This window comes from Ursus americanus, chromosome 20 (genome assembly GCF_024610735.1).
Source record: "Ursus americanus isolate L20-20 chromosome 20, mUrsAme1.1.p, whole genome shotgun sequence".
Taxonomy (NCBI): Eukaryota; Metazoa; Chordata; class Mammalia; order Carnivora; family Ursidae; genus Ursus; species Ursus americanus.
This window is the reverse complement of record NC_142146.1, coordinates 34,586,478-34,836,681: the sequence shown is the minus strand read 5'-3', so window position 1 is coordinate 34,836,681 and position 250,204 is coordinate 34,586,478. Positions and strand designations below refer to the sequence as shown.

Genomic DNA, 250,204 nt, shown 5'->3' with positions numbered 1-250,204 from the left:
ATCGAGGGAACTCATCCCCTTGTCATTCTGAGAGCTAACCGTCTACCCCAAGCCCAGGGGGAGCTTACTACCGAGTCCTTCCTCCATGCCGGGGCTTCCAATCCAATGCACGTTTTGATTGGCCTCCCAGGTACCCATGCAGCCGTTTGGTGAGAGCTGTTGTGTCCCCCCACTTCCACTTGCTGCTCTGAAGTTCCTGTGGACCCCAAGAATCCCCATGGCAGGGGGAGTGCTTTAGGCGCTACCAAGTATCTCACGTTGGTGGGGAATAATAGAACTGGCTGAGGAAGGGGCTCGAGGGAGAGATCTCATTGTGACCGGCTGGGTCTTGCCCTGAACCTGCTTCTTCCTCTTCCTTCCATTTAGCACAGGCCCTGGGGAAGATTGGCAGAGGTCTGTGTGTCCTGGTTGTCTGTCAGCCCCTCCCGGGTTCCCTCTGTCAAAAAACATCCTCTGCCGGGCCCTGGTGGGCACAGGGCCCTGGCAGTGTTGCCCTCAGCTAGAGCTGAGACAGTGCCTACACAAGGTCAAAGGTTTGTCTTTATGCCACTTTCATACACAAATCTTTAAAATTCCGTCTCCTCAGAAAAGGAACTGAGACAACTAGTAATTACACACAGGTACCCGGGATTCTCTAATGCAGGCTGTGGCTGAGGGCTTACAACAGGGCACCTGTCCCATCCGGGCTGCCTCCTCTGCTCTTTGAACCCTGAAATAACGTATGGCTCAGTTGCTGGCAGACAGGGGCACTGAGCAAGAAAATGAGGCCTGAGTTTGACCATTCATTCATTCCGTAAACGCTGCCAGAGCACCTACCTGTGCCAGGTGCTGTGGCAGAGGCCTACCTCCGAGCAAACTCCAAGTGCCAGCTGAGGGTAAGTGGTGTGGACGAAGGGCACCCAACCCAGGGTGGGGAGGGTGTGGGTGCCCAGTGCAGGCAGGCCTTCTGTGAGAGGTGATGGTTGAGCCTGGGCGTGTGAGACAAATACCTAGCTCAGCTGGACTGAGAAGGGAGTCTTTGCCAAAACTCCCGCAGATCTGTGTGGCTGACCAGGTGTGTTTGCAGCACGGTAGAAGGCCAGACTCCTGGCCCAAACGACTCCTGGCCAAAAACCCAGACCGGGCTCAGGCCCAAGTTTCAGGGCCTGAGGACCAAGGCCAGCCACAGGGCCAGGAGCCAGCTCTTGCAATAGGGCAAAGACGAGAGTTGCTGCGCTGACCCGGGGTAGAGCTTTCCTGCTCAGAGACACAAGCAAATGTACCACGTCTGCTGCAGTGGCCTGGGCTGGCCTCTCTGCCCCCAGGCTTGCTGAGCGCCATGCCTCAGAGCAGACCCGAACTGAGTGCCTGGGGTTCAGCACGCAAGCCGAGGGGGTCTGGGGACTTCAAGAGTCGGAGCCAGCCTGGTCCTTGCGGTGCGATGTTCCTCCAGAACTCCCTGCCCCCCTGTGGCCCCTGGGGGCAAAAGCAGCTCTGAGCTCCTGTGCCGGACATGGCCATCGTGATGAGTCTGCACATCTCCCAACCACCCGCGCAGGTCTTACCTGCCCTGTTTTTGACATAAAGACACAAGCCCAATCCCATCCAGCCAGTAGACTCAGAGTCAGGGTCTTCTGACCCCACAGCCCGTACTCTTTCCCCTATGTCTGGTGGCCTCGACAGGCAGGTCAATCGTGTTTGTGTTTGTGTTTGTGTTGGGAAAGCAGGGAGAAGGTGAGGAGGATACTAGTCTCCTCGGGCCTGTGGCTAGACTTAGATCTTTTGCCGACCCTGAAGCATCAACCATGGGTTAGCAGCTGAGCCTCACCCCACCACCATGCCTGTTCATCCCCTCAGCTGACCTTTTCTTCTGGGCCAGGTACAGGCTTTTGTTTGCTAGGCTGCCCATGATATGGCACCAAGAATGACACGGTCTTCTCTCGGGGTTCTCATGGCTCGTACCAATCCAAATTCAGTCATCTCTCATCTTCTGCTCTCCCTCTACCCGCTCCGTGCAACCCCAGCTGCCCCAGCCCCATGAGGAGATAGGCCTCACGGGATTTTCTTCTCTGATGTTTATGGTTCCTGCTGCCTGTGGTTTATCTCTCACATGGACTCCCTCTTGCTCCCTGGGGCCAGAAGAGCAGCTTTCAATCAATCCATTTCCCAGTCGTGGCCAAACTTCTCCAAAAAGGTGTCCCTACTCAATTAATACGTTTGTTTCTGATCATTTGTTTTTCTCCCCCTTAGGTCTTCCTCTATTTAAAGTCCAGTGGCTTTTAAACATTTTTGGGTGCAACCCATAGAAACGAATAGGTTTTACATTGAAAACCAAACACACACACAACTGAAACCAAAATTTAACGAAACAATACTTATCTTTATGTGATACACTCTGATCTATTCTATTCTGTCTCATTTAAAAATGCTATCAAGACCTATTAAACTGATTTCATGCCCCATTAATGGGTTGTGACTTACACAGTTTGAAGAACATTGAACCCAGATATTTTGACATTCAGAGCCTCAAGGCAGGGACATTACAGCAGAAATTTGTCAAGAAAGAATAGTCACCTCTAAGATTTTGAAATACATGCTACAGACCGAAGTTTGAAAAGAAAAGAGTTTTGAGTCTCAAAAGCCTAGATTTCTGGGGCACCTGAGTGACTCAGTCAGTTGAGCATCTGCCTTCGGCTCAGGTTGTGATCGAGCCCTGCATCTGGCTCCCTGCTCGGCGGGAAGCCTGCTTCTCCCGCTTGTGTTCTCTCTCACTACCTCTCTCTCTCTCAAATAAATAAATAAATAAATAAAAACATTAAAAAAAAAAAGCCTAGATTTCCTCTTCTAGGCAGGATGTAATAGGCTGTGGCACAATGGTCCTACCGTAACAAGATGAGATGAGTCTCTCCAGCTGTCCCCTCAACATCTCCCTGGACATTTGCCAATTTGGGGCACTGGCTAACAACCAAGCTTTGCCCAAAAGAAAGCTCTCTAATGGAGGAAAGAGAAACCAGTAAAGCTATTTGTGGCTACATGATACTAGAATGAACAATGGGAACATGGAGGCTTTAAAAACACAATCCATTTTCTCCACAGGATGTTTGCTGAGTTCCAGGTCTAAGGGCTTCTGAAAAGCAGAGCTAAATCTTCCACAGTCTTAACAGCACTTAGAAAACAAAGTCTCTCCAAGAAGAAAGGGCCTGCCTCAAACACAAGGCCAGCTCCTATCTCATAACGTTTGCCAGATTTTGAATCTGCAAGGGGGCAGAATCTAGACAGTTGGATTAGGAACCCCTGAAGGGCACAACTGAATCTCTACAGTCCTTCATGGCGGAGGGTACAGATACTTGCAAGGCTCTCAACCAAAACCCACGTGTGAGGAGTAAGGGTAAACAGAGATAAATTGTTTTGCAAAAACTGAAATCCAGCCTCGATTCAGCTTAATCCTTCACCAGACTGAGACAATCATCCTTCATGGCCATCTGCTTAACAGAGGAAAGAAGGAACATTCTGTGTGGCAAATTATATCATCTGGATTCTCTATGCCTCTTACATACAATGTCTGCATATAGTAAAAAATAATCAGGTGAAGGGGCAGGAAATGATAACTGATAAGCAAGAGAAAAAATAGACAATAGAAGCAGACACGCAGATCATTCAGATGTTAGAGTTAGTAGATAGGACTCTAAAATAATTGATTCTAGAAGCACCAGAACTCTCATACATTGGTGGTGGAGATGTAAAATGGTATATCCATGTATCAGCCAGAGTTCACTCAGGATACAGAAACCACACAGTAATTTGGACAAGGAAATTTTAATGTAAGGAATTACTAAATATAAAAGGGGACTATGTACTAAGAGGAAAAGAGAATTCTAAGGAATAGAGTTATAGCAGATATAGGGAATAGCCTCTAGAGCTGAAGCAGAACACCCAAGGAAGGAAAAAACCTGTATGGGGTCCCTCATCACCCTCTACCCCCAGGCTGAGGTCCATACCTTGTTGGAGACAGTGTAGCCATGACTCAGTGGATGATGAAGAAGTCTGCTGAAGTTCCATGCAGAGGAATGCACTGGAAAGCATTCCTCTTGGGTACTGAGGGAAGCCATCCAGGGAAAGGTCCCACACTGTGGAATTTGCTGGAAAACTTCCCACAGGAATGATGCATTCAAAAGCTGACGTCCATGGTGTTGAAGGAAGCTGTCAGTGGAGACGTGCTGTGTGTTTCTTCTGGCTGCCACCTGTGCAGGAACCTTGTGCTGCAGGAACCTTCCAAGTGAGCACATCAGAACCAGGAAGAGAAGCCACTTTCTCCTGAAGTGGCTGCCAGTACTCTCTCCTGACAAAGCTTAATAATGTGCCAGACGACAGAAGAGAAATGGGTCCAGCTTCATTATCACAGAGCAGGTAATAAGGATGGATTTGGCACTGAATGGCAATACATTGATAACTGGCACAATCAGCCTAGAAAGTAGGACCTACTAAAACTAACCATACATCTACCTGCTGATTCAGCATTTCTACTACTAGGCACAGACTTAAGAGAAACGAGCAACTGTGTTCACCAGAAAACATATATAAGAATATATGGAGACAACCCAAATATTTATTAACTGGGAGATGAATACATAAATTGTGGTCTATTCATACAACAGAACACTATACTGCAATAAATCAGAATGGTGTCCTAATACATAAGCAACATGAACGAATCTCATAGACATTATATTAAGTGAAAGGAGCCAGATGGAAAAAACAACATGCGTGAAGTCCAGTGAATAGTAAAACCAATTGATGGTGACAGAAGTCAGATTAGTGGTTATCTCTTGGGGGAGGGGAGTGATGCCTGAGAGGGAAAGAAGTTACAGAAATATGATGTATCTTGATGTGGATGATGATTACATGGGTATATACAAATGTGAAAATTCATCAGACTATGCATTCATGATTAGCACACCTTATGCAATGTTGCATGTGTGTTATACTTCAGAAATTCAAAATATCCTCGCTTAGATTAATATGTTGAATAAAATAGAAGAGGTAGATAAAATAGATAATGTCACCGGATAAGTAGAATCTACAAATAATAAAAATAGAAATAAAATGCACACTCTAGAACTTATAAAGTCTACTAATAGAAGTCAAGAACTCATTGGCCGAGTTTAATAGCAGATTGAACATAGCTGGGCACAGGATTACTGAACTTGAAGACAAATTAAAAAATACACTGAAACGAAAGCACAGGAAAAAAGACTGAGAGATAAGCAGGCCATATACAATGTTGTCTAACATTCATATCACTGGAATCCCAGAAGGAGAGGAGAGAGAGAATGGGACAGAAGCAATCGTCAGGTAACAGCAAAACATTTTCCAGCTGGTGAAAAACATCAAGTTCATAGATTCAAGGAGTTTGGTGAGTCCCAAAGAGGGTAAGCACAGAGAAAACTGAATGTGGGCACATCACAGTTAACTGCTGAAAACCAGGTAAAACATCATTTTTCCAAAGACTTATTCATTTTAGAGAGAGACAGACAGAAACAGAGAGCACACACACGGGAGTGGCGGGGAGGGGCCGAGGGAGGGGGACAGAGAGAAGCTAAAGGAGACTCCTCACTGAGCGGGAAGCCTGGTGTGGGGCTCACTCTCACGACCCTGAGATCATGACCTGGGTTGAAACCAAGAGTAGGACGCTCAGCCAACTGAGCCACCCAGGAGCCCCTCAAACATAGATTTTTAAAGCATCAGCTATCTTCCCTCATTGAGAAAATCCTCTGATGAACATTTCCTGGAGCTGAGAAGAAGCAGAACTAGGGCGAGAGCCATTATTCCCTGCCACACGAACAACGTGGCGTGGCCTGGCCTCTCAACAGGAGACAATATTCCGCAACTAGGAGCCTGAGCCCAGCATCCTGAGCATGTCTTCTCACTAATCACCCAACCCCAGCTGGCCAAACAATGGAGAAATGGCCATCCTTTGTAGCCACATGTGTTAGTGAGTCTTAGTATTTGAAATCTTGTAATACCAAGTTAGAAAATAAAAATTGCCTGGATTTTGAACCTGAAAAGCAGGATTTACTCATTTCCATTTAGCCCCATTCTCCGAAATCCAATTAAATTACCCCTGCTTAAAAATAAAACAGAAAAACTTTAAATCTTTGATGGTTAGAATTTGAAAACATTATTTTTAGACTAAATGCATACATCTTAGCAAAGTTTAGAGAACCCAGAAGGCCATTGAGCATTAAGCCCTCTGATGCCTGGGGCAGTCTTTCAGGAAGCTTCAGGGGACACCTGGAGGAGCAGAGTCTTAGTAATGAGATCTGTGTGGCCAACTGAGATCCAGATCTGCCTCAAAAGCTTCTTTTGTCTGCCCAAAAAAAGATGGGCAAGGAGTTCTGTTCTAATGAGAAGTTAGATGGTAAAGAAGTCCTACTCTCTAATCTCCCAGGAGAGCCTAAACGTTTAATCAAGGGGAAAAGCTCATTACCTCTTGGTAGGTATCAGGAATTATGAGGGTCTGAGATTTTATCCTACTTGCAAGCTAACAAGTGATCTTCCTATAGTTTTATGGACACTGGCAGAAAACATGAAACTCCTAGGTCAGAGGTGAAGATTTGTTATTACACATAGCAAGAGTAGTCATCAGGGTATTTGCATTTTTGCACCAGATTTTCAACCTCGATTCCAAGAGGACAATGCAAAGAAGGCCAGGTACACCTGCATATGCAGTGGGTTGTGTTACAAAGAACTCTGAGCTTCAGGAAACCCAGCTTTCACAGTGGAGAGTGAGTGTGCTTGCTGTAGAGGGAGACTGTAAGGCTGTAAGCAAACCTGCCCTTTGTTTTAGAAGGAGATGCTATCTCTATCTTTCAAGCCTGTCCACTGTGTAAACATTCCTGAAAAGAAAGTTGAGAATAAACGTAGTCAGTGCCTTTGCTTGCAAAACATGCGGAAACGTGAGGCAGCCTTGGAGGAATGCTGCTGACAGGAACCTGGGTTCGGACTCCTGTGTGTGGTGCAGACGTCTCCTTGCTATCTTCTTTAACCTCGGGATAAGCCTGAGTGGTGGGCGGCGCAGGGCTCATTAGTCCTGATCATGAGCGTACCTGAGGCTCTGTGGTAGGAGTCACTAGGAAGTAGCCGAAGTCCCCTGCCCTACAGAGACTCAGAATGCAGATCAGCACTTTGACGGGACCCCCAGTGACTGCTACAATGTGAAAAAAAATGCTAGCCTCTGACATGGGTTGGTAGACTCAGAGACAGGCTGCTTCCATGTGTGGCTTACTAGCTTGTTTTCAAAGTCAGTCTCATGATCAACAAAAAACTACTAGAACTAATAGGTAAAGTTAGCAAGAATACAAAGTCAATATACAAAACCCAGTGTCTGTCTTTCTTTCTTTCTTTCTAGATCTTATTTTTAAGTAATCTCTACATCCAGCATGAGGCTGGAACTACACCCCCGAGATCAAGAGTCACATGCTCTGCCAACTGAGCCAGGCAGGCGCCCCACAAAATCCAGTGTATTTCTATGAACTGGCAGCACATAATTGGAAATGAAGTAAAAACATAAAAGCAATTTCATTAATAATAGCATTAACAAACATGAAATACAAATGACTTCCAACAATTATAAACATTGCTGAAATGAAAGAGTAAATAAATGGAGGGGTGCCTGGGTGGCTTGGTTGGTTGAGTGTCTGACCCTTGATTTCAGCTCAGGTCATGATCTCAGGGTCCTGGGATGGAGCCCTGCAAGGGGCTCCACAAAGTGCAGAGTCTTCTTGGGATTCTTCCCATCTTCCTCTCCCTCCTCCAATACCCCTCCCCCACTGAGCTCGCACACATGCATGCGCTCTCGCTAATAAATAAACAAACAAACAAATAAAATCTTCTAAAAAAAGAAGAGTAAATAAGTGGAAAGATACCATATTCATAACTGGAAGGCTCAATATTATTAAGATGTCTATTCTCCTCAAGTTAATCTTTAGATTAATGCAATCCTAATCAAATTTCCAGCAGCTTTGTTTAAAAGATACTAACGGACATTCTAAGATTTGTAGGAAAATAGCCAAAGCAATTTTCAAAGAGAAAAACAAAGTTAGAGGAGGACTCAGATGACCTGACTTTAAGACTTACTATAACAAAACACTATAAACTGGGTGGCTTATCAACAACAGAAATTTATTTCTCGCAGTCCTGGAGGTTGGAAGTCAGAGATCATGATGCCAGCACAGGCAGGTGAAGGCGAAGGTTCTCCCTCTGGTTGCAGACTGCTGATTTTTCCTTATGTCCTCGCAGGGCAGAAAGAGAGCTAGCTATCTCTCTGGCCTCTTTCTCTTCGTTTTCTTTTTACATTTGATGCTCTTCACCTCTTTCTCCAATCCTGCATTCCTGGTCTCTGGACCACCAATCTGTTCTTTGTATCTACAAGCTTTTTTTGTTTGGTTGATTGTTTTGTTTTGTTTTCAATTCCACAAATAAGAGGGATCATACAGTATTTGTCTTTGACTTATTTCATTTAGCATAATGTCCTTGAGGTCATCAGTGTTGTCACAAATGGCAAGATTTCATTCTTCTTAATGGTCGAATAATATCCCATTGTATTTATACACCACAGTCTTTACCCATTCATCCATCAGTGCACGTATAAGTTGGTTTCCATAATCTTGGCTATTGTAAATAATGCTACAATGAACATGGGAGTGCAGATGTTTTTTCAAGTTTGTGTTTTTGTTTTCTTTAGATAAATACCCAGAAGCAGAACTGCTGGTTCATATGTTAGCTTTATTTTTAATTTTGGGGGGAACCTCCATACTGTTTTCCACGGCGGCTCAAACAATTTCATTGCCACCAACAGTGCACCAGGGCCCCCTTTTCTCCACATCCTCACCAACACTTGTTATTTCTTGTCTTTTTGGTAATAGCCATTTCTAACAGGTGTGAGGTGATATCTCATTGTGGTTTTGATTTGCATTCCCCTGATGATTAATGATGTTGAGCATCTTTTCATGTACCTGTTAGCCATCTGTGTGTCTTCTTTGGAAAATAGCTATTTAGATCCCCTGTCCCTTTTTAAGTCAGATTGCTTTTTGCTATTGAGTTGTATGAGTTCTTTATATATTTTGGATATTAGCCTCTTAGCAGATACATGATTTGCAAATATTTTCTCCCATTCAGTAGGTTGCTTTTTCATCTCTCCCATTTGGATGGTTTCCTTGCTATGCAGAAGCTTTTTATCATGATGTCATCCCACTTATTTATTTTTGCTTTTGTTGCTTTTTTTTTTTTTTTTGCTTTTGTTGTCAAATTAAAAAAATAATTGCCAAGACCTATGTCAAGTTGCTTCCCGCCTATGTTTTTTTCTAGGGGGTTTATGACTTCAGTCTTACGTTCTTTAATCCCTTTTGAGTTAATTTTTGTGTATGGTGTAAGAGAGCGGTCCGGTTTCATTCTTTTGCACGTGGCTGTCCAGTTTCCCCAACACCATTTGTTGAAGAGACTATTCTTTTTCCCACTCTATATTCTTGGCTCTTTTGTCATAAATTAATTGACCATATATGCATGAGTTTATTTCTGAGCTCTCTATTTTGTTCTGTTGATCTGTATGTCTGTGTTTATGTCAATACCACAGTTTTAATTTCTATAGCTTTGTAATATAATGTGAAATCATGAAGCGTGATGCCTGCAGCTTTGTTCTTTTTCAAGATTGCTTTGGCTATTCTGAATTTTTTGTGGTTCCATAGAAATTTTAGGATGGCACATGGCAGAAAGAGAGGTAGCTAGCTCTCTGGCTTATTCTTATAAGGGCACTAATTCCATTCACAAGGGCTTTGCCCTCATGACCTAATTACCTCCCAAAGGCCTCACCTCCAAATACCATCTCATTAGGATTAGGGTTACAACATATGAATTTTGAGGGGACACAGACATCCAGTCCATAACACTATACAACAGTAGTCAAGACAGTGAAGTACCAGCATAAGGACAGATAAATAAATCAGTGGGATAGACTAGGGAATCCAGAAAGAAACGCATGCTTATAACCAATTGATGTTTGACAAACATGCCAAAACAACACAATAGAGTGAAGCAAAGTCTTTTCAACAAATGCTACTTGCACAACCAGAAATCCATATGGGGAAAAAAAAAAGAAAGAAATTTGACCCCTACCTCATATCTCATACAAAAGGTAATTAGAAGCAAACTGTGGTATACCCATTCATGAAACACGCAGTAATAACCAGCAACAAAACATGCAACAACTTAGATCATTCTCCAGGGAATTATGCTGAGTGAAGAAAAGCCAATCCCAAAAGGTTACATGCTATATGATATGATCTATATGTCATTTTTAAAGTGACAACATTTTAGAAATGGAGGACAGAAGAGAGGTTGTCAGAAGTCAGGGGGAAAGATACAGGACAGAGGTATGTGTGGCTACTGGGCAACACAAAGGATCCCTGTGTTCGGGATCCTAGCTATGATGGTGGATATATGAACCTACACAGGTGATAAAATTATATAGACACACACACACACACACACACACACACACACACACACGAGTACAACTAAAACTCAGGAAATCTAAGACAGGTGGATGTATCAACGTCAATATTCTAGTTGTGATATTAGACTATAGTTTTGCAAAATATTATCATTGGGGAAACTGGGCAAAACGTACAAAGGATTCCATGTTATTCTTACAACTGCATGAACCTACAATTATCTCAATAAAAATTTCAATTAAAAATGAATTGGAGATGAATCATAGGCCTAAATGTAAATTTTTAATAAGTCCTTTCACTATAGCTTTTTTATAGTTCTTAGCAGAAAATAAAGGGAATATCTTCATGACCTGGGGGTAGGAAATCCTTAGGAAAAGATTTCTTAAACAGGGCAAAGAACCCCCAATAAACAAAGAATAAAAACTGACAAATTAAATTTCATCAAATTAAAAACGTCTCTGCTCATTAAGGCCATCCTGGTCACATCAAGCTGGCAGATGGGGGCAGAGTGAGGGGGGTTGAGAGTTAGCACTCATCACGGTCACCCTGATGGAGGAAAACTAATCGAATGGCTCCATCTGGCTGCCAGGGCTGGGGGTAGCCACTGTGAACCTTGCCGGGGAAGCTGCCTCCCAGCGACGGACGGTCCTCCGCTGTGAAGAGAGGATGACACCTTAAGCAATAATGGCTTGACTATCAAGAACGTTTGGAAGATGTTATTTCTCTCCACAACATTCCCAAAACGTAGGTATTATACTCCTCATTTTAAAGACTAGAGAATGAGTCTGAGGAAGTTGAAGTAAGGACCCAAGCTCACACAGCTGGGAGGTGGTGGGTCCAAGGCCCCAACCCACGTCTGTGAGACTCTAATGCCCCCGGTTTGGTACTTCTAGCTGCCTTCCTCAGAGCCAGTCATAGTAGGGACACACTGGTATTTGTGGAAAAAAGAAACCGTAATATCTGGAAGCAGAGAGGTGTCGATATGTATACACTCTTATCAGCTAACACGAGAAACTGGAAACTATTTGGTTTTGTGATTTGCCCTTAAAGTGAGTAAGTTCATTCTTGTTTCACAGAGTCACGACACAATTCTAAGTGTTTAAATAAAGAAAATGCTCTTGGCATCCAATTTGGGTCACAGAAGGGTTTCCCTTGAGTAAACAATCCTCTTGTGGCAATAAACATAACTTGCAGGAGAAAGAACAATTTTTGTTTGTTTTTTCAGTCTTTCAGACACCAAAACACAGCAGTAACCCCTAAAGTTAGAAGTTTTTGCATACAACAAAAGCAAAACAAACAAACAAAGCACCTTCCTTAGGGCAGGACTTTAGGGCAACGCAATCCAATCACTGACAGATACCATAAAATATGTAAAAGATGGAACTTTCATTATATCAAGATGTAAAAAGCTGGGGTGATCTATTTGGGAAAAATTGAGGAGGCTCTATATTGTCCACACTGTACATCTTTGAAAGTAAAAAGTGTTGCTATTAATAATTGCACAGGACAACAGGTATAAAGTCAGGGTGTAAAGACGTGTGGTTGCCCTAAATTTGTTCTGTGTTTAATTTGCCAAAGATGTGACTACACTTTATGGTAGAGATCAACCAGCGGTGAGAAATCGAACCCTTTCAAAAAGAACAAAAGGTACTTTTCAGCGCCCTGGCAGTATTTTTCAGTGTCCTGATTTGAATTTTATTTTGGAAATGAGTTCTAAGGAAGATTTCACACCGTTCAAGAGCATGAGTAACCACCACGCGGCAACAAACATCACTTGCATTTAGCAGACGCAATTTGCAATGCTGTGTCTTACAGACACCCCTGTAGGGGTGTGCCTCTGTTTGCTTATTCATTCACCTTTTTAGGACATCTCGGTTATTTCCAATTTGGGGTGATTGTGAATACATCTGCTATAAACATTACATGCAGGTTTTTGTGTATACCTCAGTTTTCCAATCAACTGGATAAACACGTAGGAGCATCATTGCTGGATCATACAGTAAGACTATATTCAGCTTTGTAAAAAACTGCCGAACTGTCGTCCAAAGTGGCTGTGTACCATTTTGCATTCCCACCAGCAATAAATGAGAGTGTCTACTGCTCTGGAGCTCTTCACCAACTTTTGCAAACCAATATTATCAACTTTTAGGGTTTTAGCCATCCTAATAGGTGTGTAGAAGTATCTCGTTATTGCTTTAATTTGTAATCCCTAGAGACAAATGAAGTTGAGGGTTTTTTTTCATTTGTTTACTTTTCGTCTGTATATCTTCTTTTATGAAGTATCTGTTCAGATCTTTTGTCCAGTTTCTAATTGGGTTATTTGTTTTCTTTTTGTTGAGTTTTGTGTGTTTAGGATAACAGTCCTTTATCAGAATATCTTCTCCCAGTTTACGGCATTTCTATTTAATTCTCCTAACAGTCTTTTGCAGAGCACATGTTTAAAATTCTTTTATTTATTTAAAAAATTTTAAATTTGAGTATAGTTGATGAAAAGTTGTTAATTTTAATGAAGTCCAACTTATAATTTTTTCTTTCATGGGTCATGCTTTTGGTGTCATGTCTAAAAAGCCAAATCCAAGATCACCTAGCTTTTTTCCTGTTTCTTTCTAGAAGTTTTATAGTTTTACATTTTATATTTATGTCTATGATCCATTTTGAGTTAATTTTTGTAAAAGGTGCAAGGTCTGTGTCCAGATCTCATTATTCCAGCACCATCATTGACTTTCCTTTGCCCCTTTGTCAAAGATCAGTTGACCACATGTGTATGGGTCTGTTTCTGGGCTCTGTTCTGTTTCATTGATCTATGAGTCTATTCTTTCATTAATATCATGTTGTGTTGCTAATAGTAAGTCTTGAAGTTCAGTTCTCTAACTTTGTTTTTCTTCTTCTTCTTCAGTATTGTGTTAGCTATTCTGGGTCTCTCTACCTTTTTATATAAACTCTAGAATTAATTTGTGGATATCCACAAAATAGCTTACTAGGATTTTGACTGAAATTGTGCTTAATCTATACATCACATTGGGAATAACTGACATCTTCAGAATATTGATTTTTCCTATCCTCAAACATGGAATAGCTCTCCACTTATTTAAATCCTTTTGATTTCTTTCATCAGCTGGTATTGATTTCTAGTTTAATTCCACTGTAGTCTGAGAACAGACTCTGTATGATTTCTGTTTTCTTAAATTTGTTAAGTTCTGTTGTATGACCTGGAATGTGGTCTGGCTTGGTGAATGTTCCATGTGAACTTGAGAACAATCTGTCTTCTGCTGTTGTTGGATGAAGTATTGTATAAATGTCACATCAAGTTGATTGATGTTCTTGTTCAGTACAACTATATCCTTGCTGGATTTAGTCATTACTGAAAAATGGTGTTGAAGTTAACAGTTATAATTTTGGGTTCATCTATTTTTTTTTCTTACAGTTCTATACATTTTTGTCTCATGTATTTTGGTGACCTCTTGTTAGGTGCATACACATTAAATATTGTTATGTCTTCCTGGGGAACTGACCCCCTTAACATTATGTATTGCTCTCTCCTTATTCCTGATAAATTTCCTTGTTCTGATATCTGCTTTGCTTGAAGTTAATATGGCTACTCCAGCTTTCTTTTGATTAGTGTTAGCATGGCATAACTTTCTCCACCCCCTTTTAAAAAAATTTTTTTAAAAGATTGTATTTACTTATTTGACAGAGAGAGAGCACAAGCAGGGGGAGCAGCAGAGGGAGAGAGAGAGAAGCAGACTTCCCGCTGAGCAAGGAACCCATGTGGGGCTTGATCCCAGGACCCTGGGATCATGGCCTGAGCTGAAGGCAGACGCTTAACCAACTGAGCCACCCAGGCGTCCCACCACCCCTTTATTTTTAACTTATCTGTGTCTTTATATTTAAAGTGAATTTCTTGGGGCACCTGGCTCAGTTTGAAGAGCATGCGATTCTTAATCTTGGGGTCATGAATTCCAGCCCCACGTTGGAGGTAGAGATTACGTAAATAAACTTAAAAAAAAAAAAAGGTGAATTTCTTATAGACAACACCCAGTTGGGCCTTGTCTTGTTTTTTTTTAATCCATTGACACTCTAATTGGTATAAACTACTCACGCTATGTTTGCAACTGTTTTCTATTTGCTCTGCTGGACTTTCATACATAATTTTGAATTTATAATTTTGTATTCTTTGTTAAAGGGGATCCCTTCAGATACCTCAAAACCTGGAGCCACTCCTGCCTGGCACGCAGTAAGTAACAACAGAAAAGCTGCACACCAGCTCCGGTTGGGCTGGAGGTGTGCAAGGCTTGGGGATGAACTGTACGGTGCCTCTGCTTGGGGGATCCACACCCCCCAGACACTGACAAACGCATCCGCCAACGAGAGCGTCCTTGCAGGACAATTCCGCTTGCGAGGGGGCGGGACTCCCTCCCGCCGTCCTGCGGGGCCCGCGGTGGGCGTGGCTTACGTGTACGCATGTTTATTACCTGGACGACGAGGACCGCGCTGTGTTGTCCTGACGACCGTGGCTGGGTCTCTGCAGACTAGGTTGGAAACTCGCTGCACTTTGAGGACCCTATACCTGTCGAGAGATGGCCGTGGCTCAGTTTCCCAGGAATACATTGCAACAATAGGGATAACAAGGTTCGTTGGCCTTTTCCTGCCCGAATTCCTGGGCAGGCATTCCGATGCCTGAAGGGCTGTATCGCCGGGCTCCCCAACTCCATGCTAGGAAGGGGCTTTGCCAAAATCCGGCTAGCGAGCCACAACCCTATGGGGGGCAGGCTCCGCTTCCCCCGTGGGGTGTTCATTTTACATCAGGGCATTTATTTGCTGCTACTTAGTATTTACTTTAAAGGGACGTGGGCTTTGTCGGAAGGAGGCTCTGGGTTTGCTGTTTGTCTCCAGGCTGCTGTCGGAAACAGCCCGAGCCCGAAGTTAACAGGGCTTCTGTCTTCTTTGCAGAGCCATGGGCAGCAAGAAGAAGGACACTGCCCTGCAGGTAAGCCTCAAGGGGTGCTTGCTTCCAGCACTTGGTTGGGGGCAGGTTGGGGTTGATGAGGAGTGGAAAGCAATGTATAAAGGTGATACTATTTGCCAGCAGGACATGCAGTGTTCTCAAACTTGAGTGTTGTACCCTTCCATCTTAAAGCGAAAAAACCCCCAACAACAACAAACTTACCTTGACCCCCTAAGTGACAATTTTTTTGTGCCCTTAAATATAAGCAAACATAAAATGGGGTATAAGTGCTTTATGCTTATAGTGCTTATGCAAACATAACCCAAACAGGAATTAAAATAAAACCAAAAATGCAAGAAAATCTGAACCAATACAATTCGATACTGATATATTTTTTGTTGAAATATAAATGCAGCTTGCTTCAAGAATATGACGTACGGTTCTTTTGAGTTTGGGCATGCATCTGTAACTACACTCACTCTGGAGACCCCGTTCTCCCACCCCTGCTCTTTGCAATCATTTGCTTATTCAATAAATATGTTTTGATGTTTTATGTACTACACATTCGTTGTATGGAGTGCTTTACTTCATTTGCACCTGGAGCTAATGACTCTGTAAGCCAGCATCTGCTTTTATTCCTGGTCCCGAACAAGGAGTGCCTTTTTACAGCGTCTCATAGTCAGTTCAGCCCATCTGGATGCATGCTCAGGCATGAGCATGGGCGTAGAGTGGAGTGCTCTTGAGACTCCTGATTCCTCTTTCATTGTCCTCTGTGGCATGAGCACTTTACATGTAAATTTCCAAAGCCTAATGATTGAAAAAGGGAGAGATCAATGCCATTGTAAAGATAGCATGTACTAGGACAGGGTGGGAAGAGCTTTGGACTGAAAGTCTGAAGACTTGATACAGTTCTTGACTCTTCTCTTTGTCGACTCTTAAGACTTGAGATCAATCACATAACCTCTCTTGCTACAGCTTGCCCATCTGTAGAATGAGTGAACCATCCCCAAGGGCCTGCCAGCTTTGGTGCTCTAGGACTCTGGAGTTATGAAACTTTTCATGTGTCTACATTCTGTCTATAAATAAATTCTAAGCACCTGGACCTATCACTTACTGCTTTGTGAATGATTTCCTCAACCTCTCTGAGACTCCATATCCCTTATGCGAACAGCAAGGATAATACATAGCCGGCAAAATTGTTGCAACGAGGCTGCTATAGGTATTTCAATGCTGGACTGATTGCTGTCTGTGTGGCTGTAAGATTTTTGTCCCATATGATTTTGTCTTTGTCTGTCTATGCCCCGTATCCCCTTTGGGGGTAATATTTTTTGGTGATTTCACAAAAATGTTATTCCCCAGAGCTCTGAATTCAATGTGTGCTCCAAGTACTCCTGCTTGCTGAGGGATGTGCATGGAGACACCTGTGTGAGCGTTGCCTCTCTATCAGATCGGCTCCTTGAAAGCAGTGCTTTCAGCCCAGGAACCCTTCCTCTCTTTGAGTAAAACTATTTCAGGCTCCTTCTATGACTGAGACAGAAATCACAGGACATGAAGAGACTGTCTGGCCAGAATGTGCCACATATTCGCCATTCACTCCTGACCAAACGTAGGGCTTAGTGAAGTCCAGACATTTTCCATGCTCTCCTGCTCCTGCCCCGTTCCTAGGCGCGAGAGTCTTCAACCGTTCGGAGTCCCGGCCCCACGGCTGGTGAGGCTTATCCCATGACAGGGGTGTACCCCAGAGCGCTGCTGCTGACAGCTGGGCCACTGGAAGCGACTGTTATGAGAGAGGGTGGGGGTAGGGACTCTTCTGAACCCTCTGTCCCCTTCTTCAGGACTACCGTTGGGAGCCCGGGATAACGTTGGTCCAACTCTCTTAGATCACTCAAGGCATCAAGAGGAAGACTCTTCCGTTTTTTCTGTTTTTTCATAGAAACAAAAAGTGTGGAGGTATGATTTCTTTAGAAAGAGATCTTCAGTAGAAGATTCGCAGATGTGACGTTTTCAGCCCTTTTAAAGGAAAAAAGATCTTAGCATACCTGTATTAAGAAGGAGTGATCACTGTCATGGTCTTTTGATTTTTATAGTTTTAGATTAGCCCCACCAAAACTTACTAACTACAAGGGGAAGGAGAATAATTTCACAGTGCAGAAGACTCACAGGCCACCTTAATCAAGTTATCCAAGCGGACCTCAACCGTGACGGGCAGATCGAAATTGCATGTTACCTGATAGGATGCAACGAGAGAATGTTCTTCTGCTTCTCTCACCCCCCAACCAAACCACCCAATTCCAACCAACCCGAAGATGCACAGCCTGAATGGAATCGGGAAACATCAAACACCCAAACTGAGGGCCATTCCACAAAACAACCCTCTCACAGTCGTCAAATAGATATGAACCTAGATAAATGTCAAAACTGGATTTGAGTGAGAAAACTGCAAAAAATCTCTATAGTGTGATATTTATGTACATTTTATGGACACAAAATAATTTTATATATATTTTTTGGGACAAGCAACAAGAAAAATTATTTTAAAAAATGACTGAGATTTTCTTAGGTTAGTGGTTATTCGTGGGGATGGAGGCAGGAGGAGATGGGAGGAAAAAGGCAGATGGGGGAAAGAACACAGCTTGAGCTGTATTTGTACCTATTTCAGAGAGGGAGGGAGGAGGAGGAGGGAAGGGAGGAAAGGGAGGAAGCGGGGGAGAGAGGAAGGGAAGGGGGTTCGTGAGAGGTAAGGAGGTAGGGAGGTAGGGTATCTGGAGCAAATACATCAAATCCTCTCCCCCTCCTTGTCCTCAGTAACACAGCCTTTGTTCTGCTTTGGTCTTAGGCTAACATCAGCACCCAGGAGCTTTGGGAGGAAATGCTCAGTTCCAAAGGACTAACTGGTAATTTGAGATAAGTTTTTTAGATCCAGCCTTTTCAAAAGTGCTAAAGGGCCTATTGAACCATGAAGAGAAAAGCTGCCATGAGCTCCATTTCCCTATAATCCTGAGTTTCATAAATGAAGAACCAAGCCATTTCTTTGTGTGTGTGTATATATACACTGCTTGCACATCTGTTGGTAAGTTCAGTTCAGGAAAGCAGTCAGTACTCCTGGGTAACAGGGATCCCTTGTTCCAGAGCTGACTGTCGGACCCAAGGGTTGTTTGGTGTGAAGGAATGAAAACCTCTTCTGACTACCTGAGGCATAAAGGGGAATGTATCAGAAGGAATAAGGGGATCTCTTGGAACTCAGGGGCTGGAAGGAGAGCCAGGCATCCCAAGGGGCTGGAACCAGGGACTGCACTGTCATTAGGATACAGCATAGCCACTGTCCCTTGGGCCTCCCTGTCCCTATCTTCTTGTATGTTATCCATTGCAACAATTTACTTAGTAGTTTTTTTAATGAACATTTTTTTAAGATTTTATTTATTTATTTGAGAGAGAGAGCACAGAGGGAGAGTTAGAGGGAGAAGCAGACTCCCTGCTGAGCAGAGAGACTGATGTGGGGCCGGATCCTAGGACCCCGAGATCATAACCTGAGCTAAAGGCAGACACTTAAGCAAATAAGCCACCCGGGTGCCCCCCAAATGAATTTATTATCCTACAGTTTCTGTGGGTCTGGAATCTAGGTGTTGCTTTGCCTCTGGTTTGGGGTGTCTCTGGTTTTGGGTCTCTCACCAGGCTGCAGTTAAGGAGTAAGACAGGCAATGTCAAAGCTCAACTAAAGAAAGTCCACTCTGCTTCTAAGCTCGGTCATGTGGCTCTGACAGATCTTAGAAGGTCATTTCCAACTTCATTCATGTGGCTGTTGGCAGGACTCCGGGCCCTACTGGCTATTGGCCAGAGACATCAAGTTCTTGCTATCAGTTTCTCCATAAGGCTACTTACAACTCAGTAACGTTCTGCCCCCAGAGGAGAGGAGAGAGACGGGGAGGGAGAGACATATGCAAGTCAAAGTCTTTCTGTAACTGAATCTCAAAAGTGACATCCCATCACTTTGCCCTACTCTGTCTGGTCACTAGGTCTGGCCTGCTCTCAAGGGCAGGGGGTTACATCCCAGGAAGCAGGACTCCCCGGTGGGATCTTAGAGGCTGCCTGCCACACCTGCCCCTACTGTTCCTTTCTCTTCCTCATTGACTGTGCATATCTGGGATCCCTTTCTCTCTCTCTGTCCACTCAGTTCTTCTCCCTATAAGTACACCTGCTTGGCCAGCTTGTGTCCGCTCTTATCTCTCCCTGGTGCCACCCACACCGAGTGACTTCAGCCTTCAAGGCCCCTACACTCTCCACCCCCATGACTCAGTTTATCTTTCCAGCCCCTTCACCCACTGTTCGCTGAGGTATGTCCTGAGCTCTGATCTGTTTCCTGAACATGCCACAAGTTTCTCCACTTCTTCACTTTTATCCATGTTGTCCCTGCTCCCTGGAATATCATGACCCCATCATAAGCTGGAGATGTTGCCCTCATTCCCAGGCCCAGCTCCAAAGCAGCAGCCTCCTTGCATGAAATCTTTCCAGAATCTCTGCGTAGTCACAACCTCTGGGAGTCGCCTGGGCATTCGGGGTGGGACTCTGTCTCCCCCGTGCCCCCAGCACACACCCAGCTTGGCGAGGCCTCTGTCTGGAGGAGCACTCATGGCTTTCCCCCTAAATTCTGAACACGGGCATTGTCTTTTTCATCTCCATCTCTGGCCGACTTGCCCAGGCCTGGGGCAGAGAGGGCACTAAATAAATGCTGCTTGCATTGATCCGGCAGTATGGTGGGTGGGAGTCTTGCCACGTTCTACTGCCTGAGGGATTACACAGCTTTTTTGATGGTGCGAGGTCTCAACTATTTTGTCTCCATGTCTCATCTGTGCAACTGGAACTTGGCTCTAGGGCAAAACAACCATTACTTCTAGTTCTTTAACGGCAGTAAGAGAACTACCACCCCAGCATTTCTGGAGAATTTGCTGTGTCCCAGGCACTCCAGGTGATCATAACTGACATCTGCTGCGTGGGACTCTGTCAAGCCCTGCTCAAAGCTTGCCAGGGAATTGTGTTGGCTGCGGGCAGCAGGGGCTCGTCCTCCCCTTCTTACTGGGCAGTCTCAAGGAAGAGACGCTCTTCCTTCTTTCTAGAGCCAGCAGACATTTGCTTCCAAAGTCAACCACCATCTTGGAAGTCTTGCCTTCCGCTGGTTCACTTTCATCTGCCTTCAAATAGGCAAGTCTATTCCGATTTACACATGCAAGTGTGTGCCCGCGCGTGCACACACACGCACGTGCATGCGTGCAGGCACACCTTTTCATTTTCTCTGCCATTTCTTTCCTTCCTCTTCTCTTTCAGTCAAACTCTTGATACACTTTCTCTCCAGCCCTGCTCTCTCTCCCATAACCTCGTGAAGCAGGCCTTTGCCCCACTAACCAACACTCCTGAATCCATGCATTGCTTCTTTCCCAGAGTGCTTGAAAGAGCACGCACTCAGACGGACCTGGGTTCAAGGCTAGGTTCCACCACTTGAGAATTTAAGGGTTTTTTGGTTATTGTTGTTGTACCTTGGGTTAGTTACTTCATGTCTTTGAACTTCGCACAGTCTAGCACCAGCTGTGTCATGATGATGGGGCTGGGCACGTCCTGCGTGTACCTGGTACATGTGTTGGCTTAGCTAGCTTCACTTTCTCACAGGCCCTGTGGCCTCGCGTGATCAGACGAGAGGGTTCCCTCATGCCCAGTCCTGGCACACTCCATAGACTGGGACCGACGAAGAAAAAAGTATCCAAGTTTCCATCTAGGTCTCCATCCCGTACACTTTTCAGGAGAACAGTGTTGATTTTATGAAGTAAACAAAACTCTCCTTTACCCAAAGCAAGTGGCTTTTAATCCATCAGGGGAAAATGTCAAAACTGCATTTATTATCAAAGCAGCTAAGAGTTGATTGTGTGCTGACAGGCTGCCTACCCTGACTTCTTTTAGAATAGATAATTTTAGTACAATTCAAATATTTACTGAGGGCCACTCTGTACCAGCCTGACCGTGAGTGTAGCCTGAAAATTACTACAGGTTAAGGATCCATGTAAAGAAAACTGTTTTCTACCACACTTACTTCATTATGTTTAGAAGTCAGAACACTGAGTTCATAAGAATGAGGGGCGGCTGTGTCTCCATGCTCGCTCCTATTCCAAGGGGAGAATAAATCCCTTGAACCATTAAATAGCCCTGCAAACAGACGTGCACTGGAGTGGAGTTAGTTTGCAGGCATAAATTTCCCTGACATGGTGAGTGCTGGTCCTCACTGAATGTTCCTGCTTCTTGGTTCCACACAGTTGTCGACGTCTATCAAGGCTGGTGTGGGCCCTGCAAGCCCATGGTGAGCCTCTTCCAGAAGATGAGGATCGAGGTTGGCCTAGACCTTCTGCACTTTGCACTAGTAAGACTGTCTCTCAGCAGAATGTCACACGACATTGTAAAATAATTAAAAATTGAAAAGTGGGAACAGGAAGCACACAGACTTTTCCAGATCATTGAAAAGGCATCGGTTGTGGAATTCTGGGTCATCAGTCGTGATGCTTTATAGTTTCTCTGGAGATGAAGGTTCCACCCCACCCCCACTGCCTGACAGTCACTCCGAGCTCAGGTATCTCTTGACCCTGTGCACAGGGAAGGGAGCACACGGGTGCTCCTTCTGGCTCACAGACACTGGGGACTCTGAAGTCTTACTCTCGCCCACAGCGTTCCAAGATTTTTATGCTCTGCTCCATCTTGGGGAACGTCTAGCCAATATTTACTTGGATTAATGTATGGACATGGGAATAAATTCCAGAGAAGTGTGCGAGAGACACTGGATGGGCTGCTCAGCTTAGAGGTTCCTGGGCGGAACACAGGGGCCAAGACACCTACACTGACCTCTCAAGGACTTTGCCCTTTCTTCCTGGGGAGTCAGTTCTGACACTTCTGGAGAGAGTGTGTGCGGAAATGCCTGCCCCTGGACGGGGTTTCTCAGACATGGAGGGCAGTGTGGGGACCGTCCCCCTGTGGTTGTCAGTCCTGGCAGCAGCGGGGTGTCAGAGCAGTAGCTGTCTGGGGAGCAGGAGAAACCCTTGCTTCCTCCTTGTTTATTCTTCAGAAAAGCACACTGTCAACAATTTTTACCAGTATGTCGACAGGAGAGTTATTCTGATATTAGAGGGAAAGGCATGAGAGCCAGCAGGGTGATCTCTGGGGAGGACAGTCACGGTGTGGATGTGCGTGCAGGGAGGGGTGTGTGTGTATGAGTGTGTCTGTGTATGGGGCGGGGTGTGTGTAAGAGGGATATGTGGGGGGATAGGTGTGAGTATATACACATGGGGTATGTGTGTGTAGAGAGAGTATGAGGGTGTGTGTGTTTATGGGGTATATGTGGGGGGGACACATGCATGTACATATGGGGTGTGTGTCTTGTGTGTATTGTCCTGTGTGATTCTCCCACCATCATGCCCCTGCATCCCAGCACCCCAAGAACCTCCTGACAGCTTGTTTTCTTTAGGCAGAAGCAGATTGTCTTGATGTCCTTGAAAAATACCGAGGGAAGTGCGAGCCGACTTTTCTGTTTTATGCAGTAAGTACATCTGCAGAACCACAACTATCGCAAAACATCAGGGTTCCGGCAGAGGTGTCTGACTGAACGTCACCGAGAGGCTTCACTAATCCAAACGAGGGCTTGTTTCCTTCTGGACTGTGTCTGTTATTTGGGGTAAAGAGAGGCATAGTAAGTCATGGTAATGCAGGTCCCTGCCTAGGACAGTGGCACGGCTCCCTGGCGGGGAGGCCCAGGATGACACAGCTCCCGACGGTCACGCTGGGCTCGGCAGCCTTCCTGACTGGCGGTCCACGGGAAAGAATGGGAGTCACTCAAATGCGTCTGCTTCTTCTGGCTCATGGGCAGTCTTGACTGATGTTTCACAGTCAGAGCACAGGGTTTCCAGACTTCCGTCCTCCGCCCCATGGAGGGAAGCTTTCAGCACACACACTCTACTGGGGTACACAAGCTCCGCGTTCATTTTTATTTAATCATAAGATGTGAAGATACGTTTACAGAAATTCAGAAATGAAAGGGACTATTGAGGAAAGCCAAGTAGTTCCATGTTTTGAAAGGTAATTTGGATGTCTTTGGGTGTGACGTCCATGCTCTGGCCCCATGCCCTCAGGGCCCAGTGCCTCACACCTGGCTTCCTAGCTTAGGTCACCTGCCAGGCCCTGAAGGCAAGCGATGGATATGCTGCTCCTGACTGCAGCCTCCTTCTCATACAGTCAGGGGAAACTGAGGCCTACCCACCCATATCTCCTGACAGCCAGGCCAGGGTTGTTCACTTTGGAAACCTTCGGGCTTCTGCCCTCAGCACTGCAAGTATCACAAATTGGAAGCTTATGGCAAACGTGGTTTGGGTGTTGATTCTCGATGGAAGACCGAAGTTCGATGCTGAAACATGGGTGAGGATAGATGGAGAAGTGGGAAGGAGCCAGAGTGACAGTGGACCACAGGTGCAGAAATGCGATCGCTGTCACAGGGGTTTGCTCGCTGAGCCTGTAGTGATGATGCCATAAATCGTACTCAAGGGTATGGGAGCAGGTGCCAAGGCAGCAGCCTCCGTCACCCTCTGGGGGGCCCCTGCGGGGCGGGGATGCAAATGGGGGGGGGCCCACTCTCCACGAACCTCTGTGAGTAATGCTCAGACTGACTGCTGAAAAGTTTAAAGCAGGAGACTCAGTCGCCCCAAACACCAGCTCCACTGAGAAGTCTCCTCTGACCGCCCCGGATGGAGCTGGGAATCCATTCTTGCCTGTAATGCCAAGCATCCTGTACGTTCCTCTCTTAAAGTGATGATCTCATTCTATGGTAATTGTTTCTTTGATCTGATCGCCTCTCTCCCGCGGGACTTCCCGTTCATTGAAGCAGGCAACTATGGCTTTTCACGTTGACGGTTCATATTCTTTGCCTCTGTCCTGGTGCTTGGCAGATTAAGTGCTCCATAGGTGTTTGTCGAGTGGACGAGCCCCATCTAGGCCACACTTAGTCACTCACATCCTCGCTGCCCCGCTCCTCCCTTAACTAACTCCCTGTTTCCCTGAAGGGAGTTTTGAAAGGAGAGGCATGGGGTAGAAGGCAGAGAAGTGGATGGAGGCTTCGACCTTGGGCACACGCCTGAGCAAAGCTCTTGGACACTCGCTGTCTGTTGAAAGAGATGAAGATCTGAGAAGAGTTCGAGAAGTTTGAGTAGCGCGTGTGTTCTGTGTTCGAGGGTGGAGAACTGGTGGCGGTGGTGAGGGGAGCTAACGCCCCGCTGCTGCAGAAAACCATCCGAGAGCAGCTGGAGGCTGAAAAGAAGGTGCTGGCCGAAGGCTGTGAGCGGCAAGTGGTAAGGACGCAGTGTCTCCTGTCCCACTGATGTTCCTGGAGCGCTCAGTGGCATTAAATGCCGAGGCCGTGCCCACTAGGACATACATGCATTTTATTTTGTTAAAGATTTTATTTATTTATTTGACAGAGAGCACAAGCAGGGGGAGCAGCAGGCTCCCCCCTGAGCAGGGAGCCCAACGCAGGGCTCGATCCCAGGACCCTGGGATTGTGACCTGAGCCGAAGGCAGCTGCTTAACCTACTGAGCCACCCAGGCACCCCCAGACATGCATTTTAAAAACTTCTTTTAAAAAGTCGTCCCCTTCATCCAGAGCACTTGAACTTCTTTTATCCATTTCCTGTTCATCCCCCACTTCAATTCTTAACAGGGATTTCTGGAACCCTGACAATGAGTTCAGAAATGATAATAAAGTTATGGGGCAGAGTAGTGGGTAGAAATCAGCCTCACGGTGAGCTTTCTCCTGGTGACCTGCCCTCGCCTCCCATTCCTGAAAGTTTTACTTGTGATCCCCGAGGGCTCGTTTAATTTAGAAATTAAGCTCTGTCATTCACACAAGCAATAGGATCAGCATAGCTTGTGATTTTGATAAATTATTTCCATGACAGAATAGACTACAAGTTTCTCACAAAAATTTGGCTGCCATCGAACACTGACACCACCTCAGAGAGAGGCATTTCCTTTGAGCTTCCGTCCAACGAGCCTTAGCGTTCAGTGTGCATTGTTCAAGTTTTTGTATTCAATTCCAAATAGCAAAGCCCTGTTTTTATAGAATGGGGTAGAATCAATCCTATTTTTCTCCAAAAATCACACGTGCTTGTGCTCCCTCCAGGGGAGATGATGTCTGTCTTCACGACTAACCTGCTCGGGGGAGCCAGTTGCTAAGTATCTCCTTGTATGTCACTCCTTCCTTCGTCTTCTGGCCGACTCCCTACGTCATGTTTTCTACTTGACGCTTGTGGAAATGGGCCGAATCTAAACCGTCCAGTCAGCATGGATTTCCTTGTCTTCGAACACCCTCACCCCCACAGTCATCCGGCTTCCACAAAGGGTCTTGTAAAGTTCCCAAGGCTGATGTGCTTGACCCCCTTTCCATGGCTCTGCATTTCAGGCCTTTGCCTTTTTTTGGCTTCTGTCAGTGTCTGGAGGTCTTTGTGGTAATTTTAATTAGCTAACTACTTTCTGCTAATGACCAATTTGTTGCTCTAGATTAGAGATGAGGCTCTGTCTGAGGAGGACGGATGCCTCTCCCGTGACAAGGACGATGGCGAAGAGGAGGACGTGGGTGAGTAGGGAACCACTAAGCAAGGCGAAAAGGCAAAGCGTGTGAGTCATCAGTGATCTGGGCAATCTGGACTCTGGAAGATTAACCATGCGGCGTTCTGTTTCCAATCACCTGACTTCAAACATACTGTGTCAAATCTCCCTTCTGCCCTTTCTTGGCATCGTAGGTCACTTTCACAGCTTTCTGATCACACTCAAGTATAACAAGTACGACTTCCGAGGCACTTACCCGCATCAGGAAAAGCCCCACTTAATAAAAAGGAAGGTAGAATTTCACGTAATGATGCTGGTGTTTCCTGGGTCTTCATTTGAGCTAAAGAGCTCATTTCTTGTTTTTACCTTTTCCTGAAGGGTCCAAAAGTCAGGAGTCCTGGGCATCACAGATCTTCCTGAACCTTAACTATCAGAAGAGCAACCTGACCTGACGTGGGGAAGCCAGAAGTTAGAAGGGCCGTTGTTGGGAAGGTGGCTTGTGACAGTGACTGAGACGCCAGGGGAAACCAGCATTAAGTTCAGGAGCTGAGTTGGAAGGAGAAGGAAGATTTTTATTATTGCGTGAAGCAGAAAGGCTGTTTGTGTGTGGATAATGAGGACTGTTTGAGTTGGACTCTAACAAGGAAAGAGGCACAGTTCAGGAGAGCAAAAAACCTTCAAGTGTGAAAAAAAATCAGTGTTTAGGCTTCCGTAGGAAACAGATGTTACCTCCTTTTTTGGATGATCTTCTCTTCCCTCCCTCATTATCTCCTCTCAAATCAAGTCTCTCCACCTAGAAAATAACATAAAAGCCTGCCCTTGCCCTTAGCCTTTCTCTCCTCCACGCCTAAGCTCCCTGAGCTCCCATACTCCTTAGGCCACCCCTCACCTTTGCCCCTGCCGGACCTGGTTCTGTGCTGGCTCCTCCCTGGTGCTCATGGGGGACCACTGACCTTCTAGGTGCCAAATCCAACACACAGTGTCCAGTCATATCCTACAGCCTCCCTTGGACGACCTGGATGATGTCCACAGTGTCTTCCTTCTCCAAACCCTCGTCTCTTTTGGTTTCTGAGATGTCATGACCTTTCTCATTTTCCTTCTACATCTCTGGCCTCTCTGCAGCCTCCCCTTCACTGGCCTGTTCTCGTTTGTTCCCCTTTCAAGTTGGAATTCTCTGGGCCCCGATCTGGCCTCTTCTCTTCTCACCCCGCACCTCTAAAGGATCTCATTAATGGGTCAATGTATACGGGATTTCATTGTAAGAGTCCCTTAAAGTCTAAGTGTTCATGGGATGTTAGAAATAATACTCACATAAAAATGGATAGATTTGTTGCTTAAAAAGATTCACATTTTTGCAGTACACGTTTCTGAGATTTTCAGAGTAGGAAGCTCTCCTCAAATGCGGACGTTATCATGTTTCATTGCCACGCAACTGATATAAAGGTTGAGAACAGAAAATAGGCTATGGGGGGATACAGAGCCTGTGGAGAGTGTAGGAAGCTCACCAAGGCCAAGCTGATACAAACAGGAGTATAGTAGCGATGGGCTGATGAGTGGACACTGGGTCCCCTACAGGCCTGAGCAGGGACTACAACCACATGCCACCTCCATCAACACCACAGCTGCCTGGACCTGTGGACACTGACCAAAGCACAGCCATCAGGACACTGTTCAGGGAGCTATGACTGGTACCTTGGCTCCAAACGACGAGCTGGCCAATGTGGTCTTCTCTCAGGAGAATTTGTGTTGACAGAGAAGACGGTTATTGCAGTTTGGTAGAATGTGCTGGTGCTGAAAACTCATACAGACTCAGGCCCTGGGGCAGTCATTACTGCCCATATGCCACAAAACGTAAAAAGAAGCACTGGCGAAGGAGCCCATGGAGTGAGAGGAGAACACAGTAGACAGCAGTTAGGGGCTCAGGATCAGGGGAGGAGACAGGAAGGCACAAGAGAGGCCAGGCCCGTGTTTCCTCTGCTCCAGCTCTCCCCAACTCCAAGCCGACTCTTTCAGTTGTTGCTGGGGTCTGCTCCTAGTTGTCTCTGATCTCCTCCCTGCTCTCCCTTCCTTTCCTCCCTTCCCACCCCCACCCCACCCCTCTTCTCCCAGGTTCACGTCCCTTGCCTGTCTCCGTCCCTTGTAGCCAGGTTGAGGGTGAGGTCTGCAGCCAGACCTGTGCCTCCACTAGAGTCCAAGTGTGTGGGGCACAGCCAGGAGCCAGCAGGGGGGGCCCTGGGAGCTGTGTGCAGAGCCTACGTGGTCCCTGTAGATGGCCCCCTGAGAACCTCATGGTGCTGTGAGCCCAGCGTTTGACGCCAGCGTCCTCCACTTCTTGCAGCTTCATCAGGGAAGACCTGCACGTTGGCCATCATTAAGCCAGATGCAGTGGTCCACGGAAAGACTGATGAGATTATTATGAAGGTAAGAGAGACCACAGACCACGCTTCCCGGACAGACTGCCCTCATGTGTCCTCTGGTGGAAAAGCAGGGGCGGGGCATCGAACAACAGTGTGCTAGTGGGAAAAGGAGGTTTCTGAGGAGCTCCATCAAAATTCCAGTTAAGGCAATAGAATCTTTTAAATCCATTTGGGACAGATATGTTGAGGATGAGGGTCTCCGCTGCTTTTGTGTTACCTTTCCCAGTATCTTTAACTTTTCAGCACATTTGAATATGAATTTGGGCTTGATTTACCCTTTCACAATATATGTATATTTTACAGATCCACGAAGCTGGTTTTGACATTTTAGCAAATGAAGAGAGAACCATGACCGAGGCAGAAATGCGACTTTTCTATCAACACAAAGCTGGAGAGGTCAGCTCATCTGCTTCCACACATCCAGCACACTCTCGTTTCTTTCTCTTTCTCCAACGTTATGCGTATAGATTGATGTTAGCTTGGCAATAACGTGTTACGAAGAACATGAATATGAGCAGCAAGAAGGCATGAATTTGCTCTCAGCATAGTGATTATAGCCTGTGTCAGGTAAAAAGTTCTTTGGTTGCAAGGAAGAGATTTTGATTCTAACTTCAGTAATGACATAAAGAATTTATTGTAAGGATACTCCATAACTCCCAGAACTGAAGAAGAGAGTTGAAGTTGTTGAACAAGAAGGTGTTGGGGAGAAGGACCAAGACAGTTGTAGGGATCTTAGGTGCAGAATCCCATGAACAGTCACTCTTGGTGCTGCTATTGGACAACTCAGATTCCATCACTTTCCACTTGCTTCTGCTTCTGACTCCCCTCCTTGGGATGGAAGCCTAGTGGACCTAGCTTGGTCATAGCCCTACCTCTCAGGTGAGGTGTGTGTGTTTGGGGGGCAGAGGGAGAGGCATCATGGTTGTCAGCCAGACTAGGCCAAGTGAAATGGGGAAGGGCGGCTCCCCAAAGGAAAATCAGAGTACTGCTACTTGAAGCAGTGGGAAGGGTTGCAAGGCATTGCAAAAAATAAGTCTTAGCTACATCGCACCCCATGGTCATCCGGCATCCACATGATTTCCACATGTGTCCCTACCTAGCTTGTTACAGTCTCTCATTCAACCCCAAACAAGTCAACTCAAAGTCTCATTTTCCTGCCTTTGCCTTTATCTGGGTTCTCTGGGTGTGGCTGGTCATTACCACCCCCCTCCCTTGGCCCTCATGGGCATGCTGGCCGATGTCAAGGCTACTCACTCACCCCCTCTTTTCCTGTGGGTGGGATGGGCCCGCTGACCCACTATAGGCCCCAGGACCCCTGCCCTGGGTCACTGTTTCCTCTCCCTGTGCTAGGAGGCATTTGAGAAGCTGGTATATCACATGTGCAGTGGACCGAGCCACCTCCTGATACTCACCAGGCCTGAGGGCACTGAGGACGTGATCGCTGCCTGGCGAACGCTCATGGGGCCCTGTGACCCTGATGTGGCAAGGAGGGAGCAGCCTGACAGGTGATGTCACCAGCTGGGGTCTTTTCATTTATCTCAAAACCTGCATCCAAGGAAGCCAAGAGCCCTACTCTATATTCAGCCCTGAATCCATATATATATATATTTGGAGAGACCCTGACCTCTTTGCTATTTAAGGAGACTCTGCTATCTTCACCCTCTGATCCAATCCCACAGTTAGAGGTTTCCATAGTATGGTCCCAGACACACATGCAACACTCATCCAGGAAATACGGATTGCAGAGCCCCACCAAAATTTGCCAAGTCAGAGACTCTGGGCGGGGCCTAGGGATCTGCATTGCAGACTCAACCCTCTTCACCCTCCTCCCTACCCAGGGTGTTCTGAGGCGCCCTAGAGTCTGAGCACCCAGTTCTGCAATCGGCACTAGGCCGCCTTGGCCCTGTATTTAGCCTGGCATCGCCAATGCCAAATCCACTGTGTCTTACCTTTGAAGTGAGAGAGCCCTAGCCACCAGGAAAGAAATGAGCAAGAGACTAAGTAACTGCAGTTGTAGGGGCCAGAACATTCATGCGTGGGACTGGTAAGACAGCCCAGGGTTCATATCCTAGGTTACCCCATACTCGAGTAAGTCCTTTCTCTGAGCCTCGGTTCTCTCATCTGTAAAATGGGGTTACGACACCTATCCTGGGAGGCCACAGAATGTTGTTAAGAGCACTTCTTAGGGCCATCCATTAATCCCTCTTTGCCTCAATTCCTTCATCTGAAAAATGGGTATTACTATGCCTCAGACATCGATGTGAGGATTAAAGGTGCCTATGTATGTGTGTGTGTATGTACATGAAGCACTTGGAACAGTGCCTGACACAAAGGAAGCCCTAGCGATGTTAGTATTGTCTTATGGGGTGACTGAGGAATTAACGATGCACACCTATACCAAGCTCTCGGCCGGGTGCTAGTCTCTGGTAGTGATATCAACAAAAATGGCAGCTCCCGAGCTTGCACCATGACTCATGCATATTTAAACTGAGAATCATGCCGGAGTGTCCTTCCCAGGGCTGTGGCACAAGTGAAACGGGATCATGTATGTGAAGTACCTGGCAACGTGCCCAGAATACCATCATGATGGAATAGATGTCAGCTACCATCCCTACTGTTGTTCTTGGCGTTGCCAACGGCTAACTGGTTGCTGGTGCCCATGCTGTCAGAGAGCAAAACGTTTCTTTTCAAATGAAACAATTGTTTCCCGTGCATTTTGCCAACGTTCGCAGTCTCCGCGCTCAGTTCGGCACAGAAATGCCCTTTAACGCAGTCCACGGAAGCCAGGACAGAGACGCCGCCAGCCGAGAACTGGCATTGCTCTTCCCCACGTTAAAGTTTTCAGACGAAGTTCTGGAAGCCTCTCTGGGTAAGTCATCAAGGCAATGGTCTTTATTAAATCTGCCGTGAGTATCTGGGGGGGGGGGTTTGATAATAACTATGTGGTAACCGAGTCTTCAATCTAATAAGGTCCTATTTGAAAGAGAGGGGCCGTTATATAACTTTAGTAGCAGTCCCGATCAGTTCTGTGTTTTCACAGAGTAATGATGTTGCTTTTTAATACTTCATTACATTTTTTTTGCTGCATTCTTACTTTGGAGTCCTATTTTCATTGTAAAGTCACTTTGCATTTTCTTGTGGAAACCACTGGGAAAATGTAACTAGCTTTCTAGAACCCTGCTTCAAAGCCAGTTAGAGGCCAGATGTCACTGCCTCACTTCCTCTGTGCTTCACACCCCCCATGCCAGGCCCTTGGTGGGGTTGCGGGGCAGTGGAGCACTATACAAAAGGGCCCTGAGCCTGCTGTGACCCTTGTATCCCTCAGCCCCCACATTTTGGGAAAAGCACACTTGGTCCTCTCCACCTCCAAATCTGAGTGAGAAACCCAAGGGGTCCAGAGTGCATGTGACTTACCCCACTCCACAAGGAGAACTAGGCCTGGCCCATGACGCTCCTGCTGCCGAGTTGGGTGTCCGGGCTCTGAGCCTGAGGTGAGGTGGGAGGGGCCGGGGTGAGTATCCTGGGAAAAGCAAAGGATGTGAGGGTGGGATTCCTGGCAGAAGGCTGCATGTAGATCTGAAATGCTAACATACTTGGGCACAAACGTTCGGGTTTTAACCAATATATTTACCTACATGTTTGATAGGTTCACAGTCTCCTCGAGATCTGAATCCAGCCGAGTAAGGACGGGTGGTCTGAGGGCAACGGAAGATGGGACAGGAGCTGGCCCGCGCTGGCCCTCATTTCATCCTTGTGGCTGCTTGCTGCCAGCCGAGGGGTGTGGAGTAGGGAGATCATGGGCAGCGTGGCTTTATAGGGATCAGGGACCCAGGCTGACACACGCGAGCGCGTGCTGTGGTTCTTCAAAGCCATTCCCCTGCTGGGAGGAAGTCTCACTCAGCTTTCCTCTAGGACCTGCCCTCAGACAGTGCCCAGGATGCGTTCCCTTACGTGTCCAGGGTCATGGCGCACCTTCATCCTTTTGGGGGGCGATTGGAAACAAGTGGTATAACTCGGGGCCAAGCCTGGGGAAGGAGGAGAGCAGCCTGGCTGGGGAATACTCATCAGTGCTACTGAGGAGAGTGCTGGGAGATGAGAGCCTGATTTTGAGCAAAGGGGACATTTCCACAGCGGTGTGAGCTCAGACGCACCCCAGGAATAAACGCCCAGCCCCCTGTGGGCACGGTTCTGAAGCAGCTTGGTTGGGCTGCTGACGTGCTGCTCATTTGTTGGGTGTGTCGTGCCTCCTTAGTTGTCAGGAGCACGGTATGCTTCCCACTTACTCATCACTTTCTCTGCTAAGGGTCAGGGGTCAAGGGCACTGGAGACAAGACTATCCTGGGTTTGAATCCTGGCTCCGCTAGTTCTCAGCTGAATAGCCTCAGGAAAGTTACTTACCTCTCTGGGCCCCAGTTTCCTCACCTGTGAAACGGAGATAATGACAGACCCATTATTAGCCCCATAATATCTCCACAGTAGTGATCTTCCTCACCAGGCTGTTGTGAAGATGGAAGGAGACAAAGGATATTGAAGTTCTTAGCCTGGGGCCTGACACATTTTAAGTCCTCAACAAATTACTCATTCTCCTCATTTTTTTTAAAGGTTTTATTTTTAAGTAATCTGCACACCCAACATGGGGCTCCAACTCAACAGCCCCAAGATTGGGTCTCATACTCCATCAACCGAGCCAGCCAGGTGCCCCTCATCCTCCTAATTTTTTATTCCTGGTTCTGAACACACATCTTAGGATCTTTCTCTACTGTCCCTTCCACCCTGACCCCTCGCTTCATTGTCTGTGATGCAGTTAGAGCCCTTTTCCTGCTTCTTTGTGGATGGTGAGTGGGACAGAGGATGGGCACAGGGCTACGTTTCAGAAGTCCTGTAGAACATCTGTCGTCCCACAGGCCATGGGGGTGAAGGAGCGGTGGGCCCCACTGAGGCACGTCGCTTTGCTGAGGACATGGACTGAGAGAGAGGCTGGGCTGCTCTTCCGGAGCATGTGACCAGGGGCAAGGCCACGAGATGGAATGTCAGTGCACTTGAATCAGCTGCACATAGGAAAGCTCCAGAATTGGAACTTACTCTTTTCAGCACCAACACTTTTTTGGTTTAGCTATGTCTCGTGAACAATAAAAATAGTATATACTTTCTTGCCTTATTAAACAGTATATAGAACATACAGATTTTCGTTTTTGTTTTTTGCTACCTCTGGGATTTTATAAAATAAATGGACATCCGTTATTGTACCCTGGTGTGATATGGTGTCATCTCAGGGGATACTGAGTTACATAGGACAATGTTTCCCCAATAATACATCTATTTTATGGATTAAACAAGTTAAGAGTTCAAGTTGGTAACTATGAACTTGAAAACAGTGCAAAAAGATTGGCTATAACACTTCCAGGCATATGGACGTGGAGGCAGATAGAAATTGGCTTTGATCTTCCTGCTGCCGACCCAGTCACGAGAGCAGTCCTGCAACGCTGCCCAGTTGACCACCTGAGGTTCTCCATGAATCAGGTCATGTTCATAAAGAAATGTTTGGGAGTTACATTGGAACCAGGGTTCATCTGATTTTCTTGACACTCCCTTCCCCCCATTTCTTTGGTTTCTGATTCTGGCTACTGCTTAAAGTCTGAGAGCTCCCAGTGGAGCCAAGTTGCCTCCAGCTTTCGCTAAGTCATCTGGTTGAGCCATCCTTCCATGGCTGTGTCCTTAGGGTTGAATCCCAGGAGGTTTTCAGTAACTATTATTACCCCTGTGAATATTAACATGGACAGCAATTCCCTCCTGCTAGTTTGCTCCTTGGTCTATTTGAAAATTCACTAAGCCCAGGCATCCACTTTCCTCTCTGAGGAAAAGGCTGGGTTCTACTCCCCAAGGCAAATGTTAGCGATTTCCTTTCATTTGCTGGTTTTCTCCAGAAGACTTTGCTTAGGACTTGACGTTCTTTAAATGCGCAGTTAGCTCCCAGAAGACAGCTCTTCATGGGTGCACTACTCTTTTTGCCAGTGCTACGCTGGCGCTGGGGACGGAGGGATGAGTCAGGCTGTGTGAAGAGGGGAGCAAGGCCTGTGACGCTGGGTGGGTGGCTGCATTCCCCACGACTTTTTGTCACCTTTAGATGCAAACATGCATGCCCGTTGTGTTCAGCGGCATCTGTACTGACCTCCATGGGAAACAATGTCCTCAGAGGGTCCCTCCCTGACAGGATGTCAGGAAAATTGAATCCACTGTTCCAGACCTCCAGATACTCAGCCCGTCATGGGGCTGCACTCTTTCCTTTGAGTGGGCTCAAGAGGGGGATTCAATGCCTCGGAGGAGCATTAGAACACTGCACCTGGTCTTCTACACGCACAGGTGCTGTGCGGCTCTGAATGAGCTACTTGGGCGTGCACCCAGCTGACCGCTAATCTCCCCAGAAGCTGGGAAGCCAAGGATCTTCCATCACTGGAGAGATGAGAAATGGTGTGACCAAGGCTTCTGAAAGCAGTTGGGGGAGAGGAAGAGTAGGTGGGGGAACTGAGACTGTAGGGGTGATGCGTGTTGCTCTCTGTGATGACCTTTAAGCCTCGCCAGGAAGTAGCTGGGAGTGGTGGGGTTGGGAGAGGGGAAGGCAGCAGGGGCAGTAGAGGGGAAGGAGTGGTGACACACCCTTTCCATCAGTAACTGGGTAGAGCATTTCTTTTCTCAGAGTCTGGAAGGTTCAAAGCAGAAGGAATAGGGGTGCGAGGAAGGGGGGGTTGTTGGAGGAGAAAAGCCTTATGAGAGTGGCTAAAATGTCAACCGACTCTGAGGATGGAACTCCTTGGCAGAGACCTTGGGCCTGGCTTCCTACAATGGAAGCAAACCAGGGGGCGAAGGATGACTGCAGTTTTGGGCATTAAGGCCTCTCAGCTCCTGGGTGTGAATGCCAGATAGGGCAAGGGCAGGCCCTGCTGCATGAAATAAAGAGCGAGAGGGCTGACTGCCCAGCAGAGCCAAGGCCAGAGGCTGCATAGAGGGAGGAAAGGTGGCTACATAGGTCACGATGTGGCCCTTGAGGCAGGGGTTTCCAGTGTTCCCAGGTTGTAAACCAAAACTACCCTCATGCTGGAAACAGACACATGCCTCTCTGTCCAGCAATCAGGTGAAATGTGCAAAGGAGCAGGACTAGGGCAGCACCAGCCCCTATCCCAGGTAGCAAGGTGTTGGGACCTCCTCCTGTCAGCTCTCCATTAGAATCTGGGGTCAGTCTCCCATTTCCCAGGTCTCACTTTCATGTCTGCCCTGTGGCAAGGGAATTTCCTCCCCTGCCAACCACCTCACCAACCACCACATCCCCGCCCCCCATGTTCCGGGTAAATGTCCTTGGCTTTCTGTTTCTAGGGAGGCCAAGAGATAAGAGGTGCTTCTCTACATTTTAGAGACGGGGGAAAGAAGGCTTTCTGTTTCTAGGAAGGCCAAGAGATAAGAGGTGCTTCTCTACATTTTAGAGACAGGGGAAAGAAGAGCACCTGGGCATCCTTGCAGAGGGAGAGCAGCGGCTTGTGCACGGGGCCGCTGGTCATCCGCCAAATTCTGGGCCTGAGTCCAGTGCGTGGTGGCAGCGGAAGAGTGGCATACGTAGGGGGCTGAGGAGAGGATCGAGGCAGTGGACACAACACTGGGGAGGTCCTGGTGGCTGGGAGTGGCCACCTGTAAAAGGTCTGCTAGACTTCAGGAGGCCAAGAAGTGGGGTTCCCAGACTGCTGCAGATACCCCCTATAGCGCAGCTATAACCACCACAGGGCACCAGCCCCCACTCTGAACTGCAAATCACTTCCCAGCCTCTTACTGACCAAGAATCATAGGTTTCAAAAGCCAGGACACATCATCTTCCAATGTTTCCTAATGTTCTAGACATTCGGAAAACAGACTCCTTTTTAGAAGTTGCCATGATTTTTTTCTTGGCTTTTATTAGCATGTGTTAAAATCATATTATCCAAACACTATCAGAAGAACATGTATTGTTCTGCATAAAGTGCTTAAGGAAAAAAAATGCAACTTATTAAATTGGACATTCTTTTCTAGTTCATAAATTTTGGGTTACAATCAGGGCACAAAAGGAGAAACAGAATGCAGTATTAGAGAGAGCGAGAAGCTTAGTGAAGGACTTGGGTGGAGACACAGACCACGCCCCATTCCTCCCACTTCCTTGCTGACTGAACACTGCACCTGCCTAAAGCAGCAAACAGCTTTGTTTTAATAAATACATTTTTCCTTCATTCAAATCAGAACAGATAATTATAGTAAAGCACTTTTTCTTTGTCCATCTGTTTATAGCCACAGGCAAGATTTATCCACAGAGTTTAAGTGTGAAAGTGTTATTTCATTGGGCTTTCAGCTTTCTAATGCTATCTGGGTTCAAGATTGTCTCAGCAATTCATTATTGGTTTCCTTAATATTTACCTCGTACTTTAAAATACCGACTCTATAGTGTTTGTGTTACGAATGCCAACCAAGGATATTTTCTCAGTACTAGAAGTGTCAATGAGTAGGCCTACATAAGGCTTTATTCCCAATAAACTCGATTTTCTTTAAACTGGTGTTCTCACATTAGCACTCTGATGGTCGCACAAAACCCAAGTTCCTGTTGTGACAGATTTTTAAATTGGTGATGTTCTGAAAAAACAAAACAAAACAAAACAAAACAAAACAAAACAAAACAAAACACCAACTTGGAAATCTCTGTGTTTGAATCTTGGGTGGTCGTGTTGAGAACAGGAAAAATTGCATTAAATACACTTAAAAACATTCATTTGCAATCAAACATATTTAAATCCTCCAAGGAAGGTGCAGGGTGGTGACGGGGTGGCTGCGGCGTGAGCAACCCCATCAGGAGTGGCTGGGAGGCTTGGGACTCTGCCAGCGGCACACACTCACGGCAAGCTTCTGGGCCACAGACCTCGATTCCGGGCCGCAATGCCTCTGGGCTTCTTTTAGCAAAGGGAAAGGAAGGCTGGTTGTTCCTCCAAACAGTCAAGAGCAACCTCTGTTGAGTTCACCTTGAAGCTGCCCCGGAAGCTGGAGCCAGACGCCAAGCTAAGGGCTGCAGAAGGGCGAAGTAGCACTCGCTGTAAAAGCAGCCGTCTTCCATCCTCTGGGGAGAGTCCCTTTCCCTTGCTCAAACTTCAGTGCTTTGGGCTTCATGCAGGAAAAGATCTCAGCCACGTCTTACTCCAATTTTGATCTCATTTTACAAAAGTACACTGAATAGCAGTCCTGAGTGACTAGTAGAATTAGCTGAGTATAGCTAAGAGAAAAACAGCTTTCTAAACTATCGTGTTCTTTGCTTCTTCCTACAGATGAGTCTGTAGAACATTCTTTAGTTTCACAGTGATATATGCTGTTTCCGGAAGCACAAGGTGATCGGACTTTGTTTCCACGAAGTGATGACCTGCTTTAGTTTGAGCATAAGGTTCCATGACTGGCTCTAAATCCTGCCAGATATCCCTACACCGATGACAGGACTTAGGGCCTTTGGGAGGCTCCTGATGCCCAGTTCCTGCCAAATGTAGCCTGCCAGAGTCAGGGCTGGGCTTTCACTATCAGTAGTTGTATTTCCCCTTGATGGTTCAGAAATCTTATGGTGACTTTGTTGCCTCACTCCACTACACCCTGTCCATCTGACTCGGAAGCCTGAGAGCTTATTGAATTAGGCTGAAAAGAGGCTCTGTACCTGCTGATATTGACGGCAGTAAGATGCTAGCTTACTATTTTGCACAGCACCATATATCATGCCTGTTACTCAGGCCAACTACAACCAACCTTTTTTTCTTCTTGTTTTTGTTTTTTGTTTTTTATGTTTTTTTATAAAGAAAATCTATGTAAGTTGAGGTTCAGAAATGCATATATTTTTTACTTACAAATATTCATCTGACCAAAATTCAACATAACCTTTATGGAACACTTAACAATTGTTTTGTTTTTAAAATAACATTTCATTCAAACTGTATATAATTCAGTAAAGTTTTTTTATACAGCAAGCAATGCTTAAACCCTGGAAAATCTGTAGAAAAGAGATTTTCACACAAAATAAGAAAAGAAAAATTTGAGGTATCCCTCACATTCACACACTCATTCATTCTGACCCACGAGCACACACACGCACACACACCTGCGTGTGCAGAGACACATTCATTCTCACTCACAAAGTGGCTGCAGCATAGGCAAAAAATTGTAGGTCCAAAGGAAAATGATTGATTGTTCTAATAAAGAGTCCAGGTAGCTCAGAAAAAAAACAAAACAAAACACAATAGTCCTCTGAGGAAATTACTACCTCAAAAAAATGTTCTCAAGATGAATTTGAGATCTAAGCCTACCAAATTGCTTTTGCAAAACAGCTCCCTGCAGTCCAAGGTGACTTGTGCAAATAGAAGGAATCAAATGAGGCTAGTTCCTGTACTTCCTTTAACAAGGATGTGGGATGCTTGCAGGTGCCCAGGGCGCTCCCATCACGCCAGGTACTGCTGCAGTGCCATCTTTGCCCTGAAATCACAAAGTTCCTGTTAGCCATCATTTCAGAAGTGTAATTGAGGCAAAAATCCTGTGGCTCAAAGATGGTAATGGGGGGGGTCTAAAAAGATCCCCAAAGGGAACTGGGGTGAGCCCAGCTGGGTGACTACCGTAAGGGGCAGAGATCTGTGGTCAGCAGATAACTTCAAACCCATGCTGGCTACATTCCTCTTCCTGGTTCTCTTAGGATGGGCTACTCTTGTCCTTACACCTGCTGTGGTAACATTCTATAGTTTCCCTTTGTCACTGGCATTTGGCTACAATGGACCCAAAATTCTTTACTTTGTCCTATCGCCATGCAGGTTTTTAGCAGGTGCTGCAGGATACTGGGGAGGACACTTAGGGTTCTGGGAAGCTAAGAGGAAAACTGACCCAGGGAGAGGCAATCAAGTGCAGATTAGGAAGTGCATGGGGGGCCTAGAGCCCATGACCCAAGGCTGTCTCATGGTTCAAATGCCTTCAAGTTGAGGAAGGAGGTTAGAGTTCCATCTCATTCTTCTCATCATGCCTGCTGACACTGACTGGCATGGGATGTGGGTTGTTAGGGTGGCTGGGACGAAGGCAGCTAGTTGGAGAGGAAGCAATGTGATGTGGGCAGTGGCCTCACCCATCCTGATCCTTGTAAGTGTCTTCCTTTGAGCTGGGACTGAGGAGGACTCCTTCACTACTCCAATCATGAGCTTGGTAAAGTTTCTCAAGAGGCTACAATTGTGGGAATTAGGAAGTCAGGTTTTAGCAATGGTCTCCCCTGCTAAGTTACGGAAAGAAATGGCTAAAATGTTCAGTTACTACTAGCCGATGAAAGTGAGCCAAGGTGGACTGGGCATGCAATAAGCTGGATGCAAGCACAGTCTCCAGTGAAGTAATGGTATGACCTACAGTTTTAAAAGTGGCTACTAAGGGATGTCCTTGTAATAACCTAAGACTCTATATAGTAACTGCAAATAGTCCAATCCATCAAAATGGAAAGCCCCGTACAGATGGTCTCCGAGTTATGAGCAAGTCGGTTCTACAAGGTCATTTTCCTACAAAAACAAGCTTATGAATGATGCCACAGGCTACCCCTTAATGACCATCTACCTCACCTCACAATCCCAAGGCCTTTTGAGCCTGAGGTGGAAAGGGCTGTTTGGCAATAGCTCCTCATCTGTAAGTGTTCGAACGTCAAAGGATCACAAAGCCTTAAAGACAGAAGGAACCTGAGAGATGTCTTCTTTAGGTAACAGACTCCATATGCCATTGTGGGAAGTTCCACCTGAGGGTTTTGACGAAAATGAGAACTACCAATTCAGACTCCTCCTGAATCTTTCTCAGGGGCTGCCTATTTCTAATACCTCAGAGACCATGACCTTATTATCCTCCTGCTACCTCTTAGTATCTTAAGGCGTCTTTCAGATGGACGGTTCTTGAGGCAAGATCACCTTTCCTTAGATGGACTAGGTAGGGTAGCTCAAACCTTGATTCTTTTAATGCAGTTTAAGAACTGCTGAAAACTTACGTGCCATGCAAACATGGGGAAACAGCACCAGACCGATCTAAGCCATTGTAGGCTGGGGCTGAAACCTATCGTACATCCTGCTGTGAGGCCTCTTTTAATGTTCCCAGTCATCCCGGAAATGATTTTGATCAGAACTATTTTCATTTCTGGACGAACATGAAAAAAGACACCCAGGAAACGATGTGGCCCTCAGCCAGGAGAGACGGGCTGACAGAGCGCACCACTGAAGTCAGCAGCCACTAGTCCTCAAAGCACAGCTCAAATCTGGCCATCAGCAAGTACCTGCATGTCACTTGCCTTCGATGGGACACTCACCTGAGCAGCAGCCTTGGGCTGCAATTATTTGGGGGGATTTGTCTTCTTTAACCCACTGGATGGCAAGCTTCAGGGAGGCAGGGGCCCAGCCTGCTCTGTGTGCTCCAGAGGCTGGCAAAGCCATTCACTTGAGGAGCAATTACCAAGCACCTTTTCCCTTCAGTGGGCAGACAAGCAAGCTGACAGCCACGACACAGTGTTGTATGTCCTATGGGTGCTACAGGAGTCCCTGGCAGAAGGGGTCCCCTGACAAAGCCTAGGGTAGAGAATGGATCAGGCAAGACCTTTTGGAGAAGGTGACAACCTGATCTGAGTTGTGAAGGCTAAATGGCCCTTGTCCAGGCATTCTCTTCCCTTGCTTTCAGGACAACTCCTGTGCCGGGGTCTCTGCCTGCTTCACCAGTTGTTTCTTCCTTTCCTTTGCTGGATCTTTTTCATTTTCCCCTAAATGCTGGAGGGCTCCAGAGCATAGTCCTTAGCCCTCCTATCTTTCCTCTCCCTTACTTTCCTTAGGTGACTTCATCCAGCTCCATGGCTTTATATACCCTCCTAGTTTATACATATCCTCAGCCCCACTATCCCGAGAAGTCCCTTGGATATCTAATAGCATCCAAAACTGGGCATGTCCAAACAAGATCCCTCCGTTCTCCCTACCCAACCCACTTCTCTTGTATCCCTCACTATCTTGGTAAATGGCCACACCCTATCCAGTTGCTCAGGCTAAAATTCTAGGCATTTTCCTTTCCTCTCTTTAATATCCTACACATTGAATCCCTGAGCAAATCCTGTTGTCTCTATCTTTAGATTAAATCTTCTAGATTAAATCTAGAATCTGAACGCTTCTCAATATTTCTACCACTACCACCCTCATCTCTTACCTGTATGACTAAAATAGCCTTGAACTGCTCTCCCTACTTCTGTTCTTGCCCAGGTGATTCTCTACACAGCCACCAGAATGATTTTACACAAATTCAAGGCAGATAGGGTCTCTTCTGCTCAAAACTTTCCAATGACTTCCCATTAAACTCTGAATAAAATCCAAAGTCCTTACTATGGCCGACAAGGCTTTTCACTTGCTCCCCATTACCTCCTGAAGTACACTTATTACCACCCTCCCCCTCATTTGTTTTCTGTGGCTTCATGGTCTTCCTGTTGTCTCCTGAACATGGCAACCTCATTTCTGCCTCGGAGCCTTGCACTCACTGTCCCCTCTGCCTGGAATACTATTCTTCTGAACACCTGCCTGGAGGACTGTCTCATTTCATCCAGGTCTTTGATCAAATGTCAGATCCTCAGAGAGGCCTTTACTGGACAACCTATCTGAGAAGAAACTTTCTTACTCTTCACTCCTTCACCTTGCTATTTTTCTTCACAGTTCGCCTCATGAACTGCTATCATATTACATATTCATATGTTTATGGTCTGTACTAGAATGTAAGTTCCACGAGGGCAAAGACTTCATCAGTTTTATTCATCATTATATCTCCAATGCCTCCATTATATCATTGTATCTCCAATGCCTAAAACAGTCCCTGGTAGAGGTTAGTATTCAAAAAAACATTTGCCGAATGAATGGGGAATTCAGAGGACAGGATGACAAACCAGATGGAACAGATGTGTAAATGCATGAAGATGTGGTACTGCAAGAGGGCAAGTGTGTCTGGAGGACAGGGTGGGGGAGCATGAAAGCGAGCTGCTGAGGGAAGGCTGTGGTAGGAGGGAGTGTACACAGCCAGGAAGAACATTTCTGGCTATTTTGAGGGTAGAGGGATCTCTTATTATGATTCTTGCCTCTCCCAGTAAATGGTGAGGACAGGAACCCCTCAGTGGTCACTGCCATATTTTCAGCAGCCAGGCCAGGCTTACACAAGGCAGGTGCTCAGTGAGATTTTTGAGATAATGGATGTTTTTATTATTGGCCTTCCTTTCTATTTTAATGTCAAGAGAATGATCCCTGGATCTTCTCCAGATAGACACTAAGATAGCTCAGGCTCATGTTAACTCACAGTAAGATGAGACTCTTTAATATTTTGCTAATTATTAGTTTATCTTTTACTCAAAAGCCACATATTTGGCTTACAGAAGATTAAAACAGGAATTCAAGAATCTAAAAGATTTTAAGTTTGGCAAAGTAAATTACTAAGCAAGCCAAACCCTTTCATAAAAGAATCCAACATACCCCAAAGCAAGGCCCTTTTACTTTAATACTCACTTGTCACAAAGGTTTGAATCTGGTGACTGACTCAGTTTGTGTAGAATATCTACGATGCCCATGTCTCGTAACTTATCCTGACGTTCTTGTGAACCTAAGAGATTAAAGCTAACAGGTTACTGTGAACATGACCCAGACAGCTGCTCTCCTTATGTCCAATCAACAATCTAGAGCATTACCAGGGTCCTTCACTCCCCACCCTTCTACCCCCCTCATCCCCGGTAAAGTTGGATTGCCTCATGCTTGGATCCTCCAACAACATTCTAACTGGTCTCTCTGCTCCTTGACCCTCCTTCCTGCAGTCCATCCTGGGTTCTGCTGATAGATTAATTTCTCCATGGACTATAGGATCAAGGTTAGATTCCTCAACCTGGCACAAGGCCCTCTGCCATCGGCCAGGCTCTTCCTACTCCAGACAGGTCTTATTTTCCCCTTCTGTTCTCTTCCACCCTCCTCTGACCTCCCAGCACTTCTTGCGGCCTCTTGGTTAGCACGTGGCAGTTCCAACTTCATACTGCTCTGTCTGATCTTCCAACTAGACTAGGACTTCCTTGAGGGTGGCTCTGTTTCCCTAGCACCTGGATGGTACTTGGTCTCTAGGCCTATATGACAAATCCAATCTCTCCTCCTTCCACTTTGTTCTAGACACAGTTGCTGGGTAGAGTAATTCTCTTGGAGTCTTTCCTTCCCATGAAGAACCTGCAGTGACTCACTCACGCACTGATCTCCTCTAGACCCAGTGAACCAGAATCTCTAGGTGTAAAAACCAGAAATCTGCATTTTAAAAAGTTCCTGAGGTGATTCTCATGCAGTCAGCCCAGCACTGAGAACCACTGCTCTTCCACGTTTGCTACATTGGCTATACATTGGAATCACCTGGGGGAATTAAAAAAAGCCAAAACAAAAAACTTATGCCCACCCCCTCCCCCCCCCCCCCGCCCGAAATTCTGATTAAAGTGGTCTGGTGCAAAAATCCTCAGGTGACTCTAATATGCAGTCAAGGTGGAGAACCTCCGATCCACAGCGGCCACCTTACAGACTGGCTGTCTCACTAGTCACACTGTATTTCTCATTTCTCACCAAGACACCCTCTTCTCCATTACGCTTACATGCCTATAATCCTTACATGTGCTTCCTCTGCACACAGTGAAAGACCAATCTGCCCATCTGCTTCCACCTCTCATCTTCTTCAAGTACATTGCCCCAACCTCCTCCTCAGCTCTCTCGAGGGCATGGACTGCCACTTATTTCTCTAGGGTCTCCTTTAAGCCCATCCTCTGTAATCTGCTGCAGTGTTGACTCCAAGGTGGGGCTCAGTGTTAACAGTCTAGCTGACTCTGGCTAGTCCCGTGGATTCTCATACCAAGGTGACTCGGCTGGATGCTCGGGACCCACTGCGTGATGCCTACACCTAGGATCTCAGGGACATCTGCTGCCTTCCCTCCCATAATTTTCCTCAATACAGATCTCACCAATCTCTTACCTTCCTCTTCATTCCATATGAGGTTTGATATACAAAACATAGCGGCAAGCTGCAGTTTCACATGTGAATGCCCCTATTTGATGTAGAAAAAGAAAACAAATACGGAGGTAATCTGATTTGAGGAATTTTTTTTGACAACATACCATAGGCAATTCCGATAGGCTCCAAGTGTGAAGCAGGACAATCAAACTCAAATGTCTTGAGGGGCCACAAAGTTAGCACTAATGGGTAAATGGGTTGTGCTAAAGACAAGAGAGAATGGTGGGAAATCTGGTAAACTGGGGAGTGAAGACTTGCCAAAAACATTCACATTCACATTTTAGAAACCCTCTGACAGGCCAAATAAAACACCTCTAGGGCTATAACTGTAGTTTGCAATTTATCACTCTATCCATGCACACAAACTGGCATAGGACAGGTCTATGCTTTAGACGTAAGCTATGCGTGATCTACACCAAGAAACTTTCAGGTCACGAGTGGACAATAAATTGGATGAATGTGCCCTTGGTATCCAGCTATTGATTACCTGATTCAAATTACTCTTATTTGGGGGGTTGTCCCCCAAAACCTGTCTTTACTTGATTCATCTAATGTTTCTACTGTTGATAAGGAGCCTCCTATTCTTCTGAAACACAATTCTCATCATATTCCCACCAGCCATCTCAGGCCAGGCTATCAGGCACAATTCTTATTTTTCTTTATGTACTGAAAGTACAACCACTTTTGTTTAAGTTAGATTATTTAGCCATATGGAGTGCTTCCTCCTAATAGTAAAACAATCTCTACAGATGATTTTCCTATAGGTCAATTAAAAAAAAGTCCCCAGTACTTTTAAATAACATGAATATCTAGGGAAATATCAGTGGCATAATATGCTCAATAGTTTCTTGAATGATGAGATGGACTTATTTTGCCCTGTAGGACTATATTTCAACCACGCAGAGACAAGAAGTGGACATGGCTTCCTTCACTAGAATTCTATGGCTGGTGATTCTTTTCTTCCTTTTACCTGCCAAGACTTTTAAAGAGATGCCCAGTTCAGGCTCCACAAAGACAAGATGGAACAAAATTTATCATTTGCTCTCGGCCTCAGGTCATGAACAGGTATCTGTTGAATAAATGAACTTATACAAAGTACAAAAATAAGTGTTTACAATGCATAAGTTCACTCAATAAGTATTTTTTGGAGGAAACAAATTGCTGTGGAGAAAACTGGAGAGTGGAGGGGTGGGAACATAATTTAGGTAGAGAGCACAGAAAAGATCTCTGTGAAGGAGCCAACATTTAAGCAGAGACTTACAGGATAGGAAGGTGCCAGCTGTGCAAAGAGCAAGCGCCTTGGGGCACTGAAAGGAAGGAAAAGTTCCTGAAAAGGTCTGAGGTAAGAAGGAGCTGTAGGGCTCATGCATATGGAGAAGGCAAAGTGGAGCAACATTAGTTCAGGGAAGCAGGTGTGGTCAAATTGTGGGCCTTTGTGGGCCCTAGAGAAAGGACTTTAGATTTCTGAGTTGATAGGAAGCTCCTGAAAGATTTAAGCCGTGGAAAGTGAAGATCTGATTTACATTTCTAGAAGGTCACCTGGGCTGAATGGATTGGAGTGACAGTGCAGAGGTGTCTAGGAGGCTATTATGGTCAATCAGGCATGAGATGCTATGGCTTGGTCCAGGGTGAGGGCTGTGGTGATAGAAAGAAGTGAACAGAATCCAGATCAGGTCTGGAGGAAGCGCTGGCAGGACTTGCTAATAAATTGGATTAATAAGGTGAAAGATCAAGTTTGACTCCCAGGTTTGAGCAACAGGACAGACAGCAGAGCCACTGCACTGAGGCAGGAATGAATAGGAGAGAAGAGATTTAGGTTTAGGGGAGATACTTAAGAATTCATTTTTAAATATCAACTTCAGGAAGCATGAGACAGGTGCATGGAGATGTAAAGTAGGCAGGAGGATAGAGGAGTGCAGAGTTCAGAAGACAAGTCTGGAAGTATACCCTCCATGTGACCCTCTTACCTTGCTCCTCTACCCTCTACCCCCCATTAAGAAAAGAATGAACATCTGTAGAGCTGCAAGTACCATCATGAAAGCTTGTTGTCATGGCTTTTGAAAGCCAGTAACCATTACTGTGGTTGTGTTTTCTATTATTGATACTATGGAAAGTGTAAATACTGTAATGCATATTCTATTTATCGAACCCAGAAACCAAAAAAAGCATAGAGATGATAGTAAAAGCCATGGAACTGGATGAGATTCTCCTAAACCAGTGGTTCTCAACTCTAGCTGTACATAAGAACTGCCTGGGGAACTTTTACATATATATATTTTTAAGATTTTATTTATTTGAGGGAGAGAGAGAGAGACATTGAGAGAACGAGTGGGAGGAGGGGCAAAGGCAGAAGGAGAAGCAGACTCCCTGCTGAGCGTGGAGCCTGTTGCGGGGCTCCGTCCAAGGACCCTGGGATCATGTCCTGAGTTGAAGGCAGACGTTTAACCGAATGAGCCACCTAGGAACCCTGCTTGGGGAACTTTTAAAAATCCTGATGCCTAGGCTATAACCCAGACCTATTAAATCAGAATCTTGAAAGGAAAGGGACAAGGCAACCATCCTTGAAAGCTCCCTGGAAAATGCCATCGTGCAACAAAGATCACAAACCTCAGGAGAGCATGTAGGAAAGAAAAGAAGAGGGGCTAGGGCTAAGCCGGGAGGGACAGTGTATTGAAAGCCAAGAGAAAGGAATGTTTCCAGGAGGAGGAAATGGTCAGCTGTGTTGAAGCCTGCTGTATCTGAGGTGAGATTAGAAGAGAAAATGGTCCTTTGTATTTGGCATCATGGAGGTCACTGGTGACCTTAAGCAGAGAAGTTTCAGTTGAGTGATGACAGTGGAGGCCAGATGAAATGGGTTAGAATGAATTTAGAGGTGAGGAAGGAGATAGCATGTGCAGAAGATGCTTTTAAGAAGTCTGGCTATGAAAAGCAGCACAGAAATAGGTATATCTCTCATGAGAGACTATGGACTATGAGAAACAAACTGAGGGCCTCAGAGGGGAGGGGGGTGGGGGAATGGGATAGACCGGTGATGGGTAGTAAGGAAGGCACGTATTGCATGGTGCACTGGGTGTTATACGCAACTAATGAATCATCGAACTTTACATCAGAAACCGGGGATGTACTGTATGGTGACTAATATAATAAAAAATCTTAAAAAAAAAAAAAAAAGAAATAGGTATATCTCAGTGGATATATGGGAAATCAAGAGTAACTCTGAAAACATTAGAGATGCTATGTGGATCTGGTATTGGAAAGATAAGGGAGTTCCTGATAGAAGCAGTAAGGTTTTCATTCAGGGGCGCCTGGGTGGCACAGCGGTAAGGTTTTCATTCAATAAATATTTACTAAGCACATATTAAATGCCAGGCATTGTCCAAGGTGACAGATATACAAATGTGCACAAAACACATGGAACTCTGCCCTCATGGAACTTACACTCAGGCACCCAAACACATATGTATCACTATAACTGAGCTACTGCTCTGAAGGGAACAGAATGCAGTAACAAAGAATAACCCACATAGATAAGAGCCCACAAGGAAGTGTCAGCTGAGGTCAGATCTGAGAGGTGAGAAGGCATGCCATGAAGGAGTGGAGAGAAAAGTGTTCCAGAAAGATGAACCAGAATGTGTAAAGGTCCTGAGGCAGGAAAGAACATGCACAGCCTTTTCAAGGAACAGGAGGTCAGTGTCATGAACAAAGGAAAGGGGAATGAGAGGACACGGATGAGTCGGGCCATGCAGGACTTCAAAGGCCATCACAAGGGGGATAAGGATGTTATTCAAGGTGCAACAGAGCCACTGAAAGACTGTGGCTCCTATTCTCTTAATAAAACAAAAGGTGAGGTCACCACTAAGAGTGACGAGGTAGAGAAAAGGTAAGGTTTAAAGAATGAGAAGGGAGGGGTCAGCTTGCTGAACAGTCACAAGGGGGTAGGCAGTGCTGAAATTAATATGAAACCAGTCAGCCTGGTTCTGTGCCTTTCTCTGCAGTTGCTGACTCTGACAGGCAGGCAAAAAGAAGGCAGGTTCACCCACAACTAGGGTTTTGCTAGGAGACACTGACAGAATGAAAAGACTGCCAGATTTGGCAATGGGCAGTTTCTGGTGATGACAAGATCCATGAGATGGCCATGGCAGGAGGTGGCTGAGGTGTTTGCAAGTAGGTAGCAGATTGTGTTTTCAAGCAAACAGGTCAAAGAACAAGTGCCAGAGGTACTAGAGGCTTAAGCAGTCATGGACTTCAGATAGAAGCCTTGAGAGGGAAGACAGGGATGTGGACACACTGAAAGAAAACCAAGAGCCCAAGTCTTCACTGATTAAGAAGGAGGTCATCAGGAGACGACAAAGGCAGGGAGTGGGGTGATGAATGGGTGGTAATACTGCCCAAATGGCACAGGCTTCAAGGCCTTCGTGTCTGCATCTTTTTCTTCAGGATGATGGTTCCTTGAATCTGTTACACAGTAGTCTGTTCTTTGTTTAAATCTCTGCACAATTTGTTTTGAGCCTTTTAATGCAGCTACTACAGAGCAGTGAAAGGGACAAAGGCCTACCATGTAATACTTGATTTTCTGCAGGATGTCATCATTGGTCATAATAAGTTCTTTTGCTGTTGTCCCATCTGCTATGTTGGCTAAGATGCACAGTGTCTGGAAAAGAACAAAGAGCCGGTGATCAGGAAAGCTCTGAAGTCCCCAGATGCAAGCTCTCTCAAGAACTTGGGCACTTTCCACCTGAAGTACATGGATTCTCACAGGTTCCACTCTGAATGTTCTGATTTCTTATTTCTTGACAATACGGCCAACAAAAGTAACCACACTTAACAAAAGTCCACCTTAGGCAAAAGAAAACCCAAACATTTCAGTACTTTCTTTTGGGGCATAAGCCATCACTGGGTAAAGGCAGCCATGTCTTATACACATCAGTCAAAGTGAAAATGTGAATTGTTATTATTTCATTTCTAAGAGAAGCTCTTGTTACTAACCCAACCAGGTTTCTTCAAAAACACAGTCTCTTTGGTGGAAGCATCAAAGGTGCTGCAACTTCCCTCCCTCTCCCTCCAAATGCTTCTTGCTCCTGAGCTCATGACCTTCTGGGGGAAGGCCTGGATCCTAGTCCACTAGCCATGTGCATTTAGGACTTCTTGACTTCTTTTTTTCTTTTTTTTTAAAGATTTTATTTATTTATTTGACAGAGAGAGAGACAGCCAGCGAGAGAGGGAACACAAGCAGGGGGAGTGGGAGAGGAAGAAGCAGGCTCGATCCCAGAATGCCGGGATCACGCCCTGAGCCGAAGGCAGACGCTTAACGACTGAGCCACCCAGGCGCCCCATGGACTTCTTGACTTTTTCAAACTTGATTAGTGGAACAAAAAGGTAAGGAAAACATGTGAAGGAGCTTAGTCGAGCTTGGCTTAATGAGACTGGAGGGAGCCTGTGCCATTTGGCAGGACAGTGTAATTTGAAAATAACCACCACACTGGTACTGGGGGGACTTTCTTGTTAGCTGTTGGGAATCTCACAGCCAGACCAGCAGGAGGGCAATGTTCGGAGAAAAGGTGAAAGGACTATGGAAAGGTTACTGAGCCAGTGTTAGTTTCTGCAATTCAACGAATATTTACTGAGCACCTACAACGTGCATGCACTCTGCAGGGCATGAGGGTCAGACAGGAATAAGACACACTATCTAACTGTGAAGTGGTCACACAATTACAATTCACTGTGGCGTGACAGAGAAAAAACAGGACAGAGAAAGCATGAAGTGCACTTGCTTAACACTGCAAAGGTCAGGGAAGGCTTCTTGGAGGAAGCGACACTGAGTCCTGGAACACAGTAAGCACTCAAAGAAAGTGATGAGAAGTGGGAATGGGGTCTAAATTCAAGTAATTTTCTCCAAACTTAACCTTTCTGTTGGTAGACTTAATTAAGCTTGCAGATTATAGCTAATTGACAAGATTGTTTTCTTACTATGGCCTAAAGCCTCAGATGTAAAGAGTGTGTGGTCTTATTCTTCCTAGACTAATACACTGATTAGGAAGTAAATCCAGAGTGGCAAACATTTTTAGCCTCATCTAGGGAAAAGCTACCCCTCTCTTACCCACTAAGACAATATGAGGGGGATTTCATGAAATATTTCTGAGAATAGGCTTTCTCAGCAAGACAGTCAAGTGATTCCCCTTCTTGGAGTGTTAGAATATACCCAAGCATCCTCAGGCTTGAACTGCATGGCAGCTGAGCTACAGTTCTGTTTTAAAACCCCCAACCCTTACTGTAAAAATGTTAGAGAGATCAATTAGTTCTTGGGCCAAGCCAATTTAACATATAAGCTAGCGAGCAGAGAGAAAAGCTACACTAACACACACACGTCCACACTCACACACACACTCATGTTAACAACTGGAAATCAATGATAGAGTAGGGATAGGTAAATTATGGCCTGTGGAACAAGTCCAACCCACTCCGTTGGGTAAACAGAATGTTACTGGGAGATGGCCATGCCTACTTGCTTACGTATTGTCTAGAGCTGCTTTCAGGCTAGCACAGCACAGTCCAGTAGTTGCCACAGAGCCTGAATGCCCTACAAAACTTAAAATATCTATCTTGCCCTTTGTGGAAATAGTTTGCCAATCCCTGAAATAGAAAAATAGAAAAGTAACAGGGGGAAAAATATCAATGAAACCAAAAGCTGCTCCTCTGAAAAGATTAAAAAACAAAACAAAACAAAACAAAAAAACACCTGATAAACCTCTAGCCAGACTGATGAGGGAAAAAGGAATTATCAATATAAAGAACAAAAGAAGGGATACTGCTAAGAATACTACAGACTTCAAAAGATAATGAGAATATTATGAACTATTTTATGTTAATAAATTTGAAAAAGATGAAATGGACAAATTCTTGAAGGACACAAAATACCAAAGCTGACTCAAGAAGAAATCAATAACCTGCGTACTCCTATTTCCATAAAAGAAACAGAATTTAGCTAAACACCTTTCCACAAAGAAACACCAGGTTCCAGATGGCTTCACTAGTATATTCTACCAAATTTAAGAAAGAAAGAATACCAATGTCTTATGCTTCATAAATTCTTAGAGAAAACTAAGGAGGGAATACCTTCTTCTCATTCCCTGAGGCAAGCATTATCTCAATAATCAAATATCAATATCAAAACCAAACAAGGACATCACAAGAAAACTATACATCTGTATCTCTCATGAATATAGATAGGAAACATTCCTTAACAAATTTCAGTAAATCAAATCCAACATCATATGTAAAGATAGTACATAATGACATTTTAATACAGTGTATCTCTCCATTTTATTTAGGTCTTTGATTTCTTTCATTATCAGTGTTTTTTAGTTTTCAGCACAGAGCTCCTGCACATATTTTGTGAGATTTATCCATAAGTATTTCATTTTTTCTGAGCTACTATAAATGGTACTGTTTTTAAAATTTCAAATTCTACTTGTTCGTGCTAGTATATTAAAAATACAATTGATTTTTCTATCTTGTGGCCTTGGCTAATTCACTGATTAGTCTAGCTTTTTCTGATGAGCCCATGGCATTTTCTACATAGGCATTCATGTTGTCTGGAAATAGTCTTATTTCTTCTTTTCCAATTTCTATGCCTTTTATTTCTTTTTCTTGTCTTAGTGCACTTGATAGCAATTCCAGTACGCTGCTGAATAAGTCTGGTAACAATGGACATATTGTCTTTTTCCCAATTATAAGGACAGTGATAGCCATGTTCACTACCTTGACTGTGGTGATCATTTCATGGTATATACATATGTCAACATATCACAGTATATATTTTAAATATGTGTAGCTTATTGTATGTCAATAAACCTCAAGGGAAAAAAAAGCTGAACTATCAGAAGTGTCTGAGAAGAATTAAACTTCCAGCTAACAACCAGACAGTTTAAGCCTCCCCATCATCACTTACTTCTGCACCATTACCAAAATCTGTATGAAAGAGTATAATTTGAGTACTGTCAAAACATATTGTTGTCGTTGGCCTTTCTTTTTTGCCCTCATCCAAATCTTGCCTCACCTTTTTGCCTTGCTTCACTTTTCAAGTTAGTGGAATTCTATCTAGGTGAGCTGTCTTCACAGAAAAAAATTCCTATGCTCTTCAGGTAAAATAGTTTAAGTAAAATAGCTGGGTGTGGAGCCTGACGTGTGGCTTGAACTCACCACCGTGACATTGAGACCTGAGCCGAGATCAAGAGTTAGACACTAAACCGACTAAGTCACCCAGGCACCCCCAGGTAGAATAGTTTATTTTGAGCAATGCATTCTTCTTTATTGCTATGTTCCAGTAATGGATCATGTTCAACCTAGTTTTAGTGATGTCTGAGATTACAGTTTTTCTATGTTAAATTTTTGTTCAACAGAAAACATGGTTATTATTGAATTTTAAGAGAAATCACTAAAATGTCCGTCTTAAAACCACTATGTCAAATCTTTTGCCTTTTTTGCTCACAAATTCAATTACAGCTCTTACATCCTACCACTCTTACTTCCCGGTCTGTTCTTCTGAAGTCTGCCGAATCACTCTAACTCAGGAACACAGAGAATGCAGAGCATGGGCCTGCAGTTAGGCTCTAGGTTCAACTTCCCACTGATGACCTTGGGGAAGGCTCCTCCACACATATAAGTATACAGCTCAATGAATTTTGAAAGTAAACACATCATGTAGCCAACATCTATGTCAGAAAGTTGAACATTACCATTGCCTCAGATCTTGTATTAGAAATTAAAGTTTGTGGGTGACCTTTCTTTTTATGACAAAACAAATACTATGTTAAAAAAACTATAATAAATCCAAGAAAATACAGAAAAGTAATTCTAAAACTATCCCCTGATGAATGCATAGCCTCTGTATTTTGATGCCTATTCTACACCTGCCCTACTGAAAGACAACAGAAAGTAGAGGTATGGGATAGGAATAAAGAATAGGGATACATTAGAATAAAAAAACGAAAAATGACTCCAGCATAAGGGATTATTTTATCAGGGTGTTGCAGGAATTTGAGTTCAGAGCATGGCGGATATAGAGAGCTGGAAATGACGACTCTGAGAGAGTGGACTCAGTCTAGGATGATCAAAGGTGGTATCCCTATGGAGACAGGGACAGTGTCTACAGTGCATGACACAGAGGGTGAAACTATAGATTCTGGTAATATTTTCTTTATTCTGGGAGAAGAATCAGGGGTGGTGGAGGATCATTCTCCTCAAACCTTTCTTGTCTCTATAGCACCTTCCATCTCAGCACTCTGTCCTTGGCAGATCTGAATATTTCAGGAGACTCCTAATGAAGATCCTTCTTGGTATTCACACTCAGAAGATATTCCTCAGGGGGAAAAAATGAGTTAAAAAAAAGGGGGGAACACATACCTGCTCTTTGACCTCAATGTTATGCTCCCCTTCCAGAATAAGGGTGACAGCTTGCATAATCTGCTTTCCATGAGTACTCATTATTTTATCTATATGCTGTAAAAACAATGGGAAATCCACAGTTATCATCTGGGGAAACAAAGAAAAAGATCATAAAAAGGAACAGAAAGCTTCTAAGTTAAACAACATAACGCGCAACTGCCTGAAAGAGAACACCATTGCATACAGAACTAGAGGCCAAAGAATAGTGTTTATTATAGCATAAAACTGCATTTTGCCTTCTGTGTGTGTGTATTTATGACCTGAAGTGTAAAAACAACATAGACTTGGCCTGATAGAATACAGAAAAACAATTACTGGGGATCCTCAAGCCCAAAGATATTAAAGAAAAAGGACCTTTAAAAATGGATGGGGAATGGGGAGAAGCCAGAGACATGGAAAATATGGCACAGATTTACTAATACCCTGGGGTACAAATGTGCAAAGAAGGCTCAGAAAACAATTGAGGCACAAAGGAACCACCCGTTTCTTCATTTATCTGAAGGCCACTGACACTGTTGCTCAGGGAACAACAAGAGGGACCCCAGAAAAAAGGCTCAGCTTCTCCTGCTTTGATATATACCCACCGTTCCCTACACTGACATCTTCAGAGGTCAGTCCAGTAAATGTTGGCAGCGTGGGGATTAGTCCATGGAATAACATTAAGAAGGATTCTCTAGAGGGAAAGAAGAAGTGGCCCCAGGGGTAAGTGATTTAGGCATAAGAGAAAGCCCATTCTAGCCAGCAAATCAAGTAAGAATAAAGTAACAAATCAAGGCAAGCTCATATCCAGCATGGAGTAAGGAGAGGGAGACAGGACAGGCAGTGCAGGAGTGGAGGGTCAGGTGGCTCTATGGTAAAGCAGCTCCCAGATCACCTATGAAGGTGACAGGTCTAGATATCAACTTCTCAGTTCTCTGGGAAGGGACAGCATTTGAACCACACTTCTGGGCAGATGTTGATGGGAGAAGTGAGGGAGGGCAATGTTTTGCACTGCATATGCAGGGGCAGCTAATGTGGAAACCTGGATGATTTTACTTACAGGCCGAGTAGAGAGGAGATTTCTAAGAAGTCCCAATGTTTTCATCAGCACATTCAAATCTGAATCTGATAATAACCGGAACAGCTGTTCAGTACTCAAGCTTCGTAAAATATCTGCTTTTATTTTTTGTTCAGCCTGAAAGGCCATATTCTGAAAGGATTAAAGAAATTTCAAAAATAATGTTTAATTTGCTTTATTAAATTATATTTGATAGTAACTGACAATTTTCAAAGTACAAACAAAAGCTGCAGATAACTTAAGTCACATTATTTTTCTGATTCCCGTTAATTACCTATAATTCTGTCAAGAGAAAGGTAACTATCAATCCTATATATACTCCTGTATAAGGAATAGGACCACTTACTGATATGAGCATTTCAGTGTCTTAAGATTGTCCAATAAATTCAAAATCTACTGTTTCTTTTAAAAAATTATTAATTTATTTAAACTGAAAAAAAAAAATAAAGCAAACAAACAACCTCCGCCCCCCAAAAAAACCCAAATGAAAAAACAATTCACCCATTTCTCCCACCTCCCATTCCCTGCCTCTGGCAACCACTGATCTGTTATCTGTATCTATGAGCTTGGTTACTTTTCAGAAACGTTTCTGGTTTTCAAGTTGCCTTCTGTGCACTATTTTTTTTTTTAAGTAGGCTCCACACCCAGTGTGGAGCCCAATGTGGGGCTTGAACTCACGACCCTGAGATTAAGACCTGAGCTGAGATCAAGAGTCAGATGCTTAACCCACTAAGCCACCCAGGCACCCCACCTTCTGTGTACTTTAATAACAAAATTACTACTAGTAACTATCCTGTGCCACCCATTTTGAGAATGACTAAAAAGCACTCCCTTATTATGGGTGAAAATAAGTAGTGGGTTTTGTTAACTTTACTGGCACTGAAACACCTATTGTATTCACAATGCTATGCTAGGTGCTGATAAGGCAGGTCTACATTACACAGGAAGCTCTCCAAGGGTAGGAGGTGTATCCAAGCTACTAGCAACCCCAGATGGCTGGTATCTTTTTTGCTTCTTTTTCTCCTTCCTGGACACATTATGGATTACCCCAGCTTAACCTGAAGCTATAATACCATGTCTGAAGAAAACAAAAACACAGCAAATGCCAAATAACTCATAAATCAACTTTTGGTATAAAAATCTTTTGTAAACTAGAGGCTTACTATAATATGTGGTTATTGCCCTACAGGAACTTTTTTTTTTTTTTTTAAGATTTTATTTATTTATTTGAGAGAGAGAGAGAAAAGGCAAGTGCGAGTGGAGGGAGGGGTAGAGGGACAGGGAGAGAGAATCTGAAGCAGATTCCTCCCTGAGCACAGAGCCCGAGGTGGGGCTCAATCTCACGACCCTGAGCTCATGACCTGAACCGAAATCAAGAGTTGGACGCTTAACAGATTGAGCCACTCAGGCGCCCCCAGCCTTATTTCTAAAATTAAGGAGCTAAAACATGCAAAAGATCAAGTTACCTAATAATGTGAGGCAGCATGGCAGAGAGAAAGAGTACTGACTGGGCTGGTGTCAAGAGACCCAACCCGCAAATGATTCCAGGGCTTTATACTTGGTGGACAGAGAAGAAAGCAGCTGGTTATATGGTAACTGATGAGAATACGATAGTTAATATGGATTTGAGAAGTGGGATGATAAGTTCAATTTTCAACAACAAAATTGTACATGTCAGGGAGGCCTCAAATGAAGTCTCACACGCCATTTAAGTGATAGACCTGGGGAGTAGGGAACAATTACGTCTGGGTGTGTATATTTCAAAGTAACTTCTATTAAGGGGAGCTGAAACCATGAGAGTAGATGAAGTCCCTGAAACTGAAGTGTAAAGGAAATTGGAAACTGGGAATTGAAACTGGGGAAATATTCCCTGAGAAGGAGGCTGAAAAGGGGGCTAGGCAGAAAGTGAGGTTAAAAAAAAATTAAGTCCTGGGAAAGAGTTTCAAGAAAGAGGAGTGCTAAAAGCTAACACAAAGTTTAGGAGAAAAATAACAGAAACTACTGGATTTGGTACTTTCTTAGATGATTATTTCTATCCCAAAGTTTGTGTGAAAAGACAGCAGATGTACTCAGAATAGGGAAAAGAATACGACTTTGAATCAGGTTCAGAACCCACTGTCATCACTTTTTAGCTGTGACATCTTGGATGATTCATCTACCCTCTAAGTCCCAGATTCCCAATTGTGAGGTGGATATAAACCAATATAACTTAAAATAAGAATTAGAGATAACAATTAGAGATAAACACATTGCTTAGCGTCTGGTACATAGTAATTAAACTATAACTACTATAATTATATTTGAAGAAATCCATGTAAATTTTAATTTCAATGTATTTTAATAAATCTTGTTATATAGTTTTGACTTCATAATTATATAGTTTTATAATTTAGATTATTATAAATTATTTACTCGAAAATTTTAAGGAATTATTAAGCAAATATGCATCAATTCTGTTGCCTTGGGCAAGTTATTTAATCACTCTATGCTTAGTTTACTCATCTGTAAAATATGAATACTCCCTAGCTTATTTCAGAATTGTTACAAAGAGCACAGGAGACATGAAAAGACTCTGTCAAGCAGGTAGCTCTAGGCAGGTTATCACTATATTCATGATGAGGAAAATTTGTTTTTTCCCAAAGTAGATGTCCAATTTTAACACCTGTCTGCTTTTCTTGATAATAAACAGGAGAACTGTGGCACACAGTGGTCACACAACTTGCTTATATCCAAATCCAAAAGCTGAATGAATACTAAGTCTTCTAGGTCTGAGGTCATTAGAAAACTGGGCCAAAATAGTGACATTTATTAAAAATCAAATTTCAGACATTTCAAATAACATATTCTTTAGTTTTAACTCTGATAACAGCCCCATCCCCTTTACACATGACGACTTATATAAAAGAGTAAAACATACCATTAAAGCCCAAATTCCATTCACTCGCAAAGCAGGATTTTCACTTTGGGTTAATCCACAAAGTAGTTCTACAGCTCCAGATTCTAAAATTGGCTGTGATTGGAAAGGAAAAAAAGCACAGTTTTAAAGTCAGGTTTTTGACTAAATGTGCATAAACCCTGGCACTCTGCTTATGATTTCCTTCTTACTCTCACCCAATTCCAGGTAACTTTCGCAAAGCAGGGACTGAGGTGGACATAAATACTACAACAAGAAGGGCAAGAACAATGAGGTCTCCCACAAATTCAAAAACCAAAATCGTCCCAATCATTTCTCTTTTCTTTGTAGCTCTGAAAGACTCAGGAGCTGTCCTAATTTCTGTACGTTTTGCACATGCCCTTATGATTCCACTATCTAATTCCACACTCTCGTTCTGTCTTTTGAGTGCACCTGTGTGGTGCGTGGGTGTATCCCATGTGTTCTTCACAAGCTGGGACTATGACAACATGGCTGGTTTACATGAAACTGACATAACCAAAATGTCTTCTTTCCAAACTGTCAATGTTATTCCAAACATGCTGCAGAATCCATCTTTTAGAACTACTTTCAGGACTACCTATCAATCATACAAGCAAAACAGCTGTATACTTTTATAGTCCTATCACATTCTACCCCTAAAATAGCATGCTTTAGCCTGACTACTCATTTTATTTATGATCCTTGGCTGAAAACAGGGTTTGATAATTTCTAAAAAATTCACACCTTTGAGGACTGATCTACTGTCACCAATGAATGCTTAAAAGGCCCCCTGTCAAGTGGACTCTAGAACTGTCTTAAGCAATTCAGACTTACATAGGAAGAAAAAGGGCAGTGACTTTCAAGAAGACATTCTGAAGAAGGATACACATTCCTCTACTTGTACAAATTGGTTTTGTTTCTTTTTAAATTTTTTTTTGAGTATAGTTGACACACAATGTTACATTAGTTCCAGATGTACAACGTAATGATTTGATAGGTTTATACATTATGCTGTGCTCCCCACAAGTGCAGCTACCCTGTATCACCATACAGCGCTACTGCAATCCCTGTTATTCCCAAGAACTATTCATTCCATAACTGGAAGCCTGTATCTCCCTTTCCCTTCATCCATTCGGCCCTTCTTCCCACCTCCTGTTTTGTTTTTTATTGTGAAGTAAGTTTAAACTTATGAAGTAGCAAGAATAATATAAGGTGCTTCCACCACATATTCTTTACCCAGATTAAACAATTACTAACATTTTGCCGTATTTATCGTTCTCTCTCTCCTTCTGTAGGCCCATATCCACATTATTCATCTTTTTCTGAACCATTTGAAAGTAGAGCATATACGTCATGCCCCTTTACCCTTAATACTTCAATGTGTATTTCCTAAGAACAAGGATATTCTCTTAGAATCACAGAACAGTTACCAAATTCAGAGAGGTTAACATTAAAACAATACTTTTATCAAATCTATAGCATATGCCAATTTTGTCAACTGCCTAATAGGTGCTTTTATAGCATTTCCTTCTCTTCCAGTTCAGGATCCAGTTTATTTTTAATATAAAAAAATCATATTATTGACCCTACGCCCGAGCTCATCTACCTTACTTCTAACTATCTATATATGCTGAAAGTGGATCTGAGGGAATACAAGTGCTGTTCGGATGATGAATGGTATAGTACTCACTGCAACCAGATCATCGTCATGCCAAGACCCCCACCACTGGAGCAGAGGAAAACAGATGGAAACTCTGGCATCCTGTCTAGACCTTCTCTTCCTTCAGAGTAACTACCAGTCTCTCCCCTTATGTTCCAAGATTTTTGCTTGTTGAATAACTGTCTCTGAACCTCCATCTTGTTACTAAATGCCTTCCTAATTACCAGTCAGAAGCCTACAGGTGTTACTATGCTGAAAGGAAATTCAACAAAATTGGAACTACTAAATAAAGGATAGTGTCTAAACCTCAGCTCACAATTAGGCAGACCAGAGATATTTTAACATGATGAAACTAACTCTATAAGGTTCCCTTGTCTCCTTTATTAAAGCTTATTGTAGTTTTCCCCAGTATAAAGACAATACATGCTCAAATAACGTGTAAAACGTATAAAAGGGAAAAAATATTTCCACATGTAATCCCTACCCAAACAACTACCACTAACATTAAATATTAAAAAGATAATTTTCCTGGGGCACCTGGGTGGCACAGTCAGTTAAGCATCTGACTCTTGATTTTGGCTCAGGTTTGGCTCAGGGGTGTGAGACTGAGCCCCACGTCGGGCTCCATGATCAGCGTGGAGCCTGCTTAAGATTGTCTCTCTCCCTCTCTGTCTGCCCTTCCCCTCACCCTCCCTCTCTCTCCCTGGGGGGGAAAAAAAGGTAAAAAGATGATATTCCAATGCCAGCAGTTATCTCCCTGGAATGATTTACAATCCTGGTTTAAAAAATTGACCCTTAATTTATTCTTTAGTATATACATTTTGAAAATAATCTATTACTTTTGTAATCACATTTGTAGTTGTAGGCAGTTTAGATTAACTGAGAGCTAAAATATCTTTTAAATAAGTTGCATATGCCAGGCAGAAAAGGGAGAATAGGAAATTAAATCACATTTTAAAATGATTTTATTTGCACACCCCCCCAAACAATTCAGAAGTAGTTTTGTTTTTTTAAAAGATTTATTTATTTATTTGAGAGAGAGAATGAGCCAGGGGGAAGGGCAGAGGGAGGAGAGAATCTCAAGCAGACTCCTTGCTGAGTGTGGAGCCCAACACGGGGCTGGATCCCATGATCCTGAGATCATGACCTCAGCCGAAACCAAGAGTCAGACACTTAACTGAGTCACCCAGGCACCCCCCACAGTAGTTTTTACACTCCAATCCTAAAATTTCAAAGTCAACCTGTGAAAATTATTTGACTAAGCTCTAGGTAGACTGGGCAAAGTCTGGGAAGAGAAAATCAATACTAACCTCTTTGCTTGGAGAAAATTCAAGAAGAAGATTACATAGCATGGAAGATGCTACTACTAGGATTTCATCTGGTGCATTTTGTAAAACCTATGGAATTTAAAAAAGGGATGCTATTAATGGTTTGGAACGATGGAGGTGAGATCATAAGAACAAAGGAGAACCAAAAACAATTTATCTTTCAACTTGACTTTTCATATCGGATAGTTAGGAAAGATCCACTTGTGATCATGTCAAACTTTACCTGGTGCTCTAATTATGACTAAGGCCCTCACACCTATCTTGCTGGAGAAGCTACAGCCCCACTGCCAGGATGGGAGGTGCTGCACAGAAAGAGATAAACACATAAGTCAGGGAGGGGGTGCTCTATACGAAAAGTGTGAATACCATGGGACTGCTTTAGGACAAGTTAGTTCAATTTACTCCATCATATGAGGCCACTTATGAAACCACAAATTGCCCCAGAGCCTGAAACGTTCTGATGTGTGTCTCTAGAAGGACTTGTCTGACCAAAAGCAGGGATGAGTCAAGCTACTACACTGTGGGGACTGATTTTCAGCACTGGAATCACAGCCCTGGTTCCCACCCTCCTCTCCACTTACTAGATGTTTGAACTTGAGCATATTTCTTTGAGTCTCTGAATTGAAGAAAACAGCACCTCCTTGACAGGAATTTTTAAGATTAAATGTGATATGGTGAATGTTAAGGGAAGCAATATAACATGGGAGTAAAGAACACAGACTTCCTGAATGCAAATTTCAGCTCAAACATGAAGTGTATGAATTCCTTGGCTATAAAATAGGGATGATGGTATTGTTGTAAGAATTAAGATATGAAAAGATTTTAGAACAGTAACTGGCACACGGTAATGGCTATGAAGTTTTTACAAAGGTAATTTATTGTTGTAATTGTTATCATCAGGCACATAGTAGGTATATAGCAAACTAACTGCCATGGACTCTCAACTCAGAAGACAACATAGCACAATGACAAATGTGAGTCACCATTAGCTATTATCAGAACCTGTTGTTTCTAAGAGTGAAGCCTTCATAAACACCGCCACTTATATGCAATATCCACGTCAACGAAATCCTGTGCATTTGGGATCAGATCAGGATCAGACTCATGATCCCAAAAGGAATCTTAGAAACTCTTGTTATACAAACTGGAAATGGATCATCACAAAAAACTTCAGAGTTCAATGTATGACCTGCTTTCTTCAGCTAAATCAAGTCTGAAGTTCCCAAGTTAAGAATAAGCAAGAATTACAAAACAGAAATAGTTGTCCTGTATTTTAACTCTCCTGTAAACTGTCAGCTAATTGACAAAGATCAAATTTCATATACTATGCATCCTGACATCTGTGTTTCCCACAACTCCCTCTGAGATCATATAACCCTTCCCTTCCATTGCCCTTCCTTTATCCCTCAGGTACAAAACCTACCCATTTTTTAAGGCCATCCCCATTCCAGAAGCCTCTTTGAAGCCCTTCAGTCAGAAGTCATTCTATCCTCCACTGAATATCCCCAGCCTTTTGTTTGTGACCTCTCCTGGGACCCTTATTACTATCTACTATTCAAATTCTTTGTGCAGCCATGCCAATCTCTTTTTCTATTAACAAATCTAAGCTTCTTGACGGACTAATCTATCTATGGTCTAATTTATTCTGGCCCATGTCAACTGAACGGCACTGCACAAAAGGGGTGCTCAATGAATGTGAATTAAGAAAAATAATCATTTTCCAAAATTATACTATTTAGAATCATTGTTTGAAATAAGTGAGTGCCTACCAAGGCTTTAAAACATTGCTTTGCTTAATACAATTCACTTTAAAAATACTACTTCTTGTTACATAGAGATTAGTGTGCTTTTATTAAGTTTTATTTTCAAATGAGATAACACTTAATGATAAACTAAAATAGAATAGATTCTACGAAAATTTTAAAAGCATTTACTCAACACGGTATAAGATATAACACTGAAACTCAGAAGCTGACATCTAACACTGACCAAATAGAATTTCACCAAAATAAGGAAAAAAATACTCACAAATAAAATTTTTAATTAAAATCTAATGCCTACTTTTCTGTAGTTTGCTAACCAATAGTTGAAAACATGGCAAAGCAAAAGGGTAAAAAAATCAATAAACATGCAAACAGCCTTAAACTAAGAGAAACCTAAAGGTATCCGAAATAAATCACTGATTTACTTCCAAGCTCAAGCTTTTAGTATTATACTCTGTGCAACAAAGTAGTAGTTTGATAGTAACTATACTCACATGTACCCAAGTGTACAAAATCCTTCTAGACTGATCACTAAACTTGTGTCTAGGTAGAACTAGCTAGAAACAATATGTTGCCCCATTTCTGATTCATATGATACAGGGGTACTGAGCTGAGCAATTAGAGAAAATGGCTCCAGATGAAATGTTTGGAAGTTATTTTGGGAACTAGGAAGCATTTTAAAAAATCTTGAATGAACAGAATCAATAAATCGAGATTACATTGCTATGCAAAAGGTGTGATCTAAAACAAGAAAGAGTGCCCATAGCAAAATAGCTTTCCTAAAGAGAGCACTGGTCTAGCTCTTTCCCCCAGTGATCATACCCCACACCCCTTCTATTATAGTCATGAAGACATCCTTATGCTTCCTTCATGGACCATATGTAGTATTTTTGCTCATGCTATTCCTCTCTCTGAAAAATCTTCCTGCCTTCCTTTTTCCTTCAAAGCCCACTTCATATTATTCTTGCCTGAAGCCTTCTCTGACTATTTTCTGCCACAATGATGCCTATACTGTAACCTGAAGCTTTAAGATGAGGGCAAGTGCTCTGTAGTAAAAAAATTCTGGTAGCCTCACTGTACCTAAGAGGTTTTCACAGTAGGTAATGAAAACCAAAAACCAAAACGAAAACCTTAAATAAAAATTTCTGTTGATTAAACGCAAGGTGTGTATGATCACTTAAAAAAAAAAATGGAGACCAAGTTGACCCACGGTTCTGTAATGTATCTGGGGATAATATTAGCAGCAACCTAACACCTCATCTAAGTCTTGATTCAGATTTATTTGACCTAAACCACTTTTTTTTTTTTTTTGGCCCTGAAGGAAAGACATAATACCGAAGAAGTTATTTTCGTGTAGAGAAATAAGAGATAACATTGTGGTAAAAAATACCCAGGAATTGCCAAAAGATTAAGAACATGTTATACCCCCTAAATGACTGATTCCTTTCCTTTCTATAACTAAAAATTAAAGACTCTGGATGAAGCCTAAAGTGTAATACCAAACACACAGGGGATCAGATGAGTAAAGTTTTATTTAATAAAAGAAAACTAGGCATCTGCTTCCCTGTCACGCTTGAGATGCTGACCTTGGAAACACGTTCTGCAGATCTAAAGATGCTTAAAACATCAGAACTGAGGAGATAAATATCCAAAATCCTTCACACAAAACCAGTCATACTCCTAGACCAGGAGTGCTGTCAGCACCTCGGCTCACTATAAAGGCTCTGTGGGAATGGGTGCTACTTGCTTTCTTCTTACCTTCATTAAAGGTTTCCACACAGCGTGATCCTGGAAACTGGTTCGAAGCTGCTGCACAGATCTAGATAAACTGTGCAAACATCTACAAAGAATAATCAAAATTAGCTTCAAAAGAAGCCAAAACTTTTACTTTTCAAACACACTGCTTGGAATTTCAGTAATTACTAATACGCACTTCAAGTATATCTATAGAAAGTGTTAATTCAACTACTTCGGGACTTCATGGGCTTTCCAGGCTAGCTTCTCTGCTAAATGATGTTATACACTGCATAAGTTCACCTGAGAATACTTTCGAGTAACATTTGGATTCTGCGCTTACTTGGTGAAGGTCCGGAAAGGAAACAGGTTAAACACACGGCAAAGGGTTTTTATTCAGACCATTTAAAGCTCATACCTGACGGCAGCTAACCGCACCTTGACACTAGACTCAGACAAGCCAGTCACAATTCGGTCCATCATATTTTCAGTCTCAATGATCTGGAGAAAAAGGTTAATGCTGCATAAATAACAACACAAAGAGGACAAATTTCACTGCTTGTAAATGCAAGTATGTTAACATCCATTAAATGTTGTTTTTAGCAAGAGTTTTTACATCTGGAATAATCATTTTGTTGTAGGGGCAGACAGTTCATCCGAAAGGAAGGACTACCCACTAAGGACTTGCCAGATTGAATGAAAGGCATGAAGGGGCAGATTATGTTTCTTTGTTTATTTTTTAAAATACTTAAAACAATAACTACATAGCATAAATATTGCAGAGGTGTCACATGAACAGTACTGAGAAAAAGTAAAAGATGTAACTGAATTATCATTGGGCAGGTTCCTGCCAGAGTGAGATTCTAGAAAAGTCACGTTTCACACTCAGCCCCTTATGAAATGAAATCTGTGGGTTTCTGACAGAGCCACCCAGTGGCTATTTTCTTACCAAGCAAATGGAAACCATGCTAAATATTTAGAAAAGTAACCCTTGCCATCTTTTTACTGTTAACACTAAGTCCTGTTACATGTAATCACTACGGTCACAAAGTTTTTTTTTAATTTAAAAACAAGATAGTCTACAATTGTCCTTCATTAAGCAATGTATAGATACAAAATACATACTGTGTGGAAGAAATTAAGCTTAACTTGTGTGGTCCTACGGAAAAACCACCTATTAGAAAAAAAGCTAATACAATCACAGCCAGAATGTTAACAAAATAACTAACATTTGTTAAGTACATCTATGTGCTGGGCGTTGTGCTAATAAGCATATTACATTATCTGATTTAACCCTTTTGCAGGCATTATTATGATTATTCTCATCAGCCTATTAGGAAACTGAAGGTTCTAGATGATACAGAGCTTGCCTGGGATCACAAAGCAAAGAGGAGCCCAGGCATCTGACTCCAGAGTCCTGATACTTGGCCACGCTTGTAATACGACCCTAGTTAGAGAAGTACTCCTGTGTTCACAGGGTAGTCCCCAACATGAGTGACACGTTAATGGGAGTCATTACTTCCACCTGGAAAACACCTAGCTGGGAGAACACGTGGGAAGAGCACCTGGGTAGCTTGAAAAAAAAAAAAAAATCCCAGGCCAATTAAATCAGATTCTGTGGAGTGGGTTTCAGGCACCCACTGTTTTTTTTTTTTTTTTTTTTTTTAAAGCTCCTCAGGTAGAGTCCAGTGTGCAGCCAAGGCTGAGGATCACTGACCTAGACTAAAATGAAAGGAGTTAGAAGGCAGACTTCAGAACAGGAAAGGGTGGGAAATCTCCAGATGGTCAAGTCAAATGGGAAGCTAAAACACACTGCTGAAATTAACAGTGATGGGGAGAAAAATATCAACTATTAAGAACATGGAGCCACACTTTAGCTATAGGGTAGGAATGGTAATTTTTATATAGTGATTTGCAGGTTCCAAAGTGACAAAAGAAAACTTACATATTGATCTACTCCTCTCCCCAGACCAAGCCTAATCTCACCCTTACCTTTATGCACATCACTCAGTCCTGTCTTTTAGCCCCTTAGCTCCTGTTTATCTACTCTTGACCCTTACAGACCTTGCTCCCTGACCTGTATGCTTTGCTCACTTAGTAGAGATTCCCCGATTCACTGTTCTCCTACCACACATTCCTGTTCAAACCACTGATACTACAGTGGAAGTCACCAAACCTGGCAGCCTGCTCTCAGTTTATGCCATCCCACCTTGGCGGGACCATCACTGCTGCTCCACCAGCCCTGCACTCATCTGCACAAGCGTCCCCTAGCTCCCAGGATGGTTACTTCCTACTTCAAATTCTCCCACCACCTCATGCCCTAAGTCCCTCTGTGCCTACCTCATTTTTGCAGGGGCCTTGCTTTCTTCCTCGGACACAAGTTGTCTCAACTTCCTTCTTCTCACTAGTATGTCTCCATATTTCTCTTCTTCACTCTTTGCTGAAGTTGGGTACTTCAAGCTCAAAGCCCTTCCGCCTTGATACAGAAACTACTTTTCATACCTCTTTCTTGCATCTTTATTCTGCCCATCCTGTTGGATCCTTCTTGCCCTGCCCCACTGCCTACTTTCACCTCAACTTAAAAGACAGAGTGCCCTAAATTTAACCTCTTTAAGCTATAGTCCTCTCACCCCTTCCCTTCCTTAAATGGACGCATGTCTCAAGGCTCCGCTCATATCTCACTTGACATATATGACACTGCTGGGACTTTAAAATCAGCTTGATATTCCCTAATCTAAAATTCTTTATTCCAAGAATAAAGTGGTGGTGGTGGGAGGTGGGAACCCAAGATTACTCTCCAAGAGCTGAGAAATGCTATTAGACTGGCTCCAGGTGCTTAGGAAACCTGGGCATGGGCAAGAATTTAAAGAAGCTTCTGGATAATGTTTATTGACCACATCCAACGAAAGATGTAAATCTGCCAGGGGACAGGACAAGAGTAGCAATCATTAGGCATATAGATTTGCTCTATAATCCTCACTTGACCTCCCTGGGCCTTCAGTAAAATGAAGGGATAGAGCAATGATTATTCTACCTCCAATCATTTGTAATCAGCATGTAAATGAAAATCATGTTTGTCTGGGCAAAACTATCACGTTATTCAGAAGCAATATGGGAAGATAGAGTAGAAGAGACGAGATAGTACAGGTCTAGTTAGATAAGGGGTCAAAAATTAGGGAGCAGGCAAGTCTAAGGGCAAATAGGGCACAGTTCCTATTTACATGCCCACATTTACTTATTCAGTGAATATCTGAGCGCGCACTGAACGCTAGGCACAGCTTTAAAACTTGAAGATAAAATGGTGAGGGAGAAAGCCCTTGTTCCCACCAAACTTACAGTGTAGGTTAAGCAAGTGCAATTAACTGAATGAGTGCTATGGCACTTGAATCAATGGTAGCAAAAGCACTTTAGGAATGACAAGGGCCATAGGGCTTAAGGCAGACAGAGTGAATTAAGTGTCTACAAAGGTAAGTGGGAAAAACATCTATTCTCAGAATGGCTGGGAAACGGCCATTAATGACCATCCCACAGAATACTGAGGCTTAGGCCAGGCGATAGTGGAGAACTATGTTAGCAGCCAATCATTATAACATTAGAGCAGAGCTTCATGCTTTAAGTTTCCTGGGGGTGTGGTGGCTGGTATTTTGGAGTTGGAGAATAGCTATAAATTGGCTGATAAACCTTTCCCCTGATTTAGGATATAAAACAGTAGGACTAATTGGAGCTATTTTCTCTTTCTGGCACAAGGTGACCCTTCTTAGGTTACAGTCTATCAAAATGTCTGCAAGTAGGAGGCCTGGATTTGTATCCAAACTTGTTGTGGAGGGGCTTTAGTAACCCTGAAAAGCCCACTACTAGAATGACTGGTCCACCTTCTCCATCAAGATACCAGCCTGGGAGAAAAAGGTGAAAATAATGCAAAATCAGAATGTGAACCTAGGATTCCAATCCAAAAAGGTATCTTGAAAGGCTATGTGAATGAGCAACAAGATCAAACTGTGGTTTTGTATTCTTGAGACCATCTAAGCAGGGATAAAAGGAGCAGTATAGTGAATACACTGACCAAAATAAAGATATACAAATGTGATTATGACACAGAGAAAGGTCTGGAATCACATTCAGAGAAAAACTTTCATGTCAGCTGAAAAGGAGTTGGCAGTGGCTGTTGCCATAGATCTTTGACCCACTGAAGGTCTAACAGAGCATCAGATAACTTTTTAGACCTGGGTCGGAAAGCCAAGCACAATAAAACATGTTCTCCGTGGTGCCTTTCAACAGCCCCAGCACTGTGCTACAAAGCCTTGATAATGATAGAGAGCCAAGTACTAGCCCCTATAAAGCATCTTAGGTCTTTCCAGAATATAAGAGCAATGTCAAGTGAAGCTTGAAGTTGTTCTGCCTTATGGTTTTGGCTGGAGATTCCTCAGCCATAGTTCAGCAAATATACCCTGCGGCATGGCTTGTTGAATTTGTTCTAAAAAAAAAAAAAAAAAAGGAAGGAAGGAAGGAAAGAAAGAAGAAAGAAAGAAGGAAAGGCGGGCCAGTAGGCCCTCTGTTACACACACTGTGCCTGGCCGGGAGTGTAAGTGGTGGACTGAATCTTCAGAGTGGAGGCGCCATTTCTCTTTCTCTGCTCTTCTAGGGGCCTGGGTTGTAAATTTAACTACAGAATTAAATCACAGAAAAATGCTGCATCATAAACTGACCAAGTTTTAGGTCAATGGACCAGGTGTTATGCTTTCTCTCTGCTGGTGTCTTCAGTCTTCGTGACTACATGCTTTTGCTAAGCTTTTTTCTCTGATATTGTAGCTCTTGCAGAGGTAGAAGAGGATCTGAGGCCCCTGCCATTGGGGCAGGAGAACCCTATGTATCACCTGTGAGAGAAAAGGGCAGTAAGCCTAGAGGGTCATGGGGAAAATGCAGAACCCAGATAACCTAAGGTTCATGGCACACACGGGAATGTTAATTAGATGAAAATGGCCCTGGCTTACAAGGGAATTCCCTAGCCCTCCATGAGCGCTAGCAGATTCATACCTTAGTTGTGCCCAAGTCATATACCATCTGTTCCTCAGAGCACATGAAGAATTTGGAAGAGTCAGAGTTAAAAACAAGGTCCAACTATTCTTCCAGCATGACCGAGGATGAAGCATTTTCCAGGTACTAGCAACTTCAGATTGGACCTTGAACTCTGATCAACACAGGTCAAGCAGAGGATGTAAAAACCAGGCAGATTCTTAGTGGTGTCAAGAAACTTCTCAGACAATTCAAAGTGGGTGGGCTTGGAGTCAAGGGAGTTGGATGGTAAAGTGGGCATTTTCTTAATGTCAACTATTTATACTAATGTGCACAATGGCCAGGCAAATACAATTTAATTCCAGGTAGACTTTTGTGAAAGTTTCCCAGAAAGTCTTCACAGAGGATGATAGGAGAGAACTGGCTAGAAAGAGTAAAGACTTGGAATCAAACTTTGTAAGTCAGAAGAGGCAGATCTAAGATCTAAACAGATAAGGTAGCAAATCCAGAAAGTCTAGTTAAAGCAGCAGAGACTAAGCAGCCAGGCAGGATGCAGAACAAGGAGGTCAGGAACAAAGAGTAGGTCTGGCAAGGAAAAAGGATCTACAATGGACACTGCACCTGTTGGGTGTGGATGGCAACCCTTTCGATTCGTAAGTGTCAATGTAGATGAGTCCCGGGATACACACTTGAGTCTTTCTGACCAGGAGCCAACTATTTAAGGTCCAGCCCCTCATAAAACATCTTTTTTTAAGCTGATGAGCCCTATGAACACAAGGTCTGTTGTCAATACAGTCAAGAGACTGGTTTCAGAAGATGTGGTCCATATAGACAATGGAATATTACTCAGCTATCAGAAAGAATGATTTCTCAACATTTGCTGCAACATGGACGGCACTGGAGGAGATAATGCTAAGTGAAATAAGTCAAGCAGAGAAAGACAATTATCATATCATTTCTCTCATCTATGGAACATAAGAACTAGGAAGATAGGTAGGAGAAGAAAGGGATAAAGAAAGGGCGGGGGGATTCAGAAGGGGGAATGAAGCATGAGAGACTATGGACTCTGAGAAACAAACTGAGGGCTTCAGAGGGGATGGGGGTGGGGGAATGGGATAGGCTGGTGATGGGTAGTAAGGAGGGCACATATTGCATGGTGCACTGGGTGTTATACGCAACTAATGAATCATGGAACTTTACATCAAAAACCAGGGATGTACTGTATGGTGACTGACATAATACAATAAAAAAATATTATTAAAAAAAAGAGACTGGTTTCAGAAACAGGGTAGAGGCTGGGGAGGAAGAGGAGGGGTTATGAGATAACAAGGTAGATGCTAGAGTGAGATAAGCATGTACAACCAGCTTATTTGGTAGCCTGAGTATGATCAATAGGCACCTGAGGTGGGATCCACTTCTAAAAATGGAAAACCAAACTTTCCCTAGGTTTTAGGAAGTGACCATACTGATTTTACCACAAAATACTTAACTAAAAGACATGATACCATGGACATCATGGAAATGCACTTAATATTTCTAATTCCTAAGTACATCCTTATACCAATTCCTTTATTAAAACAAAAAAGCAAAACAAACACTCCCCAACAGCACATGGCCTTCCACGAATCAAGCAAGGGGCAGCTGCAATGCTTGGTCCTAAAGAGGTTCACCTGGGAACCCAATTCCCCTACTGCATTCTTCTCAACGCCACTGATGGCAGCAGACATAGCTATCCGAAGGAATTAAATACATGTATGGTTAAGTTTTTAGCTGAATAATGTTAAGGGGTTTTAAAAATAAACTCATCCAACTTCTTCAGTTCATCAATGAGGTCTCTGCAATTCAGGAAGATTAAGTCACTGATAAAGGTTCTCCAAGCAAACTGGGGCAGTGGCAGGTCTCCACTGGGTTTTCTTACTTCTAGTGTAAGGTCCCTTCCAATTGATGTGCTTAAGGATAAGATTTTTGTTTAGCCTTAGTAACTAAAAATTGAGATCTGACTTGGAAAACTGGGGAAAAGGAGTAGATAAAGAGTTATCAGTGCTTAAAAAAAAGAAAAAGAAAAAGTTATCAGTGCTGTGGAAACTACAGCCTATATACTGACATCCTAGGCCAATAAAAATCAGTATGCTATATAGGAGAGCTCATCATTAATAAACTGAAATGACAAAGGGGGGAAAAAAAAACCAGGCACAATTCACAGGGCCCCCAAAGAGAGAAAATAACAAATCAATGATTCAACTTTGGTTAAGGGTAAACATGCAAAGGTCAGAGAGAATGGAAGCCAATGAAGAAAAGGTAAGCCAAGGAAACACAGAAAAAAGCCGCAAGAGTGAGTTTCACTGACTCTTCAATTCAATTCCCTGATGATTTGATCTCCATTCTAGAATCAGCATCTAGCTTCCGTAGACTCTAACTAAACAGAACTAATATTCTACTGTTCTCAGGCCATAAGCCCCATCTGTTCTGGATGAGAACTGTAGGCTTTCCCACTCACAGTCTATTCCACGTAATATCTTTGCCATTGCTCCAATGTAAGATTTTGACATTTTCCTCAAATAGTTTTAAAATAAAGGGTAGTTTTTTACCAAAGGCTCTTTTTTTTCTAAAAGATACACAGCTTCTCTTAGGACAAATAACTCATCAACCCATTATATTCCTGAGTCTCAGTGAACATTTTACAAAGTATTTCCTCCCTTCTCTCAGTCTTCCATTGTTATCCACTCCCACGTTCATACCAAATTTCTCTAACTCCATGATCTTGGGACACAAGGGGTGGGAGGAAATAGTTACTTCTCTCAGCCAGAGAAGTAAAAGACAAAACATCCTAAGAGTTGATCTACAGGGCCTCCTTTTGGTCCTTCTTCTTGAAGGCATTGAATTAAATTAACAGCTAACCCTCTTACAGGCCTAATGGGAATGGTATCACTTCTCTTTGGGAGTGGAGGACAAAGAGGAGAGCATTATTATGGTGGGCCCATTCTTAAGCTTCTAGATTTCGTTCTTGTTTTTAGGTCTCTTTAAGTGGTATTTTGTAATTTCTACCTTAGGACCCTTTTCTTAATAGCTGAGCAGCTTATTAAATGTTCACTTATGTTAAATGTTTAGGAAAAATACTCAAAGTTCTAAACTTTTCTACGCTTTGGAAAGAAGTTGGTCCAACTTCTCCTTCCCCTAAAACCAAACACACTGTGTCAGAAATACTTATGATGTCTAAAAATAGATCAACACTTTATCAAAAAATATTTCTCTGCATATAAAAGTTCAATTTTTAAAGCTCAATCATCAGCTTAATGGCAGAACAGAACATAGATAACTGAATTCTTTCATTTCAGCACATAAAAAAGCCATTAAAAATTACTTTAAATAATAGGACTAGAAACTTCCTCTCCACATTTTACTGTTTTCAAGGGATCTGAATGACGCACTGCCCCAAGAACTGTGCAACACAATGGCCCCGCTCAGTCCCTACTCCTCTCTATACACAGCTATGCATGCAACAGTCTTAATTATCCTGTAGGCTGGCTGGCCGAATTTTCATGTTCAGACATACACAATTTACTCAGTAAATACAAGCACAGCATCTACTATTTGTCAGGTACTGCTTCTATGGAGTTTACATTCTGGTTACAAACACTGTAGTTTGACAAGGGATAACTATTAAAAGAAGACACAAGGATTTCAAAATGTTGCCTTAAGTTTAAATCTACTCTATAAGGAAGCTATCTACAAAATAAAATGCTGAAACAGTACCTCTATGACATCATTCATTCTGGATGCTTCTAAAACATTAGTTTATAATATAATCACATCTAGACAGTGCCCTTAGAAAAACATTTCCAATTGATGTAGAAGAAGAGAGAGATGAAGATCCTTCATTCTGTGGGTCAAAACTTCTTTATTATAATTTTTTTTATTATATTATGTTAGTCACCATACAGTACATCCCTGGCTTTTTGATGTAAAGTTCAATGATTGATTAGTTGCGTATAACACCCAGTGCACCATGCAATACGTGCCCTCCTTACTACCCATCACCAGCCTATCCCATTCCCCCACCCCCCTCCCCTCTGAAGCCCTCAGTTTGTTTCTCAGAGTCCAAACTTCTGAAACAACTTATTTTAATATTTTGGAAGAAGGTGAGAATGTTTTCAAATAAACTCTTATTTTAGATGAGACTATTATATAAAGGGATGGACTCTTCCAGATTCACCCATAATGGGCTAAAATTACAGCCATATCTTAATCATAGCTGGCTGTACTGATCACAGCAAAACTGGCTTTCAATGTGGACAGCACTTTTTATTGCACACGAGGCCCTGGAATTACTACATAGCAATTTACTGTCTCATTTCCTTAACGACTTTAAATTATGAGCTCCTAAAAGGTACACACCAGTCTTCTTCAATCCTGGACACACAGGAGGAGGTCCGTATCATAAATGCCAGATGAATAAATATAGTTAAAGCATCTCACTACCTACTTTGTACCAAAAACTATTTGAGACACATTTTCTGAATCCGATGCTTTGCAACCAGCTAATAAAAGCTATTAAGTTCTCTCAATTTACAGCATTTTCTTTCTCAACTACTTTGACTATCGCACATTCTCCTGTGAATTTTCTTGCCATTTCATACCATAATTTGGCTCGAGTAATGGTATTTAACTTTACATGAGTAAAATAACAGTTAACAGCATGGGTTTTGGAGTCAGAGACTGGGATATGATGTAGGTGGTACCACTTACTATCTGGGTGTCCTGGTCAAATTGCTTATTTCCTGATCTGCAACAGCTATCTCACAGAGTTATATGAGATTTACGGGTGATAACGTGCTAATGCCTAGCACCATGTCTAGCACATAGTAAGTGCTCAATAAATGGTAGCAGTTATGTTAAAACTAGGTTTTCTAAACAGATGCTCTCTTGATGTTCATATCTGAGTTATATAATTTTTCCATGCCCCCATACCACGTAACCCAATGCTTTGTATGTCACAAAGGTTGAATAGATGTTTGCTTAATACATGAACTGGATCTTTATCTTTCTCTTTGGCATGGTGAAAAATCTTATTCAGGCAACTTTGCTAACCAATACACAGAGCCTAATAATGTTTCCTACCATAACCCAATGTACAGCTATTATCCAATTTGTCTGGGGTCCATTATATGCCAAAATCATTCAAACAAGGGAATCAGCATGTAGAAAAGTATCCAGTGACAATGTCATATCATCAACACTTGATAATGCCTCTCTCTCAGGAAGTTAGACAATTGATCTCTCCCTCCCCTGGCTTTGCTATGGCCCCATTTCTTTCTATAGTTCATTACAAAGAGGCAAACAGGAAATGCAGTTTTTTACCACACTGGTTTACGGTCATTTATATTTAGCTATGCATTATTAGCACAGGGTGGGCAAACTTATATTTCAGGGCTTTGTGGCATATGATTGTGTCACCAATTATTCAACCTGCCACTGTAGAGCAAAACAGCCACAGGCAACACATAAACAAATCAACATGGCTATATTCCAATAAAACTTTATGAACATTTTATCAATTATGTTCAATAAAGCTGACAAAAAGTAGAGAAAAAACACTCTATGGACATAAATTTGAATTTAATTTACTTTTCAAACGTCGGGAAATATGCTTTTGATTTTTTCCCCACCAACCATATAAAAATGCAAAAACCATTCTGAACTGGCAGGTTATAGAATTATTACATAAGTACTAAGTACCTACAGGTATAGTTTGCCAAGTCCTGTGCTAGCATTTATAATCACAGGGAAAGGTGTAGTAGCAATGGTCCTCGTTCCTCATCACAAACTCAATTTTCTCAAGGTCTACTACTCCACAAATATTATATCATCCCAAACATTTCATTCATTTCCAGACAGAACATTCTGAAAACCCAACTCAGTCACTAATTCTAGTTCTACAAATCTCATAAAGATATTTTAACCCATCTCTTGGTTTATATCTGCCTTAGATTGTAAACAACAAACTAACCAACTTGTACTTGACATTTTGAGAACAAGAATTATAATTCAATGGTTTATGAAACTATAATAACACAATAATATAATATTCAATTTTATGTCTCCATTTAATGAAACTCTGAAATAAAAATTCATTACTTGATTTTATAAATACCTCTATTATGTATATAGCATTATCACTCCCAGGTTTGCTTCTTTCAGTATGCTGAAGGCCAACGGTCTCAATACTGTGGGCAAGTAGCAAAACCTGGTACAGTCATGGTTAACTCTTTAAAAATACTTACCATCATGAAAGAATGTTGCAGAGTTCATTTAAAATTCTTTGGTAGATTAGCCTTAAGAAGATAACTAACAATTTAACCACGGATTAAGTCATGGAATTCTCAATTCTGCATGAATTTGCTATTATTCAGTAGCAAAGCCAAGTTCTGAAGGGTGCCACTTCTGTGGTACCGTTGAAAACCTTCAAAATGTTCGTTTCAGGCTTTTGTTTCAACATGCAGGCTAAGGCTCAGAAATAATTCCTTCCATCTGCCTGATTTCATGGCAGAGACAAACAAATACAGAATTCTGGCACTGTGCCTTTTAAATGACCATTTAAAATTACTGAACTTTGCAAAAATATTTAAAAATATAAATTCATGGTATAATTATACTGTTACCTAGAAAACCAACTAGTAATAAAATCAAGCTACAACCAATGATAAAAATGTTCAAAGGTGAAATGCTTAAGCAAGTTTTTCATAGCAGAAAGATATTAGGAAAAACTGACCTGTATTTATAAATATATTTTAAAATCTTGTAAAATACAGAAGAACTTACATTTGTTCAAAATTTGAACATATATATTTGGGATATGATTTGATACAAATGATGACCCTTTGGAGAAATGACATCTGAGGCAACAATGGACGGCAGCACTTAGATAACCAAAGTCAGGCAAAACTTGGCCTCTTCACTTTTCTAAAGACAGCTGTTACCTAAGATTTCAAACAATTATTGATTTATATTGTAATATTCTACTTAACTCCAAGAAAAAATCAGATTTGGTGCTTGGAGAACAAGCTATAGCTATAGCATCAAAAAGTTTTAAAAACCAGTATTTTATATATGTTTTAAAATATAAGAGTAAAAATACATCTTCTGCTTAATGAGAGATAAACTAAAGAAAGGGCCTATGCTTCTGAAGTATAAATATTCTTTTTACTTAAATGAATAATAGTTTTGGAAATTTATAGCATAAACATCAGTATCTTCATTGCAAACTTTGTTTTTATTTATGCTCCAATGCTGTTCAGCTCTTCTAATACACTTAAAAATACATATTTATTTTTAATCATCCAATGAAGTCATTTAAGATATTCTAACAAATGCTTCCATTTATTGAGCACCTACAGGCACCCTGCTAAATATTTTAAATACATTAGATCTCACCCTCACAATGACCCTGCAGATATAACTTCCTTTGCTGGGGAAAAGAGGGTGGGAGACAAATTATCCTTCTTTTCCTTTTCCTTTCTTATTTTTCTCTGCCTTAAAAACAAAACAAAACAAACAAAAAAACCCACTGTTCAGTTGGGAAAAGAAAAAACACCTCCCCCTTGGCTACTTTCTTCACATTTATCATGTAAAACACCTGTGACTGGATGATTTTTCCCCCCACAAGAAACAAAAACTTAAGACTTCATGTTTTCAATTCTTGAAAATATAAAAGGCATTTAGAAAACATTAAAAATAACAAAAATATTAAATTATTAATTTGTAAATTGATTCAAGGATAGCTATATTGATATCACCATGTCCACTTTAATTGGTTCCCAATAATTCTTTGAGCCCCTAGCAAATTATCTTACTGTTCATTTCTTTCCTCTGACTTACTGAGGTTTTATTATAAATGCTGAGTTTTAAGGCTGTGTTTTACTGCTCTTTATCTCCCTCTGCTTTCCCTCCCCCACTGGACAATGTTTATACAATATAGGAAGTTCAATCAATCTATGTAGAATCAAATTACTCATCTTAAAAATCTGACATTCATTAATGGGGAGATAATATTTTATACAGATGTATATTACTTTACAGAATAGGCTGATTCCCAAGAGTCAGGCTAATTCTTAAAAACCAAATCATATTTTTATCTCTACGGGGAAAAAAAATTGATCCAGATTCACACTTATGAATGTTATAAATTTTTTAAACTCATATGTTTAGACAGCAAAAAAACCCCTAAGAAATAATGGTAAAAATCATTTCAAACTTAAACAACTACCATACCATGAAACACGTTCTCTTCGATCTATTATCAAAGTGAGAAGACACACCCTTGGGATTGTCTGCCTTTTGAAAAATGGGAGTTTCTTGCATTTTCTCTATGTTAAATATTGTGAAACCCCTTCCCTATATGATCAGATATAGATTTCTTGTATTTTAAAGCTCATGTCTTCACATATCTGTGTAACTGCTAATAAAGTTATGTAAGTTCTCAATGCAGAAAGGCCCATATATAATTGCATTAAGGGTGCTTAATAATGCAATTTTGCAATATGGTTCACTCATTCATTTGTCTATTTGTTCATTTTCTTCATTCATTTTTTTCATCTATTCATTCTTCAAATATGTATTAAGTGCCAACTACGCACCTGGCAATGTTGTAGATGCTGGGAATACAGTGATGAGCAAAACACAAAAAATCCCTGCCCTCATGGAGCTTACATTCTAGTTCCTCAAAAGGGATCTGCAGCTAAAATATAAGTACTCAAAATCCAAGAAGGAAAACTTTCTGAAAGGCTCCATCAGTCAAATACCTCAAAGGAGCAAAGGCTACAATAGTACTACATTTAACATTTGTAATGCGTCTTATTTTTATCAAAAGTAAAATCACATCATGTTAAGTTTATTAATTTCCTTGAATTTTAATTTATATTTACTACTTCTAATTTTCCTCAATTTACACCTTCTGATAAATTCTACTAGTTCCTTGGAGAGAGTAAAAGAGAAACAATCCTTTTAAATTTCCAACCTAATTGATGATATCAATTGATATCAATTGATGATATCAATCAATAGGTATCAATCAAGTGATGGTCTTCACAGAGCAATTTTTTTATTATAAAGGAATTGGCTTCACAATTACAGGACTGTTTGCCACTGCTGCCTCTGCAGGACTTAACCACTGACTGGAGTTTTGATGGCGGATGCCAGTATTTGAAATAATCTTAGGTATCTTAACTTCTTTCTTTTGTTACTGTCCCATTAACTGATCATATGCTTCTTAGTCAGCATTAACCTGTGGCAAAGGCTATCAATAGAAACTAGACTTGGCCCACGGCAGAGACTACAGCTAATCTTCACCTGGCATTGCTGTCAGTGCACTTACTGCTAACGTGCTCTGGACCCTTCTTCCACCGAGCTCTCAATTGCTGCCTCTGCCCTTGCTTTCTCCGACCAAAATCACTGAATTATTCTAAGTTGAATATGGCCAGGCCACATCTGTTGTCAAGCTCAGTGGTCCTTCATCTTTTCTTAGGCTTCTCCCTCTTTATGTCACAGCCAAGAGTAATGTTTCCCACTCTCGCCTGCAAAACTTGTCCACCCTCCTTCACTTTCTAACAGGACACTGTGGAAAACAGGGAAATTTATAAGAATGCCACAGAGTGACTAAGGATGCAAAGCCAGGAATCTGGATACCAACTTTGCTCTGCACAGAAGGATACAGAAAGATCCACGCATATTAAAGGAAATGCCACTCTGTGTATGGTTCCTGTATTTTCATTTCTATATTTATTCAACAAATATTTATTGAGTGCTTATTAGGTTCCAAGGACTGTTACACAGTTGGTTTATTTTAATGGGAATCCACCAACACTGCTCCAACGCAGGAGTGGTAAACGTCTGATCTACAGGTCATGTTCAGTCGTTAGCTTAATTTTTTCTAGCCCAGAGAGAAGGATCAAGAGATGGAATCACAGCAGGCCTTTAGAAATCTTTAGAAGAAGACAGACTAAATGTATGAAGAGAGAAGGCCTGTATGTTTCTCCTTTATTGCTGTGTATACCTGTCTCTACCTCTTTACTCTAGTTTTCTCTTCTTCATTCTGCCTCATTTCTTTAACTGGCCATTATAGGGCAATGGGATATATAGGTTATCTCCTGTATTTACTGAATTACATTCCCATTTTTAATTTAAAAGGCAGATCAAATTAACACTTCATATTTTTATCCTAAAACAAAAAGCCTTTTTGTTGCTTTTGTTTGGAGGAGTGGGGAAAACACGTCTACAGTCCTTGACATTTCTTTCACAGAGTCTCCACTCATTAACTCAATGAACTGAAATTCCATCTTGGCAAGCATAAATATCGCATTAAAAAATAAAACAATAATAAACATTGTACTTCAAGAATCTACACAAAAAAGGAATACAAAGTTTATAAGGCATATGTGTAAAAGGTAAATAAATATTTCATGGAGAAAGTAAATAAAAATCTATCCAGATAATTATTTCGACAAAAAAATGGAATAGAAATAAATGCATTCAAAGGAAGAGATATTATTTTATCATTTTTTATACACTGAAAATAAGGATTCTCCACTCCTAAGAACCATTTTCATGCAGATTTTATCACAAAATTATTTTATATTTTCCATTTTACAATTTCTCTCTTCAGTAGTTGCTATAAACTATAAATTATTCAAACATTTAATTTCCCAGGAGTAAATATCTTTCTAAAAACTCTATATAATCCCCATTACATAAGAACGTTACAGTATCTTCTCTTCACCACACACAAAAAAACTATAATAATTATAACTTATTCTTTATTTGTCATCTTTCTACAGAAATTATCAGGATTTAGCCTTACCAGGAAATTATACACATTATGAATACAAGTTTTAATAGACTACTGATCAGACTATTATGTTGCAAGTATTTCTAGAACATGATATCACAAATTAAGTCATTAATTCCAAAACAATAGTTTATTAACAAAAAAGTACAAAGAAGTACAAATGGACATCCTATTTCCCCCCATTATGGTCCATCTATCTATCTCCCTTTCAGTCCATGGTACAGCCTTCTTGAGCTAAAAGAATAGATAAAATACTTCTCTTTCCAATGGGCCTAATAACCATCCAAACCCCAATCATTATGTGTTTAAGTTATACAGTCCATGTCAATTTTTTAAAAAATGTTTTATCTATATGAGTTGCCATAAAAGCATCTTCCCTTGCAATATACCACATACCTAAACTGAATGAAACATATCAGTATCAATATCCATAAATCATGCTTACACATAGAGAATATTAGATCATTAGTATGTTTGCCTTGAAGTAACAGATTACAAATGAAAGCTTGAAGTGTCAAAAAGGATTTTCATAGATATTTATACTAAAACTTCAAGTCAAAAACTTCTTAACTGAACTAAATTGAGGTACATGGAAAACATTCAGTTTAGTTGTGTTTTTTGCACTGGTTTTTAAATCAAAGCTACTCACATATCTAATCTCTCTGCTATTATTTCAATTTTCTTCAATAATGGTTCCTTTTCAATTTATTTCAATAAACCTACAGTTTTTCCATACTTCTCTCTCTACAAACCCAAAGTACTTCTCTGAATCATGGTAAATTCCCAATACTTATTGACTTTCCTCACGGGGCTATAGATGGGAGATACAATCAATCACCATGTTTCAATAAATAATGCCCAATTGGCTCTTTTTGCTATAATTCATCAAGACAGAATATGTGGATTAATTTACTGATGTTCCTAGAAGCCATGTGTAAAATTTACTAGATGATGTATTTTTTTGAGTGGTAATCTCCAGCCTTTTGGTTTGTGGAGGCAGCCAGGTCAGAGCTTATCACTCTACTTTAGTCCCTGCTTAGAACTACTCTATAAGGAACATGAATTCAGTGTTAGACTAAGCTGTAGTAACATAAGGTGCTAGACCAGAGATACATTTTTTGGGAACTGGAAAATTCAGATGACCACTCACTAAACATAAAATCATTATTCCACAAAGATTTTATTCACATCAAACTTGCACAGTAGCAAAAAAAAAAAAAATCAAAACATAACTAAACCACATATCAAAGAACAATATACAATAAAGATTTGAATTTCTCAATGGCATTGGAAAGTTTTTCCATAAATAACATTTACAATTCTAGTGTTAGATCTTTCAAGGTGTCTGAAGCTTCACAGTGCTAGAATTGATTTTTATCAGAACACATGCAAAAATGTGCAACATAATAATTCATATTAATGACAGAAAAAAGCACGCCAGTTATTTGTCATTCCAGCACGGCCATGCCACTCTATGTTCTAAAAACAAACAACCCCCCAAATCCGGGTCCCATTCATTCTTCAATTACGCCTTTAGTCACTCTGCTTTATTATATTCAAACAGTCACTGTTAGTGCTCTTCACCACGACTTTCAGGTTGACGTCACTCCCTGCCTGCTGGCTGTCAGGACTGGGGGACGCCCCTCTCCCAGACTCACCTTCTTCCGGATGTCTTCATCGTTTGCTCCTAGAGAGGCATAGAGCTTGAATGCAGCCTGGCGGAGTTCATGAGCGTGTTTTAAGTCATGATCAAGCTATGGAACGGAAAAAAGGCATATTGCAACTCAGTCCACAAATCTAATTTTCAATAAAACTGACTAGAGTTAAAAATTTTTGAAAAAGAATTTTAACAACTATTAAGATAATAATGCTCTCATTGAATTCCTGGTTATTTCTGGTTCTGTTCACATATGACTGAGACTTGGCTGTGTTTGTGTCAGTAAGAATGCGTGCAGCCTGCTTCTGTCTAAAAGCGAACACCACAACATTCAACACTGGTACATGAAAAGTCTTTGTGAACCTTTGACCCTTAAAAATGCAGTGCTCCCAGATGGTAGCTTTAGTGGCACTGATGCATGTTTGCACCAGCTCTCTGAAATGCTCTCCTCAAAAACCAGGCACTCAGGCCTTTCTAGCCCCCAGACTACAGCTGATCATGTGAGTGCTGCTGCAACAGGGTCTCTAGGAGGTTTTCTTAAACACTAACAGCAGTGCTAGCCCAATTTCAGCATTTAACAAGATTTTAGAAAGAGGGAAACCTTTGTGAAAAACCTTAATAAACAATATACCATGGTAGTCATTACTATGTTATCTATTACAATTACCTGAGATTTATGTTCAGAGGTTTTTTGATAAGTTTAAGGTTACTTGGTATGAAATAATTAGTGCTATTGTTCCACATGCACAACTAGCTAGGTTATCAGTTCTTCTGTAAACCTGATTTATCACTAAACTACCACTAAAATGAAACAGAAGCATGTTCTCACAACACTTTCAATGACTAAATATGAGTCAGTAAATATATAAGGCATATCAATAATGCAAATAATTTTATAACCAATTCACCCAAAAGACTACCACTCTAAATGAGTTGCCTTGGAAAGGTTCACCTTTATGTAATGATATAAGTATTGTTTATAACATTCTGAGACCCTCTTCCGAAACTTCCTAAAGAGCTAAGTGGCATATTAGCTAGAAAACCCTAAATTCATCAACTAAGAGTTTCATTAAGTTAATTGTCACTGACTGTGGTTTGCGAAGATGGGGAATAAATCTAGCTGGGTAACATTATTTAAGGTAACAAATAACAACAACAGGGGTGCCCGGGTAGCTCAGTCATTAAGCATCTGTCTCCGGCCCAGGTCGTGGTCTCATGTCTGGCTCCCTGTTCAGTGGGGAGTCTGATTCTCCCTCTCCCTCTACCCCCTCCCCCCAACTTGTGCTCTCTTTCCCTCTCTCTCTCAGATAAAGTATTTTTTTAAAAACCCAAAAAACAAAAAAAGCCAAATAACAACAGTAGTCCCAAAAATATTTTGATCAAAGCAGGCACTGATGGATTATGGGAGGAATTCCCCAATATACAACACTCATTTTGATGTATAAGTTCTAAAATATCTATTCTTAAAGTCTTAAGTACTTTCTAGTCATACCACATATTAGAATACGGACTTGGATTAACATATACCATGAAAATCACACATTTATTAACATGTAAGAATTTCTCACTATGGGTCTTGTATCTTTATTTTTATGGTCAGAAACCACTGTATAATCCATCCTCAAAAATAAAGATGACAAAACAAATGAATATTCAGGTTTGGTATAAAAGACCATTTTAAAAAATTATTATTATTCTAGTTTTACTGTGATGGAAATAAAATGGAAAAAACCCTAACAGAAGGATAATCTTCTAGATACTAGTTAAATGATTTACACAGGTACAGGCTACAAGGTCTTAAAACTATGTTTCCTCACTCTCCTGTCCATCAGTGTCCCATTTGCCTTGCTAGAAAGATCAACTGAGGGTGTTCATGAGGCCATTGTTAGGACTTACTCTTGTATCTTTATACCAGTGAGATACTGTGTCAGTGTGAACAAGTGGCCAGAGGGAAAACAGACAAGGTAGCTGGTTCAGAGTAACCCATCACCTGTACTGGAAGAACAATACTACTGAAGGAAGAGCAGGCACTAACTTTAATACACAGAAGGCAGTGTACATTAAAATCAGTAACAGTGAAGGTTACTTTGGGTCCTTTCTTTAAAAAAAAAAAAAAAAAGATAAACCCTTAAGAGTTCCTTTTGTTTTCAGTGTTAGATGCCAAATGAACAGCTGCCTGCCAAATGAAGTTTTGGGGGGAACTCAGGGGCATGGGAGAGGTCAAGAGAAAAGTTAAAAAAAAAAACTTACCAATGGGACCACTGGCATCAAAAATACAGTCACATTCATGAAACAGTACTGGTTACTAATTAGGAGGCAATGCTCTCTCTACCATGACCTCCTTAAATAAACTTACTCTAACTGAATATTGTTCTCTTATGCTTAGGAAAATGGATATGCCAAATAGGCTGAGAAGAACAAACTCAAAGGAAATATCTATTCTAAGGAACTTACAGTTTGAGAAAAGGTTCGAGAAAAGCACAGTTTGGTTCTTGATGGTCTCAAACTAGAGGCTAAACAGTGCTTTAGTGGACACTAGCAGGCCCAAAGCACAGTATAAAAGTGAAGCAAGTAAAGAGAAGATGATGATAAACGTTAGAAAAGATAGCAAAGGAGAAAGACAGTGGTGGAGAGTCAAATAAGGCCACTCACATCCCCTGTCACGGAAGATACTTCTGACCTAAAGAACAAGAACAGACCGAGAGAGATGATTCTGGGAACCTCAACAGGATTAGATGATGTTGATATAATGTCAATACCCAGTTTAGAGACTGCACTATTTTGGGGTTTTAGTTGGGAATTAGGGACGTAATTATCTTCCTTCCTGATTACCTGCTTAGTGAAAAATTTCTGATAATTACATGAAACAAACTGGATTCAAAAACCCATAAAACATCATCTATGTTATCAAAGGGAAAAGATTCCTTCATTTAAAAGGGCTTTGAACTGTAATTATCAATTGGTTCAAAGTTGTGAGCAGTAAGAAAAACTTCTTAAAAATCCCTTGCTTGAGCTGCTGAAAAGAAAAACAGAACATACCCTTTTAATATCAGTGATGGCACTCACTGAGCTGGGATACTTGAAATAATCAGCAAGCATGGCAATGAGGTGATCAGTTATGCTAGCGATTCTCTGTAGCTCAACATCTGGTTCAATCAGATAGGCGAGGGTCTCAGCTCCTTCAACTCTCTCCTCTAGTAATCTCTCCTTACTGCACATTCGAACCAAACAAGGCAGTGTCTGGAAGGTAGTGAAATTAATTATTTGCTTTGTGGTAAAGGCAAAAGCTTGATGGAGAGCATATAATGACTGAATCAACTCAATGGTTTTTATTGACAGTCATGTTAGTGATCAAATGTTTGAATAAAGACTTTCAGAGAATGAAAGGTTTTTTGGAATGTAAAAACAAAGTTCAGTGTATACTAATCATTTGTGCTGGCACACTAAACACTAATCATGCAACCAAAACACGTTAATATAAACTCTAATCAGGCTTTTGTGATGGATAAAATGGAAACTTTATTGAACAACCTTATAAAAGACATTTAAGAATTCCTAATAAATCGTGTCTGAGGTTTCTGTCCCATCTACGTATTTATTTATTTAAAAGACATCCAGCAAAATGGCCGGTTAGCTCAGTTGGTTAGAGCGTGGTGCTGATAAAAGACATCTAGCAGTTTAATCAGGAGCAACTGTGCTGTAGAAAAAGTATGCTCTTTTCTTTAGTGAATAATATGACTGGGATGACTTTTATTTTTGGAGTGTGATCAATACCTACAGTTGCAAAAACAAAATACAGCTTTAAAAATTCAGTGATCTTACCATTACTCAGAGTCCATGGGTTTCCCTATAATGCGAGTGAAATGCATCAATCGTAGTTTCTAGGTTTTCTAAATCACTCCCTAGAATGATTATATCTGCTAGTCCAATTTTACTCCTAAGGTCCTTCAAAAATCTTGGTGCTGGTCTTGGTAATTTATCTACATTAGGTCCTCAAAATAAATTCCATGTATTTACTATTTCTAAGGCTAATGAACCCACTTTAAAGAATACCACAAAGATGGAACCTGAATGTTATAATTATAGGAAGCCTTCCTCAACTACTGTCGTCAACTGTGCTTTGCTCTTGTCTAAGTTCCTATTATTTCTTTATCATAGATTTTAGCACTTTATTGTTCACTACTGATTTCCTATCAGGCTAGTGTAGGCTTTATAATACAACCCTAGGCTTCCAAGAAGAAAGTTTATTCTTATTTTCTTTTGAACAGTTACTAACATTTACTAATACCATAAATTCATGAATTATTAATATATGAAGAAGATGCTATTAACCTAGTTTACCAATAAGGGAGAAGAGGAGGGGTAGAGCAGTTGAGCAAATAAACCAAGGTTACTTGCATGGAAGCCCTTAGAACTCTACACAATGTTGTTTACTTAGTGCGTCCTCAGTTCTAATTAATTGACTTGCTTCACCAAAGACTAGCAAACATTAGTCTTAATGCTCTTTTATTGTTAGGTTCATTTTGTACACTTATAATGAGAGACCTCACGATCATAAAATGATACATAATCAATTTATTTACACTTATTTTGTTCTTTGTAGCTAGTAAGACATTTAATATATTTAATATATTGTTATCTTCAAAATGACCCTGTGGAATAGATGTACAAATATTATTACCTCCATTTTCATGAGGCACCAGAAGAATAAGGGTTACCCAAGGCAGTCAGTCACTGGTGGGAGTGCTGAAACCAGAATCCAGGTCTTGTAACTTTTCGGGCCAGTCTCTTACCTGGGTTTTTCTGAGTTCTAGTTGCTTTTTTGACATGTCACAATGATGTTGATGGTTTTCATGAGCTATTTACTTTTTCTTTTTCATTATGTCTTTTGATTATCTGCCATAAGGGTGATATAAAGTCTTTGTCTACGGAGCTAATGAACTGCTTTCCTATAAAACTATGTTGCAAACTTAATGAAAATCAAGGATTAAAATATATTTTCTATTTCACCTGAATTTTACATATTTTTACAACTTCCAGATTCTCCTAATTTCCATAAAAATGAAAAAGGTGTGACAAGGAAAAGAACTATTTCACTTTGACTCTCAAAACACATCTAAAAGCAATTTTTTAAAACTACACGGCATTCCATTAAAAAGAAAAGCATGGTGTTTTTATATTATTTTATGCTATGCACACATACCATAGTTATAAAAGTATAAAAAGAAATAGGAGGAAAAAAAGAAATGGGAATACCAATATTTATATTCAACACTTACAACTGGGGAACTTTTGCATGTGTTTACATGGAATTAGTTAGCTCACCTTTAATACAATACAGTTGTCATCTGTCCGAATTGCTCCAGCTCTACACATGTAAGTTAAACTGGAATAAGATGGCAGAAAGTAAGTTTTTGCTTGTGCTTTAAAGCTTTAAAAGAAAAATTCCTTGCCTTTAGGATTTTATGGAAAAAAATAAAAAGACAGCTACTCTTATTTATCTTGAGGGAGAAGGTTTTCGCATTACCTTATATGAGGTTCTGCCAATTTAATACTCAAAAACAACTAACTGATATATACAGACAGTAAGTCAGATATTTTTCAAAAATACATACAAAATTGTTTTAAAAAGAAAGGCTTAATGAGCAGATAAACTTTGAAGCTAGGTGCTGGGCACAATGGAGTTCCTTATAATTTTCTCTATACTTTTTTGTGTTAGAAGTCCATAATAAAAAGGGGGGGGTTAAAAATAAAATACAAAGATCACAGAATCTAAGATTAAATCAAGCTAAGCTAGGATATTCTAACTCCAAAAGGAGTAGTACAAATATCACAGAAGAAGCATTTAACTTTTAACTCTTAGCAGTAGCCATAAAAAATTAGTAATTCTTTAGAGTTTGCTAGCAATGGCTTTGACAATTGGTCAATGATTTGGTTCTACTGAAAAACAATTTGCCTTCACAATTATATCTGGCTTTGAATAAGAATAAAATTACTTGGTACTTCCTAAGCAGGTACTGAACACTGAGCACTTCAGAAACCTAAATTAATGAATTTCCTTCTTGGATTAGATTTCTTTAGTGAGCTGGAGATGGGGGGGGGCATCTAAAACATTCCGTATTCTGGCTTCTACAGAAAGCTATAAAAAAAAAAAATCAGTAAAATGTTTACTTAGATTGTAGAGGATTAAATTGTTTATAGCTGTTATCATCTTAAGACTTGTTACATTTTTTTTTAAACCAGTTCCATGAGAGCATTTATCTTACTTAATGAAGAGGTTTTTGAAGACAAAAAGTAAACAGGAATACAAATAATATACTCAAAAAAAACCCCCAAAAAACAAAAACAATTCATTGCACACGAGTAATTCACTGAAAATTCTTCATTCTCGCCAAAATACTAGAGAGCCACAAATTCTTAAATACTGGAACAATTAATTTAGCAAAGAACCTCACACAACAGGTGCTCAAACTATCTATTAAATGTATTTATAATTACAGAATTGACAGGTATTGAATGCTTATATGAGCTAGGACTTGTACTAATAAGAACTTAACCATATTATAAACTGTCACATCTCTGAGAATTTTATGCCTTGTTTTTCTAAAGACGATGAAGCCATATTCTCAGAAATCATGCCTTGGTTATCAACTTCAACTAATTCTCACTTCGTATTTTCCTATCTTCATATTTTCTTAATTCTTAGCATAAATTTGTTAGTTAAATCTACTTCTATATTATTTCAACTGAAATACAAGGAGAGTATGTTGAGAATGTAATAAAGTAATTTTCTGTGGATAGTCTTAGTTGTTATATGAGTGTTGCTGTTCTGCATGCTACTAGTAGTACACTGAGTAAAAAACTCACGCCCATTTAAGAAAATGTGAGACAACCGCATGACCTGCAAATTCCAAAATCTCAAAACCAGATGGGGTTTTGGAGGTGAGCTAATTAGGCTGTCCAAAAATACTCAAACATATTGATAAAGCACTGTTGTTCTTCCCACATTGTCTTGACTTTTACCATTTTGCTGATGTCAGCTGCATCTCAATAGGCTTATCCCTCTGTAACATCTTCACAAAAATTTGTGGTAACAATTCTCCATCAACCAAAACTAGAAATAAAACAAAACGAGAATTAAGGAATTCTTTAAATCTACAAAGTTCATAAATTAAATCATGTAGGTGCCACTGAAAGTTCCAGCCTACCATTTACCAGGGTCATCGATACCTGGGGGTTTTCAAAAGCTAAAACTGAGAAGCATTTCAGTGCTTGCATTCGAACCTGTAACAATAAACAAAAAAATGCATTTATCTTGATTTTGCAAATATGAATTTTAATGTCTTAGAATCTAAACTCTTCTGAAGAAACAACTGTTTAAATCTGCTTAAAATACTAAAAGAAGGCCCCAAAGGAATAAAAATAACACCTGAATATCTGGAGTACAGTAAGTTAAACTTACTTATAAGAAGTTAAAATTAATTTTGAAGTAACAGAAAAGAAAAAACAGGAAAGAGCAGCAACTAAAATTTAATTAGATAAATTCCTTATCAAATTTAAAAGAACAATGTACAAAATACAATGTTGGTAAGTCAAAGAGAGCTTAATAACACTTAATTGCCAACTGCCTTTCAAGTGGGAGATTTCTTCTTCCCAAACTACAAACTAGAGAACTGAAAAGGCAAAAAAAGGAAGAAAGAAAAAAAAAAAGTGTACTCTTATATTCCCGTGTGGGCTGGGGTTGTGGCAAAGAGAACAGGAGGAAACAAAGTTACAGTAAAAATCTGAAACGGACTAAACGGACTTTTATTTTATTTTTTAAAGGTTTATTTATTGATTGATTGATCTGAGAAAGAGAGAGGCGGGAGGGGCAGAGGGAGAGGGACAGAGAGTCCCAGCTGAAACCAAGAATCAGATGCTTTAACCAACTGGGCCACCCAGGCACCCCCTAATTTAACTTTTAAAGCACTGGGTGTTATTCACAACGAATGAATCACTGAACATTATACCAAAAACGCTGGCTAATTGAATTTAAATAAAAAACAACAATGACAAAACAAAAACACTTATGAATTGTGTTACTATTCCTCAAAACTACATTACTGGTCTGGGACCATAACACGGGGTTAAACCTTGACCGTCACATACAATATATTTTACAATTTGCAGGAGCTCCTATGAGAATTGCTATTTTTCATTCTTTCTGTTCAGTTCTCATCAATATAATCCTCACTTCCAAGCCTGGGTCTACATATGATGTTCTTATGTGGAACTGGAGATTGGCAGGATAGGGAGGTGAAGTGTGAAGAAGTCCTGCCCCTCATCTCAGCAATGATCTGCAACACTAGCATGTGCACACCTAAAATATGGGACCTAAAATATGCCAATGATACTCTGACAATGGAGCAAACCTTGTCAAAAGAATAATGTTACCCAAACTTCTTCCTTTCACAACCTGTAACCTATTCTACTAAGTAAGAAAGCTTGGTGCAGAAAAGAAAGAAAAGAGAAAAGAAAAGAGAAAAAAGAGAAAAGAAAAGAAGAAAAGGAGAACTGAGGGAGTTTATGAAATTAGAGGATGGAGAAGAGGAGGGACAGTAAATAGCCACCCCAGCAATTGTTTCTTGATGTGCCAGTGCTGACTGGTTTCAGCCTCCATGTGGCACAGGGCAGAGGAAGCAGCTCTCAGTATGTATTTCCTTCCCCTCCCTCTGGCTAATTTCAAGCTGGCTCCATTCCCCATTCCCATCCTTGTGAGTGCTTCACCAAGATCAAACTTTGGATGTCTGAAGTAGGAAAACATAGGTATTAGCAGGCTGCAATACAGAGCAGATTAGAATCACTGCACGTGGACAGAAGACAAAAAATGACTACTGCTCTCTCTGCTCTGTGTCAAAGTCCTGGTGTATCAGCTCTAATGTGACACAATAAGGACAATGCCCCATTATTTGCCATAACTTGCTAGTTGGACAACAATGAAATAACCAAATTTTTAACTTAATGTTTGATAATGTATCATGATGTTGTTTATACATAAAAGATGAAGGAAATTTAATTAACAAGTCTGAAAACCTTTGACTTTCTAACTCAAAACACAAAACAGAACACATTTTTTTTTAAATCAAAGCATCAGACAAAATCTAAGTTTTTATGAGACTTCACATTTTGAAATACATAACACATTTAAAATGTTGATGTATATGTGGGTATATGCTCTAAATTTGAGTCACTGTGGCTAAGTCAGGTCTCAAATATGAAATCAAAGTATTTCTTGATATAGCAAGCCATTGTTCCTACATACTTGAAGGCATCAGCTCATGTGCAGCTTTGGCACTGACATCAGAGCAGAAGAGACTGTGAAAATCAAGAGCAAATCAAGCTACAACCATATTCTGAAAATTAAAAAATGGGAAGGCAAGGGTAGCTTTTAAAGAAGATTCTATAGGTAAAACAATGCCCCATAACATTTTATTGATAAAATGTCATTCTTCATCACAATATCTATCAAAGCAATAAAATATGTGGGCCTCTATCTATATCAAGAATCTACAAGCCAAAAATGAAGTATAAAAATCTGGCCATAATTTTTAACATCTTACTTTGTAAGATACTGAGGTTAGTAGGTGAGCAATATTCTGAACTGCACCATGGTTAAATAAAATTGTTTGATGATCTGGGCCCTGTAAGAAAAGAGAATATAACATTAAAAAGAGCAATGATTCATTCCAACAAAACTTTTACCTCACTGTAGAAAAGTTCATTCACTACAAATTCTCAGCTATCCTTCTCTTGCATAAATCCATCCTAATAAAGCAGGGAAGACAAAGGACTACCATTTCTTATGTCATCCCAGTTCTGTATAATTACTGCTTCCTAACCACCCCCCTCAACCCCAAATAATGAAGGGAGCATAGAAGCTATCCTGGCACAGGCCCTTTGCAGTTCTTAAATAACACACCATGACAGCAACAGAACCACTGTGAATTCTGCATTTCATGTGCACAACCTTACACTATGGCGCTGTAGAGAGTGGTAGTCATTCTTACCACTTTAGACTGATGAACTAGTCAGAGGAACTCTAAAACTAATTAAGTGCAAGGAAGAACTGGACCAGAGCTCAACCTACCTCAATACATCAGGGAAGTTTGAATTATGGATGGTGGAAAACACAACACTCCATACAAAGAAGTGAATGTGTTTTGGTTTCTGTTTCTATCTTGTTTCCCTTCTTAAATTATCATTTCTGAGTAGGAAGGTAAAGAAATGGGAAAATTCAGGATTTTATTTTTTATCAACTGTCGTCTACTAAGCAATTTACTGAAATCTTTGAAGTGACAGAGGCTAAAGGTTAATGCAAGGCTTTGAAATTGCCACAGTTCGTATGCATTGATTTTTTTCAATTTTTTTCAATTTTTAAGTAATCTCTATAACCCATTGTGGGACTTGAACTTACAACTCTGGGATTAAGAGCTGAATGCTCTACCAACTGAGCCAGCCAGGTGCCCCTCTTATGCACTGATTTTATGTACAACCCACCCATTCAAATAATGAAGTCAAAGCAAGGATAAGGATGTTACTTCATGCTTATCATTATTCAGAAGAGAAAATCCCTGCACTGAAAGTTGGCTACCTATCTGGGTTCACCAGAGAAAACCAGTTACTAGTCTAGGAAAAAAAAAACCTCTCAAATCAATTTTTCCAACCCACTATTCAGTCAAGTAACAATGATCTTGCAGATGCTCATTCTTTCCTGGACCAAAACATCCATCATTTGAAGTAGGGAGATTAATATTCATAGTCCTGAATCACAAAGCAGCCATGTTCTATTTTATAGGTAGTAATTCCCTTTAAAAGGCTCCTTTAAAAAACAAAAACAAGCAATTTCTCTTACTAACTTTTAATTTCTGATTTTTGATGCAAAATATTCCACACTTTCCTCAGGCAAACCCCCATTACATATATTAGGTAGTTTCTAATGTCTCACTACTAAAAGCAACGTTTTGTTGAGCATTATTAAAGCCAGCCCCATCTCAGTGCAAATTCTTAGAGTATGAGGATAAATTTCCTGCATACATTGCTTGATATATTTATCCCTACATATCCATCCAGAATAATACAGGCTTGCTTTTAGAACTAAAGATACTGACATTCTCAGGGCACAGGCTGGAAGTATGTTATCTTCCTACCTCATCTTCATTCATGTATCTGCAATTATAATTATAGGTACTAATTATTGGGTACTTGCTTTGTGCTGGGCACTGCTCTAAATGCTGTTCTTGAATTGTTCATTTGAAACATGAGTCTCCAGCTTATTCAATATAAAGATAGTGGAGACTAATGAGGAGCCTAGGAAAAGAAGGGTCTCCTAAGAATCTGACCTATTTTTTTCTTACATAGTAACAAGTAGGTAACTAGAATAAATTGTGAAGATAAGCCTAAATTACACTAGGCTGACATGTTAGCATACTAAGGTTTTTTTGCCTTCCATATAAATTTTAACATCCTAATTTAAATACTGGCAGTGCTTAGGAGAATAGCTAAGTAGATGGGGTGCTGCCTCCACCCTTGCACCTCACAGCTCTTCCATCCCTGTATTTATCTCTGTTCCTCTGCTTTGAGGTGACCTAATATTAATAGATTGTTTTATATTCTTCAAGCCATCACATACCTATACAAATACATAAGTACATCCTTTCCCCTATTTTAACACGAATGGTAAAATACTACATATGTATGTGCTCTATGTACTATACATATACTGTACATATTGCTCTAAACCTTTTATTCCTTTACACTATTTCCCAGAAATCATTCATATGAGTACATGAAGAGTTTTCTTTTTTCTTTTTTGACCTTATTCTGCTGTATGGATAACCCACACTGGAGTACTACGGCTAGACATTTATATTGTTTTACAGTCTTAAAAGACTATTACAAACATCACTTCAATAAATATCCATGTGCATGCATCTTTAAGAGCTAGATCACTTATGGAATATCTGCACTGATGAAGTTATATTATGAAAAAGATCAAGCACAATGCAATTCATTTAACGTAACTTACAAGATATTGTAGTTTTTAATCCCTCAATTTCTTTGCCCCAGAGAATACAGGAAATAATTATTACAAAGAAGCTCTTCCTCCTCCTCTCTGTGGTTGTACACAGGATTGTGTAAAAACAATCGCAAGGAAGGGAATTGTTGGCTGAACCAACTAGAGAAGGAGCTATCATTTGATTCTTATCAAGTCTCTCTTGGACCTGGGCTAGTGAGACAACATCCACAGCGGGGGGAAAGCAAATAATCCCTCAAGATTTTAAACTCCGAAAGACAAGTTTCAGAAGTTTGAGTAACCTGTTTAAGAAGTGGCAACAATTAAATATTACTGGCTCTTTTTATCTTTTTTTTTTTTTTTCTTTTGCTCCTTAATAAATCAGGGAGAGAATTTCAAAGACATAAGAATTATATTAGTAGTTAAGTTTTAGGGGAGTCCAAAGGTATATGCCTATTTTTGACTGATCAGGGTTTGGCACCCCTGACCCTCGCATTGTCCAAGGGTCACTGTATATGCAAAGTTGTGAATGAGTCTAAAAATTCTATTATGAATCTTATTTTAAGCCTATATGTAAACTGAACAACATGAAAATAAAAGGTTTTTATAGTCGATAACTATACGGAGATCATCTGATCAGTTGTTTCCAAAGAGTAATGCTAGTAAATCAGTAGAAAAATTAATATTTATATTAGGCTATTGTCATTGGGTTTATAAATACTATAATATTTCCCAAGGTTTAGTTACACCTCAGAACACTTAAATTTGGTCATTTAATTACAGTGGCAAATGCTAATTACCAGGCTAAAAGAAAGCTGAGTTAAGGTGATTTTCTCTGATAACATCTTCAGTTCTGTTAGTGGCATGAGGGTGCCTATAAATTCTTGCTCAGCATAAGATTCTCTCCAGCAAAAGAACTAATGATTTAATGGTTTTCTTTTATCCATGATTTCAGCTAAAAAGCACTGAGAAGTTTTAAATGAGCAAGCCTCAAGGGATTCAGAAGTTTCTGATGAGTAATTCTAAAAGCTATTTGGGTAACTTCTGGAATGGGATTATTCAAACTTCTCATAATGTAACATAATAATAATTTGACATGTAGTAATTATAACTCCAGGTCCAATTTTTAGTGCCCCTTTGGGATTACTGTGGTTATAACTATTAGATCTGTGCTCTCAAGCACTTAGGTATAGATGCAGAAAGATTTTTAATGAGGCACAGGAGTTCTGGAGTATCCTCCTTTACCTATCTGCCAGGGCTGGACTACAAGCCTTCATTTCACTGTTGGAAAATTCTACACCCTATTAAGTTCAGCTCATTTTTAGCAACGAATTGTAACAAAATTGTCATTTTTTCAAAGCCTTTCTTTGCCCACCTCAAAAGATTAAGGGGAGTGTTTGACATCCCTGGACCTATGAGTTGGCTTACATGCTGTCAAAGCAATCTGGGAAGAGAAACTTCAAAGATTTTTGAAAAAATCCTTAAATTCTAAATGTCTTAAATAGAACTGAATAGGCTGTGAAAGCCTGCGAGGATTTGCGAGGGAAGGGTTAAACAATTAAATTATAATGATACTTTTTCTGGAACCAAGTGATTTAATTTTCATTTATTTGGGCAACTGTTCTAAAATAGAACTGTTCTCTCATTTCTCCTTATACGAGATCACTTAAAACAATTTCCAACAATGAGAGTGTGGGGAAATGGTTATGATCACACACTGCTGGTAGGAGTATAAAATGGTACAACCTCTATACCAGACAGTATGTGGTAAGATTACAAATGCACACATTCTTTGACTCAGCAATTTCATTTCTTATAAAATGTCTTACACAAGATACTTTTGCAGCATTATTTTGTAAGACTGGAAACAAGGCAAATGTTCAACACTAGAGAATTGGTTAAACAAATTATTGTAGATCTATATTGTAAAATACTATATGGCTGTTGAAAAAAATTGAGGGAGGCTCCTTACTTACTGATATGGAATAGCTTTCAAGATATGTTAAGTGAAAAATGCAAGGTACAGAAACAGTATGTATGGAATGCTACCATTCGTGTCCAAAAAGGGGAAGGGGATGTATATATATAGGTTTGCTTATATATAAAAACAGGGGAGGGAAGAGGATAGAATATACATAGGTCTTCATAATTATATATGTACAGGTTATCTCTGGAAGGATACACAAAGAAGGCACATCTCCTGAGGGCATAGCAGATTTTACATTACAGAGAACATTTATTCTGGTTCTTACTTTACAGCAGTGTGAGAAGATCTGACAGATGTACTCCTGGGTGTAGCGGGACCTGCTAAGTAGCGCCATGAGGTGTGGTATCACCGTGGCATCCTGGAGTCGAAGGAAAAGAGAGCACAGCAACAAAGAACTTAGGCACTGTGAATACACCTAACAAACTATTTCCATTAACAGGTACATATACAAGCTTCTTAACTTAATCACAGTAAATCAAGTCTCTTTAAGGAACACAGCAAAACAAAAACAAGAGAGTCACCAAAATTGTTTACGTAAAGGATGAGGGGCTTCAATATTCATCCTCAACAACAAAATACAAGAATGGGAAATTCTCAGTTTCTCTCCCATAAACACCCTATATCCCTACAATACGACAAAATCACTTCAAAAGACTTGAAAGAAATCTGTTCTGAAACCAAAATGTGAACTAACAAGATATATAATAACAAATAGCCTATAAGGACGAATTATTGTATAAAAATAAAACTTGACGATTTCAATCTCTGAGATGTTGCAGTAACTATCAGTAACTAGTAAGAATCATAATGACTGTAGTAAGCTAATTTCAATCTTCACTAGACGATCTGTAAAATGTCAACTTCTCACTTAGAGCACGTTCTCTGACTATTGCTGACACTTAGCAATATACAAGTTGGTGCAGAAGAGAGGAGAATCTGCCCAATCTGCTGCAGGGCTCTCCAAGAATCCCCTTCTTCTTAGGGTGCAAAGGGAATTAAAAGTTGAAAGGGTATTTGGTCTGAGCCACAGATGGAAAAGTAGACTTAAGCCTCTTAGTCAATGCTGTCAGAGTCCTGGAGCTATACCTCTCAAATACGAATGTGCATGCAAATTCCCAGGGTATAGTCATTATGTACAGATTCTGATTCTATAGGTTTGGAGTAGGATCTAAGCTTCCAGATGAGGCTGATGCTACGGGTCCATAGACCACACTTTAACAAAGGATAACAGAGGGCAAGGAAGGCAACTCAAGAGTACTACTGTTGGGATGAACAAGATTTGGGGTTTCCCTTAGAAAAAAAAGAATGTCCAAAATCTTTAAGAGCTAAGTGAGAAAACAGAAGGCAGCTGATTCCCTCTAAGTAGAATCTTTCCCTTTGCTTTTTAGTATAACCCTTTGTGTTATCACAAGCAGTTTAAAAACAAAATGAAAAATTCAGAAAACCCTAAAGAAAGTCAGGTACTAAATGTATAGAAAGAAAAGGAAGAGCGAAGATGAGAATGTCAAATACACGTCTATTTCATAGAGGGGGGAGGGGAAACAGTGATTCCATTGGCAGAAGACAGGGAAGCAGGTAGAGAACAGGCAACTGAAGGATGATATGAAAGCTTCTATTAAACTCCTGCAATTACTTCCACCTCCTTTCTTTCCTCCATTGCTCTCTCATCTTTCAGTTTTAACAGCTTCATCCCATTTCTTCACATCTGTCCCTTTTCTGCCAATTGTCTTATAGATCTACAGTTTATAGTTGATTGAACAAAGAACAGTTACATAATTTGCCCAAAGTCACACAACTGATTAACAGGATTTCAAACTAGACATCCTACCGTCTTCTAAGTGGACTGCCCTGTTTTCAGTTTAGTGCCTAAGTTGCTGGCTCTACACAATCCAACTCACAGACCGCAGTTAATTACACTAAAACACTACTTTCTGTCATCATCCCATCCAACACTCTTTACAGATTCAGCATTGTCTCTGAGGCATAAAACAGACATTGTCACTGTGGAAGTCACTTAATGTCCCTGGGTCTTAATTTTTCTTACGTAAAAAAGTTAAGTTGCTGTAGACTAGTCTTCCAAATTATGTACCATGAACCATTAGTGGGTCATAAAATCATTTTGGAGAGCAAGGAGAAAGGAGTTAAAACTGCTGGCCAGGACCAATTTCTCACTTACTGGGCTAGGGGTTGGAGAGTAATTTCTAGGGTAAAGACGACAGGTGACTGGTTTAATCTCTTTGTAAACATCACAATAGGACCTTCAGGGAAACAGTCTGATATTTACTAGGAGAGTCCTTCTCTAAAGCTTTGAGGAGGATGTCCCCAATTTAGGACTGCTTACAGTAAACCAGTGGTCCTCAAAGAGCGGTCCATGGACCAGCAGCCTCTGAGTTACCTGGACACTTATTAGAAAAGCAAATTCTCAGGCCCTACCCCAGACTCACTGACCCAGACAGTCTGGCAGGAGGCTCCAGCAATCTGTCCTTAATAAACCCTCCAGCTAATTGTGGTCCATGCTCAATTCTGAGAACTGTCATAGTGTACAATACCAATTTATACGGCATGGCTCCCTGAAGAATACTGTACAAATCCCTGAGGTGTAAAATTGAGATGTTTCATAATTTAGAGCCCCCCTGTTGTGTAAAGTGACCCATGAACCTCACATTACAGACTTTATGTACCATTATGGGCCAGAGGAGCATGTATCTGATGTGGGAAGGATGGACTATGGAGCCTCATGACATGCCCCCCACCCCACTTCTGTTACCTATGCTTCCTGATTGCTTATGCTCTTGAAATATTTGTAAAATGTGATTTTAGATAAGATCTCTGACTTATATATGTCCTACTGACACTGTGATTCTTTGTGTTGGCTCGAATCACAACCAGCATTTTTCTAAAAATGAGAAAGGATAGACTAAAAACCAGAGGGTATCACATTTATGGAATTGTTTTGTGAAGACTGTCTCAGGAATATTCTCTCTCCCACTCCCACACACACACAGGCATGCGCATATACAGTGTGGTGATGGAAAATGTACTTCTTATAGTGGACTGTAGATTGGAGTTTGAAAAATACTGGCCTGGATAATGTTAAGAAAGTCTCATGTAATCAAAAGATTAAAAGGCCCCCTACTATTCCCTAAGGTTTTTGAAAACTACTGAGTGACTCCAAAGATCTCTGGATTCTCTCACACGTATTCTCTGATTCTACCCTGGCAAGTAAGCCTCCCGCTAGCCATTTCTGGTTCACCTATTCCATTGAAACGAACACTGACACCCGTCCCACATTAGACTATTCTACCCACTGCCCTGCATCCTCTCTCTTATACAACTCTTTCCTAGAATGACCTCTTTCCTCTCCACTTCTCTAAATCTTATCCATTATACAAGACCTAGGTCAAATTCTCTGTAAAGCCTACTCTGCTGGATTTAACCTAAAGTGAGTATATTAAATATACTGCCTTAATTTGATATTAAGAGATCAAAATGGGTCTTTCTTTAAACAGTTTATAAATTCCTCAAGGTCTGATACTATCTTTCGCTTCTTTATAATACCTAGAACATCTGATAATTGCAAATTAGCAAGAACTGAAATACTTCTGGAGACTTTTCTATAATATATTTATGATGAGTTTTGAGATGCTGAGTAAAAGTAGAGGTATGCTGTTAGTGAAATGTAACTGATGATTCAAAAACTTCTAAAACTCACTGTATACAGTAGCTCCTCCGGAGTGACAGGACTGGTGAAGATGGTGCGCAAGCATCGGAGGCAAGCTTCAATGAACTTCAGGTCTGGAGACAGTAGTCCTATTAATAGAAAATAGACTTGAGACTCATCCTTTCAGTCTGTATTTTAAACACTGCAAACTAATTCTAATTTTTACTTGTACAAAAATGACTTCCTTACATACCTTGCAGTAAGGCAGGGATAATATGGCAATCTAGAAGAGACTTGACATTGTTTTCAGTACCCATAGCAAGACTTCCCAATACCACTGCACATTCAGTTTTCAGCTCTGTACTTGAGGTTTCTTGCTGAAGCAAGTACAACAATCTAAAAAGAAGGAATTTGATAAACAGAGGAAACTAAAACAAACAGAAGTAAATTAGCTAAAAGTAATGTAACAGAAAAACGCTACCAATATACCCCATATGTGGGTATGCTAAAAATATGGTTGGTGAGCTCATAGATGGCTAGGAAATGATCACTTGTTTCTATCAGTTATTAATTTAAAAAAGAAGTATTTGGGTAAAAAATCAAAAGAGACTGTCTTCATTTTGAGCAAAAGGACTATTATATATAATCTTAGAGTTTATCAATCTTTATTAATCTGAAAGTTGTCCACACATAGACAAAGCAGCACCACAGTTCATCTTATCTGCCACTCCAGGATATGAAGACGCAGACTACTCAATGCCAAGTACTGTCAGATCTTAAATTTAGACTAGAAAGGGGCCTGGACTATCCAGACGTATGGTTCAGAGATCACAGAGGTTTACCCAAGAGAGAACTTTCAGAGTCAGACTGATGTATATCATCTATCTACCCAACACATCCTTTTATTGCAGGTTCAATGATCTTCCTGAATTTCCAAAAAGTATTAATACATTTGCTTCATATTCCATTCTCTGGTACTTAAAAATTTCTAAAGAGATGCTTCATGTATTTCAAAGCATTTATTTTAAAAATTAAGAGGCTTTCAAAAATAGGATATCTAATACAGAAAAAAGATGGGTCTTACGGATGAGAATGAGAAATACATTAGAAACTCAGTATGAATATCAGAAAAGTGACTGATAGCAAACATACCTTGGAACAGCTCCTAAAACAATGAGATTGGCTTTCTGCTTGTTGTTTCCAATTACAGCATTTTTCATGTCTCTGAATTCAGGGGAAGAGAAAAGGGTAAGGTATATTGAGACATCACAGAAAAATCAGTAATCAATTCATTCCACTTTATCTTTATTATGCAACATCTTGGATTGACAAATATAGAAGTTAGTGACAAAGTCAAATCCACCTGAGTACCAAAGAAAAGGAACAGAGATAGGTGCTGAATGAGCCTAGAGGCTGTAAAATAGGACAGTGTGGGAGTGGGGAAAGTAGGAGATAACCCGAGTACTCATAAAAGACTTCCAATACAAAGCATATTGAGTTCTTCAGAAAAGGCCCACACAATGTATCTGACCTTGTTTCAGGGATCATGACTTTGTTCCTTTCTCTTTTTCTGACTTCCTTGCACTGAATATTTCTTATGATTCCATTTTATCTCCTTTATTGCCTTATTAGCTGTGCCTCTTTGGGTTTTGTTTTATTGTTTTTTAGCAGTTGTTTTACAATTTACAATATGTATCTTTTAACTTATCACAGTCAGTCTTCAAGGGATAGCATCTCATTTCATTTGTATTTTAAGAGTCTTGCAAGCATATACTTCCATTTCTCCGTCAATTCTTTCTATTACTGTCATACGTATTTTATTTTTCAACTGATTAGAAATAACAATATACTGTTACTATTTTTTTACTTAAGCAGCCAATTACCTTTTAAAGAGATTAAAAAATAAGAAAAAAAATCTTTTTTATTTCTCACATATTCACCAGTATTTTTTATTCTAGCTATACTTAGATTTTTACTTCATCAGGAGTAAAACTCTATTCTACATGAAAAGTATCTCTATGAATGACCAATTGGTTCACAAACACTGATTAGTCCAAAGGACAGGTGGAAAAAAAATAAATGGCTCAAAATAAACCTAGTACTACTAAAATTTTAATAAAAAATACTTACCTAATTGGTCAGTAGTGCTACCTTAATATAAAACACTAGAATACTATGTGATTCTATATAGTGTGGTTCTCAAAGTGGGGAAGAGAGCATTAAAGCACCATAGGGGCACTTCTGAAGTTTATGAGGGTGTCTGGAAATTTCTGGCCACAGTTTTACTATTAGACAGAAAGCATTTTTTTTTACAGTTTGAAAGAAAACTGTATTTTTCAGTATTGCATCTGGCCCTGTAAATAAAAAGGAAATTATTCATTATACATTATTCATTCTTACACTTTTTACTAGAAGTTATTTCGTTTTGGAAAATCAGACCAGCACAGGTGCCACTCCCAGTACTGGAGTTATGGATACCAAACATTTACATACGGAAACATTATAAATTATCTTTTCTAAAAGTTCTTCCTTATAAGCAGGGAAGACATTATATTATTTTTGGAGTTATGTATATGAGGAGTTATATTATTATAGATTTAATTTCAGGATAGTACAGTGGTCATTAAGAAATACTTGTAGAGGGGAGTCAGGTCTGACTGTGTTAAGGCCATCGCTATATAGCCTCAAAGTTCTTAGCTCACACATTTCTTTCATATCCCAAAATAAGTTCCCCTACATTCTCACCCAGCATCTCTTTTGACTCTTTTAGGTGGCAGCGGTCTAATGTATATAGGAAATTTTTTGCCAACTTTGAAACTTAGAATCCTAAAAAATTCTATAATTGGCAAACCATGATCTTATAGAAAAAGAGAGTATAAAACAGAAGGAGAAAAAGTTACTTTTAAAAATCAACAACAACGAAATGTTATAGTCAGCACGTGTTTCTAATACCAACCAAATTCACTGCCATTAAAAACCCTGGTAATAATTTTAATACCCTTTCTCCTTAATTACCTTCTTCAATTATAGCAGAAAAATACTGCTATGATGCAGTGATCTGCTGAAAGCTGATTCTCGCCACAAGGTTTTGAATGGCATTTTCACAAGTTCTGAGCCAAACACTATTGGCCTAGTCTTCCAGTAGCTCAGTGGAGCTGAGGGTAGGAGTATTTTTTTCAGGGCCTGATCTAGTTCTCTATGTAAACTATCACTCAGATCTTCCACATGGTTCATAGGGAATAAGTAGGAGGGGACTTTCGTTTATGGGGACTTAGCTGAAAACTAGGGTTTTAACCAAGTTCTGATAGACAACTATAAAATTATGTGATATCAAAGCCTCATTTAGCAAAGCACAATAGGTGAGACTATACATCTAGGCTTCTGTTTCCTTATAAGGGCTTACTTCCCAATCATTAGCTTATAGACCCTAACTTAGCAGTTTGCCATTTAGTTTCATCTTCTTTCCTTCTCTTCATGTGTTCTGTCTATACTACTGTTAGCACATCCATTTGTCCAGCAGCTATCAATTGAGAGTCTATTTTGTGCCATGTGCCATTCTGGATACTCTCTCTATTCTGCAACTCCCAACAGGAACGTTTCCCCAGATCTCTCTCCATTCTTCCTAAACTAAGCAGAAATGAGGTGTCCCCATATTACCTTATAAACACGTTCCAAATATCTGAAGCCACGCAAAAGTAAATGTTTTTATAGACAAAAACAAACAAAAACCCCTCCAAAACCAATTTTCCAGTTCTCTTAATAGTTTGCAAAAAAGACATGAAGGAGGCAATTGGTAGTTATAGAGTAAATGCAGACCGAAGAGAATTAATAAAATGGACCAATGTCTAAAGAAAGTAATTCTTTCTGTGGCTCTAATAAATAAAATATACTTGTGTTACATAAGGAAGAAGAGACGTTAACACCCAGCAAATAAATTCTATTCAGTTGTTACTATAAAGGGATGCTAGAAGATAATTTCTATGAAACAGTTACAACCGAAAGAGATAATAATCATCACATACACCCATCTTTAGCAGATCTAAATATGGTACAGGATTCAATTTCAGAGACAGCCAGAGTGGAGCTATTCTCTCTCTCTCTCTCTCATTTCCTTATCCCCTCCTCCCCATACTTATCCCTGGCTAACTTTACTCATCTTTCAGATCTGACCTTAGATAATAATTTCACTTCCTCCAGGAAGCTTGCCCTGACTACTCCCAGGTCTGGGTTCGGTGTCCCAGCTTGCTGCCCTCTATCATAGCACACTCATTACTTTGTTAGGATAGAAGTCTATTTCCTCTTGAGAGGAAAGAAAGCCAGTCTGACCTGAAAATATCAGAGAACTTACTATCAATGGATCACAAAATGTACCATATAGAAATCTATACTTTTGTAAAATACAAACTCCCAACTATCATCCAAGATAGGGCACAACGAAATTATGCAAAACTTATATATTGTTTTGAAGTTTACAAAGCATTCCATACCCATTACTTTATGTAATCTACATCACAACCTTGAGTAATATTAACCCCATTTTACCGATAAGGAAGCTAAGACTCAGATTCAGGGCTTTTCTCAGAGCTCCACATTAAATGACAGAGCCAGTTTCAACCCATGTCTTTTGTGCCAAGTGTTTTTTCCATTACCTCCAGCATACCAGGCATTCAGAACAAACTGATCAAAAAGAAGTGAGCTAACATATTTCCTTTTTCCTCCAATGTTTCAATTTTACATTTTTACACAAAATGAAAAAGCATTTCTAACTTTCAATTAAAGACATCCTTTTCCCAGTAGATCAAAGAAATTTATCTCATATCTACCAAATTTAATGTTAGAGGGAAAAAATACCCTACTTTTATACTCCTGAAATTCAACAATTAAGTTTTGAGCTCAGCACTGTGTTAGGCTCTATGAAGGATACAAAAGCATCCCATAATGGGATGCTTGAAGAGTTTACAATCTCCTTGAGGAGATAAAAATAACACTAGCAATGTAAGGTAGTGCTATATCATAAATCGAGTGCTTAGTGGCTGAGACAAGTAGATGATCAAACAAGCTTAACGGGTTTTGAAGCAATGGTAGGAACTAAATGAACCTTAGAAAATGGCCACGATTTGGACAGTGAATGGGAAGGGCAAATGGAAAAGCCATTCACAGAAGACAATACTGGAAATGAATACATCATGTTTCTGGGGCAGGAACAGGAGCCTGGATTGTAAAGAAGTGTCCCTTTAAGGTGGGAACATTAAGCAGAGCATAAAGAAAAGTGATAGGAAGAAGAGACAAACTAAAGGGGAATGGATTAAGGAGTAATCATGTTTCCATCAGAAAAAGGATATGAAGGAAGCAGTGACTAAGGAAGATAAAATGAATATGGGATGGACGGAAATGCAGAGAATACTAGCGTCAAGAGAGGTAATTAAATGGCTGATGGCCTTCCTCTCTTGCCCTGGGGTTATGATTATCATAGCACTCACTAACCAAACTATAGTGGACTATCTATTTAGCTATCTGAGTCCTTCATTAGACTTTTGGATCCTCCAGAGCAGTGACTACATTATTCATTCTTACATACTCTCATCGCATCACAATGCCCAGCACGTGGTAGGCACTCAATGAATGTTTGTTGAAGGAATTATGCAATACATCCAGGTCTCTGGTTATGTGAGACTGACTAGGATGGCAGCCACAGGAATCACTAATACAGAAGACATTTTGAGGAAGCAGTTAATAAGATGATTTGATGGGTACAGAAAATATGTGACATGTCTTAAGTGACTACTTCAAGTCTAAGTTCCTGGATGCAGAGAACACTAGGAAGCTTAGAAAACAAATCCCTTAACAAGACAAGGATCTATCTTGATTTTGGACACAATGAATAATCTTCCAAGTAAGATAAAAATACCCAGGTAGAAAAGCTAAAAAGTAAGCCTTGAGGATATCCCACTCTTTGAGGATGGGAGAAGAAGCCAATATTAAGATGTTAAAAAGATGAATTTGCCACAGAACATTCTCAGCTAAAATCTAGCTAGAAACTTTTATTTGTCCACTTATAAATGGACTCAGGAGGCATCTACTTTTACACGGAGGCTAACCTTTCTACTTCCTTTCTTTACTTTGAAAGAAATTAATTTTCAGCGTGGTAGAGAAAAAGACTCAAATATTAAACCAACATGTACAGTGCCTACCAGAACTTATATCTAAATTAGAGTATTGGGATGGTGATCAAAACCGAGAGAGAAAGTTGAGGCGCCTGGGTGACTCAGTTGGTTAAGCATCTGACTCTTGATTTCGGCTCAGGTCATGATCTCAAGGTTGTGAGACTGAACCCTGTGTTGGGCTCCACACTGGGCAAGAAGCCTGCTTAAGATTCTCTCTCTCCCTCTCCCTCTGCCCCTCTACCCACCTCTCTCTTTAAAAAATTAAAATTAAAATTAAAACCAAGAAAGTAAACACTGCACTTTAAAATTAAAACAACAGAAAATTTTTTTTTAAAGAACTGGGATCTAGACCTGCTGGAGAAATAGTTTCAATCAGTCAAAACAGCATAAATTTTAAATAAAAACCTACTATCTAAATCCAGAAAATTATCTTTAAGAACACGGAAGGCTGTAGCCACAAGCTAAAGATCATTTTGAACCAGTATTACTTTTCACTTACCTGAAAAGCTCCTGTTTAGAATATTGTTCAGTCCTTGGTCTAATTGATGTGAAGTAGCCAAAAAATACACTGGATACTGAAAAACTACAACCTGAGTATAAAGTTTGACCTACTGAAAACTCACTGGACCTAAGACATCCATAAAATAAGGAGAAAATTTACATCTGTGGGTAGCTAGAATACGGCAACATGGTAAACAACTTATAAAATAATCTGGACTTGGAAAATACAAACATACTCACTGCTCTGTCCCTGTAATTGTAATTAATTATGATGCCTTTTTGGAGAATGTAACATCCAAACATCCAAGTATAATAAGCTTTCTGCTATCCAGCATGGTTAGGGAGTGAGATATGCTCATATTCTAATTAAAGTTAACCACTGCCACATGTAAACTGCCAACTGTAAAAGAATTAGATAATGGTGACCTATTATCCAAACCGAAGCCACTTTTATGATAAGGCTTTGATCCAGGAGGCACTTGAGAAATTTATAGTGAACTTCCCATTTCAAGTCCACTGAGGCATGAATTGTGCACCCACTATAAGTGTAAGTTGAACAGAACTGAGAATTGACGATAACTTATTTCTTTTTAATAAACAAGTTATCCTGTTGGAATGTATGTGGTGTTAGATACAGTTTCAGTTTGTATAAATACTAGCTCAGAAATATATTTCTTTGTTTTATCAATGTATGATTACAAATCACCTTACATTCTCCAAAAATGAAGAGTACAATACAGGAATTGCATTAAAACAAATGCCGAAGTATTTTAGAGCACATTAATAAATATTTTTAATACATGTAATCATTCCAAAGAACAAAAATGTTACATTGTAATATGGCAGCATACATTTACACGTTCTACAAATATGACAAGATACACACACACACACATGCATACAAATATACAGCTATTCTTGATATTCAAAGTTAATACAACATACAAACAGCTTATCTATCTGTGCGTGAAACTATGTCAATATGATCTAATAATTTTTGGAAAAGCTTGCCACCCTTTTAAACAGACTGAATTGTCTCAGAATACACAGGTTTAAATAAGTAAGACTCAGAGTCACTCCATTTCATTTGGTATATGGTAATCTTTATTTATGCTTATCTGTAACACTTTTAAAAGTAACTGATGGGATTATTTCTTTTGAATTATTCTAAAAAATTATCCTTTAATTTAAAATTTCTCAAAATTCAAAGCCTTCATTTTATGAAAGCTCATATCTTTAGTTCATGCAAGAAAAATGGAACCTGTCTATGATCTACTAAAACCAGAGATATATAATTTCTTGGAACCAAAAAAATCAAGTAATCATTACCAAAATAAACTTATATCATCAGTACATTAAAATACTTCAGAAAATAATTTTTAGAAGTAGATACTTGGTGAAAATCACCCAACAATTCTACAGTACCCTCAACTGCCTGCCCAAGTTTACCAAGAGATCCAGTCTAGTTTTCTAGTTGTACTCAACTTGGAAACTACAAAGCCAGCCACATTGACTCGTATCATCTTTTGCCCTTCAACACACAGCCACACAGGGATATCTGCTGATCTTTTCCTGGAGAATCACTAATGTAAAAACCAGATCAGGTGCTCTAACTTATTAGATATGTTTAAAAAAAAAAACAACCCACAGTATTACGCAGCTTTGACTTTATCTACATAAACAGCTGAATAGTTATCCTTCTTCAACTAGGAGATTTAACATGGTTGACTTAATACACTAGTAACTTCACCAAAAAATATCCTGTAACTGTTTAAGGTAATATACAGATCTCCATGCTAGAGGAAGCTCAGAATTTGCAATGTAGTGTAGTTTATTTGATACAGCTACTCTGTTTCAGTTGCAAAGGCTATAATTCATGACCTACATAACTGACCTCCATGTTTTCTCTGTTCCTATCTTACTTAACGATCTTCTATTCAGTTATGTATTTGAAACTTTGCTCTTTTAGGATCTGATTCTGTATTCAAACCTTTGATATAATAGGATCATTTAAAGTTATACTAAATATTGTACTACTAAAAAACCAGTTATTTCTAGAGAACTCCTCATTCTTCAACAATTAAAATGAAGCACTTCTGTTGCTTAATAGTATTTTTCAACAAGGGCACATTCACTATGTAAAATGGTCCTTTATGACATGGGTTAGCTATAAAGAAGTTCCCTATATGTATAGGTAGGACTATGGCTCTACCACAGCTCCGTAGATTATAGACCATGATGAGAAGTCTTTACCTGCCTTTAATTTCTTCAATTTTGTTCTTCCTGTTGTTATGTTTTATGTTCACAATCCTTATTAAGAAAAATCAAGCTTATAGCTAGAAAAATGATAAAACTCTGGTAGTCTCATAGCTAAAGCTAGTTGTTAATTTTTATACTCTGTGGCTACTTCCCTTCTACCTACCTATTTTAGTCTAGTAATGGTCTATGATTCAATGGTGGCTGTGTAATGTGTATAAAAGAGGAAAAAAATGGTCAACTCTCTTTTCCTAAACCTCATTTTGGTTCCTCCTTTCCTCTATCAATACTGTATTATTCTAGTACTAGACAAGGTTACTTAAGAATAAAATGTTAAAAATATAGTTCACTTTTTCTCTTGACTATGTATAATTAATTTTCAGACAGTGACAAAGTTTAGGAAAATAGTAAGTCAGAAAGAATAAACTTTTCTCTCTGGGGAAAAGGACACTTTATCAAATCACCCTATACATATTCATATAAGGCTAGCTCTATTCTGACATAAAGTAAAAACACTTGGGGTGATCTGTGCCTTCCCAATTTTAAACAGATTTTACTATTGTAAGTAGCATTCACGTTTATATGTTATCACTTGCATTCTCGTCTGAATCAAGATTTCTAGCCCCTCTCCCTCATCTCCATCAGTTTGAACTGTTTCCGTTTGAGATTTTTTGTTTTTCTTTCTCTTCTTTGTAAAGAATCATCTTATTTTCAAAGTTGTTTTAAATTAGGGTCAATAATGATAAAGCACTTCAGTGCCAATCTGTGGTTATCAACATACCAGGCACTGGATTTTATATTTCTGACTTAATTTTTACAACTTGGCAAGATGGGCATATTACTTTCCCTTTACAAATGAGGAAGTTGAGGCTCAAGGATATTAAATAACTTGCTCCAGCACAGAGCTAGGAAAGGCCTCCAGAAGGAAATGTCAGAACCAAGAATTCAACCTCTTGTTGTCCAACTCCGAAGCCCATACTCCTTGTACTCCACCATGCCTCTGCAAAAATCTTGCTAATCTGTCTTAGCTAACAGTTTAGTGTCCTAGACTTGATAACTTTTTAAAGAGGTGCTAAGGCCATCAAACTCCATCTTAGCTGATTCGTTATAATATACTCTTCCCACTATTTTTTATGCCTTATTTATCAACTTTCAAGAAGCTACAGTGTTCTTCAGGAAATGACAAATTTCACAGTGGCAAGTAATACCTGAATTAGCTACTCATTTCTGATACAAGTCAAGATAAAAGTCTTTCACACAGAAATCTTAATAGACAAAATTAGCTTTTCTCCTAAACAACCACACTAGCAATCATAATAAAAATAAATGATACAGCATCATCTCTGTCATTCATGGAACTACTTAATGGGTCTGGCATTTTCAACTAAACTACTTATTGAACAATCCTAAATGATATTGAGGATCACTAATACACAAAACTGTCTGGCTGTGTGTGGGAAGTGTCTGCCTAAGGAGGAGTGTTAATGAAAACTATCCCCACAGCTAATTTCTGTGTGTAGGTACAACCCAAACTGATTTATTTAACAAATGGATTTAAGACCACTTTTTCTGCTAATAATCAAGCTAGACTACAAAGGGACTGATTAAATCATTACAAAGTCTCCTAGTGAAGGGAACAAAGGCAAAGTCAACATAATGAGAAAACAAGAACTGTAATCTCCTGTTTCTGTAAACTGAGAAAATGTGAAATAAGGTATCGAGTATGCCAGGTGGGTCTACATCCAACTCTCACCTTCTTTTCCAGCTCAATTTGAATAGTCAAGCAGCCTTACTCACTTTTATCTTGCTTCCACCCTATAAATCCACATCCCTAAGACATGCCTTATACAATGCGCTTTTTTGGGGGGGTGAGGGGAGTGGTTTGAATAAGAATTACAATCTGTAGATACTTTATAAACAAAGCATCCTCACCTTGCCATGACGGGGCAAAAGTTAAACTGGAAAGTACTATTTGGCTTACGACGATAACAGGGTAAGAGAAGAATAAAGGGACTCATGTGTGCCCTCACTGCTATACCAAACATCCCGACCCTTTTTTGTTCCTTCCGTCCCCTGACACAGTTCAGGCCTGTGGGCACTTCATATCTGCCAACCCTAAGAGGAGTCTTAGGCTAGATCTTCTTCCCCAGCAGTCATGTGTCGAGAGCATGATAATCTGCTCTTAGGATAGAGAATTCATCTTTCAATCATTTGCAATCTTATCACACTTATCTGACTTAAGTTTTTAAAAGTATTATCACCTTGGGTATGTTGCTTAAAAATGTTTCCTCTCATTAAACACTATGGAATTTTGGAGGAAAAAAGTGGGCATTCAGATTATCAAGAGCTTAAATTTCCAATGACTGCTTTCTGAACTCTGAGATTTAAAACATCAGATGTTTCAAGCCTTACAGCCAGTGAGTTAACCAAAAACAAAATAAAAGAGAAAAACCCTACTGATTTTTTTTCCCACCCCTTTCCAATTATAAAAGATTATCAATTTTATTCCCTTGCTTTTGTTGGATATAAAAGTCACAAAAGCGTTCTCCAAAAACATGTTTTAAAATGGTAAAAAAAAGTATTCTACAAAAAAGTAAGTTAAGTATGTCCGTGTACAACTATCAGACAACTCTTTACGGTACAATATTAAGTCATGAATGTCAAAGGATCTTCCTAAAACAGAAGAAAAAAGTTTTAACCCTACATTTTCAGAATTATATTTGGCAAATTCAAACACAAAACCAAACAAGACTAAAAAAACAAAACAAAACAAAAAGATAGACTTTGATAGACTCTTAAATACATACTACTTACATGACACCTTGTAGAACTTTCTGGGGATCAGGGTCAAATAGCCTGTCAACATAGTGGCGACTGCTAGCTGTTACTTCCTAGAAAGTAGGGGGAAAAATTATGACATCTGAAGCCATGCAAATCACAAATTCACAGCATCACCCACAACATCAAATAGCTATTTAATCTAATTTAAGGCAGATGTATTAGAATGTCTATAAAATACTTACTATAGTAAACCATTCTAAGAAAAGCCTGTGACAAGATAAATAATAAGATGGGGAAGAAAGAAAATACCACATTCTCACTAAAACCGTAACTAGACAGTGGGATCTTTGTGGTGAGCCTTGCAAGCTTTGCCAACAGAAGAACTGGGCATAAGTGTTAAGAAGCAAGGTAAATTTCTTAATCAACTATTGGATGTCACCTTCATATGAACAACACATAGGAATGTTGCTTGTTTAGTACCCACTAGAGGGAGAGACAATCTGACTCTCAGCAAGGAAAAAAGGGGAAGCACTTCATAAAAAGTTCAAGAGGGGTAGTCCACATGCAAGAGGGAGACTTTCAGACTGATGCAGAGAAGCCACAATGATAGGAAGCAGACATATGTAAACATAAAAACTAAAGTAAATGAGTTGTTATGCTTTCTGTGAGGGAAAAGCAATTAAGAATTAGATTTTGGGGTGCCTGGGTTAAGCATCCGACTCTTGATTTTGGCTCAGGTCATGATCTCAGGGTCCTGGGATCAAGTGTGCTGCACTCCGTGCCAAGTGGGGAGTGTGCTTGAGATTCCTCCTCTCCCTCTTCCCCACAAATAAATAAATCTTTTAAAAAGAGAGAGATTTATCAAGTCCAACAAAGTTACCTATTCTGAAGTGGCTGAGGCTACATAGAAGGGGGAGAGTTAGAACATAAAGAGCAAAGGGAGACACCTCCTTTTATTTGTATTGTGGAGTTTCCTCTGTTATGTTATTTCTTACAATACTTATTGCGGGGGTAATATTTTTTATAATTAATTCTCATTACTTTTTTTTTTTTTAAGATTTTCTTTTAGTAAGTAATCTCTACACCCAAGGTGGGGCTCAAACTCACAACCCTAAAGTCAAGTTGCATGCTCTACCAACTGAACCAGCCAGGCGCCCCATTTTTTAAAACAAAGAACATATGTTTAAGAACTGTAGAAAAAGAATTTTTGTCCCTTCTGTTTCTTTCTGATGCCTGTTGAAATGTGCTCATGTACTGCCACCCATTTGCAATGAATTAGCATCAAGTGGAAGAAATACTGTTCCAGTTTACCCAGAACCCTGATCAGAAACAGTTAATTGACAAGACACAGTGTCAGCTTAAGATTCTGAGTCACCAAAAGTATCTCTGGAGAAAAAGTGCATAAACTCTAATTTTCTGATAATAGAATTAATTCAAAATCAAAATATTTTTTCCTATTATGAGCTTGCTACCAAAATATCTTCATAGGCAACCCAAATACCTACTTTAAGTGTGCACTCCATTTATAAAGAACAAACAGGGGCAGCAAACAAGCAAAACTGATAGAAATACTTGTGCCCAACAGGGTACCATTAAAGTACCTGATAATAGGATTTGTTTTACTCAAAATAACAGAACCACAGAGTTAGAAGGACTCTTAATAAGTATTTCTCCCCATCCCTAGGGCACCTGGGAGGCTCAGTCCATTGAGCGTCTGTCTGCCTTCGGCTCAGGTCATGATCCCACGGTCCTGGGATCGAGGCCGGTGTTGGGCTCTCTGCTCAGCGGGGAGTCTGCCTCTCCCTCTGCCTTTCCGCCTGCTTTTACGTGCTCTCTCTCAAATACACACAAAAATAAAATCTTTAAAAAAAAAAAAGTTTCGTAATTAAAAAAAAAAATTATCCCAATCCCTTAGTTAACAAATGAGGGATGGGGGCGCCTGGGTGGCACAGCGGTTAAGCATCTGCCTTCAGCTCAGGGCGTGATCCCGGTGTTATGGGATCGAGTCCCACATCAGGCTCCTCCGCTATGAGCCTGCTTCTTCCTCTCCCACTCCCCCTGCTTGTGTTCCCTCTCTCGCTGGCTGTCTCTATCTCTGTCAAATAAAAATAAAAAAAAAAAAACAAATGAGGGATGGATCTATACCCTGATGCCAGATTGTCAAAGTTTAAGTTGGGATGCAAACAACTATACAAATACATCAAGAAATAATATATCAAGAGCAAAATCTAGAGTAAAACTGAAAACAATATTCCTGTAATACAAACAGAGGAGTTTCATCACTCCATTTGAATACATCTGCTTCCCTGGCTTTCCAACATAGTAAGTTCTTCTGAGTACCTCAGACCCTCAGACTCCCTTCCATCTAGGGATTGATCTTGGATTTTAGTGTTCCTCTTCACATACTCTCTCACAGCTCTGCATCTCTTGCCTCTCAGTGTGGTTTAGAAAAAGACACTTGGGTTTAAGACCTGTATCTTAAACAACATAAGTTTCGCTCATTAACAGCAACTCTCTTTACTGCTCTGTATCTGGTTCATTCAATTTTACGAGCACTGAGTACCTACTACATGCAAGGCACTGACGAAGGCATTAAAGATTTCTAAATGAGTAAGGCACAGTCCCTGTTCTCAAGAATTAATTTTCTATTGTAATTATGCTTATGTATTTATGTTCCCTACTAGAATACAAAACAGAAGTATACACACATACAGGCAGCACTGCCGAGAGGGAGTTAATAAACTAGGAGAATCAGCGATGAAGACTCCTTAGAGGAGTTAGTTTTGGAAAACAAATAAGAGTGCACGAGACAGGACAAGGAAGAATCAGTGTCCCAATCACAGCCATAGCACACGTGAAGCCAACATACATATATCATCAGCAAGTATATACCAGTTGCTAGCATTGAGAAAGAAGGGAGTGTAGATGCCATCCAGAATATAAAACACAAAAGGCTAACCAATACGTGGCCCATAATTGGAGTACAGATTGTCTTTTGGTCAAAGTTCTATGCTAGGTACCAAAGAAGATACAAAAGGATATTACGGCAGAACTTTGCATTTAAGGAGCTTACAATCTGTAAGGGGGTCAAATCATGTATACACACACACACACACACACACACACACACACACACACACAAAAAAAACAATCCTCTGAGCTGCCTAGGTAGCAGCGAGCTGTGGGGATATAGTCACTTACTCAATTTTACTCTACACTTTAGCCTAACATATTCATTGATTTGTCTATATGGGACAGTTCTTCTATCTCACTGCTTCCCTTTGTAGATCAGGTCACCTCTCCCCTCGTCTCTCTTCTTTCAAAAGGCAACCTGGAAATGTAAGAATTTGAGACAGAAGGCAAATGGTATAGATATTAAACAAACTGGTCAGGGAAAGCTTCTCTAAGATGGTGACATTTGAGCAAAGACCTGAAGAAGATGAAAGAGGAAGTCATGCAGCCACCTGGGGGCAAAGCTTTTTAAGCAAAGAGAACACCAAATGCAAAGGCTCTGAAATGGGAAGTGTCTGCTGTGATCAAAGAACAGGGGGCCATTACAGTTGGTGCAGAATGAGTATACAAGAAAGCAACAGAAGAGAAGGTCAGAGGGGCCAGATGTAAACAGCTACATTGTCTAATATGATAGCCACTGGCCTCATGTGGCTTTGAGCATTTGAAATATGGCTAAGAACTGAATTTTAAATTTTTTTAACTTTAATTAATATTTTAAATTTAAAAACCAAGAGTGGATTCAGTTAGTAGAAAACCTTTAAGAATGTTCAGAATTACTTAGGTATGTACATCTACTTGTTCAACTGTAAATTTTATGAAACCTAAATGCCAATCAAGTATTTCCAATCAAAATTTGGCATCCAAATTGTATAAAATACACACCAGATTTTGAAGACTTATTATAAAAAAGTAAACTAATTCAATAAATAACTCCTTATATTGATTATTGTTGGAATAACGTTTCAATATATTGGTTTAAGTTGGATATATTAAGATTTATCTTATGTTTCCTTTTTACGTTTACAGCATGGCTGCTAGAATTTTTAAAATTACATGCGTAGCTTGCATTATTTTTCCATTGGGCAGGGCTGGTATAGGCCCCTGTTGGTCATCGCAAGGATTTTGCATTTTATGGTTTAAGTTGGGAAGCCATTACAGTTTTGGGAAAAGAGAGACATGAACTGACTTGTTTTAAAAGGATCACTCTGGTTACATTCTTAGAACAGACAAATATATGGAGGGGCTAGATGACAAAAGCAGGAAGACTAGGTAGGAGGCTGTTTCAATATCAGAAATGCCGTCATTTCAGAGATGATGCTAGCCTGGACTAGGACATGAGTTTTGAAGGTAATAAAATTCACTGATTCCAGATAAATGCTTAAGTTGAAATGACTGTCAGATTGGATATGCTGTCACAATAGATGTAGGGTGTGAAAGAAGAGAGGAGCCAAGGATAACACTTAAGGTTTTAGCCTCAGTATCTAGAAAAATGAGTTGTCAGTTAATGAGATGAGGACGACTGTCAGTGATGCAGGTTTGAGTATTTTATTAGCCATCCAAGTGAGAATGTCAAGTTGGCAGTTGGATATATGAATCTGGAGTTCAGTTGTGGGCTAGATATACAAATCAGGGAATTGTCAGCATGTGAATGGGATAAGTTCACTAATGGAGTTTACTTTACCATGGATAAAGCAAGGCCAGAAGACTGAAAACTGGAGCACTTGGATCAAGCAGAATTCCAAGGAGCCAAAGGAGAGACTGTTTCAAGTAAACATTCCAAATATGTATAGCATAAGATGATGACTAGGGCCTGATACAGAAATAAGGAAGTCATCAGCAACCTTGACAACAACAGTATGCGCAGAGTGGTGAAGCCAATGCCTGCCTGAAGAGGACAGAGAGAACGGGAAAAGAGGAATTAGAGAAAGTAAGTACGAACAACTCTTCCAAGGAGTTTCATTTTGGAAAGGAGAATGAAGAAACAGAGTAGTACCTAGAGGGAGAAGTGGAGTCAGGAGAGCATTTTTTAAAAGATGGACTAAATTAGAGCACACTTGTTTACTGATGGAAATTTTTTTAACAGAGAAAAAACATGCTTCATTGGGGCAGAGGGAGAACTTTTAGAACAATGTTTATGAATAATTGAGAGGGAACAGGATTTTCTGGCCAAGTAGAACACAAAAAGTGCAATAACTAGAGAGAATTAAGTAGATGGATATGGCAGTGAGCACCTGTGGACACGGTCTGTGATTACTCCTATTTTTGGAGAGTAAAAAAATGGTGAGGGTGGGTGGGGAGGTGGGTGGTTTAAAGAAAGGAGGAAGATGATGACATTGAATGGGCCAAGAAAATATACAAGGACTGCCTGACAGCACTAGCCCTCTTGAGGTTCATGGTTATGAATTTAAAGTATGACCAGTCAGCATGGCTGTGTTTTTCCTCAGCAACATTAAAATATACAGAAGGCATGAAAAAAAGAGTTGGATTTAACCAGAGTTGGAATTTCACAACAGAAGGATGACAAAGCTAGGGGAAGGGGTCAGCTCAGTTGAGGGTATATGCAAAGTTGTAATTATAATGATGGACCTATTAAAGGCCAGTGAAAAAGTGGTAGTATTAATAGACTGCAGATAACAGATGGACTGAAGAAGGATTATTGATATTGGGGCAGTAGAAGGAGTGGCTTGGAAGGACAGAAGGTGGTGGGTAGGATATCTGAAAATGAGATTATGGAGGAACTTTAGTTACTGGTAAGGTCAAAGTCTAGGAAATAACCATGGGTACAAGTACCTCAAGGCAGGATGAAGGATATGATCATTGGGGAAGCCTTCAGTTTAAGAAAAATTATCGGGGTGCCTGGGTGGCTCAGTTAGTTAAGCATCTGCCTTCAACTCAGGTCATGATCCCAGGGTCCTGGGATTGAGCCTCACATCGTTGGGCTCCCTGCTCAGTGAGAACCCTGCTTCTCCCTCTCCCTGCCACTCCCCCTGCTTATGCGTGCTCGCTCTCTCTCTCTCTGACAAATAAATAAATAAAATCTTTAAAAAAAGAATAACTGTCTACATAGGCAATGAAATTTCCATAAATTACAAGTAGTGCTAGAGAAAGTGACCATAGCTAGCAGCTAAAATCCCAAAGAAATGAGAAAGAATGAACCAGGGGTCTACAGATGCTCAACAAGGTAGAGTCTGGTAAGATACAGAGCAGGAGGGGCGCCTGGGTGGCACAGCGGTTAAGCATCTGCCTTCGGCTCAGGGCGTGATCCCGGCGTTACAGGATCGAGCCCCACGTCAGGCTCCTCCACTGGGAGCCTGCTTCTTCCTCTCCCACTCCCCCTGCTTGTGTTCCCTCTCTCGCTAGCTGTCTCTATCTCTGTTAAATAAATAAATAAAATCTTAAAAAAAAAAAAGATACAGAGCAGGAGTGTTTAGAGAAAAGTGAAAGAGAGAGGTCTGAAAAGAGCAATGAGGAACAAGTCTCCATCTCTAAGGATAGAAAGGATATGACAGATAGAGAAGGAAAAAAAGTCACCAACTGAGAAGTTTACAAAAGAAAGCTGGGAAAAAGTATCATCGGTGGAAAATCCCAGTTTGGTCTAAACAAAAAAGATGAAGGAATGTTCAGAGAAGAGGCAAGAGAAAGGCAAGGGATCTGGATTGAAAGTGAAGAGTTAAATGCACATAAGGAATGACCCTAGAGCCCGGAGCTTCTTGTGGTAGTTAATGTAAACAGACACAAAAAGCTCAATCCTGATGACCTCAAGGGAAAGAGTAGGAGTGTGCGGGGGCGGTAGGGGTGGAAAGAACTTTGAGGCTCTTCTTCAATGTGGGGAGTGACAGTTTAATCTGGGCACTTCTTATTTACTCCAGAAATATGAGAAGCATGGGGGTTCCTCCTTTCCTCCTGCCCATACAGACAAGAAAGTTAGGAAGGTTTCTGATGTTCTGTCCTTTCAAGATGTGGCTTCACCTTCATGTCAAAACACCTGTGCCCTTTTATGGGGCACCTGGGTAGCTTAGTTAAGTGTCCAACTCTTGATCTAAGCTCAGATCTTCATCTCAACGGTGGTGAGTTCAAGCCCCACACTGGGCTCCACACTGGTCATGGAGCCTACTTAAAATAACAACAACAACAACAAAAACACCAATGCCCTTTTAAATTGCTTTCTGTAGCTTCCATTAGCTGTATGCATGGTGATTCTTCCATCCTTCCAACTAACTAAGTGAATGTGCCAAGCGGCCAGCTAAAGCTCAAGGTACAGCCTGTGCCCATAAAGGAGAGCAACGCTAGCCAAGGGCAAACTGTGACCTCCGCCTTTTGGCACAAGGCTTCAAACAAATGACCTAGTAAGCCCTTAAAACCTGGATCTGAACTCATTTTACACACTCAAAGCTGCAATAAAACCACCACCAATGTATATATTAAAAACCTGTGATGTTTTATGCTTACTAGCACCCCCTGAAATTATATTACATCAAAATGTACATGGATCCCTTTAATAGAAAGTTTGTAGATACCAAATTTGTGAATTAAGAGTTAACTCTAAGAAGATCTGAATCCACTGTGTGTACAAACAGGTACTGATCACTATAAAAAGAAAATCCTGAAGCAAATTTCTTCTTGCAGGAAAACAAAAACAGAAACAGGTAATGAGTTGCATTCCATTATGGAGAAGTATTAATGGAAACAATTTCCCTTTTATTAGGGTTAGGCAGCCTCTAAGTGGCCCCCAATGATACCCACCGGCTGGTACTTGATTCTAGCAAAGAGAATGCAGTGGAGATGACAGGATGTCACTTCAGAGTCTGGTATGTGTGTGTGAAAAGCCAGCTGCCATGCTGTGCCATGGAGAGGCTCACACAGAATGGAACTGCGGGAGGCCTCCAGACGAAGCCCTTAGTCCAACAGCCCACATGGAACTAAATCCTGCCAATAACCATGTGAGTGAGCTTGGATAGATTCTCTCTCAACTGAGCTTCCAGGTAAAACATGGCTCCTGCTACAGGTACCTGGGTGGCTCAGTTAGTTCAGTGGCCAACTCCAGATTTTGGCTCAGGTCATGATCCCAGGGTCCCGGGATGGAGTCAGCTTGAGAGTTCTCTCTCTCCCTCTCCCTCTCCCTCTGCCCTTCTCCCAACTCATGCTCGCTCTCCCTCTCTCTCAAATAAATAAATCTTAAACAAAACAAAAAACCAGAAATAAGAACAAAAAAAACAAAACATGGCTCCTGCTAACACCTTCTCCAGAAACTTTGGGGCAGAGGCACCAGCTAAGCCACACCTGAATTTCTGACCTACAGAAACTGTGAGATAATAAACACAGTTTTAAGCAGCTAAGTTTCCAGGTAATTTGTAACATAACAATATCATAGATAACTAAGACACCTTCAGATTTATCATCCAAGCTAGGATAATTTTAAAGAGTGAAAGAGGGCACTCTTAATCATTATCACAGAGTAATACACATAAATGAAAAGTGCTAGAAACAAATCAGGCTGTATGATCATGCTACCTTTAATTCTTCAGTAGTACAAAAGAGGCAAAAGTTATACCTCAGAAAACTGGTCAAACATCCTGAACAGGCAAACTAAAACAATTTCTAATTACCCCTCTGAATAAGCTATCCATGACTGGGGTGAATTAAAACCCTGCCTTTTGGGAGGAGGATGCAAGATGGCAGACTTTAGCTAGGAAGAGGGAGAACTGTGACCATTTGCACACGCCTATACCAGCCAGGGAGTCGGTGGCGGGGGGGGGGGGGGAAGCACTCCAACCACCCATGCCAGCCTCAGCAAATGCCAAAATCCTGAACTCATCTCTTCCCATGAACACACCAATACAGCAACATATGGACCATCTCCCTCTTAAAAAGATCTAAAAACTAGATGAAATGTTTTTCACGACAAAGGATAGAAGGATCACATCTGGTTGGGTAAGAGAGGACGAGAAACGGTCTTGCAAAAAACCCTACCTCTGGCATGGCATACAACAGGTAAGGATCTTACCAGTTAGGTGCTTCTCCCAGAGGAGGAAGGGGTTGGTGCGCACATTGGGCACCCTGGCCTCTGAGATCTATACCAGGAAGACAAGTCCCCACAATGTCTTAGAAAACCAATGGTGCTAATACCCAGGGGTCCCAAAGTGCTATAGGAAACTGAGATTTCCCTCTTGGAGGGCTCATACGTGGTTTCATTCTCCTAGGACCCAGAAAAAACAGCAGTTTGAGAAGCACATAGATTATACATGAAGGAGAATCATTTGCTGATCTAGAGGCATCAACTAGAGGGGTGAGGGACAGCTGAGATGCTCCCCAGAGACAGAGGTTCTAGCTGACACCATTGTTGCAATCTCCACAGAGACTGCTATGCTAGCACAGGTGGGTAACCTCGGACACAGCACCCTTCTACTGCCTTGCTGGGATGCGTGGGGGTGAGTGGTCCTGGCACTTGTAGAGGCCAGAGAGCATGGGTGGTTGGAGTGCTACCCTGCTCCCTGGCTAGAGCAGGCAAGTGCAAATAAATGGTCTCCGAGTTCTCCTGCTCCCTACTTCAAGTCCACAAGTGCAAGTGGTTGTGATATTCCCCTGCCCCCTAGCTGGGGCTGGTAAACATCAGTGGCAGTGACATTCTCCCACTTCCAACCTAAAGCTGGAGCACACACAAAGAAAAGGCACTTTCTCACAGCATTGTTGAAGCCCACTGGTAATCACAGACAAGACGTTTTTCTGCTCCTTCTCTGAAGCCTGTGAGTCTGCCCCACATACCACACTCTCTGGCTGCCTTGCTAAAGCCAGCAGGTACACACAATCCATACAAGGAACATCTCTTGATTATCTGGCCCTGGTGGCCAAGAGGGTTGGTTTTCCAGAGCTGTACAGGACTACAACAACTGGATAGACAGTTCTTATAGCAGGCCACCACCCCCAGGGCACTGCAGAGACAGAAGACTGAAACACAACCTCAGTCTTCCTGTAAAATAAGGCTATTTGCTTGGCCCGGTGCTTTAGCCTATAGAATAGGCATCAAGTTTCCCACACATCTAGAGGCTAAAAAGGTACTCCCAGGGAAACACCATACTTGTTTACCACCTTGGTCTTGCTATGGCTTGGCAAGACTCCCCAGGAAGGAGTTTATTCACTTGTCTGGAACCCAGACTTTTCAACTGTTGCCCTGGAGACACCTCCAGATCGTCTGGTCTGGAGGCCCACATGAATTACAACTGCAGCCCCACAGGACCACATATATTTGCACACTTGAAAAGCTGCCACCTGAAGGACTGACTTCCAATCAGCCTGAAACTAGATGCTAAAAGAGATTCCTTCTCTTGGATTGCTGACAAGTCTTGGCACATCCACAACAATGGGGGCACATCAAGAATAAATCAGGCAGTTTAGACAATCATAAAGGTGCAAGAGACAACCAAGAGCTAGGACAAGGTTGAAGGAGAAGAATCAGAACCTACCTAAAACCATTCCTTCAAGGGGCGATGGGGTGGCTCAGTCGGTTGGGCATCTGATTCTCGGTTTTGCCTCAGGTTGTGATCTCAGGGTCATGGGATCAAGCTCCACACTGGGTTCCGTATTCAGCACAGAGTCTGCTTGAGATTTTTCTCCCTCCCCCATGACTCTCCCCTCTGCTTGCAGGCATGCTCTCTCTAATAAATAAATAAGATCTTGGAAGAAAAAAAAACACTCCTTCAAAACTGAGAAAGATAGCTGTTTTGCCTGACAGAAACAAATGCAGATAGTCAAACAAAATGAGGAAACAGTGAAATATGTTTCAAACAAAAGAACGAGACAAAACCTCAGAAAAAGACCTTAATGATATGGAGACAAGTAATCTACCTGATAAGGAATTCAAAATAATGGTCATAATGTTCATCGAACTTGAAAGAATGGACGAACACAGAGTGAACTTCAACAAAGAGAAACTACCAAAGAGAAGTCACAAAGCTGAAGAATATAATAACTGAATTGAAAAAATACACTGGAGGGATTCAATACCCTGGAAGAAGTAGAAGTACAGATCAGTGAGCCGGAAGATAAATCAATGGAACTCACCCAAACAGAGCAGCAAAAGGAAAAAAAAAAAAATTCTTTTTTAATGAAAATAAGGGACCTATGGAACAACATCAAGTGGAATAACACTTGCATTACAGGGGATCCCAGAAGGAGAAAATAAAGATAAAGGGGCAAAAAACTTATTTGAAGAAATAATGGCTGAAAACTCTCCTAAAGAAGGAAATAGATATCCAGGTCCAGGAAGCCTAGAGAGTTCTAAAGAAAATGGACCCAGTGAGAGCCACACTAAGACAAATTATAATTAAAATGTCAAAAGTTAAGGGGCGCCTGGGTGGCACAGTGGTTAAGCGTCTGCCTTCGGCTCAGGGCGTGATCCCGGTGTTATGAGATCGAGCCCCACATTAGGCTCCTCCGCTGTGAGCCTGCTTCTTCCTCTCCCACTCCCCCTGCTTGTGTTCCCTCTCTCACTGGCTGTCTCTATCTCTGTCAAATAAATAAATAAATAATCTAAAAAAAAATGTCAAAAGTTAAAAATAGAGAATCTTAAAAGCAGCACGAGAAAAGCAAAATTGTTATGTTCAAGGGAAACCCATAGGTTATCAGCAGATTTAGAAGTAGAAACTTTGCAAACCAGAAGACCGAGGCAAACCAGGAGGCAGCACTTTCAGTGTGCTGAAAGGATAAAAATCTCCAACCAAGAATACCCAACAAGATTATCATTCAGCAAAATATCATTGAAAGAGAGATAGTTCTCCAAACAAAACCTAAAGAAGTTCATCACTACTAAGCCAGCCTTACAAGAAATATTAAAGGGACTTCTTTAAGCTGAAAAGAAGTGACACTAATTAATAACAACAGAGTATACAAAAGCAAAAATTCTCACTGAAAAAGGTAAATACATAGTAGTGTATTAATCACTTATAAAGCTATTAAGAAGATTAAGAAACAAACATGATAAAATAAACTAAAACTAAAATAATTAGCCAAGAGATACATAAAATAAAAAGACGTAAAAAGTGACATGAAGGGCATAAAATGTGGGGTAGGAGAAAGTAAAAATATAAAGTTTTGTAACGTGTTTAAATTTAAGTTGCAATCAACTTAAAATATATTACATACACAAGATGATATATGTGAACCTTGCTGTAACCACAAAGCAAAAACTTATGGTAAATACACAAAATAAGAAAGGAATCTAAACATAACACTAAAGAAAGTCATCAAACCACAAGGGAAAAAAGAAAAGAAAAAAGGAATAGAGAAGAACTAAACAAAGCCAGAAAACAATGAAAAAATGGCAATAAGTACATACCTAACAATAGTAACTTTAAACGTAAATGGATTAAATTCTCCAACCAAAAGACACAGAGTAGCTAGATTTTTTTTTTTAAAGAGACCAATAAGAGACTCAATTCAGAAGGACAAAAAGATACAGAACCTGAAAGTGAAGGAATGAAACAGATATCCCATGCAAATGGAAAAAAAAAAAGAAAACCAGCATAGCTATCCTCACATCAGACAAAATAGCCTTTAAAACAAAGACTGTAATAAGGGACAAAAAGAAACACTACATAATAATAAAGACGTCAATCCAACAAGAAGGTAAGCCATTTATAAATATATATGCACCCAAAAGAGAAGCTCCAAAATACACACGTCAAATACAGACATAAAAGGAGAAACTGACAGCAATACCAATACCAGTAGGGGATTTTAACACCCCTGCTTACATCAATGGATTGATTATCCAGAGAGAAAATCAATAAGAAAACATTGGTCTTAAATCATGTATTAGACCAGATGGACTTAATAGACACATACAGAACATTCCATCCAAAAGCAGCAGAATATACATACCTCTCAAGTGCACATGGAATATTCTTCAAGACAGATCACATATTAGGCTACCCGACAAGTCTCAGTATCAGGAAGACAGAAATCGTGCAAAGCATCTTTCTGAACACAATGGTATGAGACTAGAAGTCAATTACAAGGAAAAACTAGAATTACAAATACATGGGGATTAAACATGTTCACTAAACAACTACAGAGAAGAAATCAAAAAACACCTAGAGACAAATGTAAACAGAAATACAACATAGCAAAATCTAGGAGATGCAGCAAAAGCGGGTCTAAGAGGGAAGTTCATAACAATACAAGCCTCCCTCAAGAGAAATCTCAACTGAAAAATTTAACTTTACACTAAAGGAACTAGAAAAAGAACAAAGCCCAAAGTTAGCATAAGGAAGGAAATAATAAAGATCAGAGTGGAAATAAATAAAACAAAGACTAAAAGACATAGAAAAGATCAATGAAATTAAGAGCCAGTTCTTCGAAAACAGAAATAAAATGGACAAACTTCTAGTTAGGCACACCAAGAAAAAGTAGAGGAAACTCAAAATTAGAAATGAAAGAAGGGAAGTTACAACTGATACCACAGAAATATGAAATCATGAGACTACTATGTATAGTTATGTGCCAACAGATTAAATAAGACAGAAGAAATGGATAAATTTCTAGAAATTTAAAATCTTCCAAGACTGAATCGAAGAAATAGAAATAGAAAGAAATAGAAAATCAGAACAGACTGATTACTAGTAAAAACATTCAATCAGTAATCAAAAATATCCCAACAAACAAATGTCCGTGACCAGACAGCTTTATTGGTGAATTCCTGAAGATTAATTCAAAGATTTAAGTTGATCCTCCTCAAACTCCTTCCAAAAATACAAGAGGAGGAAAAGCTCCCAAACTCATTTTATGAGGCAGGCATGACCCTGATACAAAACCAGACAAGGACACCATGAAAAAAGAAAATTACAGGCCAACATCCCTGATGAACACAGATGCAATAATCCTCAACAAAATATTACCACACTGAACTCTACAATGTATCAAAAGGATCACACATCATGATCAAGTGGGACTTACGCCAGGATACGAGGATCGTTCAACTTCCACCAATGTCACACACTAATATTAACAAAATTAAAAATAAAAATTACATGATCATCTCAATAGGTACAGAAAAAGCATTTGACAAAATTCAACATCCGTTTTTTTAAAAAAAAACTCTCACAAAGTGGATATAGAGGAAACATACTTCAAAATAATAAAGGCCATACATGACAAACCCACAGCTAATATACTCAATGGTGAAAAGCTGAAAGCTTTTTCACTAAGATCAGGAACAAGACAAGGAAGCCCACTCTTTCCACTTGTATTCAACATAGTACTAGAAGTCCTAGCCACAGCAATTAGGCAAGAAAAAGAAAAGGCATAATATTGGAAAGGAAAAATTCAAATGGTCACTAATTGCAGGTGATATATTATATATAGAAAATCCATAGATTCCACCAAAAAACTGTTAAAACTAATAAAGGAATTCAATAAACTTGCAGGATACAAAATTAATACATAAAAACTAATAATGAACTATCAGAAAGAGAAGTCAAGTAAACAATCCCATTTATAATTACAACAAAAAGAATAAAATGCCTAGGAATAAACTTAACCAAGGAGGTAAAAGATCCATACGCTGAAAACTATAGATACCGGCGAAAGAAACTGAAGACACCAATAAATGGAAAAATATTCTGTGCTCATAAAGTGCAAAAATCAATATTGTTAAAATATCCATATTACCTAAAGCAATCTACAGATTCAATTCAATCTCTTAAAATTCCGACAACATTTTTCATAGAATGAGAACAAATAAGTCTAAGATGTATATGGAACTACAAAAGACCTCGAATAGCCAAAACAACCTTGAGAGGAAAAAAACAAAACTAAGCCAGGAGTATCTTGCTCCCTGGTTTCAAATTACACTGCAAAGCTATAGTAATCAAAACAGTACAGTAATATCACAAAAACACACACAGATCAACAGAACACAATAGAGAGCCCAGAAATAAACTCACTTAGATATGGTCAATTAACTTATAACAAAGGAGCCAAGAACATACAGTGGGAAAGGTCAGTTTCTAAATTATGTTGGGAAAACTGAATAACCACAAGGCAAAATAATAAAACTGGACAGCTATTTTACACTATATATAAAAACAACTTTAAATAGATTAAAAACTTGAATGTACAACCTCAAACCATAAAACTCCTATAAGAAAACACAGGCAGTAAGCTCCTTGACAATGGTCTCAGCAATGTTTTTTTAGATATGACTCCAAAGGCAACAGAAACAAAAGCAAAAGTGAACAAATGTGAATACATCATACTAAAAAGCTTCAGCACAGCAAAAGAAACCATCAATAAAACAAAAAGAAAACCTACTAAATGAGAGGAGATATTTGCAAATCATATATCCTATCAGGGGTTAATATTTAATATATACAAAGAACTCATATAACCCAGTAACAAAAAAACAATCCAATTTAAAAAAATGGGCAGAGGATCTGAATAGACATTTTCCTAAGAATACATACAGATGGCCAACAGACCTATGAAAAGATGCTCAAAATCTTTAATCATCAGGGAAATGCAAATCAAACCTATAATGAGCTACCACCTTACAGCTGTCAGAATGGCTAGAATAAAAAACACAAGAAATAACAAGTGTTGGCAACACTGTGGAGAATAGGAAATCCTTGTGCACTGCAGAGAATATAAATTGGTGCAGGCACTATGGAAAATGGTATAAAGGTTCCTCAAAAAAACTAAAAACACAGCTACCACATAATCCAGCAAGTCCACTATTGGGTATCTAACTGAGAAAAACAAAAACACTAATTTAGAAAGATATATGCACCCCTATGTTCACAGCATTATTTACAATAGCCAAGGTATGAAAAAAACCTACGTGTCCCTTAATGTACTAATGGATAAAGAAGATGTAGCATGTATAATTGACCCTTAAACAACAAGGGTTTGAATTTCACAGGTCCACTTATGTGCAGATTTTTTTATAGTACTATATACGTATTTTTCTTCCCTATGATTTTAATATTTTTTTCTCTACTTACTTTATTGTAAGAATACAGTATATAACATACACAATATATGTGATATTTGACTACATTATAAGTCTTCTGTTCAAAAACAGGCTAGTAGTAGTTAAGTTTGTGGGGAGTCAAAAGTTATATGTGGATTTCTGACTGCATGGGGGAGGGGAATCAGTGTCCTAACCCTCATGTTGTTCAAGGGTCAACAGTATATACTATGGAATATTACTCAGACATAAAAGAGAATGAAATCATGGCATCTGTAACAACATGGATGGACCCTGAAGGTATTATGCTAAGTGAGATAAGTCTGATAAAGAAAGACAAATAATTCATGTTTTCACTTATATGTAGAATCTAAAAAACAAAACAAACAAAACAAAATGAAACCCAGACTCATAGATAGAGAGAAGAGATTGGGGGGGAGGGGGGATGGCAGCAGGCCAAATGGATGAGGGGAATCAATAAATATATAGTTCCAGTAATAAAATACACATCATGGGATGTAATGTACAGCATGGAACATGAGAAATAGAGTCAATAACACTGTATTAACTTTGTAAGGGGACAGATGGTAGACATATTTTGGTGACCATTTCACAATGCACAGAAATGTCAAATCACTATGTTATACACCTGAAACTAATATAATACTGTATGCCAATTATACCTCAATAAATGAAAATAAACATTTCCCTGTCATTTGGGGAAGAAAACCACATTTTTAAGAAAAGGTTTTGAATGCCAAATTACTAAATTCCAGACTTGCCATATATGGGATTTAACTTAAAAATTAAGAGCTATAAAAGTTTTCAACTGCTGTTTTAGAACTTGAAGTAAAACAATGAGTTTATTAGAAAATGAAGAGTAACAGTAAATATTAATAAGAAAATAACAAACTATTTATTTCATTTGGCAATGAGGTCTTGCCGTATGCACATTTCATTAAAATACAATGTTCTTTATTTCTAACATACTCAAGAATTGTGTGGTAGAAAGAACAAATGATCTGGCATTTGAAGACTTGGGTTTGAGTCCTCATTCTACTACTTACTAGCTTTGTGACTTAAGGCAAAAATAAAAATTTAAGACTGTTTCTTCAATTATAAAATGGTGATGTTACCACATAGAGGGTGAAACAAATGAGAGAACATACAGGAAAACTCCATGTCAAAGTACCATTCAAATACTGATTTCAGGGAAATTATATTTTTGTATAAAAAAGATAATTGCTTTAACAAGTACACTAATGATTCCCTTGGATTTATATTCATGGTTAAAGCCTAATTATTCAGACAGATACTTTTTCTTTTGTTGTTTTTTCAAAGATACATTTTCTTACCTGATACCTTTTTCCCAGAGCAAGCTATGCACTTAGCAAGAAATAAATATGCATCTGAGAGCTGAACTTAAAAACCCAAACTTCCATTATTTGAGACTTTTAAAATCCACTAAAAATGTATAAAAGTAATATATGTGCATTTTTATATATTCCATAACTGTAGGTGTTACCATGGACTCAGAGAGAACATAAATCACAGTTAACAATAGCAATTACAGTTTAAGAAATAATCAATGGATAGTGTTCTCCCTCCCATACAACCAACCCAGAAGAAAAGGGGGATAGTTTTATAATACCTGACACTTGCTTAGTATGTTAGTTTACAAAACATTTTCCTATCTATTTTCTCACTTGTACCACATGATTTTTAGAAATAAAAATGTAACAATTCTCAATGGGAAATTCTGACCCCTAAGAAATATTTAAATTAGTAATTGCCAATCAAAATTTAATATCTCAATTATTCCACAAATTACTAGAAACTTCAAGATAAAATTGTTCATAATGTTCGTCATTCAGCACCGTAAGGATAAATCTTAGATTTGGGGAGAGATGAAAGAAACACAACTAAAAGTACAGAATGCTTCAACTCTATGAAGATTCCATTTAAAACCTATTTCAGATTGAAATTCAACATGTATCTTTAATTAATCAGGCATTACACTAGGTGCTGGTAAGAGATAAGAATCCCTTACCCCAAAGCACAGAAAGAAAACAGATATATGTAACTTACAAGTGTAACTTATAACATAGGATAAAGGTAGTAAGTGGATACAAGATAAAAAGAAAGTTGAAGATATAATTAAGAACTAAAGTGAGGGGTGGAATGGGAGGTGATATCTAAGGGATGAGGATGATTAATCTGAAAAACTAGTATTATTTTGCTAGATGAAAAAGGGAGGAAAAAAAGACAAGGACTCTAGGTGGAGAGCAGAATACATGCACAAGAGAGTTCTGAAGCAATGTGGTGTGTTTGTGAAATGCCATTTAGAATTATAATGATATAGTATATAGTATACACTTGGGAATCCAAAACAAAGCTGAAGTTGTACCCTTTAATTCAGTCAACAAATACTTAAAACAACTATGCAGCACTTTTGTTCTAGGTAAGGAAAAAAGATACCCTACCACCCCCCAACCCACCTTTGCAGAGCTTACATTTCAGCAGGGGGAGAAAGACAAAAAGCAATAAATGTAATAAATAAGAATATTAGAAGACTATACACACTAGGGGAAAAACATTTACTAGCACATTTTATTTCCATGTCCTTATATTATATACTCTTACAAGCTGGGGGGAAGGAAAAGGGCAGGAGAGAAAGAGGGAGATACAATAAGATACACCACTCAGAAATTCCCAGGCTCTCAGCAGCTCTAAACAGGAACAGCACTATTTCCTAAGACACATTTTATAAATTCATGTAAGTGATTCTGGTTGTCAAAATGCCAATGGGTACTACTGATATCTAGCAGGCAAGGACTAAGAAGGTGGATGGATGTTCTGCAATGTATGGGACAATGGGCCCACATCCAAAAGACTTTGCAGTCACGTAGGGCAAAAACAAAATTTTAAAAATTAATTACCTGAGCCTAGAATCTAACTCCATTTTACATATAAACACAAAATATGTTTTGTATTTTACAGTAAATAATTTTCCCAAGAATGCCACTCCCATATGAATAACGAAAAAGCTGTAATGTAATTTACCTTGTGCGGAACTTTACCAAAAATTGTTCATTTCAGAAAGTCACATAAAAAACAACACCACTTACTGTATTTAAGTAGTCGTTACATCCAATCTATATCAGCCTGTAATGTAGCAGTCACAGTCACAGCCAAATTAGTACACCTGCAAATATATCACTACTGGTAATAACTTCTTTCTATTATAGTTCTCCCTGAGTACTATTCAAATTGTATCGTTTCCTGCTCTTTCTCCCTTAATACTACCTGGGGCATAATGCCAACTCTTTATATTTTTTTAAGATTTTATTTATTTTAGAGAGAGAGAGCATGCAAGACAGCGCAAGAGAGAACAAGTTAGAGAGGGGCAGAGTGAGAGAGAGAGAAAGAGAGGGAGAAGCAGACTCCCTGCTGAGCCGGGAGCCCAATGCGTGGGGTGGGGACTCAGTCCCAGGGCACCGGGATCATGACCTGAGCCAAAGGCAGACGCTTAACTGACTGAGCCACCCAGGCGCCCATAACGCCAACTCTTTAAAAGTAACACGTGAGGGGCACCTGGGTAGCTCAGTTAGTTAAGTGTCTTGACTCTTGATTCTGGCTCAGGTCATGAACTCAGGGTCATGAAATCCAGCCATGTGTTGGGCTCCGAACTGGGCCTGGAGCCTGCTAGGGATTCTCCTTCTCTCTCTGCCCCTCCCCTCACTCACACTCAATCACTCAATCAATAAAATCTTTAAAAAATAAATAAAAATAACATAAAAGTAACACATGAGAACAGTTAACTTATCTATGAATTTCACTTCAGGATAGCCAAGGAGATACTACAAAGTATATTTTAAAAGGGGGCGTGGAGTCTGGCAGTGCTGGGAGCCACCAACTGAAACAGCTCTTAGTTAAGTTCCAGTCAACTGGAAATGCCAAAATCTCTTATCCATTCCCCAAATAATGTGAAACCAAAATTTGATTTTCTGACACCTCCAAAACTCTCAGTCCAAAAAAATGCTTTAGTCACTGACAATTTCTGAAATGCCAAATAAGTGTACTGCTTAGATCAGTCACAAATTCACAATTATTCATTTTAAAGCCCAGCGACACTAGATATGTTTGTATTTGTGCCTAAAGAGAGTAGGGCTGCCATAAACCAGAACATCAGAAATCAATACTTTTTAATGAAAGACTCATTTATTTATTTTAGATAGAGATACAGAGCAAGCAAGTGGTGGGGAGGGGCAGAGGGAGAGGAAGAGAGTCCCAAGCCGACTCCACGCTGAGTGTGGAGCCCAACACAGGGCTCGATCTCAGAACCCTGAGATCATGACCTAAGGTAAAAACCAAGAGTTGGACGCTTAACTGACTACACCACCCAGGTGCCCCTGAAATCAATACTTTCAAAGTATTTTACTAAAGTGTGCCTTAATTTCAAATCAAATGTCTCCCCCTTTATTCTGGCTGTGTTCTGGTGACATAAATTCATAAAATCCTAAACACTGCCTCACCATTGCTTGAAGAGTTCTGGTGATACACAGTATTCCTCTGCCAGACAGTTTATTTCACTATTAAACAAAATTAACTGCTAGACAATTCTTTCCTAATTTTGAGGGCAAAAAAATAAAATCATCAACAAAGACTGACCTTTTCCTTGCAGACAGCTATCATGCCCTATGTATTCCAAGATTCCCACTTGCTTCCAAAAGGAAGAAAAATAAGAAAATGCCCACGTACAATTCAAAACCCAACATGTTGGTGTTTTGTTGTTTTTTTTTTACTTTTTGAATTCTGGTAAACTTCTGGCCTCATTAGAACTCAATCAGATTCTCAAATTCTTTCAGACCTGTCATGCAGGATTTTTGCAACTATTTTTATCCTTTACTTATTTATTTTTTTATCATGGGATTCATACCTTGGTGTTTCTAGAGGTTCATAGCATCCTCTCTCTCCACATTAAGCAAAGCCCTGCTTTTTTGCAGCCTCTAGCAACTTTGGAAGGCTTATAAAATGGCACTTCAGTTTGGGTGGGTCCTATCTACACAGAATGTAAAATAATTATGACAACTGAGACTCCTAGAATATAATCAGCTTTAAATTTCACAAATACAATCATGAAAATACTTAAATACGTAACTTTTAATCTACCTGGATAAGAGGCAACCCTGAACTCTCAATAAATAACACTGAAAATTGGACTTTACATGTTAAGGAAACACTTTAAAATAGTAAATCAGTGCTTAGCGTTTGAAAATAAAATTCTAAAATGTAAGGCTGTGCACATAGTTTTGTTTTATTTTTTTTTAATTAGGTGTTTAGATATATGGTTCTAACACTTTATATAATAGCATATGACAGTGGGCAAGTCTGCCTCTCTAGTTCTCAGTTTTCCCCAATTAAAAAAAATGACAAGAATGAACTAAAGATTATCTGCAGATTTCTTCCAAAGACTCCATAATTCACACTCACACAGAGGGATTTTTTTTCATAGTTTAAAAACCAGAGCACAGTTAAAGGGGATATGAAGAGTAGACTTTACTTTTTCTGTAGAGAGTTTTTAATGAAATAAAATATTATTATAGCTCTTTTATAATATCAACAATTGCTATAAACATGCTTTGGTGGTCACAAGAACTGGAAGGAATTTAGCATTCATGCTTCTTTCTAATCAGGTACTGCAATGTTTATCCTTTTAAAGTATGGTCAAATCACAAGTTGTTGTCCGGGTCTGGATGATCTTCAAGGTTCCTTCTCACTATTAAATTCTATTCATTTACTCATCAACGTAGATGGGAATGTCTGAAGACTGAGGGCCAAGAAGAGATCCTTCCAGATAGAGAAAAAGAACTAAGTAAGGATCAATGGTACAAAGCAGCATAATATGGAAGTTCAAGGAGGTAAAAAAACCACCTCTGGGGCACAGGAATGACGAGGGTTGTGAGGAGTTTTACAAAGATTAAGATACTCTTTGGGTTGGCTGAGGTTCATTTAAATGCTTCCCAAGATGGTAAGAGAGCCCTGGAAATCCACTAGGATGTATTCAGATGCTTGCTTCTCAATCTTGACAAAACAGAATGAGGCTACCATACATGGGTGGACCACAAGAATAGTTCAAATTGTTATTCAAGATTGAAATCATATAATGACTTAGAGATCCTGGGTACCATCTTTCATGGTACACCTTGTAATAGGTAGTGTCCAGACAGGCTAGCGGTCTCCTGATTTAAAAAAAAAAAAAAAAAAAAAAAAAAGTTTATTTGCTTCAGAGTCTTAGAGACAGTGAACACCATTGCCTCGGAGCTATCCATGGTGCTTGACTCAGACTCAGCCCACCACTTCCAACAATTGATGCATTAGCTTTCCTACTACAGTACCACTAAGGATCTGTCTGATCCATCATCCACACTGTGGCCTGTGACAATCATGCCACTATCATGGGCCACTTGTAAACTGTCTATTCCACTTTGCCTGTGCCCAGACTCCCCAAGTGTCTTACTTTGTCCTAGCATGGATTTCCAGCTAACCTACACTTTTCCCCCCAGGCCTGCTACACCATCTGCTACACAAAACCCTTTCTGTAGAGATCATACACCTCATAGAAGATCACCAGCATACTCTGGGCAAAAGATTATGGTTCTTCAGGGCCAAGTCCCCACATGATACCTTGTATGAGTTTTAAAACCTTATTATTGTTACAATTTTTACATTTACATTTTACATTTACAATGTAAATGACCTCTAAATTTTGCTATATATGTTTTTGTGACTGACTTTGGGATCAGTTAAAAAAAAAAAGGAATTATTAACTCAAGACTGATATATAGGTTCCAGGGAATCATGAACCACTTGAAATTATGTAAATCTTTAGGCAGATGCATGTTTTTCTGGGGAAGAGGATGTTGAGACTCATATCCTTAAAAGATTAGAACCACTAATCAATATGGTGATGACTCCCAAACAATGATCACCCCAGGTTAATCAATAGATCTTTATGTTTGTGGTACAAATACATACATGTGGTCTTTGTCCCAGTTCCTGGCACAAAGCTATTAAAACTCTCGGGATTTCCTAAGTGATAGGAGTATCTTTGGTTATTCATAAGGATCCCCCTTTGGGCACACCTGAGTTTATGCTACTAAACAATTAGGCTAGGGCCCCAAGAGAGCCTCAGGATGAGACTGGTAACCAGAAAGACCAGTGATTAGAGGGTTGGAACTTCCAGTCCTACCCAAGCAGTCTCTGGGAAGGGGAAAAATGGTGTGTGTGGGGAGGTGGGGGGTGCTGGAGATTAAAGCTCAATAAAAGCTAATGAACTTCTGGGCTAGTGAATACATCCAAGTCTTAGGAGGGTGGCATACCCCAATTCCATGGGGAAAGAAGTTCCCGCATTTGGAACACCTCTGGATCTTGTCCTATGTACCTCATCATCCAGCTGTTCATCTGTATCCTTTATAATAAACTGGCAAACATAAGATTTTCCTGAGCTTTGTGAACCATTCTAACAAATTACTGAAGCCAAGGAGGGCATTGTGAGAACCTCTGATTTATAGCTGACTGGTCAGAGGCACAGAACAACCTGGACTTGTAACTGGTGCCTGAAGAGGGGCAGTCTTGTAGGACTAAACCCTTTTTACCTATGGGATCTGACTCTATCTTCAGGTAGACAGTGTCGGTTAAATTGTACAACACCTGGCTGGGGTCCAAAGAAAACTAGAGAATTGCTTGGTGGTATGAAAAACACTCCAGGATATCCAACTGCCTATTGGACACCTCTAAAGGGATGTCCAGAAAACACTGCAAACTCAGCATGTCTAAAATGAAACTTTTCCTCCTCACTTGCCTAACATGTTCCTCTCCTAATCCTCAGTAGATGATACCACCTAGTTGTAAAGGTAAAAATCCTGTCAATCCTGTTTGATCATGATTATGACTCTTCCTCATTTCCCCTCACTCAATCACTGACCATCTATAACTTTCTGAAAGCCTAATAAGTTCTTAAAACACTCCTTTTTTAAAAAATACTTTATTTATTTATCTGAGAGAGAGAGAGAGAGATGGGTAGTGAAAGAGAGCATGAGCAGGGAGGAGAGAGAGAAGCAGGTTCCCTGCGAGCAGGGAGCCCAACTCGGGGCTCGATCCCAGGATGCCAAGATCATGACCTGAGCCAAAGGCAGCCGCTTAACCAACTGAGCTACCCAGGTGCCCTTAAAACACTCCTGAAGAGAAAGAATCTCACGTTCTGTAATAATTTTGCTGGTGGTAAAGACCACCAAATATTAACAGACCCTATAAGCTGGAAACTCTTCCCACTGGACCACAACTTTTCATATTCATAAGGCAGCATAATACCTCCTCCAATAACTGTATTATGAAAGTACTGGAGAATGTAGCTAACACATTATTCTTCTGATTTTATAGAAAGAGGACAAACAGTTTTCCTTTATCAAAGTGACAAGCGGGGGCTGTTTCTGCAAAATGACTCTTATTTGGAATACCTTTCATTCCTATCTAAATAGTCCCAGGGATCATAGCACCACTGTTCAGTGAAGGCAGCTGTTCTCCGGTTTCCAGAAGGTAACAGGAATTTTTCTTTGTCAATAACTCCATATCTTTACCCAGAAGCCAACATGACAGATGGCACTGCAAAGCAATTGCCAAATCAGAAATGAAAATGATACGAGTCAAAACCACTGAAATTCCTGGCTCTTGGCACTACTTTGAAATTCTTAATGAGAATGGGAGGGGATAGGAGATAAACCTCCATGTGAAATAGAAAGACCCTACACTAAGGTGTATCTAACACTTGGTAAAGCTTAAAAAACTTTTTTTTTAAAGATTTTATTTATTTATTTGACAGAGAGATAGCAAGAGAGAGCATGAGCAGGGGGCAGGGAGAGGGACAAGCAGAGAGAGGGAGAAGCAGGCTCCCCACTGAGCAGGGAGCCGAATGTGGGGCCTAATCCCAGAATCCTGGGATTAAGACCTGAGCCAAAGGCAGGCACTTAACCAACTGAGCCACCCAGGCACCCCAAGCTTTAAAAACTTCTTGAGCACCCAGTGTCTGAATTTAGGTGGCAATCTTCCTTTAAAGAGACAACACGATGTCTGGAAACATACAATGAGCATCTCCCATTCCTCACCCATTGCCAGTAAAGACTGGGAAGTTCATACTATTAAATTCCCGTTAAGAACACCCCCTAACATACCTTGAGCTTCCTGGTGGAAGCTCCCAGGAGCTTCCCAATCCTTTGTGGAGTGGATTAATGGCAAACTTTAAAATGTGCTGACCAGATGTTACTTTGCATTTATTACTAAAAGCCAAGAGAGGCCAAATTCATGCTTATAGTATAGCTGGCCTTAACATCACATAAAAATTTTTCCTATTGTCAGTTGTCTGTGTTAAGAGAGCAAATCAATACCCAGCTTAAGGCCAACAAATGCTTATGATTATCAAGAACAGAACAAAAACCAAGGAATACTCAGACTTGGAATATCCTGTACAGTTCTACTAGCTGCTTGTCAGAAAGGCATAATGGCACTAGGAAAACATTGTAAAGGAGACAATTAAAATTAATAGATGCCTTAGCTGTCTATATCAGCCTATAATGTTATTCAATGAAATTTTATTACCTTGCCTCTCTCAAATCATTAGAAAGTGACCAAAGTAAAATGCAATCATCCTCTTAACAGTCTTTCACAAAAATAAATTTCATTTTTAATTAAAAAAATTTTTTTAAATAGGTCATGTTTTTAGTTATGTCTAAGACTTCTTCATCAAGTCCAAGGTTCTGCAGATATTCTCTTGTTTATTCTAAAAGTTTCATTTTATGTTTTATAATTAAATCTATGATCCATTTTGAATTAACTTTTGTATAAGGTGTGAGGTTGAGATCCAAGTTCATTTTTTACTATGGTTAAAAAGATGAAAAGATAAGCTACAGACTTAGAAGAAAATATTTGCAAAGCACCTATTTGACTAAGGACTCATACCTAGAATCTATAAAGAGCTTTCGAAACTCAACAGTCAAAAAACAAACAGCCCAATTAGGAAGTGGGCAAAAGGATATGAAGAAATACTTCACTAAAATATTTCTTCATATTCAATAAAATATGGATGACGAGTAATGAAAATATTTTTGACACTACTTATCATTACAGAAATACAAATTAAGGTCATGATGAGTTATCACTACACATCTATTTAGAACAGCTAAAATAAAAAATAATGACAATACCAAATGCTAGTGAGGGTGCAGAGAAACTGGATCTCTCATACATTACTGATGGGAATGTAAAATGGTACATCCACTTTAGAAAAGTGTCAGTTTCTTTAAGAACTAAACATACATTTACCATACAACCTAGCAATTACACTCCTGGGCATTAATCTCAGAGATATGAAAAGTTATGCCCACACAAAAACCTATACACGATTGTTCACTGAGGTTGTAACAGCCAAAAACTGGAAATAACCAAAATGTCTAATAGGTTTATAGCTAAAATGTGACATCCATACCATGTAATACTACTTAACAGTAAAAAGGAACAAACTATAGATACACACAACTTGGATGGATCTCAAGGACATCATGTTGAGTGACAAAAGCCAATCTCAAAAGGTCACATACTGTATTTATGTAACATTATAGAACATGACAAAATTACAGAGATGGAAATTAGTGGTCACCAGGAGTTAGAGACAGTGAGCAGGGGGTAGGTAGGTCTGACTATAAAGAGGTACCACAGGGAGATTTTTGTGGTGATAGACGAATTCTGTATCTTGACTGTGGTGATGGCTACACTATACTCACGTGATAAAATGATACAGAACTATACATATACTTATACCAGTATCAAATTCCTGGTTTTGATACTGTATTATAGTTATATAAAATGTAACCAATGGGGGAAACTGGGCAAAGTGTACACAGGGATCTTTCTGTATACAAAGATACTCCACAACCTCCCATGAACCTATAATTACTTCAGAATAAAAAGTTTTAAACAATCCAATCAATGTAAAATTATCCAAGAGTTTGGGAAACGTGGGAGAATTTATAAATTTGTTGAAAAGGATAATGCAAAAAAAAGTGCAAACCAAAGGTGGATAGATAGGGATGATTGTGGTGCAGCCTAGAAAGATAGCTGGAGAGTTTGTTCAACTCCCCCAAATAAATAGTTCAACCAAACATTTACTGAATATCTAGTATATGCAAGACACAGTGCTATAAATAGCAGTGGGGTAAAGAAAAAGGTCAAGCACTTACCTCTGAATTAATTTACTAAGAAGTTCGAACAATTATTAAAGGCCCCAGGGCCTCTGCAAAAGCAGTTTCCTTTGCCTGGAACACTCTTCTGTTTTTCTAGTTAGTTCTTAACCATCCTTGAACTCTCAGTTCATTGTCACTTCTTCGGGGAAATCCTCCTGAGCTCTCCTCATTGCCCTCTATATTAGATCAGGTTCCCCTACTACATACTTATACAGCACCCTATATTTTTCATTCATAACACTAATCACCATTCACAATTAAAGAACTGTGTAATGATTTGATAATCTATTTTCCACATTAGGCTAAAATTTCCAAAGGGCAGAGACAGGTCTATGTAGCTCACCATTGTATTTCCAAACCCAATGCCATGCCTGGCAAATGACAGAAGTTCAAAATATGAATGAATGAATCCATACAAAGCTATAATACATATGTACAAATGAGCAGGCATACAGTAACAGTTATTGGGTTTGGAAGAACCCAAGATTACTTCAATTTGAGAAAGCCAATTTATATGGGATAGAAGGTTCATGCAGAGGATAAAGAATCTTATATCCAAAGTTGAACGTCATTGTCGACCTTTCCACAACAGGAACCCACTAAAGAACTGAAACAGGAAAGTAGCGTGTCCAATGTCTTCTATAGGAAAATTACTGTGGAGAACAGACTTGAACTGAGAGGGTAAGACATAAGGAGTGGTAAAAATAATTCTGAGGATACTGTGGTAATGCAGGCACAAAATGATATGAGAAGGTGGCCATGGGAACAGCCACATGTGTGGAATACTAAGAACTAACAGAACTTAAGGACTGATTAGATATAGGGGCATGAAACAGAGAAGGGCCAAAGATGATCCAAGAGGTTTAACAGTGAGTGATCAGTGAAAGCCAGTACCATTAACAGAAATGGAAAGTCATAATTAAGTCCTCTTAGGAAAAGGGAATGTGCTTTGTCAGAAGTCTTAGGTAACATCCACACATTTGAAGATGTGCGACTAGGTGGAAAAAAAGTCAAGGCTGGCAATGTAATATGTGAGTTGGTCACAGTTAAGGTTTAAGACTGAATGAGATCTCTCATAGGGGAGAAGGTATAAAGGGCCTTGAATGAAACCCTTAAAGCCATATGATTTGCCCCTTGCTTAAATTATGTTTATCACGCTGTGGACTCATTCAGACTGTGAGATCCCTGAGGGCACATGTGATCTCATACTTGCATTCCCTAAAAGTATACATTAAAGAGCGCTGTACATAACTGGTGCACAGTAAGCAGCCTATTAAAGGAATCAAGGTATTTTCTGATTAATATTTCCTGTTCCACCTGCACTCTGTATTTTAAAAGTTTGTGCCATAGTGGTGTCTGATTTCCCAAGGCTATATAACCGATGAATTCACAGATAAGACTTTGGGACTGTGAAAAATACATAAGCCCCCAATGAGATTAGAACTTAAGCAAATCCCCACTAGAAGTAGGGACTGGTCTCCAAGAAGTTTCTGCATAAAATTAATCAGGAAATATTATTTACTGAGGGAGTGAAACAAATGAAAATTTTCAATTGCATGCATGACACAAGTTGACAATATACAAAAAGTAAAGAAGCTTCAGGTGAAATGAAGGATAAACAAGATAATTAAAAGGACTTGAGGACAGTTGAGAGGCATACTTTTTAAAAAAAACATAATGAAGGAAAAGTCATTCACCTGCTTGCCCACAAAATATTCCTGGGTATTACAGAAGTAGAATAAAAGGCTAACCTGATTCAATACTTAGATGAACAGTGTTTCCCAAGCTGTATAAAATAAGGAAAAGGACTGCTAAAATCGACCAGGAGACAAACTGGATGACAGCCCCCGCCCCCCAAATTAAATTATCTAGGTTACAGTATATGCTACAGTGTTCTAACCCTGAATCATAGCAAATGTCCTAAGTGCTTACAGACAGGTGAGTGTCTCTATGGGAGAAGTCAGGGAAGAGAAAAGAAACCGGTTGGAATCACAGATTCTAGGATCCTGACAAGTCAGGTAATCTGTAATCCAACCACCCTCTCAGTATCAGACAGCTTCCCTAAGTCCAAAAGATGGCCAACCAGTCTTTGCCTATTTCTAACAACAGCGAATGGACCATTGGTAAAATGACTATTCTCTAGTTGGACAGCTCTAAATTGTTGTAAAACCCTTTGAAGTTACCCCTGAGTAACTTTCACTCCGGGTCGGGTTCTCAAGAGCATTAATACAGTGAAAAGAGAAAGTTGTAGTTTGGATTTTTTTTAACTTGAAAAAAAAACAAAACCCAAACAACTAGGTATTACTTCCTGGCGGGTCAATACATTCCCTTCTTTCAATAATAGAAAAATTGATTTTTCCCCCCAGTGTTTGACTCCCTATAAAGGAAAAAGTAATGCCAGGCACAGGTTCCTTTAGACTCCGAGCCGCGACCTCCAAAGCAGAGCGGAGAAAAGGGGCTTCAATAACTACATACACTAAGATATGCTGCAGCTGACACGATATCTCCGTTGCCAAGAAGCAAGCAGTTCTAGCTCGTGCCGGGACGCGATACAAGCCACAGACCTGGCCTGGACACTCTCAGGCTGTGGGGGCCCAAAGTGCCTGCACCTTTCCTTGCCAAAGCTGCGGAGGGCTGAATGGGCGCTCTTTCCCAGGCCAGCGGCAAGCCCCGCGCCTCACAGGGCAGAACGCTCGGCCCGGAGAAGCAGCAACGCTGAGAGGAAGGTTCAGTGAAGCACCTGGCAAAGCCGAATCCGAGCCACCGGGCCAGCTGCCCGTACGCCCAACCACCGTGTCCGCCAGAGGCCACCCGAGAAACGGCACCGGTGGGAGCTCCTGGAGTTGGAGACGTTTCTGGCTCGGTCGGGGTCCCGTCTATTTCTCCCGCCCACCCTCTCTCTCCATGGCCCAAAGCTGAGCCGGAAGCAACCCCAAGGAGTGGTGTCCAGGAGGCACTCCGCGTTTGGGGTGAACGCTGCGGGCCGACCCGAGCTCTCGAGCTGGCGGGCAGCTGCGGCGGTCACTCACCGAGAGGACGCTCATGCGGATTGGGGTCTCCAACAGGCACGCCATCTTGAGCCTTCCCACCCGGCTACGGCCGGTGCCGGCGCGGGGGCCGGCACTTTCGACAGGGAACTATTGGGCCAACGACAGGCACCTTCTGCAGAAAGTCAGGCAGATAGACGAGAACACACCACGCTTTAGGCACAGCTGAAGTACGGCCAGGGCTCGCGGAAGGGAGAGAAAGGGAAAACCGCGCCAAGGGCCTCCTCACGAATCGTCCTCCCAGAAACGGCAGCTACTCTCAGCCTGGGTTAGAGGTGGGAGCGGGCAGCAGTTTCCGCATGCGCAAAGAAGATCTGCCAGCCCCACCTGCCGCTCGCGGTGGGCGGAGCCAAAGGGGCGGGGTCTCGCTCTGGCGCTGCCGACTTCATGGGTTGATTCGGTACAATGCAGGAGCTCACGCATTTATATTATGAAAAGCTAGTATGTGGAGTCACATACGTAATTTGAAGTTCACATTCATATCCATTATCTCATTCCTCTGCAGCAGACTCCTAGCGTTGTTATTATCGCCATTTTACAGATGGGGGGACTGTGGTCTCAGAACCAGGTCTTCAGCATAATCTGCCCAACCCATTTATTCTGGTGTAGTGTTAAGAATAGATACTCTAGAACCAGAACGCCTGGGCTTAATCTATGCTACTTCACTGATCAGCCGTATTACCTCTAGCAAGTTACTTAACCTCCCTATGCTTCAGCTTTCTCTTTGTAAAATAAGGGTTATGAGAACGGAGAACTAAAACTTTTCGGAACATGCCTGGAATGTAGAAAGCGTTGTATATGTGTTAGTATTTCCCCAGCTTCTGAGTCAAATAGAAAAAAAAGGTGGGGGGGGGCAAATATCTGAAGAATTGACACTGAAGTGATGTGGTAACTGACGCCAAATAAAAACATGCTTCTAATTATATTTTCTGATTGATTAATTCAGCTTTCCCACTCCGTGTGTGTGTGTCTGTGTGTACAAAACTGCCCTGGACCTGGCTGGACAGATTTCACCTGCGTACTGCCTGTAACCAGTAAGTTTTCATAGGATGGTTGCAATGATCCTGTTTCATTACTTGTCTTTTTTTTTCCCCCATTTTTATAGCCACTCCTTAATTCAAGCTGTTACTACCTCTCCCATGGACTAGAGCAATAGCGTTCCAACTGATCTTGTAGTCTCTAGCCTTTTCACTTTGCTCCTCACTGCTTTCCATTCTTCCTGTTTAGGTACCCCTCTCTTTTAGAAAGTTCCCCTTAAGCCACTTTGCTTTTCGAAAAGCCTCACATTAGAACCCGTTTTTGCTAACCAAAGGAATCCGAAGAGAATTTTTACTTTTATGAAAAATGTAGTAAATGAAAATAGCAGTTAGAGTTTGTTTTGCAGTGAGCCTTTATAAAGGCATATCTCAACCCCAGGCAGCAGGGGAGAGTAACATCCCCAAGCTCCTTCCCCGGGAACTACATTCAGCATCTCAGCATCAAGTCACCCATAGCTTTGAACTTGTCCGTGAGCATCTGTGCTTTATCTCCATTTATTTTGTGCATCTCTTAGCAAGATATGTCCTAAGGTATCAGAAACGCCTAAGAGAGGTTATTTTTCAGGTCTGGGAATGCTCAAAAATGTTTCCATATAAAGTAATGGTAATTGCTTCTTCACTTTATGCCATTTTGGTTTAGAAAGGTTTAATAAGAACTCTCTAATTTTGGATAGTGGGGGAAACCTGTACTTGGTTTCCAAATTTATTGTAGCCCTAATCATCCTTGCTCATGGCTTTGTGTTCCCAAACAACCATTGAGTTTCTGGAAAGCAGGAATTCTACTTTAGATTTTTCCTTCTGCAGTATTTCCCAAACTTCAGTAATCTGCATACCACCCATGCAATCTTTGTCAGTCTGCACCCAGGTGTTATTATTCACTCAATATTTTTTAAGGTCAATTTCAATTCATTAAATAGTTTTATCTTCATCCTAAACCATTATAGTCTGTAATATCAACTTTTATGTGTTCCTTATCTTTAGCACATATTAACATAATAAATACAAAAAAGTTTAAATGTCCATTTATCACCTAAAATCATGTCATATGCTGCATACTGCAAGACAGCAGAACATAACATTTGAACAGAGGATACAAAAGTATCAATTGAATTTTCAGCTGACATTAGTTTTTGTTACAGAGTTCTGATAGCTGTATTTATCCATGCTTCATCCATTAGCTCAAGCAATACATCTTCCAGGAAGCCCCTTCCCCAAGTATAAGTTAAGTGACCCCTCCCCCATGTTTTTATGCATCATGTTCTTGTCACCAACACAGCATCTCCAACAATATATTGTAATTTTTTAAAAAGATTTTATCTATTCATTTGACAGAGCTAGAGAGAAAGAGCACAAGCAGGCGGAGCATCAAACAGAGGGAGAGGGAGAAGCAGGCTCCCCACCCAGCAGAAAGCCTGACATGGGGCTCGATTCCAGGACCCTGGGATCATGACCTGAGCTGAAAGCAGACAGTTAACCAACTGAGCCACCCAGTCACCCCATATTGTAATTTTTTTGTTATTGTTTACTTGTTTTTCTCCCCATTATATACTTCAGGGCAAGTACTAGGAATTTTATCTACTAGGTCTTTTATCTCACTGCCTAGCATAAAATAGTCACTTGCTAAATGCTTATTGGATTTTTTTACTTCGTTTGGGCACTCCCACAGGCAGATCCTGAAACAGTGATTTGGGTGCAGGGAGTTTATTTGGGAAGTGTTTCCAGAGAACAGAATTAATAGGTCAGGGGGAGTAAAAAAAAGAAAGAAGGAAAAGTCAATATAAGGATCTATTATTAAAATCACTGCTTACTCCTTGAGAATCTCTGAAAAACGTACAGAATGGTCCCCTGGATATCCCTCTTGAGGTTGGAGCATTTATCCACCCTCCCATTCTATAGTGGTTGAGGGTTTCCCCAGGGCTGGTAACTGTCCTGGATTGTACTTGTGCACAGAACAGAGAGGGCTTCCTTAACCTGGTATAGAAAAGCAGAATCTGTAGGCTTGCTTTTAGGGTGCAATATAGACAGCATGCATCTGAGCTTGCAGCAGAACCCTCATTACAGCTGTAGCTGAAATCAGAGCGGACAGGAGCTAGGGCATGTGACTACAGCATCCAGCACCTCTGCTACTCAGGCTTCCTATCTTATGTCCAGAAGACTGACATAACCATTTTATGGGAAGGCAGCATTGATTAGCAAACTTCTAAGCTTGAGGATCAGGAATCTCATTTCTAACTCAAATTTCGACGCTAAATAACCTTAGGTATATTCTTCAAAGCCAATTAATGAATAGGAATTGAGGGGTAATAAGATTCTGATTCTGCTTCCCTGTAACAGCAACAACAGAACGGGTAGCTTCAGCACAGCGGTGGGAAGAGAAAAATATCCATACTGTCTTCCCTACAAACAGGAATGAAATCTCTCCCCATCCTCCCATGGCTCTTATCTCAGAGAAGTATTAATTTCTTTTCTTTTTTTTTTTTAAAGATTTTATTTATTTATTTGACAGAGAGAGAGGGGGAGAGAGAGAGCGCGAGCACGAGCAGGGGCAGGGGGGGCAGATGGAGAAGCAGACTCCCAGCTGAGCAGGGAGCCTGACGCAGGGCTCAATCCCAGGACCCCGGGATCATGACCTGAGCTGAAGGCAGACGCTTAACCTACTGAGCCACCTAGGGGCCCCGAGCAGTATTAATTTCTGAAAAAATAATGGCAACAAAGTGTGAATTTAATAAGGCAAAAATAGTAATACAAAATAAAAAGTAGCCAGGAAGAAATCTGAAAAGTATTTATAAATATCTAAGTGCAATTGCCAGGACAGAGAAAGCCAAATTTTTGGAAGTAAAAACATACCTACGCAAAAAGAGGAAAGCCTAAAGTATAGGAAGATAGATGTAAACCAAAAACCGAATGGCCTCAAAAGGACTTGAGAAGAACCTTTAACAATATTTGACAACAGAGGAGAGTCTTAAAGTAGAACAAAAAGAGAAGATGCACTAATGGTGGTGCAGAAGAGGTATAGTTCAGTTTAACAGTCACTAACTGTGAGTTTACTTGTGCACATGTTATACTAGGGATTCAAAGTCATACAAAGACATGGTTCCCAACTTCAAGGAGACAGGAATAAAAGTTAGACTCTGAGAGGTTTAACAATTTGTTCAGGGTTGCTCAGGGGATGAATGAGAGGCTGAATCAGTTTGGGCACAGGCTTCTCTATTTCAAAATCCTTACCAGAGCCTTCACTGTCTCCTGGGACATGACAGGCCCATCCTACATGGGACAACTAAGCCCTCACCTCAGCAACCAGCTAATTAAGCAAAATCCACAAGGGCTTTACAATGGGAAATAATGCATCAGTAATTCATCAGGTATTTGGAGGGTGTAAAATATGCATGTGCATAAAGCAGAAGTAGTAAGGTGTTGAAAAAGTCTTTTATTAGAAATTTCAGTAGAAAAAGAAAATGTTCTTTTTATAACCAAATTATAGTAGAATTCCAACTTACAAATATAGAAGAAATGATGGAATTTGAAAGCCACCACATGACAACCATGGGAGCTGTAATTGAAGCAAGAATCATCAACGGATGCTTAAACAAACTGGTGAAAATATAATGAAAAGCAGGATATTTATCCAGTCTCAAAGTATCTTCCACAAGTGACTAATGATAGTAGAGAAACTTGGCAGACGCTTGTTTATTCAAGTGATTGCAATTAATATCACCACTAATGGGATAAACAGACATCATGATAGGACGCACTGATAAGGACATAACTCACTTCCATGGTATTCTTGCCAAAAATGCACAAGTGTATTTGTGAGGAAACATCAGACAAACCCTAAATGAGGGACATTCTATAAAACAACACACCCACATCCTTTAAAATTGTCATGAGAGACAAAGAAAAGCTGAAGAATTTTTCTAGATTAAAGGAAACTAAAGTGACATGATAACCAAATGCTGCTTGTGATCTGGGATTGAATTCTGGACAAGGGAAAAAGCATTTTTCCCCTTCTTGCTACAAATGTCCTCAGTGGGAAAGTTGGCAAAATTTGAACAAAATCTGGAGATGATTGCTAATCATTGCTAATGTCCTGAGTTTGATAATTGTACTGTTTTTATGAGGAGAATGCCCTTGTTCTCAGGAAATACACAGTGAAAATTTTAAGTGTAAAAAATTGAGTAGCTGTGACTTAAGCTAATGTTTTTTTCTTTAATAATGAAAAAGAAACTTATTTAGAGAATAGTTTTTAAAAAGAGCACCAAGGACCCTGGAAATGTGTTCATTTGACAAAATGTACATACTAGGTACCCACTATGTCCCAGGCGCAGTGCCCAGGAGTGGGTAATACAATTATGAACAAGATAGATACATTCCTTGTTCTCACAGAGCTTTCAGGCAAAAGGTAAAGAGAGACAAGAAAATAAGTCATTAGACTTTCCTTTCAGCGCTGCGGCCTCAGCCATGAGTATGCTCAGACGTCAGAAGACGCTTGCCTCCAGTGTCCTCCACTGTGGCAAAAAGAACGTCTGGTTGAACCCCAATGAGACCAACGAATTCACCAATGCCAACTCCCATCAACAGATCTGAAAACTGATCAAAGATGCACTGATCAGCCCGAAGCCTGTGACTGCATTCCTGGGCTCGGTGCTGGAAAAACACTTTGGCCCCTGGAAGGGCGGGTGTATGGGCATTGGTAAGAGAAAAGGTACTGCCAGTGCTTGAATGCCTGAGAAGGTAATCTGGATGAGGAGGATGAGAATTCTGCCCTGGCTGCTCAGAAGGTCCGGTGAATCTGAGAAGACTGACCGCCACGTGTATCACACAGCCTGTACCTGAGAGTGAAGGGTAGCGTGCTCAAAAACAAGTGGATTCTCATGAACACACCCACAAGCCCAAGGCTGACAAGGCTCCCGAAGAGCTTCTGGCTGACCAGGCCAAGGCCCGCAGATCTAAGACCAAGGAGGCTCGCTAGTGCCGTGAAGAGCAGCTCCAGCCCAAGAAGGAGGAATTGGCAAGACTCTGTCCAAGGAGGAAGAGACCAAGAAATAAAACTCCCCCTCTTTCGTCTGTACATAGTGGCCTCGACCTTAACACAGATGAGTTATTCAATGAAAGAAAGAAAGAAAGAAAGAAAGAAAGAAAGAAAGAAAGAAAGAAGAAAGAAAGAATAAGAGGAAAAGGAAAGTCATTAGAATGTAGAATAATAAGTAAAAGGGTTTGGGGCTAAGGCAGCCCCTAGGAGGGAAACGTCACCAGGACTGAAGTCCTTTCCATGGAGGTGGCATCCAAGCTCTGACCTGAAGTGTGAAGAGGAACACACCAGGCAAAGCCCTGAGTGCTACTCCACACAGAGCTTGGTTTGTCCATAAACATTCATCTCATTGAACAATTAAGGTACCACTTCTCTGTAGTTAGATGTGGAAACACTGACAGATCCTTGAAAATCAATGCTAGGACAAGAGCTCCAATTATTTATAGGAAAAGAGATACTATAAAAGCAGCAGGTCTTCAGTTGGCTCTACCATCTTCTGGATTGCCTGGGTAATGGAAACACACCTCCGCCCGAAACAATGGCGACTGCATTAGGCAGATAGGTTTGAAAATGAAGACGTGAAGGTAACAAGTTAGGTAAAGTAAAGCTTTTCACCATTTACAACGCAGGAATGGAATCTGGAAGTTATCAAACTTGTAAACAAGAAATATTGAGGTTTGTTTTTATTTTTTATTTTTTTTAAGGAAATAAAAAAGTCCAATGAAATGTCTGACAAGTTTAAGATTCAGAAGCTAGAAACACCACAGCACTTTTATTCTTTTGTGATATTTGCCTCTCTTCAGTTTAGTTTTTTTATTTTATTTTATTTATTTATTTACTTACTTACTTAAATTAACATACAATATATTATTTGTTTCAGGTACAGGTCTGTGATTCATTAGTCTTACACAATACATAGCACTCCCCACAACACATACCCTTCCCAATGTCCATCCCCCAGTTAACCCATCCCCCCACCTCCCTCCACTCTAGCAACCCTCAGTTTGTTTCCTGAGATTAAAAGTCTCTTATGGTTTGTCTCCCTCTTTAGTTCCATCTTGTTTCATTTTTTCTCTCTCTTCCCCTATGATCCTCTGCCTTGTTTCTGAAATTCCATGTATCAGTGAGATCATATGATAATTGTCTTTCTCTGATTGACTTATTTTGCTTAGCATAATATCCTCTAGTTCCATCCATGTCATTGCAATTGGCAAGATTTCATTTTTTATGGCTGCATAATATTCCATTGTATACATATACCATATCTTCTTTATCCATTCATCTGTCGATGGGCATCAGGGCTCTTTCCATAGTTTGACTATTTGTGGACATTGCTGCTATAAACATTGGGGTGCAGGTGCCCCTTCGGATTACTACATTTGTATCTTTGGGGGTAAATACCCAGTAGTGCAATTGCTGGGTCCTAGGGAACTCTATTTTCAACTTTTAAAGGAACCTTCATACAGTTTAGTTTTACCACCACAGACTTGATCTCTTCTTAGTTTTCCTTTAGAGTGTGCTGCCATCAGGTGGTAGCAGGTGACAAAATCACCTTGTTCAATTATAAGATACAGATAGCAAGGATGGATGTTTTTCTTGATGTTTGTCACATTTTATTTAAAAACAGACTTAAAAATTCATTGCTCAAATATCTCCATAGCTCACTCCCTTAATTCAAGAAGGTTTCTGCTCAATGTCACCCTACCAACATGGTCTTCTAGAACCATACTATATTCATGAAATACCCTACTCCCCATCTCAGCATTTCCTATCCCATCACACTGCTCTGTTTTTAATCATCCGTCTTTTAAATATGGTTCTTTCTTCTTGTGTTCTTTATTCTTACTCATTTTACTCATTATTTTATTTTTATTTGTTCTTAATTGGCTGGATTTCATTGTCAAAATTTTTTTTTCATCAAAAATGGCCCCTGGGGTATTGTTTCCTTGGAGTTCTTTTATGGCTGAAAACATCTGCTTGTTGCCTTTTACTTGAGTGACACCTTGGCTAGTATAACATATAGGAAAGCAGAACCCATTCTAGCTATTTTTTTTAAAAGATTTTATTTATTTATTCAATGGAGATAGAGACAGCCAGCGAGAGAGGGAACACAAGCAGGGGGAGTGGGAGAGGAAGAAGCAGGCTCCCAGCGGAGGAGCCTGATGTGGGGCTCGATCCCACAACGACAGGATCATGCCCTGAGCCGAAGGCAGACGCTTAGCCGCTGTGCCACCCAGGCAACCCCCATTCTAGGTATTTTAAGCATAAAGATCATGACATTTTTGGAAGGGCTAAAGACGCAAACGAGGTGGGGGGGACATATTCTACTTGAGATCAGTAACAGTAAAAAGTTCATCACCACTGAAGGAGTTTGAGGTGCTGAGCTACCACGACCATGGCTAAAGCCAGAAGAGAACAGAAACAGCTTTTACCTATCTTCTCCCTTCTAATTTCACTCAAGTGTTTCTCATTTGCAGAACCAAATCTGGACCTCAGCTGGCAAGGGAGTCTAAGAAATGTAGTTCCTTAGTTCTAGCCTGCAATACATGGATGGGCAGGAACTAAAAATGTACACACTCACACACACACACACACACACACACACACACACACACACACAGAGGAAGGGAGTATTTTGTATATCTATATATCTATAATATATTATATATATAAATGATATATCCGTCATATATAATAGGTATTATATATATGAGAGTAAGTGGCAGAAATGATACTCTTTTGTCCCTAAATTATATATAATATATATAGTATATAGTTCATAATTATGTATATATATAATGTGCAAGTTTCCTAAGAACAAGGAATTCCCTTATATAACCACAGTAAAATTAACAAAACCAGGAAATTAACCCTGAGCAATATTATTGAATTTACAGACACTATTCATATTTTGCCAATTGCCCTAATGTCTTTTATAGTATATGAATCTTCTATCTCCTTTAATTTTTAATCTTTCTCAGTTTGTCCCTTATTTCATGAGCATATTTTTAAGAAAGATAAACCAGTTACTTTTCAATTGTCTTTCAATTTGTCTCCTATTTTTCAAGATTAGATTCGAGTTATGCATTTTTGGCAGGAATGCCACAGAAATAACTTATGACATATCAGGAGGCACATGGTGTAGATTAGTCACTCCTAATAAGATTAACTTTGATCATTCTGTTAAAGTGGTGTCTGCCAGGTTTCTCTAGTGTAAAATGCTTATTTTTCTTTGTGTTATAATAAGTATCTTTTGGAAAAATACATTGAGAGTATATAAGTAGTCTCAAATAATAGATACATTGAAACTACGTAAGTATCCTAGTACTCTTTAAAATTTTACTCAGTGGTTTTAGCATTAGTTGAAGATTCTTGCTTGAAACAGTGAGGATGACGATAAAATGGTGATCTCTAAGACAACTTTTCTCCCGTATTTACCAGTCAGCATTCTTGTGTAAATAAGATCCCTCTCTTTCCCCTATTATTTATTTATATCAGTATAGAATACTGTTGACCCTTGAACAACATGGGTTTGAACTGTGCGAGTCCACTTATACATGGATTTTTTTTACAGTACAGTACTGTAAATGTATTTTCTCTTCCTTATGATTTTATTAATAACTTTTTTTGGTCTAGCTTACTTTATTGTAAGAATACAATATGTAATACATATAAAACACAAAATATGTGTTACTTAAATGTTTATGTTCTCATTAAGTCTTCCAGTCAACAGTAGGCTATTGGTAGTTAAGTTTTGGGGGAATCAAAAGTTATACATGGATTTTTGACTGTGTGGGAGTCTGTGTCGCTAACCCCCACATTGTTCAAGGGTCAACTGTAGTAGATTCCTACTTTATTTGATGGCCTATAGCCTGTTACTATGATTATGCATTTTGATGCTGAAATTGTTTCAGATTTGACCAGTGACAAAATGTTCAATTGGTGTCTTTTGATGCCTGAGATTCTTTGAATACTTCCTTGGCTTCTTGCATGAGATGATCCAGGCTCATTTTGTACTTTCTCTGTCCTAGAATCAACCACTTCAACAAGCAGACTTCATTTCTTTTAGAGGGGAATTGTATTTAGAAACCAAGGTCTGGTTGTCCCTAAGAAGTTTTAATGAACACCTGCTCAGCCTCATACCAGATTATGCTCTTTTTAGCATGTTTCCATTGTTGACATGTGGTTTCTCTTTTCATCTTGCTCATTGCTGGGTGCTTCTATCTAGATATTGCCTTTGCACTGGTAGAATCAAGGAATTTCTTTCCCAGCAGGTCTGAGACCTGTTTGTTTTCCCCATGGGACTACACACACACTTTGAGGATACTTGTCTGTTTAGTGAGTGTGGCTTTTCACATTTGCAAAATGAATTACCTTCATTTTTCATTCAATCCATTTTTCTCCAACTATTTTTCTATTTCTCCTCATTCAGAATGGGAAGAGGGTGAGGCTTTTTTAAAATTTGATTCTCTCTGGATTTAAAGTCAGTGAGAATTCTCAAGTTTGTTTACTCACTGGTATGGTCTCTAAAAATGGGGTATGGGTTAGAAACAGGAGCTGAGCCACAATGCACTTCTTCATCCTTATTTTCATCTTTTATTTCCTGCTTTGACCACTAGTTTTTGAATGTTATGGTATTAAGTTATTGTTTCCTATTGGTCACAAAAGAAGAAAATTCAAATTGACTGATATATTAAAATTTTATTATAAATTCTGCATGGAAACCATAAGGAGATACCATTGTATAAAATGTAAGGAAATGGCTAAAATGTAACAGACAGATAATTCCAAGGCTGTTGAGCGCATGGAATAATTGGAATGGTTTTATATTCCTTAGGAAAATGTAATTGGCACACTTTGGAAACTGACCTATCTATCAAAGCTAAACATATATCTACTCTATACTCAGAGATTATATTCCTGGACATAATCGAAGGGAAATAAGTGCTATGTCCACTAAAAGATTTTTACAAGAATGTGCATGCTGGTTTTATTCACAATAGCTCCAAAGTAGAAACAACACAATTGTCCTTCAGCAGGACAATAGACAAGCAAACTGTGATATGTTCACACAATGGAATACTACACAGTAATAAGAAACAGCATCCTATGGTTATATCTATTTATATTATAGATTTACAGATGAATCTCACGGACATTAAATTAAGTGCATAATGTATATCGACATTTATATGAAGTTTGTAAACAAGCAAAAGTGAAATAGGTGAAGGAGATTAAGAGTCCGCTTAGGATGAGCATTGAGCAATGTATAGAATTGTTGAATCACTGTATTGTATGCCTGAAACTAATATAATACTGTGTATTAACTATACTGGAATTAGAAAAAAAACAAGCAAAGCTCATCTATGTTGATAGAGGTTAGAATAGTGCTTTTCTTTTGGGTGTAGGGGCTTGTGAGGAAGTACAAGGGAGCCTTCCTGAATGCTGGAAATATTTTATATCTTGATATGGGTGGTGGTCATATGAGTGATTACATATGTAAAAATGCATCAAAATGGGCTCTTCAGTTCTAATTTGTTCATGTTACTTTAAGTCAGACCTCAATTAAAATATTTTCCATGGAAGAAAAAAGATCCAGAAAACAACATTTCTTGTAGATTAAAAACCAATGGATCTATGGTCAAGTAATCTTCGACAAAGCAGGAAAGAATATCCAATGGAAAAAAGACAGTCTCTTCAACAAACGGTGTTGGGAAAATTGGACAGCCACATGTAGAAGAATGAAACTGGACGACTTTTTTACACCATACACAAAAATAAACTCAAAATGGATGAAAGACCTAAATATGAGACAGGAATTCATCAAAATCCTAGAGGAGAACATAGACAGCAACCTCTTTGACCTTGGCTGCAGCAACTTCTTTTTTTTTTTTTTTTAAGATTTTATTTACTTATTTGACACAGAGAGAGACAGTCAGTGAGGGAACACAGGCAGGGGGAGTGGAAGAGGAAGAAGCACGCTCCCAGCAGAGGAGCCTGATATGGGGCTCGATCCCAAGACTCTGGGATCACACCCTGAGCCGAAGGCAAACGCTTAACAACTGAGCCACCCAGGTGCCCCTGCAGCAACTTCTTACTAGACACGTCTGCAGCAACTTCTTACTAGACACTAGCAAGGGCAACAAAAGTAAGAATGAACTATTGGGATTTCATCAAGATAAAAATCTTTTGCAAAGTAAAGGAAACAGTCAACAAAACCAAAAGACAACCTACAGAAGGGAGAAGATATTTGCAAATGTCTTATCAGATAAAGAGCTAGTATCCAAGATCTATAAAGAACTTATCAAATGTAATACCCAAAAAACAAGTAATCCAGTCAAGAAATGGGCAGAAGACATGAACAGACATTTCTCCAAAGAAGACATCCAAATGGCCAACAGACACATGAAGAAATGCTCAACATCACTCAACATCAGGGAAATACAAATCAAAACCACAATGAGATACCACCTCACACCAGTAAGAATGGCTAAAATGAATGAGTCAGGAAACAACAAATGTTGGCGAGGGTGTGGGGAATGGGGAACACTTTTACACTGCTGGTGGGAATGCAAGCTGGTGCAGCCACTCTGGAAAACAGTGTGGAAGTTCCTCAAAAAGTTGAAAATAGAGCTACCCTATGATCCAGCAATTGCACTACTAGGTATTTACTCAAAGAATACAAACATAGTGATCCGAAGGGTGATCTGCACCCCAAAGTTTATAGCAGCAATGTGCACAATAGCCAAACTACGCAGAGAGTCCAAAAGTCCATCAGCAGATGAACAGGTAAAGAAGATGTGGTATATCTATACAATGGAATATCACTCAACCATCAAAAAAAATGAAATCTTACCATTTGCAATGATGTGGACGGAACTAGAGGGTATTTTGCTAAGCAAAATAAATCAATCAGAGAAAGATGGTTTTATGGTTTCACTCCTATGCGGAATTTAAGAAACAAAACAGAGGACCTTAGGGGAAGGGAAGGAAAAATAAAATAAGATGAAATCAGGGAGACAAACCATAAGAGACTCTTAACTATAGGAAACAAACTGAGGGTTGCTGGAGGGAAGGAGTGGAGAGGTGGGGTAACTGGGTGGTGGGCATTAAGGAGGGCACGTGATGTAATGAGCCCTGGGTGTTATATGCAACTGATGAATCACTGAACTGTATCTCTGAAACTAATAATACACTATATGTTAATTGAATTTAAATAAAATCTTAAAAATCAAATGGAAAAAGTTAAATTTAACAATGCTGTTAAAAGCATCTCATATATTTAAAAATCCAAATCAGAAGGAAAATATAATATTAAAAAAATTGGAAATACTAGATTCCCATTCCTTTCTTCTCTCTTGATCAGTTTAAACACCATGACAGTTATATCTTGTAAATTTGAAAGAAATTGCCTGTAATCCACTCTGGGTACAATGTCTTTGAGTGGATTTCTTCAACTTTTCCACTATTTTCTTATTGTCATGTTTCTGTTAACATCTTCAGCTTACTTTTGAATTAATTCTGGTGTCATTGTTCCTACAATGTTATTTTATGCATTTTTTTTAAAAAATGACAGATGTATTTTTAACTCTCTGTATTATCTTGATCAGATTACATTTCTTGATTAAGTTGGCCAGAGGTGTTCTACTGTTTTTGCTTGTCTGTCTTGGCCACTCATTTTTTCAATTGTTTGGTTCTTTTTCCTCCTGGACATTTTCGAGACATTCTTCAGCTTTCATTGAGCCTGCAGTCTAGTTATGCAAACACCTATTTGGTAGGAAAAAGAAGAGTCCCTGGCCCCTTTTAAAAAAATAACTGATAATTTTAGAAACCCCCAGGGAGTTTTTAAGTTTTATTTAAAAATTATTTTTAGTTTGATGTGTCTTTTAAAAAATCTTTTAATTTCTAATTCGCTTTCAGGCAACTATCTTTGCTGTGAGAGGTTTGTACTGGGGGTTAGCCAATGCCACGGTCTCACTTGTTTAGTCTGGCTTAATTTTATCAAACTAAACTACTGTTCCCGGGTTTAAAAAAAAAAAACACACTTCTGGTTTTGATTTTTTTTTTTTAAATTTATTCATTTATTTGTGTGTGTGAGAGAGAGAGCGCGCACTACCGGCAGGCAGAGGGAGAAGCAAACTGCCCGCTGAACAACCAGGAGTCCAATGGCTCGGGAGTCAAACCCGGGACTCTGGGATCAGGACCTCAGCCGAAGGCAGACGCTTAACCGACTGAGCCACCCAGGCGTCCCCTGGTTTTGATTTTTATCATCTGTCAGACTGCTAGAACTCAAGGAGCCAGGAAGACAGGGAAAGCCCCAGCCGATTAGAACGCTCTCTCAACCCCTGTAATTCTTGCCCTTTCCTATCCCTCTCGCGAGATTTGGAAACCGGAAGTGAATTCTATTTCAGGCGTCTTTTCGAGGGGTGGGTTCATTCAGTGTTGGCGGGAGCCGAGCGGTCTCTCGGCTCTTTGCTGGCCGGCCTGGGCTGCCTCTGGTGTAGGGACTTGCGGGCAGCGCTCCCCGCCTCGAGCCGGCAGGATGCGGGTGGCTGTGGCCGGCTGCTGCCACGGCGAGCTGGACAAGATCTATGAGACGCTGGCTCTGGCGGAGAAGCGCGGCCCCGGGCCAATAGATCTTCTGCTGTGCTGCGGCGACTTCCAGGCGGTGCGCAACGAGGCCGACTTGCGTTGCATGGCCGTCCCGCCCAAGTACCGCCACATGCAGACCTTCTACAGGTGAGCGGCGGGGTCCGGGCCTCGGACCAGCGGTACGAGGTGTGACTATCCAGCAGTGGGTGGGAGAGAGCCCGGACTGGATTCGAATTCTTCCCTGCCACTGACTAGTTGTCTTACTTAGTTACCTTCTTTGTTCACGCTGTGTCTCGGAACGGGTGTTTAGTAAATGTCACTTTTCTCATTTCCTTTCACCGGTCTTGTCTGTTTACGGAAGGGACCGAAGCCTGAGGGGGAAACCTGCAGGAAGAAGCTGACAGGTTAATCTACCTTGTACTTGATAGGACTCTGGGACTGCTTTATTTACTGATCCAGGAGGTTTTATTGGATACCTGCTTTGTGCTCGTCCGCGTTCTAGAAGCTAAGGTTAAGAACTGACAAAGTTCCTGACCTCATTGAATGCACACTGGCTTTGAACCCAAGGTGGCAGCCCCTTCATTCTTAAGGACAAGCATAGGCAATTCTATTAGAAAGAGATTTTTAATTTTTTATGGTGAGCTCAGATTTTTCCTTTGGACCTTATTTTGCTTTTCTGCTATGCCCAATTTTATAAGCATGAGTTATTTATTTTCTCTATGCCTGATTTCTGCTATACCAACTGACAACTTTACCCTTATGTTCTAGGTATTACTCTGGAGAGAAAAAGGCTCCAGTTCTCACAATCTTCATTGGGGGAAACCATGAAGCTTCAAATCATTTGCAAGAGTTACCCTATGGTGGCTGGGTGGCGCCAAACATTTATTATTTAGGTATGTGTAGGTGGGTAATTTTTTGGTTTGGAATGGAAGAGCCTGTCAGGATTTGTGTAATAGTTGGGCAGCATCTTGAGATGTATAGTGTTTTGGGAATGCTTCTTAATTTAAATAGTTAATTATGAAAATGTAATTAAAACAGTTAATTTAAGTAGGTAATCATGAAAATATGTCTGTGCTTCATCTAGTGTTTTAAGCAATATAGATAATATAATGTAACAATAAGTATAACTGCAAAGACCTTTTACACTATTTGCAATCCCTTTATTTTTCTCTTACTCTCTTAAATTAAGAAAACTTAAACTTATTATAATGGAATTTGTTAAACATACACAAAAGTAGAGAATAGTATAATGAATCTTTGTACCTATTAACCAGCTTCAACAACTATTATCATTCTGCCATCCTTATTTCAACCCCACTCCCCTCCAAACTTTTTTGTGGGAAGAAGTGACTGGAGTATTGTAAAATAAATCCCAACCATTAGATTATTTCACCCGTGAATACTTCAGTACATATTTTTAAGAGATAAGGATTTTTTTTTTTGAAGATTTTTATTTATTTATTTGACACAGAGAGAGACAGAGGGAGAGAGCAAGCACAAACAGGGGAGAGTGGCAGGCAGGGGAGAAGCAGGCTTCCCACTGAGCAAGGAGCCCAATGTGGGGCCAGATTCCAGGACCCTGGGATCATGATCCAAGCCGAAGGCAGCGGGTTAACCGACTGAGCCACCCAGGTGCCCCAAGAGATAAGGATTTTTTAAAACATCACAGCTACAGTACCATTAACTAAAGTAGCAGTAATTCCCATTATCTGTTGCCTGGTTCATGTTCAGATTTCTGCGATTATCACAAAGAGGTTGGTTTTACAATTGACTGTTCAAATAGAATCCAAACAAGATCCACACATTTCATTCTAAAGCCTCTTAGACTATAACGGTCTTTTTTCTCCCCCACCCAGTGTTGTTTATTTGTTGAAGAAAATGAGAAATTTGTCTTATAGAATTTCCCGCTTTCTGGATTTAGCTGATTGGAATTTCTTATGTTGTTTAACATGTTCCTTTTCTCCTCTGCATTACTTGTAATCTGTGTTTAGATTCATAGTCTGATTAGATTCAGGTTCAGTTTTAGTCCTGTTACACTATACAGTCCTTTCTTTATTTAAATGTTTTTAGTGGGGTGCTGGGGTGGCTCACTCAGTTGAGGGCACGACTCTTGGTTTTGGCTTAGGTCATGGTCTCAGCATTGTGAGATAGAGCCGAGCCCCACTTTGGGCTCCTCACTCAGCGTGGAGTCTGCTGGAGAGATTCTCCTTCTCCTTCTCCCTCCGCCTCTGCTCCTCCCCTAGCTCGTGCTTTCTCTCTCTCAAATAAATAAAACCTTTTTTTTTTTTTTAAGATTTTATTTATTCATTTGACAGAGAGACAGCCAGCGAGAGAGGGAACACAAGCGGGGGAGTGGAAGAGGAAGAAGCAGGCTCATAGCAGAGGAGCCTGATGGGGGGCTCGAACCCAGAACGCCGGGATCACGCCCTGAGCCGAAGGCAGACGCTTAACGACTGCGCTACCCAGGCGCCCCAATAAATAAAATCTTTTTAAAAAAATAAATGTTTATAGCTCTGATGATGACACCATAACTTCAGACATGTAATTTCTCTACCTTGTTACTGCTTGATTTTTTGACAGCTGCAATATTGTGAAAAGATGTTTGAAGTTGGTCAGTCAGAAATGAAATATAGAAACTGCAGGTTCTTTATACCTGTTCACTTTCAGATTTATAACATATAAATCCATCATAGGACATTTTTCCTTATTCCCCCCCCAACCCACTGTATGTCTATTTCTCCCTTACCATACCTAATCTCATTTGTTCCTTCCTTTCTGCTTAATCTCTTGCCTATCTGCTTCTAGGGCTCTTCTCCCTAGTCTGCCGTATATATTGTTGGCATATCACTATGTAAAAGAGTAACTTCATCATGACTTTTAATTTTCAAATAATTTTAGGACTGCGTGGAGTTCTAGGCCTTTAAACTATTCATTTAGTTAGTAAAGAGATTACTTCTGCCTTTGGTAATTTTATTTAACTGTGTACTTTTTCAGGTTTGGCTGGTGTAGTAAAATACCGAGGCGTAAGGATTGGTGGCATCTCTGGTATCTTTAAATCTCATGACTATCGAAAAGGTATTATTCTGAGAATTGTTTTTAAACCTAAGAACTTGCATGCCTCAGAGTAACTTAAGCATAATATATAGTTTGACTTTTTCATTGGATTTTTTTCTCTGAACTATTATTACTTTTTTTAATGAAATATTTTATACATATGAAAATGCTGAGAACACTAGAACCTACTATTTATGTATCCACCATCTAGTTTTATCAAGTCTTTGTATTTTGTGACTTTTAATTAGGATTTTTAAGAAATGAAACAGTACAGATACAGTCAGAGCTCATTGTTTATCTGTCCTCAGTCCCATTCTTCTCCTTTTATCCTTCCCTTTCCTCACCGGACAGTCATTCTTCTGAATTTGGTATTTGTCATTTGCTTGATTATGTCTTTGCGAGATGTGTAACAGCTTTAAACAGTGTATGATATGGCATGTTTTAAACTTCATGTGAATGTATCGTTTTGCAGCTTGCTTCAATGTTTAATGTTTTTGAAATCCATGTTGATACATCTCACTCTACTCATTTTAATTTGTGAGTAGTATTCCATTGTGGAAGTATACCGCACTGTGCTTATTCATTCCATTGTATCTGAAAAGATTATACCTTGGTTTTAAAGTTAAAGGAATAACTTGGGTTCACAGGGATTTCAAAATTTTTTGAGTTGGCAGCTAAAACTTATATCCTCAATGTAACTGTTAAATCACAAGTCTGTTCTCTGCTGCGCTGTTCTCCATGATTCTGAACTATTGGCACAGGAGTACAAAAATAGGCCATCTCCTTCATGGCAAGTGTGGGTGCAAACTGTCCTCCACTCTTTGGAGGACAGCTGGTAGTCTGTGGAAATTATAAAAGTACTCTGACCCAGGAGTTCTATTTCCAGGAATATAATTTACAGATATATTCCGCAAGTGCAAAATGATGTGTACACATTTTTTTATTTTGGCTTTGTTTGTAATGGCAAAAGGTAGGAACTAATTAACTATATCATGATAAAATAATACAATGTAGTGCTATGAAGCTATTTTTTTTAAGGAAGAGAAGTATCTCCATGTGTGAGATACAAAGAACTCCAAGATAAGTGAAAAAAACAAGGCACAGAACATGTATAAACTATATTGCCATTTGTGTGAGAAAAAAAAAAAAGGAAGGATAAAGTAGTTTGTGTATTATTATATGCATTGCATACTTGATATCCCTGGAATAAAATACTAAAACCTGATTAACACTGGTTGCCTCTAGGTAGCGTTACTGGTGGCTGGGGGACAGGAATAGGAGGATCCCTGCCTCCCATTGTTTTAGCAGCTTTGTAGAAGTAAAATTTACATATATTTGAAAGTATACAATTCAATGATTTTTAGTAAATTTATAGGGTTATGCAACCATCCAGATTTAGAACATTTCTATCATTCCCCAAAGTTTTGTAGTTAATCCCTGCTCCCACCCCAGCCCTAGGCATCACTGGTCTACTCTTATTCCATTCTGATGGTATCTTTTAAATTTTAAACTATGTGAATAACCAACATATTCCATAACAAATATAATTTAATTTAAAAAATTATAAGCCCCTCAATTATTTAGATTTCTAGTTAGTGATCACTTATTAGTAGAAAATACCAGTATTTTAAGAGCAGTGTCTTCATAAAATTTTTAAGAACCAAAAGCATTAACGACAGACCTCAGGTTTGGAGAAGTGTGTGTATATATTTGTATTTGCGGTATTAAGGGAGTTGAATATAGCTTATTTCTCTTCTTTAATTTAAGGTCATTTTGAGTGCCCCCCTTATAATCCAGCTACAATAAGGAGTATATATCATGTGAGAAATATTGAAGTCTATAAATTAAAACAGGTATGTAAAAAGTACATTATAGCAGACTTGAAAAAAATGTTAAAGTAATTCTGTACCAAAGTGTATTTTGATCATTTTGGTATACGACTTCCAAGAAGAGCTTAATTCAGTATTTCTAAAATTTGGATCTTGAGTTGCTTTTAGGAGGTTCACAGATGAACATTTTTTAATTCTAATGTTATGAATTTATTTTAGGGAGTAATAATAAAATAGAATATTTAATCCATGATTTCAGGTATCACTACTTAGGATAAGACTAAAGAATATATATTGCCATAAAGTGATACTTTAAAGAAAATATTAAAATATTTTAAATAATGGTATTAAATAGGAAATAAATAGTGGTAAAAAGGGTAGAGAATATGGTAAAATTGTGAAGGTGGTATTGGAACACTGGCTTAACTGGAGAGTAGGTGAAACTAGGTTTTTGTTTGAGGACGCATTAAATGCCTGACAACTGGGCTAAGCAGTTTTCGCACGTGATATTTCATATAATTGCCACACAATTCTATGAAGTAGGTGTTACTCTGACTTCATCATGTTAAGGATGCGAGGCCAAGGCTCAGATAGGTAAGTAGCCTGCCCTGGATTTCCCAAGGAGTTAAGGGGTGGAGGCTGCCTGATGCCCTCAGGCCCTTCCCACCATACCCTACAGTCTCTGCAAGAGTTTGAGGATGCTTTGCGGGCATTTCTTTAATACCTTGCTCATGACAGTTACCTAGCTGGAATGCTTTTTCCCTTTTACCCACTTCAGTCCTACCAGTCTTCAAAGAACCAGCTTAGATACCAGTGTTCTAGTTTTTTGTTTGGTTTGGTTTTTTAAGTAGGCTCCATGCCCAGTGTGGAGCCCAACTTGAGGCTTGAACTCATGACCCTGAGATCAAAACCTGAGCTGAGATTAAGGGTCAGACGCTTAACCAACTGAGCCACCCAGGTGCTCCACCAGTGTTCTAGTTTAAAGCCTATCCTGAAATTTCATTGCATTTACTGCCTGAATCAGTTATTCAGTGATTAGTCCTATCTTGTATTGTCTTGAACACCTAAGTTATTTTAATTTAGTTTTCTAAGTATTTATTGCAGATTACTTGAAGGTGCTGGGGATCAGTAAAGTATGGAGTGTATTTTGTGGCCTCCCTGTGAAGACACCAGCCACCTTAAATACCTCTACAATAATTTATGTAGTAAACAGAGTTTTTTAGGTGTATGCTGTATGAGTCCATTAGGGAAAAAATATATATACCTTTGGGTTTTATTGTATTATTTACATTAGAGATCTCATGAAATCTGGTGTCTCTGTGTCTTGAAACAGTTTCTTCAATAGAAAGGAAAAGAATGGCAGTTATTATATATTTTACAGGCCCTATACCAAAAACATAGCTGGCTGACAGTCTGATCAAAGTGTGTCTGTATGGCCCTACCTTGCCATGGAAAATAGGGGTGATTTGTGAGGAGAGAGAAAGCAGTTTCTCCTGGTTTAGATGAGTAAGTTTGGTATTTCTTAGTTTTTCTGTGACTTTCGTAAATGAAGTTTCCTTAGAATGAATTACACAGAAATCTCAAGCTCTAAGTGGGCAAATGGTTGTGTAGTGGTGGAGAGAAAGCCAGGGATTGCTTTTCATCTGTTTTTAAAAGTTTTCTTTCTTTTTCTGTTAAAGCTGAAGCAGCCTATGGACATATTCTTATCTCACGATTGGCCAAGAAAGATCTATCATTATGGAAATAAGCAGCAGCTTCTTAAGACTAAATCTTTTTTCCGACAAGAAGTGGAAAATAACACACTGGGAAGTCCTGCCGCCTCAGAGCTCTTAGAGCACTTCAAGCCCACGTACTGGTTTTCCGCACACCTTCATGTGAAGTTTGCAGCCTTGATGCAGCACCAGGTAGAAACCAAAAATATTTATTCTTTCATCTAACAAACACTTATCAAATATGTGCGGGCTAAGGCACTATGGGCACAGTTGTAAATCGAGAGAAAGAGATCAAAGATAACTTTGCTTTTGTGAGTAACTCCGTATGCTTGGGGGGAAGAGACATGCAGGTGATTATAAAATAGTGTAATAAATTTGTGATGAAAAGTGCAGGATACTGTGGGAGCACCTATGCCATACTGTGCTGAGATGGGGGTGCGGACGGGAGATGAAGAGATTGAGAAGGTTTTGCAGAGGAATTGATTGTGCCAGGAAGCAGTAGAATCCAGGTAACACCGTCCAGGTAGAGCGATCAGTGTGCGCAAAGGCTGGCGGCCTGAATGCCTGGCGCGCTTCGGGGGCTGCAGCAGTCCCTACGGCTGAGGCAGAGGGAGAGACGGGGCTGGAACGAGATCGTAGCTGCTTTCCGGGCCACGCTCTGGAGTGTGGGTTTTAACCAGAAGGTAATGGGCAAGGTTGAGGAGTGATAAACCAGATTTTCACTTCAGAAAGATTAGTTTGGTAGCAGTTTTGTGTATGGATTGTAGTTAGTAAAATGGGAGGCATATTTAAGCAAAAGATGAGGTTCTAACCTGCAGTGAAGAGGGAACACAGAGAAGGCAGGTTCCAGAGAGATTTTTGGAAGCAGAATCATCTGGATTTGGTGACAGAGGGACTCCCAGAATTTTCCTTGGGAAACTGTGCATATGATAGTGCTCGATGGAAGGTAGAGAATAAATTTATACTTACAGTTAGGCTTTTATGGAAATGTGTGGTTCTCCCTTTCCCCTCCCATTCTCACCAAACTCTGACTTTCCCCATAAAGTACTCCATAGGGAAAACGTTTAGAAAATGCTGGGTTAACAAGGGTAGAGATTTCTTCTTGAAGGCTTCTATAGAATTTCTGAGAGTTTTTAATGTGTTAACGGGCACTGCTTTCTCCAAGAGTGGAATGTGGTGTGCAGTGCTTCCTGAACTTGACCCAACACTTTTCCGTGGTGGGGGTACACTTTAATGATGTTCCTCAAATACAGTTGGAGAGGTTCTGTTTGAAAACATTCCTGTAGGCCCTTGCTGTTGTGGGCTTATCCTCACGCCCCAGTTTCACTGGAAAGAGGAAGCAAGATTACTCTTTTTATTTTCCTTTGGGCCACTGCCAAAGTGATTATCCTCTTTTAATGTCCAACTCATCCATTTCTATCAGTCACCTGTTCTACGTCTGTGTTACTCTCTTCTGTCTCCTAGGGCTCATGACACTCCTGGATTTTTACTGAAGCATCAGATTTGGTCCTTTCCTCCCCATCCATCTTTTGTTGTCAACCTCAGGGACTTAAATCTCTGAATTAATATGTTTGATCCCTTTTTCTTAGCTCCTCAACCTCCTCTGACTTTGCCAGTGTTCTGTCTCAGCCCCTTTTCCAACACCAAAAACCACCTTTCCTCAGAACTGCCCTGCTGCCACTATCTGCCTGTAATCTGTGTGCCTTGCACGTCCCTTAGTCCCTCACCACCAGTGAACTGAAACCTGGCCTGCAGCAGGATGGCCCATAGCCTACTTCCTTGTCTTTTTTCCTCCGTGTGCCTTACTCTTCTCCCTGAGTCACTTTTTTACTACATCCAATATGAACTTTGTGTTTGTGACCCACCACCTCCTGCCCGTGTTTCTTTCTGCCAATTCTTTTTTTTTTTTTAAATAGTTTCATTGGAGTATAGTTTACATAACGTATAATTCGCCTACTTAATTGTACAATTCAGTGAGTTTTAGTATATTTCCAGAATTCCAGATGTTTCCAGAGCAAACATCACGTAGCCCAGTTTTAGAACATTTCCAGCACCCCAGAAGATCTTTTGGGTCTGTCTGCTGTCAGAGTCCTGTTCTCATCCTCAGCCCCAGGCACCCATTAATCTGCTTTGTGTCTCTCTAGATCTGCCTCTTCTGAACATTTATATAAATGGGGTCAAAAATCTATAGTCTTTGGCTTGTGGTTTCTTTCCTTTGCTTGTTTTTAAGGTTCGTTCATGCAGCAGGTTTAGTATTTTTTTCATCTTTATTGTTGAACGATATTTCGTTCTGTGAATGTATCATATCTACTTTTGGTGTTGTATCTAAGAAATCTTCGCCCAACCTAAGGTTATAAAGATTTTTCCCTATAATTTCTTCTAAAAGTTGTTCAGTTTTAGTTCTGCCAGATCACTTTAAAGCTTTTCTGTTATCATTAACCTTTGCGTTATGTGCTTTAACAGTATCATTATTATCATCAGCATGTGTATCTGCTTTTACTTTTGTAAGGAAATTGAAGCCCACAGAATTCAAGTGCCTTGCCCATCATTACACACGTGGTTATAGAACTCACTTATTTTGGAACAGTGACAGTTGTTGCTTTGACACACGGCTTAGGGGTGTGTTTAATAAAGATTCTTTCCATCCTGTTCTGTGTATGACTTACCTGTGATGTTTTAACATTTTTTTTCTTAAATCATGGTTCATATTTCTAGGCCAAGGATAAAGGACAGACAGCCAAAGCAACCAAATTTTTAGCCTTGGACAAATGCTTACCGCATAGAGACTTTCTTCAGGTAAAAAGAAAATGAAATAGCTTTATAATATAGTTTTGCTCTTTCAGTGATTAGAAAAATAATAGTTTTCCCTTTAGAATTCATTTATGCTCTCTATAATTTATGTATTCTGAGAATTCTTTGAGGACAACGTTAGTGTTTGTAAGCTATTAAATTCCTTTTAAATTTTATTGTTATATTGAAATTCTTAGAATATTAGAAATGTATTTCTTAAAATTACCAATTTCTTTTCTATAGGTAATAGAAATAGAACATGACCCCAGTGCTCCTGAGTGCTTAGAGTATGATATTGAATGGCTCACTGTTCTCAGGGCTACTGATGATCTTATTAATGTGACTGAGCGCCAGTGGAATATGCCTGAAAATAATGGCCTGCATGCAAGGTACGTCTGACCTTATTTAGGGTTTGCTCACTCTGTTGCGTGCCTGATTTTTGTCCTTTCCACCTTTTTCTTTTTTTTAAATCAAGGGAATTATTGTTAAATGAGTGTCAGAGTAATTCGGGGTTTACTGACTGGTATAGAAAACTACAAGTTTTCCGTCTGGGATATAAAAATGGATGATGAATACCAACCCAAATAAGTGTATAAATGAATAAGCGTGCGTAAAACTATAATATGATGGGATTTGAGTCACACATTAATTTATACTTGTTTTAGAGTGTGAGCTAAGAACAGTTTTTTCTAAGAATTGTTTTTATTTCAAAATGGTCCTTTGGCAAATTAACTACAATTTTATTAGATGGAATTTTTATGTATGGTTTATACACACGAAGTCCATAGTTAGATTTCATCTCTTATTGTCTGAGGCTCATAAAATGTAAAAAGCTATTGTTTTGGACTTTTGTAGGTGGGATTATAGTGCAACAGAAGAAGCTATGAACAAAGTATTGGAAATACTGAATCATGACCTCAAAGTTCCATGTAACTTTAGCATAACAGCTGCTTGTTATGACCCTAGCAAGCCACAGACGCAAATGCAGTTGGTTCATAGGATCAATCCTCAAACTACTGAATTTTGTGCCCAACTTGGCATCACTGACATGAATGTCAGGCTTCAGAAGGCCAAGGAAGAACATCCCTTGTGTGGTGAATATGAAGAGCAGGATGACATGGAGAGTAGTGACTCTGGAGAAGACCGTAGTGAATATAACACAGACACATCTGCCCTGTCCTCTATTAATCCAGATGAAATAATGTTAGATGAAGAAGAGGAAGATGAAGATAGTATTGTAAGTACGCATAGTGACATGAATACACCGTCTGTAGAACCTTCTTCCGATCAAGCTTCTGACTTCTCTGCAAGCTTCTCTGATGTCAGGATCTTGCCGGGTTCCATGGTTGTATCATCTGATGATACTTTGGGTTCTCCAGATGGCAGAGAGGGGAAACTTGGTGAGGCTGCAGAGTCAGGGGATGGAAACGACTTAACCGAGTTGCCATTGAAGAGGCTGAGTGATGAACATGAACCTGAACAAAGAAAGAAAATTAAGAGGAGGAATCAAGCCATCTACACTGCAGTGGATGATGACGATGCAGCATAAGACAATTTACTTGTCTTAGTATTATATGTAGATATGTGATTTTTGAGACCATATTTTTAGAGTTGGATTTTTGACTCAAGATTTAACTTTGTAATAATGAAGTTACTTAAGAGAATTTTAGTTAGGTATTGACTTTGTCTTTAGTCCTTTGTATATTTCAGATAAAAATATTAAAATTTCATATATTTACTTGATCGAGTACCTTTTTTTGAAGATGTGTATTATTCACTTTCATTTTTTTCAGCAAGCATTTACTGAATACCTACTTTGTACCAGGCACTCTTCTGTAAGATGGCACTATAAAGACGAGTAAGACAGGGATTTTTACCTTTAAGGAGTTACTACCACTGTGAATATTTTGGTGTATAAATATGGCATATTTATATTTTGCTTTGCGAAGTCATTACTACATGTGTAATTTTGTATGCTTTATTTTTTGTTTATTATAAATATTTTCCCTGATCTCTTAATGTCTGTCAAACATAATTGAAATTGAAGATGGTAGATAAGGTTTCAGGAAATAAATTCCTTTAAATACTAAACATTGGTAAACATAAAATTTTACCCTTAATTGCTGAGATTCATACAACCTCGTAGACTTTGGCGTATTTTAGCTTCAGCTTTAATTTTCAGGTAACTATAGTAACTGTGTATGGGTCATTTTTGGGCATAGTTCAGCTTAGTATTAATTACTAGTAGGGATTGAGTTGCACAAATGCTGCCCGTTTGCTCTTGTGGATTGCTAGTAGTAGAATATTTTTATACGTATATTTTATACGTCCATCCTGTCTCTGGTTAAAACGCCTGAGTCACCTGAGGAGATGGTTGCCTTGTACTTGGATCAGTAGCCATGAATTCAGACTGTTCTGGGATGTCACCATCCCATAGTAGTCCACATCCAGGGGCCAGTCTAGGAGAACGACTTCACAGTTGGCTTCCATCTTGCCAGCATCTGACTTGAAGAAGGTTGAGCACTTTATCTTTATTGCCATCTATTTTGTTTACTTTCTTTTTTGAGTTGAATATTTACTTCACTTATTTTTATTTTCATTATTTACATAAAGTATTTAAAAGCTGTGGATTTCCCTCATCGCTGATGTAATGGAATCCCATAGTTCTAACATTTAGGTCCCTCCCCCAAAATTCTTTAATGAAGATAAATAAAAGCAGAAAATAATTAGATGTAAAATGAATAACAGAGTTCATAAAAAACCAAAGGCAATCCTTTAGCTTGCTCAATCAAGAAAGCACAAATGCCAAAAATAAATAATCAATCAATTAATCAATAAAAGGGAGAAATAGCCAGTAAAACGGGGTATTCAAACAAACATAGGATTACTCTCATAACTTGGTACAAATAAATTTGATAAATGATTACTTTCCGAGGAAAATAGAATTCACTGAAATTCATCCTACCTCAGGTGGAAAGTGACAAAAATTTCCACAGAAGGAATAGAGAAGGTTATCAAAGAATTAACTCCCACAAAACAGCACTTGGCCCAGATGGTTTCAGGAGGAAAGTACCAAATAATCCCTAAAGTTAGGTAAACTTCCAAAATGTAGAAAAATGAAGGAAAGTTTAGTTTTCTTTTTATGAAACAAATATGTTGATATCTAAATCTGATAAAGATTGCGCAAAAAAACTCCACAGACCAGTCTCATAAATATTGCTGCCGAAGTCCTAAATAAAATATTAGTAAACAGAATCTATAGCACATTTTAAGGTGATTTAGCATTACTGATACAAACATGGTTCAATATTAGGAAATGTGTTCATATAACTCACATGGTAGTAGATTTAAGAACAAACATGGTTATCTCCATGGATGATGAAAAGGCCTTTGGCAAAATTCAACAGCCATTTCTGATTTTTTAAAAAGTAAAATCTAGGAGTACCTGGATGGGCTCAGTTGGTTAAGCGTCCAACTCTTGGTTTCCACTCAGGTCATGATCTCATGGGTCTTGAAATGGAGCCCCGCATTGTTGGGCCCTATGCTCAGCGGGGAATCTGCTTGAAGATTCCCTCTGCCCCTTCCTCTCTCTTAAAAAATAAATAAATCTTTGGGGAAGAAAAAATAAAATCTAGCATCTTGTTTAATGGGGAAACACTATTGGCATTCTCATCAAAGGAAAGTAAGCAGGAAGTCAAGCAAGAAGACAGGATATCTGCTACCTCCATTACATTTTAACATTGTATTGTGTAAAGAACAAAACAATTAGACAAAAGAAAACAATGAGGGAAATCAAGATTGCAAAGGAAGAGGCAAGTACATACAGATGATCTGAATGTTTAGGTGGAAAACACAAGAAAATCCAAATTAAAACTAATACGGCACAGTAATAAGTAACACAGCAAGGTAACAAGATAAAAATTAACATACAAAGCAATAGCTTTGTATTTTACCCGTGACTGGTGTGATACAAACAATATCAAAAAGAAATACTTAACAAGAAATGTGCAAAGCCTGTAATGAGGAAAACCCTAAAATACACCCCAAAATGCAAAAGTAGACTTGAACTAATGGAAACATCTCTTATTCTTGGATAGATAAACATTTTAAAGATGCCAATTCTTCCCAAGTTAATACGTAAATTTAACATGGCCCCAATCAAAATATCAATACATGTTTTTGTTTTTTGTTTTCCTGGAGCTAGACAAGTTAACTTTTCAAGTTCATGTGGATAAATAATTTAGACAGGAATGCCCCCTCTAAAGAGCAGATTATGCTGGCCGTATCAGCTATTAAAACATATTATAAAACCTCTATAATTAAAACAATGTAGTATTGGTTCCTGAATGGACAGGCCTATGGAATAGAAAGGCCAGAAATAGGCCCAAACATATGGAAAATTTTAGCATATGATTTAAGTGGCATCTCTAATCACTGAGGAAAAAGATGATATTTTAAATAAATAGGGTTGGATCTCTGGGTATCCATTTGGAGGAGGAAAAACTTGTGTATATATATAAATGCTTTGTGATGTATATATATGTATATATGTATATATATATGTGTATATATATATATACACATATATATATATAAACTCCAAATAGACCAAACTTATAAATGTGAAGACTGAAACATAAATAGCATATGGAAGCCTGGGTAGGAGCGCCTGGGTGGCTCCAGCGGTTAAGCTTCCGACTCTTGGTTTTGGCTCAGGTGGTGATCTCAGGGTCGTGAGATGGAGCGGGGATCTTGATCAGAGAGAGAAAACGATCAGAGTCCTTGGTGCTCCTTAGTTGCAGTGGCAACACCATGACAAAACTGTCGAGTAGTTTCTATTTTACACCCTCGGAATTGCTCTTTTCTCTGCATAGGGTTTCAGCCTTCCTTTCATCTTCTAATCCCCATCTCCTTATCTCCTTCCAGTAAATTCCCCTCTTGTTTAATTTAGCCAGCCAGAGTTTTGGTGCTTGCAGCCAAAATAACCTGACTGATACATAGCTCCTGAGTGTTAATGAGCTTGTAATTGGAACAGGGGAGGAAAAGGCAAGATAAGAAAATTATGGTCCTCATCTATTATGATTTTCTTTAATTCTTATTTATCGGCTTAGGCCATTCATTACTCATTCAAGAAATATTTATTGAGATAAACACATCCCAGGCACTATGCCAGGGATACAATGGTGAGAAAAATCAGGTATAATTCCAGCCTTCATAGAGCTTATAGTACAATGAGGGAAATTAATATTAATAAAATAATCACCTCAATAATTACGAAATTCCAACTATAGCAGTATGGCAAATGAGAGGAATATGGTACTACAGAAGCAAATCAAAGGGGCATTTGATTCACAGGTATTGTTTAATATAATACCAGAGGTCTTGGTCAAAGCTATAAAATAAGAAAATAAGAGATAGAGAGGTTAGAAAGGAAACATTATTTGCAGACCATCTGTATGCAGATCACTCATACAGAAAGGATAAAAAGCAAAACAAAAGATTCATAGAAATAAACAAGGCCAACAAAAGTTTGCCAGGTACAAAGAACCTCAAAAATCAGAAGCATTTTTCTCAAATAGCAATAACCAGTAAGAAGAAAATGATAGAAACAACAACAACAAAATGTTTCTGGAAATTAATTTATCAAAAAATTCACAAGACTTCAATAAAGGAAAAAAAACTGTATCAAGGAAATAATTTAATATTTAAATGAGAAAATAGTCCAGGATTCTGGATGAGATGGCTTAACATTGTAAAGGTGTCAATTGTTGCCAGATCAACAAATTCCAACGATCACAAACCACCTAGGAGCAAGTGTGGACTCTGATCCTGGTAATTTAACAAATCCGGAAAGCCAAATTTTAATATAAAATATAGTAGTGATATTACGAAGAAGACTCAAAATCAGTTCCTAAAAGTATATAAAAGTCTGGTAACAAGAAATAGCATTGTGAAATATTGATGTGACCCCTATTTTTATTTTTAATATCTCAATTCAAATTTATCACTGAGTTCTTCTTCCTAGGGTCAACCGACATTACTGGTTGAGTTTCTTTTTCTCCTCTCTTTTGAGAAAGGCAATCCACACATTCTCTTTATTGTGTTTTTTTTCCCCACTTATAATATATCTTGGAGATGATTGTATGTCCGTATATAAAAGTTTTTCTTGTTCTTTTATGGATGCATATTATTCCATTGTATAGATGTATCTTAATTTACTAAGCCAGTCCCTTCTGATGGACATTAGGTTGTTTCTAATCCTTTGAAAATAAAAACAGTGAAAATGAAAATATATGTTATTTTGTTCATGTGCAACTAGATCTCTGGGATAAATTCCTGGTAATAAAATTGCTGGACACAGGGCATATTGGTTCATCATTTCAACAAGCATAGCTTAACTGTCCCCTGCTGAGGTTGTACAAATTTATGCTCCCAGCAACGTGTTAGAGTGATTGTTTTTCCACACTTTGCCCAACGCCTTGTATTATTAAACTTTATGGGCATTCGCGCATCTGAGAGGTAAAAATATCTCGGGGCAGCTTTAATCATCTCATATGTAAGGTTGAGTGTCTTCATATATTTAAACCTATTTGTATTTCTTTTACTGTAGACTGCTTGGTCATAGCTCTCACCTGATTTCCTACAGAAATGAAGTTTAATTTCTTACTGATTTTTAGGAGTTGTTATGTAACAGGCAGTTTAAAACTTTGCTCTTTGATTGTTTCTGACTATTAAGGAGTCAATAACCACTGCATCTTCAGGCATTTTTATAAAATAAAATTGTAAAATAATTAAAACACAGCATCAGAACACCCTCAAGACAAATGTATCGTTACTGAATTATTATAAAGTGAACACCCCTGTAACTACCACCCAGGTCACCCAGGTGGCTAGAAAGTTGCCATTTACCCCAGAAATCTATCCATATGCCCCATTCTGATCTCAACACCCTCCCTCCCAAAGTATCCGTTATCCTGTCTTGTATGGCGATACTTTCTTGTGTTTCTTTATAGCTTTTCACTTGTGGGCAATCCTAAACTCTATAGTATATCCTGACCGTTCAAAAAATTGCAACGTCTTTAAAGGGTCTTTTAGTCTTTAGGACTCCTCTCCATTTTTTCTTTTCTTTACACCTTTTCAGATGACAATCTCAGGACTTTTGTGTAGTTTTCCATAGTCTAGATTTTGCTCTTGGTGCAGTTCAACACATTCCTCTATCCTCTGTCATTTCCTGTAAACTGGCTCCTGGAGCCAGATGCTTTATCAGACTTAGATAAAATCCCTTTGAAAAGACCATAGGTGGTGCTGTGGTCCTTCATCAGGAGGCATACATGTCTGGTTTTCTCTCTTTTTGTGACATTAGCAGCTTTTGATGCCCAATGTCTAGAATGATTAGCTTATTGGGAGTTGTAAAATAAGGATATTCTAATTCAATAACTTATTTTTCATTTATTCATTGAAATGCTTTATATACATTTGTAAGGTGGAATATTTTTATAAGAATTCTATTTTTCTGGTCAATAACCAATAGTTCAACTTTATGTGGGAAATAAAGGATAAATATTTGATTCTTTCTAAGTTTTTAAATTGTGAATTGAATCCCTATCACAATTCAAAACTGGCCAGTTTTTTTTTTTTTAAATCATTGTGAAGCTATGGATTTAAACATATTTGAAGAGTTTCAATCAGTTGCACTTAGGCCTTTTAAAGCTAAGAGTGTTCTATTTTTGCTCAGTAGAAATCCCTTCAATTTGGCTTCTGAATCATTTTCACATGAGCCTAGTAGCTTTCTTTATCTGGTGTGAAGATATATTCTTGACTTCTCTTGCACTTTTTTTTTTCTGCCCCAGGCACGGAATGGACCATTTCCCCGTAAAAGCCCTTGTTTCTCTTAATGAAACATGATAGTTCAAAATCACAATCTGTGTACAAGGATTGCTAATTGCCACCAAGAATTGGTCATTGTTTCTAGGCTTCTTCAATGCACAGAGCTAGGAAAAGTATACACACACACACACACACACACACACACCCCAAAATACTTCATGAGTTCATACTGATATTTCCAACTAAAATTCAAGAGTACGGATGTTTTACCTAACCTCTTCTATGTTACATCGGTACCTCCTTTCTTTTACACTGTAACTCTTGATTTCAAGGACCTAGAGTACTACATGTAATTAGAATCTCTTCTAATCACTCATTTACTTAAACCTCTATTACACATACACAAATCTCAGAGTAATACAATTACTGAGAATGGTCATTTTTTTGCATATGTGATTTTCTCCCCATTTCGGTTTTTGACTATTGATGTGGTTGTGTTAACTTTAAGTTTCTCATCTTATCATTTTTCTCTGTTTCTCCTATCTGTATTTTGTCTCCCTTTTCTTCCTTTTCTGGCTCCTTTTGGATGAATGTTTTTATGATCTGATTTTATCTCCTCTGTTGGCTTATTAGCCATAAACTTTGTTGCGTTATTTTAGCGGATGCTTCAGGGATTATAGTATACATCTTTGCTGGGAAAGGCCATCAGAAAGACCCGACCACCAGTTGACCTGTGAGCTGGACCCAGGAGATGGGAAGATCCTCACCTCTTCCCCTGTCTTTGGAATGTGGTTCTGCTTGCCTTTCCCATTCCCAGTGGCTGCTCCAAGGACACAGCCTTGAGATAATGATGTGGTGTTGAGAACACCTGCACAGTATACATGACTGTACCCAGTTAAAGGTAGAGACTGTACCCACATCTCTCTATATACATTTTAAGACGTGGCAGGCAGATTTCCGGACCCACTTGTCTTGCTTTAGCCCAAGACGATCCTTGTACGTAAGTTGCCTTTGCTTATCAAAACTGCTACCTACCAACCTGGAGTGGCCTGCCTCTTCCTTTCATCTGTCCCTGCCCTCTGCTTTTGGGGGCCAATTTCAGATTACACCTGGAATGCTCCCTAGAGGGTTGCGAACCAACAATCTCCTACGTTATGACAGCTTACCTTCAAGTGTTAGTATACCATTTCACATACAGTGTAGGAACCTTACAAGAATATTCTCCCATTATTTCCCATTCCACCTTCATGCTATTTCACCATATAGTTTATTTTTATATATGCTACAAACTCCATACTATATTATTTTGATATTATTTAAACAGTGACTTATATTTTAAAGGGATTGAAATAATAAGAAAAATACTTGTATATTTATCCACATTGTTACCATTTTTAAAAAAGATTTTATTTATTTGACAGAGAGAGTGCATGCCTGAGAGACAACACACACAGGGGGAGCGGCAGAGGGAGAGGGAAAAGCAGGCTCCCCACTGAGCAGGGAGCCAGCCCCTGGGTGTTGTTACCATTTTTTAAATAAATAAATTCATTTATTTATTAAAGTTTATTTATGTTTTTAGTAATCTCTACACTCAACATGGGGCTCGAACTAATGACCCCGAGATCAAGAGTCCCATGCTCTTCTGACTGAGCCAGCCAGGCAACCCCCATATAGTTACCATTTTTTATGTTCTTCATTCCCTTGTAGAGATCCATATTTCCTGGTATAACTTTTCTTCTGCCTCAAGTACCTCATTTCTTGTAGTGCAGGTCCTCTGGTGATTAATTCTTTCAGCTTTTGTATGGCTAAACAAAACAAAACAAAACAAAACAAAAAACAAAACACTGACTGAGCCACCCTGCTGCCCCTTGACCTGTTCTTCTTCTTCTTTTTTTTTTAAATCTCTCCATTTCTATCAGTTTATTCTAGTGATAAGCATTCACCATCGCTTCTCTGGTCGTTTTGTCCTGCCAAGTGCAGCTATTCCAAAGGCATATGGGGAAATCAGAGAAGGGAGCAGTCCTTCAATACCTGCCGCAGATTAAGACCTACTTAAAAAGCCAGAGGAGTTTAAGAACTACAGGTATAGGAAGAAAACAATCGACCAGCGGAGCAGGAGAGAAAACTCAGAGACGATATATGGGGGCATACATATGGTGACTTGCTATACAACAGTGTTGGCGTCACAGTCCCATGGAGGAAGCATGAACTATTTTGTAGGTGATGTTGGGGAAACTGGTTCACTATAGGGAGAAAAAGAAAAATTAGTCTTTACATCTCACCATAAACAAACAATGTATGAATGAACTTAATGTGAGCTATGAAATAATAAAGAAAAAAATGTAGGAGGATATCTTTGTAACTTAGGAATGAGAAAGGACTTCTTCAATAGGATCTCCCAAACACAAATCATTCAACAGAATAACTATATTTATCGCATTAAAATAAGAATATTTGTTAGATAGAGGACATCAAAGACAAAATAATCCAGATGACATATTGGGAAAAGATAGTTGCAGTGTTTAAAACCAACATGAGACTTATATCTAGATTTATAAGGAATGTGTACATTTATAAGAAAAAGGCGGAGAACAAAACAGAAAAATGAGCAAAGCACACGAGAAAGCAATTTACAGAAGAGGAGAACAAACAGCTAATATATGTAAAGAGATGCTCAACTCATTAGTTATCAAAGAAGTGCAAGTGAGCCCTGGGTGTTATATGCAACTCATGAAGCGCTGAACACTACATCAACAACTAATGATGTACTATATGTTGGCTAACTGAACATAATAAAAAGAAAGTGCAAGTTAAAGCAACAGTGAGACACCCCACCGGAACATTGGTGAACTGCTGACAGTCTAGTAATCGGTCACAAGCCCAGAACTGGCACGATGGGCACATGCATGGGATGGCTATGGTGGCAAAGATAGAGACCATGCATTGGTCCAACAGCATCAACCCTCACTTCCCAAGACTGATCTAGCTAGTGCTGCTTCTGCATGTCCAACTTGTCAGCAACAGAGATCAAGATCAGAGTCCTTGATATCAAGCTTTTGAGGAAACCAACTGGCTATTTGTTGCCCATTTGGTTGGCTACATCAGGTGCCTCGCATTGGAAGAGCCAATGGTTCATCCCTACAGGAATGACAATTCCAGATCTGAGTCTGCCTTTCTTGCCCACAAATCTTCAGCCACAGCGCTCTCTGGGTTTCTGGAATGCTTGATCCACAAGTAGGGAATCTCATCCAACAGTATTTGACCAGGGAACTCACAATGTGGGAGGTGCGGGAGTGGGTCCACAACCATGGGATCTATTGGCTGTATCACATATTGCACTATCCAGAGGGATCTTTCTGGAACAGTCTTCTAAAGGTACAGCTGAAGTGTTAGCTTGGAGAAACACTGAAAGAATGGGGTGCCATCTTCCAACCAAGTGTAATTATATCAATTCAGAGACCAGTATATGGTGCTCTGTTCTCAAGATGAAGAGTCCATGGATCCCGGAATCAAGGGATATATATAGGAATGGCCCCACTGACCACCACTCCTGATGACCTATCAGAGGATTCTGTGCTGTCATTGCAACTCTGGGCTATTCGGTTTTGGAGGTTCTGATCCCAAATAGAACAGATTCTTGCCAGGTGATACTGCAAGAGTGTCACTGAATTACGAACTGCTGTAAGACACTGAACTTCCGGTGCCCAGTGCCCAGCAAGACAAAGGAGCAGTTATGCTGGTGGAGATCATTGATCCTGCTCAGCAGGACGAGGTCCAGCTGCTTTTCCACACTAGGAGCAGGGAGGATACAGTATGTAGGGGACCTAGAAGATCCACTCTGGGGCCCCTGGTCCTCTTTTGCCCTTATTGTAATTGTGAACAGACCCATGCTGCAACCCTAAACTGAAAAAGGGTGTGACTATCATGGATTCAGGTGCTATAAGGTTGTGAGTTGCACAACTAGCTAAGCTACCAACATGTGATAAGGTGACCTGTGGTGGTGAAGGGAATTCAGAACGGATGTTGGAGGAGGGAGTGGATGAGTTGCTGCCCTGAGGTCAGCTACATGACGGGCTGTGGTTTGTCCCTCTAACCTCTTTCTTATGAGTTTCCCTTGGGAAGAAAGGCCCCTGGGAACCATGGAAGCACTGCTCCCTGAAACTATGTGGAGAAGTAGATCTGTGCAGCTCGAGGGGTGCACTGTGGCGGCCATGAGGATGTGCCTCAAGGACCTCCAACCAGAGGACGCGTAAGTGACCAAAAGCCCAGCTACTGCTCTGTGAAATGCATCGCTGAGCTGTGCTTAGGCAACTCTTCCTGTGGGCTTCTGGTAACTGATGTAGCAAGAATCCTGAGTAGACCTGTTTCTGGGAGACACAGCCCTCCTCTAATGGCTGACCAGTTTGAGGACTCTCTGATGACACTGCTGAACCAGCCGTAAGCAAGGACAGCTGCCAGCAAGGCGGCCCAGGACACTTCCACCCAAGCTTCTCAGACTCCCACTGGGATTTTCCACCTTTCCAGCCTCATACAGCAATCTTCCTATTTTCCTCACATAAGCATTTCTGCTAGTAAAAATCCTTGTATAATTAATCTCTTGCAGTGTCTGGTCTTTGGAGGACCTGAAATAACATAGCTTGTACAAGAGGGGTAAGGAAGGGAAGAATGAAGAATGACTTCTTGATTTCCTGGTTTGGGTACTGGGTGCATGGTGATACTGTTAGTCACTGAGATAAGGGAGACCAGGAGTCTCCGTTTAAAGAGAGAAGGCATAACAAGGGGACAAACAAGAGGTGTGTGGAAGGACAAAAGGAAGGGAAGGCAGAGAGGTCTCAGTTAAGGACGACAATTTCACCCATTATGGGTTTCTGTTGCAAATGAAGTTGTCCTTTTCCCCACTGGAGGCCTGGCTTCAATTCTTCAAATCTTAAGACAAGTTCCAACCTCACCAATGGCTCAAAAACAGATTCTTATGAAAATATATGGAAGGAAGTCAGAGAAAAGCTTACTATGGGGTTTCGTCCTCAGTCAGTTGGGCTGTCATCACAAAACACTGTAGACCGGTGGCTCAATCAGCAGACATTTGCTGTTCACAGTTCTGGAGGCTGGGAAGTCCAAGATCAAGGTGCAGGTTGGGTTCCTGTTGAATATCCTCTTCCTGGTTTACACATATCCTGCCTTCCGGCTATGTCCTCACACGGCTCTTCCTGGTGCATGCTCATGGAGAGGGGGAGAGAGAGAGAAAGGTCTCTCATCTTCCTCTTCTTAAACGATGCCAACTTCACAACCGCATTTAAACCTAATTCCCTCTGAAAGGCCCCACCTCCAAATACCATCACAGAAGGATTAAGGCTTTAACATGAATTTTGGTGCTGGTGGTGGCGGGGGGCACAAACATTCAGTCTATAGCAGTTTCTTTCAGCCATATTGAGAAGTGCTGATTCTCATGGCCACTCGATCGTTACAAAGTTCCTGTGCCATGTGGGCACTTGGCATAGGAGGCTCCAAAGATGTTCCCAAGTCTCGTAGGAAGAAGAAATGAAATACTGACTTACAGAGTGTAATAGCAAAGCGCCTTCAGTCCTCCACTCTCAGACTGGTCCACTGTTTGCTGCGGGCTTTTTGCAGATTCTGTTCTTTAGCTTGAAATTCTGGTGTCTACGGCACAACTGTTTCACTGAGAATAATTATTTTCTCTCATCTCCCTGCCTTTATCCCCATCCCTTCTTTTCCTTGCAAGTACTTTTTTAAATAAAGGAGGAAATGACACGTGTAGATACAGTAATTTCCAGAACAAACCCAGACACACATTCTGTAAACAGGAGGGTATTTAACTGGTATGGCTGAGTGGAGAACAAAAAACATTATCTCCAGAAACACAAAGCTAGAACAATTTTCTTAAACATGCAGCATAGTTTAAAATGCTGTCCACGGACAAGGGGATCTTACTCTGGCACTAACTCGCTGATCTTTAGTAAAATCATTTTTTTCAAGATTTAATGTCAATAACGTCACTCCTTAATGTGCTTCAATTACTCTTTTGTGGTTCCCAAGTGTTAGGCTGTGGATTATTTCTCACTCTGTGTGAACTGCCGCGGTCCAGCTACGTCCTCACTATTTGTATAAACCCAACACTTCAGTCTGTTCCAGCTTCAGAACAGTGGTGAAGGGAATTAGCAACGTTGATAAGATATCACCATATTGGTTTTGTCCTATCCATAGCTGAATGCTTTGACAAATGTATCAGTCCCACTTGCTCAACAAATGAGTTAAAAACCGGAACTGTGGTCCCCAAAGTTCCAGAGTAAATAAGGCAAGTATTGTGGGCTTGCATATTTCCTTCTTACAGTCAGTCAGAGTTCAAAGGAGCTACAGAATTGAGAAGTGTGCTTTCCACGTGTAATGCAATTCAACAAACATTTATTGTTAAAAATGCCTTTATCTTTTCCTTCTCAATACAGTGAGTCCTTTATGGCAGAAGGAGTTTAGGCCCAAACACGGAACTATTCACCGTTGAAGTTATCAGAAGTTATCCATATGGCTAGAGTGTTGGGGAAATTTCTGCTGTAGTTCTGTGGTTTTCTTCCTTGTACTGCTTTTTATTTTTTATTTTTATTTTTGGTACTAGTGCCAAACATCCAAAGAACAGCATGGTAAAATCCAAAGAACACTGGATTCAGAGATTTTCCCCATCCTGTTCGTTTACTTGGGTCTATAGCAATCTGCATTTCCTAAGGTTTTATTACTTAGCAGCAAATACCAGGCTCCACAGTCCATAGGATTGACCAAGTTGGGCTTACATTACAGTGGAGGAAGTAAAAAATCTTTGACAAGGGGTAGAAACTCCTAGGAAAGTAGACACTATCTGCATGCACATGTGACTGTCACCAGTGTATGGGGACCCATCCACTCCTCAAAAGGTAAATAGCTCTTTGTACACGTCTACTCAGAAATCTACATCGGGGTCCCTAGGGGCTGCTTGGCTGGTTGGAGAAGGCCTGCGATTGTGTGGTGAAGATATTTTGAAGAATTTTGAACAGAGTTAATGTCACAGAGGGTCACAAAGCAGGGACATTCCAGAGGTGACATGTAGGAGAAGCAATGGGTAGGTGGCATCCAGGAAAAGGACTATCGCAAGCCGTGGCCCCAAGGCTCAGGGTCTCCTGAAGTCCACCCTTGGAGCCTCTAGGGATTGTGGAGTCTGGGGTGGAGCCCATGCTGGGGTACCTGACCACAAATACAGAAGGTTAGGGTGGGCCAGCCACAGAGAGCAGAACAGGGAGCAGAAGGACGGAAAGGCAGGTTTGCTCTTAACAGAAGAGGGAAGACTGAGGCATGGATCTGGGGGCCCTGGGAGGTTTCTGATAGAGTGGCTCAGGTGACAGAAGGCCTCCTCAGAGGGACTTAGGAAGGACCTCACGCTGGGAACTTAAAAGGCCCCTTCCAGGTGCCAGTGACAGATTGCTGGCTTCTGCTCATGCCTCGTCCCCTCTCACACAGGGCCGAGGATTTCCTTCTTCAAAGTTTACTGGGAAATAGATTTCATTCATCTGAAAACAACAATTTAATGTTTGTCATCAGGGAGTCCAAACGCCATCTACCGTCATCACGTTCTTTTTGTCTCTTCTTTGCCGTGGTGGACAGTGAGCGTTGAGGCTTTGCCTTACCGAGAGCTCCTTCGCTTTCACCGAGGGCCTGCGGTCGGTTATCTTCCACAGTGCACAAGGGAGCCGAGGCTCTGGGCAGACTGGGGTCTTGTCCTGGTGTCCTCAGCCTGGGGTGAGTACAGGCATGACTCTGAGCTCAGTGCTCTTTCCATCATACCTTCTCCTTAATTCTTGGGCAGACAGGTCCTACTTTTTGTGCTTAAGACTTCAGGGCATCGCCAATGCTTACTTTCATCCTTGTGACAAAGACCACCAACTACTTCACTGTTCTCTGACTTCAACCCCTGCTCAGTGATTTTGGCCACTGTGCAAGCAGTTGGAAGGCACTAGGGTATGTGAGTACGTGAGACACAGGCACTAGGGATGTATCGCTCCCTCAAAATGGAGCCCTCTAGTTACCCCAGAGCGGGGAGCAGGAGCTCTGCTCTCCCCTCCTCTCTGCAAGGAATGAAAACCAATCTATCCAATCCTAGGGAACTCTGGAAAGATGCCAAGCCACACTGAACCTAGAACTGATGAGGTCCAGAGGATAAATTCCGTTGCAGAGGAAGAGGTGTGTGTGGAGACCCAAAGAGCTGTCCTGGGGAACCTCAGGCACATAGAAACAGGAGGCCATAGACGAGTGGGACAGCTTTACCTTTCTTGATGTAGGACCTACTATGTCCGGGTCCGAAGTCTGCTCAGGAGGGCCCTCCCTGTTCACACCAGAACATCCAGGGGCAACTGTGGATACCTGATCATAGCTGGGAGAAGGCTCTGGACTGAAGGCAGGTGACCCCCTGAGCCAAGGATGGCTCCAGAGAGGATTACTAAGTGCTCCTGTCAGGGGTGTTGGGGAGCAGACTGCGGGAGGGTGACACTGGCTTGGGAGATGTGGGGACCGCCGCATCCGTGGAGGCTGAGGAAGCTGACTTCCTGAGACTGACAGGAAGTTCACATACCGCAAGGGGGACCTCAGGGCGAAAGCACCCTTCCCGAACCGATGTCACGGAAATCAGGGAATCAATGCCCATTCCAGATCACCAGGCCCTTGGACTACTGGGGTTTGTCCATTGCTTCTTTGTGGTGATGGCTTTTCTTTTCGTTTAATCGAAACTTGTGTTTGCAAAGTTAGAATCCATTATAGGGTTGTCTAGTGAGGAAACCTTCCCACGTCTCTGCCCACGATTTCGACTGAAGCGAACTGCCCAGGTGCCCATCTGCTCGCTCCAGGCTTGTGCTATGATATGTTTAACCTTCCCTGACAGATTCACCAACAGGCAGGATCAGTGCTTGGGTCACCTGATAGATTGTGCAAACTCCTCATATTCCCCAAGTCTCTGTGTTTGCGGCATCTTAGTAAAGGGAGAAGCTTCCTGGGAACTTCTTGTGTTTGGTGTTGAGCTTCTGCCAATGATTTAATTCCCCCCATTGTTGAATTGGGTGATTAAGCGGTGATTTATCGGAAAGTATAGCAGGAAAAACTTGTGGTCATTGCTAAGACCTCAGATATTGGCTAACTGCTAGTTCCTGGCTGGAAGGTGATAAAATGAAATGTTCAACTTTTAATGTTCGTGGGCCCTGTTCCTGGGCTCCCAGGGAAGCTATACTTTAACATTTACCAAGGTCAAAATGACTTTGCAAAACCTCAGAGTATGGGCTTTATTTCTGCCATGAGCTTACATTGTACATCTGATTTGTTTAAAAAATAACCAAAAAGGAGCATTCCAAACACAAAGATAAGAAAAAGAAAAAAAGAAAACCTCCCTGTTTCCCATAATTTTTAAAGTTATATAGCCTTGTGTATACTAGAAGCTTAAGATAAGGTCTGAGTCTTTCTGAAATGTCCTTCGTCTAATTATTTGTAACTTTTTAAAGTACACCAAATGTTCCTTCACCAGAGCACTCTCTTCTTTGGGAAGATTGTGTATCCTGGGCAACTGTCCTACCTTGCGTTCGAATCAAACTCTTTCTTTCAAAAATTCTAAAAGGTTTGTTCAATTTGCGTCAACATTTCTTGGTAAGGTCAGCAGGATATCAGAGCAACTCTTGTCCGATCACCCGGGGGTCCTCTGGAACTCAGGCTTGGTACCAGCAGGGGCCCTCTGTGCCCCTCCGACTTCTCAGCACCTCACAGGTGTATCGGGTGAGTGCTCCTCATATCCGACCTCCTCACCTGGAGTTGACGGTCCTGACTTTTATTGGAGCCATTGAGAGCTACCATCATATTCTCTAGGTGGAAATAACCTAGAGGGGTTGGAGCTGATGGGCATGTTTTGATTTGGCATTATGCTAATTGATGTTATCAATAGAAAGCTTGAGTACATTTCCTGGCTAGAAAGAAGACAGGCTGAAACACTCAGCTCCAAAGAGATGGGACACTTGCTCCTTCAGGCCAAATGGTGCTTTCAGGTGCCTGAAAGCCTAGAGGAGGTGTCTCGGGACGCCTGCGGCTCGGTCTGCAGCACACACGGGGCCTCTACTTGCAAGTGCTTACTTCAATGGGACATCTTCACTAAGGCTAACCCAAGTCTCACACGGCCTACATGGAATTCTTTTGACATGTCTGAATTCATTTTCTTGTGCACACAATTAGAGAAAGTCAATTATAAGACTAACCAACCAGAAGCTAGGAAGCCATTTGGTTCGATCAGTGAAGCCCCCAACTTTGCGGGGGGGGGGGGGAGCCAATGACCACGGAGGCACTTGGGCTTCATTTGGCTTATTTGTTGCTGCAGCTTTTGGTATCTTTGGACAAAACTGGCCGTGTTCTAAATGGAAAATGGAAAATGACTCATTAATGGAGCCATAGATTATAATGTTACCTTGTGATTAGATTTGTCTTATAAAAGAGAGGTATTTGGAAACTGGGTCTATAATGTCCTCTCTACAAATATTAGTGAAGCAAAGGCTAGACTTTGGTGGCATCTTGTTTGTATATATGTGTCCATATGTGTTATAAATGTGAGATATTTTCTTTACCTCAGATGGTATTGCCAAAAATTAATTTGTAAAAGAGTTCTTTTTAATTGGCTTAAAGGCAAACAGTTGTAAAAATTGGGCATTCTAAAACTCAGAAAGATAAGAACTAATCCAAATGTTTTTCAAGGTCATGTGATCTGGGATAATCTTTGATAAATTAAAATTCAAGGTTGTTGGTTTAATTAAAACAGACAGGGTTGCTGTCTAGGGATGGGGTAACTGGGTGACCGGCATTAAGGAGGGCACGTGATGTGATGAGCACTGGGTGTTATATAAGACTGATGAAACACTGGCCTCTACCTCTGAAACCAATAATACATTATATGTTAATTAATTAATTAATTAAAATAAAATAAAATTGGTCTCCTACCCTTCCAAAAAAAATAAAATTAAAATTAAAAAATAGACATGTCTTTAGAGTTGTCAACATTAAATTTAAAACTTCTGTTTTACCAAGGTTCGTTCAAGGTCGAATAAGTTTGTTATCTCTGTTGCAATTTGTCAACAAAGATGATTTAAAATAATGGTTGGTTTTGTCTGTCTCATGAAATATTCATGGGTAATTGATAAAAGCAAGTAAGTTGAATAAGAAGTTTTTTAATAAGGTAAAATACTGAAATATTAATTACTAAACACAGGTTTATTTGCTTTTGGCTTCTTATTACAGAGAAACTAAAGATAAATTTGGGTCTGCTTATAAACATGTATTATGCTTTATTGAAAGTTTGCACTATGAAAAAACACATTTTTAGAAATTATGAAATATATCCATATATTGGCCAATTTAAACAATTCTGATGTAACAGCTCATAATTGGTTCCTACTTAGTTTTCACTGGAGACTGAGGTTTTTAAGAATTAAAATTCTGATAAATGTGATTGAGACTGTTGGAAATAATACGGGAAGCAAGTCTGTACGTAGGAAAGTTAGACATACATCTTGTATAAAGAATGAGGGTACATTTTTGTTGAGGAAAAAAAAATAATTTTGTCCTGAAATGAGACCGGTTGTTTAGAGAGGAAAAAGTTAGGGCAAAGTCTTAATGGAAAAAGAAAGTTATAAAAGTTTGTGAAGGAGACTCTTTGGAAAAGAATTTTATACATGGTCAAGGCTAAGATTGGAATGAAAGAATTTTAAAAGTGCACTAGTACAAGATAGGAATTTGGTTTTTCTCTCTGTTAAAAAGACTAAGTTTTTTTGGATTTTTGTTCTGCTCTTGATAAGAAATTATGAACGAAGTTTTTTTTTTCTTTTTCTGCCCAGAAAAAACAAAGATCTATGTTTTGTCTTCATCAGTTTTTTGGATTACTTAAGAAAATTAAATCTTCTCAATATTAGAAGAGCTAATTTTTGTTAACAACTATGTATGCTGTATTTGCTTTTAGAATCTCTTATGGCCACCTTTGTTACACAGATTAATTAAGATTTTCTTTTTCAGATTAATTAAGTTTAAAGTTTTGTAATGATCTGTAATCCTATTTAGGCATGTGCTTTAGAAATCTCTGAGGTTTTTTTTTTTTTTTTTTTTAAAGATTTAATTTATTTATTCAACAGAGATAGAGACAGCCAGCGAGAGAGGGAACACAAGCAGGGGGAGTGGGAGAGGAAGAAGCAGGCTCACAGCAGAGGAGCCTGATGTGGGGCTCGATCCCATAACGCCAGGATCACGCCCTGAGCCGAAGGCAGACGCTTAACCGCTATGCCACCCAGGCGCCCCTAGAAATCTCTGAGGTTTTTAACAAACTTCTCCCAAATTCAAATTCTAAATGAAGTCTTTTTGACTAATTAGAGTTGTTTACTTGGTATGCTAAGTTACGTGGGAAGCATTGTCAAACACACGATGATAAACCTTCTTAAGTTATATTGTGTGGGTAAATGCTATAATCGTTGCAAAAATTATATAAAATTCCTAAAGTTTTAATATGTCCTGGTATAATGTCATCACTTGAAATTTTACTTAATGAAATGCTGTATGTCACAAAAATAACCACATTTCCTTGTCAACTGCATTGTAATGCACTCCCATCAGACTTTTAACCATGGCCATTTTTGAGTCTTTTATCATTTACGGTTATTGTCCTAATCCTCTTGCAAATGTGTTTCAGCTTCAAGGGGATTCATGAAAAGGACTTTTGATGAACACAGGTTTGTGATATCTTTAAGATCATAAAACTAAACTGGGTCAGAATCTCTAGAACTAATGGAAAAACTGCATTCAAACAGAACAAGAATGAATAACGTGAGACTAAGTGAATTGAAAAAGATTATTATAGTTTTTATGAGTCGTGTTTAAACATTGCTCGTTCTTTAATATTTGCTCTTCCAGATTCAAGGAAACCTTTTCTCTTAAGGTATCTATGAGTTAATAGAAATTTAGTAAAATACTCCTTTGTAAGCAAATAAAAACAGTTATCCTTTCTCCCTATCCGAACCCTCCAGAATTCAGACACTCTGAGTATTCTTTCTCTCATGGCAATTATAGTCATTTACATAAATCCAATGAGAATCTGTTCTCCTTGTAACAGGACACCATTGAAAACATTGGCTGTATTACCAAGGCTTTAACTGGAATGTTATATTTGAGAGACACATGCATAGACTCAGATATGACTGGAGAGCTTTAGGGGATGAAGGTTGGCTTTATGGAGTCAATAAAGCCCCTTGGAAATATTGGCCTGATACCTTGCTTATAGAGCTCCCAGGAGTCTCACCAGGTGAGTAAAGAATGTCACTTCCTGGCAGGTAACAGGAACCTCAGGATATTTTGGGGACCTCAGGAAGAGAGGAATTCCCCAAATCTACAGGTATTGCAGGTGAGTCTGATGGCAAGTATTTTGGCTTGGCTTCTGGCCTTAAGAGGCTATTAAAAGTTCAATGTGAAATTCCTCATAAAAAATTCCAGCAAAGCAGATTTTTAAAAACCCATATGGTCAATCACTATTCTTACTGTGAATAATTAGGCCGAATTTGTAAAAATGGATTTTTTTCCCACATGAATTAGTTTTAACTTGACTATCTTTGACAGAAATGAGGGTGCTTTTAGGGAGAAAAATTAAGTTGCAAGCACACCCTTGTAGATGTTAGATTCCAGTTCTGATTAACTGTCTTTGAATGTTTGTCGTGTGCCTATAAAACTGGGCTGGATCCTGAGTTCTTCTGGTTTCCTCAAATACCTGGCTATGACTCTTCAAATGAAGGTTTCCAAGTTTCTCCCCTTCTCTTGACTTGGAAACACTGAGAACCAGAAACGTCCCTTTCCCCGAAGCCCTGCAAGCTGAAACTAGACGACCTGAGGCAAACCTCAGAAAAATTTCTACCATGGCTCATGTATCGATACTCTTCATGCCTGCTGCTCTATGGGCCACTCAAAAGGATGAATGATTATTTTCCTGCTTTGAATCGACCTCGGATTCCTCAGATAAATCCTAGTGAATGGAATTTTCTTTCTACTATGACTGTACTTGATTTGATCCTATTTTATTGAGGATTTTAGACATCTAATCTTAGAAGTGATGTTCATGTCTCCTTTTCTGTGTGCTGTCTTTATCGGGTGTCGTGAGAGTGTGTTTGTGATGAGTTGTGTTGCTTTAAAGGAGCAGGCCTGGACAGACAAGCAGACATGCTGAAGGAGCTCCAGTTCTTCCTGCTGGTCGTCCTGCTGCTTGTCTGTGTCTTCTTCTACCAGCTCAACCTGAAATCCGGCTGCGTCTTCTCCTGCCTTCCTCAACAGTCCCAGCAGGACCCGGAAGCCCTCTTGGGCCAGGGGCACGGCATTGTGTTCATAGAGACCTCGGAGAGAATGGAGCCAACTCCGCTGGTCTCCTGTGCTGTGGAGTCTGCTGCCAAGATTTACCCCGGACAGCCCGTGGCGTTCTTCATGAAGGGTCTCTACAATGCCACACGGCCCTCAAACTCCACCTACCCAGGCTTTTCCCTCCTCTCAGCAATAGACAATGTTTTCTTCTTCCCCTTGGATATGGAAAGGCTGTTTGAAGACACACCGTTGCTTTCATGGTACACTCACGTAAGTGTTCAGAGAAACTGAGAGGGTCAGCGTTGGGAGGGACCGCAGAAAAGGGGTCCCATCTGCTCTTCTTAAGGATAGGTGAACTGAGCACAAGGACTCAGTGTCGGAGATGGGGCTAGAACCCAGATCCTGGCCTTCTTTCTACAGCATTGAGTCCTGATTCAAATAAACAGGAGAGACTTAAGTTTGGTTCATCTTGAGCCTCATGTCTTATGCCTCCAGCCTTATTTCTTAGGAACGAGGTTTCTTTTGAGACTATTCTTAACTGAGGAGTTTCTAGATCTTCTCTGGGGGGTCTAACCACTTACCTCTCTTTTATTTAAACCCATCTATGTTCAACTTTTTTCGTGTGTCTGAGTGGGAAACTAGGCAATATTTAATTTAAAATGACGTGAAAAGAGAATTCGTGAAGGATCAGGTGGAGTGCTGCTGTATGAGATGGGGTTATATTAAGATATGACCAAGAAGCTCCTGGAGCTCTTGAGAATTTTGTAATCTTCACCTTAGTAACATAGCATAATAAGGAAATAATATTTCAATTAAATATTTCTCTCACAGAGGACCCACAGTTGGACAATGCTTGAGGAAATTAGAGCAGAGCCACTCGATAACCTCACCATGCAGGCTGTAGCTGTGGCACCTCACGCGCACTACAGTGCAATATGGAATCAATACACTTACGTTCTAATGCAACCGTAATTATTTTAGCTGTGTATCCCCCCAATCTATGTGGAAGTAAACGACCTGAAGAAAATAACACAACACACGGTAATAGTAGGAGTTTTTGTGTGATTGTGTTAGGAGTGCATTTAGTAAGGAGAATGTGTTCATTTTATAAATAAAATTATTTAAAAAAGTAACTTAACAGTTGACATCTAAATGATACCACTTGCTTGCCATATAAAGTCCTTCCTATGTTCTAATTGTAGGCTAGACCAAATGGCAGCAAACTTCTCTCTGTAAAGCGCCAGATTTTAAATCCTTTAGGCTTCGCAGGCCAAGAGGCAATAGTGAGGCCATTACACAGGTACTGGTGTTAGTCTCCTATGGCTGCTGCAACAGATGACCACACACTGGGTGACCTGAAACGGCAGATATTTGTTCTCTTACAGTTACAGAGGCCACAAGTCCCAAATCCATTTCACTGGGTGGGTGTCAAGGTGCTGGCAGGGGCCCAGTTCCCAGGGAGCCTCTAGGGAAAAATCCTTTCTGTGGAGATCTGCACATCCCCTTTTCCTCTGTGTGTGTGTGTGTGTGTGTGTGTGTGTGTGTGTGTGTGTGTGAACTTTCCCTCTACATCTGTCTTTAAATGATACTTGTGATAGCATTTAGGGCCCATCAGGACAACCCAGGATGATCTCCCCATCTCAAGATCCTTAATGTAATCACATCTGCAAAGACCCTTTTTCCATATGAGGTGACATTTCCAGGTTCCAGGCCCTAGGACCCGAGGTCTTTGAGAGGCCATTACTCAGTCTCCTGTCCTGGGGGGAGGACGCACTTGGGCCTAAGTACTGCCAGCTGGAGGCGTTTTCTGGACTAAGTAACAGGCCTGAGGGGGCGGTGGCTAGTCCCCATGGGACTTCTAGATCCCAGCGTGCCCATCTCTTCTCCTGAAGAGGCTGGAGAGCCTCTCAAATTGAGGCTCATCAGGAGGCGATGGAGCAGCTCACCGGACTGAGATTTCCCCTGAAGCTGTCAGCACAGGGTCCCCAACAAATAGGCAGCGACGAGCACGAGCCCTGGGAGGCAGCAGGGAGGGCATGGGCCAGGGAGGCAGGCCCCGGCAGTGGAGGGGGTCCCTGGAGGGGACACGCGGGTGAGGTCCCTGTCGCTCTCAGGGGTAGCCTGCTAGAAGGTGTTCCAGGAGGACTAAACAAGAATGGGCCGTGTGTTGGCCTTCCCTCCCCACACTTGGGCTGGGCGAACATTACCTGAACTGTGCTTTGTTCCTTGGACAAATAAGTCTCTGCTCCAATTGTCTTGGAAGACGCTGCATACTACACCCCCCTTCTTCCCCTCACAGACTAATCACGTATGTGAGGAGATGAAAGACTCTGTAGCTCTGAACTAAAGAAATGTTAATTTGATTCAACCCAGCATTTTCCAAACTTACTTGAGCACGGAGGCCTCTTTCGGTAGGACATAAATGTTTTCTTGGAGCTAATGTTCCATAGGGCACAGTCTGGGTTCTCTGAGCTGTACGTCAATTTTACAATGTTGAGTTTTCAGAACAAGGTGAGCCCTGGGACACAGAGCCCTACGGTGTCTGCCCCATCCGAGCCTGCAGGGACCCCACCAGGCCATGCACCTACAGAGATCACACCATGATACCTTTGGGGTGCTGGCCTGTGGCACGTCCTGCCCCAGTTAGGCCACCTCAGGAGAGCTGGGGGCCAGCTGTGGGGATGACCCAATGTGCCGTCCCTTGCTGGGGCCCACTGGGTTTGCTGGACTGATTTGGCAGCTGTAGCCCTCGAAGATGCCTTGGGTTGCGTACTGTAGGGGTGGGGAGGGGATGAGCAGCGCCGTCTCTCACCCCCTTTCTGGTGCTCACCTCTAAGGGAGCTTTTATGTTTTAGGTTGAGTTTAGTCCAATGTCCACAAAAAGGCAGGCTTCTTCCTCCTCTTGTTCTGTGTGGCTTTTGATATCCTATGTCTCTGGATCTGTTCACTACAATCACCAATTTACAAAATAATTTACAAAATAATCAACTTTACTTATTTTTACCAAAACCTTGTTTCTTTTGAATGAATGGATCTCTGGAGCCAGACTGCCTCGGTTCAAATCCAGCCCCTGCCTCTCTCACCTTGGACAAATTACTGAACTTCTTTCTTTTAGCTTTTCACTTGAACAATGGGAATAATCCTAATACCAGTCTTGGAGTATTTGTGTAGATTATCAAGAGCTTGGAACAGTTTTTGATACATTTTTGCTATTTTTTTATGAGGTTTTCAGCAACCTCATTATTTATGAGGTTTTAAGATTTATTTATTTGTTTTGGAGAGAGAGAGAGAGGCAGAGACTTAAGCAGACTCTGAGCCAAGCATGGAGCCCAGTGCAGGGCTCGATCCCATGACCCTGAGATCACGCCCTGAGCTGAAACCAGGAGTCAGAAACTTAACCAACTATGCCACCCAGGTGCCCCATTTATGTTCATTCTTTTCACCAATATATTTCATTTCAGAAAAATCTATTTTGGGGGTGCCTGTGTGGCTCAGTCGGTTGAATGTCCAACTCTTGATGTTAGCTCAGGTCTTGATCTCAGGATTATGAGTTTAAGCCCTGTGTTGGGCTCCACCCTGGGCCTGGAGCCTACTTAAGAGAAAATCTATTTTGATTGCTCAAATCAAAATTTTAGCATTCCATTTGGGAACATTGCCATTTATAATGATTAATAGTTATTGCTTTTTAGAGTCACTTTGCTTTGCTCACGTTTTAGCATTTGCGGTCATCCTTGACTCCTCTCTCCCACCCCACATCCAGTTCATCAATACTCTGACCAGCTTCATTTTTACCGTGTGCCCGGGATCTGACCCCTCAACAGCCTTTCCTAACTTGCCTCTGTGCCCCTGCCTTTGCCAGCTCCCAAGCTCCGCCCCTGTCTGTTTTCTACATAGCAGCCGGCATGACCTTTTTAAGACTAAGTCCGATCACATCATTTCTTTCTTCCAAACCTTCCAAATAATTTCAGTCTTTACCCCAGCCTATGTGATCTGCCCTCCCTCTGCACCCATCCTTCTCTGTTCTCATCTCCTATCCCTCTCCTTCACTAGTCTGCTTCGGTCACCCTGCCTCCTTTCTGTTCCTGCACAGCACAGCGAGCGTGCTCCTACCTCAGGGCCCTTGCACTTGCCGTCCTTCTACCTAGAACCCTCTTCTCTGAGATATTGGCATGGTTCACTCATTAACTTCATTCAGGTTTCTACCGGAAGCCAAGATAAGATAGGGCTCTACGCTACATAGTCCCCTTATCCAGCTTTTTTTCCTTCACGGTCCTTATGAACACCCAACATATTATATATTGATTTGTTTATTGTCTATCTCCACCCAGTAGGGAATGTTATCTGTTTGTTTACTGCTATCTCCTTAGCAACTATAACAGAGCTTGGCACGTAGAAAGTAGGTCCTCCATGAATATTATTAAAGGAATTAACTAGTGAAAGAACACATGCATGCATTTGAAGAGTCTTCTACCAATTTTGCAAAGAGCATACATATTGATCTATTTATAGTTTCCTGGTTTATTTTTTTCTTTATCAGTTTTTAGCATTTTTAGGACTCAAAAATTCTTTCTTCACAGTTCCATATTTGTGGTTAATGTACACCCTGTTGAAAATGACTCAAAGGGTTTATTGTGAAATCCCTGCTGGGTTTCTTCTTTACCATTCCACTGCTTCAATTTTTTTAAAAAACAAATTCACGAAATCTTTAAAAGCTGCTAAAATCTTCCCGTTGTTACTGATTGCTGTAAACTTTTCACTTGAAGGAAAATTTTTGGGTGGAGGTAAGTTGGTAAATTTGCAAAATTGGGCTGTCCAGTAGATTTTTGAGAAGCTGGCTTGCTTCCTTCTCCTCAGCCACGCTGGGCTGGCCTCCCGTTGGGACACCCTCCCTCTCCCCTTGCTGCTCTGGCTGATTTGCTCACGGTCTTGCAGGTCAACGCCAGTGCGGAGAGAAACTGGCTCCACGTCAGCTCGGACGCATCCCGCCTGGCCATCATCTGGAGGTACGGTGGCATCTACATGGACACCGATGTCATCTCCATCAGGCCCATCCCTGAGGAGAACTTCCTGGCTGCACAGTCTTCTCGGTACTCTAGTAATGGCGTGTTTGGGTTCCTCCCCCACCACCCCTTCCTGTGGGAGTGCATGGAAAACTTTGTTGAACACTACAATTCAGAAATCTGGGGCAACCAGGGTCCCAGTTTGATGACCAGGATGTTGAGACTGTGGTGCAAACTTGGAGACTTCCAGGAGGTGAGCGACCTCAGATGTTTGAACTTGTCCTTCCTACACCCCCAACGATTTTACCCCATCTCCTATCAGCAGTGGAAGCGCTACTATGAAGTCTGGGACAGAGACCTGAGCTTCAACAACTCCTACGCCCTGCATCTGTGGAACTACATGAACAAGGAAGGAAGGGCTGTGGTCAGAGGAAGCAACACACTGGTGGAGAACCTCTGCCGTAAGCACTGTCCCAGGACTTACAGGGACCTGATTCAAGGCCCAGAGGGCTCGGGGACTGGGACGCTGGGTCCAGGTAACAAATAGAGCCAGCACTGGATTGCTGCTGCTGCGTCATAGAACTGGACACTTCCTGGTGTGGCAGCTTTCGGTTCATGCTCGTGTTCCCCAGGGGGGTAGGGGCTCACCCACGTATCAGTTAGGATCAGCTTTCCCTGTCTGTAGTAGAAAAATCCCAAAGACCATTGGTGCATAAAATAATAGAAGTTTCTTTCTCTCTCATGTAAAAGAAGTCTGAGACAGGTGACTCGGGGCGGGGGTGGGGGGAAGCATGCTCGCTGCGGTCATCGGGGACCTGGGTTTCTTGCATCTTTTCGTTTGTCATTTGTCATCCTTCGTGTCCATAGCCCATGGTCTATATGGTTGCTTGATCTCCAGCCCATTATGTCTGCATTTTGGGCAGCAGGAGGAAGGCAGGAGGAAGGTGCACCTCCTTTATTTTATGAAGACTTCCTACAAATACCTTATAACACTTCCCCTTACATCTCACTGGTCAGAGTGTAGCTGCAAGAGAGGCTGAAAAAATTAAGAAGGAAGAGAAAATGGGTGTTAGGAGAGGCAGCTGACAGTTTTGCTACATGTTAAATTTATTTCTGTAAGATTGAGTTTAGGACCCGTTAGAGAATTGACTGGGGAAAAAGAGACTGATTTCTGGTCCTGATTTTGATATTCATTAATGCACTCAGTCTGTGAGCATTAATGGAGTCCCTTTGGTGAGCCAAGCACTGGCTTAGTTGTTGAAGATACAGTTGGATCAAGCGGACAGTGCTCTGTCTTAGTCAGTCTGGGCTGCAGGAGCCAAGTATCATAGACTGGGTGGCATATAAACAACAGAAATTTACTTCTCACAGTTCCGGAGGCTGGTAGTCTAAAATTAGGGTGAGGATCTTCCAATGGCAGAGGGCACTTTTCTTGTTGACTCTTCATATAGTGGAAAGAGTTCCTCTTATAGAGGAACTGATCCCACTCATGAGGGTTTCACCCTCATGACCTAATACCTCCCAAAGGCCCCTCCTCCTAATATCATCACATTGAGGGGTAAGATTTCAACATATGAATTTTGGGTGGACATGAGGATTCATTCAGTCCATCGTTGGTCCCTTGTACTTACCCTAAGGACCGGCCGCATTCCCCCTCTGATACCCTCTTGCCTTTCCCAGAGTGTCTTCTCTTCCCTACTCATCCAACCTCAATTGGCTCATAAAAGCAAATTACAAATGGTAATTTTTACAAACCACTTCTCCTTTAACAGTCACATAAAAATTTACCTCCTCTTTCTAGGATGTATGAGAATCAATATTTCTTCTACAAATATTCATCAACCAAGATTTTCTAGCACTTTTCTTTTGGTAGTTGGCTTTATGGGAAAAATTGTTTCTATTTTTTCTAAATACAAAAATATGATGATTTTTCAAACTACACCCCCCCCCATCCCCTTTCATTCTGATATTCCCCTTTTTGGAATCACTGCTCTGACAGTCTTATTAAAAATACTCACAAGTCATGTCTCCTGCCCAGCTCTCTTTATTCCTGGCTACTTGCTTTGGATTCTTAGATATCTGACACCATGGTCAGATTTTGGGGCCTGCTGCTCCTCCTCACAGCTGGAGCCTTGCTCGTTTTCAGCTCGCTTGATTGTCCCCACAGGTGAGGATTTTCAGGGCCAGCCCTTTCGGGAAGAAAGTCACACACATTGGATCTCACTTCTATATCTGGAGAATACATGATAAATGGTTCTCCAACTAACATTCCCAAAGGTTTTGAAGGGTTCGATTAAGAATAACTTTAACATTTCCTTTTCTTTTTTTTTTAGAGAGAGAGAGAGAGCATACACACCTGTGAGAGCGGGATGGGGGGTGCAGAGAGAGAGAGGGAGAGAGAATCTTAAGCAGGCTCCGTGCCCAGTGCAAGCCCACGCTGGGGCTCAAACTCATGACCCTGAGATCATGACCTGAGCTGAAATCAAGAGTCCAATGCTTAACTGACTGAGCCACCCAGGCGCCCCAGGAATAGTTTTAATATTTCAATAAAATATGAATTGTTTCATGATGAGACCAAATACGTCAATCTGAATGTCACATTTCTTTATGTGGGGCTGTGATTATATGAATTCATTGTGTTAATGTTGGTAATTTGATGTTTATAGGGAGATTTACCTGACAGTAGAATGTCTTTGGTTAATAAAATGTGAGAAATAAATCAATAATGTATTGCTTAAGAAGTACAGTTTGTCTAGTAGAAAAGGATACATCAAGACACGGTAGTGAGGGGGGGAAGGGGCAAAAAGGCTAAAAGTAGTGAGTGGTAAGAAGTGTGGGATTTCCGGGGCTCCCGATGGCCCTGGATTCCTTCTGGCCTCTTCTGTGAGTCTGTGCCTCATGTTCATGTCATGATAGACTTTGAAAATAGGTCATGCTAGTGGCTTCTCTATATTAAATTTTTTTCCAAGTCCCACACTTATTCTTAGAACTTCAAACAACAAGATTGTATGGAGCAAGGGGCGAAAGTGCCTCTTGAACCATTGTCAAGTTTGGTATGTATCTCTCACCTTCTCTCCGCATGTATAGCATGCTAGTGGTAAGAAGCTTTAGCCACAAGCCTTCCAAGTATTTCCAACTAACACCTTGTCTGCCCTAGCTCTTCCTTCCAGAATCCCCACAGTGCAGCAAGTAAAGGGTTAAGACTGGCTCCAGAAGGCTGTCTAGTTTCCTGCTTTCGGGCTAGTGCCTGTGCAAGTCTAGTAGTTAAATATTTGAATATCACCCCTGAATTTCCTATATGATAGTTTTAAAAAAACATATTATGTCAATTGCTTCTCACTTGAACAGTATGTATCCTTGATTCATCAGCATACTTTATCTTCATAATGGCTGCAGAGTGTCTCATTGTAGGATATATATCGTAGCCTATTTAATGAAACCCAACTGGTGGACATTTAAGTTGATTCTAACTTTAATAGTGCATGTAAAGCTCTAGCAAAAGCTGATTCTGGATTTTTGAGGGCTTTACATTTTGATATGCAGTGTCAAATTGTTTTCAAAAAAACTGTTTGAAATTGCCCATTTTCCCATCCTTCACCAATGCCAAAAATCTATTTAATTTTAACCAATACGATGGTTTTAAGAATGTATTTAATTGTCATGTTAATTTTGGTGAGGCTTATTGTTGCACCTGCTTAATAATACATATTCTCTTATTCTGAATTGACTAATATCTTTTGTCTGCTTTTCTATTGGGTTTTTTTCCTATTTCTTATTGACTTGTAATCACCCTTCGTATATCAAGGTCACACACATTTTTATTATTCTAGTAGCAGTTTTTTTCAGTTCGTCCCAGTTTGACATGCCTTGGTGTTGTTTCTAGACTCAGAGAGTGGGTCCTGGTTAGGCTGACGCTGCATTTTTCATTTTGCAGAAGAGAAAATCTTTTTCCTGAGAAAGGAGATCTCTTCTGTAAGTGCATCAATGTCCTTCAAAGTGATTTTTTTTAGGGAATGAGCTAGAATGTAGGTCGTGCCTAGAGAAGAGGTCCCCCCTCAGCATCAGCCAGTTCTTGACATGTGAGAGTGCAGGCCTCTTGTTGCCAGATCCTCAGATTTTTCAAGAGAAATCAGCAAACCAGATTTTATGTAAAGTCTCATGTTGACTATATACCTGTCTATCTATACATCAGCACTGTGAAAACCCAACAATATACTTTTGATCTAAAATTACCTCAGTTACCACGCATGGCCAGCATCTCAGCACTGGGAGATCTGCGCCATACACCTCAGATGTCCTTCTGGAAGCCGAAGCTGGCTCTGGAGCTGGCTTCTGAGCTGTGATGCCAACAGTTGACAGCAGAGAGCACTCCTATTGTGGGCTGCCTAGGGTCTGAAGTCCACCTTCAGTCAGCAGTCTGTCCCACTGTCTCCTGACAGATCCCTAAGTGTAGGAAGGAGACCAGCTGTGATGGTGTCTGTGCTGTCAGAGAGTGGGTGTCTGTCACTGGCTGAGGAAGGGGTGAGAGGCTACAGGGCAGATGAAAATGATAGGTATTGAGAACCCACTCTTTTCTTCTCCCATCCAGCAGTTATGGCCCAGCTGCTCATGGTGACAGTAATGTTCCCTGGACTAGCCAGTTAGTGCCAATCTCCTCTGGCCTTTTCCTGTGTCATAGACTATATCCCTGTCCCCACTGGTGCTGCCAACTCTCGTGTGTGCTGTGGCAGCAGAGCGTGACAGCTCCCCAGTGCTATGGGATCCAGGCCTTTATAAACCCTTGGTACCCTTTGGGACCTAGAACAGAGTCTGGCACACAGTAGGCACCCGATAACTCTTGGCTGTATGGAATGTTGAAATATGGCCCAGTGGGGGAAGGGTGCGGAGGTTCCGTGCGTGGGAAGTCTTGGTCAGCTGAACGTGCAGTTGTAGCTTTTGGAATTACTGACAAGGTAGATGAAGGTGTCCGTCAAGTTCGCTTTCTCACAGCCCTGCAGAGGAGGGCACCCTATTTACAGATAGGGAATTGAGGCTGGTGTAAATGACACATACAAACACACACAGGTGCTGTCCGAGCTACTTCCTGCACACTTTGGGGTGAGGGTGGGGAGAGCACTGAGAAGCAAAGGCTCCATTGACTGAACTCGAGAGGACACATCCCTGACTGCCAGGCCCCGGGCTAAGCCTGGAGACGCTTTAGTTAATTTGGTTCTCATAACGACCCTGCTAGATAAAGTTTATTTTCCCCATTTTATAGAAGGGTTAAGTGATTTTTCCAGGGGTACAGAGTTTGGGAATGTGGAAATATAAAACGTGTCTTTTAAAAAATTTTAAGTCCGGTACAGTTAACATACAGTGTTGTATTAGTTTCAGGTGTACATATAGTGTTTCAACAGTTCTGTACATCACCCAGGGCTCCTCACTACACGTGCACTCAATCCCCTTCACCTGTTTCATCTGTCCCACCTAGTTCCCCCACCTCCCCTCTGGTAACCATCAGTTTGTTCTCTATAGTTAAGAGCCTGTTTTTTGGTTTGATTCTTTTTTCTCTCTCTTTTTTTCCTTTGCTCGTTTGTTTTGTTTCTTAAATTCCACATATGAGTGAAATCATATGGCATTTGTCTTTCTCTGACTGACTTATTTCGCTTGGCATTATACTCTCTAGCTCCATCCATGTTGTTGCAAATGGCTAGACTTCATTCTTTTTATGGCTGAGTAATATTCCGTTGTATGTATATACCATCTCTTTATCCATTCATCGAGCGATGCACACCTGGACTGCTTCCATAATTGGGCTATTGTAAATAATGCTGAGTAAACAGAGACGTGCATGTATCCCTTTGATTTAGTGTTTTTGTATTTTTTGAGTAAATACCCAGTAGTGTAATCATAGGGTAGACCTCTTTTTAACTTTTTAAGAAACCTCCATACTGTTTTCCAGAGTGGCTGTAGCAGTTTGCTTTCCCACCAACAGTGCATGAGAGTTCCTTTTTCTCCACATCCTCATCAACACTTGTTGTTTCTTGTGTTGTTGGTTTCAGCCATTCTGACAGGTATGAGGTGGTATCTTATTGTAGTTTTGATTTGCATTTCCCTGATGATGACTGATGTTAAGCATCTTCTCATGTGCCGGTTGGCCATCTGTATGTAGTCTTTGGAGAAATGTCTGTTCATGTCTTCTGCCCAGTTTTTGATTAGATTACTTGTTTTTAGGATGTTGAGTTGTATCAGTTCTTTATGTATTTCGGATTCTAACCCTTTATTGGATATGCCATTTGCAAATGTCTTCTCCAACTTATTAGGTTGCCTTTTAGTTTTATTGATTGTTTCCTTCACTGTGAAGAGGCTTTTATTTTGATGTAGTCCCAACAATTTATTTTTGCTTTTGTTTCCCTTGCCACAGGAGACATATCTAGAAAAATATTGCTACAGCTGATGTCAGAGAAATTGTTGCCTGTGCTCTCTTCCAGGATGTTATCACATCTTTGACTCTAAAGCCTTGACTCTTTTCTCCCCTCTAGTAGGCGGCAGGAATTCCTGGAGTGAGAAGAGTGCCCTGGCCAAGAGGGAGAGGAGGAACAAGATTCCCCACCAGAGTAGATGGCTTACAACATCCCTACTTGATCTTGGTCCTGGCCACCCAGGTCTTTTTTTTTTTTTTCCCACTTAAAAAATTGAGGTAATATATATAATAAAATTTACCATTTTAACCACTTTCAAATGTACAATTCAGTGGCATTAAGTCAATTCACATTGTTGCACAGCCAGCAACAATAGAACAAGGTTCTATTCATCTTTAGAACCTTGCTGTTGCCCAGACCCAAAGTCTGTACCCATTAAACAATAACCTCCTATTCCCTACACTCCCTTCACCCCGCCCCAGCCACTTTCTGGAATATCTCTACGAATTTAACTATTCCAGTTACCTTGCATAAGCGGAAGCACAACATTTCTCCCTTTGTATCTGATTTACCTCACCTGGCATAGTATTCCCCAGGTTCATTCATATTGTGGCAATCAGTATTTCATTACGTTTTAAGACTGAACAGTAGCTCATTGTATGTATGTAGCACATTTTGTTTATCCGTTTGTATGTTGATGGACACTTGGGTTGTTTGCTTATTGTGAATAGTGCTGTTTGAGCTTAAACATACAAACACCTGTTTTAGTCCCTGTTTCCATTTTTCTGAGTATATACCCTGAAATGGAATTGCTGGCTCGTATGGTAATTTTATTTTTAGTTTTTTGAGGAATCCCCATTCTCTTTTTCACAGCAGCTGTAGAATCATTTTATATTCCCACCAGCAATGCTCAGGGGGTCCAATTTCTCCACATCCTTCCAACACTCGTGCCCACGCACTTTTGCTTTGGCTGCCCGAAGACACAGAGTGTGGCAGATCGAGACAGGAGTGGGAGGGAAGGCCTTCGAAAAACCCCAGAAATCTGGGTCTCAGTAAAGCAGCGACTGGCTAGGGATCAGGGACCAGTATCAGGAGAGAAAGAGTTCTTCGGTCCTGGGTTTCAGAGCTGGATCCGCAGCACAAGCTAGAGGGTTGGGCGTTGTGGGTTTGCCTGCCTTGAGGACTAGCTCTGCCCCTGCTCTTGCTTTCCAGCAGGCCAGCCTTTGTTGTTAGCGTGTGTGTGTGTGTGTGTGTGTGTGTGTGTGTGTGTGTGTGTGTGTGTGTGTGTGTAGATGGGAGAGCCTCCGGCTCCCTGGGCCCCACGCGGCCGCCCTCTCAGCAAGGCCTGGGACCCACTCTCTTGGATCCTGGATTTTCCCGACGGATTAAACGTGGCATTCCCTCCCTCCCGCCTCCGTAACAGACTTAAAAATAGCTCGTCCCGGGGGCGCTGGGGAGAGTCTCCACCCCTGTCTGGGTGAGGTGGGGCTGCGGTCCCGGGAGCCCGCGGCGTCGGAGACCCCCGGCCTCCAGCTGCTGGCGCGAAAGGCTCGGTGGCCCGCGGGCCCGCAGGTCGGCAGCACTGGGGGTGGGGGGCGGCTCTGTCCCCGCGGGGGAGGGCGTCCGGGCTCCCGGCGCCTGGGGGTGCATCCCCGGCTCGCGTGGCGCCGGGCGTTCCGGGAACGGCCTCCGGGCGGTCGGGGCGGTGGAGCGAGCCGGGGGGCGGGCCGGGGCCAGGCTGGGGAGCCCGCGCCTCTGGACCTGTGCCGGCTCCGCCGGCTCCGGCGGCCCCCAGGTGAGCCGGGCCGCGTGGGAAAACTATGGCAGGAATTCGGCCCGGGGAGGGCCGCGGTGGCGGGGGGCGCCCTTCCAGTCCGAGCGGTGGGTGCGGCGGGCCGCAGGAGGTTAAACATTAGCGGCTCAGACGCCCTGTAGGGGTGCAGCCCCGGAGCTGCGGGAGCTGCATTCCGGGGCGGCCTCTAGACCGCCGCTAGACTGCCGGGCTCTGCCCTTCACCTCCCGCTCCCTCGGCCTGCTCTGGACCGAGGTACCCCCCCCCCCCGGAACCAGGGGTGACTGCACCCGCAGGACTGGGCTTCCCTGGGTGGACAGACTTGGATGGTTACTTTTTGAAAAAAATAAATATGGTTTGGAGGGCTTGATGCTTTGAGTTCTGCAGGTAAAGGGGATCTTTTGGTAATGAGATGATTTAAAAACAAACACATTGGCATCCCCTCTTGCGCTCTGGGGCTGGAGTTTAGCAGGAGGCAGCAATGGTATTTTCCTTTTGAGGTGGCTGCAGATAAAAGTGCAAGGGAGACTTGCTTTGGAGGGAACAAGGATCTAGAAGGGGGTCTGGAGAGCTTGGGCAGGGCTACCCTTCACCCAGCACTCCTTAGGGCCCAGCACATTCCTGCCCCTGCGTTGTGTCTGGGAATTTAATTTCTTAAAAGTACTTTGAAGAGAGGCCTGGTGAGTGTGAGGTGTTTTCACTGTGGCCTCTCACACTTTCATCTGCAGACAAGGTGGGTGGTCTACCTCTGTCGGGGATGTCCCTCATCACCTTTTCCTGGCCTCCCAGACCTGAGGACTGGTCAGTGAAAACAACCCCTCTTAGAGAAGGCTGGTCCTCCAGTCAAGTGGTTGATAAGCAATCTTTTTTTTTTTTTTTTTTTTTGTTCTGTCTCTGTCAGCACCAGGGGTCTAGAGACATCTTCCTCATGTGGAAATAGTTTTGGATACTATCCTACTTGATGAAATGGCCCCAGGAAGTTATGTGCTTCAGGTTGGGAACGGAAATGTGAATTCCTTTGTGGAATTTAACTGGGTTCTGCTACAAAGCTGGAGTTTGGCCCAAAGGCTTGTGGCTCAATGGACACTGACAGGAGCAAGGAAGGGGTCAACTCGGTGGGCTGTTCTAAACCTCCTTGTGGGCCCTTTTCAGAGAGGGTGAGTCCTGCTTAGGGGGCTTAACTACCTGCGATGCCAGCTGTTGCTAGGCCATGTACCTCTAGGGAGGATTTTGTGGGGGTCTGATGGCTGAAGCTAGACAAAGCCTACCAAGAAGCAATGACTCTTCCATGGAAAGAAAACAGCAGGATATTCTAAACTCCTTTTAGATGTGAAAAGCAGTGCTGATTTTTGACAATTCTGCACCTGGGAAGACAGGTCACGTCAGTTTGTAGTCTTCCCCTCTAAAATATTCCTAAGCAATGCCAGTCAAAATCCTACCTGTGATTTTTAGTTTAAAGAAAATTGTTTTGTGGCATAAACTTAAGAGAGATTTTTGACAAACCACATGGCGCTGTCTTTTAAAAATACCTTCTTAGAAGGAGATCCAGGCCTCCAGTTCTGGAGTAAGTCACGGGAATAAAAAGCAGAGCATAAGGAATAGAGTTAGTGATATTGTAGTAGTGATGGAAGGGGACAGATGGTGGCTCCATTTGTGGTGAACACAGCATAATGTATAAACCTGTCAAATCATTATGTTGTACATCTGAAACTAACGTAACATTGTGTGTCAACTATACCAAAAAAAAAAAAAAAATCCCTTCCTACAGTTATTGGGAATGGAAGCCAGCTGTAAGGGAGAGCTGTGTGCCATTTGATAGTTCTGGCAGTGGGTGCAGCCCCTGTGAAGGGCAAGAAGGAGTGCAAAGGGTACACCTTTCTTTGGAAAACGACAGAATCAGAGAATAAGTTGAAGATCTGTAATGATGGTGTTCCAGGAGAGCGCCTGAGTCACTCTCGTCTCTTTTGGGCTCCCTTGCCTACGGTGTGTGCATAACCTGTTTGCAAACTGTGTGGAGGTTTCCTTGGCAGCCACAACAATTAGCGCTAATGACAAGCCTGGGCTCCCCTGGGCAAGTACTGCTGAGAGTAGCTCTGGGAGCCAGGGCAGGCTTGTCAGGGACTGCCTGGCAGCTGCCTTGGTAGCTTGGCTCCCCTAACAGCTTCTCTTGGCTGCATTCTTGAGGAAGCAGAAGAGACAGTAAGGTGACAGCCACGGTAGTATATTCTAGCTGTCCATTGATATTAAAAAATCAGAATTTAAAAAGATCAGCTGTTTGGTTGATTTTGAGCAAGGTATCTTTGGCAGATTATGGGTGGGTAGGTTTCAGAAGAACCATAAATTCTCCAGGAGTTGTGTCGCCGTGGGATGGCTGCCTTGTGAGGTGGTGAGCACCCCATCACTGGGGGTGTGCAAAGCAAGGGTGGTAGATGGGCTTTCTTTCTTGGCTGTGGGATTGCTCCAGGTAGAAGCCATCTCATCAGAAATGAAGCAAGTTTGGAATACTAGCATAAATATCATTCTTCTGGGTCCCACTAGTTCATGACATTGGTCTAGGATTGGGAAGCTTCCTGGGACCCCATCAAAACATGCAGAGATGGTTAACACAGCTTTGGATTTCCTAATGCTGCCTTGTGTTTCTATTCCCAGATGTGGGGAAGGCAGTCTGCTGATGCCTGGAGAAAGCACAGTGTGACTTCCCTTTGGGGTGTGTGGTTTCCAGGTAACCTGCAGCACTCTCCCTGGGCTTTGTCTCCTGCCACCCTAACCTGGACACCAGCTGTGCAGTTGAGTCCTGTTCAGCTAAGCTCTGCGGAGATACAGAGAAAATTTCAGGCCCCTGGCACTGATCCTGTTGTGATTTGCCGTAAAGTTTCTATTCTTGCAGTTTGGTCAAGAAATCTCAGGTACTGTCTTTTCCATGGTGGGAAGTAATTTCTGTGTCATCGTCATCATCATTGGGAGGTAGTCGGGCAAAATTCAAAAGCTCTGGAGTTAAGACAGAACCTGACTTGAATCTTGGCTTCATTACCTAGTAGCTGAGTGACTTGGGGTGGGTCTCTTAGCTTTTCTGAGCCTCAGTTTCTACGTTTGTCAGATGAGGCAAATCATAGCTACAGATAAGGTTGTATGATGGCTAGAAATAGTACTTTTACAGGCTGGCATGGTGCCTGGCACACAGAAACTTAATCAGTGATGGCTGCTAGCATAATCTTCACATTTCCCCAGTTCTGCTCACCTTTGGATGCCAGAGCCCTAAGACTTCTGAGTACCCGGGGGTTCTCGTGGAAGACAAAAGTTACACTTTTGGGGTTCAGGAAGACCGCATGAACTCAGATCCCTAATTTAGAATTCTGTATAACTGGGAGTGGGGCTGCGGTCCTCAGTGTTTACAGTGTGCTCAGAGCGTAAGTGTGAGGGTTTCACGCTGCAGCCATATCTTGATAGTCAATCAATGTGGGCTCTGGGGCTTCTCGCTGATGAGTCTGAGCCCACCCACAAGGGCTCCGGCACTCTCGGCTTTCATTAGCGGCCAGTGGGATCAAGCTGTGGACACACATGGTAACAAATCCAGCGTTTTAGTAAGTCTGAACGGCATTTCTCTCCAGTGGGTCCGAGTTAAGGACTTTCAACTCCATTCTTACTCCTTTTTTTTTTTTCTTTTAAAGATTTTATTTATTTGACAGAGATAGAGACAGCCAGCGAGAGAGGGAACACAAGCAGGGGGAGTGGGAGAGGAAGAAGCAGGCTCATAGCGGAGGAGCCTGATGTGGGGCTCGATCCCATAACGCCGGGATCACGCCCTGAGCCGAAGGCAGACGCTTAGCCGCTGTGCCACCCAGGTGTCCCCCATTCTTTATCCTAATTGTTGCTGGTTCATAGGCTCATTTCTCCAAATCCCCAAGAATATAGACTTTTGAGGCAGATATTCTAAGATTTTGATAATTCTGCTCAGGTCAATAGCAATCTGGGCTGCAAGTAATACGCTAGGGGCTAGAATACAACAGATATGAATAAGCCATGGTCTCAGCCCTTGAGGAACTTATAGCTGCGGGACTTGGAGGAGAAAGGAGACCGGATTGTGCTGGTATGGCCTCTCCTTGGTACACCCACTGCGCCCTGTCCCAGCTCCGAACCTGGCACGCACCACTCTTTATGGTCATTTCTGGTCTATTTTTCTGTCTTTCTGGTGAAGTCTGGAGCCAAACACCATCATTAGGTGTTTGATTGTGGGAAGTGGTTTGCCCTCTTGGGTCACCTCTAAGTTTCTTCATCTGTGTACTTGGTTTTAGTGAGAACTAAGTGGGGTAGTGCATGGAAAGCCTTGTAATTGTGTGTGCAGAACTGTTAACTAGTTTTATTAACGATGGCAGGGACTGTTGCCTGGGTCGCCATCAGTTCTGAGTGCCAGTCACGGTGCCTGGCACTTAGTAGGGGCCCAGCAGTCGTTTGTTGATGGGATGAATAAATGAATGTTGCATGTCCACACCTATAGAGACCAGAGTATGGCGAGGTGCCCCAAGGAGTGTACTGTGCTCCAGAAGGGGCAGGGCATTTTGACTGTGGGCCTGGCGGCATTTATGGTGGCTGTCATGTGTGAGCAAGACCTTGAAGCAGGCACTCATTCACCTGCAGTAGGGGCAGGGGGAGGTGGTGGAGGTCCCTCTATACCGACGGGCAGCGTGGCTAAGAGCTCAGACTCCATCAGCAGGTGGTGTGGGTTTGGATCTTGCCTCCTGCACCTGGGGCAGGCTTCTTTTTTCTTTGTGGTTTGGATAATATTAGTACCTCCTTGAGGGATTGTTCTGAGGATTACATGAATGATTCTTCACAAAGCACTTAAAAATAGTGCCCATAAATAAATAGCCCAGCAATATGAACGTGGGGACAGCAAGTCATATTGTAAGTGGGAGATGCAGCTAGAAAGGTAGTTTGAAAAGAGTTCATAAAGGTGTTTGAATATCGTTTTGGTGAATTTGGAATTAGCCAATGAGGAACACAGAAAATCCATTCCCATGTGACTGAAGCCCAGGGGTGGCTGCCCCTTCCTTTGTTTTGTTTTGTTTTGGTTTTGGTTTTTAAGGTTTATTTATTTATTTTGGGGGGGAGAGCAAGTGCCTGTGCACAAGCTGGGGGAGGGGCAGAGGGGGAGAATCTCAAGCAGGCTCCCCGCTGAGCGCGGAGCTGACCCAGGGCTCCATTCCAGGACCGCTGAGATCGTGACCTGAGCCAAAACCAAGAGTCAGTCTCTCAACCACCCGTGCCCCCCAGATGCCCCAAGGTGGCTGCCCCTTCTAAACAGGGCAGGCACTCTCCGTTTTGCCACAATCCCCAACACTCCCTGCTACAGTGGTTCTGAATCAATAAATCCGGAGACTTGCATCTCTATCAAGTTCCCAGCTGAGGCTGATGCTCTGATGCTGCTGGTCAGGGACCACACTTTGAGAACCGCTGCCTAATTGTATCTTGGGCACAAAAGAAGGGAATCGGTTGCCCTTTCTCATCAAGCTCATACTCTGGTTTTTCTTATGCACATTTCCTGCATTTAATGCTACCTTCCTGGCCCTGGGGGAATTTGGATTCGCAATTTCTGGTATAATCAGTATTGGAAGGCTGGATCTAAAGGTCCCAAGAGAGCTGGGCCAGCGAGAAAGAGATTTGGGAGTGACCGAGGCTCAGCCTAAAGCAGACCTTCGGTCGCTGAAGCTGTGGGTGTGTGTGAGCTCACCTTCAGGGACAGTGTGCAGGGAGAGATGGGACATGAATGAACAGCAGAATATCACGGGGGCACTGCCCACATCCCATCTTTCCCCCGTGTTAAAGGAAGGGTAAAAGGATAGCAACTGTTCAAGAAAGAGGCTGGAAGGAACTTTCAAAAAGGTGGGGGAAGCTGAGAGAGTTGCCGATGGGGCGTTCTTAGCCTTAATATTAGAGAGAGGATCGTGGGCACACATCGGAGGCCCTAGCTTAAATAGTTAAACAGCGAGCTGTAGGTGAGCTCCCGGTCTGGGGAGGACAGGAAGCAGGTGTCCTGTTACCCTTGCCCACAGCATGCCTGGTAACCTGCTGTTGCTCCAAGGCATAGCTTGTTGTGGCAATCGTCTCCGAGGCTCAGTGACTCGGTTGCAGCTTGGAGCTGAGCATGGTAAGTGTCATGTCTCCCGTCTCCTTTTTTTGTTTGTTTGCTTAAATAACATAGCACGTTAAGTAGAAATGGGCTGATCTTGTCATGGCCATGATGGGGGTGCAGGTGGCTGGTTGGTTTTGGTTTTGGAGACTGTTTGGGGGAAGAGTATCTGAGAGAGGGAAGCGTGGGAGCTGAAATGGAAAAGTTGGGTCACTGGCAGCCTGCAGGCTGTCTTCCAGGCCAGGCTAAGCGGTGTGGACGTGGTACTGTGGCAACAAGGGGGGCCACGCTGAGCTCCTGGGTGGAGGGTGGGTGTGTGTTTCATTTACCTCAGTAGCCCCAGCGCCCGGGACGGGGCCTGGTCCAAGCGGGCATGCTGTAAACGAGGGGGCAGTGGGTGAATGAATGAGGGGGTTTGAGGGATAAGGGGTCATGATCTGATCAAAGGTTTTAGGACAAGTAGCCTCAAGAATCCATGTTCAGAGTCCACAAGCTTTGGAGCCAGATGTGCCTCCAACTGTGCTTCAACTCTGGCCTTCCTGTCTGGGGCAAGACTCTTAACTCCTCCAGACACCCGTTTCCTTTTCTGTAAGATGGGAATAGCCATCGTGGCTTGGGGTTTGCATGCAGAGTCTGTGTTCAGCATAGAGGCCGGCGCTTGCTATGCTGGCGCTCGCGGCACTGTGGCTGATACCTTGGCCTGGCCCCTCCTCCGGCCCTCAGGTACCCTGCGGGCAGGTAGGGCAGGCCTATCCCTGTCTTTCTCAGGTGAAGGCTCAGGGAGGTCGGGGACAAAGACCTCTGGCAGGAACTCTTGCCGTGGACTTGGGTGTGGGGCGCAGCGGAGGGGGGTTCACTTGTCTCATTCGTAGCAGGAGGACCTCATATGAGCCAGGTGCTAGGCTGCGTGCTTCACTTGCCTCGTTCCTAACCGCAAGCCTGCAAAGTAGGCTCCGTGATCCCCAGTATACACAGAAGGCTTAAGGATGTGAAGGAGCTGGCCCGAGGCTGCAATCTGAATCCACACCTGTGTGATTGTGATTACAGAGCCCACACAGTTGCCTTCCGCAGCTGTCACCCTGTCAGTGCGTCCCAGGCGCACTCCAGCGGCTGCACAGCTCCCTCCCCTCACCCCACTTAGGCTCCCGCTGCGCTGCTTGCCCGGGTGTACTGTATGTGCAGCCAGATGCATCTTGCCGAACTTGGACACTCTCCTTATTTTCCAGGCCCTGTCTCAGCTCCTGTGCCTGCTGCCGTGGCCTTGGTGGCACCCTCCCTCGGTGGTCAGCCCAGGGCTTCCTCAGCCCATGCAGTCCCCGGCTCCCCTTGCTGAAGGCCTCAGTGGCCCCCTCTTTGGGGCCTACCCACTCCCTACCTTCAAGTTCCAGCCTCGCTCCGAGAGCATGGACTGGAGGCGCATTAGCGCCCTGGACGTGGACCGTGTGGCGCGGGAGCTGGATGTGGCCACCCTGCAGGAGAACATCGCTGGGGTCACCTTCTGCAACTTGGACCGGGAGGCGTGCAGCCGCTGTGGGCAGCCTGTGGACCCGGTCCTGCTCAAGGTGCTGCGCTTGGCCCAGCTCATCATCGAGTACCTGCTGCACTGCCAGGATTGCTTGAGCTCCAGCGTCGCCCAGCTGGAGGCACGGCTGCAGGCCAGCCTGGGCCAGCAGCAGCGTGGCCAGCAGGAGCTGGGTCGCCAGGCTGACGAGCTCAAGGGCGTGAGAGAGGAGAGCCGCCGGCGTCGCAAGATGATCAGCACCTTGCAGCAGCTGCTCCTGCAGACGGGGGCCCACAGCTACCACGCGGTGAGGAATCAGCGTGGGGCGGGGGAGGGGAGGGCTGTGGGCTGTCACCGGGCCACCTGGGGGGCACCACCATCCTGGCCCCCGGGGTTGCTGTGGGCCACGCTTACTGGGGTGAGGAGCCGATGTTAGAGATGTCTCATCAAGTTCTCCAGCGTGTGTGTGTGTGTGTGTGTGTGTGTGTGTGTGTGTAGAATCAGTCTGTAGCAAGAGACTGGTACTGCCAGGCCCATTCCCAAAAAGTGACTCCATCATTCAACCAGGTGACAGTTCATTACCCAGTGCAGCATTTGAACATTCTCATCTGCATGGCAAGTGCAGCCTCGGGACCATTGCACTTTCATGAATTGTCTGGGCCAGGCTCTGAGGAGGCAGGCACAAGTCATGCTGGCTCAGGTGTTCCAGAAATTCATAGTTTGGGGGTAGATGGGACAGAAGGAATCGTATGATACAATGTTAATGGATCCAATGGTAATCGATACAATGTTAATTATGAAAAAAGGGTCAGAACTCTTTCAGTAGTAAATGCCAGAGCCCCAGTTTAACTTGGCTTAGGCCAATAAGGAATTAATTGGTTACTTTAACTGAAAAATCTGGAGCTCTGGTGGGACTCAGGTGTGGCTTGTCCCTGGAATCAGATGATGGGCACCAGAATTTAGTTTGTCTCTCTGTAGCTGTTGGCGACTCCTCTTCAGGGTGGATTCCATTCTCAGAAAGATTCTGTCTGTGTGGTAGGAAGCTGGGCCACCAGTGCCAGTATCTGATTTTCCTAGGTTCAAGGCTGGCATGATAGAGGGCCTACTTTGGTCCCAGAAACCTGGCCAGTTTTTCACCATGTCCTGTAGTTGGCTGTTTTTGGACCTCCTACCCATGTGGGAGCTGCTCACAGGTCCCCGGGATTTCAGGGTTGTGACTAGCTTTGGTCTAGGTCACATGTCCCACCGTGGAGCTGGGGATGGACTGAAGCCCATGGATGGAGAGTAAGGGGCAGGGTAATTCCCCAGAAGAAAACTGGGGTTCTGTTGTCAGAGGAAGAAGGAGCTGCTACTGCACGGTTCTAACTCTTTAATGATACCTTCTAGAAGTTGCATATGGCACTTCTGCTTACATCTCATTGGCCAGAATTTAGTCACATGGCCACACCTGGCAAGGGAGCCTGGAACATAAAGTGTTTATTCTCATTAACCTCATGATCAGCTAAAAATCAGGGTTTCTATTACCGAGGGAAGAGAGAAAATGGGTCTTGGGGGACAACTGGAAATTTCTGTCACATTTGTGTAAAGATAGCAAATAATCTGTCCTCTTAATCTGATTGAGTAGGATTGGCAGCCTGCAAAGTTGTGTTAGAAAAATTTTGAACTTTTACAGTAAAAAGATGATATGATAGATTGGTAATGTCTGAAATGCTTGAGGAGAGTGAAGCGGAATTAGAGATACTATTGTTTTCTACTCTCTGCTCTGGTGGTTCTCAACCCTGGGATTGGACCTGGGCAGTGGCTTTTTTTTTTTTTTTTTTTACTTTGTATTGTGAAAATTTTTAAATGTGTACAAAAGAGAGAGTAGTGTAATGAACCTTCATCTGTACACTACCAGCCCAATCGTTATCAACTCACATAAAATGTTTTTGCATATGTTCCCCTACCCACTTGCCCACACCCCTGCATCACTTTGAAGTGTGTTAGGCGTATGGTGTTATCTATAACTATTTCAGTACGTATTTCTAAAAGGCAAGGACTCTCACTTTTAAACAAACACAAGACCATCAGCATGCCTTGAAAAACCAACAAAAATTCCGTAGTATCCTCAAATACCTAGTCAGTGGTCACAGCTCCCCTGGGCGCTGGCAGTGTTCAGATCAAATTCTTCATTTTTGAACCAGCCCCGGGAGCCCATGGAAATGGGAATTTTGATATTGGGAGAACCCCAGGTCGACCCAGGTGATTTAATTCTGCGCTTACCACTGTTTCCCTTCTGTGCAGTGCCACCTGTGTGACAAGACATTCATGAATGCCACCTTCCTCCGGGGCCACATCCAGCGCAGGCACGCGGGTGCGGCAGAAGGCGGTGAGTCCAGGTGGCCCTCCTGGGACTGTGGAAGAGTCTGGGTTGGTCTTCAGTGGGTGTGGGGCGCGTAGCCCATCACAGCTGCCCTCAGACCTCATCATCTAGTAAAGGAGGGGATGATCCCACCATCCACGATGGGGGGATCCATCCCATGTGGGGCTGGGAGGGTTTCTGACCATGTAGAGAAAAAGGGGGTCAGGTAAGTTCCAGGGTTAGCTTTATCCCTCCCTTTCTATTATGACACAGTCAGTACATCCACTCTGGGTCTCAGTGGTCTTTGCTGTGAATGGGGCAGGCAGATGGGGTGAGTTTGAAGGGTCCTTACCTTCCAGCCTTCTATGAATCTGCTATTCTCTGATGCTAACTATGAATGTGTTTAAATGGGGTTAATGAGCAGTTAGACCACTTCTTTGACTTTTTGTATGTACATGAGCTAATTAGGACTTAATCACTTTAATTTTACTATTTCAAATTCCAAAACAAGTAGCAAGGCTCTAGGTTCCCCATAAAGAGATTTGCATACCTTATATCCATATTTGTGGTTCCCTAAGAAATAGCTGTGAGCACTTAAAAATAGGTATAAAAATATAAATCATATAAATATAAAAATCCCATTAAATAAAACCTTTTCCTATTTTTCTTCATTTTAATTTCCTTTTCAAAGAGCAGACTTAGAGATTTAAAACAGCACCATTTACCTAGTTATTATGCATTTATTATATATCTAGCTCTTCTTGGTTCTGCATTGGAGGCTGCTAAAAAAAACAGGTTTTTTACCTCTTAAATGAATTTTTCTGAAAAAAGATGTGTCTTTGAAGAGATATGTGTATACTGATGTTCATAGCAGCAATATTTACAGTAACTAAGATGTGGAAGCACCCACATGTCTGTAGACAGATGAATAGATAACATGTGGTATATACATGCAAGGGAATAGAATTCAGCCTTAAAAAGAAAAGGAATTCTATAACATGTTACAACATGAATGAACCTTGAGGATATTATGGTAAGTGAAGTCAGTCAGCCTCAAAAGGACTAACACTGTATGATTCCAATTACATGAGGCACCTAGAGTAGTCAAATTCATAGAAACAGGAAGTAGAGCGGTGGTTGCAGGGGGCTGGGGGAGGGGGTCCATGGGGAGTTATTTAAAGCATACGGAGTTTTTGTTTTATAAGAAGAGAAGAGTACGGAAGTGGATGGTGGTGATGGTTGCACAACATTATGAATTATGAATGCATTTAATACTATCGAGCTGTACATTTAAAAATGGTGAAGATGTCACATTTTTATGTTATGTGTATTTCACCACAATAGAAAAATTGGAAACAATGCCTTTGACCTGGAAAATTTAGATACAGAAATGTAGAAAAGAGAAAATAAAAACCATTGACAATATCGCCTAGTTAATATTTTGGTATGTTCTCCGTTATTATTTTTCTGTGTATGTATATAATCCTATATTATGCAGTTTTGACTGTTGCTTTTCTTCAATTAAGAATATATCACATTTCCAATGTCATTCAGTCGTCTTGGAAAACATGATTTTTAATGGCTGAATAATATCCCATCCTGTGGCTATCATTAATTTATTTCACAATTAAATTACTTCGTACTTTATCTGGGTTACTCGTAAATATCCCTATTATAAATCACATGATGATCAACACTCTCGTGTGGAAATCTTTGTGCATATTCCTTCTCATCTGCTTAAGGTTAATTGCTGAAGGAGAGGGAAAATATGTTCTTAAGGCAACTCTTGCTAAATTAATGTTCATGACCTTTTTATTCTCAGGCAGCTGGCTTTTCAGATACCCCTGCTCTCCTATTTCATATTATCTCAGATCACTTTGTTAACCCAAATTAATTTCCACTGCATCTAAAAATTGCTTGTTTCCAAAAAGTCCAGTCTGAAGAAAACCGTATCTCATTTCAGAGACAGGCTTAAGGTTTTAGTAACGGAGCTATCTATCTAATAGGCACTAAAGGTACTTTAAAAAGTAACAAGTGTTCAAGTACAATTGGTATCTTTTTCATGAACCTGTAACTCTTGGTTTATCAGTATGTGGTTTAGTTAGAATGTTCTCTTACAATGCATTCTTTAACCTGAGAAAAGGTAAAGTATCCACTTAAAGCAACCTTGGCTGAAAGTTTCCTTTGTAATGCAGCTGCTTTTTTTTTTTTTTTTCATTTGAAACTTAGTACTATGCTATACTTCTGAACAACGTGAACTTAAAACTACAATTATTTTCACGACGTGAAACCCTCTCTGATGGCTGTCAGGATCCACAGATACATGCTTTGTATTAAGCATCCCTGTGCCAGTGCAACGTGGTATTCTGCTTCGGTTACTCCGCCGATCTCGCGTTTGCATCTGCGTGTGTCGGGACTGTCAAAATGGTTATTTTCAATGACAATAATAGTTCAGCTTTATTGAGCTGTCAGGCCAGGCACTGTGCTAAGCACTTTGCACTCTCACGTTTCATCCTCATGACAACCGTCTGAGTTGGGTGCTGTTGTTATCTCCATTTTCCAACTCTGGGTAACTGAGGGTCGGGGAGGTTATGTCCCTTGCCCGCGGTCATCGTCAAGTGGAAGCGGCATAGCTGGTCGCAGCCTGAGGTGTGGCTGATTGCATAGGCGAGGAACCACGTTTCATTCATGTTTTCACTTAAACTGGCCACCCTGTCTTTGCCTGGACCCCACAGGGAAGCAGAAGAAGCAGGAACAGCCAGTGGAGGAGATGTTGGAAGAGCTGCGGGCCAAGCTAAAATGGACCCAAGGGGAGCTGGAAGCCCAGAGGGAGGCGGAGAGGCAGCGGCAGCTGCAGGTGGGCCTGGAGAGGAAGCGCCCGGGGACACCTGCTCGTGGACTGCCCAGGAGACCCCTGAGGCCCCCGTCTCCCACAGGACCAGAAGTGTGGCTGGTTCCCTGCAGCTGGGAGTCAGCGCCAGGGTGGCATTTCCTGGGTGTGACAAGTGATCTTACGTTGTCAGGGAAGGAAAATTCAATTATTTTTCCAAATCTGTATGGCCAACAGGAGAGCCGAGCAGTGTACTTTCCTGCATTATTCAGCACCCCATGAGGGCATTTGACCCAGCACGTTAGCTTCTTACACTACCCTGCTGGTTTGCTTTGTTGAGAACAAAGACTGGATAAACTCCAAAGTCCGGTCTCGAGGGCGTACTTAGTACATAATTGTAGAATGAAAATGTGTAAACTTGCCTCACCCCTTCCTTCATGTAGTCATTCTTCATTCGTTTCCTCAGCACCCATTTACCGAGTGCCAACTATGATGGGGATACAAAGAGAGAGAAAAGACAGGGTCCCTAGCCTCAAGGGACTTTCTAGTTCGGATAAGACTAGTCCCACTCCATGTCCAAACGATGGGAACTGTAGGACGAATGTTCTTTGGGTCTCCACAGTGACTTGCCCAGACAAGGGACCCTAGCAGTCAATATTGGCCACGATGTGGAATTAATGATTCTGTTGTTCTTGCTTTTCTTTCCAGGAAGCAGAGATCACCCGTCAGAAGGAAATAGAAGCTAAGAATGAATTTGATGAATGGAAAGAAAAAGAGCGGGCCAAGCTATATGAGGAAATAGACAAGTTAAAAAAATTATTTTGGGATGAATTTAAAAGTGTTGCCAACCATAACTCTACGCTAGAAGAGGTACCCAACGCAAAAGGCGTTCAAAGTTCTTTTGCTGAAAAACTGTTTATTCTCAAAATTTATTTCTTAGTTTGTACTAGTTTTCTTTCATCTGCCATTGGGTGCTGATATACTGTGAGGCCGGATACCAGAGGCCAGTGCCAGGGATCGAGTCCCTGCTCTATCACATATTGGCTGTGTGACCTTGGGTGAGTTACTTAACCTTCCTGTGCCTCAGTTTATTTACTGTAAGATAGGTTGCTGAAAGGGTTCAATTAGCAGATAGACGGCACTTAACATTGTCTAGTATATAGTAAGAACCCCCTAGACATTATCTTTATTTTTGCCAAGGGCTTTCTTTCATCACTGGACAAGATATGAGGCAAAATTTAAATGAATTCACTTTTCTCTCAACATATATGTGCTGAGCGCTGCCTACCTGCCAGGCACTCTGTTGGGGTCTGTGGAGATCACATGTAATAATAAGATTTACTGCCTGTATTTCCTGGTTTCCAGCCTCTGTGCGGGGCTCTTTATATACGTTAACTTTTCAGTCCTCACGACAACAAAACAACCATAACATTCTCAAAGTAGATACATTATTCGTTTACTTATTTCTGTTTTAAAGTTCTTTAAAAGAAAACGATTATCATTCCTCCTTTCTAGGGGAAGACATTAAAGCCCCATAACATGCTCAAGGTCACACGGCTACTAAGAGGTAGACCTGGGATTTGAACTTTACTTTCTAAACTTCAAAGCCTCTGCTCCTCTACTGGGTATGCTGTCAAGTTTATTCAGGAAAACCTTATTAAGGTTATTATCCCTGGACTCTGTCTTCCCGTGTAAACCTATATGACTAAAACCATATCAGGGCAAATGTTTTGAGGAGAAATATTTTCAGAATATATTTAGCTCTTATTGGTCCTTCTAACATCGAGGAGAATCTTTTCTTGTTTTTGCAAATGAGCTGTCTGGTAGCATTTCTCACGATCATCCTACATTTTGCTAAAGAAACCCCTGGACAACTTTTCCAGGAGGAGATTGTTACAGGATGTGTGTGGAGTCTTGGGTGATCCATCATCTCAACCTGAGATGGGAAGCCAGGGATGGGGAAGGCTGTGGGGTTGAGATGAGAGCCGTGTGTGTGTGTGTGTGGGGGGGGGGGGGGTAATCTATAGTGACCCGAGCCCTCCCATTCTAAATGTTCCTGCAGTGTGGTCAGGGACGATATGTGGGAGACAAGATTTTGCTCTACCATGTGGAGCTCATGGTCTTACCAGCTCCACGCTCATCATTCCTGAGCTCGCCCGCACCCCTGCTGACTCCCACTCCTCCCCTAACATGGTGCTCGCTGACTAGACATTCAATAGATAGGTATTGATTTGACTTTGGAGTTGTTCAGAAACCACCTCATCAAAAGTCTGAGGGTTCCTTTGGTTCGGGAATTCTAGGCTTTGGGGAATGAGGACATAATTCTTACCATCCATGGTTTCTTTTTTTTTATTATTATTTTATTTTATTTTATTTATTTATTTATTTATTTATTTATTTATTAAAGATTTTATTTATTTATTTGACAGAGACAGAGACAGCCAGCGAGAGAGGGACACAGCAGGGGGAGTGGGAGAGGAAGAAGCAGGCTCCCAGCAGAGGAGCCTGATGTGGAGCTCGATCCCATAATGTCGGGATCACGCCCTGAGCCGAAGGCAGACGCTTAACCGCTGTGCCACCCAGGTGCCCCCATCCATGGTTTCTTTTAAACTTGGGTCACATTTTCCTAAGCTGGAACCTCACTTGTCTGGCCTTTCCTCTCTAGGATTGCTTATGCTGGGCTTTTGGGTTTGTGTGTCTCCCCCACCTCCTCTCAAGTGACATTTTATGATTTTACTTTTATTATAGGAACCAAACTGGATACACAATTCTCAGTGCATTTGGACAATTATTTGGTTAGTTTTTTTCTAATTTGGGGGAGAAAAAGATGAGATCTTATTTACAATTGAGTGTGAATAACACCGTAAGTCCGTCCATCTCATTACACAGAAAAGATTCCCCTCGCTGTTAGGAGGGCCAATGAAAGGGAGATACTTCTCGAAGATGTTTCTCCTCAAAATTTCCCCCTTGATACCAAGGCCTCTGAAGTCACTTTGGCCAAGTTACCTGACTGCAGAGAGAAGTTGAGATACGATGTAGGGTAAATCCAGCTGCCGATGGAATCCCTAGTTGAATGGAAATTGCCAGGAAGGTTTGTGATGCCGAGAGAGCCAGCTCTCTGGTTGTCTAAGCATCGGTGTGAAGACAGAAACGACGCGTCAGAAGCCGAGGGTTGTGCATACGCTTGAAAAAGCATTAGACGCTACGAAAACAGTCCACTCTAAATGGTTAACACTGATCCCTGATATTGCGTTAGCAGTAGAGGAGAATTAAAGATGAGCAAGAATGATAACAAGTTAAACTCAGGGACTTGCAGTTCTTTAAAGCTTTAATAGGGCTTATGAGTTTTGTGCAGTAATAGAGGTGGAGATACCATACTTTTGGGACTGCAGCCATGATGTTTAAAATTATAGGGGGCAAGGCCTCTTCTCTCGGATCCCCTTTTCTGTGCCTTTTCCTTCACATCACACACTGCTGGCTCAGGAATCATTAGGTCTTGGTGACACCACTGCAAGCCAGGCCAAGCCAGCCCTGCTTGGTGACAGCCAGCATCTTTTGGTGGGAGGAGGGACAGGAGTCCTCAGGGAATGGTCGAGAGTGCATGAGACGCTCCCAAAGGCTCCAAGGGTCTGAGTCTCTTCAGCCTATTTGAGACTGAGGAGGAAACGGGGGCAGAGATGTCTGGCGAGCTCCGAGTTTGGGGTACAGCCGGATTTCAGTGCAGTTGAAATTCTGCTCTGTTCATCCACGGCACCTGCTTCTCGTGTGTAAGCCCCGAGCTCTCAGGGGAGCCCTCGTGGAGGGGGAGGCAGACTTGCATGAGTCTGCGCAGGCGCGTAGATGTCTGGTGAGGACAAGCTGGAGTTTGTCGCGGGGCAAGGTGTGCCCTTCTGGCATTGGTCAAGGTAGAAAAGACCAGATTAGATCTTCGTCTAAATAAAACTGTGTCCGGGCCCTTCAGAAGCTGCAGGCGCTGCGGTCCCACCGTGTGGCGGGGTCCAACCTCGGGTCGCTGCGGGATGAGGAGTCCGAGGAGCGGCTCAGGCAGACCCAGGAGCTCCGGGTCCTCAGGGAGAAGATGGACACGCAGGTGAGCTGGTGGCTCCTGCCCTTTCCCCACAGCCAGCCATGCTGCTTTCAACAGAGTTTCTCAGTTTTGCTCTATGGTTTTACCGAAGTTGGAAGACATCGAGTTTTGTATTTGCAGCCCGTCTGCCAGTGCAGGAAGGCTTGGGATCGGATTCTTGGGGTTCTCGGGTGAGGCTGGTGATACACATGCGTGCAGTTTTAGGTTTGCCTGGGATCTTTTCAAAATACATACAGTTATGTCCCTTACTGGGTACCTTTACCCTCATTTTGATTCCAGCCCCATTGAAAACAACTCCTAGGAAGCGTGCGGGTCTCCCGTTTTGAAGGCATTTGGGGTGGGTCTCGTGGGTGGTGGTAAATATCTAACAACCACTCTCTGGACCTAGAAAAGCTTTACTTTGTAGCAGTTGCCATTTTCCGCCCCGGCCGATTTCACGCTGCGGCTGAGAGGCCCTGGATGTGGAGTGGGAGGGCTGGCGCCCAGTCCGCTCTCCTGAGCCGGGGCCGGCGCCGCGGGAGCCTTACGACGACCCGTGCGGTCTGCGTCACCGATCGCTCCACGACCAGGAGGGGCCTGAGCGCTCAGCCAGGCTGGGCTTCTGTTTCTGCTGAGACTGAAGAAAGAGCTTAAGTCTAACTGACAGCAGCAAAGTGTTTCTGCTGCTTAGTGTTTTGCAAGTTTCACATTAAGAAAGCTATTTTTTTTCCTATGACCTCTGTTCTCCTCCTTTGCGTCATTTTCTATGGATTTCCTTACCAATTTGAGAGTTTGTAGAATATATGGAACTTAACCCAACCCTTTCTTGTTCTTGTGGTTGTTTTCCACACAACATTGTTCCTTCAATTTTGTTTGTCGTGGTTTAGGCCATACGAAATTTATAATGTTTATGTGGTCAGAATGATCAAATTATCAATCTTTTGTTTACGGCCACTCTGAGGTTTAAAATGTTTTTGTGTTTCCTTTTAGTGCCTTTTTAGCCTTATTTATTTATTCTTTAATTCATATGTACCTCTGTATTGAGGCATGATTGGCATGTAAAATGTTGTACGTATTTGATGTCCGTGACTCAGTGAGTTTGGGGATGGTATTTACCCTTGAAACCATCACCTCCATCAGGCCATGGTCATATCCATCACCTCCCAGAGTTTCCTCCCACCGTCTTTTATTATTATTATTATTATTATTATTATTATTATTATTATTATTATTATTATTTTCTTTGTGTGTGTGGTGATAGCACAACATAAGATCTACCTTCTTAGTAAATTTTAAGTATACAGCCCCACACTCTTACTGTATTGCTATTTCTCCCTTCAGTTGAATTAATATTTGCTTTATATATTTAGGTGCTCTGATTTTGGATGCTTATATATTTACAATTGTTTTATTGATGAACTGACCACTTTATCATTATATAGTGACCATCTTTGTCTCTTGTAACAGTTTTTTACTCAAAGCCTTTGTGGCCTGATGGAGATATAGTACCCCTATTCTGGTTATGGTTTGCATGAAATATCTTTTCCCATCCCTTCAGTTTCAGCCTATGTGTGTCCTTAAAGTGTCTCCTGTAGGCAGCCTGTAGCTGGATCTTGTTTTTCTAATCTGTTCGCTCACTCTGTCTTTTGATTGGAGAACTTAATCCACTTTAAAGTAATTAATGGTGAGGACTTACTATTGCCATTTCATTAATTGTTTTCAGACTGTTTTGTAGTTACTTTGTTCCTTTCCTCCTCTCTTGCTGCCTTCCTTTTTGATTTGATGATTTTATTTTGCGGTGGTATGCTTTGATTCCTTTATCTTTTGCACATCTGCTATAGGGTTTTTTGGGGTTAGCGTGAGGCTTACGTAAACCATCTTAAAGTACAGCCAGCTATTTTAAGCTGATAACAACTTAATATCGGTTGCATATAAATACTTCTCATCTTACACCTCTTGGTGCCCACAAACCAGCCAGTTGGGTCTGCGGCTGGTTATTGAGATCCCTGTGCCAGCACCACAGGCTGATTCTGCTCTGCCCTGTCCCGCAGTTCTGGGAGGGGTGGGACAGACGTGGGCCTCCTGGGCAGCAGCCCGTGAGGCCGGGGCTGTGGGTGCTCACTCGCTCTCACTTTCCTCTGTGGGAAGGATTGCGGGCTGAGGGGCGTCTCTCTTGGCACTGAGCTGTGCCACCTTGGGGAGAGCTGATGCAGGTAAAGTGAAACTTCTCTGGAATGCATCTATACTCAGGGTTTTGTTTCTTCCCCCTCCTTGGAGGTGCTGGAAACTCAGGAGGACTCCTGGGCTTCCGTAAAGAAACCCTCACCTGTGGGTGCTTTGAGAGCTGGAATCTCCTACGGCACCTTCTTGCTGATGTCACTTCCATTTTTTTAAGTTTCATCTTTGGCCCACCTAAAACTTATTTTGGTTTAAGATATAAAATAAAGATTCAAGTTCATATATTTTCTTTCTAGGCAGGTAGCCATCTGTTTGAACTCCATTTGTCAATCATCTATTTTCTCCAGACTAAGATTCTATTTTCCCCCCCATCTTTGTCTGGATTTTCTTTTCTTTTCACTACTCTGCCTAATCATGAGTCAGTACTTTTTAATTCCTGCAGCTTTATAGTATATTTGAATATCCAGAGGCCCGTTTGACAACATTTATCTTTTTTCAGAAAGCAGAGTGGAAGAGAAAAATGAGGGAACTTCAGGGAGAGCACGCAGCTCAGAAGCGAGAGGTAACTCTGCTTGGGTGGTCTGGGGGAGCCGGTTTCCCCGAGACCTCCTCTTATCCTACCGCACCCCCATCCTCCACCACTACCCCCCTCAAGCCGGTTGGCTGGTATTTTGTTGCTGATGGTGTTCCTAGAGGCCGACCCCCATCAATACACGGAAGAGGTCAGCTGCCCGGACAGCAGCCTCCCTGGCCAGGAGTAGGGGCCTCTGGGCCTTTTCTTCTGAACCCAACACCTGCATTACTCTGTGGTCCCCTATGCAGGGACCCCTTCAGCCCCCCATGGAGAGCTGTGCTGGAAACCTCAGATGCATTGACTGGTCATTTCATGTTTGGGCCCTTCTTTGAAACCCCACCCAGGAGAGAACCAGGTGGCTGTGGACCTCAGCCATCATTCAGGGGGAGCCCAAATGGAAGGGCTCAGATACTGAGACCAGGGAACAGAGAGCAGCAGGCCTCAGGATGAGAAAACAGCTTGCATGAAAATGCCCCTGAGGAGGAAGCAAGTTGAGGAGGAAGCTGATTGACAGGAGCCCCGGGTGCTGCCCACAGAGAGCTCCGGAGATCAAAGCGCCCAGATCAGAGGCCGGCGCATGATAGACACCATGTCTATCTAATTCCCCCCCACGTCCACTAATTCCCATCTGATGGTTTTATTTTATTTGAAATGTCTTAAAATGGGAAATATGGCTTAATTTATTCCCAAAGCGGAAGAAACCTGTTAAGGCACAGTCAGTACAATGCACTGAAGTATATTAAGGTTCACGTCCACCCCATCCCCACCTACATGCCCCCAACAGCCACCCCACGCCTGACCACTTTTACTGCTTTCTGGTGCATTTTTCTAGAGTTTCTTTATGCAAGTAGAAACAGTCTCATTTTCTCTGTACTCTAACAACAGCAGGGGACCATATTTTCTTCACCTTTTGTTTTTGCCTAAAAACACCATTTGATGACTTTTGAGTGGTCTCAAGTTATCTGGCTGTCCTTCAGTGGGTGGTCACACTGGACAAAGAGCCTTTTTGCCCTGTTCCTAGGGGCCTGCATCCAATTCTCACTTCCCTTCAAGCATAGCTTGAAAATGTCCCCAAACTGGAAAATAGTCCATCTTGTTAGAAAGCCACCTGCCCAGGTCTGGAACCCTCTACCCCACTTCAGGTGAAACCGTAGCCAGTGTTTGCTGGCAGGTGCAGGCCCTGCAGATACTGGGAGCTCAGAGGTCCCTTTGATATCCGACTGACCAAGTCTCCTGTGCCCACCAGCTGCAGGAGCAGAACGAGAGGCTCCAGGCCTCCCTGTCTCAGGACCAGAGGAAAGCAGCTGCCCAGTCCCAGCGCCAGATCCGTGCTCTCCACGCCCAGCTCCAGGAACAAGCCAGGCTCATCGCCTCCCAGGAGGAGATGGTAGGTCTCTCCCTCTTGCCAGCCAGGCCTCAGGGCCCCTAGACCTCTCCTCTGATTCCCCGGGACTCACTGGCAGTGGTCTCATTAATGAGGCTCTGTAAGGAGAGAGAAGGGTCCTCAGGCTTCAGGGCCACAGAATGATGAGGACGCAGCCTGTCTCTTTCCAGGCTGAAGATGCCCCTGTTGTCCTTAGGGGCCGTGTTACTGGATTCACACTAACACCAGACACCATCTAAGGGCCAGCACTAGGTTGCTACTTGGCTTATTACTTCATGAAATCTCACTACTGCCCTTCAAGGCAGATCTTGGCTTTCCCCCATCTTCGTTTGACAGATGATGGAACAGGCTGGAGAAGTCAAGTGCCTGCCTTGAGTCTACCTGTAAGAGCCAGGTGGGTTCAGCCCTGGCCAAGCAGTGCCACGCAAAGCTTGTGCTCTTTTCACTGTGTTTGCAGACATTATTTCCTGGCCAGTACTCTTTTCCTAAATTAGCAGCCTCCGATGAGGTTGTCAGATGAGCTAGTCTGATGAGAAGGCACCTACTCACTAAGCACCTGTCTCCTAGAACCGACCCCTTCACCTACTGCTGGTAACACTCCCTAGTCCAGGCTCAGCTCCCGCTTCCGAGCTGCAGGTCAGTGGAGAGGTGTCTTTGCCGTCAGAGGGGCCCCTGTGTGGCCCCAGGGCCTTGCCATGGTTCTGAAACCACCCTCCACACAGATGCTCTGAGCAGAGCACCTCCTGTCACTTCTAGTTCAGTCTTCTTGTTCCTGCGATTTGTGCTTTTCTGCTCTCCCAGCCACACTTCACCCAGGTTACGTATCCGACCCCGTCCCCGGCTGCTTCTTTTTACTGTGTATCCCCCCACTTAGCTCTTCAATGCTCTGGCCACCTCGGGTCCAGTCTGGGGATTTCTTCCTTCTGTTAATCAGAACTCTTGTTTGCAAATATTTCACTAAGGAACCCTTTGGCTAAACATGGATTTAGAATACATTAATAGGGGTTTATTTTTATTGTAACATGAAAAGAGGTGACAGTTGATGGCCTTGGTTTAGCAGCAAAATTATGCCATTGGAAATCCAAACTCAGTTTTTCATTTTTACCGTCTTCAGTAGGTTGACTTCTGTTCTCATGCTTGGCTCTCATAATTGCAAGATGGCTGCCATAGCCCCAACCATCACAACCATATTTAATAGAAGAAATTGATGAAAAGGCCCCTTCCTAAGACTTTTGTTTATATTTTATCTGTCAAAGCTGTATTATATGGGCAACCATAGCTATAAGGAAGGTTAGAAAGCAAATTATTAGTTTTAGAGTCTCTAGAATAGAGGTAGGCAAAGGAGGAAGTAGTTGAAAATCAGCATTGGATTTGTCATTCATCAGTAGATAATAAAAAGCAACTGAAGCTTAAGCAGAGGAGGGGATTTGTCTTAAGGGTAGACAGGGTGTCTCAGAGTTCAAGGCAGGAGAGCAGCTGAGTCTGGGATTAACTGGAACCAGAGACATGAATGTGGTCAGTTTTCCTTTGCTGTGCGTCTCTGTTCTTTTCTCTAGATCTGCTTCCATTTTTTCTTTTATTCTGAAGGTCAGCTTTCACGTCATATTTGTCCCATGTGGCAAAACAAACAAGCAAACAAATAAACAAAGAAAACCAAAACCCAAACCAGTCGGCTGCCACTGGCTCTTGACTTCACTTGTTTCCAGTTCGGAGTTCTCTGCCCCATCCTAGACAGTCGGCTATGGCTGTGGCGCAGGGTCACGTTGTCACAAGCGGCTGTCCTGTGTTTGTGTGGAAGGAGGATGAAGAGGCACCTTCTGGAAAAGGGAGGGCTGAGCAGTTTAGTGACTGTCCAGGTCATGCCTCCTTGCGCCCAGGGGCCCTCAGCTCAGATGCCCACATGGTGGGAGGGAGCCCGCCTCACCCTGGTTCTCCACCAAGTGTGCCGGTAGTACTGCTGTGGGCCTGTCCCACTCCGCTTGCGTGGGGATCCTGCTCTTCCAATCCCAGTCCTTCTCTGAAGGGGGGCATTCTTGCCTCCCCACTGTGGGAAAATGGAGCGCGACGCCATTCTGGCTGCTGCCGTTCAGCCTCCGTGCGACCCCTCTCAAGTATGGACGGCAGGAGATGCGCTGGGGGTTGGGGCGATATACTCTGAGCTCCTTCTACTTCGCAGTGGGGCGGGGGCATGGAAACAGTGGCTGTCCCTTCTTTATGGTGCTGGGCAGGCCCACCGCGCCGAGCAGAATTCCCTGCTGGCTGTAACCTGCTCTGTTCCACCTCTTTGTAGATCCGGACCATGTCTCTCAGGAAGGAGGAGGGTAAGTCTGCACGGGGCATTTTGTAACGGTCTTGGTCTCTTCTCTCTCCTATTCTCCACCAGTCATTTTAAAGAATGGGGGGGGGGGGCAGCGGTGAGAGCAGCTCACGGGTCATGGGGTGTCAGGCTCGCTGGCTGGGTGAGGGAGGGCAAGAAGGTATCTGCTTCTGGGGCGGACGGGGCTCCAGCCTGTGCTGGGTTCTTGCCTGGCCAGCTCTTCTCTGTGGGGTGGTGGAGACCCGGGGAAGGGTGGGGACCCTGCGGGCAGTGATTGATGGAGCAGCGTTCATGAAAAGCTTGTCTCTAATTCCTCATGCCTGTGGTTCGAGCCATCAACTTTTACCTTGCTCCCAGGGTGTAGCGAGTTGACCCCAAATCTACGCGAATGTGGCCCGTTTAGAGGGTGTGCTGTCTGCCTCTGGGGTACTCTGGTGTGCTGCTGTGTGGCTTGTGTGTGTGACTGGCTATGGATGCACGTGCTGGCGTCTAAAGGGAGCCAGTGACCCACAGGGGACCGCCCCTGCTTGGAGGCCCTGGGCCAGCCCCTTATGAAATCTGGCTCTTCCTACTCCATCCCACTTCTTCTTTGCTTGCAACCCCCCACATCTCTCCCCATCCCCTGCCTCTAGGTCAGACGTTTCTTTCCCAGCTTTGCAGCCAGGTCAGAGAGGCACCATCCCTGTGGCCCCAAATGTCCTGCGGGCTGGGGCTGGGAAGGGTGCCATGCACTCCGCCAAGCACTTGAGATCCATCGTCTCCTTACATCGTCCCCGCTATTTAATGTGGGCTGGCCGTTATCATCCTCATTTTCTAGACGAGGAGACTGGGGCTTGGCGAGGTTCTGGGACCCCCATGTGGCGCTTGGGCAGTGATGGGCAGAGCTGGACAGTGAACCCTGGTCTGTCTGGCTCCTGCTACCTGTGCTTGTGACCACGGCCGCATCCCGCCTCTCCTGGTGAAGAAACGGCTGGAGGGCTTGCTCATTCTGGCTGGCACTTGCATGGTGTCCCGTGCTTTCCTCTAAGTTGGGGATGGGGTCCAGGGCATTGGGGCCACTAACTGTTGGGCTCTCCTCAGGGACCTGCAAGGGCCCGAAGGCTGTGGACACAGAAGAGGACTCTTCCGAGGAAGGTGAGGCCTGACTCTCTTTCTCTGGTGTCTAATGCAGATTTGTCCTCCTCGTTGTTTCTCTTGTTTCTCCCTCGCTGTGTCTGGCTACCAGAAGCCGGGGGGAAGGGAAGTAGGGACATGAAATGAGTATTTCTCAAGCACCTGGTGTGTGCCAGGCAGGCTACACGCAGGCACTAACATGCGATTCGGTGGGTCACTGTTGGGGGAACCCAGAGAGGGTCAGCGACTTGCCCAGAGTCACAGAGCCAGCAGGTGGGCGGAGGCGGGATTTGGAGCGGCGTCTGAGGCATAGCCTGTCCCCTGTGCCTGTCCCACTGCCTCTCCCCGGTACTGTGCAGAGCCCTGGATGAGGACTCCCTGGGCTGGCTGGAAGTGGCCCGCGTGGTTTTATCCCGCATGGTGAGTGTGCATAGGGCACACAGGCCCGGACTGCCGCACAGGTGTCCGCCTCGGCCCCCTCTTCACAGCACGGGGCACCTGCTGTTTTCATTCAGTCCGTTCAGTGGTGAGTCTGATACGCAGAGAGATCGCAACCAGACATTTCAAGGGGATGCAAAGGAGAAGCGGAAAAAAAAAAAAAAAATAGCAGTGTTCCCTGACTGCGGGGAGCTCCTGGGGGAGCTGGGGGGAAGGAGATCCCAGGAAAGATCGGGGAGCGCTCATAGCTGACCCGCTGACAAGGGCCTGCCCTCTTGAGCCAGGCTATGATATGACAATTCCAAAGCGACTGACCCAACAGATGCGCCCGGGAAAGGGTTTTATTTGTGTCATCAAAGAGTTCACCATGGGGTATTTTAGTGTGTTTTTTAATGTAATATTTTTTCTTTACTTCTGAGACAGTAACCTATGCTCTTGGAAAAAAAGAAAAAAAGCAAGCAAGCAAAAGGGTGTAGGAACAGTGAGAAGTAGGTCTCCCTCCTGCTGGGCTCTCCAGTTTCCACCCAGGGATTGCACTGCTATGGTGTCTCATATATCTTTCCAGAGATATTTGGTGCAGATATAAGCACATATGTGTATGCATTTTTTCCCTTTTACCCAAATGGGATCATACTATACATACTGCTCTGTATTTGGTTGTTTATTTTCTTAACTTATTTGGGTAATCATTTCATATCCCTTTATATAGAATTGCTTCATTATTTTTTTCAGGGTTTTACAGTATTCTATCGAATGGATGAACCAAAATTCATTTAACTATTTCTCCACTATCCCTCACCCCCACCCTGTGCATGTAACCTTGGAATTTAGTAGTAGAAATTAGAGTCGCACCTAACTTTTTGGGGGGACGGTATCTGCTGAGTAACACAAGTCGTGACTGGACCTGTTGCGGTCCACAGAGGGGATGAGCCAGTTCCTCCAACAGGGGCTGCCGAGCGCTAGAGAGGAGGAGGCTGAGGAGGGTGCTTTGGCTGACCCCTACCTGTTCCATCTTGTCACACGCAGTGGAGGTCTCCCACACTGGTCACACTGCGCTCGGCCTCTTCGTGTGTCTGCCTGACTCTTCTAGTCCCCGATCACCAGGAGCAGGATCACTTGGGAACTCGTTAGAAAGGAACGTTTTCACACCCTCAGCCCTCTCCCACATAAACAGAGTCGGAAATTATGGGGCGGGGTCCAGCAGCCTGTGTTTTCACGCACTCTCCAGGGCATCCCGATTCCTGCTCAGGTTGGAGACCCACTCTCAGACCAGTGGCTGTTGCAGCTGGCCGCACATTAAGAATCAGCCAGGTCGCTTGTGACTCCCCGAGGACCACACCGGCCTCCTATGGCCTAAATCAGAACACCAGGCATCAATGGTATTTAAAACTCCTGGTGATTCCAATGTGCGGCCAAGGTTGGGGCTAATGCCCCAGTGTAGACTTGAGGGAGGAGAGGCAACCTGGTGGGGGGCGGCTTGTTAAAACACAGATCATTGGGCTCCACATCCATAACGTTTGACTTAGTAGGGTTGGAGTGGGATCTGAAAATCCGCATTTCTTTTCTTTTTTTTATTATTTATCAGAGAGAGAGAGAGAGCAAGAGCACAAGCAGGGGGAGTGGCAGGCAGACTGAGAAGCAGACTCCAGGGGGCCTGACGTGGTTTCAATCCCAGGACCCTGGAATCATGACCTGAACTGAAGGCAGACGCTTAACCGACGGAGCCACCCAGGCGCCCCTGAAAATCTGCATTCCTAATAAGTTACCAGGTGGTGCTGATGCTGAGCTCACACTTTGAGAACCATTGCTCTAGAACAATTGGTTCTCAGGCTTGGGTATTTGTTAGAAGATCTGGGAAGTTTTAAACATGAATATTGAGGCCTGGGAATGGAGGTTTTGGGCGCCCAGGCTGACCTTGGTGGATTGTCGTGTGCTGCAGATCTGGAGGACTCCCGAGATGGACAGCAGAAGGTGCTGGCCGCTCTGAGGCGAAACCCCACCCTGCTGAAGCAGTTCAGGCCAATCCTGGAGGACACCCTGGAAGAGAAACTGGAAAGCATGGGCATAAAGAGAGTAAGCGCTGGGGCCACTGTTGTTAAGAGCTGCTGCCTACCATTTAGATACATGGCGTTCTTCACCTGACAAATGCTTGATTGCTCTTACTGGTGTAGCTTATTCATCTTACTTGGCCAGTTGGGGTGCCTTTCATATCCGGGAATATAAGCCCACACAGCTTCTTCTCACCTCACGCCAGCAGTGTGGTCTCTCTTCTCCGTTTCCAGCAGTTTCTTGGGGTGTCACCCTGCATCCTGACCTCTCTCTGCTCTCCACTCAGTAGCTGCTTTCTTCTGTGTCCATTTCTTTCTTTCTTTTTCCTTTAATTTTAACTTATTTATTAGAGCAAGAGAACACAAGCAGGGGGAGCGGCAGAGGCAGAGGGAAAAACAGACTCCCCACTGAGCAGGGAGCTTGATGTGGGGCTCGATCCCAGTACCCTGAGATCATGACCTGTGCTGAAGGCGGATGCTTAACTAACTGAGCCACCCAGGTGCTGTCAGTTCTGACAGAGAATTTAACTGGCTCAGTCTGCCCTCTGGAAGGGTCCCCTGGTAAATGTCCGTCATCAGTGGCACACATGGCCGGCCATGCCACTCAGCAAGTGGCCGTGGGTGAGGCGGGCACTGAAAGCTACATCTGGTACAAATTAGCGTTTGAATGCCATTGTTCCCCCATGCCTGTGTTCAACCAGAGCGTGCGTTTTATCATTAAAGGCACCCATGAAATATATTACTAAATAGAAATGCTAATCTTTGTTTCCAACTACCATTCCATCTAACTTTGGCCCTACGATCAGACTAGATTAAACATTTCTTCCTAACCTTGAACGAATCCTCATGGGCTCTGGGTGGATGCCAAATGCCCAAGCAACTTCTAGTAGGTCTCGGAAGGTTACCTGGCTTTTGTTTTTTGCAGTTGATTTTTCAAACGTTGTTAGCCATGGAGGGCAACGTGTGTAGCATGACGATAGCGCACCAGGTACAAAAGGGAGCAAGCTGTGGTCTCCACCCTCAGATGCAGCCGGGGGTGGGAAGGCAGTCCGCTCTGAGCCCTGTAAGCTGGCGTGTCGATGGAGGTGTGCACAGCCCCTTTGCATCATCTTGCCATGCATGGTTTTGGTTTTTTTTTAATAACTTTTAAAAAAAAATTATTTTAATTTTATTGTTTTAAAAATATTTATTTGAGAGAGAGTGAGCGAGAGAACACAAGCAGGAGGAGCAGCAGAGGGAAAAGCAGGCTCCCCACTGAGCAGGGAGCCCGATGCGGGGCTCAATCTTAGGGCCCTGGGATCATGACCCGAGCTGAAGGCAGATGCTTAACCAACTGAGCCACCCGGGCACCTGCCATGCATGTTTTGACAAGGCTCCCAGACCCTAAGCCACCACAATTTCTGCAGTGTGTGCAGCGCTGCCCACCCTGCTCCGATGCTCACCCCAACCTCTCCCAGAGAGAACCCGGGGCTGATCACTGTGACTCCGAGGCCAGCAGCAGGTACGAGAGGCTTAGGGGAAGGAGAAGGGGGGCTTCTGTCTCCAAAGAGGAACTTCTGTCTTTTTTAGGATGCAAAGGGAATCCCCTTTCAAACTCTCAGACACCTTGAGTCCCTCCTGAGAGCCCAGCGGGAGCAGAAGGCACAGAGGTTTTCTGAATTTCTGAGTCTGAGGGAAAAGCTTGTCAAGGAAGCCACCAGCAGAGTGAAGGAGAGACAGAGAAACAGGGCCCTGGCGTCCCAGCCAGACACCGAGGCTCCAGGTGAGCTGGCGAGAGGGCTTGCTTGGGAGCTGCGACCGGGAGGATCCAGGCTGGTTTGCACACAAGGAGGGCATACTCCCTGCCCCCAGCAGGGCATTAGTTTCAAGGGTGAGATCGTAGCATCCTCACAGATGACTGAGTCCAAAAGTCCTCTGTTGGGGTTAACAGAGTCCAGGGGTGGGCCCCAGAGTCACCCAGGGACGTTGGAGAAGAGCCAGAGTTAGGGTCTGTGATCAGCCCCGAGCTTGCTGCCCCACTCAGCAGCTTAGCTCAGCGCTGCTTTACTTGCTTTGACCTTTGTTCCAACAGAGAGTCGCCCACTCTGTTTCTGGCTCTGAGGCCGGGCATGTCAGTGCTGGGAGAAGGCCCAAGGCTTGAGAGCACTGGGGCTGTGGGTGGAGGCAAATACGAATCAAATGAAAACTCTGCTCCGGAGCTGTGGGAGGTGCGTGAGAGGCTGGGCGAGCTCTGCCTGCTGACACGTCCTCAGAACTCGGACTGTGGTTCCCTGGGCCAGGTCACAGCCCCTGCTCTACCCCTGGGGGTTGTGACAAGAACAGGCCCAGGGGTTCTTGGGGAGGAGTCAAGTGTGTGGGTGAGGACGCTCCAGTCTCTGTCCTCAAGGAACTGAGAAGGAAAGGGAACTTGCGTTCCTAGGTTTGAGAGCCCCCCATTTCTAGAGGATTCTTAGATCCACCGGGCTGCTGAAATTGGGGGCTCTGGGAAGAGCTTCAGGGGGTCTGAGGCTGTTCGTACAGGATGACGCTGCAGCTCCTTTCCCTCATATGTGGCCAGAGGAACACCGACTCTCTTATTTCCTTGTGTCTGGGCAGACCCAACTTGAACTCTTCATGCTAAGGAATTTTCCAGAGTGTGGACCACATTCTCTGGGATATGAGAGATGAGTTTAGTTGGTACAGGGACCAATAATGTGAAAATCTATTGAGGCTGACCTGTGCCAAGGCTTGCCACCTCAGCTGGGAAACCAGCCTGGACTAGGAGGTGTGATGGGGCCAAGCACAGGGGCGGGGTGGGGTGGAGGGGCATGGGCTCAGAGGAGAGAGGGGACAGGAGGCAGGGAAGAAGAACGAAAGCATCTTCTGAGGACAGGCTTCCAAAAGAGGAAAGGTATCTTGCTCCTCCAGGTGCCCCCTCCTATCCAGCCCTTGCCCCTGGGGTCAGAAAGCTGGGAATGAGAACTACCCCCTTGCCTAGCTCCCCTTCCCTGGTCCTGGGGCCCTGCCTTCTCCAGGGCATGTCTCGGAGGTGTGAAATGAGCACTGTTTTCACAGCATTTTGTAGATCTTTCTTTCCAGCTCTATGCCCACATGCTCGTTTAGGTCCCATGAGTGCTGTGTGAATGCTCACCTCTGATCTCTGCCTCGATTGTGCCTCTTTTTGTTTTGGGGCAAAGGCTGTGAGTGGCAAGAGCCCTAGATTTGGGGTGGCCGATGACCTGGGTTTGCACTTACCACTTCCTTCCATGGAATTCCTTGATTGCGTCCCTGGATCTCCGCAGCCTCTGTAAAGCAGGGAGAACGACACTGTGCTAAGGGCTCGGGGCTCAGAGGGTGCCATAGGTAGAAGGCTTAGCTCCCTCTCTGTGTGTGGCAACTAGCTGTTGTTACTTCCCCTCAGCCTGTTTGTCTGCCCTCCCTTCCCTTCAGTCTGCCCCTTCTAGAAGATCCGTGTAAATGCATTCTCTGAGAGCAGTGTATTTCAGACGTTTTCTATCTTGAACTACAGTAAGAAACACATTCTACACGGTGACAGCCCACACATGTGGGAGTTTCATGGAAAAGTACTTACTCTGACCCCCTGCGATGCACTTCCCTTCCGTTAAAAAAATTGCGGATCCTGGATCCTCCCCGCCTCCCACCCCCAGCCTCAGTGGGGCTTGATGATTTGGAAGAGGGAGGGGCTGGGTCTGCTGGCCTGCCTTTCGCCCCGCTGCCACCCCCAGTTTGAGTTTGGGAGGACAGTGGTGGATGTGGATGGCCCATGTGGTCCTGTGGCGACCTCTGGTGGCAGCAGGGCCTTCCTGCAAGGGTGCTGCACTCCTGCAGCGGCCGCGTGGGTGGGGAGAGAGGGTAGGTGCTCTTGGTGAGGTCAGCCCTTAGGTCTGCACCGGGAGGGTGAAGCTGCAGACAAGCTGGGCCACTCCTCAGACCTGCTGCCTCCTGTGGGACTCCGGGAATGATGACATGAGCCCGGAACACCAGCTGTTCTCCTGGTCTCTGGCAGAACTGTGGTGGGTCGCTACGAGTCTGGCCAGCAGCAGGACACCTGGGGGTGGGGGCAATGACTGTATTGGCTGTGGTTATTACAGTATAGAGTGACAGAGTGACTTGTCCATTTCAAGTGTGCCGGAACCTCTCTCTACGTCTTCTTCAGGCTCGAGGGCCCAGATGGTCATGCCCTGGAACTTATTTCTATCTGTGTTTCTAGTCAAAAGCCAGCAGAACCCGTTGGTCATCAAAGAGGCCCAGCCAAAGTCCAGGACCCTGCATGTGGCATTGCCGTCCAAGCTGGCAGAGCCACCCACGGCGACTCCTCGGAGCCGCGGCAGCCGTGGCCCTGGCCTGGCTCCTGGGCCCACCCCTACTCCACGTTCCAGAGTTCAGGGACCCTCCGACACTCCTGCTTCTTCAGGGCCTGGGCTGAGGTGAGCCCCAGACTCTGCACTCCCACCAGGCCTGAGGTAGTGGCTCCCAGCCTCAGGCACCCGGTATCCAGGCCTCCCGCAGGCTTCTGCAGACAGGTGAGGGGCGGAGACAGAACCGAACAGGCGGGGCCTCAGGTGGGTCCCTCCCAAGCCCTCATGAAGAGACCAGGGCCCTTTGCTCTCAGCCAGGACGAACCTACCCTTTCCTTCCCCATTTCTTCCCTAAGCCTTGGTTGCCGCACCAGGAGAGTTCGGTCCCCGTCTTCTAACAGAGTTGTTGGTGTGGCTGCAATGCTCCAGGGTGACTCCTGATTGTCACCTGGTCCTAAGGAAGGAGCAGGGCTGACTCAGGGCAAACCAAACACGCTTGCAAGTGGTGAGGTTTGGCTTTTAAAGTTTTTCTGGTCCATATAGGCCTCATTTCTTTCCCTCCACAACAGTACACCCCCGTTCAGTTCTGAAGAGGACTCGGAGGAGGGCAATTCGGTGCAGCGGACATCTCTCCAGCCCCCACGTGGTCCTTCCAGGATGGGGCCCCGGGCAGAGGATGACTGGGACTGGTCTGACACGGAGACCTCGGAGGGGAGTGCCCAGCCCCCTGACAAGGGCTCAGGTGGGCTGGCTTCCTCAGGTGAGTGATCTGGGACAGCCCTTCTCCAGCCCAGATTTCTCTAGTTCTGGAAATACCCTGTGATTTTCTTTGGGTTTTCTGATTCGGCAACTCATTGTGACTTGGAGAGCGTGACCCTCTCTCCTATCAGACATTTTCCTGGGATCACAGAGATATCAGAAGGAAGAACCTGAGTGAGGTTCATTTTGCCCCTTGTTTTGTCACATCGAATTGCTTAACTGTTGGAGGTTGGAGGAGCTCACTCGCTCGTTCCAAGCCTACCAGTCCATCAGAATCCACCAGAACCGGGAACTGATAGCCACCAGGTGGGGCGATAGGGTGAAAAGGTGTTGGCAGCAGGAGTCGGGGTCCTCTGATACAGTTGGGGCTCTGTCACTTGCTGCCTGCTTGTGCTTGAGTGAGGGGTATCGCTCCTTTGCTGTAAAATGAAGCATCGGGACAAGACAGTCAATGAGCGGTGGGTGAGGAACATGGCGCCTGGCAACATAGTGGCCCATAACAATTCTTTTTTTTTTTTAAGATTTTATTTATATACTTATTTATTTGAGAGAGCGTACCCATGCGAGTGAATAGGGGGAGGGGCAGAGGGAGAGGGAGAGAGAGAATCTCAAGCAGACTCCACGCTGAGCACGGAGCCGACTCAGGGCTTGATCTCACGACCCTGAGATCATGACCTGAGCCGAAATCAAGAGTCGGACGCTTAAATGACTGAGGCCCCTTAACAGGTGCCCCTTAACAAACAATCCTTGAATGAATCAGTGAACCAAGGGCTGTTGTAGCCCCAGCCATCTGCTCAGGCCCTCGGATGTTTGAATCCTATAAGGCAGTGGTTAGCTGCCTGCTTCCAGGCCGTTCCTGAGGCCTGGACATCCACTGTGTCTTAGCATGTCACCATGAGTCTGTGTCCCTGCTTAGCCCCCTTCCTGCATGGAGTTTGCAGAAAGCCTGTGTGGCCCTCGGTCCCTCTGTGATAACTTATATTTATATTTCTTCTCAGTGAAGATGTTGGAGGAGGCGGTGTTTGCATGTTGGTCTTGCTTTCCATATCCTAGCTGAGCAGAGGTTCTGCCTCTGCCTCCCGTTAAGGGGGAAGGACGGCTTCCTAAGCCTCTGTCCGCAGCCATATTTTTAGGACGGTCAAAGCCTCTTTTTACTGGCACGTGCTGGCCTGGGGCTTCTCTCTGTCCTTGCTCCTCTTCTTTGAGGCTGCCCTTCCTTCTTCCTCCTGACCCTTCTCCACACCCCCTCCATCCACATCAGAGCCTAGTCATGACTTGTAAGGATGAGGCATTCATTCTCTGGAATTTTCCCTCTGTTTGCCTTCCAGGAACACTGGTGCAGTCGCTGGTCAAAAACCTTGAGAAACAGCTGGAGGCTCCAGTGAAGAAGCCTGCTGGAGGGGTCAGTCTGTTCCTGATGCCCAACACTGGGCCCCAGAGGGCGGCCGGGCCAGGAAGGAAGCCTCAGGTAGGGTGGAGGGCTCTTGGAGGTTGCCCTGCCAGTTCCAGTACAGCCAACTCCAAGTGTTGGGGTGCTGGGGTGGGGTCTAGTGAGTGTCAGCCTCGGCCCTAGTGGGACATTGCAGGTGACCTCACTGTCTCTTCTGCCCCTGCACAGGGCTTTTGGTTCATTACGCCAGGCACTGCTCGGTAGGTCATTTTTCCTGGTCACTCACGTTCCCATTTCCGGCCTCTGATAGAGCCTGGACCTGGTTCTGTGCCTGCCTGCTTGCAGAAGCTACTCTCTTCTGGCTCTGCTTTATCCCACCGCGGGCCCCGCCCCTCCTTCCCTGAGCTCAGGACCCCAACACCAGGCTGTGTGCAGAGAAGACTTCTCCCGAGGGCGGGGTGTTGCAGTGGCCTCCCGTAGCACGTCAGGGTAGGCGACAGCATAATGGGGATATTTAGATACCTTTGTTCTAAATATTCAAGGCCATTCCTCATCACTAAGAATGTCTTGGGGGCCTTGCCTCTCTGAGGCTCCAGCTGCCATCAGACTTAGAGCTCAGATGCTTAGCCTTCCCAGCCATTCCCATTAGGACACCCCCCTCATGGCGTCCGGTCAGGGAACAACTCCCGCATGCCCATTACTTGCTTAGGCAGGAACATTCAGAGCTCTCGGTACTTCGCATCCCTGTCTCACCCTTCTCAGTGGAAGAGGTGCCTCCTGGGTTGACCAGGGGTCGTGGGCAATCATGTTCTGGTTTTTAGGAGAGCAGTAGCCTGCTCATGTTTGTGACTAGTGAGTCCAAATGATTAGAAAAGTGTTTGTCCCTTCTCCTATATTGGGAAAGAGCGCTGATAGCCCAGAGCAGACTGAGGCCCTGCTCGGAGCCTGCTGCCCTGGGGCTAGGGTGGCTCTGGTGGCTTGGCCTTACATTCTGGGAGAAAATGCATAGCATGTTCCTATCAAAGCCCAGGTGGCCCTCAGTCCCAGGAGGGCACTGAGGGCTCTGGAGTAGTGACTGTGGTCCAGGGGTTGCCCGGGCCCTTGGCCCACTCTGGCTCTCCCCTTGGCTGCAGCCCAGCTGCTTTCCAGGCCGAGGGTTCCTGGAGCCCTGGAGCTACTCTGCTACTCCTCGAGTCAGGGTGTTTACCAGGCCCCAGAGAAGCTATCTGAGAGGAGGTGGGGTGGGGGCCACTTTAGCCTGGGCTGCATTCAGCTCAGGAATTCCTGAATTCAGAAAAGTCAACACTCTGGGCTTTCAGCTCCATCAATGTGGGGAATTAAAAAATCTGGACAAAGTTTAAATTACAAGAGCAACCTTGCCACCAGCCTTTCCAAAGAGCTTGCCTTGGTTTGGCCAGTGGAATTTCAGGAGCGTTTGAAATCACTCTGACCCCAGATCTCCGGATCAGGTCTTCAAAGATGGGGAAACATGAAAAAGCAGGAGTGTGTCCCTTCTGCTTCTTCCAAACCTGCAATTTGCCACCATGTCTGTCCAGCATTTTCATATGACCTCCCTTGTCAGAATGCATCTTCTTCTCCCCCTGCCCTCCCTGCAGCTTTCTGATGATGAGAGTGACTTGGAGATCTCTTCCTTGGAAGATCTCGCCCAGGACCTAGGCCAGAGAGAAAAACCGAAGCCCTCGTCTCATTCAAAGCCATCGGAGAAGTTTGGCGCCAGCCCTTGGAGCCCTGGCCGACCCAAGGTTCCTGGTTGGTGACCCTGTCCCAGAGCCTGGCTGAGGCCAGCTCAGGGTCTCCTAACAGAAGAGGCTGCTGGGCCTCTTGTCTTCATCAGTAACCAAGAGATCTTCTCCTTTGGAGAGAAGCAGAGCAGAAGATGGATGTAATTTCTTCCCTCCCGCCTGTGAGGGGTCCTGCTCCGGACCACCAGCGGTGCTTGGCTGGGTGCCCCTGGGTCCCCTGGCTTGAGAAAGGATTGTAATGAGCAGTCCCCTTTCCCCACCTCCGTGTTCACTCCAGCCTGAAGGAGCCCCTGATCTTTATTCTCTGGCATTTGGTACACCTGTGGGAACAGTGTGTGGATGAGTCTTCCCTTACATGGTGTCTTTTTGGGGACACACGCCCCAGTCAGTCATTCAGTGGTTGATCCAAAGTCATTTGCTGAGTGCTTGCTCTGTGCCAGCCTCTCCCTGCCGAATCGGGGTGCTGTTAGAGGTGACTGGGGCGGAAGTACAGGGGAGTAATCAGTGACAGCGATTAGGGTGTTATGGGAGCATAGCCTGGGCCTCGCAGAGCAGTCAGGGGCGATTTTGGAGAGTCTCAGAGCCTCCCTCAGGGGCAGGAGGGAAGGAGAACCACCCGGCAGGGGCCTCGAGCTCAAAGGACCACAAATTTAATTTTTGATATTATCTCCAAAATTAGGTTCTATATGCTACCACTGTATTTTTTTAATGTGAAAAGCTTAACTTATTATATGTGAATGTTTAAATATAGCATGACGTCATAACTCACGTGTATTCATTACTTTTGGAGCTTCAGCAGGGGCACAGTGGGGTGAAGCGAGCGCACCTCTTTTGTGACAGGTGAGGTCCGTTGGGATGCAGTTGCCAAGATGGAGTGAGGGGTGCCAGAGCTTTGTTGGGCTGCGGAGGAAGCAGGAGGGGTAGGAAGAGCCCTCAGTGAGCAATGCAGGTCCCACCACTGTGAGAGAAGAGGGAACCCCCAGACTGTCTGGCAGGGCTGCCATCTCCGTCAGCGCAGTGGGAGCTGCGGAGCGGGGAGTCCCCAATGGTGAGAAAGGGCCAGGCTCTAGTGCCCCCACCCTGTCAGCCTACTTCATTCTTCAGAGTCGAATAGCACTTTCTTGCCTGAAGGGAGACCCAGCCTTGTGCCTCTGAGCCTCACACAAAGGGGAACCCAAGTCCATCTGCCCGTTTGTCGGGCGCGAAGGCAGTGACGGAGACGTCGAGTATGCAGCAGAGAAAGGGTTTAGTGGAGAGGCAGCCAAACAGGGAGACAGGAGAGTAAGCCTCAAATCCCTCTTTGCAGGAGGAGAGCCAGGGAAACGTAAGGGAAACTAAAAGAGGGCAGGTAAGAAGTTGCAGCTCTACTTACTAGTCTGCAGCTGCGGTGGGTCTCCTTTGCTCACAGGTTTCAGAAATATGTGGTAAGTGCATGTCCCCAACGCCCAGTCTCAGCCATTAACTCACGGCCAGTCTTGCTCCATCTCTCTCTCCCCCCACCTGGGGTCTCTCGCTCTCCCCAACCCTCCATCCAGGCTTCTTTTGACCTTTGGGTGGCCCTGACACCTGGCCAGGCCTAGAAGTTCTGGTGGGAAGAACCAGGGGAAGCAAGGGAGGAAGGCACTGCAGAGGGCAAAGGGTATCTGGGGGCGGGGCGGGGGAGGGGGAAGGCTTGGAGGGCTGGGGTACCAGGCTGTTCAGTGGGGCCAGAGTACAGCTGAGGAAGGGCATGATGTGGGGCTGGTGCAGCCCTGGCCGGCTGGGAGGTAAATTCCCTTTGTGTATCTCACACCTTTGAACAGCTGAGGACCTGTGCAGCGATGATCCCAGTGAGTGTGTGAGGGGCGGAAGGGACAGTGAGTGGCAAGTGTGGTGCATTCATCCCCCTTCCAGGATTCTCCCAACAGAGTCCTGGTTTCCTGTTTGCTGGGTTTGGGCAAGGGAGGTATAGAAGACTGTGGCACCACATCCAGGTCCCCCCCCACCCCGCCCACATCCGGGTCTCCTACAGCCCTGAGCACATGCCAGCCCCCCACATCACACATGCACCCTGGGGGTTCTGCTTTTTGGCCCCAGGGTTGTCTCTGATGCTGTGGGAGGCCGCACAGTCTGTTTGCAGGTGCAACCCTGAAGTGCAGGATCGCTGACGATACCAGGGCAGCCTGCAACACAGGTGGGAGGGGAGTTGCTGAGCAATTGATCCAACCTGCCTGTGCGTTGGTGGGACAGTTCTGAGGTTTATCCCACAGTTTCTCAGAGAGTCCCAGTGGGACTGAATCCCAGTTGTTTGCAGCAGTTACTCCCTAGTAGTGCTCCTTTTATTGGACAGTGTCCCCGCTGTTTCATTTTTTTTTCACTCTCGCTTCTGCTTCTTGGGAGCACTTCTGAAGTAATGAACCTGCTCCCAAATGCTTGCCTCAGGCTCTGCTTTCAGGGGGAACCCAAGTGAAATAGATGTGTGTGTACATGTGTTTGCCTGTGTGTACACATGCATACACACACACACACACACACACACACACACGTGATAATTACTGAGAATGATTCTGTAACTGAATGTTCACTATGAAGTTATGTTTCCAACTGTGTTTTTCTATCTACTTGGGAGACTGACCTATTAGTTTTGTATTTCTACGCTGCTTATCCCTCCCCACTTTCAAGCACATTTTAGAATGTTTGGCAAGATTTATAAGAACTTTGGAACATTAATTAATAATTGATTAATTATTAATCAGGGTTCTCCAGAGAAACAGAAGCCATAGGATATAGGTATGGAGATAGGTATGGTTATGGTAGGAATTTGCTGATATGGTTATGGAGGCGGAGAAGTCCCATGAGCTGCCATCTACAGCTTGGAGAACAAGGAAAGCTCCTGGTGTCCAAAGGCCCCCAAATCAGAAGCTCTGATGTCTCAGGGCAGGAGAAGATAAATGTTCCAGCTCAGGAAGAGAGGGCTAACTCATCCTCCCTCTGCCTTTTTGTTGTATTTTGGCCCCCGATCGATTGGATGATGCCCACGCACGTTGGGGAGGATGGATCTTCTTCACTCAGTCTACTGATTCAAATGCTCATCTCATCCAGAAACATCCTGAGAGACATATCCACAAAGAATATTTCCCAGCTATTTGAGCATCCCTGAGCTCAGTCAGATTGACTGAGATTAACCATCACAGTATGTAACATATTAAATTATTTAAAAATTATACAATGAGATTGATGTAGAAAAACTGGAAGTCACAGATAATCAAAAAAGAAAAATAAATTTGAATCACCCCCAAATCCAGAGTCAACCACCGTGAACATCTAGCTATACGTGCTCTGATTAAGAACACACATATGTCTGCTTCCTAGGGTTCCACTGTATTTATTCTTCTCTAGCTTGATTTCCCTTCTCGGAAACAGAGTATAAATGTGCTCACATCAGTACATATGGATCAACATAATTATACTTAATGGGCCCATGGTATTACAAGGTAAAGATTGCAAAAATTTATTTAACCAGCCATTTCCTCTTTTGGCCTTTGCTAAATCATGAAGTGATAAACAAATGCATAAATACGTCTTTGTGCACTTAATTAAGATTTCCTTAGGATAAATACTTGGAAGTGAGGTTGCTGGACCAACATAATGATGAAAGCCGTGTTAGGTGCCAGGCACTGGTCCAAGGTGCTCATGAATATTCACTGGCTGAGCCTCACGGCAGTCAGGGAGATGGTGCAACTATTACAGTCATTGTACGGCTAGTCACTGAGACACAGAGCAGTTCTCGACAGCACCTTGCTACATGTCCTGGTGCCAGCAAGTAGTACAACTGGGATCTGACCTGCCTGGCTGGCCCTGGAGCCCTGGCTCCTGACCATGTACTTTTGGGGATTTTGGTTACCAATGGCCAAATGCTCTCAGAAAACCTGAGCCAAGTTAGCTTAATGCTTGCTGTGCTGGCTCATTTTCACATTCTCTTGCCACCAGGGGGTATTGTTCGTCTTTAAATGGTGTATTGTGACAATGTGATGAGTGAGAAATGAAAGCTTATTTTTAAAAAATTGACATTTTTTAGTGTTCTTCTATTAGGATTCCCTTTTTTATTTTCATATCAATTATTTCTATTTCTCCTTGTACAAATTGCCTGATCATATTCTTAGTCTCTGTTTATTTATTTATTTATTTATTTATTTATTTATTTATTTATTTTTTCCAGGTGACGTGATTAACTTTTCCTCTCTGTTGTATACCGCAGAAACTATTTGGGCCTTAATGGGAGTACCTTTTGAATACTTCTAAGTAGAATGTCCCATTCCTCACAACCCCGAGATCAAGACCTCAGTCGAAATCAAGATTGGACGCTTAACTGACTGAGCCACCCAGGCGCCCCATAATTGGTTGTATCTTCTGAAGTAACTTCAAAAATGTGTTTAACTTAGGGGCACCTGGCTGGCTCAGTTGAAAGAGCATGTGACTCTTGATCTCAGGGTCATGAGTTTGAGCCCATAGAGCTCACTTTAAAAAATGGACGTAGAACTTACTTAAAAAAAAGAGAAAAAAAAGAAAGAGTTTAACTTAGACACGTGGGAGGATGTTGATTGGAAGTTAGTAATAAGTTTATGGTTACAACCCGAAACCATCTAAAAATATAAACCCACAATTTAGGGAGCAGAAGGTGCTTTGGGCTCATGGCTGGAACTTGGTAGTAGTGTATAACCGAGATGCAGATTAAGACCATTTTCAGCTTTGGAAAGTCTAACGTGAAATAACCTAAGTTGATTTACATACTATAATCAAACTCTAAGTTTATAGGGAAGTCAAATAAAGCAACCGCTAAAGTCAACAGAACCTCAGGTGGGATTCTGTACTTTTTCTTCGCTCTGCCCCCTCTCCTGCTGCCAGTTTCTGAGGGGAGTTGCAAAGATCCATCGAGTCCTTTCTAGATTTAGGAGGAAAGGACTGGCAGGAATCATCCTGCACCTGCGTGGCCTGCTCTATGTCTGTTTTCGTGCCTGTTACAAATGGCTACAAGCCTGTGTTCCTGCTGGAGATAATGCTGCAGGCTCCGCCTTTAGAAAAACAGACAGGAAATAGAGCTAATAGGCACTAACACTCGCTAAGTTCTGTAGGGAGGAGGATGCGTTGCTGACCGTTGGATTGCTGGAACGTGCGCGGAGCAGACACTTGCCGTCCGATGTGCTGAGCTGGGCCAGTTCCAAGTCAGTTCCTGCGCCAGGAGCATCTTCATACGCTGTTCTACCTAACGACAAGACAAGACAGCGGAGCTAACCTAAGCAAGGAACCAGAAAGAAAAATATTTCCAAGGGGCACAGAGGACCTAAAAGAAAGGTGAGAGGGTGGTGGGTAGAAGGACCCGATCCAGGGCGAGATAATGATCTGCATTGTCCCGCACTGCCAATAGCTGGTCATTGCTAGGCTCTTGTGGAAGCGGAAGCTGCATTTCCTACTCCACAGAAGCCATCAGCAGACTGGATCACATGGGTGGTCTCAGGGAACAGAGAGCCACCCGCTGCTCACTGATTCCACGATTCTGACCACAGCTGACCTTACAGAGGAGTCCGGTGAGAACTCGGGCCTGAGAGCTGGTCCCTAAGGTCACTTGCACCCTAAGGCTCAACAGCCTTTTCTCTGCATTGGTTCAGCACAGTAGGCGCAAAAAGAAAAGTCCTTAGGATTCCCTGGCCCGAAGTGCTGTGTTGGCTTAAAGCTTCAGTTATATTTTGTGCGGGATCAGCCAACCGGTGCCTACCACAGGGTGGCACTGTGGGCCACCAAGCCATGGCTACCCGCAGACTAACCGGTCCGGTCCGGGGACTTCTCTGCAAGAGATAACCAGGGTTCTTCTAGGCTGCACCTCTCCAGGACAGGTGGGCAGGACTTGGCCAACTGTCTCATTCAACCAGGCAACTCCCCTATGATTAAAAAAACCAAAACCGAAAAGCAAAACCTTTAAAGATAGGGTAGAGAGCAGGGACTTGTCTTGCTTCCCTGCTTACCTTGGTCTTGGCAAGGCCTCCTGAGAGTCTATTGTGGAAAGAGCAATCAGCAGATATCGAGAGGTTTCCACAAGGGGTGCTCTCAACGAGTCTCACCATTAGGAGGTGTTTCCCGTCCTGGGAATAGCCGACATGCATGGCAATCCTGCACTGAGAAATCCTCTGACCTTGTTGCTTCCTCAGTTGCTGTACTATTTCTCTCATTTTGTTTATAGATACATCTAATTGGTTTGCCTCTACCTGCTGCATCCTGTTCCTTGGTCCATCGATTTCTTAGATGAACCCCATTATAAGAGAGTCTCAGCTTTGGTGAGATGCCCTTAGTTGCCCTTGAACCGTCCCATCAGCACATACATATGCCACGAGCACCACTGGCTCCTGCATCACCACCGCCTCCACAGCCAGCACTCCCATCCACAGCCCCCACCACCGGGCATCTGTTCGTGTAATTCTGGGGATCGTTGCCCGTTTGGGAACACAGCTGCTCTCGTAGACCAAGCAGAAAGAACCTCAAGAAGGAAGTCAGGAGCCCTGATTCGAATCCTGACAGCCACAGACAGGTTTGGTGGTCTTGGGAAAGTCATGTAACCTTTGTCTTCTCACCTGGGGAGCGAGGAGGTGAGCAGAGGCCATCTCCTAGACTTCCAGTATTTTAGAATCCCACGAATGCCTTAGGCTTTAGAAATTCACTTTTACCTTTAAAAAGGTTAGTCAATTTACTAATTATAACCTGAAAGTCCTTTTGATATTTAAAAAATCCTCTTGCTTTCTCTTTGTTCTTTGAAAATTTAGAGCTGCCTCATTTCATAATGCCTCAAGCCTATATTTATAATCAGCCTCTATTTCATGGTTCTGAGCCGTTTTTCACATAATTGTCCTTTTTTTTTTTTTTTTTTTTGCTTTAGAATTAGTTCTTTTGTGGTTAGTGTATAGCAGAAACAAAAATGACTTTTGAAAAGCCCTTTAGGGTTTACGGGTTCAGGGCTGTATCACTAGGGGGGCCCACGAGGCTGTGGGAGAGACCTGGGTCTTGGGAGGGGAAGGCAGCCCGTTGTGGGCAGAGAGGGGCTGCCGAGGTCAGAGGCAGTTCTGCTGTGGTGAGACAGTCGTTTCAGGGTGGTCTGGAGGAAGCCAGGGAATGGTAGTCTGGACTCCATAGGGGAAGGGATGAGGTGCATCTGTGAGACAAGCAGGGGTGGCAGGGCACGGGGAGGGGGAGAGCTGAGGGAGGGTGTGGGCGGAGGTTCTGTTTTTATGTGGGGCCTCCTGGGCTCTCCAGTAAGGAGCATGACCCTACTTAGGACCCCCAGGTAAGCAGATCGAAGTACATTTGTGTTTCACATGTAAATTCTGAGAGATCCAAAATGTTAGGGAGGGTACTGTGGCAAAAGATGGAATTTCCTATTGGCCGAAGTTGGAATGTGACTCTGTGTAAACGATCACAGAATTTTTACTCATCAGCAGTGGTAACTCAGTGGCAAATACACTTGGGTTTAACAGCCCATAAACTTGTATGTTTTTCTCATCCCAGAGTGTGGATTCCGGCGTTCTCAATATATTCTTTAGTCACATAGGGGGCTGCCAGTTTCCATATTGATGGGGTTTAGGGGTGACAGTCCAATGGGGGGATAAGGCATGAGAAGACCTGTCTTGAGTTGCATGGGTTTAGGGATGCACTATGCTTTCACACTGTGTACCATTAGAGTAAGTGAAAATGGAAAATAAAAAGATTTCACTCTCATTCTTAAAAGATAGAATATTTAGGTATAGAATACGAGGCTGATAATTGCTTTCTGTCATTACATTAAAGACACGATTCCACTGTGTTCTGGAAAAGTCTGTCATCACTCCAAATGCTGTTGCTTTGTAGTCAATCTGTCTTTTTCTTGATTTAAGTGTAAGCTCTTCTTTTAATCTCTGCAATTCTATAAAACTCCCAGTGTTTGTAGGTATGGATTGATTTGTTTTTGTCTATCCTTACTTGGATACAGTGCGATTTTAAATGGGAAGACTCATACCCTTTTAAAAACACTTTTTAAAAATGAAAGTATGCTAAAAATAAAGATAAATGGGATAATTAACTGGATTTTATAGAAGCAGAGCTGGGATTTTTTTTTTCTGTGTATGGTTGGCCTGTTCCCTCTACAAAGAAACAATAGTAGTTTACACTGATTGAGCATTTATTTACAAATAGTATGTCAATGAGAGGTAATTATACAAATCGCATGTCAATGAGAGGTACTATTATTCCCCCATTTTACAGAGCAGAGTGCTGAGGCTCAGATAGTTCCGAGGTCACATGACTATAAATGATGGAGGTGGGGTAATGGGCTTTAGAAGCCACTGTTCTTAACTACTCTGCTATACTTCCGCCTGACATTAACCTAGAGTGTTCAAACCTTTAATTTTGCTCAGTATTCTTTTTTACAATTTATTTTTATTATATTTGGGGAGGTTTTGGTGGACTAATGAAGATTATTTGAAGGGGACAAAAGCCTCCACTCACTATCAGGTTCTCAGGTTTGAATGCACTTTCCCAGGTAGTCTTCTACCCCGCTCTTCCCCACAAACCCCATCCCCCTGCCTCCGAAAGACACACCCCTGCCCAGACAACCTCCAGGGGGTGCATGGCCTTGGGCAAATATTTTTCATGGGGCTGTCTATATAAACAATTGGATTAAAACAAAGAATTACAAAAGTCAGGGGCTCATGTGTGATATAGTGATTTATCGAGAGCAGCATAGACAACTCAGTGGAGAAGAGGTACTTACAGATTTGTCTCTTGTCCAGTCAGTGCGCGTAAAGACCCTTGGTAGTGTCCTGGCACCATCTTCCTGCTCTTTCTTGTCAAATGCACCATTCCTGGCTAATTTCGTATCCTTCATCATGTGGAAAAGGTAGCAACACTGTCATCACTCCCAAAGCTGTGACTGCGTGTATTGAAACAATACAGATCTACTGGGCTCTGCAATTCCCTGACACCTGTTGTCTAATGCTGGTTCCCTCGTTACTTACACTGCAGCATCTGCATCGTGCCACCTGTGACTACTGCCTTCCAATGACTGTCTCACTGTCGTTGCAGGGCTTCGTTGTTGATGAGCGCAAAGATAAATCTTGCCCAGTGTATACAGGAAAATCAGGATGGTAATTTTCTGGTCTTGTTAAATTTACCATTTAGAATTTTATAACACCAATGTAGAGTAACACCTCTTCCGACCATGTCTTCTCTTGAAGTTGTTAGACCTTAATCACTGCCTTTCTAGAATGTGATCCCTTTTAATGCTGACCACACCCTTGCTTTCCACAGACACTGCCTGCAGCGAGGATGGGCGAGGGGCCCGTGGGTGGAGGGAGAAGAGCAAGGTGTGTCGGTTATGTAACGGATGTCCCTGTGTTCTCTACCATGGCGTAAGACTGACCCAGGAGAGCAGGATGTCACCACATCAACTGGAGGTGAGAGAGGACATCCGTTGGAAGAGCCCATTTGTGTTGCTGAGCAACAGTCTTAAAACACCTCGGGGGTACAGGAGGGACCACCCCCAGAGGACTGCTAGACACAGGGCGTGGAGCCTGTGAGTGCTTGGAGGACTGTCCTGGGTGCCCGCAGTGAGGACATTCAGGATAAACGATGCCTGGTGCTCTCCGAAGTTGCCAGACTGCGGTGGCGCTGAGCTACGACGTGGAACAGTGAGAGTGGACACGTGGACCTGTTCACGTGGCAATGGACTTCTGGTAGCTCAGAACCCTGAACTTCCTCTGTGAAAAATGTGTCACCCCAAACTAACACATTAATAGCATTTTAGGAGCCCCATTTTGCATGCTCCCACAGGGAAACACTGCAGCAGCTAGTAAGAGCTTGTGCCTGCCTGGCTGCCACAAGTCCCAGAGCCCCTTTGGGCATCTGATTGACCCCTCATTCGGGGTAGAGAGTCAGAGAGCACTGAGAAGGGTCATCTGGGCTTGAGGAGCCCTTTCAGATGGCCCTGCTGCCCCAGCCCGTCCGGGCCCTGGGGGGGGCACTGAAAATTTCAAGGAGGATATATAGAAGAGCAGAGCCCCTTGAGGCCTGGGCTGCTTGCCTGCCTGTGTCCAAGTGATGTACTGCTCCTCGTTAGATGACCACACCGCCATTAGGAGAGGCAGATGAGAGCCCTAGGCCCCTGCACGCTGGTGCCCGGAAGTGAGGCTGTGGTGAGCTCAGGCTTGGTGGGTGTGATGGACGGGAGTCCTCCAAGTTCAGTCTCCTCTTTGATACAATCACCTCTTTTACCAGTTGATCCATTAAAGTAAGTACTGTTCTGAAGACATTTTGTTCTTGACCATACAGTCTGAACCCGTAACGAGGAAAAGACATTTCTTCCATCTGTAGAAGTCTGCCCTAACCTTGGCCTTAACGGGTCTCTATGACTGGGTGGAGGAACTTTTCTTTCTTGCTTTACCTGGAAACCTTTCATGAAATGTTTGCTCCTTTTTTTTTTTTTTTGTTCTTTGGTTACCTCAGTAACCGAATGCCTTGAATAAGCTCTTTCAAATCTGGAGATTCCTTTCAGTGAGTACGAATATCTGTATACGTGGTGTTCTGGGGGCTGCTGTAGTTGTTTTGTTTTTTGCCAATTATTCCTGTGACATAAAGCGTGTTTTTCTTCGGGTGTGTTTCATGTTATAGTAGGTACTAGGTTCCTGATTTAACCGAGGAGGAAACGGATGCTCTCAGAGACCTGAATGTACCAGGGTCCCACAGCAAGGATTCACACCCTGGGGTCCACACACTGGGATCACACCTGGTGTCACAACACTGAATCCACACCCCAGGATCCCGTACTGAGACCACACCTTGGGACTCACACCTGGCGATTATACTGAAGGGGTGCAGGGCAAGACACCCCACAATGTGCCACTTTGGCATAAAGATTATTTTGAGTTAAAAGTAACAAAAACCCAGCAGATGCCAGAGAGGCACTCCGCCTCCCTCATAACTGCCTAAACTTACATTGGGAGGAGAGCCTGCAACTGAAAGGGAAGTATTGACCGAGGAGGCCCTCTTTACAGAAGGAACTCATCTACGTGATAGAACGATCCCGTTTTTTCCAAACATCTTCTTTCACCTTCTTGCTAATGAGTTTTCTCCCCTTTGTGTCCTTAGGCTTCTCATTGTCTTGAGTAGGTCGCGTCTGTGTGGATTGTCCGTATGTGTGCCGTTAGATTTGACTTTCTGCTGCTGATCTGTCTCCTCTCAGTTTGTTTCTAAGTCCAGCTAGAAAGCGCATAGGCAGAGGAAGCTCTTCCTCCCTGACAATGCTATGGTATCACACCAGGTCACCCGCACCCTGGGATCACACCCTGGGATCACACCCTGGGATCTACACCCTGGGGTCATACCCTGGGGTCGTACCCTGAGATCATACCCTGGGATCACACACGAGAATCCAAACCTTGGGATCATACCCTGGGATCACATCCTGGGCCTCTACACCCTGGGATCACACCCAGGGATCACAACCTAGGATCACACCCTGGGATCTACCCCCTAGGATCCACACCCTGGGATCAGGCCCTGGGATCCACACCCTGGGATCACATCCTGGGCCTCTACACCCTGGGATCACACCCAGGGATTACAACCTAGGATCACACCCCGGGATCACGCCCTGGGATCCACACCCTGGGATCACATCCTGGGTCCACACCCTGGGATCCATACCCTGGGATCACACCCAGGGATCACATCCTGGTAAGCCTCGTTCTCCTCGCATGCTTCTCCAGCTCACAAGTGAGTGGTGTTGCCACAAGGTTCTAAACCCCCCAGGAAACTAAGGTACATCTTCCTGGGTTTTGATTTTATTTGAAAACGAGGGGCTAAAAGTTCAGCATTTTTTTTTTTAAGATTTTATTTATTTATTTATTTGACAGAGATAGAGACAGCCAGTGAGGAGGGAACACAAGCAGGGGGAGTGGGAGAGGAAGAAGCAGGCTCATAGCAGAGGAGCCTGATGTGGGGCTCGATCCCACAACGCTGGGATAACGCCCTGAGCCGAAGGCAGACGCTTAACCGCTGTGCCACCCAGGCGCCCCAAAAGTTCAGCATTTTAATTGGTAAATAACTTTAGCCCTTGTTAAAAAGATAAAAGCAAGCCCAAATTGAAGTCATTTGCCCCCCACAACAGCAAACCAAGACTTAATTACAGTTTCGATCTATCCCAGGAATGTGGCATGCATTTATGTATGTATGTATTTATTTATTTAGCACATGAGAGAGAGTGGGGGTGTGGGGGAGGGGCAGAGGGAGAGAGAGAATCTTAAGCAGACTCCACGCCCAGCTCAGAGCCTGACACAGGGCTGGATGTCACGACTCAGAGATCATGACCCTGAGATCATGACTTGAGTCCAAATCGAGAGTCAGACACTTAACTGACTGCACCACCCAGGCACCCCAAGAACTGTGACCTGTTAAAAGTCAACCTGAAATGTCCTGATCAGCACTAGTGAGATAATCTATATGATAAAAACCCTGCAGGTCCGCACCCCCCCAAGCCCCTCCACCCCCCAAAAGGTTCTGGCCTGAAGCAATCCTTTCTTTTCTTTTGCTAATAACTTCTTGCCCCACCCTCCTTCCTATAAAAACCTTTCATTTGTACAGCTCCTAGGAGCAGCTCTCTACTTGCTAGATGGGATGCTGCCCGATTCGTAGAATTGCTTAATAAAAGCAATCCGATTTACAAACTTACTTCATCGAATTTTGTTTTTTAACCCCCTTCAAAAGCCATAGCAAGTGGAGGTATTCTAGGGAGTGGAAGGTAACAAGCACAAGCGAGTCCCTACTTAGAGCCCTGCACTTGAGTCCAGGCCCTCCAGGCCTCCCAAGGACAAGTTTCCCAAGGCTGTTTCCCTTGCTTTTGTTTTGTTTTAATGTGTTTTTTATTGTTATGGAGATTTAATTTATATAACATAAATGTCACCACTTTAAAACGCACAGTTCTGTAGTTTACGGTATATTCACAGTGTTGTGCTGCTACCCCCACCATTACTCTATTTTTAAGGGGTTCTTTGCTGAAAAAATTTGGGAAGTGCTGCCTGCCTATGCCACTGCCTCCAAAGTAGAATTTGCAGCACCCGTGGCAGGCACTAAGGAAACGATTTTACTGGGTGGTGACGGGGGTACTTGGGGTCTCATGAGGATGTGTCTTCAGTTTCTCTCAAGTCCTTCCACCCAGGTAACGATCCTTCTCTATTTGGGAGGCAGCCTGTTCCTTGAGGGTTCATGCTGCCCCATAGATGGATTACCTCTAAAAGAAACAAGGATGGAGTCTTCCTGCCATAGAAATTATTGAATCACAAAGGACTAAGCAGCTTAGAAACTGTGGGCACTCCTGAGAGAATAGAAGGGGTTGGACTTGCTTTCGATCAGGTTTCAATGTAGGGACAGGTGTCCTGTCAATTCCCTCATTCAAGGACACATTTGTGGCATTAACAAACAAAGTCAGCCTCCCTAGAGACCATCAAAAGCCTGATCCGGTGTGCATTTGTGCCTTTCTGTAAAGATTTGCCGTGGGATTCCGGGCAGTTGAGATAATGGCCTTGCTCTCACTGCAGATGCCATGGCTATTCCAGGGAGCCAGACCTGGTGGCTCTGTTGCTTATCACTTTTCATGCAAAATCACAAGCAGGCTCAACAATGGTGAGTCCTCTTGTCATTCCTGGCCCGCAGTCCTGCTGAAGGAGGACTTGGGAATAGGAAAGCTAGTCTTCAAACTTGCCTCTGATTTGGGATTTTCTCTTCTTGCAGACTCTCCTGAGATTCTTGAGACAACCATATGCTTTCTCAAAGCCATATAACAAAGTCTTGTTAACTTTGATCCTAGATTTCATAATTTGTACCCAACCTAAGCTCTGAGAATTCATTGTGTAAGAAAATGACTCCTGCCTCTTTAAGAAATGATAATTTACATGGCTGTGCA

General features: G+C 42.2%; 5 protein-coding genes and 1 pseudogene across 8 annotated transcripts; 5 read left to right on the top strand and 1 right to left on the bottom strand.

The window, feature by feature from the left end:
* Positions 1–15,441: 15,441 nt before the first annotated feature.
* On the top strand, positions 15,442–33,623 carry NME9 (NME/NM23 family member 9). The gene is made up of 11 exons (XM_045791847.2): positions 15,442–15,474; positions 18,269–18,326; positions 21,729–21,832; positions 22,928–22,999; positions 24,681–24,797; positions 26,005–26,080; positions 28,391–28,473; positions 28,773–28,865; positions 29,820–29,974; positions 31,202–31,338; positions 33,374–33,623. The coding sequence occupies exons 1-11, from the start codon at positions 15,442–15,444 to the stop codon at positions 33,436–33,438; spliced, it is 993 nt and encodes a 330-aa protein (XP_045647803.2). The 3' UTR covers positions 33,439–33,623.
* A 2,761-nt stretch (positions 33,624–36,384) lies between these two features.
* Positions 36,385–141,968, bottom strand: ARMC8 (armadillo repeat containing 8). 4 transcript variants are annotated; one of them, XM_045791844.2, is made up of 22 exons: positions 141,661–141,967; positions 111,398–111,474; positions 100,815–100,886; positions 99,916–100,058; positions 99,714–99,811; positions 96,267–96,359; positions 91,562–91,642; positions 89,171–89,246; positions 88,986–89,076; positions 87,288–87,348; positions 85,002–85,202; positions 81,964–82,059; positions 64,871–64,953; positions 64,477–64,558; positions 60,938–61,024; positions 57,971–58,063; positions 55,036–55,185; positions 53,955–54,050; positions 49,108–49,203; positions 44,514–44,586; positions 43,031–43,124; positions 36,385–38,978 (listed from the first exon to the last, which is right to left on the bottom strand). In XM_045791844.2, the coding sequence occupies exons 1-22, from the start codon at positions 141,703–141,705 to the stop codon at positions 38,945–38,947; spliced, it is 2,022 nt and encodes a 673-aa protein (XP_045647800.1). In that variant the 5' UTR covers positions 141,706–141,967; the 3' UTR covers positions 36,385–38,944. The 4 variants fall into 4 exon arrangements, with proteins under 4 accessions (XP_045647800.1, XP_045647801.1, XP_087726345.1 ...); XM_045791845.2 differs by lacking the exon at positions 141,661–141,967 and adding an exon at positions 121,837–122,018; XM_087870219.1 differs by lacking the exon at positions 85,002–85,202 and having other exon boundaries at positions 141,661–141,968.
* Positions 141,969–147,173: 5,205 nt separating this feature from the next.
* Positions 147,174–147,761, top strand: LOC123788487 (large ribosomal subunit protein eL19 pseudogene; annotated as a pseudogene).
* An 8,127-nt stretch (positions 147,762–155,888) lies between these two features.
* Positions 155,889–172,072, top strand: DBR1 (debranching RNA lariats 1). The gene is made up of 8 exons (XM_045791843.2): positions 155,889–156,483; positions 157,105–157,229; positions 159,331–159,411; positions 161,158–161,243; positions 162,899–163,123; positions 165,647–165,727; positions 165,965–166,110; positions 166,577–172,072. The coding sequence occupies exons 1-8, from the start codon at positions 156,287–156,289 to the stop codon at positions 167,268–167,270; spliced, it is 1,635 nt and encodes a 544-aa protein (XP_045647799.2). The 5' UTR covers positions 155,889–156,286; the 3' UTR covers positions 167,271–172,072.
* A 14,724-nt stretch (positions 172,073–186,796) lies between these two features.
* Positions 186,797–195,509, top strand: A4GNT (alpha-1,4-N-acetylglucosaminyltransferase). The gene is made up of 3 exons (XM_045791842.2): positions 186,797–186,890; positions 187,770–188,200; positions 192,863–195,509. Exons 2-3 carry the CDS (start codon positions 187,796–187,798, stop codon positions 193,475–193,477), a joined length of 1,020 nt encoding a protein of 339 aa, XP_045647798.1. The 5' UTR covers positions 186,797–186,890; positions 187,770–187,795; the 3' UTR covers positions 193,478–195,509.
* Positions 195,510–200,694: 5,185 nt separating this feature from the next.
* On the top strand, positions 200,695–237,861 carry DZIP1L (DAZ interacting zinc finger protein 1 like). Its single transcript, XM_087870218.1, has 16 exons — positions 200,695–200,903; positions 208,477–209,058; positions 211,035–211,119; positions 213,828–213,949; positions 214,631–214,792; positions 217,884–218,012; positions 220,666–220,728; positions 221,987–222,127; positions 224,415–224,445; positions 225,522–225,575; positions 227,932–228,065; positions 229,610–229,802; positions 232,251–232,467; positions 232,908–233,098; positions 234,426–234,565; positions 236,104–237,861. Exons 2-16 carry the CDS (start codon positions 208,558–208,560, stop codon positions 236,263–236,265), a joined length of 2,325 nt encoding a protein of 774 aa, XP_087726344.1. The 5' UTR covers positions 200,695–200,903; positions 208,477–208,557; the 3' UTR covers positions 236,266–237,861.
* The last annotated feature ends 12,343 nt before the right edge of the window (positions 237,862–250,204 follow it).

Bases quoted from the DNA above. Each gene is read 5' to 3' on its own strand.
- NME9 (XM_045791847.2), top strand. From the start codon at position 15,442: ATGGGCAGCAAGAAGAAGGACACTGCCCTGCAG. The intron at 18,327-21,728 runs GTAATTTGAGAT...GGTTCCACACAG, and splicing joins CAGTTCCAAAGGACTAACTG to TTGTCGACGTCTATCAAGGC. The intron at 23,000-24,680 runs GTAAGTACATCT...TCTGTGTTCGAG, and splicing joins CGACTTTTCTGTTTTATGCA to GGTGGAGAACTGGTGGCGGT.
- DBR1 (XM_045791843.2), top strand. From the start codon at position 156,287: ATGCGGGTGGCTGTGGCCGGCTGCTGCCACGGCGAGCTGGACAAGATC. The intron at 163,124-165,646 runs GTAGAAACCAAA...TCATATTTCTAG, and splicing joins CAGCCTTGATGCAGCACCAG to GCCAAGGATAAAGGACAGAC. The intron at 165,728-165,964 runs GTAAAAAGAAAA...TCTTTTCTATAG, and splicing joins CGCATAGAGACTTTCTTCAG to GTAATAGAAATAGAACATGA.
- A4GNT (XM_045791842.2), top strand. From the start codon at position 187,796: ATGCTGAAGGAGCTCCAGTTCTTCCTGCTGGTCGTCCTGCTGCTTGTC. The intron at 188,201-192,862 runs GTAAGTGTTCAG...ACGGTCTTGCAG, and splicing joins TGCTTTCATGGTACACTCAC to GTCAACGCCAGTGCGGAGAG.
- ARMC8 (XM_045791844.2), bottom strand. From the start codon at position 141,705: ATGGCGTGCCTGTTGGAGACCCCAATCCGCATGAGCGTCCTCTCG. The intron at 64,954-81,963 runs GTGAGTCTGGGA...CTTTTTCTCCAG, and splicing joins ATGAAGACATCCGGAAGAAG to ATCATTGAGACTGAAAATAT. The intron at 54,051-55,035 runs GTAAGTAAAATC...TTGTTTTTACAG, and splicing joins ATCTCCTCTCTACTCGGCCT to CATATAGATAAAATAATGAG.
- DZIP1L (XM_087870218.1), top strand. From the start codon at position 208,558: ATGCAGTCCCCGGCTCCCCTTGCTGAAGGCCTCAGTGGCCCCCTCTTT. The intron at 214,793-217,883 runs GTACCCAACGCA...CGGGCCCTTCAG, and splicing joins ATAACTCTACGCTAGAAGAG to AAGCTGCAGGCGCTGCGGTC. The intron at 218,013-220,665 runs GTGAGCTGGTGG...ATCTTTTTTCAG, and splicing joins GGGAGAAGATGGACACGCAG to AAAGCAGAGTGGAAGAGAAA.